The sequence below is a fragment of the Aythya ferina genome (genome assembly GCF_964211825.1).
Source record: "Aythya ferina genome assembly, chromosome: 9".
NCBI classification, from domain to species: domain Eukaryota; kingdom Metazoa; phylum Chordata; class Aves; order Anseriformes; family Anatidae; genus Aythya; species Aythya ferina.
This window is the reverse complement of record NC_140305.1, coordinates 25,391,815-25,612,781: the sequence shown is the minus strand read 5'-3', so window position 1 is coordinate 25,612,781 and position 220,967 is coordinate 25,391,815. Positions and strand designations below refer to the sequence as shown.

Sequence of the window (220,967 nt, the reverse complement as noted above, 5' to 3'; positions counted from 1 at the left end):
GTTGATGTGTTTGCTGGTCTGGTTTCTTTATATAAATGACTTATTTATGTATGTGTGTATGTATGCAAATCCTTGACATTTAAATACCCTGTAAGCAATGTAATTTAGAGTAAATAATAGAAGCCCTATAGCTACCAAAGAAACTTACTCTGTGGAAACTGATATTTTTATTACAGAAGGCTCATGGTTTAGGGATTGTTTTAAATGTTTTCATCTTTTTATATTAAAAGTTAAATAAAATAAATGCGTGCTAATTTAAATAGATTTGCCAAACAAAATGGTTTCCAAAACATTGCAAACATTTTGCCACAAAACTCACCATTCTTGCAGAAAACAAGCTTTACTTCAGTATAATGGCAACAGCAAACTTTCTGTAATTAATGAATATATATATATTTATATATTTTTGTAATGGTTATCAACTATTTATATCTTACTAAAACAGTCAGAAGAATCAAAAAAACAAATAGCAGAAATATCTTCAAAATCATCCAGTGAGTAAAATGAACCCTTGAGTAGAGCTGCCATCAGTCTAATGCTGTCTCAGGCCTAATTTACAGACTTAAGTGCCTTAAGCTGTGCATAGATCTTGTGCTGGCTCCTTTCACTGGCCTGAACCTCTGCTAATGAGAAGTACAAGGTGTTTAGGCACCAGATCAAGAAAATATTCAGTCATGCACATAAGTCCTGGAAATGTCCACACTGAAATTTATATGGGCTAAAATATATCTTCGTGAAACAGGATTTTTTTCCTGCATTTTTGAAAGTATTCTTCTTCTTTTTATTTATTTATTTATTATTTCCTCATAGCCCAAGCAATGTTAAAACCAGAGGTGAAAATCTTGTCTGAGGGAATTCAAAGCTTCATGACCTTTGCCCAAGTTAAAGTAGTGATGAACTCAATGATTTAATCACCAAATTATGAAAATGAAGCGATCGTATATAATTATTATCTTACGGCAGGCAATAACATAAAACTGCCATGTTCTTCTGCACTTTAAATGTATTCTTCTATGGGACATACATAATATTCAGTGTTTATGTTGGACAGATTTATCTTCTGTTAGTCATCAGATACTTTTTCTAAATGATGCTGATATGGAAATGGTATATTATGAAGAATTAATATTATTTGATTTTATTTTCATCCTTGACAGGAGAAGTGGTTTGCTACGTAATAGGGCAGTTTCTGGTTTAGAGTAAACAGCTCAGAAGACATTTCTAAAGACATTTCTAGCTATTCCGGTGCTAGTAACCTGAAACTGTCTAGAACCTGGAAATCCTACTCACACAGAGACATAAAAACTGTAACAAATAGTGTGCTTTTTTTTTTTTTTTTTTTTTTTTTTTTGTACTCATTTATAATAATAATAATAGTAATAGAAATAAAAGTACTTGCTGAATGTTTCTGGATAGATATTTGTCATTTGTGTCAGTATAAAAAATGGTATATTCTTTTTTTTCCCCCAAAGTCTTGTGAACAGCTTTCTGAGCTGTCTAAAATAAAGTTCCATCAGAGATGACATTTAAAAGATACTACCCAATAAATAAGATTATTGTGCCTGTTTTCAAAGCAGACTAAGCTTATTCTTAGAAACAACAGGCCAATAATTGTGGCTGCTCTTGACATTAATTAAGCAATGCTATATGAAGCTTTGATTTTTGTAATCTTTTATGCATATGAATAGTCCGAAGTTCAATGCAATCTAATGATTAGGACCCACTTGAAGCGTTTGATTTTGCAAGATGCTGTTTTGCGCTACAGCTTTCAGCTCCCTTTGACTCACAAGTGGCTGGAACGTTACAAATTGCAAGTACGAGTACAGCTAAAAATGGATAGAGAAGTAAATAGATAAAAACACACAGGAGTATTTGGACACTCCTGCTATCACAACTCTGTGCACACAATAGCAACACTTCACTTTAAGTACTAGAGGGAAAACCATAGGGGTTTCCAAGGAACTAGTGCTTTTTTAAAAAATTTGCAGATTTGTAGGATACAAGGGCAGACCTGCTGACATGCTCAGTGCTCAGGACTTGTGGGTATTTGGCCCTAGCACCTGCTTCCACAGATGTCCCCAGTTCTGTACTTTGTTCCAGTATGGTGTGGCTCAGCCATGCAGGGCAAAGGGCTGTGAAACACCCTGAAGAGTACTGGGACACGCACAGGTACTAACTGAGTGCTGGTAGAAAAAAAAAGAAAAAAAAAAAAAAGGAAAAAAAAAGGAAAAAAAAAAAAAAGAAAGAGAAAGGAAAGTATGCTACTGATCAATTCTTCATATCACTGTATCTTTTTTTTTTTTTTTTTTTTTTTTTTTTTTTTTTTTTGTCTTGGTCTAGACAAGGAAGTTTGGAAGTGTGGTTTAATGGAAGTCTGCAGCACAAGCTTATCCTATGAACGTATTTTTAATAAGGGCATGCTACAGTAAGCTGAATCAAATGAAAGCAACATTTTTTTTTGGTCTCATACGCTTCAAGAGAAAAGGCAGATTTCTCCTCAACACTAATGAATGAATCTTTTCCAGCCTCTCTGTATTTTCAAACAGCCTACTGCAAGACAAATAAAAAAGCATTGCCACTAGATATGTCTTTTAAGAAATACTGCAAGAATTTTCTGGTCTGTACAAATTTGCAAGAGCAAGACAGAGACAAAGCTTCTCTCGGGGCTGTGGGGACACCAAGTTAGGAGTCGCAGGTCATCTGAATGGTCTCAGTTCTCAGTTAGGTTTGTTTATTAGTTTTTTAAGTTTAATTAAAAACAATGTTTAGACATCCCATTATGATTGGAATAAATCCATTATTTCCAAATTGATCTCCTTCCCAACTAAGTTTTCCCAAAAATAATACTGAATTGTCCCTTTTCATCTTGATTTTGAAATGAAAATAAATACTAAAATTCTGGAATTGTCCCACAGGATCGAAAATCTATTTTTGAACCAGCTTTGTACACAACATCTGCAAAATAAGAGAGAGCACTGTTGAGATTTCCTTCACTACCTGGAGGATAAAGCCCAGCTGCTATTCCATGGTTCAGAGACATGAAGAATATCAAAATTAAAAGACACTGACAGAGGCATCTCAGGTGGCATAATAAACTTACTTGTAAGTTACCTCTATATTTAACAAATAGATTTCTATTAAAAGAATGGTGAAATTTTATGATAATATAGGCAGCTCTAGAAGGAATTATGTCCTATTTGCTGCACAAATTCTCCCCTTTTGGCTTTGTTATCATTTGCAGATGTGCAAACCAAGTATAAAATGCAGCTATTTCATCTCTGTAGCATTTTATGTCTAGTTTGAACAGTTGTAAAAGACTGACACAACACAGCCAAGAACTGGACCTTTTCCATCTTCTCCTGTCTGTTCCACGATGCTTGTTTTTATGAGGTATTTTTTTTACACAGAAACAAAGTCACAGAGTAGGCTAAAAAGTAAAATAAAAACCTGACATGATCTACTAAACCTTATTCCCCAAATCAGAAAAATTTTCATATCTTAAAAAGTTTATCCATTGGGTCCCTGTAGGAGGAAAAGGTTGGATTTGTAGAGATTTATTTTCACTAAATTCCTGAATTTCAATCAAATTTGATCTAATAACTGTCGTCTGACCTGATTAAAGCGTACCTCACTTCTAGTTGGTTTAAATCAACTTGGCTGCTACACAGGAGGCTGAAATACATGCTATTTTAGACAGCCATCTGGTACCCTAAATTCACTTATTGCAGAGAACTTTGCTTTAATTCACTTACCAGGACCGTATAAAGAACAGCTGGGGAGGGTACTGTGTTTTACAAACATGCTTTGTAAGAACTGAAATAAATAACTGCCTTTATTGTGGTTTGGGAGCTGGGAGTTTGGTTTTTCAAGTTCTGTTTTTGAGGGAGAGAGAGGTGTTTGGAGTGGAGTAGATGCTGAACAATCATTTTAGACTTAAAGGAACACGTTCACATATGAATTATTTAAAATGAGAAAATAAACCCTCTGGCATGGTACTGATTTAGCAAGTTGTCCCATTGTCTTCATCTTCATGAGCAATCGGTTTTAACTGTCCTTATCACAGCCCCTGAGTTCTTGCACTTTTACCCTGATTCTCTCCCCAGTCCTACCTGTGGAGAGTGAGGGAGTGGCTGGGTGGTGCTGAGCTGCCTGTCTGAGCTCAGCCACCACAGGAATGCCAGCAGTAGGCACTGCTCTGCCTCCTCCTTCCGATAAGCATTATGGATACAGAAAGTGACAAAGCCCAAAACAGACAGAAGAGAAAGAGGATGGATACTCCATGGGATAATTCAACCTTTAGTCATGCACACAAAATTAAAAGGCATGAGATTAAGCCTTGGCAGTACATTCTTCTGGAAATGAACATTTTCAGAAACCAGAAATTTCTGAAAATGTGAAGCCGCTTCACAGCCTTGAAAATGATACGTTAACAAATCAATTTTGAATAGGAATTAAAAAGAAAAAATCATTTTCCTTTCCCCCCTCCACCCTATTTCTCATGGGAGATAGAACTTCATAAAAATGAAGGAGAGTAAAAATGAAAAATACTAATTAAATGATTTATATTATAAGCATTTTTTTTTTTTTTTTTTCTTTTTCATATTCCAACTCCTGTTGCAAATACGTGAGTCTCTTTCTACAGAAGCTGTACTGGATCACATAGCTACCTGGTCTCAGGTAGCTTGTTCTCTACCATCACCTCTTCTTTGCACCACCATGCCTCTGTCACACAAACCAGCTCTCAAACTGGCATTTGTAGACCACCCATTTGATTGAATAAGTGAACAAGAGTGAGAAGCTTGTTATTCCATATGGTCATGCTACAAAAACAGAACACTTGTCACATTGCTCAATGCAGGAACCAATGCAAATTGCATTGTCTTCAAGATTTTGTGCAGCTGTAACTCTTGAAACACAGCTTATTTTGCAGTTAAAAAAATATTTATTTATTTATTTATTTATTTATTTATTTATTTATTTATTTATTTTCACTGGTGATAGTACTTATATGACACAATCTTTCCAGTTCATTAAATGCATTAACCAACATCTTCCAGAGCCAGAAAGCAATGCCATCCTGTGTGGGCTAGTGACCTGGTGCTTCAAAATTAGAAATGACAATGGGTTCTGCACCATGCCTCCAAAATGTAATTTTACTTCCCAGTTAAGCCTTCAGAAGAAGCAGGAGATGAATTTGTGCCACGCAGGACATAATTAGTAATTCATACTGACACCTGAGTTGCCAAATTGGGCCTCTGTAACATCCTGTGCCCATACTGAGAGATGAAGATATGGCAGAGACCATATTGCCACAGCTCCAGCACAAAGCACTTGCCTGTCCCGCAGGTGTAGGAGACAAGTCTGTATTTCAGGTTCTTATGTGGGAGGTTGTGTAGGCAACTGAGCAATAATTTGAATAATATAAAGAGAGTAAGAAAGGCTTCCCCTGAAAGCTTTAATTGCAGTTTTAAAGAAGCAAACTTAAACAGGCTTTAGAATAAGAAACATTTTAAAGAAATGTATTGTGACCTTTCAAATTACTGCGTTCTGCACAATGCAAAGTCACGATAGAAATGATATAAATACTATAACTCGCTTAACATTTCAAGTATCTGACTCAAAAATTATCATGAGAATGGTGCATATTTTAGGATCGAATGAGGTTGTTACCCGTTGCTTGGCTTAAGTTCATAGATCAGCCAGAGAGAATCAAAGACAGCTCAGGTCTGGCTTTTGTGTGCTGCTGGGAGCACTTGCCACATGTCAGCTGTTGGGCAGGGCTAGGCTCAAAAGATGTGCTGCCATGGGGCTTTGCCCAATGTTCAGGTTAAGAAAAGGAAGTAGTACTAAAAAATGATTCAAAGTCATCTTTTTTTTTTTTTAATTTATTATTATTTTTTTTTTTCAAAATGTGTCAAATGAAAACTTTATCTTTATTAGTTTGAAACAAGTTTTTTTGTCATGTAATTTAATTATTGTGTACTAATTTAGATGAAAACCATAAAGGTCAACATTGAATCAGAGTATCTGGAAGACACTGGAAGAAAATATTTTAGCAGGCTCAGTACTAAACTGTTTATTCATTATCATTTCTCAAGAAATTACTCAATTTTTATTTTTAATACTAATTTGGGAAAAAAACATTTAGGACAATAGATATCAGCAGGAGAAATCTATTTCCTGCCCAGCTTTACTGAAACTGCAGATTTATTTCTCTATAAGTAGGTTACCTTCTACTGAAAGGTCAAAACAGAAATGGTCTTTTATTACTGGATTGATATTCTTTTTAAAATTCTGGTTGTTTTATTTCTATAGGAGAGCAGAAACAAGGGGACAGGGCATCTCCATCAGCTTCGCCACCACTGAAGCACATCCCATCTGTGTCCACCCTTTGTGTTGCAATTCCACAGTGACCACCTTGGTCACCTGAGTTTCTGGCAATAAACTGAACATGGTTCTTACTTGCCTTTCCTTTATAAAGTGATTGTTTTATTTTTTTACAGTGCACTTGTTATTCTGGACTTTCAGATTTAATCTCTGCTGGTGTGTCACAGCACCGTACCACAAGGCCAAGTCAGCATCCCTGCCACCAACATGACCCTGGGAGTCACCGTAGAGCACCCAGCTCCAAAAAAAACAGTAGAAAAGGGTAATTGCTGCCACCACAGTAAACATTGGCAGCCACGTGACAGCATGTACTGTCCCACCGGGATATATTGTGGTTTTAAAAACTTAGTTTTGTTAAGGTGATACAATCAAGGTTAAAGTAATAGTGATACTTATTTAAGACTCTATGATCAGAATTAATGGTTTTCATCTCTTAAAATGATTAGATAGCTAATCAGAACATATGTAGTTAAATAAATGTGGTTGAAAAATATTAATGGTATTACGAAAATAGAAAAGAGGAAGAAGAGAAAAAAAGAATGGATATTTGTGTGGTTTTCCATTTTTGCTACCCCTTAAGGATAAATAAATTAATAAGAATATATGACTTCCATACAGGCAGAGTAGGATTCAGTCCAACTGGTCTCATATTTCTGATCAACTACTTCATATTTGGATAAACAGAGGTTGCCAAATGCACTCATTTTTTCTTCCTTTATTTAGATTTACTCAAGTTTTAAGTAGATTTATATTGGCTGAAGTTTCCTCCCTTTTTTTTTTTGTGCTTTTTTCCTTCCTACATTTGTGTTCAGGTGAAGTTGATGGGACTGTTGGCAGGAAGAAAATGTAGAAGATGTAGAAATATGAAAAAGTATTAATTTTATGTTTTACCCCACAAAATAAATAAATAAAGACAAATCCTGAACCCCTAAAGCATTCGGACAACCTCACACTTTATAAATACCTTCAATCTATTTAATTTAAAAGTATCTTTTATCTCTTGTGAACCTATGCGTGCTAAAAAAGGTTTTTTAAAAAAATTAGGAGGTGGTAAATAGTATCTTCATTTTAAACTAGACTAGATGGTCTAGTTTGAAGGTCTGTTTGAGGATAACTGTAGGTGTCAGTGCATGGACCGGAGTGGATAAAATTTTCATTCCTCCAATTAGCTATCAACCTACAGTGTCTTTAAACATGACTTTGGCCAGTCCATCACTATTCTGTAGATTAACAGAGCTCACCTTACATCTGGGACAAAGACTGTTCATTGGTCATTTAAGCAAATTATATTAAAAGGGAAATTTTCTAAAGGCTAAAAGCAATTTTGCCATTGCAAAATATTCACAAGCTTTCATTAAATATTTTATCTTTTTAATTGCAAATGTTGATTTGGAATGGCTGTGTTTTTAGTGCAGTTAGTAGCATATTAGTTTTTTCCCTTCAGGGAAAGAAATGAATTTTTCCCCTCCACTCAAATGCAATATAGACTATTTAAATAATTTCTTTAGCAAACATATTTTCTGTCTTGACTATGAATGAAAAAATAGATTTATTCTTTCTGCTTGATTTGTATTTTTTTTTCCCTTCCATAACTGTGAGCTTATATTTTTAAAATATAAATGAAATGAACTGGTTTCTCAAAGCAATTTTTAAATTCCAGTTTCCAGAACAGCTTTCTTACTAATCTGTGCATTTTTCTGGAAGGGGGGAATATAGAACTGATGGAGGACGTTAGCAGTGATATATATTCAACTTATTTCTGACTGATTGATATAATTGTAGCTCTCCAAGTCCTATTATGATTGCAGGATTAGATATATACTTTTATTTCAGTTTAGTATTTTGGAGCAATGCCTTCTGACAAAGAAAGAAACTAATAATTTCTTGTCACTAGCAAGCTGTAATTATATGTATTTATATTTAACCTTTCCAGCTACTATTCATTAACATTTACTTGGCACAAGCACAGTTTACATTTTGATATACTGCTTTTGTGTAAAGGTTGTAATGACTATGGTAATCTTTGACTTGCCACTGTTCCTTCTCCTGAAAGTGCTGGGGCTATGTCAAAACATAAACCAGGGATAACAAGGGTTGGAATGGGTTGGAATACAGATTTCATTTTCTTCTGCTAAACAATCCGATCCAGTCATAATAATGAAGTAAATAAATAAATAAAATAACACACAATAGAAACAATAAAAACAATAAAAAAAAACAGCACACTGGTCTTAATGACATGGCATTGTGAACTATTCATAGCGTCATAGAATAACTTGAGTTGGAAGGAACCTCTGGAGCACATCTAGGCAAACCTTATGCTAAAGCCAGGGCTGCCTTAAAAATTGGACCAAGTTGCTCAGGGCTTTGGTCAATTAAATTTTGAGTATCTTCCAAGTAAAACCCAACAACACCCATCAAGAGACATGAGAAGATATCACTGAACCATTTTTGTTTTTCATCATGTACTCTGAAGGGACATTGCTTTTCTTCTTTTCTCTTCCCAAGCAATTTACAGGAAGGCATAACCAGGAACTCTGCCACCCATTTCCTACACTGAATTCTCTAGTTTTCAGATCTTTCCCAGGGGCATTCACAGAAAATGAAAATGCCATGCATAATTTTAGGTAGCAATAAAAATAAATCTACTGTCATGACAATGACTGTTCTAATTATGGTCTAATTAGAATAAAAACATAGGGGATATCTTGAAAGACACAGTTTTTTAGAAGTGAGAAATTATACTTGCCTGGTTTTTTTTTTCTTCTTCCCCAGCTCCTCTGTTGTCTGGAGAAAAGAAAAAACAGCTTAGGAAATGAGAAAGAAAAGTGACTAAAGTGCATATTGGTGTTTATTCCTGACTTCTGTAAAGCTATTTTAATCTTATCAAGGTGGAATTTTTCAATGAGATTAGTTAGTGGAATGGTGTATAATTAATGGTTCACCACATATCATACATTTGGAACATTAAGCGTAAATTAACAATATGCTCTTTTCCAAGGCATTCTTGTACAGGTTTCTTTCTTTCTTTACTTTCCTTTATTTATTTATTTTTAAATTTCTTTGAGAAGGAAGCTACTGATTTTAAAAACACTTGATACATTTTCCATTTATAGATTTCAGCTTTGCAGACTGAGCTTTTCTTCTACCAAAGAGGAGATTTATTTATTTATTTATTTATTAATCATTATTATTATTATTTTTTTCCCCTCTATTAATGCTCCTGGTAGATTCACCCAAAGACAAAGTGCTTTTGGGATCACCTGGTATATTGGTAGCTAACACAGTATCTTGAATTTGACTTTCTCCTTTGCAGTGCACAAAATATGTACTGGATATGTTTCACTAGGTTGTCAAATAAAGACCATTATAGAACTAAATAAGGAAAAGTGATGTTGCTCAAAATAATATTGAAATCTTCTTGGGAGATACTTTTCAAAAATGACTTTAATTCTGTCCAGAGAACAGCTACATGATCGTATGCTAATCTTTCACAATTTGCTTAAAAACTTATAAACTTGGAGAAAACTAAGTAAAACTTCTGATACGAAAAAGATAAAAAATATTGCAGTAAAAAAAAAATCTTTTTGTAAAATATTGAAAGCATATAGAAATTATGGAACAATAGAACCTTTTGTTAACTGCTTTGTGCACTGTTATGCATTGAGGCTTAGCCCTTTTAAGAACCAGGATGGCTTATATGAGCAGGGGTGCCCGTGACACCCTGCACTGTGCCTTCTCCTCTGCACACCTTTCTTAAATCAGCCTCTGTGCACACCAGGCAGCCCTGAGTGATGCCAAGAGACCCCAAATACTTAGCCTGGAAATGAAACATTACAGAATATACCTAACGAGTCGTTCTTTTGAGAGTTATTGAAATATCTACAATAAAATCTAACATTACATTTATATTAAAAATGACAGATACTCATGATCCTACCTGATCGTGCCATGGGGAAACATAACCTTTTATGTTTTAAATAATTGTGCCTAAAGAAAAATGGAGCCTAAAGAAAACTGGAGACAAGCTTCAAAGCATTAATCCATCTGTCAATATCCCCATATCTGCTACCTTCCAACTCTGGCTGGAGTTTGGGCTGGACACTGGGTTGAAAAGGTTTGTTTTTTTTTGAGCAAAAATATCAAGTAATAGAAACCAGGACAGCTCCAGCCACATCTTATAAATTCTGTAGGGTTCATGTTTAAAGAAATCCTTTGCAGTTAGCAAACAAATACCAAAATAATTGTTCTCTAGGGGCTGAAAACCACCAGTCAAGATGCAGACACACTTACAATTCCTCATCTTTTAGAACATACTAACAGTTTGGTACACTGGGGATTGGAAAATTGACCAGGGGATCTGTAGGTAGTACAACAAATGTTTGCCCGTTTCTGTGCTTATACTATTTGAAACAAAGTTTTTAGGTGTTTATCATTCAATGTTTGAAAGCGTTATGAGTTACGACCATTTTATAACTTAATTTTATGCAAAAAGATTATAATGGAGAAATACTACAAGCCTTTGCAAGATTTCGAAACTCAGCCAAGTGCAGGTAATCCCGCAAGGGCCTGTGATGTCCACAACTGGGGACATGCTGAAGGTTTCATTTTGAAAGCTTCTTGTAGATCTTACTGGGTAGTGCTGGGCAGAACTGCCACTCTTGGCCAGTTCATGGAGGACACCTGACAAAATATCTTTGAGTTGCCACGAACACTACAAAAATATGTATATGAGGTATCATCATAATTGTTTGATTCTGAAATTTACACAGCAAAATCCTGGAGAAATGATGAAGAATATTTCACTAAATTCATTCCTGCTGGAATTTTCTTTATCTGGTCTCCTAATCAGAACAGCTAAACAAATGCCACCTGAAACCATAAATGACTTTTTATCATTCTTAGGAATAAATTCAGTGTTAACACAGGTATTATCACACAGCATCATCTGGCATACACAAATGTGTTCTACTTAAAACCCCAAGGGAAATTAGTTTGGGCTTCATGTAAATTAGGAGTTACCATCTTGAAATCATGTTTATCTTGAGGACTACAATACTTCAGCTAGTTCATCATCAGGAGGATGTTTTGTGCAAACCAGCTTGTACAGAAAAAATATATTCTATTTCATGTAAGACTAAACCTATAGCATGAGATGAGCTTATGAGTTGGTTTGGTCAACACACAGCTCTGGAAGTTCTGGCAAGAGATGCTTGATGCAAGATTTGGCAGAAAAAGATGTGGGAGGAGGTATCCTTCATTTCACTTAACCCATAATTTTAGAAACCTAATGGATCTACCTGAGAACTGCTGAAAGAGCAACATTTACAGGGCAGTGGTCTTTTCTTTTGCCGAGGCATTATTGGTCAAGTCTATATCCAGAGTAAATAATCAGGAGTTTCTGTCCCTGAGGCCTGGAAACCTGAGTCACTGACCTTGTTCTGTTTGGCTTTGAAATTGCTTTGCAAAGAGATGTTTTAGTGGTTATTGTAATGCTGATATTTGCACAGTTATCTCCCTTCAGCTGTTCTCCACCAAAAAGCTGAGAGATTATTTTGGTGAAGTCCCAATGGGAGTGACACACTTGTTTATCTTCTGAAATGCTGTCTATCACCACCATGGCTTCAGTGCCATATCTGCCTTTCCTCCACTGCCACTTTTCAACTCTGACCTAAAGCTGCTTAGGTCTTTGATGTAGCATGGGAGTAGCTCTGCCCACCACTGCGTCACCCTATGTGCCTTCCAAAGGCAGTCTGTATGTCAGAGTGGGAGAAATCAGGGGTCCCAGTACAGGAGAATCATCACATGAAGAGTTACTGTGCAAAAACAAGTTGCATCAACCCTGCAGCCACACAACAAGGTGCTGTCACCATCCCTTGCTTCTGCAGCCTGCCTGTGCTGCGGTCATGCCATAGGCTGTTCCAGAGGGCTTTGGTGCATAATAACTTGATGCTGGAGAGTTTTCAAAAAATATAGGAAGGAATTACAGCAGTGGGAAAGAAAAAAAAATAACAAAAAAAGAGAGAGAGAGAGATGAAATACATCTGGGAAGTGATGGGCTAAACCAGTCTTGGTATGGCATTAAGGGTCAGATGGATTTCATCAGTCATTGGGATCAGCTGTAGGAATGAGTTTAAATTTAGGTTCAGGGGGGAAAGTTGAGTTTTGCTTTGGCAGAAGGCAATAGAGAAGCTGTGCCTGGCTAGAGCATTCATGCTGATTAAGGTAACACCTTTTATAATGTTATTTTTTAAAATCTTATTTGTATTATTAAGTGTTTGTACTATCTCCTGATACTAAGACCCTGAAAAAAGCTTAGATGTTCTTTAAGGTGTTAAAAATAAGCAGATTTCATATGTTCAAAATCATTTTGGCACAAGTGTCTTCAGATAATGAAGAGCTGTATGCTAGGTACTCTGGTTAATGAAGTGTCCTTTAACAATTAATTTGTCAGATTCAATATATTTTTTCATACTAAAAAGAAAAAATAATAATGTTGAAAGCCTGGCTTAAATGCAGAAGCGCAAGGAGGATTCAGACAAAGCTATTAAGATAGCAAAAATTAGTTCCTGTGCCTTGGCTTTAGGGGTTCAGGCTGAACCTCCTGGGATCAAAGAGTGGTTAGCTGCTGCATTCAGTAGGGCAAGAGGAGATGGGTGCTGTGTTGTAATCATTTGCGTAATGAGTCTGAGTACCATCTCTCTTCTTGCAAGCTTGCTTTGGGGGTAATTCCACTCCAGGTTTTGGCTTCCTTTGGATTCCTACGTGGCCTCACTAATCAGCTGGCTTTTCTTCTATAGAGCAGAGAAGGTGTTTTCATTCCTTAGTCTCTGGTATCTCAGAAAACCAGATGCTTGGCAGGGTAAAAGTCAGAGACGGGATGGGTTGCAGTCACATTACTTAAAGGTGGCCCAGGTTCAGAGAAGAGCAATTTTCTGAAAGAAAATACAAGGAAATTCTGGCTATTATATATAACACGAAGGAATTTTCAACCATATGAAAATACATGTGTGTGTATTTCTGCCTAATTTTCATGTCCTCTAGGAGTTTTGTTTTCCTACTTCACCTTCCAATGCTGTTCAAGATTGCTGTCGCCACCAATGTTGTGCTGACTGTCATACTGCGTGCAAAGTGTGCAACCTGAGGGTGGCCTCCAGTGCCTTCTTATATTTTATCATTAACATTCATCAGGTCGATATGCAGGAAAATAATTGTCATGAGTTTCTTTTTTTCTCTTGTTTTTAAATCTTTGACATCTATTTTTAATAAGCTATGGACTTTGATGCCTGGAAGAGATGCTGCCTGTCCTTGCTGTGCTGTTTTTATTTATGGGGTCAATATCCGAGAAGGCAACTAAATATTTTCTTGGACCCCTGCGTGTTTCCTTTAGAATATTTGTGAAGAGGAAAGCTAAAATAAGTCTGGAAACACTTCAGACGTGAGGCTGTGCTCTCGCTTTCCCATCGCTAGATGGCAGACGGTGTGTACGAATGTACTCCTGCCTTGGCTGGAGCTCAGAGCATCCGCCCGGAGACACCGAGCAGTGCCAAGCCATGAGTTAATTTGTGGAGACGAAGTAACTGAGCAATGACAGGCAGTTCACTTCGAGAAAACCTGGGTGAAAGGGACAAAAACTGAGCAGACAATTAACTCCGAGGAAATGTCTGTGGCACATGCTGAATGGGCAGGCAGTAGGGAACGGGTGCAGATGACAGGTGTCAGGCTGACAGCTTTCCTTTGGGTATGCGACAGAGGCACTGGGGGATGTTTGCTCTTAAAATATGGGAGTGCTGTGTTCTTATTTTTTTTAATGTAGACGGTAAAGGTACATAATAACTATCAAGCAACAGCAAAATTCAGTTTTGGCTCAATATCCCATATGGTTGTTATCAAATTCAATCCCCCTAACTGTAGCAAAGAGGCACTGGTGGCAGTTTATGTACATATTTAGAGTTAAACTTATAAGCAAAAACAGTGCTTGGAGAGTTGCCACTAACAGCAGCTATGATTCCTCTCTCTGTCCTCAATGGAAAATGCAGACCTGCTCTGCCTTATTGGAAGGGGGAGTTGCTGCTTGCTTGACATTATTTGGAGGGGAAAAAATAAACATGCCGCTGATCTGAGCCTTTAAAATCAAGCAGATGCTCTTGCTGTCTCTTTTGGGAGTGCTGCTAACTGATCCCTGTTCCTTTGCATACCTGGACTTTGCTGCTGTGCATGGGAGTGGCGCTAGCAACGTCTCCCATGGGGGGGTCCTGCAGCCACTGCCTCCGCTGGAGACAGTGTTAACTTGTCCTTAATGCTTTGCATCAAGTAGCGTTTTCCTTTATTTCTTCCCAATGTCAGAAAACGAAGGGAAGAAAAAAGAAAACAAAGAACAAACACAACCACAAATGCGGCTGAGTCACCATCCCTGGAGGTCTTTAAAAGATGTTTAGATGTAGAGCTTAGTGATATGGTTTAGTGGAGGACTTGTTAGCATTAGGTCAGAGGTTGGACTAGGTGATCTTGAAGGTCTCTTCCAACCTAGATGATTCTGTGATTCTGTGATTATCACAGGAAGTGCAATGTCTTGCTTAATCTCCTTACTACTAAACAAGTGGTAAGGTAACTGCCATAAGGTGTTCTGCTGGGACCCACTGATGCAATGAGAGAAATGGGAACTTCAACAAGCTAGTCTTTATTTATCAGACTTAAATAACAAGGTCCTATAAAAGAATAATCTCCAGCTGCTTTAGTGTTATTCATAATAATCTTGTATTTGGTTAAATATTGCACTCTCATTGATACTGCTCCTTTGCTTTTGGATTCAAACCCCTCCAAGAGCAAGGACTGTGAAACTTTTGAGACAATGGCACTTGTCATCCTCTAATTGGGATGCTGTGGTAGGGCGTTGTCGTGGTTTAACCCGACCGGCAGCTAAACACCACGCAGCCGTTCGCTCACCCTCCCCCCTCCCTCTCTGGGACGGGGGAGAGAAATGGAAAGTGAAGCCTGTGAGTTGAGATAAAGACAGTTTAATAAGACAGGAAAAAAAAAATAACAAAATAATAATAACAATAATAATAATGATGATACAATGGTGATAATACGAAAGTAATAATAGTATGTACAAACAAGTGATGCACAATGCAATTGCTCACCACCCGCTGACCGATGCCCAGCCTAACCCCGAGCAGTCCGGCCCCCTCCCCCCGGCTAGCCACCCCTATATATTGTTTAGCATGACGTCAGATGCTATGGAATACCCCTTTGGCTAGTTTGGGTCACCTGTCCTGGGTCTGTCCCCTCCCAGCTCTTACTGCACCCCCCAGCCTGCCCGTTGGCAGGACAGAGCAAAGGCTGAGATGTCCTTGGCTTAGTATAAGCACTGCTCTGCAACAATTAAAGCATCGGGGTGTTATCAGCACTCTTCTCATTCTAAGCCAAAACACAGCATTCCACCAGCTACTAGGAAGAAAATTAATTCTGTGCTAACTGAAACCAGGACAGGCGTGTGTAGATTTCTTGACTAATAGCATTCAAGGCTAGTGGGGTAATGAAAGGAGTATTGATCTGTATACTAGTTAACACTGCTCCTTTAAGCTGAGGAGATTGATGATATTTGAGGCTCTTCAGTTTAAAGACAATAAAGGATTTGGTGTGTTATTCCATGGAACATGACAAATCCTAGTTTCATCAAATGTCTGCCCCTTCTCTAATGTAATTCAAAGGCAAACATAAATCTTTGATTCAGGCCTTATTTCATGGATATTTTATTATCTTTACTCTACTGGATACATTTTTTGGCAATTTAATAGACAATTCTAAGCTTAAATATTATGGGAAAAGCAACTGACTACAGAAGACTTCTGGATTTTGACTGCTACTGTGCATACTCTCTATGTAAACAGCATGATATACTCAGTTTCAGATGCAATTAGGAGCTCTGAAAAGGCATTGCATATTGTCTCCATTGTAGGCAGCTGTATCAACAAAATCTTTGAAAACTATTGCTGCAGTATCAGTGGGACTTCTAGCAGGCTTCGATAGTTTTATCGCCCTTTGAAGAAAACTCTAGCTCTATTTAATAAAGAAACAAACAAAGCCTCAAATTAACTGAAATGCAACAAAATCTGGCTTCCTATTTAAAGAACTAAAATCAAACCTATTTGTATAAATCTGATGCTTCTCTGAAGCATGACTTCTTTTAAGATAGCTAGTTAATCAAAGCTCCCTAGAAAATAGGGAAATGCATCTTTCATAGAAGTGTAAAGTGACAAAAAAAAAAAAGCAATCCCTTGAGTGCTGAATAAATAGTTTCAAATTGTAATACTCTTGAAGAGGAACGAACTACTCCTGCAGGAAGAATGTGAGACCTAACTCTTCCTTTTACTCCAGCAGTTGGGATTCTATTAATGTTATTCTAATTGTGGGAGTTTTAAAAGAAAAAAAAAATGTATATAAGCTGTGAGTCTTCCATGTGTTCAAACATGTTAACTATGAGTTTGACACAGCTTTTTTAATAGCATAACACCAGACAAGATACCAAACTTTTCCATTTCATGCACGTGAACTGTCCAGCTGAGGTCTATTTATCAAAAAAAAAAAAAAAAAGGAAATATGTCCTTAGACCACTAAGAAAATATTACATTTCTAATTAAATATTTACAGCTCCTCGTCCCTTTTGTTGCTGCTCCTGTACCACGGCTGCTGACCTGCTGCACCCAATAGGGTATTCCCTAAATGAAAGGAGAGACTTTGTTTTATTCCTGGCAACATGAAATGCCTGCTTAACTGGGTGTACTGGAAATTTTCAGCTGCAATCAGTTACTTTTTTTTAATCTTATGCAGTTAGTTTTTAAATGTTAACATTAATAAGGTTATCAAGCTATTTCTCTGTATGGTTATGAAACCTCTTGAGTGAGGGCAGGCATTTGTTTAATCACGGGTTTTATAACTGGCCAGTGATGTGGTGGTGGTGAGTCCGGCTGCTGTGCTAACCAGTTACTTATGTTTGGCATTCAGCTTGTAGCACACCATAAAGTCAGTGTTTTGCTTTCAGACCTATAATCCTGGGCAGGGGGGAAGAGAGGAAGGAAATAATGAAAAAGGATATTAATTAAAAATTTAATTTGTTCAGCAGAGCTTTGGGGAAATGCAAACTTTCACTCCCAATACATTCAGCAGAAGCTGTGCATGTCTATATAAATATGGCTGCAGCAGTGCATGCTGTTATTAGGCAGTCATTACACATAAAAACTAGGATAAAAACAGTTTAATTAAATGACTTTCCCATTCCATGCCTTTCTCCATAAGATGCTTATTCCAACAGGAAAGGAAGCTTTGTGTACATCCATCACCACACACAGGATACATGTATATCTTTAGCTTTCTAAGAGCAAGGTTTCTGGAAAATAAGACCTTTTTATACATCTCTTCCATGCTTCAGTGAAATGTGAGAAAAATCCTGGACATTGCTTTCAGCAAGTCTTAGAAAATTTATTCTGACCATAAGAGTATAACTTATTTAATGTATATCGCTATATGTATCTGCATAACTGTACAACAATCCTGCAGTTTTAGTGGTAGTAGATCTTGCACAGAGCATAAGCGGAAGTAATATTCCAGGAGATATTCATTTTCAGGTACTAAACTCTTTCAGAAGGATGCACGTTACGAGGTCAGGAGGCTCATCCCTTAAGCAGTTGTCATAGCGCATTCTTAAAGCCTGAGCAGTCATCTCCATAAAGTGGGATCGCTGCAACTGTGAAATATTTCACTAGACCACATTTTAGTACAAATAAATAAGTCTAAATGGATGTAAGGTGGTAGATATGGCAAGGTGGGTTTTTAGGTCTGTAATATAGACAGGAATATTTTTCATGGATATGAGGCATATTTTTTAAAGTGAAGAGTAAAAGGGGAAAAAAGGTTATTTTAGCTTAGACTAATGTGGTGGGGGAAAATTCAGTACAAAAATCTGATGTGTTTAAAACACAGAAATTAACAGTGCAATCATACTCTCTGGGATATTTGAAATGTGAAGCTAAACTGGATAGATGGTGATGGCCCTGATATTTACAGTCCTTCTGTCTCTACAAGAAATAAGTGTTAAAACCGTGCATTGCTTCTGAATTTACAGCCTAAGAACAGATGTTCATACAACAGTTGAAGTAAACAGCATGGGGTGGGAGGTGGGTAGGGAAAGACGTGAGGTATGCTTTGCTTGAACGATCAGTCAGTCAGGTCTAGAGCTGAAAAAACAGGTGAGAACTCACTCAAATGCATCTTACCTGCTTTGAATCTCCATCTGCTTTGAGTCAAGTCGCGTGAAAGATGAACGCTGATAGAATGAGGCTAAGAAAGCCCTGCTAAAAGAGAAATTCCCTGTAATGTTACCAAAACCAGCTGGTACATATACCATGCAAAATTTAATTCTAGCATCTGCTGCTTCACAGCTTTTCTAATACGTGAAGTAAGTTCTTCCAGTAATCTTATACTGGGTGTGTGTGAGATGTAGAGCAGTATATTTATACTAAGGTAGTTTACTGTGAAGTTAATTTATTTGACTGAATATGCTGTAGATTGCAATTAATGACTTCTCAATAGCAAAAACCTATACTGTTGTTTTACTCTAAAGTTAAATGTTCCCAAAAGAATCAAATGAAGTAATGAAACATAATTTATGCCCTTGTTTGAAGCTGTATCATCTAGTATATAATTCCTATCAGAAGCTCTTTTATTGAGAAGTATTGCTGCTATCAATGCCACTTTTATATTAGTTTTTTTAATACAAGCATACATTTTTCTTTCCAGCTTTGTATTTTATTATTTCTTTCAGTCACTCATCCCTGCAAACCCCAAAGACAAACAGCTGAGATTGCTGGGGGTGAGGCAGAAGCATTTATCACTCCAAATTCTGGTGCACAAAACCCAGGAGATCAGAGTGATTTCTGAATGCTGAACGACACCTGACACACTTGAGGAAAAAGGAGGGGGTGGGAGGAATTTACTTGTAAGCTTTCACAGTGGAAACACAGGATAAAAAACATCATGTTACAGAAATAGAAAAGAGGAGATTTATCTGGAATTACTACTTTTAAATTCCTAGGTGAACTGAAATCTTCCTTAAGAAATGGGTTAGGCCTGGTTACGTTTTATTTAATAACTCTCACTGTAATACCTAGCTCTGATACAGCAGTTCGTATATAGGGTCCTCAAGGCACTGCTTCTTTAACCCGTGCTTTATAGATAAGAGAACTAAGATACAGGAAGGTGAAGAAAGGTGACGGCAAGTGTCAGATGCCTGAGCCCTGTGGGTTTTTGGCTGTAGGTTTGAATTTCAGTTCCCTGATCATATGTCATTAGAAGAGGCTACTGCATTTTGTAACTAATAATTTAGTTCATTCTACTTGGAAAACAGTCATTCTAGAAATGCAGTGTGGTGGATGCTGTTCACTTGCCCAGGTGCCTTCCTCTTACTCTGTGCATACTGGCTGGCAGAGTGAAGAGCTGGGTGGCACTGGGGCAGGTGGGCCCTCAGCATCTCCAGCTGATGCCTAGGGTCATCCAGTGGGTCTGTGACCCTTATCACAGTGAGCAGAGCTGCTGAAACAAATGTTGATGGGAGCTGTACAAGAAATACTCACGGGATGTTCAAGACAGTTTCAGTAGACTCGTGCCCACTGTCTATCAAAATCTTTACATTTTTAACTGGAAGAATTACAGCTTGATGGGGTGTCACTGGATGCTTATTGTCCCTACAATTCCCATTCAGTCTAGACGCATCTTAAACTCTATCTTGGGGCATAGTACGCTCCATTTCTGGCTTTAACTGGAGAAGGACAAAGGGAGCCACACAATGTGCATTTGTCTGCTAGAACTGCAACATAATTTTTTCATACCTAACATCTTAAAAGCTTTTTCAGTTTTCAATGGCATTTTGAGTATTATACCTTGTCAGTCCATTTTCTTTTTGAAAGATTTTATATGTGAACTCTGGGTACCGAGGCAAGACTGCACTCCCCAAAGCAGATGCTACACTGATCAGCATCATGTCTGTACCTGGCAATTCCTTAATCCAATGCCAATATTGATTAAAGCAAAGTATGCTGGTTTCATGGTCCATTAGGGGGTCTATGCTAAACCTTGTTAGCAGTGACCTGGAATGCACATGCTGCTTACAGACAGCAACAAGGCATTTGTCTCTCTAGCACTGCCTGCTGTTGGTGTGTTTCTTTATAACCATCTCAGACAATGTGTTTGCTCATGCACTTATTTCATCTGGATGTCTAAATTCTCTGGGACTTTAAATGAATTGTTGCATATGTTTTTCTAGAGCTAACAAAATGACAAAAGCCTGCAGTGCTGCATGTCATTTAAGCCACCCCCAGCCCATGTTAGCCTGCAGCAGGAGCACTTGAGATTCTAAATTACTTCAATAAAATACTGCCCTGTGCATGGCTCAGAGTAACACTAAAAAAGCGCGTGTGCAACAGATAGGTAGGGTACCATGTTTGTGTTGGGCAGGAGCTAAAGCTTGCTACTGCCATGCTGGAGGGACAAATGGCCTGGTTATGGGATGATTCATGGCTGGAAGATCAGGTATAACCATTGTGGTTGAGAACAGTTTCTCAGTTTGAGGATAACTGCGACATTTATACAGTGGGGGACAATATACACTTCAACTGTGAAACAATCAGAAAATGTCTGTTTTAGCACAAATTTAACTTTTTTTAACAGCCACAAAAATATGAGAATTCACATGTCCTCATTGAAAGGAGTGGCAAACCATGAAGTGACATTTCACAGAATAACTCAAGTCCTCCCAGTTATCATAATTCAAGTGAGACTATGGATGGCATTTTATTACAAGGAAACTTGACTAGTCACATTTCTTGGCATACTTGATCACCTTAGGGAATTTAAATATTTAATTCCAATTCATCTTTGAAAGATGCATGTAATTCTCCAGGAAAGTGAAAGCAAATAGATTCTTGTTAGATGGGTTTGGATCAGACTTTTCTTACATAGTTTCCATTCCTATGCTGACATTCTCCTAACTGCTTTTGAACTCCCTGCCAACCTGAGTCCTCCCCTCCCACAGTGCATTTGCCCAGCTGTGGAGCCACCAGATTTTCAGAACTAAATTGCATTGACCCAAATTTCAGCATTGAGATCATCTCATGTTGTTCTCCTCTTTGGGTTACTCCCATGATCTCATAGCTGATCCTTTATTTTTACAGCTCTTCTTTTTCATTTCTCTCAGATGTGGTGTTTTACTTGGGGAGTGTTTTTAGATACTGCTTTTGTTTCATAATGCAAGTTGTGAATTATTAAGTCCTTTGGCCTTCATGTGCCAGTGGACCTTTCTTTGATATGGTTAAACACCTGAGAGGTGAGCCTCGGGGCTTTCCTCACTGTGGGGTATAAAATATGGATTATTTCTTACTGTAAAAAAAAAATCCCCACCTTTGAAATGTGTTCAGTGAGAAAAGTGTGCAAGGTTACTGCAGCCCTAGGGCAACAGTAATGTATGCTCCACAAGCTACACAAGTTTGACATTGTTTTTCTTTTTTAAATAAAAATCTGCCACAAACAGAGCACCGTACAGTACTTATCAATGGGTGACTCTTACCAAGATCTGAAATGCCATGAACTTCATGATTTAATGTATCAAAACTAATATACCTCTGAGGAACTTGAAGTGTTGTAGTCATTAAATAGAGAAGAGCTTTTCTTTTATCAGAAAAGGGGTTGGGAGAACCCTTCTAGGTGGTGGGGATTGTCCCTGCTGCTCACATTCGATGCAGGGACTCTGAAGGTTGTGTTTGCATTTGGTGGGGTCCAGCAGAGCTACCCCGTTCAGCTCTCTGATCTCGTTTGCTTTTCTGCATGGGCCAAATGTAATGTCAAACAATTAAAAAGCAATGCTGCATTTTTTCATTATTTGTGTTATTGATAAAAAGGCAGGATCTGTTTTACTAATGCCAGTCAATTGAGTATGAAATCCTCAACTTGCTGTACTGAAAAATACTAAACATCCTAAAAAATGAATCATATTATATTTGTTGCCATGCTGATCTATCATAGGAGACTGAGGACAAGGTATAGGACAGGTATACCAGGTATACAAGGTATTGTCCTGGTATACCAGGACAAGGTATATCTATTTAATGCAACCTGCAGGCAAATAGAACTGTGCAACTCTGCTTTATTAACAATTTTAGACAAATCCACTGACGATAGAGGCTGTTGGGGTTTCTTGTTCTCCTCCCTTTCCCTTTGGTGTGCAGCACAGAAAGGCTGTCCCAGGGGGCAGGGGTGTTTTACTGTATTTCTAAAAGGCAAATAAAACCAATTCTTACACAATCTCCAATGCAATTTAAATCTATACTGTTTGTTGCTGGATGAGGCCCTGCTCCTGTGAGGAACATTGGTTATGTGGGGTGGGAAACTGCTCCTCTTTAGGAGGTCATCTGTAAGTTATATGGTAGGTACCTTGTCAGAAGAAAGTGATCCAAGTAAATTTGGTTCTTTATTCTGGAAGCTCCTTCTAGTCTCAAATTAGTGGAAACAATAAAAGATTGTCTGAAAATCTGTCCTTTTATGGATTAGACAGATTTTGTCTAATGTACTTCATCTGCCTACTTGGATGTGCTGAACAGATCTCTAGGGGAATGGTTCAATACTTCTTTCTATTATTGTTATTTTAAAGCAAAGAATAAAGGTTAAAGTGCTTCTTCTCTTTTGCTTCCCTTATTCTCTTTAATCTTGTGGTTTTTCTGTCTTGCCAGATTTCTCCAGCTCAGTGCAGATAGGTACAAGGTAGTGTGAGAAGAACATGTCACTGTGATCATCAATACAGAGTCATTTTCAGTGTCACTTTCTGCCATAATCAATACAATTGTGCAGTCCTTGAAAGAGTAACTTTTTACATCTTTGGAGATATCTGGATTTCATGTGCTGAACATGGCTTTTTTTTGGGGGGGGGACACGGGACTACAGACTAGTAAAAAAGCAACCTCCGCTGAACTCTTTAGTTTCCATTGACTCAGTGTTAATTTTCTGACTTTCACTGCATATGTAATAAACTGAAATATTAATATATGGGGAAACTCTCTGCATTTCTTTTTTGTTTTATTCTTAAGTTTTCAAACTCATTGTAGCCTCTGCATGTCCCAGAGCTGTAAGATATATGTGACTCTCTCAAGAGTGACTCTTAGGCAGGTAGATAATGAGCTTTATTGACTGGAAAAAAGATGTTATTGGCTTGAGTTTAAGTGATGCCTGTGGCCTCTACATATCCCAGGCCAATACCCAAAGTATATTATAGGATGCCTGTCCCTCCTGCTTTCCTGCCCTTGCTTCCCAATATGTTTAGTGTGTTGAACCTATAGCTGATGTGGTCTTGACCCAAAATCCATTCCCTGAGCTCTCTGGACAATTGCTACCTTGCAAAGAAAGACTGTTTCTATAAGTTACATAATAGTATGTATACTCATGTCCCCCAGACTGGTCAGGATCACAAGAAAGTCTTTGGAGAACAAGCCTGTCTCTGTAGGCAGTTATGGAATTGGTCACTGTTGATAAATGAAGTGCCAGACTTTTAAATGTAATTTTTAATCACATGTCCGGCTTAAGTTTAATTACCTGTAAATGCTGGAAGCAGACTTGAAATAATATATGCTTTCAGGAAGACACTTCAATATGCCTCAGGAATATTCAGAAATATTCTGTATACCTGGGGTTATCTGCCTAATTGAATGGAGAGTCTCTTTGGAGAACTAGAAATATTAGGAAGAAGAAATTCTTTTCCTAGTCCAGTCATAGATGGACTGAATAGAAGTTGCAAGTTTCCCTGTTCCCTGGAAACCGAGGACAGGACATGCAAGAACAGGGCAAAGCTGTGCCAGGGGATGTTCAGACTGGACATTAAGAAAAATCTCTTTACTGAGAGAAGGGTCAAATGCTGGAACAGGTTTCCTACAGAGGGAGTTGATTTTGCAGACCTGTCAGTGTTCAGGAGGCATTTGGACATTGCCCTCAATAACATGCTTTATCTTCAGTTTAGCCCTGAAGTCATCAGGCAGTTGGACTTGATCTTTGTAGGTCCCTTTCAAATGAAAATTTGAACTGAAGAGTTCAACTGAGCTATTCTATGTTTTTTGTGTGTGAATAAATGGTGTTTTGTTTGGAACAAACAGATTTTAAGTCATTTTAACCAGTCTACTATCAATCCCTGGAGCACTTATCTAACAGCCAATCCTAAATGGAAACTGCACCCTGACTGTTTGACTTAAAACCTCTGATGCTGAGTGATTCCCACCAGGGTCACCTGAAAAACAAACACGTAAAACCCCACCCTAGATGGATGGAGGAAAGGTTGAAGTACAGATCCCCTAACTGGAGGAAAAACAAACAAACAAACAAACTTCAATTCTCTTCTCTGTATTGTGTTGAAAAATTAAGTGTATTTAGGTCTATTTTAAATGGTGTATCTTACAGTTGGAAAAACAAGTGTATTTAGTTCTGATTTCTTAAATTGTGATCCTAGAAGTATGAAATTTTGTGATTGTTGCATGCAGTTCTAGACCTGTTTGTTCCTAGAGCAGTGTACACAGTATTGAGATTCCATCCCAAGAGGTCTTTCATACAATTAGTAGCATAATTTAACAAAGATGAAATGTGAGGATTTAGGTATGTTCATAGCTCTGCTAGAGACACTTGATGTTTGGATTTCATAACTTTTCTATATATTTCTACATTTCATTTTCCTGTTACCTTTGTGGAAAAATCCTGAAGGAATTTATTAAACTGAGTGAGGAGAATGTCATTTCTTGCAGAATGTGTTTTGCCATATTGTCAGAAAACAGGGTTATTCTGACAGTGGAAAAATGGAGATAGCTATGATTTAAAGAATGGAAAGAATTCATGACAGGAGTGGAGATCTGTCCTTGCTGGGAACCTGCATGATGTACTTGATCATGGGTATTGATTCAGCCCATCAAAATGTATTGTAGTAAATGTAATTTATGCTTTGACCTTCAGCTAGCTCTCAGCTGAAATGGAAAAACACGGTACAGATACTTACCGATGGGTCTACTTATCACTTTCTCTAAGGAAATACAAGATGGATGTATGAATTCAAGCAACTGTGCAATCAGGAGAGTGAGGTAGAGGCAGGAAGGACTTTCCAGTGGAAAAAAAAAAACAGATGGAAATCTCTTCTACAGACATTTCTGTGGATAACATTCAGCTATACTACTTCAGATAAAATTATAAGCCCCAGAGAACAAATGTGCCCACTTCCTGTTCAATTCCATTGTTTTTTCATTAATAAGTACTAATTTCTTAGGACAATTCATCAATCCTGGAACTTGAGTAGCCACTTGCAGGTATTCAAGCTACACAGAAACACTGAATCAGAGTGGTAGTTTCTATTGGCAGCAAAGGTTAAGGATGCCCCTAAAGGATAAGAACAATGAAGGTATGATTAAGAGGGGAATAAGCATCACTGTAGAGGCAAAGAAAGTACCAGGTTGGGATAAAGGACTCTTAGTATTAGTTACAGAAAAGCAACCTGTTACCTAACCTTTAGCAGGATGATCTAACAGACAAAAATATTTTTAAGTCTGCAAAGAATCCTCACCTTTAATTCATTTAGTTTTAATATGAAAATGTTATAAGCAGGTTAACTAGAAGTTACTGTGCATAAGGGCAAACATAGCCTGTGTGAATGCTGACAAGATTGACAGTACATAACTTTGTATAATAACATTTTATACAGGTATCTGTAAATCCATGTGAAGTGTTAATTTATCAGTTGATTGTGATCCCCTGGTATATTTTAGCTGGAGTGAACTTAGGATGGCTCTTTGTGTTTGAGGTTTGTGAGACTGGAAATGACTTACTGTATAAAAGCCCTCTTATTCTCTGCTGGCATGCTGAATGTGAACAGTTATTCATAGTTCATTCATATTCATATCATATGAACTATTTCAAAGGAGGTTGTAGAATCATGTTTTTTATCAGAACTGTTTTTCTACCTTGAAGCCAGGCTCTCCATATCATTAAATCAGCTGCAGACTGATGGCACTGTCTTGTTAGCATGGCATGAAAACAATGCAGTGGTAAGAAATGCCTGCATGTCCCTGTGGCAGTACAGTGTGTGTGTTATACGATGCTTGTCTTTCATGTCATGATGCAAGAAGCTGGTGTATGAAACCTTGTGTTTTGTGGGGTGAAAGACATTTATCAGAATGAGTTTTTGACTGAAATAGCTGGGAGGTTCGATGCGTTAAACATGCAGTACCCTTGGGACATGAATCTATATACACATGGATCTTTAAGTGGTATAAGGGGCACACAAAGTGCTGATCAATGGATTGCCTCTGCATAAATGTGAGCATTTTTGAGGGATTGGTTTGAGAAGTATGTGTGTAGCAAGAGCTGCAAGTCTTGAAGGCACACCATAGTAATCCTTCTTGTTCTTTGGCAGGAAAGAGCATGGAATACTGTAAAAATGGGGAGGGTGTGAATTTGGAGAGAATGATACAGTACTACAGTCTGAAAATCCTGTGTTTTTGTGGCAGAATTATTTAAGGACACACACACAAAGAAAGATCACACAAACAAAACTTTTTTTTTTTTTTTCAGAGGTAAAAATGCCAAAATGCTACTCCATTCTCATGGCAAGAACAGAAAATGGCATACCAATTATTTGTCCTGACAAACTAACAAGAATAGGGAAAGGTACAATCTCATTACCAACTTAATCTTCTGGCAATTCTTGGATGCAGTACAAGTGATTCTATCAATCTAGAAACAAAAGGATTATTTTTGGGCCAATTACTCAAGCTCAAATACTCTCAATATATGTAGTAGGTTGATCTAAAAACCCACAGCACTGAAGACTTCTAAGATGGATGGTATTCTGTTGGCAATGCATAATTTGCTTCTTTAATGAGATTATTTGTCATGCAAGTATGCATAGCCTTCTCCCAGATGTGTATGCCTTTGCTGTTACTGTACAGTGTTTTTATTGTCTCTGTTGACTTCTCTGGTATAGCAACCAGCTGTACTTCAGATGACATTCTTGTAAGTCTACTTTCATAATTAGGCTCATGTTTCTCGGTTTTATCCAGTCCCACCCAACCCCACCCGTTTATGTTTTTTTGTTCCCTGAGTTTGTCTTAATAGTCAGAATGGATTCTGTGTGATTTGGGGAGGTGGCTGTTTCATAGAAATATGCATTCAAGTGAGGGGTAGCTGGTGTTGGGCATTATCCTCCACTTTCACCCTGGAGTTCAGTGCGATGCTGTAGAGGTGAGGGTACAGTGGATGCCTGTGTGTCCCAGCTGCTGCACAGATGTAATTCCCTGCCTGTCTTGATAAATGCTGCCTGGAGCTAATTCCCTGCGTTTCCCCTGCTTGGACTGGAAGTCCTGATGCAAAGTAATTACCATTGATTAGCAGAGGCAGCAGGCACTTAAAGAAGTGATGTTGCTTCTTTGTGCAGAAACCCTAAGTGGCTTCAGATTGTGGTGTGCTTTTGTTTTTAAACAGGGAAGCCTGTAAATAAGTATAGTCTCACTTTACCTGGTGATGGTGTGATGTAAACTGTGGTGAATATGTGAGGAAATCTGTGATATTGTCTTTTTTTCTTTTCCTCTTTTCTTTTTTTTTCCTTTTCAGCTAACAAGAGCTGTGTTCTTGAGCTCATCTCAGCTTCTGAGCAGTATGGCCTGAGAGCAGCTCAAAAGCAATTTGGTTTAGTCTTTCTTGGTACTGGGCAAGGAGAGGAAAGTGAGCAAGGCTTTGCAGACAGCTTGACTACTGTGGGTCCAGACAGACACAGTAATGGGCAGCTTAGGTGGCAGGGCTTCTCCAGTCCCCATCCCTTGCACCTTATATCACCTCCCTGGTGGGACAGTGCCTCCTGGTTTGTCCAAATATTGTTGAAAACATTACAAAAGCAGAGTGGAGCAGTGAGGAGCACTGAGCTATGTTGTGCAGATTGTAGTAGACTACCTGCCTGGGTTGTCTTTGTGTGTGAGAGACAGCGTGTTCTACCACAAAGAAATTATTTCGCTCTTTTTCTCAACCCAACATCAAGAATATAGCAGTGTTTTAATATTTGATTTTTTACATGGATTGTTTAAACTGCTTTCAGACTAATTGGGTTGGGTGCAAATTAACATCTGGCTAAGACACAGGCCTGAGGCTGACTGTTTTTTTATTTTATTTTTTTTACTGGCAAAGCAAATTTCACAGAAAAACATCAATTTTCTATTTGAAAAGCTTTGTCCTACAGGATTAGTAGGTTTAAGTCCTCAGTCAGTCACTTCAGTGGTATCAGCATATTAATCACAGCACATGCGGACAGTTAAATATCACTGAAGATGAAATCCAATACAACTGCAGAAATCTGATCAATTTGCAGCACAGATAGTACAGAGATTCTGTCCTCACTGCTGAACCAAGCACTGCTATGTCCCTGTCAGAATGGAGCTGTGCTCAACAGCACACGAATTCAAGCAAACAGCAGAAATCAAATTACTGGGATTGTTTGTTGAGATGGGAGCAGAAGCCCTTGTCCATAGTGAAGCATCAAACTGTGCTATTATGGATGCACGAGTGTTTGCCTGAATACTATCACCAGGCAAATACTATTTGATGTCATAGCAGTAGCATAAGCTGCTACTCAAGTTTTAGCTGATCAGGTCTTAGCCTTGCCCTCTGTAATGCTTTTGGTTTTCCATCCTCAACATCACAACTGAGGCAGATTTGCAAAGCTACTATGAGCAGGAAGACAGCTAACATTTACTGATGGTGTTTGCTCTAGGACTGTTTATAGTATCTGTTCTTAAAATCCTGAGCCAAGTTAAGATCCTTGAATAGCTTGTTAAAACTTCAGTTCTCAGGCTTTATATGCAGTTGAGAATAACAGTCCCTTTGCTTGAACAGTCAATAACTAGCATGGCTCAGATTCACCTAGCAGGAGATGTGCAGCAGCCTAAAATATTTTGCTGCTGTCTGTGGTAGCATAACCCTGTCCCACTGACTCTCCATGACTCTTGAAGCAGCCAAATGTGAGAAATGATCATTTTTCTTTACCTGGCATGTGTTGTGATGTGCCTGTAAAACGGTCTGATTTTAGTCCCCTTCCATTGAAGACAGTGGAAAAACTAGGGAAGGGCCAGTGGAGAGTCACCAAGGTGATTTGAGAGGTTGGGAACTTGGCAAAGTTTAAAGAATTGGGAATTTTTTGGTTTAGAGAAGTGAAGGCTTGGGTGATCTAGTCTTCCAGTACCTAAAATGTAATTGTAGGGAGATGGAGCATCTCTCTCTGTAAGTATGTACAATGGCAGGATCAGAGTCAACAGGCACAAGTTATTTCAGAGAAAAGTAAGGCAGTGCTTCTAGCAGCAGACTGGACAAGGTGATCTCCAGAGTTCATCAGTTCTTCAGTTTATTTTTTTCTGCATTCCTGCAGTTCTTTACTCTCTGGGGTCACACAGAGGAATGTTGTACAGCACAGGAGATTTCTCTCTCCTTTTACTCCTCTTCACAGTAAAAAGGTTCTTATAAGCCTCAGGTTAAAGGCAGTACAGTGTGGTAGCCTGTTGGTTGGGAGGTGGCTTTCTGTGCATTACAATATTTTTAAAATTTAAAATACAGTGCACAGTTTTCCAAACACGGATCCCCTTAGGCTTCTGCTTGAGGAGTTTGATACAAGAATCCTATTTCAAAGTGGCTTCAGCTACATTATGGATTTTCATCAGAAAATGATTCTGCCAACATATCGCTGGTTGCCTGCGGTGAATGACAGCCACATGGGCCTGAACAGTTGTGAGCCTCCTAGCCTTTGTGTCTGTTATTTGGAACAGGCGCATTTAAAATCAAGCAGAGTAATTTTTTTTTATGTATGAGAGTGCAATGTCTGGAAACCCAAGAGTCTTTATTAATTGAGATATATTTCTTCCTTTGCTTTCGGTAGGAATATAGATGTTGTTTTCAGTTGTGCTGGTTTTGAAATCTCCTCATTTTTTCATAAATGGCATGGGTAATCAGTCCTGTGCATTTGAATTACACTGGAATTAAGTTTCAAGTGGAACAGCACGGTAGCTATTTCATTATCTCTGAATTTATTCCAGAATTATGAAACAACATTTTCAAATTTCATTTTCTTATGTAGCTTCTTGAGATAGCACTTGTATGTGACAGGCAGAGTTGCAATATGAACTCTTTTAATATATTAATTTGAGGAAGCTGTCATTGAAAGGTTTTGAGCTTGGTCATGAATACATATATATTTGCATACCTTAACTAAAATGAAAGGATGCAGGTGCTTAGTCTTGGATTTTCAAAGGAGTTCAGGAAGTTACATTTCTCTCTGAGCATCTTAAACTTAAGATGAAATACCATTTTTTTTGCCATGACTTTACAGTCTAATAACACTAAGAAATATTGATTATGTAGTAACTGTACTTTGGTGACTAAATGTCCTTTTAAGCCCATCTCCTTGTAGTTATCTTCAAGACTTTGTTCTCCACTATTGTGTCCTTAGCTTGTCAATTCTTATGTAATATTTCTGAAATTCTCTCTAAACAAATGGTCAAAATCTTATCGCTATCTTTAATGTTGTGACTTCATCCAGTTTCTCATCCTTTATCTCCCTGACTTCCTTCTAGTCCTCTTTGAAGCTGCGAAGGTCATTGCCATTGTCTCTGGCACTGACAGCCTCATCAATTTTCTATCCTTTCACTGGTCCACTTTCTTCCTACTGCATCAAGATAAAGCTTTATTTATTTTTATTTCTGTAGACTTTATCTTTGTTTTCTGTCTGGTGTCAGCTCTTACTGCATTGTCCTCTGTGTCAGCTCCAAGTGCTTTAGCACTTTGTTTCCTGGAGGGTTCCAGGTCTCTAGTGCTGGCTCCTGTGCCCGTTGCACCCTCATGGGTAGTCCCTTATTTTTTGCACTGCAGAAAGCTTGATGAGGAGGCCAATATATTCAGTCAGTCTGTATTACATGAGGTTGATCTTCCTACTACTGAATTTTCACAGTTTTTCTTGAGGTACTGGTGTGCAGCAGCCTGACTCCTTTATTCCTGATGAATTTGTTGTGACTGCATGCCCATTAAGGTTTTTTTTTTCAGCTTCTCATCTCACTTATTCCAATAAAGCCGTTAGTTTAATTTCTGCTGCTTGAGAACGATCCTGGCCCTTGTGAGCAATGCAGAGCATGAAGACTTAAGCCCTACAAAACGTTGAACTTCTTCAGAGGTGAATGCTGCCTTTGTGACTCACTCCCTCTAGGCATAACATAAAGCCTCTCCATGTGAAAGAATCCACCTCTGTTATTTTTACTGCTAACACCAAAGGCACCTATTGCTCTCTCCAGCACAACATACAGTCTTCCCAACAGCCTGAGGGACATGTTTAGTCAACATGTGCTTGCTTTGAACAAAAAGTCCCAATTTCTTTAAATGTTTTCAAAGACAAACAGCTGCTTTCAATATCTGAATAATGCCCCCAAGAACTGAGCAAACTGGTTTGTCCAAATAACCATGGTATAGAAAGAACTTAAAGCTACATGGCATAAAATATAGTCATTGCAAGATGATAATAAACATCACTTGAACACTATAATGTGCAGAGGTGCATTTGATGCCATTCCTATAAAGACCAGATTATATTATGATAATCAGTCTTCTGAGATGCATTGTTATGAAAAAATCTTTTGAGTTCAGCACAGAAGTAATTCAATTCCTTTGATCAGAAGTGTCAATTGCATCTCAAAGTTGAGCTCTGAGATCACATAAACAAGTCTAATTACTTTTGCATTAACAATTCAGTATTGAAAGGACTAAAGTACTTCAATAGTACTTATAAAGCATATGTAGAGAATGCTAACAAAGTACCATATGGTACCCAGCTTCTGATTATTTTATAGGTTAATAAGATTTTATATCAGCGTGATAGTATACATACTTGGAAGACTTTCCTCCCAAGTAACATCAGATAACCCTCCTTTTCCACCTTGTCTCTGCGTTTTGAGAAGGGACAAAGGTATCTCTGGAATTCAAGTACTATTAAACCTACTGAACCAGATGGCTAGGAAGCTTAGGACAGCTCCATGTGAAAGTATCTCCTGTGATCTGTCTTTCTTGAAAAAGGAGACGAGGGGAAAAGGTTTCACTGGACTCTGTAAACTTGTATGCAAAATAGAAAACATCTGTCATATGTTATATCACAGCTTCTAAAGTAAGAGCCTAGCAGGAGAATATAGTGATGTTCTCAGCCTGTGCCCAAAATATGGGATGCTTAATAGTGTTTTTGGGAAACTGAGGTACACTGGTTTCTAAATTTTTTTTACCAGCTACTAATAAATAGACTAAGCTGGTGTACTAATTTAGGGTAAATGGACTGTACCCATCCAGACTGCTATGAAATGGGCTATCAATTCTTTTGATCCTAATGAAAGGATGAAAAGCTTTTACAGCATCTCATTAAGCCTATGGTGATGTTCAACTGTAGTGTAAGAACTAATGGTACTGTATGTGAAGAAGACCAGCGTAATTAGGAAAGACAGAGGACCTGCTCACTGATATATTCCTCAGTCCTACCACAAGAGAATGCATGCAGGAAAGAGGGCCTTAGATTTTTCTTGTTTGTGATCTTGGTGAGGAAAGCTCCCCAGCTCCATTCACTAAATGTTGATGTAGCAGTGAAAGTTGTCAAAATGGGCATCTCATCTGAAGAAACTAATGCAGAAACAAGAGGGCAGGAAATTACACTGCAATTGATAAGTAGCAAACATGCCTGAGTTAGCCTGTAATGTAGTAACTTCACTGTGATAATTACTAAGAAAAGTACTTCCTAAAAAGAAGTAATTTAAATGTTAGCGGTTAACAGTATTTAGGACAGGTCTGTAGTTCAGAAGATGTGCGTAGACCAACTAAAGCTCTGTCCCTGACCAAAGCTAAGAATCAAGGAAAAAAAGAAATAGTCTTCTCCCCTCCAAACCACTAGATGAGTGGGTTCACTGCCAGTGGTGCCCTTCATTAAACAATTTTTCATTTAAGAAATTAAGGGAATATTTTTAGGGAATTAGGGAAAGTTTTCAATGATTAATATGCAAATATGTGCCCAGAATGGCTATCTGGGCTCCTGGTGCCACCAATCCTGTTGGTGCCACATAGGAGAAAGGAAGACTCAGTTCTTTGTCTTTAGTTCTTCATATTTTTGGAGCTATGAATAATAGAATAATTTAGATTGAAAAAAACCTCTAAGATAATCTGGTCCAGCCTTTTACATAGCACTGCCAAGTCCGTCATTAAACCATGTCACCAAGCTCTATATCTACACATTTTTTGAAGACCTCCAGGGATGGTGACTCAACTACTTCCCTGGGCAGCCTGTCTGAATATTTCACAGCCCTCTCAGTGAAGAATTTTTTCCTAATGTCTGACCTAAACCTCTCCTGGCACAACTTAAGGCCTTTTCCTCATCCCTTGGTTCTTGGGAGGAGAGACTGATTCCCCACCTTGCTATAGCCCTTTGGAAGTAAGTGGAGCGTACTATAAGGTCTCACAACCTTATGTGAAAATGCGAAAATCAGCCTTGACCTATGCCTTCTTAGACCAGCCTGCGGGGCTGTAACCATGTCCTTGTAACCCCTAGTGCTGTGTAACACAGGGCTTGCATACACTGCATCTATCTCAGCAAGTGCACAAATTTTGGCCAGTTTCTCCTGGTCTGCTTCAACAGCCATACTTAGAGAATAATAAACAAGTCTTTTGTATGTGTGGCTGCAGCCACATACTTGTTGAAGGTAACTGCCGCATTTCTTTCCAAAGTCCTGCCAACTTTAATTAACTACAGTTTATTCTGAAATGCAGCAAGATTAGAAACTTGTTTGCAATCTGTTTGAATTGTAATATACAAATCAGAACATAGTCCTTCTTGTATCTTTCGGACAGCAAAACCTGTCATCTGGCTTTCCACAAGTGAATTTGAACTCTGGCCATATTCTCTGCTCCATTTAGCTTCTGCTTTTTTATCGTAGGTTTGGGGACACTTGCAATTTTTGAACAGTTGGGGGACAATGATTGCTTGACAGGCTGCATGCAGTTATCAGAGCTAAAAGCATTTTTCTTGATATTTCTTTTCAGATATGCTTGTGTCATTTTAGTTTTTCCATGTTAGCTTCTCTTTGTGCCTTCTGCTTGTGAACCCTTGGTATCTCTGATTCAGGAGTAAGGCTTCAATCTCTTTGTGGCAAAAGCTGCCTCTTACTGTCACTGTATAGTGCTTTGGAGAAGGGGGGATCACTCCTGGGGTGCATGTGTGTGCACATGGGGTGTGTGGGCACTGGTGCAAGTACCCAAGAGCTGTACAAACAGACACTTACCTTTCCGTGGCAGACCTTCCATGAAGCTCACGTTGTTACAGGTTTTTCATTATTAATCATTTTATTTGCAGACCTGACCTGTGCCAGGATGGTAAGCAAGGTGTAGGAAAAGTCTACTGCGCGTATGCCATTTCAAATCCTACATTTAAAGTTTAAACAGAGTGCTGAGAGCAAAGGTTTGGGTTAACAGAACAGAGCAAAGCATGCTGGTACCAGCAATGTAACTGGCCAAAATAATAGTTCCTATTCTGGTTGTGACAGAGATTGATGCTTTTGTGCAGTAGTGGAAAAAAAACTATTGTAGTTCTAGGGAACAAAGGGAAAACATGCTGATAATGGAAATTAAGGGTAAACAAGTACTGTTATTGAGTTCATTAGATGTTTTTGTAGAACGGTTTTGGATTTGGACATGGTTTGTTTGTTTCTCAGGGTAAGGGAGAAACGAAGTTCTTCATCTAACAGCCACAAAATCGAAATGCCTTGTGTAAACTTTTGTTGTAATATTTTGGTTAAATTTTGACGTTTTAACTCATCACTTCACAGCTATGCATATTCAAGTGAAAACACCAATTATCTCTCTGAAAATGTTTTCATAACAGGTCAGTCTCAAAAACTAGAAAAAAAATCACATGCTGTCACAACCCCTCCATTGAATGCTGTGCTTATTTGCTCTGAGTTCACATCATTGAAAAAAAGGGAATTTTACCTTGTGCCGCTTTATTAAAGTCTTCATACCCTGCTGACCCCTCTGCTCAGCGCTGTCCTCCTCCCACCCCTGGGAGGAGCAGGGCCACCCCATGCAACCCATGGTGTGCCGTGAGGAGACGAGTCATCGCTGAAGGAGTGCTCATAAGGCAGCCTTTGGCCTGGGTTTAGACCAGAGCTCGTTCATATCCTCCTTTGCTGCAAGTGGTCCAGGGTCAAGTGAAGCACTTAACCAGCAGAGAGGCTCCCTGGCTGCGAGCATGCTGGGGAACTTGGTCCTGCCGCAGTGATAAAATCTCCTAGAGAGCACGGCAAGGGCTCGTGGCTCTGCAGAGGTGGGAATGGGGATCTTGATTTAAAAACAATCATTTCTTGCCTGGGATGGCAAGAGATAGATGATCAGCAAAGCGGCCGCCTGCACTTGTGCTTCTTTGAAACAGAATGTAGGTGAGTTACTGCCAGGTATCAAATGCTAATATTATTTCAGTTAATGGGGCCCTTTATGCTTCTCTGAAGGGCCAGCAGAGCTATAATCATTGCCTGAAGGGTTTTAAAATTTCAAGTATTTTTGCTTGATCGTTCTGTGAGGTTTGTCTGTGAAAGAAGTCCTGCCACAGGGGAGTCTGCTCTCCTCTCGATAAGCGGGCGTACAGTAACTTCGTCTGACACTAATGGGAGCTGTGCCTGTGTGAGGGCCCAGTAATAGATTCCCTATAAGAAAGCTCAGCCTCAAGAATATGAAATGTAATGGGGAAAAGATAGAATTGTAAAAAGCCTGATTCTGCTCTTACCCAACATCAATTGTAAAGTGAAGGGAAGTCATAGTTTCCCATATCCATACCTGTGAGTGAGCCTTGAATTAAAAGCTGATTTTTCTTAGATTTCTTTCTTTCCTGCAGTCTTCCTCTCTCTGCGCTTGAAGGCTGTACAAGTCCTTCTGGGGTTCATTAACCAAACATGAGTTGAGGGCAGGCTGCCATCACCTCTGCAGCTTCTCTGTCCACATCTGCTGGGGCACCATCCATCAAGCACGCAGGTTGGAGAAAAGCAGGGTAGCTGTCTGAGCTGCCAACCTGAAATAAATCATACTGCCGAATGAGACTGTCTTCTCGCTCCCATTTCTTTCTGCCTCATTACTAGGTCAAAGCCTGCAGTCTATTTGCATAGCACTGGAAGACGTGGGCTTTAGTGCCACATCTTCCCAAGCTGAAAAAGCTGGAAGTAGGGAGATCTGGGCCTTTTCAGGCCTTAGTGGAAAATGCCTCATGCACATCAGTCATCCCTGTGCTAGCTGGTCTGAGGGGGGGAGGGATCAGAAATTCAGTGTCATCATCCACAGACATCTGGAAAAAACAGGCTGTTCTGACTTTAACTACTAGGATGGCCTCTACTTCACTGTGTGTGATCCCCATCCGGAGAAATATGTGAATGCTGTCATTTTTTTCCTGAATAAGGGCTACTAATACTGCTGTGCTGCAGTTGTGTCACTCAGGAGGGTTTGATCTTGGATAAAATTTAGAGGTCCTACTCTGTACTTTGTCTATGACTGGGACATGTACTCTAGGGAAAGCTGAGTGATGAATTGGAAAGCTGAAAGGTAGAAACATGAAAGAGGAGCCAATTTTATTGCTAGCTCTGTTGCAGCTGTTAGATGCCAGAAAGTCAGTGCTTCAAGAACTACTGAAACTAAGGATGTAAGGGGAATCCTTTCCTTGCCACCCACCACAAAGGAAAAGGAAAGTAACGGTAAGGAGTCTGCTATTCCTTGAGTTTTGAAAATATGCTGTATGTGATGAAGCATGACAGATCTATCATGAATGATGTTAAGTAAAGGTGCTAGTGCATTCAGAGTTTAATTTATCTAGCTTGAAAAGTGTGTGGACCTTTCTCAAAACTGTTCTGCTTCAAGAAACGGTGATTCTGGGCAAGATGGAATGAGATGATGAATAGTTCTGTAAACGTGCCTGATCACACTGCACAAACAAGCAAACACTTGTGGGGTTGCCTTGATAGAGGTTAAGCACAAACTCAGAACTGTGGCTGAAGAAACAGTGCAGATTGCATGCCATTGGGAGCAATACTTGTCTTAAAAAAAAATAAATATATATAGTTACTTACTGGTATGTGTAAAAAATAAAATAAAAAAAACACTTCTAAAACATTTCTAATCTTGATTTCTAGATACCTGACTTCTTTTGCCTTCTGATAGCACACCTTGGGACACTTCTTTGCTAAAAACCTTTATTTTAGACATGTTTTGAGAGCCGCCTTTATTTTATTCAAGCAGTTGTGGCCAAATAAAGAAAAATGGAAATTGTGATTTGTCCTTAATGGGTCTATTTCCTGTGGAGGTCGTTGGAGATAAAGATGTTAGACTTCCCTTCCCAGTTTCCAAAGCCTGACTTCCATTTTGTCACGATTACACATGATATATTAGAGGATTTAATGCATTTCTGCTCTTAAGATATGAAGTCAGAAGAATGTAGGTATTTGGTGTAATATGCCACGCTCCATGTGCTCTAATAGAGGTCGTTATAATGCATGTTTTGGAAGTAGTGTTATTGATGAGCAGCTGCTCTGCAGAACCCAGATTGCCTTTCCAGTGTGCTTTCTGCTCATAAGTTGTTTTCTCTGTGGGAAATAAATTGTTTTCACTGTGGGAAATGTTAGTTGTTTACTAATAAGTTGTTTTCTCTGTGGGAATAGATTCTGAATGCTAAGACAGAAGATAGTACTTTTCTTTGTGTCATTGAGGGAAGTGCAATATGCCTTAAGTTCTTGAGCTATTGGGACTTTTTAAATGGAAGATTTATATTTGCTTGTGTCAGTCTTGCACTGAGTATGCTTCTTAGAAGACATGTGGAGTTGGATCTTGAAGCTGTTTAGAACTGGGGGCTTATGCTGTACAGGCATTGCTCTCAAGTCCGAGCAGTGCAGGCTGCCTGAATGAAGTCTGCTACTGATGGTAGGTGAGGGTGACTTTTACTCGAATTTGTACTTGTCTATCTTTGAGAATACGTAGCCTATGATTGCATTTATAGTGGATATATAGTCCTGACATAACCTGGCACTGCAGCTAAATACTGTGTGTTTACTTCCTTCAGTACAAGCCCATATGGATTCATTAAAGAAGTAAATACCCTTTGTGCAGTAGTGTGAGCAATGGATAGCCACTTCTGGTATTGTTTGGCACGAATCTTCAGAACAAACTGGTTGAAATACTTTCACTGGAACTTACTTCCCTTTTAGAGAAAGATAATTGAAAGGAAAATATTCATAAACTTACAACATTTTACTTCAAACTTTATTTTAACATGGTCAAAGTAATTTTTTGATGGTACTTTATGTAAGACAACACAAAATCACCTGGAGTTCCTCTGCCTTTAAAGAAAACATTTCAGAGAAGGTGTTCAGAATGTTATGGAAAGAGCTGCCAGGGCTTGTTTCTCTCCTGCTACTGCTGGAAAGTGTGCAGCTCGCTTCCTCAGAAAAACTTGGTGGTAATGGACCTGGGGCAGGTCTACCTGCTCAAGGTAAGGTGAGTATTCTCATTGGAATATGAAGTACAAGGTCAGCTCTTCTCTGAAGACCACCATTATGCCAAGCATGCGATCTGGACGTGCGTGTAGTTTGGAACAGTATAGCAGGGGTAAGAGAAGCTTTGTTCCCATCCTGTACAGCTTGCTATGGTAAATACAGATTAAAAGGAGAGTTACTGGCGTCAGTGAAGCCAAGCCTACTGACTGCACATACTGGTGAAAGAGGAGTGGAGACAATGAGAGACTTCACTCAAGAAAATTAGCCCAGGCTGACGTATGTGGTGAGTGAGCTGAATAAAACTGATTTAATTGAGACAAAAAATATGTTCCTCTTCATTGTATGTAAGGAACAGATAGCATAAGAATGATGAGGTAGATTTAAAAACAAAACAAAACAAACAAAAAAAAAAAAAACAGGGGAGATGAAATTGCATGAATGACCTCACTAAGGTTCATATAAAAGAGAGATGGGGTGGTAAAGTCAGTGGAGAGTTAGCAAGAAAAGGTCCACAAATAGAAAAATTGGGTCATCAACAACTTAATTAGCACAAAATGGATGTTGTGATTAAAAAAAAAAAAAAAGTGTTATAGTAGTGAAGTCCCAAACTGTAGTAGTAGCAGTTCTGAAACTTTCCTTTCTTCCATTGTGGAATAAGGCAGACTTGAAGGAATAAATACACAGACCAAGCAGCAAAATGGTATAGGAAATAACTCACTGCTCTACAGGGTGTCATTGAAAACAGTGGTGTTAATAGCCACAGGTTCAGTGAATGTTGCATACATCAAAACCTCAGACAATATCTGCAGGCACAGGAGCATGGGACCTAATAGCAGAAATGCCATGCAGGTCAGGCCGGTGCTCACTAGTTTGGCTGGGGCTATAAATCATGGCTTCAGTAGAAAGGTGACAAACAGTGAATGAAATTTTGCTGTAGCAGCTGTGTAAGTGAAAGGTTTTAACTGAAATAAAGGAATCATCTCTTATAAAAACATAGAATGCTATAGTTATGGTGTAAAACCATATTTTGAATGGTTTCTGAATCATTATATTGGTCTCAAGGGAAATCATGAACTAACAATCAGTGCTGTGGAATGGCTGCAAAGGAACAGTAAAGGGGAATTGCTGTGGTTGGGGACAGCCTGGCTGTTTGGTTCTGTGTGTTCTCTGAAGCTGTAGCTATCAGAAGGATCATGTTTCAGTTTTGATTATATTTGGGGAGACATTTCTTTTATGAAGACTGTTACGCTAACTTAATTTTCATAGCTGAGCATCCGTGACTGAACACCTCTATGGATGGAGGTTTTGCCTAATAGCATTTATATCAAAACCTCTTAAAATCATTCCCTTTAACACAGAAGAAATGGTAGTTACAGAAGAAATAGGAATCTAGTTATAAAAGGTATGTTATATCAATGTTCCACATGGAAACTCCAGACACAACTCTGCCTTGTGGTTTTATGCAGAACAAACCAGGTTCATGATAAACATCTTGATTCCTTGTCCTCCACAGGGACAGCCTCTACTCCATGCCTCCTGGCCAAGGGAAATGGTCTTCCTCTAACCTTTGTAGGGGGGTGTCTGAGGAAAGAGTAAATATCTTGGTCTCTTAAACTGCTATTCCAGTAAGGAGAACAAATTCAATGTGTGAATACACTACATATTTAGAGATCAGTGACACAAAGATATTGCCCTTATGGATAGGGAGAGGATGCCAAGTGATTTGGGGTAAGGGGAGCTGTATGACTGAACAGTGTACACCCTGAACAACAAACAAGGTATGTGGTGCCTCTCCTAGGTTGTGTGCTGGAGCACTCCCAAGAAGCCCCAAAATCTCAAGTCCCTTAGAGAAACTGCATATAGTAACTTTGCAATTTTAACTTTGTTTTCCAAGCAGACTACAGCCTTCTCTCAACAGTAACATACAAAGGACATGTTTTAGGTAATCTGCAATCTCTTCCTTCTATTTTGGCAAGCACTGAGAAAAATGTAATAATGTAGAAAATGGTCCTCAGTGTTGTAGACTGGTCATGTGCAATATAAATATCTATGCAGAGAATACTTTTCTATAATATAAGTATGATTTATTGCTAGTCAGTAACTCAGTTAAAAGGAAATTTCATTTTCTTTTCCTTTTAAAAATGCAGCCGATGGGAAAACTTACTGGGACCTGGAATAAGCTTCTGAGCTTCCTATGTAGTGTCCCAATTCCTCTGGATGTTGCTGTCTTTAACAGAAACATTAGAAAAATCTCAGTTACCTTGAGATAAATTGGTTGCAGCATATATTGAAGTAAAAAGCATAAAATGATATCTAAGAACAGGTAGAAACTATGTTTGCTGACTTTCCAGATTACTTCCTGGGGCTTGGTGTGTTTCTCCTAAGGTTCTGTGAAATGTATTTCTTTTTTTAGGTCATTTTTTCTGTAGTATAGTTCAAAAAAATATTCTTGATCCAATTTTCAGGTTAGCTGGAAATACATTATGTATGAAAAAGACAAACCAGCAAGGGGTGCTTCAGAAGCAGCACAGCTGCTCTTTTGTAGGAGGGAGCTGAGCCCACAGGTGCCTTGCAGGAGTGCATGTTAGCATGTCCACCTCAGCAGGCTGAGCAAGGGCGCTCAGCAAGTAGCCAGGGACTGTAATTCAGGTGTGTGCACTCAGGAATGCTGTATTTCTACCCTTATTAAAAAAAAAAAAAAAAAAAATTCGGCTTTATTTTGCATGTATCTTTGTTCTTTCCAGCTTTTCTGAGCTGGTCTTGCAGGCTCAGCTGGCTGCTCTCAGTTCTGTGCTCATTTTGGTTTGTGAGTTGCCTGAAAGGGTGGCCAGCAGTTGCTCTCCCATAGCTAAGGAATAAAATATGACAGGCTGAAGTGTGGCCAGCATGAGCAGGGCCGGAATAGGATGCTGTGGGGGAGCAGGGAGCTCTGGAGTGCTTCCCCCAGAAAAACACCAGAGAACAGTGTTTACAGCAGGCTGTACACTAATGTAGTTTACATTAAGCCATTTTGTATTAAAACATGAGCATCTTACAGCAGTGAGAAGTTGGGAAAAACTTACAGGGTTACAGGAAAGTATGAAGCCACTTTCCAAGGGCTGCCTCCACACCCTGGCTTTCACCTAGAGTGGAGCTTTGCATAAGCCCAGCTGTGGTTTTCAAAGCACAGGGTGCCCTAAACAGAGTGGGATATTCTGCCAAAACGTGTGTATTCTCATCTCTATAGATGAATGGTTTGTGTCCCTTATATGTAAAGTGGGGCTTAATACAGGAAATGTGCTTATCAGATCCCGAAGTCTGGCAGCTGCTCCAGGTCCCTGTGCTGCACAGACCAGAGCTCTGAATGGAGCCAGACAGAGTTCTGCTCCCTGCTGAAACCTTCAGAACTGAAACAGGAATTCAAATCTGACAATGTTTACTATATCAGTAAGTGGGAATTGTATAGTTAAAATTATGATTAAGTCTTGTTCAAAATGCTGGCTGCCATAATGACTTGAAGAGTTACAGGCTTATATACAAAATTGGTACTTATTTAAAAGAAACCCTTTGCCACTTTGACAACTTGTGACTTTCTCTAAAGCTTGGGACCTATTTCTGCTTAAAACTTTTTTCCAAGTATGGTTATTGTTCCTTATTATGACTTTCTTCTGAAAGTAATACGGAGATTGGGGTTTGGGAGTGAGGGACAGAAGTGCCTGAACAGGGAGTTATGGATGCTTGATATATGTTCAAGGAAGGAAACCTTGTAGGGTCATTGTAGAGTTCAGCAAAAGAAAAATGGGTGGGCACATACCTTATTCCTTAGTCCTCATACCAGTCTCTCTATGAGCTGCTGCATATTGATTTGAGGGCTATGGTGCAACCCTCAGATGGGTCAGGGAAAAAGCTACTGTCAGCACATTCTTCAGGGTGGCATAGCTTCACCCAGCCTGGTGGGCATCAGGGAGTTACAAGGTCATTGCAGACAGTCCAAAGCATCAGGGAGTTACAAGGTCATTGCAGACAGTCCAAAATACTCTCTCTCTCTCTCTAACAGCTTTTTCTTAAAGCACTAATTATCTTGATTTAACAAAGTGCATAAATCAAATGCTGCAACATGAGGTCATTTGGGACTGGGCAAAAGAAGCAGGTGAATTGTATGAAAGAATCCTCAAATAGAAACTCTGCATTTGGATTTCTCTGCTTCAGCCTGCCTCAGCAATAACAAATAGAAACCATAAAATTATGCAGTTTTGATTCTAAATTCAATAAAATACTTTACAGGCAGGGTATCTGCAGCTTCCTAATTGCTTCAGTTAAGCATTAAGATCACTGCTGCTGACAAAGGAAGGGAGAAGGATCAGCTCTGAATATTCCCAACCCTCAGAATACTTTCAAATGACAGAGGGAAATAAGTAGAGTTTCTAGTTGCATTTTATTTTAATAAGACCTGGGGAAAAAAAAGGTAAATCAAATCTATTTCCCAATCCTTTTTCAACACTGAGTTGGTAATAGCCTTTTGAAATTGTTGCATTTGATTGCTTCCAATAAGTTAGTGGTAAGTCAGGAAGCAAATTACTTGTGTACACCCAACCTGACAGCGAGACTTCTTGCAATAGGTTTTCCATAGGTAACTTTTTTACTTTAATTAAATTAGGGAACAACTTTCAATTATCTATCTAGCATCAGACTTCAAGGTTGATGTTGTTTGCTGTCCAGGTAAAGTGAATCTTGGTTTCTGAGACTACTAATCAAGTGTCCAAAACCAATGGCAAAGTTCAAGGCCTGTGTATAGAAAACAGCTTTCCTTAAAAACAAAAAATCAAAACCCACAAGAAACAGATACAAAACTTACAACAATAAAAATGACTTGCTAAGACTAAAAATGTCTGTTGGTGTGTTCAAGCAGGAGTGCTAACAAACCCATTAATTAACCCTGCAGGTTTTTCTGGAAACCCATTTTCAGCAGCTTACATGTTTCCAAAGCATTCACCTCTTGGCCTGAGATTTTCACTGCTTGATCTGTAATCCAGAGTGAAGGTATTTGGAGAAAAGAGTTCCTTATCAGCAGCTGAGGAACAAATAGAAAAAACTTTTTACATTTAAAAAAAAAGTCTTAGATATTTAATGTCTGTCCCTGGCTACTCTAATTGGGAAAGGCAAAAGGTGGTGTATTTATGCACATGTTCTTCTAGTGATGAACTGCACTAGTTTTTATTTTATTTTTTTTAAAAGGTGGAGGTGGCTTGGGGGGAAAGGAAAAAACGGTTTCAGCCTGTTGCAATGCAGTAAATATTACAGATATATTCCACAAGGAAAACAGTCTTTTTGCCCAAGCCTTGAAGTTTGATATGACTGGATAGGATCTTACCAGCCCACACAGCTTTTTTTGAAATCCTTTTACTTTGTAGCAATTGGATAGTTTGTTCATGCAGGAAAAATTATAATGTGGGACTTGCAAAATGAATTGCTGCTCCAGGGTCTTGTAGCCATGCATGATAATATAATTTAACATGCAGAAGTGGTCTCAGGTAGGCACTGGGTGCTCTGGCAATGTGTTTAGTGGTGGAATCTCCCCTGGGATCCTCCAGGGATGTGTCTGAGAAACACACAGGAGGGGTGCATGGGATATGGGCTGCCAGCAGTCCAACCAAATAATTCACATGCCTGCTCCACTGAGGTGTCAGTATTGCAACACGATTCTCTTAGGGAATATTCCTTGGATGCTCAGTATGAGTTTACCTGTGGTGACAAAGCTAAGGATGAACAAGAATAGTTTATAGGAAAATTGTGTTGGAAATTAAGTTTTTGGAGAACTCACAAAGTTGTGCTCTTAACACTTGTGTTGACATGTTTTTCCTCCAGGTGTCAAAAAGAAAGCCCCACAATTCTTGCTTAGTAGATCCTATGAATGATAAGTGGCTCTGTCTTTGTGCTGACCTGTACAATATCTGTAATTTGATTAGGTGTCATTCCACATATGAAAGATTAAAACAAACAAAAAAAAAAAACACACTTCAGTAACCCAGTATTTTACCAATTCAAATAACTTACGTATTTTCCCTATGCTGAAGCACTTCTATACTTGGATTAAATGTTTGCTTGCCCAAAGAACTGTTTGGCTGGCTGAATTTTCTTGGATCGAAAGTGTATTCAAGAAGCCCATGGCAATAAAAGTCACTGTTTAAGCAATGATCATCTACCTGACAGAAGCAGTGCTCCTAGCCCTGCTGTGAAGCAGGTACCAGCTGCCTGCCATCAGCAGTGAGTGAGCTGTAGGAGAGCACAGATGCACTGGTCCAGCAAGTCCATCCAACATCCAGGTTGTGAGAGACCCGTGGATTTTCCATGTTGTAATTTGGACAGTTACAGCCAAGCCTGAGTGAACAGCGTTCAGTCATCTGCAAAAGGGGCTTGGAAGGAGGGAGGAGACAGATCTTGCTTGGTAGGCTGCAGACCACAAGCAGAAGGACAAGAGTAGTTGCCCATCTGCCTCCAAAATGTCACATTATTTCTCAACCTCTGAAAAGATTTTTTTTTTTACTTAGACAAATCAATTTCAATTGGGTTTCAGTTTTATTTATTACATGATAGTTTTACATCCTCTACATCAGATGACGCTTTTGGTCAGATGTGTTAGAAGCCAAGGACTGAAGCATGAAGTTGACTTGTCTGAAAGTTCTGTTTCCTTTAACCCAATTAACCCAAGTATCTCCTTCCTAGGAGTCCAATGCCTGGCATCTCCTGAAGGCAGGAAGGCGAGTATGTCCACATATAAATGTCCAGTGCTCTGGCACAGGCACAGAAGGTGACCCTGTCTAGTGCTTGTCTGCTACAAACTTCCTGCTGATAATGCTGTTCATGGCTTGGGAGCATGAGTGTTTTGTGTCCTAGAAAATTGGGACCTGAAGGGACTTTGAGATTAGGTAACCCCTTCTTCCCCCAAGGCATCAGTCTTGGAAAGTGTCTCTCTTGCCTATAGAAATTGTTTTTAGTGGTAATTCTGGTATCCTTCTTTAAGAAAATCTGTTCCAATGTTAATATTTTTATTTTTTAAATATCTTTAAATGTCCACTGGTGAATTGGGGAAAAATACGTTCTACTGCATGGAGAGCAGTTCACTGCAGTTCACTTTTTTTTTTTTTTTTTTGGAAATAGTTGTCTCTGTTCATTCTCTCCTCTCAGGATTTGAGAGCTGCAGTTTGTGCTATCTACATATACAGGCTGTGTTTCCCAGCCCCTTCTGGTAGCCTCTCTCATGGCTTTCTCCACCCACTCCATATCTTCAACAAATTGCAGTGCCCAAAATGAAGTATGGTGCTCCAAACATTGCCTTCTCAATAAGTAGATAGGAAAAAAACGTTGCACTTGTTCCGCAGTTCTCCTTTGTTTTGCCTTCAGTTCACATTTTTGTAATGGAAACCTGTAACAATTTAAAGTTACTGAACCGGGGCTGAGGGGAGGAGTTCATGTTTTCGTTTGGCTGCTGGTAAATAATTAGAAAGGCAAAAGGCTAAAAATGGGAGTTTTGCAGTGTCTGTGTATGACAGTCTGCATGGAGGAGCAGATGGATGGCTGCTATGGTTTCAATTAGGTCGAGTTCAAGGGAAACATAATTAACAGGCAATTACAGCAGTTGAGACTGGTAGTAATGCTGTTTGAACAGAAATGAATAAAAAAAAAAGTTATTATCTGTTACCATCCTCCAGTAGAGGAGACACAGGAATTGGTGGAGGACATTTGATATATTTTGCAATGAAATTCATGTTGTTAAATATAATTATAATGCGTGCATGTTATCGGTGATGATGAAACTGAGGGATCTGAAGGAGATTGATATGCTGCTCTGGATTTCATGAGCACTTTTGCTTCTGTGGACATTAACACTGCAGAAGCAATGCCCTAATTCCCATTTAGTGGTCTTCCAAAGGATTTGTCAGGTTTTCTTAAATTGGTGGCTTATTTTGTGAACACAACTGGGAAAAATAATCCAAGTTAGTATTTAAAATGGGTTATTTTAAATGCATTTTAAATTGCAGACAACCAGATGTTAGAACTCAAGTGGCCTTAAGTCGGCCTTAGAAATGAAGCTGAAGTGAGAAACTACATTAATTCTGAATGTCTGAAAAGGCTCATAGATGTTAATGAAGTTTTAGCTAATTCCCTCCAACTTCATATTTTTTGTTTCAGTTTCCCTGTGTTTCCTGAGATAAAAACGCATTAAAACTATCTTCTCAGTAGAGCTAATATTGTGTGTTTCACTTTAACATTGAGGATTTTGTCTTGCTAAAATCTGGCTTCTTCCCTCTTGCTAGGATTGTGACAAGACAAATATTTGTTTTTTGGATCTTCACTATTCCTGTAATTGTTTACAAAGTCTTTCTAATGAATGAATTTTAGGGTGGGAGAGGCTGCTGATCTATTCCACTGAAGCTTTATTTTCTTTGGAATAAGCCTTACTACTTACAATCTAGGTTCAAAACAACTATACCTTCTTATTGGGGCATCAATCATTGATTAATTTACAAATACCTCATCTATGTTCAGCTGTGGCATTGTGAACTGATTTAAAATGGGGTAAATGGGTGATTAAAAGGGGGAGATGGTAATTGTTTATATCAATTTGTGCTCAAGGTTGAGGTTCCTTGTGTGGATGGAAAAGCAAAGCATGATCAGAAATGCTTTGGAGCCAATAATAATATAACTGAATTTTGAACCAGTATCCGTCAGCCTTTAGAGAACTATGGACTCTCTTCCAGTAAAACAGTACTGCTGCTATTGCCCATGATGACTGTATGAGACACAAATAAGTAAATATTTGGGTAGTAATGAATACCTGGCATCATTTCTGAACCACTGTGGCTGAAATGCATTGCTACACAATTCCATTTTATACAAATTAATAGATAGCTAAATTTTCCTTTTTTATTTTTTTCAGAAATAGATCTACAAATTCTGCTGCTAGGGTTGTGATTTTTTTTGTCACATTCCAGCTTGGTGCAACTCTTTACAGCTTAGTTACTATATAAATTGCTGAAAATAGGAACTTAATTGAGATGCAGATACTCTTAATTGAAGGAGCACTTATAGGTAATATTTTATCTCTTCAGAGTTTTTTTCATTTTTACAGAGCTCAACTAATTGCCATTTATGCTCTCCTTGTATGGCAACAATTTGCAAGTGGCTTTCTTAGAGCTTACATGTCAAGTCTGTATACAATTACTGTCATTTTAAGGACATAAATGGGGCTGCAGTTGTTCAGACAGCAGTTAAATAGCTATTTAGTTTTTTGAAATAAACTTACTTTTTTTTTTGCATAATTTCACTTAGCAATACATAAAATTATAACCATAGGACTCCCGTCCATTATTCTTTATAAAAATGCACTAACGTAGCCCTGGTGCAATTCACTCCCTCCTGTCATCCCCCACTCTGTGCATCCATTTTCCCATTTAAGCATCTACAGACAATGCTCTCCCAGCCTTTTCTGGTGCCTGGTGGGAAGCCACAACTCCAGCATTTGTCCCTAGAAAGTCTAGAGATCTCAAAACTTGTATTTTCACTGATTATGTTGAAAGAAGTCTTGCATGGTGAGTGTGCCACAGGAAAGCAACTACTTCTGCATGCAACTGCATCACTGACAAAGCAAGGAAGTAGGGTAACCTGGCATCTCTAACTGGATTTTCTTTGCTAGACAAACAAAACTGGTAATAGTAAAGGAATAGAAACCACCTGCTTTATTAAAGTTAAACATATTTCTTCACAGAATAATAGATTGCAAACAAAATTTAAGGGTGTTCCTTGTTTAGATATTAATGAAGTCATAGGTGGTTTACAATATCTGACTAGAAATTATCTTTATTGTTGTCCATACAAATGAGCTATTAAATGACCATTCTGGAAAAGCCTTCATTTTATGCAACTCTAAATAAATAAATATTTAAATGTATGCGCAACACCTGGTTAAAAGAAGCCTGTTATACTCCACTTCCTTATCATCCCTTTCAGTGCATTTTGTTGTATTCTGTGTTTATATGTATTTCTTAATCCCATTCTCTCTAGTAAGAGCAGTTCATGTCTTGTACAAAGCTTCATAAATAACATACATTAAGAAACAGTTACTATGCAAACACTTTATTCAACTACAGTAATCAGTTTATATACAGTAATTTGGAGTTAAGTGTGAAAAATAGGCATTACAGAAGACTGATGTGAAAATAGAGAGGTGGGTTGGATTTGTGCCAAACCACTCCTTTTCTCTGAATACACTGGTGGCTTCAAGGGCATCATCACCACCAGGAAGAGCAGAAGTGGCTGGAATCCACTCTAGTTTACCTATTTGAAAGATGAAAGTTTATAATATTTCAGCAAAAATTCAGAAGAAATTACAGAGATGTATTGCTATCTATTCAAACTACTAATTAGGACAAACTCCAAAGTAAGGAAGTGGCCCCCCCAAAGCAAACAGACCAACTGACTTACAGGCCCAAGAAAAATAGATGATCGAGAAAATGTAATTTGGCACAGGTTCCCATGGCACAAACTTCCTGGAGGTCAAATAATTTGCCCAACACAAAATTCTTAGGGGAGGGGGGAAGATTAAGAACAAAGAAAACATGCATTTCTGTTACAAGGGAAGATACTAAATCTGTGCAGTTTTTCTGTGGGTTACTGGGGTCAAGCATGCATCAGGTAGAGTGGTGTGGCAGGAAGTCATAAAGCTGGAGAAAAGGTGTGTATGTATTAATGTGCAGGGTTTGGGATGCTTGTGCTGGTTCTGTGCTTGTTTAGAAGCATGGTGATAGCATCCCAAATGTCATTTAAATAGGTTTTGTCATTGTTTTGACATTGCTGTCAAAATTGTTTATTTATCAAATATGCTTAAGGCAGAGGAGCTCTTTGGGAGCTAGGAAATCTTGATGTACAAAGGTCTCCCAGGAACAGATTTCGAGTGAGGTAGGTACTTTGCGCTTGCTGGGCTCTGTGACAAAATATGATCTATAGGTATTATCTTAGCCATTCATATTTCAGTAGCTATGGTCAAGGTGATGGAATTAGCTCAGAAATATCTGTAACAGCTCATCGGGGATCTAAGGACCTTTGAGTTTAAAGATTTTTCAGTTCATTAAGAAATCTAAGTAAAAGGTAACTACTAAATAATCACTGAATTCTGAACACAATTTGCTGTCAAATTAAGCCTACTATTCAGAAGGAAGGACACTTAAACCTGAACTCATATCAAGTCCCATTTGAGACTTTTTTGCATCCCACAGCAAACAGCACATGTTCAGTTTTATCTGTGTGATGTTCCCTTCTCGTGGTATCAGCCTGATGTCCAAGATAATCTTGTAATGTAGACAAAATTGGATAGTGCTGTATGTATTCAGGTAACTATTTTGCAGATCTGAAGCCACTTTTTCCCCCAGTACCTGGCATCAAGCATACTGAATTTGAGTGAAACCCCCTGTCCCCTTTTTTGGCAACTTTCCTAAATTTCTTAGAGGCTAACAGAGATGACTTAAGGTAAATTCCCCTTCTTAGGTATTTACAGTTGCAAATATTTGAGTTACTGAGCTGCTACTGCCTGAACAGAATTAAATGCCAGATAAAACAAGTGCCAGCATTTAATGGCATGAAATAAACTTAACTATGGCTCAAGAGTTTTTGTTATTAATATTCTGGTTATAAGAGATTGAATTTAAATTCCCTTCTAAGTCTGATTCCTGCAATTACTTTAATTTTCCAAGATGTTTATTGGTTAGCAGCGAGGCATATTGAGTTGAAATAAATCAAGAAAAACATATATATTTATTGGATTTTAATGGTTTTTGTGCTCCTCAATTTCTGTCTGTTTCTCAAAGTTATTAAAGCAGTCAAATTATTCTACAATATGCACTATTGTGATAAGATTTGCAATGATCATTTTGAAATTGCTCATATATGTTCATTTCTTAATGTGTCTATTCCCAATTTCATAAAGCATTTGTATGTACATTTTTACTGTATTAGTCTTCATACCTGATGGTGCACATCAGCTCAGATGGACTATTAATATTGATTGTTAATAATGTTAACACTAAGCTCCCAGGAAAATAACTCTGCTTCCTCGTGTTTATCACATACTTAAAGTGCTAATTCTTCCAAGGGATTGTGATGTTTTGTTTATGTATCAGAGGTGTACCAAAATATTTTTAAATAAGAGATAATTATAAAACAAGAAAACATGCAGTTTTCAGAATGATGGTGGCTTTAAAGAAAGCTTTCTGCTAGCATATTTGACCAAATACCACATTAAAGATAGCGATTATCTGTGGGCTCAATCAGTTGGTGAATCTATTAAAACCAAACTTCAAAGTCTTAAATCTGTGAATTTGTGTAGGCAAGGGTGAGAGGCAGGTAGGCTCCGCATGACTTCATAGCCCAGATCCTGGAGATGAGCTTTTGGTCAAGGTGTGGTCAAGGGGTTGGCTGCACTCCTGTTACTGCCATTGTGCACCCTGGCTATCCATGCACTTCCTCTTCTCCCATCGCACTGTTAGCTGAAACACCTCTGCTTAAACCTGAGAAAATGCCTGTGTCAAGTCTTTGTTCGGGCAGGAGTCCCACCGATGTCAGTGACACATGGCCTTGGTGGTGCGGTCGCTGGCATGTTTGCAGAGGCCAGAGCCACAATGCGAGTCCATCTGCAGTGCTTCCCGATGAAATGTGTAAAGGCACCAAGTTTCAGAAATACAGTTATTTTAAAGGAAATAGGTTGAGGTGTCTGTTATTCAGAATCCTGAGGGGAAAGGGGAAGAAGAATATCCGGCTCTTTCAGAGCATTTCTATTGGTATACATACTCGGAATCAGCAAATAATTTAATTAAATAATTTGAGATATACAATGTCAATGTTTTTCAAACTTATAGAAATACAAATATTTTTTTTTTCCTCAGACTTTATTTCTGACAAATCAGACTTCCTGCAGTTATTGGTGAACGCCATAGGACCATGCTGTCTCTGTCACTTGATTTTGCTCAGAGAGCACTTTATGGATGGGACTCTGGCTGGTGGCCTTCATGGAGGAGTAACTGCTTTTTTCTCTGGAGCATCTCTGGGACAAGACAAAAAAAAATTGTGGAATAATTTTGTATTGACACTTACATCACCTCTTTGTTTCCCCGAGATAAGTAACTTATGTCTCTTTCCACATTGAATTTAAACCAAGAAACAGCCATGTGGGAATGGCTGTGTTGGTCCATGTGCCTGCTGCTGTGTCTCTGGAGGTTGCTCTCTCCCCGCAGTGCTTATTCCTAGGATGAGCTCTCAGGTATGGCAGGGTTATGTTCTTCATGCCGTTACCTAAGCTCAAAGTCTTGCACTTCATATAGATATAGAGCACACAGTTGTAATCTGAGCATAATCTGTGAAGATTCAGTGTGTTAGGAAGATGGTGGTGATATGTCTAGTGAATTTTCTTTATCTGACAAAATTTAAAGCTTAAAAAATAGACATTTCCCCCTGTCTGGAGACCTGGCACACATGTGTAACAGATAAGCAGCCACACCAGTCCTTTCCCACGGCCATGGACTATCTTTGTATGCCTCTTCGCATAGAGCAGTGTGGCTCTGTGCAGGTGTATTTTTTTCTGGCAAACCTATCACTTACTGTGTGTTTGAAACACTTTGTAGATATGCTGCAGCTGAACAGGAGTCCCTGCTGTGCTGTGTGATGTCGGGTTGAGCCCATGTTATGCTCGCTTTGAGCAGCGCTGCTCCCATCTGCCCAGGAGTGTGTATTCCAGATAGCCTCTGTTTCATCTCCTTTATCTGTCTGTCACCACGGAAAGGTATATACTTATTTGGGGATAATCCCTGTGTTTGCTTAAGAAAAATGCCTTGCGGTGTATCAGAGCATTTCAAGAGCAGCTTGACAACGTGTCTCCATTTAACCCTGGGACCCAACTGTTTTTAGCTGTGGATATTCCTGTGGTTGCCTCTGTTCCATGTCATGTTTCTCTGAAACTACAAAATCCTGTACAGGTACCTCAGATTGAAATTCTCCAATTTTTAAAGTATCCCTATATATACACAGTGAGGCCTGCAAATACTCCTGTCTTCGGGTTTTTATCTCTGGATTATTCCACATGGATGCTCTGTACTTTCCATGCATGCTGGAACTCAGAAGCTTTGATATTGAAAACCAGTGCTGTCTCATGTCAGCAACTGTTTGAGGAGCTGGATACTTGTTACTGGTGTGCCTTGAAGTTACTGCTGGATTAGCTTTAATGTTGAAGGTTTTTGCCTCATCGGCACACACCCTTTTTCCTGCCTTAAGAACCCAAACCTGTAAATTAATAGTTATTTCGAACCCGGGACTATAGCTACAAATAAAACTAAGTAAAGATAAGACTTATGATAAATCAGCACTTATTTCATAGATTTACTCCAATTATTTATTGGACAAAATTAGAGATTCATTTTTTTCTTGGCACCAGTTTCTGTGCCTGCAGCTCCTTGTAGCTACAGAACAGGCTCGTTTTATCTGAACTTAGTCCTTACCTTCCAAACCTTTACATACTGAGTGCTGTGTGCACCATATCTCATTTGACATGTTAGGTTGTCTTAATTATTAAATGTTTTGGGGTGGGAATAGGGTAGCCACAAGGATTTAGTTATTACTCCCTTCCTTTAGTTTTAACCACTCTTCTCAACCCTACTATCCTTTTACTTTAATACTAGATATTTTGTTCACGTAATGAGCTTCCCTAGTGGGTGGGATTTAGCCTGAGTTTTATGTAGCTTACTTTATATTTCTCATTATCTGCAATCTAAAACTGAAGTGCATCAACCAACACCTTATGAATATACAGGAATGTTCTTATTTACAGACTTTTAAACTGTTGATTAAATGCTTTTTATTTTTATTTATTTATTTTTTGAATTGAGGAAATATTTCGGAAGAGATCATTTACAGTGAGTTCCGATTGAGTTATGTGCTGGATCTGTGGTGTTTTGTTTGTTTTCTCTCCAAGGGAAATCATAAAAAAGATGAGGCTGAAAATAGACATCCCGTCTGGAGGTTATAGATGTGTTACTATAAATAGTAGGACTTCTGGGGGCTTTTTGGATGTTACAATGAAATCTATCTTGTGATGATTATTCTACTTCAAGGAAGCTGGAACATCAACTCTAAGTTTTTTTTTTTTTTGATATAATGAGTAACCTTACTGCTTGCACAATAATTAGAGATTATGAAAACTGCTCAGCACCTTTCATGAATGTATACATACTCATATGTACAACAATGTTAAGCTTAACTTTGAATTGTTCCCATCACCACTGCAACTTTTCCCAAGGTCTGGGATTCCTTACTATTGGGAATGTGGAGAAGTGCAGTTCTTCATCATACTGCAGGGATAAAATATCCTCCCTGGCATACCTGTGAGTGACGTTCTGGTTTGCTTTAGGGTAGAAGTGGAGGGAGAGAATTTTCTACATACTTGACCCCATTTTTAGCAATATAGTTGCATCTTAAAGTGCTCAGCTCTACTGTAAATATTGTCTTAGTAAATGACAACTTAATACAATTGTCACTAAGACAATATTTACAGTAGAGATCTATTTACCATAGTAAGTGCAGCTTATTTTTTTTTTAAGTTTTAGGAAGGTGTTCTGTTCACCTGTTTTGAATTTTTTGTGTATTTGTGGTTTTATACTAAAATAATAAAAGTATGAAGATATTTTTTTTTGGAAAACAAAATAACTTTAAACCACATCTTGATTGATGCGACTTTCAGTGAAGAGGAAAGCTAGAATCCAAATCTTATAAAAAAAAAAAAAAATCTTATATAAAATCTTAAGTACAAATAATTTTATTTTTAATATTTTATCTAGTTCAGTTATAATTAATATAAGAAACTTCAAACACATTTTAAAAGAAACCTGAAAAACAGAATATCAATGCCACTAACTTTAAATTGTTTTTAACTTCCTCTCATTGTCTGGAGTATTCTCTTCACTTTTAATCATGTCACCTTGAGGAAAAACATAAGAATAAGGCTAAGGGTTTTTTAGGATTTGGAAGGGCCTTGTGTATTATGCACTTTAATACCAAACTTTCATAGCCTTTAAGTGAAAATAGAGTACTCCATTTCTCAAGTTCCTCCACTAATAATATGGGAAGAATTTTCTTTCTGAACATTGCTTTTGAGTGTGGTAAGAATGTTTAATAGAAATCACAAGCAAGAAGAGATATATTGCTACTGTTGTATTAGTGCTGCTATGAGAGTCTTGATGGCATTCAGTGTTCAGGGCAGTAGTACAGGCAAATAGTAAGCTGGGTAAGGTACTGGATTGAATAGAAACAAAATAATTGTCTAGATGCTTTTCAACACTTGTTTTGGATTCTGGAGTTCCCTACTTGGATGAGTTGGCATATGCCACTTAAATATTTGTGTATCTAATAGCATCAATAAGTACTGATCTTATGCTGGAGAAACTTAATCCATTTACATGCTTTCTGTGCATATAGATTCAAGCACTATGAAGACTTCAGTATAAAGCTTAAAAATGACTTCTCTAAAACCTTCATGGTAAGGTTGGTATTAAAATTACAGCCTTTGAGTCTAGCTCTATAGACAAGGTGTGAAAAGATTCCAGAGAAAATAATTTGTCAGTAGCAATTATTAAAAACAGTTACTATTAAATCCAAACTGTGGCCTTCTTTTAAAAGCAGAGAGGAATGAATTATTATTTTGGGTTCCATCTGGGTCATTTTCAAACATGAATAAAACATTTGTTGTGCGAGTCATTCATCTCTATGAAACCTTATTGAAGGGTTGCTGAAATGACCAGCAAAGGTGAAGATGTTCATGCAGATCTCTTGGTGATGGAAAGCTTTTTTAGAAACAAGGGTTGAAAGCAAAATGTGAGGAGAAATACAACTACAGTGTAACAAAATGGAGTGCTTCGCTCAAATGGCAACCTGACCAAATTAGTCAGGCTCTGAAGGCTTACTTTCAGTAAAATATGTTCACTTGGATATTAAGAGCCTCCTCACGAAGAACTCCTGCTGTGTATGACATCAGTCACAGACCAATCCAGTTGTTATACTTAAATTGCTCTCTGAAAAGGTGATTTAAAAGCTATGGTGATCGTTACTGTATTATACGTAAGGGCATACTGAAATGAGTAAACCTCTATTGTCTAGACACCATGCTTCAAAATTCCCAGTACCTTAAATCATACCACTCAGTAATAAATCAGAGACATGTAGCAAAGATGCACAGTCTCCTATCGCTGTTCTGTTTGCTGTGTTTATTGTACCTGTTTACAATTAGTGCTGCTTAAAAGTCAGCTTTGGCCATGTGGAAAGAAAATGACAAACATCAATAATTGAAGTAGATTACATGAGCAATATCCTGGGATATCTGTACAGGTATTTACAGGTGGGCACTGAGTCAGCATAGATCTTAGAGGAATAACTTGTAATTAGAAAACTTCACAGCAAAGCTTGTCTCTGGACACACATTGTTTGCTCTGCTGTGCATTTTTTAATTGCAAATCAGTTAACTTTGCAACATGAATTTAAAAACCCCTCCTTGTATTTCACCAAACAATAGTAAAGTTGTTAATGGTGTTTCCTGTTGGCTCAAGTAAAATTAGTGAGTATACATTTAAGTCACCTGATTTTTCAAGTCCTGAAGAGGAAGAGATCTATATTAAATAACAGAACAAATGCTTATGGAAAACAGGCATGAAAAGAAATCACTTTGAATTCACAGTAATCAGTATGACCTTTTAGTTATCTTAATAATATAAAAACATCTCAAAATACTTTAACATCCCTTAAGGTCCCAACCTTAACCTTGGGAGAAATATTGTAAATGATAAAACTGCTAGGTTTCCTTTGGTTTCTGATACCATATATATTGCCACTCATTAAAATGAAAATGGATTAGGTGACACTTAGTATGAACCTGTATGGTTCTTTATGTTCTTAGCCAAAAAGAAGAGGAAAACTTTTGTATTTTAATTTCCTGAAATATGATTAAAATTAATGAGGCCCTGACATAATTCTTCAAACATACTTTCATCAACATCTTGATCTCAGTAGGGAGTAGAAGTTTTCATTAGGAAGTGTTACACATAAGAATGGGGGGGGGGGAGGGGGGGGGTACACCTTACTGTACAAATAATTCATAAAGTCCAAAAATAAGATTGAAAAGGCATCCCTCTATTAGTTTAAGTAGAATGATATTATGTCTTTCTGTGTTATTTCATTTGGGTTTAAGAGAGATTAATTTACTGTATGTTTTATCAAGAAGACAAATGCTGATTGTAAAGAAATTACTTTTAAGTGAATCCAAGAAATAGAATTTTAGAATTAAGCTCCCTCTGCCACTTTTTTTTTTATTTCTGTGGATGGTTTCCCTGCTCTGTAGAACACTTTCTGTCTTTATAAATATTTTCAAGTCATACTTGATCTCTGTAGTTTCAGAAATACATGGTCCAGCTTGATCCATTTGGTTTTACACATCTGGCTACTACATGGTCTTGCAATTGATATCTAAATATCTGTTAAATAGAGGTATAGGGCTGGGAAGAACTTTTTTTTTTCCTTTTTTTTTGGAGTGGAGGCAAATCTCAGGGGTTTCTGGCACACAAAATGTAATCTAGTGATGCTTAAGTTTTCAATGGCAAAACTTCTTGATCTGTAGAAGTTACTAGCAAAAGCAGGCAAGCTGAAGGTGAGCCCTGCACAGCAGTCCATGCTGACTTGGTGTATGTTGCTGGATGGAGCAGCAAATGCCCCTCCACAACAGAGGTGGAGCAAACTCCATGGAAGACCCTCATAGGCAATAAACTTTGTGATTTGCTAGCTGCAGGTCCTGAAACTTCAGCTGAAACAATGTGTTAGCTGTCCCTCTTCAACAGAGGAATTTGTGTTCATGAGTTTTCATTAAAAAAAAAAAAAGTGTCAGTTGACGGATATGGAATATTCTGTGATGTGTAACAAAACAGCAAAAAGTTTAGCATTAGCATGACTCAGCTGGCAAAGTCAAATTGGTGTTACAGCTGTAGTCTGAGATCTTAATTTCAGCCCCTCATCCAAAAAATCTTAGTTGTGACATTTCCATTATTTCTTATGTCACCTAGTACATTTTGCTTAATTGCTGTGTATATTGATGTGTAAAACCTGCAAAACCGTGGTCCACAGCAGCCCATTAACACTACTTAGCAGCTGTTAAAAAGGATAATTGCCAAATGTTAGCATCACCTAACGTTATTTTTAGTGCTAATTATGCCCATTCACTCTCCTTAAATTCTCCCATCTCCCGGTATGTTTCCATACCAGGGATTTATTACAAATATTTACGTTCATGTCAGCTATGGTCTGTGTTGATGTAGTTTGAGGATTTTCTGACTGGACTGGTAAATCAGAGCTGAATGTGCCTTGCTGAAGCATCGTCTCAGAAGTTCACGAGACAGTTGCTTTATGAATGTACATGCAGTGTTGCATGCTACCCATTCCCTGTGGATTTTCACATAGGATTTAAATGTGAGAAGAAACCAACGCGTAAAAACTTCCATGTGGGTCAGCATATATAAATCTTTTGTTAAGCTGTTTTCCAGAAAACTGTTGTAATGGAGTACCATCTTACCTTTTTATAAACTTTAACCTGAAAGCCCCTAGTTTGCTTGCTCATTCAAACTTTCTTGTCTTTGAGTTCATGATGCGCATAGCTTGTGGGGTTTTCTTCTTCCTTTTTTTTTTTTTATACTTATGTAAATCCAAGCTCTTGAAGACTTCTGAGTTCCAGAAGTATATTTTTTTAAGAAATATTTTTAGTTGCATTTGCTTTGTAACTACTTATTAACAGCAGTATAAACTTTCTGAATTTATATAAATGGCTTCCTTGTTCAGTTCTGTGCAGGCTTATATACTGAATACAGCAGCATAAATTACCAGTTTAGAAAAGGTCTACTGAATGTTAATGTTTAACATGCAGTATCAAATTGAAATAATTGCCTTAAAGGCAAATGGCTAAAACAAATGATGGTTATTGAACATAGAAATCATAGCTTCAAATAAAAATAGACAGTCCTCCCAAAACTGTGGTAAATGAAAGGCTGATAAATGTTTGGTTTATCTGGCAAGTAGGAATTTATTAGCTTGTGTGGATTCTGATGAAAGATATCTGAGAAAATAATTGGTCTCATTTTGTGGAAATAAAGGAAACCATTAAAACTGCTGCACATAGTGATCAAAGAAATGCCATTTTCTCTCAATGTTCCACGGTTTTTAGCCCTTTAGATACCAAAACCAGCCTGAATTTCAGCCAAAAGAGAATAATTCAGAACATCATACTACTTTATTTCCTTATGTATGTATTGAAGGACAGATACTTTTGCATGTGTATGTACACAGAACAGTGCTCTTTATGAGATGTGACCTTTCCAGGCACATGGAATTGTTTGCAATTGCAGTGTTGGTCATCTGCTCTGAAGCCATGAGTGACATTCAGGTATCCTAGATGTGGACTTCAACTCTTTATCAGGTTCATACAAAATGTTTTTAAAACTATAGTGCCTTTTTCTATCTGGAAGTATATTTTTTAATGATTTTAGAAGGAACTTGGAAAGGCTGGAGAGGACTGTATCTCATCCTTCAGGAATAATAATATAGAATAGCTCCATCAATAACGCAGTCTGGAAAGGAGTCAAAGGTTGGCATCACCTCTTCAGGACTGTTGATTAACAGGTTTTACTCTTAAACATTCACACCAACAAGGCCTCTCTTTGTGTGTAGTCAGACTGCTGCCTTACCCCTGCAGGCTGGGAGAGCATTAGCCCCAGTGTGCCAGCAGCCTTGAACCTCTGGTAGCCCCTTGTGAGGCTATAAGTGCAGGTGTGAGTTTTTAGAGATCTCTAGTTGGTGTTGAGTATTTACAACTGATTTCAGTGCTGAAATTGCATTGATGAAAAGGAAGGTTGCCTTTCAAAGCTATGCCTCACAGATAACACAGCCTTTGAACAGCTATGTGTAAGAGAGCTGAAAGAATCCCATTTTCTTTGAGACAGTAAAGCAGTGCTAGTATCGCTAGTTAGGGCACATGGAAATAAAATGTATTGCCATTTGCCTTTATAGATGCAGAAATAATTCAGAGCAAGATGTGAAGAATGTTTTTCACTTTTCAGCATAGAAATAGGCAAAACTGAGGACTGCTAACTAATGTGGAGAATATAAGATGGAGTGGAAATGCTATTGTCTGTAGTTTTGATAGAGACAGAAAAATATGTTTTATTTTTCCAAACATACTACTGCATACTTAGATTGATCATCCAAGTGTACAATCAACCAAAACCTTGAGAGATTAATAGAATATAATTATTTAATTTCATTATTAAGCTAGTGCTCCGGTGGAACATTTCATTAAAAGAGTCTTTCATTTCTAAATTGTAACTTTGCAACTGCTTTCAAAATGAGAATTGATCTGCGATGCGGATGCACTTCTGAAAATGCTGCTGTGTGCTAACAATATGAACATCAAAACTTTCATATGTTGTATCTCCTACATGAATAAGACCCTATAAACCTGATATTACAAAAGAATGCGCATGGGGAAAGTATAAGTGAGGAAAAAATAAGTTCAAAATATACATATTCATGTTTTGAATTTAATAAAATTATCTTGTATTAGACTGTCTTCCCTTTCCTAGCCAGGTCAGGATATTTCATAAACTTTTTTTTACAGTTATGCATGTATCAGATTCTCAAAAGGTGAGATTTCTTTAAATATGGAAAAATTAACACTTGGGTTTTCAAAGAGCTCGGTGCTTTTGGTATCAAACTACTTTGACAGTCAGTGAGCATGTAAATGCAGAACTGCTGACCTCCTTAATTTTTAAGGATCTTATAAGTCTTTGTAGTCTTTCCAGCCCTGATTTTACAGGGTGACAGGACAACGCTCAAAGGTCATGTCCAACTTGAAGCATTACACAATTCAATGAAAGACTGCAAGGAGACATTGTGCAGGTCAACATTGAATTTTCTGGGAAAACTACAGTGACTGTGGCAAAGAGTCAGCTTTTGACTCCAAATTGTATCTCTTTTCAGGTATCTGAAAAGAAAAATACCTCCTTGTTTTCTAGGATAGTATTTGTGGTGGTTGTATAACACTTGTAGAAATTATGTTTGTGAAAATTAGTTAAACGGAAGCTTTGGAGGTAATGAGACTTGCTACAAAAATGAAAAGATCCTTTAAGAACAAAATACAGCTATTCTGCTTGTGCCAATACCTGTTTTTTCCTGTTTAATTAAAGGGTGATGTCTGGTGGAAAACTTGAGTCTATTACATAGGAAGAAAAACTCACTTATTGAATTTAGTGTGGCGTCCAAAAGTACAGTTGCTTGAAAGGTCCTACTCTGCTCTGAAGACTGCAGATCCTGCTTGCTTTCCAAAATGCCTGTAGCAACTCAATTTGTCACTGAAGCAAGTGGGCAGAAGGCTGAATTCATTGACAAGTGCACAAGAAAGAACCAAGGTGATAGATGGTGGATGTCCCTTGCCTGAAAGAGTAACCTCCTGTGAGTGGGGCCAGGTCCTGGAAGCTGCTCAGGAGTTTAGCTTTCAATTGCTTCAGCATGTGCTGGAGGTGATACATGTGTAGTCCTAATCCCTGACAGTGTAACCATGGAGGAAGGTCATAGGGCAGGATTCGGGGCAATTGATCAGTCACTCACACTCAAACATGTGATATAAGCAAATATATTATCCTAAAGTCACTTAAGGTATGTAACTAAGATATTTTTTTTCCCCAACAAAGCTTTTCTAAAGCTTCACTTACTACTACTGAGATGCATGCTTCTGTGTAGATGGAGGGGTGGGAAATAAAATTGTTTTTCTCCAGCTGAGAGTCCACTGTAGTAGCACATGGTCAAATGGGCAGTGTAGGTGGCATAAGGCCAGCAGCAGTGCAGAGGGACACCTTGCCTCCAAAGCAGTGCCTGCCCACGAGCCCTGCTCTGCTTCACTCCAGGCCAGAGCAAACTGAGTCTAAACTGATTGCACGTGTTACTACTGGGTATGAGGTAACAGTAAGCAGCAGCAGTGACATCGTGTGATGCAACAGACCAGAACAGCGAGCTCACCAGTTTCTGGCCTGTAACAGACTGCAGAAAGACATAAAGACTGCCTGGTACAGAGCTGACATGTGATGCTGCTGCATGCTGTTGAGGTGAGTTGCAAGTAAATCATTGTTTCTCCAGCCTTGAAATTCCAAAGAATGAACAGTAAAATTCTGTTCAGTGCTACGAAACCCAGAGGTGAAGCTGCATCATCATCTGGCTACTATTAGTTTGCTGGAAATGCTTAAAATGGGGGAACAAGAGAATTCTTTCAGAACCTGGGTATATGGTAAAATCCATAGCTTTGATTCATTGCAAAATAGTAACAAAGTCTGTTATTGGTAAAAACACAAGATGCTGTAGATATTTTAGTTATGGCCTCATCTGTATACCAATGTATCAAACAAATTAATTCCCTTTCAGTGGAAATTTTCTAATAAGTGGGAGAAAACCCTAAGAAGCTGTGCCTGGCATGTTCTTCATCAACTGCTACGTTTCTGAAAATGCAAGAATATGAATATTGAGCATAGTCTATACTCTGCCCTTTGCCTGGACAGATGTCTTGTCTGGGATTAAATTAATTACTAAATGTCTTCTCTGTCCGACAGCTGGGAATTTTAGGCCTCAGAGGTAAATAGGTTTTGAAGCAATCCAGTAATAGGCTTATAAGGCTGAGAGGCAACAGAGCTGAAAAGTGAAAAATCAAGAGGTTGGACCACTAATACATTCTTGAAAATTTAATTCATGACAACAGTGTGGAATCTAAATAGTAGGGAGGTTTATGTAGGATTGAAATTTAGCTCTGTAAATTCCGATATGCAGTATTCATAGTTCTGTTATATATTTCTGGTTCTATAACTTGATAATAGACACAATGCAATCTTAGCAGACTTTCTGCAATTATCTAAAGAGAAAAGATATGTCTTCAAAGAGCTCCACCAATGTAGGCTATCACTACCTTTCAAAATTCATGTATGCCCTGAATTTATGGGGTCTGTCCTGTGTTCTGATTCAGTGCTGAGTTGACCAAGGCATGGAGTCACTGACTTCAAATACCCAAGTGGGGATAACCCTAAAGGACTATTGAGAAGGCAGAGGTTTGTTCTTCTGAGCCTTGTCAAGGAAGATGTCAGTGTTGGTGACAGTAATGACAAGAGGAAAAAACAGAATATGAGAGGGTCTCTGGTGGTTTTGGAGTCCAGGCAAGAGGCAGTAGGAGGTCAGATGGTATCTGGCCAGAGGCATGTGGTTGCGTCAGAAAAAGGAAGATATCTGTAGGGCTAAAAGATTAATGATGAATGGAAAAAGAAAGACTTGGAGATGAGAAAAGCATGTGATGATGTTATTAACCAAAAGAAAAAGTGAGGAGAGGATAAAAGTAACAGCTGAGAGTCTCCAAAGCATTTTATAGAAACTGGTGAAGTACTAGTACTAGAAAAGACCTGCTGGTAATGGTTACATTTTCTGTGTTTTCCTGGTTTCCTTACTACAAAACTGTTCTGCAGCTCAGATCTTCATTTTCATGGATTTTGCATCATTGCATCTTGTTGGGTTATGAGTACATACTGCTTATTAGAACTCTTAAGCTTTACATGCTGAACAAGGAAAGAAACCTGCAAAGATGCTTCTTTTGCATTAAGCTGAGATACAAATTTGTTGCACTCTGCAGCCTGTTGTATTATACTTGCTAGAAACTTTGAAATAATAGTGGTGACTCTAGTTATTTTCTGTTTTCCACAATATCCTATAAAGTTTTCATATGACAGCTCCATTTTTATTTGAATGTTTTCCTAGGCAAATTTCTAATCTTTTGTCATGTATATGGAAATTATGAGTGATAATTCTAGAAAACAGCCCGGAAAATGAGAGAGGAAGTCTTAGAATATTAATTGATTCATAATTGAGTAAGCGTGGACCAGGAGCTATTCCCATAACCATTTGTCTGTTTTTAAATATCTCACTTTTCCTTTTTCTATTTAAAAAATCTTTTATGAATGTTTGAATCCTGTTGTATTTCCTATGTTAATATTGCTCAGTGATGTATATTTGCTTGGCCCTTTCCTAAGAATGGTATTAGCAATGTGAGAAAAATGAACTATAGACAATAAAACCAGAGGAATTATCAGTTCAAATGTTATGAATTTGAATTTCTGGAATGTTCTGAAGAACTGGCCTCGCACTTTCGAATAATATTGAATACACAGCTCTGTTCATCAGGAAGGTAACGTGTGCTATTTGATTCCAAAGGCATCTACCTCAGCCTACACCTATTCAGGCAGGTGGTTGGTGACCTTCAGCTCCCTGTTTTCTGTGGAGCAGATCAGCACCTCAGATCTGTGATGATATAGGGGTCGTGGCTGGTGTTGATCAAAGTGTTCCACCCCTGTTAGTTGAGTTAAGTAGGTTGTGTTGGACAAATACAATGTATTGTCAGTAGAAGGTGATAAGATAGCACTTCTGCAGTCCACACATAGCTCATGGGTTTTCAAACTGGAAATAATACCAAGGAACTTCTTGGTTTGGCAGCAACATAAGCTATACATGAGTGTATATGTGTAGGTGAAGCATGAGGAACTACCTTGTGAGATTTCTCCATATGGATCTTCACCCTCTTACCTCAGTTGTGGCTGTCTTTGTCTGACACCGTATGGCTTTTCTAAGCTGTAGCTTATGTATCTGAAAGTTCTGCTACCCCAAGCAAAGTTACGCTGATGCCAGCATCTTATTACTTCAAGAAATCTTGTGTTTCACAGGAAACTTTCGACATGCATTTATCAAGATAAGGGGTAATTTCTCTTGCTTTCAAATGAGTACCAACAATTTTTGTAAGCCTACAGGATCTACATCTCTGCTCTACATCCCACTTCCACTGATTTTCCACGTGACTCTATATCTGTGAAACAATTGCTGTAGAGGTCATATGTAAAATAGTGCACTGGAGTGCTTCATAACCTTTGGGTGAATAGATCATTCTTTCCTCTGCTTCTTTCAGTCAACTATTCAAAAGACAGTCAGGAATTACAAATGTACTGTTAGGAGTTTAACAAGAACTTCTGATACAGGAAGTTCAGCTTGAATTTAATTCTTTATTCTGGACTTTAAGCATACAACAAGCCTGCAACTGCTGCTTACAGTAGTGGGAAAAGTGATTGGGCTGAAACATGCTTACCACACGGGGTGTCACCTCTGAGGGGTGGTTCAAGCTGCCTTTTGGTCATCCTGCACTGAGCTTGTAACGTGACTTCTCAGGTTTCTCTAATCCAGTTTTTCACCAACATGATTGATTTGCTTAAACAAGTTGCTAAAGTCTTAGCTGTCCTGATAACTTTTATTGAAGACAACTGATATTCAAAGGTTAGTCTGAGGTTTCTTTCTTCTCCTTTCTTTGTCTCCTGTGTGGTCTGCCCTGACCTTGGGTGAAGTTTGGCATGTCCACATATAGTTGCACATACTCCTTGATTTCTTACCCAAGATATTGTTAACCTCTTCCACTGTCGTCTCTGCATAAAATGCTTCTTCATCATGGGGATGGCGTAAACTGTTTGTCAGGTGGGTGCGTTACAGAGACAGAAATGAATAATTGGGACTGAGCTGCTGCCACAGAGGCAGGAAAAAAATATGATTTCCTTATAGCAGAAGAGCCCAAGGATGGCCTGTGTAAAGCTGTTTTTTTTTTTTGTCTGAGATAGCCATAATGAGAGCAGAAGGTGGAGCCTCACTAAATTGTAACACTTTCTTGGTTTTGCCTTCCTTCACAAGGCTCATTTCTACACATATAGGTTTTGATACAACTAATACCAATTTACTGAAATAAAAAAAAAAAAAAATCCTTTCTAAAACAGGAGATGCAATTCATTCTCTCATGTTTTCTGTTTAGTTATCCCCTACGCAGCATATGCCTATTAAGGACCCTCGTTATAGGGTGTGAAACATCCCGTTTTTTCCTCCTCTAGTCCAGGAAAACTAAGCACAACTTAAAGCCATGAATTTCATTCTGGAGCAGAATGCGTCCACAAACAGATGTCAATTTAAAATACTGTTCTGCCAAAATCCTGTTGTGGAATTTGGTCTAAAAGCATTTCTGATCATCAGGTGACCCTAGGGTTCTTTCTTCATGCTGTTTGGGGATTGAGGAGTATATTGATGTATTTGAGTAAGAGTTTCTTCTGTTGATTGGAATATCTTGTGAACTGCAGGCCATGATGACAGAGGCTTTGTTTCTGGCTGAACAAGCACCTCCAATAGCCCAAAAGCTGAGTGCCTTTCACAGCACCCTGGGTTCTCTGCCTATAGCTTCCAGCCTGCCTTGCTTAGCCTTGTGCACAATGTGATCACAACAGTTACACAGATGGATTGTGTGTCCTTCTGTGTACCAAGAGTTTTCATCCAGAGTATGCAGCCCACGCGAGCAGGGATGCCTTTTAATTTCCTAGAATAAAACAGATTTTCACTTCTGTCTCATGCTTTCCTCCTAGGTTTCTGCTAGTTGGTCCACTAGCTCAGTGAAAGGCAGCATATGCTTCCTGGCTGGCCAGCCTGGAGCTTGGTGTCCAGCTGGGTAGCAGGTACATGCATTCACACTGGCCAGCTGGGAGGGATATTCAATTTTGGCCATCTGGCTGCTTTCTCTTAAGAGAAAGAAATAAGTCAAAGACCTGCGTGTTGGCAGCTGGAGGGTCTAGCAAGTGGATGCGAGACTGTTTGTGGAAAATGGACTCTTCAGATCTGCTTGGCACATTTCTGAGAACCTAACCAGAAGATTTTTTTCAGTTGAAAGATTTTGTTTTGAATTTTTCATGCACTGATATGGAATGTATTTTCACACTATTTTGACATTTTAACTGAAAGAAGAATTCTTTTCCTTTTGTTGATATATGACAGGATTACACATTCTATGCTCTTTTTTTAAAAAAAAAAAAAAGAAAATACCACTGTACTGATTGAAATACCATTGTTCTTTTGTGTATGAGAACATCTCTGTTGCAATATAATACCTCAACACTGTGATCGTACTTTTCGCTTCACCAGATGCTCTCTTCTTCAGCTATATCAGATTTGAATGCTCAAGCTGTGTGTTTGTGGAGGTGGGTTTACCCAGAAGGCAGAATATATGAAGCATATATGCTGAGTTGTTTTATTTTGCTCTAAAGGTTGTTTCCATGTACAGTTAAATAGAGACCAGTGTACTAAAATGACTACCACATAGTTGAGATTATTTTTAAAGTGTACTTCTTCCAGAGCCTTTATTTTCTGTCTATCATATTTTCAGTTTTGCCTTTAGTTCATACTGCCTAGAACTCTGGACATTTTGTTGGGTTAGGCAATGACTGTTAATTTAACACCATGCAAAGCCAAGGATACTGAAAACCTAGTAGGTTGTTTCTCTATGCAAATACAGTTGGCTTTTACCTCTTTTATCTGTGAGACTACAAAAATTAGAAGAATCAGTGTGCTTGTTCCTAACTCAGAGGAACTATTTCAGTTACAGATACTGAAAGCAGTTAGTGCCTATATGCATCCAGGTTACTGTTCAAGTTACCTGAAATGTCCATGCTGGGCTGGCATATACTGTAGCCTTAACAAAACTGTGCTGCCTTCTGGGGTGGAGCCTGGTACCCAGGCCAAGTTAGCATGGCACTAAGTATGTGTATAGGCAATGGAACAAACCCCTTTCTGTATCTCATTTCTAGCTGTGGTACTCCCTGGGAACAAACCCTGCTTTTAAGGGTATTTTGTCATTATCTCCCACTGCTTGTAATCTCCTTTAGATGATCAATACAGCTTTTTGATAATGTAAGCAGATTTAGAGAAACAGATCTATTAATTTAATGACATTGCTGTGTGGTAGCACAGGCTGTGTGTGCTGATACTGTTGAATTCAGACCTGAAAAATATGGTCAGGACTCTTGTCACTGACTTCAGGAGAAATGTATGTATAGCTACTGTACAACAGATCAACCTCTCCCCTCACAAAATGAAACAACTAAACAAACAAAAAAAAAAAGAAACCCAAGCTTTGGCATGCGAATTTTTGCAGTTTCTTCCATAATAATTTTCTGTGAAGATGCAGACAATATCAGACCCCAAACAGGAAGGTACTTGTGCAGATGGCATATTGAGTATGCTTCTTAGACATAGTCTAAGAGCTAAGTATTTTCAGATTGGAAAGAGCAAAAATAAGAGAACTGAGCAATATACTTTAAAGATAAAGTAGGTGGAACATGGACCAGACAGACACATCGCACTGGTAAATCAGGCAGATAAATGAACACTTCCCTGTCCATAAACTAGTGAGTGGTATTTTCTGTCAATTTAAAGTTTTGATTGGATAGCTAAGACTATAAACTAGCTTTAATTTATAACCATTTTCAATTATTATATTAGAACTTTATCTTCACAGATCAGTAGAAATGTATCATCCACTTAATTGCATAAAAAAGTTATCTTCAGTCTTGCATTAACCTTTGAAGCAGATTCTTCCTTTTGATCCTAACAATATAAGTTGCAGTGGGGAATTTCCACCATCTTCCCCTTGAAAGATGGACCATACCTAATGACTCACTTGCCTTTAATGAACACTGCATGAACAAAAGAGAATAAGTCAGAGGACAATGCAAGGATGATTCACAATTCAAATCCAAAACTGCCAAGTCATTTAATTGTATCAAACTGAAACACATTCATATTTTTTAGCTTAAAACACTTTTATTGTGAATAATTACATTCTTGCAGCTCTGCATTTGTTGTACTATGCAAGCATCAGGGCAGATGTCCCTTGAGGAAAAGTTGCTGTGTAGCTCTGTGCTCGGGCGTTTTTTTAATTTAAGGTTTCTAAACGCTTGTAGGAAAGTTCACAAGCAAGAGGCAAAAAAACAAAGGCTTTTTGGGTGAAGAACAGGGATGCGATCCTTCAGAGAAATGGAGCCACATAGGTAGGGGTACCAGAACAGAGGCTAGTTTAAGGTTATTTCTGGAAGCTGAGGGATTGTTTAAGTGTATAGACTTAGACATTTGTAGTCTTGGTATGTGTTCAACTATCTGGCTGCCCCCCAAGTAAGGGGGCCAAATGAGCCCTGGGGGCACTTGGGTGCAAACCACAGCTGTGCTGCAGGAGCCACATCCTTCCTCCCAGCCTCTTCAAACATGTTTAGTGCAAGCACTTGGTCATCAACATTAATTGTTTCTACTCATCTAAATTTACTGTATCTTGCAATTTGATGAAGAAATGATACTGATAAGTTAATGGAAACATACCTAAAAATCTCCCCCTCCCGCCCTCCCCAGAATCCTTCTCAAATGCTTCTGCTGGCATTCTTGTGTTGTGACTTGTCCCTGCCACAGGGTATGGACAAGCTCTGAGTGTATCTTCTCTCCTTAGATAATATTTAGATGCCTGAATTCTGGTAGCAATTTCTGTGTAAGACAAAAAGCCAATTTTCTAAGGTGGAAATTGCCCCCAACAGCTATGTGTGTGGAAGCACTGGTGCAACTGCTGCAAGAGTTTTCTCATTTAGCAAAAGCTGGAACTGGAAAGGATGGCCATGTGCCAGCTCGTAAACACGGCGATATCAAACAAATAAAAACTGGCCCTGGAGCAGCTGAAGATGTGTAAGCACAGCAGCAGGCAGGCTGAGGGGGAAAGCCAGGTGGCCTGGGGAGGCAGGGGAAGATGAACAATAGTGGAATGAACCTGTTCCCATTAGGGCCATCTCTTAAAACTGAAGACAGGAAATGACTCCCTGTGGAATGGGAAGGAGATGATGATGTGAAGTGTGCTACTGTGAACAAATTTTAAAGTCAGTCCAGTGTAATGCTAACCTGCTAGCATATCCTAATTCTACAGCTTATTTTTACAGGAAAGACGAATGAGGGAAATGAAATACTTGAGTCTTCTACCTGGCTCTAACATCTTTAGCTGTAAATTGATTCAGTACAGACAGATAGTGATGGCTTGCTTCTGCCTCCAGGTGCTCATACCCATCCTTCAATTTACATGATCACAACAAGGACCTGATTCACTCAGTTGATTAGTATGAAAAGATGTCTGTGGTTAAGGACCTCTGGACTGAGACCACAGACTTTTTGCCTCTACACAACTCATTTAAAGTTCTGTTCAAAGTGAACATTTTCTTTAGAAAGAGACATTGAATACCTTTGTTCAATAACTATGGAAGGTATGCATATGTCTAATGGAATATGAAAGGTCCTATATCTTATTCATGAACGCTGAAAGTTGCTCAGCAGCAGTCTTCAAATACACCTCTGCAAGTACCTAACTCTACAATTTATGTGACAAGTAATGACATGCTAACATCTTTGAAAGTTAAGTATTTGTGTTAATTTTTAAAGAGAGACATTTCAAGTGACAGACTGAATGAATATTCTCTGGAAAGCCACCTATCTTCTGTTGACAAAACGAAGAGAAGTATGGAAGCTCTGAAATATTTAACCATGTAACTTATAATTTAGTTCCTATGCATTACCTCTTTAAATGTATTGGACTCTGATGTCTGATGAAAGCAGATGTCATTCTTTAAACAGAATTTGTGGCATGTTGCAGAAGAGACTGTGCTAGCAGCCTGTGCTGTCTGTAGAGACTTTAGTCTTGTTTGTTTTCTTTTCCTAATGTTTTCCTATTGTTGAAAGAAAGGGATGCAGCCTGGAAGGAACTGATTATTTCTTTTCCAGGTTATGTTCAAAATCACAAAATTACTGATAATTTGAAAATCAGACTAAAGAGGTGCCATTGCCATTTGTGGGTAGAAAATTCTTTTTTTTTTTTTTTATGAAAAAAGGTAAATTGGAAAAAATAGAGGAAATTCATAAATATGGGTGCTCAAATCCATTCAAGCACTGTGGTTCACTGTATGATGTTTTTCATCTCTTTTTGGGCTGCAAAGAAAAGTTACAAATCCCAGTCATCTTTAAATCATCTTTGAAGGGTCATTGGGCTCCTGACTGCTCAAAATACTGTGTTTTCCGGAAAGACTGCACTTTCTTCATGATACTTTGGAGAACACGTGCATGATGGGGGTTATGTTATAATTATATGTGGGGGAAAAAAAAATAAAAAAAATAAGTCTTTATAGATGCTCCCATGTATGTATTTTGAGTTTCCTTTCATTTTGAGAGAAGTTGCCTGATTCTCATCTGTCAGAGCTTTTCTCATCCATTGCTTTGAGCTGACCGAATTCATCAGCACTCATCACTATTGCATGTAAAGGCTGAACCCTCTGTGAATACAGGCTCCTTGAGGCTGGATGATCTACGCATGTGGCATCGACTTGTACTGCATTTACTTGATGTAGTTGTTGAATTATGCTGGTAACAAATCTATTTTTCACAGCTACTGGTTAAACACAGGTCTTGATTTATATTTTACTACTACCATTATTGTTGGTCTTTCTAGCATGGTGGGGTTTTGTGTGGTACCTAACAAGGTGGGATATAAATATTCATGGGATTTCTGCTTGTTTCAGTCTCTCTGCTGGTATGTAATGCAACGTGCTCTCTGCAGTGGGAATCCTGGAAAAAACAGAATTGATGTCTTCAGGATTCTTCTTTTCAAATTTTAATCAATTTGTGTAACTATAAAGCAAGAATATTTTTCTTTCAAAGATCTTAGCTACTTTTAAAATTCTTTAGAAATAATTGTATTCACTACTATACTGTTAGTGTCATACTTTTTATATACCAGCAGGCTTATTCATGCTGCAACACTTTGGAGGCAGTCACATATCAGTTATATACCTCACATAATGGAGGTGACTGCATTTGTATAGCAATACTCCATAAAGTCATCCTGAGAAGTTCACTCACTACAAAGTTTGGGATCTTTAGCATTTATTGTTAATATGCTTTTTTTTTTTTTTTTTTTTGGTTAAAGGGTCATTAAAAATAATAAGATGGTTTCTTGGAGGTATTCAGGATTCATCTAACTTGATACTTCAGCAAAATACACTGTTTTTCCATTGCTTTTCCTTATAATAAACTGATATTTTTCTCCCATGTAACTAAAATCTTACAACTAATATCAATCTCTCTACTTATTGAGTTATTGAAATCCAAATAAAATATCTTTCTTTACTTACAGGAGAGCTATTCTATAGCTTTGTTTTACATTGTAAATAAGCTATTCAGCTCTGGGTTGGTTTTCAATAAAGAATGAAGCCACAATTGTCTGTGAGTAGCTGATATATCAATTTAAATATATTTGGCCATTAATTAAGTCTCCCTCTTTTTGCATGCAAATAGATTTCTCTCCAGGGAATTAATTACAGAACAAATTTCAAGCTAATCTATCTTTGCAGTCCAATGTAATATTAAGCTATAAAACTCACTTTCAAAATGAAGCTGTTCACCATTTAATGAATTGGTACTGAATTATTTTTTTGAAACAATTTTGCATTGTATGTTCAAAACAAACAAAGACTAGAATAGGCTACAACTTATCCTCAAATATACCAATGCAATGCAGGGGCACTAGTTGATAGTCTGGCATCAGATTTGAGAAAACTGTTGATGGATTCAAAGATGATTGCATGTTTTTAAGTGCTGTACTGAAATTTGGATTTGATTTGGATTTTTTTTGAGTGTAACAGTAAGTCTTCAATAGAAACAGCTTGTCATATGCTCTTAAATAAATTTGGAAATATATCCAGAATACTAGCAAATGCATTAAAAAAGGATCCCAATGATTGTTCTATTTATTGTATTTATTTCCTTCAAGACTTGAACATACTTTCTATTGGCAATACCTTATCTGGAGTGAAGACTAATATGTTCTGCAACTTAATCCTGCGAACACTTATTTGTGCACTTATGTTTAATAATGTCAGTAACAAGTAGTCCTGTTGAGATTCAGAAAAGATAACTAAAGTTAGATAACTCATCCTAGTGAAGTTAACAGGTGCAGAATTGTTTGGATGTCCTAGACAAAACTCCTTGGCCTTGAAAACATGCTTGTGTATTTTCTGAAACAAATGTTCAATTAAGGGTAGTGTGTATTTGTTATTTGTTTTGATATGCCTTTAAATCTGAGTCTAAAAGCAGTGATACTGTCTAATGGTGATTAAAACTATGCAGCTGGAGATGACACAACTGCCTTCTTCAGAACACATTGGAGGTGCTCACTGCTGCGAATTTTCCTGAGCCAAAGCCCAGGAACTCCCAGACACCAGCAGCTACATGTATTCCTGTATTCCCCACAGCACAACTCCAGACAACGTGGATACTGTCAAAGAACAGCTTTGGTTAGAAGCTCTGGTTAGAAGAGAAAACAAAACAGTGTAGCTGTAGTCTTTTGGCATGTTTTGGATGTCATGGATCCTGAATGGAAAACCTTCTTTTTCACTTTTACTTTTCCCTGTAAGCTTTGACCTTTAGGCAACTTTAAGTGATTCCACTTTTAATCTGATCCTGATTTTCAATAGCTTTTTTTTTTTTTTTTTTTTTTTAAACCTATGTTTTCCTGCCCAGGAGAGGTTAAGCAGAGGTGACCTTAATCATATTTTCCTTATTCCCTACTTCACTACATTCTGGCATATTTTTCTGAGTTACTGCTTGAGCTGGTATTTCCTCTGAAGGAGAATTTGTCATTGCTGTTCTCATTTAGTCTGTATAGCAATACAAAATCTGCTTTTACGTTTACATCTGAATAACTTTCCAAACTTCAGTAAGCCCATGTCCTGGGCCACTGTCATAATCATTGCTAGGACAATGAGTAATGAGAAGATTTGTAGGCTTTGCTAAAAAAGAACTGCAGTACAGTTCAGGGCATACAGGGTTTTATGACAAGCTTCTTCTATGTGGTGGTTGGAGTAGTGGAGTTTGTTTTTCACTATTGGTGCTATTTATTAATGCAAATGAGTAAATAATAGATGCATATCAATGCTCAGTTTACTTTAGCTTTGGCAGTCACTAAATTGGAAATTTTCATGGTTGGGGAGCATATAAAGGTATTATTTCAGCAGTTAAGAAGTTTGGGATTTCTTTCTTCTTCCTTTAGGGTAGTCTTCTCACTCATCTGGTCAAAAGTAAAAGCAGAGTAAAGAACCTGCACTTATTTATACTGGGGGGGCAAAGCTACTTCAAGTCTCGTTCATAGTAAAACTGAAAGGGCCGGTATTTGCTCTCCATTTACCTCAAGACAATATATTTTGAGCATCTCAAGGTAAAAGTGAGAGCAGACAACAAAAATAAAAATCTACACTTATTTTATATTTTAGCCTTGGAGACAGGTACATAGACCATCAGGAATCTGAGAGCTTGTAATAAAACTACCTTTTATTAGTTATCAAGAGAAGTAAAAAGGATGAGGACAGAGCAGGAGACAATGCCCTGGTGGCAGAAAAAACAGCTTTTCTTTGGGCCATTTCTGCTGTGTTGTAGTCCCAGGGAAACGTACAGGAGCTTCCAAAATGTGGCTTAATGTTATTTCTGATATGAAATAGAACTTAATACCATCACAAGTATGGATGCATCTGATTAAATATATATATATTTGCCTGTAGGGAATATAAATGTAGATCACTGCTTGGCTGCTGGTCACCAAGTGTAAAGCAGAAGGAAAGCTGCGTTCTGGCCTTGGCAGACACAGGAGGCACAAGCAACCGCAATACAGCATTGAAGGAAATACCTGCCAGCTTTCCAAAATCTCTTGATCAGCTCGTGTTTATGACTACTGAAACAGCTTGAAAAATGTCTGCCCATAGCCTCTGAAACCTGTATGAAAATGTCTTTTTGCAAACAGAGTGAAATGTTAAAGTGGTGATTGAAGAGGGTGAGAAACTTGCCTGTTAGACACATTTCTGTCTCATGGCTCTCATACACATGTTGTTCTTCAGCAGTTTGAAAAATGTAGTTTCTTTTCTCTTTTCATGTAAATGTTAGACCACTTTTGTCTGGGCTGCAGGAGGAATGAAGCAGTTTCTTGCTGGCAAACAGCTGGAACGCTGTTAAAGAGAGAAGCCCAGCGGAGAGGAGAGGGAGGTACTGGCGTTCATAGAGTAGCTAATCAGAGCTCTGAGCTGGTACTGGGGCATCCTGTATTTAAAAACTACACCGATTAGATTAGTTTAAGGAAATATTATTAAAATAAAGAAATGATTAAATAAATAAATAAATAATGGACATTTCCAAACAAGAATATGAACTGCTGGTAGACATCAGCTACTGCAGGTACAGAGCAGACTCTCTGGGGAACTCCTGTCTCAGTAGGATTTGATATAAAGTTGTATTTTCCTTTTTTAGGTGGAATAATGAGCATGTACATTTCCAAAATCATGAAAATTGTCTCCTAGTGCATAGTTGAGTAGTAGGCTAATGATTTAATGGAAAGTGCAGTGTCTCTTTTATGTATTATAGCAAAATTTCTGACAGTATATATTATATATGAGTGTTGGCTGCTATTGTAACTCTTGAATGTATTTTTTGTTGTTGTTAGGGAACAGATTGTTTCTTCTTTAGGTGACAGCCTTCTAGGACAAATGAATTAGACCAGTGCAGAGCAATTGTTGCTTGTAATAGTGGTTTGCATTTATAATGCTTTAATTTACAAGTTTTGTATTAAACTATGAAATTTAGATGTCTTATCAACAAGATATACTACATGTCAAAAATGTTTTGATGTATCTTTTCATGTTATGTTTGTACTGTGACATAAAGGAAAAGCATTGGATTAATGTAATACTGCCTTTTCATACTTAATTGCTCTATATCTGTATTCAAATCACAGAAGTATTATTTGGCTTCTAAGGCCTATTTCTAATAAAGAAGACTGACAGAAAGGTTTCTGAGTATCCATATACCAAAATAGTTGGGAAATACGTGCATGTAGCCACCACTGGTGGCAACTTCTCCACATTTGTGAAGTTTGGATTATAATGGGTGCAGTTGAATCAGAATAGCCATATCTGAATTTGTACTTGATGTTCAAGAGCAATTTTGGCCAAAGGAGGAATTTTTGGTAGTCAATTATGAATAGAAAGAATAACGTGATCTTAATCTAATTGCTTTGAAAGTAGTGAAATAAAAATAACTTAACTTCCTTTTTCAGGAGCAGAGAGACACCCCTAAGTGTTTGCATCATAAAAAGCTCAGAATCATAGCACTAAAATAGCAAACATACTTAAACACTAGTTTTTCCCCTTGTGGTGCAGTTCTCTACATATCTGTATTTTATCTATTCAAAAGATCTCTATGATTTTCCAGTCTTTTTCATCAGAGGAACCAGAATTATTAATGATATATCAGAAGACGGCAAGATTTTCATACAGCTTTTAGACTTAGATGATAATGGATGTTTCATGAAACAATACCAAAAGCTACTGGAAAGAAAGAATTAAAAAACAAAAAAACAAACAAAAAAACCTCCCCAATGAATTTCTGTCCTTTTGATTTATCTGCAAGAAAAATAGAGTTTTTGTGACAGAAAAGAACCTTGAATGACTCCTGAGTTAACATCAGGATTTTATGAGTTTCCAGTGGCAATTATGAGATGAACTATAAGGACTTGTTGACTGTTCAAAATAATCTTGTCTTTTCTTTAGTTATTGTAGGTCTTTGCTGTATTTTCTCTTTGCAGTTTCATCAATACATGCAAGATTCAATTACTCCCTGGAAGAAATTATACTGTAATGGTTTGGGGCTTGGGTATCCTAAAGATATTTATACAATAAATGATTGAACAAGGCATTTGTAGGATTCACCAAAGCATCTGTGCAGACTATGTACATAACTGCTACATTTTAATGTCCTCGGAGCTACAGCTGATGAGTAATAACATTTCCTTCAGCCATCCCTAAGCACACATACAACTGAGAGGTTCCAAGCTATTTACTCCTGTAAGGAATTTCTTGCTTTGTAATTTTAAATTTGCTTCTTAGCCTCCTACATGATGAAACTCGGTAGTCTTGTTAACTCTGCATTAATTGGTGTTGGTTGGCTCATCTGGGGGGAAAGCCACACTACACGTATGATGTCTTTTTAGATACAAAGACCATTTCCAACCTCCCTCATTTACTTTTGGTGTTAGGAACTCAGGCTGCATATGGTTATCAGTGTGTGTGTGCTGAGAAGCCCCCTATGTTTCTGCCCCTTCTCAATACTTTTTAAAAAGAATGATTTCATTTTTAGTAAAGGGAATGGCATTTCCACCAGTATTTCTAAGGAGGTGCCCTGCAGGGAGTGTCAGGACATCTGATCTTGGGCTTGTCAGTTTGTGCTGTCTTTTGACTCTTCTTTGACTACTTGTACCTCATTTGGTTGGACTCCAGTAGTGTCTTAGACCAAATGAAGCTTATTTTGTGACAGCTGCTTTTCTGCTATCCTTCAGCTCTTTGTTCAAAGAGCTGACTACTTCCTCTTCAGTACAAGCCACGAATGAACTAATGCTCTTATATCATTTGTAATAGTATTGATTCTAATAATATATCATACTTTGATTAGCATGGTTTGATTTAGAAATCTCAAAGTATTTGGATATGCCATGGTTTGTATGTGAAAAGTGTCAGATCTGCAGCCCCCACCTGATTTCTGGCTTTTGGCAAATTAAACATGAGAACCCACTGAGGGAAAACTACTGATACTTTTAACTCTCTCTCCTCCATCACAACAGCTTTACCAAATATCTGAATTGCTAATCAGGGAAAAATATTTTATTTTATTGACTGAATATACACTACTGCCTCTCCGGTCCTTCCACGTAAAATTCATGTCTTGAGCTGATGCTTCTTGAGTACTGCATAAGGACTACAAAAGCCAGACTTTGTGCGATTTCAGTTTAATAGACCTTTGTATGTATAAATTGTCTTTAGTCTGCATATGGTGAAAACCCAGCGAGGATATTATTAGTGCTTGCTGAATATTGTCTTTATCTTGAAATACAGCTAGAATATTTCATGCTGATGCTATTGATTAAATTTGGAGAGACTGAAATTCCTTTGTACTACACCTAGAGTTTCCTTCAAAGTATCAGAGAACTAGTTTATTATTTTGTCTAACTTTGATTAATTGTTTGAAGTATTCTTCCCTTTCTCTATCCATGCTAGATGTTGTTTCCTTCCAATGATCCAGATTATTCAGGCATAAGAATTGAATGACATTATGGTTCAGCTACAAGAGTTCTACATTATCCAAAATATGAAAAACAGATTTACAGTAGTTTATATAAAGCCAGAGATTGTAAATTGTATTGACGTGTTGTGTTTAGGGAAATCTTTTTTTTTTACTACTGTCCATTTGTGCAATGTAAACTGATTCTTTTATTCACCTCTCAAGAGAGCATGTTCCATTCAGGGAAATACATTAAAGCTTAAATTATTCAGTGTACTTTGCTTTTAATGTTCTGAAATCAAATTCAAATATAGCAAATAAATCCCTTCTTATGTATTAAGAATGAAATAAATGCAAGTATTTGCCAACAGAAACTATTCAGTCTGGGTTTTTCTGTTTGGTTAGTTTTTACTTTTCAAAGTGTGATATTTAATGTATTTTTTTACTGCATCATATATTCTATTTTAAGTATTAGATTCAGCCTTAGTTTAGAAAGTTGTTTTTTTTTTTTTTTTTCTCCACTGGAAGAGCAGTATATTTTCCTTCCTACTATTCCTTTGCACTATGAATTGATAAAAAGGACTTATTGCTGATGAGAATGATATACGACCTTTATGGTATATTCTTTACTGTGGACTCAACAACACTGTTCAAAACAATAGAAAAAAAAATGAAGGAAGATACTTGGTTAAATACAGTTATCTTTTTCTTGTCTGAATAAGAAGCTCACTCTATGGAAAAGACTTCTGTGTTCTTTGCATAGAAACTCATTTCCAATTTGGACTGTGTCTGTAAATGCAGAGCTGACCTTTCTATGGTGATTAGCTGCATATGAATAATCAAGGCTCCCTTTTTGTGTTACCAGTTGGTGCCTGAGTTCACCACCAGTATTGTGTTATCGTAAATTGAAGACTATTTGTGAGAAAATGCATAAAAATAATTCCTGACTTCTAGGAAACTATCTTGAGTGAAAATTTATTGTTATTTGTTACTGCTAGTAGAGCTGGTGTAATACCTGGAGCTGTGTATAACAACCTGAGGTTCAGTCCTTCTAGATAGTACACAACATTTTGTCTGTTAATTTACCTCCTTTCACTGCAATGTACCATCAGCTTTTAAATCACAGCGTGATCAAAACTAAAAACCTTTCATAGGCTGAATCAAGTAGGAACGGCACCATGAACTAAAACTCTTCATAGCAAAAACTCTTAGTAATACCTCTGTGGTGGATTTTTAATAAAAAATTGACTGGTTTTACAGGAGAAGGTGCTAGTGAGCACCTCCTCTCACTGGATAAGAAGGATAGTGGTGCAAAGGCAGGGCAAAACAAATTTAAATGAATTAAGATGTAATCCCTATTTTTATTTCAGGTTTATGAGCAGGGAATATGTGAATCTGTTAGCCTCAACAGGGAGCCCCAGCATGGGAAGTGGGGGCTCTCTTGCTACTGCTTGTAATAAATCTTTCAAAGTGGATAATTTGGATGAAGAATTTGTGGAATTACCACTACAGATGTGATTATTTCACAAAGTACTGGACTTCCAGACGTGAGGGTGCTGGAGATGGAGGGTACTGCATATTGCAGTCATGTTGTGGGATTTGCTGTAACGGCTGCCCGCTTGCTTTTTGCCTAGTTTTTCCTCATTTCCCTGTTCTTTCATCTACATGAAGTTTGTTGCCTTTGACTTTCAAAAACTGGTATTTTCCTGTCTAGATTTAACTTGCTGTGCAGTGAAGAGGTGACACTGCTGACTCATGTGGAGCCTGTGCTAAATAGGTTTTTTGATGTATTTACCTTCATTTACTTGAACCTCTTACTGTCAGTTTTTTATCCTTCTCTGACCTTCTAAGAGTTTATGCATGGTTTCAAAGCTAATAATATCTGCTAAAACAGGCAGCTGCTAGAATTCATATGCTGTGCTACAAATCACTCTAGAACAGGTTTGAATTCAGCTGGAAAATTGAGGAAACACTCTTAACTTTACACCACCTATTAACTGTTTTCCTACACGAATAAGGAATATGTTGATTCTATAGGACTGGTTAATGATTACCTTGAAAAAGCAATGTAAGGACAGGAAGACACTTTAAATCCATAATAATAGTAACAGGGATCTATTTTTTTTTCTGAAAACTTACAGAAAGTATAACATCAAAACACTTGCATTAAGGCTTGTCAGGGAGAACCACCTACTGCAATTACATGGGGATTCTGGAAAAATGGACGTGCTGATTTTTAACAGATACAGAAGATTTTAAAGCTTTGCAGATCTAAGCTGCCTGGTGGCCTAGACTTTGTGCTTTTGCAATCTGGATTCATATTTACTTCAGTTTATCAAATGTAGAGCGACATCCTTTATCCTTATGAGGAAGAATGAAAGATGCGGATGCAAACTGTCTTTGTAATCAGGCCTTTACACTATATTTGGGTACAAGGTCTGAAGAGTGTCTTCTCTGACTTTCCTGTGAAGTTGGAGCAGTAAAAGAAATCTCTTGTAGGGACATCAGTTTGAAGATAGGGTAATTTTTATTTCATGGTGGATCTGTGCTTGGAGATATCTATATGGGTCTTTGAGATGAAGGTAGGGAGCCTTGTCTCTGCTTTGGAGTCAGTGCAGAGTGATGGAGGTTTTATTCTACTTTGCAGTTCACATAATTGTTGATAGTGTCTTCTGGTCTGTGATTTCTGTTGTAAGTGTTTATTAGTTTTATGAATATTTATGCAGTGTATAAGATCTCATAAGGAGATGCAAACTGTTTAAAAAAATAAAAATAAAAATAGTTCAAGATTGAGTATGTACAAGACAAGCAGATAGGCAATATTTTGCTTGATAAATTCATTTTGAATTTGCCATGGATCAGAAATTTACACTGTTATAGTGATTAGTGTGCTTCTGGTTCCTTGTTATTATAAAATCCATGAAAATAAATAAGTAAAGTGGTACTAGCAGATTAAAACAATAAGAGCTCTCATTGTGGTCTCTAAATCTTAAGCAGAAGGTCACCTGGAATGACAACCAGCTTTTTACAGCCTTCTTTTCTTTTCTCTTTTTTTTCATTTTCCATTTTTAATATAGTTTATTCATTTTTTTTTTCTTTAGTCCCTGGACTGCAGGTAATAAAACAGACAAATGATCATCTGTTTCCCATTGCTTTAACTTTGTTAAAAGATTATTTTAAGAAAACTGTTCCAGGATGTTTCGTGTCTCTCTTCCTGAGTCTGAGGTAAGAACTTGTTCTGCTTTGCAGCAGTATAAATCCAGGAAAAAAAAAAAAAAATCATGTGTTTTCATTTAGTTGCATTAGTGCTGTAGAAAAGTCTTTCTCTCAATTGCTGGTAGCATCGAAGAGTCATTAGAAGAAAAGTGGAAGGAAATCAAGTATAGGAATGGAGTGTTTGGGGTTAGAGTAACATGAGCCTGGGAAGTGCGTGATATAACAATAGTTACCTTCTGTCTGGAGTAACCAAGTAATTAAGATAAACAGGTTGGGTTTTGTTCTGTATGAGTGAATGTTTTGTGATATGATCTAAGAAGGTAATTCTTACAGGATTCATAGCTATACCTTGAAAGTGGTACACCTCAGCAAGGATGGGGAAAGCAACTCAAACTTCCTTCTTTCCCATGGGAAAAAAATGCATTTCTTATGGAAAACACTTTTCCCCCTTTACCGGAGGTGTTAAAATACACTGTATATTCAATATATGATTCTGCTTTTACTTTCTTTGTCATGCAAAGCCTACTTACAGTTATGCTTTTCTGGAGGAAAGGGAACTTTATCCAGTTACAATTTCTCTTCATATAGGCGTTCCTTTTTCTGGCTCTGGATTTAATGGTGTTTTTCTTTGTGTTTTATTTATGTGAAGCTCCCACCTTTTTTCTCAGTCATATAAGTTTCCAAATAAGATTTCACTGAGCTGGTATTTTTCTCTGTGTATTACTTACCTAATGATTTTTATTATTTTTTCCCTTTAAACCCAGGTTCAATAAATTTTCTATATCCTAGTGAATATAGAGAATTTTACTGATGTTTCATAGCCAGAGTAAGTTATTGCTTTAACTGTGATGCACCCAGACACTCCTGAATAATGCTCAAATGCTACTAGGGAAACGTCTAGTGGAAAAAAGCAAGAGTGCAAAGAATTTCTAGAAGTCCTGATGGGTGGAATAGGGTTAAGTAAAGATGTATTTATTTCACATTTCTTTTTAAGGTCAGTGTGTCAGGTTGCCTTTGTTTTTAACACACTATTGAGCATTCGGTTGCTTTTTATTTGCACAGATTGGTCCATGTCTGCTTAGAGCTTTAGACTCTAGCTCTGATTAAAACTTTGCTAACAGTTATTCTAAGACAAAGTGAAGTAAAGCCACCCATGGGCTTTCCCTAGAGCCCAAGGACTGAAGCTGCTGCAGCCCCTTGCAGCTCAGTAACACTGTGTGGGCAGACTGGCGTATTTTATTGGTCTTTCATCTGAGCTCCCCTTTTGCAAGAATTGTGGTTTCTAAAGACCTTTTATATTCTTAGTGGGAAGAACAAGGAGCTCTTCGTTTGGCAGAGGAAGAACCAGCACAACTTAGTTCTGAGAAGGTCAAATTGTAACCTGTGCCTGCAGCATGTTGTTTTCCTTCTGCTAAAAGATTGTGGTCTGTGGAAGGGTTGAGTCAGCTGCTTCCTCCCCACTTACAGCCTGTGCCATGTAGCCCAGGTGATCACGCTTGTGTTTTACAACAAAGCAGTGACCAGAGCAAAGTGTCACTAGCTCTGGCTTCTGAAAATCCTCTCAGGGTAGACATGTCTGTTGTCTGGCCTGAACAGCTTCAGATCTATGTAATATTTTATGTAGAAATTATAAATAAAAATGAGGGGAGAGAAGATTAGGTTCAGTGTTACTCTACCTTATCCTTCCATGAATAAGATAGGTTGACTCTAGTCTGCTTCAGAGAACCTATTGAAGAAAAACTTGTAATGTACCTCCTGTTTTTTTTTCCTGATTCATGTGAAACAGCACCAGGATTGGATTAGGGTTTTATTTTCTTTCTTTTGCATTAAGAAAGAATCTGAAGTGTAACATTTCCTAGAAAAAAAAAGAAAGAAAAAAAAAAAAAAGAAAAAAAGAAAAAAATGCACAGCACAGATTCCATCTGTTTTACCTGTTGTCAGAGGGAACACTCACATACACTTACTTACATATGTCAACACACATTAACTGCTATCAAGTAATTCCTTCTTTTAATTTGATATGTGAATGGATAAAATCACCTTGTGATTCACCATAGTCTTATTCATTTAAATACTGTATATAAAATGCAAGCAAGTATCTATATGCTACTGTATGTTTGCATACATATATACTACAGCATTACACACTGCTACTATAGCACTAAGCATGTATTTCAAAATACATTTTGTTTGTAAAAGTGTGGAATTCTTTACTGACTCCACATTTAAATAGCACTTATTTTATAAATTGGTATTAATCCCTGAAAGGTTTTGAAGTACACCCAGCTTTTAAAATATCTCTTCACGATTTGTCAAAAAAAAATATATTCTTTTATCTCCAAAGATGATTGGAGTAGCTAGTGTAATTTAATCACAAATGTTGCTGTTATATATCTTATAAAATAGGAGCAAAATTCCTGAAGTTGTATAAAGCTATTCAAGAAAATCTGCAGAATTACTATAATTTTCTATGGATTACACAGGAGTTTCTCTCAAGGGAAAGATGGATTTTTTTCTTTCTGATTGAATTCTGATGTGATTAGAAACTTTAAGGAGACATAACTGGGATTTGTTAGCTTGCCAGTCATTTACATAGGTGTCCTAATATTGTGTGTAATGTCCTTGGTGTGTCAAGTAGGAAAAAATAAAAGTGAAAACTGATTTAAATCAATATTATTTTGTAATGTGAAGGTATGTATTTCTCATCCTCTGGTCAGATAAAGGGCTGCAGGGAGAAGGGTAAGGTTTATCCTGCTTTCCCTTCTACATACATGTATCTCAAGCTTTATTCCCCTTCTAAGGATGTATTTAAAAAGGGGTGGGTTTCCTGGCTTGAACTGCCAGGTGCTGGGAATAAAGAGAATACAGTGGCAAAACTGGGGAAACATACTAGTAGTATAAGGGTAAATAACATCAAATCACAGGGCATTATTATGCCTGTGGATCTCTTTCAGCAAAATTATCATGTCCAGAACTGTGTTGCTGCAGCTGTGCTGCTTTCAGTGTTGAGCTCACTTGGGGAATTTGTGCAGAATTTGCCATTCTTTAGTGTAGGAATGACCAATTTTAGATCTGCATTTTTTAACATGTCAGAGGCTTGCAGGATGAAATTCTGTTTTATCTTATGCACTCAACTTCAGAATGTCCCAGGCAGGATATAATAGCTTCTTATCTCTACCACTTTCTTCAATGGGATTTTGATTTGAATGAAAACATGATGCCATTTTGGCTGAGGCAGCCACGGAATTAATAGGATTCACATGAATTTCCAGAGTCATTTCTGAAGTTGTACGCTGAGCTGTGAAGGAGGCACCCATCTGCTTGTGTTTGCTGCTCTCAGCTGAAAATAGGACGAGCACTCATAGCACTGGCAAGAAGCATGTGGCTGCAGCCTGTCCTGCTTGGGCTCTTCCAGATGATCCAGTCAATTTTGGGTAGTGGATTAGGGTGACGTGATCCTGCTCTTTTTCTTCTGATACAGATATTCTTATGAAGGACTTTTCAACACACGGTAGAACCAAGGCAACAGTAATTCCAGTCCATGGAAAACTTCAGTAATTTCAATATTTTGCCCCAGCTCAGAGCAAGACAATGAAAAAATAAATTTTAAAGACTGATTACATTCCAAGTTTATCAATTTCTAATGAAAAGTTTCATTGAAATAAAATGTTTTAACTGTCTTACAATAGGAATATTTACTTGTATTCAACTTACTCAAAATGCTTCATTGACTGTGAGCTTTTAGTAGACTTCAACAGGTTTGTGCCCCAAGTTCAGGGAGAAACATCAACCCACTCAAATCCTAGCAATTGCTTGGAGCACTGTTGGGTGTCTAAAAATACCTTTTTAGTACACAGGTGATATAATGTGCCTCATTCTTCCCTTTGTAATGGAAGAATTGTGAGATTCTGCCTTGGGAGAGGAAGTGGCCAGAAGGCTATGCAGTGCCAGAGTATTGCCAGGCAGCTAGAGAGGGGGGCAGAGGTACATTAATGCTGGGTTTAAAACAAAAAAGGCATTTTCTGTGAGAACTTTACTCTGATACTGACAGGTGTTGTTGTAGTTATAGAAAAAGTTTGTTTTACTGCAAAGGCTCTAGGAAGTGGTGGTTTCATTGCTGTTGTCTAACAGAAGCTGTCAGCTGCAGATGCTCTGAGACCCTTTGGTGTCCACCCATCACACAGATGCAGCATAGTGAAAGTTTGTTTTTTACTGCACATGCTTTGAGATATTGGCGCCTCTTCACTTGTGCCTAGCACTCTAGCTTTCAGTGGGAACCGGGTCAGAAAGATTATTGCTGTGATGTGTCTTAGAGCACTAATGATGCTTCCTCCTGAGTGCTCCTGTTAAAGGCAGCTCCGTTTCCTTTGTTTTAAGCTGATGGGCACTGACTTTGTCAGCTAATTGTATTTAGCACTGTTTCTCAGGGTACATTTGTACTTTTGTTTCCCTGTTCTTTTATTTTTTTCTGTGAGCCAACTGCTTGAGCAGCAAGTTTCTCTTGACAGGGAGGGAGGCAGGGAGCTGGGTGCTGACCATGTAAAAGCAGAGTCATTGCCAAAGGAGTGAAAAGGCTAGGGCGTTATCATTTACAGTCAGAGCAAAGCATTCCCCTGAGCATAGTGGGGATGAGGGAGAGTGCTGATGGGAAATAATGTGATAGTTTGTTTAATGAAATAACAGAAAATGAGAGATGAGGAGATACAGCTGGTAAATGGATCTAAATCATGAGGGATATTGATGCCAGCAGGTAGGACAGCCCATGACAGTAATTCATCAGTGGTTGCCACTAGTATGTGCCATGTATTTATATGGTCGCTGCGCTTGAGAGCTATTGTCCCCCAGTGCAGGAAAGCAGCAGCTCCACGGGTGTGAGAATTACTGCTTCCAGGAGAAGATGCTGCCATCCAAGAGTGTGAAAAATTACTCAATGGGATCTGCTTTTATTTGGCTTTAGTGTTATTGCTGAAGAGAGGTTTTTTTCTTCTTTTTGTTTAATTCTTTTTTTTTTTTTTTTCCAAGTTTGATTCAGCAGTGGGCTTTAGATGTATTCACTAAGGTGTTTTGTGATTGCATTTTGTTTTCATCTTGATTACTGTGTGCCCCTGGAGCCATTTTTGTATCTTGTTGCTTTCAGTCCTGCCTCCGTCATAGCTTGAAAACTTTCTTTTTATCTATCTCTTTAAATAAAGGAAGAGCAGTAATGCAGGAAAATGTTAATGATAAGAATTTGGTGTAGAGACAATGCTGCCTTACCATCCTGCTTTCCTGTTGTCTAGCACTGTTACCCTTTAAGGGAATGTATTCATTTATTTTGTGATGTTTTGTACAGGTAAGAAAACATAAGCCTAGTCTCAGATCCAGTTCCCTGTTTTCTCACAGATTTCCATTTGATTTTCAACTGAACATCTGGGCTAAGTCAATGAAAGTAAGACACAGACTCCTCTGGGAAGCATGGCCTTAGCATGACATTCCTCAGCTCTCTGTTCTTTAAAAAGAAACAACAATATTACGCAGTTTCAAAGCACTGTTGTAAGAATAGATGCATGGAGAGATTTGAGATGCTCAGATACTACATGAGCGTGAGCCATGCAGGAGAGCAGGATAGGCTTTTAGACATTTTGTCTCAGCTTGTGTCTTGTAACAGATTTCTGATAATTAGGTTTTCTGTTCTGCCACTTTTTGATAGGGTTATTACCTGTCTGTCATTCTTTTCTTTGTTAACAGACTTTTTTTGCCTTTTTCATGCCTTCTAATGTCTTTTCCAATTGTCCCTTACTAATTACCCATTTAGACTGTGTCTTGCTGAGCTGAAGTCTGCTGGGAAATTCTTTGGAGTTTTTCATATTTATTTACCTACCAGTAAATTGTTCTTCCTTTGCTGATTTGATTAAGGTTGATTCTTTGATCATTCAGCAGCTTATTACATTCAGGGGCACTTAGATTATATTTAGCAAAATCAGCATGTTAAGCTTCAGATTCCTAACAGGAGCTGGTTTTCTGATCCTGTCATTTCCTTGGATATTCTTTTGCTGGAATCTTTTACTATGGCAATAGCTTTTTATGTGTTTTTATTTATTTATTTTTTTCTCTTGTTTATTAAATGTCCTCTCCTTGAATAAAATACCTTCAGAAGGCTTTATTTATGCTAGGATTTTTCTCTGAGAGGTCCAACACAATGACACTATTTGCTCAGAGAAGAGGACACAGCTCCATCATTGTGGGGAGAAGACAAGAAAGCTCAAGCAAGCCTGCAGCTGAAGTTGTCTGCTCCATTTCAGTTTGAAAGATTTGAAGAGGAAGATGAAATGGGTGGGCTACAATACCAGAGTTACTCCTGAAGGCATAAGCTGAGTTCAGCAGATAGTTATGCTATTTAGAACTGCTCTTTTTTTTTATCCCTGGTGGTGTACACTTAGGAAAATTTAAACTGTTTGCAGTGTTTTGACATATCTTCAAAATCTCCAACAGGAGCTACATCTAACACTTGGTTATAATTATAACCCAATCTGATCTATCCATAGGATCTCTGTTCTTTGCCACCAATGGCAATAATTCTGTCTCCACCACCAGTTTAACATCATAAACTTCCAGCTCATCTTTTCCCTCTCAAAGTCTGTTACATTCATTTTCATGCGCATGAAAGCAGCAGGTTGCAGCTCCAAAGACCCTGTGACATTTCTTTCTGCCCTACTTCAGGAATTCAATAAATAAGGGAGACTCTTGAGTCCATCACAGTCTCACTCTTTTGGCAATTACTGTTTTTGAAACTGCAGATAACTTCAACAGTCACCAGTTTTTAATTCAAACCATTTTCTTTCATTACTTTTTTTTTTTTTTTTTTCTCTCCAGTTTTTGCTGCTCAAAACCATCTCTATCTTGCTATAAACACATTTTTAAAAATGCATCATGTTAGTTACTGTTGAGAAGGAAAAATTCTTAGGGTCGGTACCAAAACCTAATTTCTTCTCCATTGACTAAGCTTTATTTATTGCCAGCTTGAATTATCTGCAGGTGTTGGGAGGCAGCCAAATCTGCCCTGCCCAAAAATCTGCCTTGCCCCAGATCCTCAGCACCCCCTAAAAGTGCTGCTGCAGGAGAAAGGTCTCCTTCTAAAATCCAATGCGTGAATGGAGTGGTCTAAACTGTCTTTAAAGGTCTTGGGTGCTCAAGGAGCACAGCGGTGTGCAGTGATGGGCAAACCAGCAAACCTGTAAGTCTTTGTTGTCTGAGTGAATAATGTAACATCATTTTGTTTTCCTTCATATGCAGCAGAAATGCTTCCCTTGAACAACTGTAGGGGAAATTCATTAACAGTTACGTAGCCCTGAAAATGCAAAGAAATATTTACATATATTAGAAACATGTCTTATTGGTAGATGAATTTTTCTTTGTTCAGACATATGACAACCCTTTCCAAATATTGTTTTTAGGTTATGCCCCATTCCCAATTCAATATAACATGTCTGTGAATTGGACTTTATATTTCTTTCTGCTTCATTTGCTGCTGTGGGCAATGAGATTGGTGTGTTTTCTAAATTTTTTATATTAAGTCTGTAATAAGGTGGCCTTCTTCAGGTTCTTTTTCTGACAATGATATTTGTCCTTACATTTCCAGTGTCCCAAATTGCTCATAGAGCCATACTGATACCATTTTGCTTTCTATTCTGTTCTGTATTTATACGCTTCTTTAGGGCACTATTATTCATGCTCACAGGTTTTAGTGTTACATTTTTGCTGACAACTCCCAAATCTGTCTTTCAGTACCTACTGACCCAGTGCTGGCTCTCCCTTTGCTGTGTGATTGTCTTTATGGTATTATGGTTTGGACTAGATGTCATCAAATCTCGCACTGAATGTAGGCAGGAATGAATTGTAGTTCAAAGAGCTGTCTCAGTAGAACTCTGTATGTCTTATTTGTTGGTAACTTGCTTGCAAAGTTACCATACATGCTTGCAAAGATTTACTTTCTTTACTGTAAGATACATAACATGAATACATTATTATAATTATTAGTGTTTCATCATGGAGGTCTTAATAGCAATTATGTGTTATAGTAGATGGTGCATAATCATCCATAACAGGGCCTTACAACATAATTCTTAAATTAGTCATGTTAGGCAAGTGGAATAGATCCACTGGATAAGGACACTGATCAGGCAGGTATCCCAGTAATATTTGCATTTGTGTTCAAACAGGATGGACAGAATATTTCCTATCTTTAAATTTTGATAAAAGCTTCCTCTGCCTATTTAAGACAGTTGCACTGCTATTTAGTTGGTTTAAATCAAGACACCCTAATTACTTTCAGAAAAGCTCTGGAAGTTGACCTCTAGATTTCAGCATGCAAGGACATGGGATTTCAGGCTGTGACTCCAGCTCCAGTGTCTCATTTGTGAAGTGGAGAAAGGAACAGGGAACACCACCAGATCCCACACAGCTATTGTGGTCAGCAGACCCTGAAATGCCAGATGACTTGATAGCTTTGTATTGAAACTGGACTGAGTGCACAAAAGCTTAAAGGGAGATGTAAGTCATTAGTCACCCACTCACCAAATGAGGAAAAAAAAAGAAAAAAAAAAGAATAAGTCAAAGAAAAAAATAATAAGTCAAAGTTTTCATAACAAGGACTGCGGCATAATGTGTATGTAACAGACCAAATAGTGAGAAGACACAAGTCTGGCCTTTCCTTGCTTTGGCATGCTGGGTTTTAAAACCTTAATCTTTTAGTATGGAGTTTTGGATGTAGTATGTAAGAAGTTGTCTTTCGTGCTCAATGGAAGAGTAAGTTTAATCTGTTGAGGAGATCAGCTCAATATAAAACCTTAAGTAGGTTCTTTCAGGAAAATTTTCTGGGTTGAGCAGCTGAAGTTACATGCACCAAAGGAGAGGTGGCATCTGCAAAGTCTGGCAGAAATACAAGTAAAACCAGGAGCTCTGAGGGGAAACGTGACCTGAGATTAGAGAAAATTACAGACAGCTTAATGATATGAAAATAGATTTATATCATATGAAGCTCTGCCCAATATGCTTAAGATGCTTGACAATTAGTTGAAACTGTAAAGGGCCATGAAAGATTGCCTAGAGCACACAGGTCACTGGGATTTCATGTTTTATGTAGAGGCAAGGTGACTGGTTCTGTATGGCTGTGCACAGTCATTCAGAAAGCATGAGAGAAGTTTCATGAATGTCACTTTTCTTTTTTTTTTTTTTTTTTTTTCTTAAAAAAATCCACTCTTTTAGTTTGTAATGCTGAGGTGATTAAAACTAAGTTCTACTTTATGATTTCCTGTGTGGTTAAATCCTGAGTAGGTAATAGTTTTCTTTAAAATTTTAACTTTGTTTCAGTCTTTGCCCTTATATTCTCTTCTACTGATCTGCCTCCTGTATCTCTGAAGCCTGTATTGTTCATGGAGAAACGTAATTCCTTATCTCATCACACTTCTATTGAGAGATCTCTGCTGACTTCACTGAAAAGAAAGGATTGATTTAATGCTTATACCCTTTGCTTGCATAGTAATTTGCTCTGTCTGGGCGTTCTCTTTGGTTTCCTAAGTCTGGGTTTTACATCCTGCTCCTTTGAAAAACAGATGTTACATTCCTATGCTTCATTTGTCTGATCTTTTAGGCATGTACTTCTCCCGAGCATACAAGTTTTCAGGATTCATTCAAGCACTAAAATCTTTGAACAGAGTTTGCAGAGCAGCTTCAAATACATCCCCTGTCTGAACAGCAATGACATAGAGAAATATTTATTATCCAAATGCTTATTCTTAAAATTATGAGTATCTTTACTAGTAGTGATAACCTGATGGATAAAGGTACCTAAAGACTCAAAAGGTGAGAAGTTCAGGTGATTTTACATACTTATTCTGAGGAGGCCTTGAAGGGCAGATATTGGACTTTGCAAGAATCATAGAACGGCTTGGGTTAGAAGGGACCTTAAAGATCATCCAGTTCCAAGCCCCTGCCATGGGCAGGGATGCCACCCACTCAGGTTGCCTGGGGCCTTGTCCAACCTGGCCTTGGACACCTCCAGGGATGGGGCATCCACAGCTTCTCTGTGCCACATGTTCCAGTGCCTCACCACCCTCAGAGTGAAGAACTGTCCTTGCTATCCACATCAAAACCTGGAAGGGTTGATACGTGTAAGCAGATTGCAGGAAGGCAGGGGGAAGCCATTTAATAAAAAAAAAGCCTACAGAAGAGCCTTTATTTCACCTGTGACAGTGAATATCACTACCTGGAGGTGTCTCTGGGTGGACCAAGGGCCTCACTTCAAGGGGACCCGGATTATTGGGAGGTTCTCTTGCCTGTTTCTGCAATAAGGAAATGTTACTGAACGTTCAGCCTTGCTGATGACATTATAATCCTTCTCACGTTCTTTGATTTTATCTTTGGATATGTTTTCATTTACTTTTTGTCTTCTGGCATGTTTGTTTAGTTTTCAATTTTCACTCTGTATTCCCTAACTAGATTTTTTAGAGACTATCTGTGGCTGCACATTGTTTACAAGGAAGATGTTGTGCAAGACTTTTGCCATCTTAACCTTCAGTTCTCGAATGTTCACTTGTATTGTTTCAGAGTTAGTTGTTTAATGAGACATCTTCAACAACACAAGTTTAGCTTTCATCATTTAAGACTGAACATTGGCCTTCCCTGCAAAGCCACTGTAACTGAGCCAGTTCTGGTTGTTCTCAGTAGCTGGAGGAGCAGAAACCTCCCCAAATGGCAACAAAATGCACTGCTCTCTTCAACTTGGCCTAAATTAATTTACTGCTGTACTTAACACTTTACTTTCTCTGAAATAAGTTATAGCCCCCGGATCTTAACTCCTAATTAATTGATACTTTGCGATTACCAAAAACTGTAATAACACACTGAACATTTGGCTGCTGAGAATATTCTAAAACGAGTGCATGGTAATTGTTTGCAAGTCCATGGAATTTAATTAAACTGTGTTTAAAAGTCTTAGAAACTGATGACTGAGAATCAGCTAAATAAAATGTTTACAAATGGGCACATAAATATGCATATGAAGTTAGGAAGCAGGCTGTTTACAATGCTGGGCTCGTCTGTTTGCAAAGGCAACATCCAGTACAGCATGTCTCTGATAATTACATTTTGGCTTAATAAACACAAACGGGAAGGATGCTTATTTTTATTTTTAATTATGTTAATGCTTTCTTTTTTTTGATGCATCTCACTCTAATATGGTGCATGGAGAGTTGTTTAGCTTTTATATTTCGGGAGAAAATGTAGTTCCTTGATTTTCAGGGGAGTGTTAAGAGAGAATAAATTGTTGTCCTTTGTGTAAAATGTAGGACACATTTCAAACCTCCTCTAACCCCGTGAGATCTCTGAAAGGCACACCGAGTTGGTTGCTCATCAGACAGATGTTTTACATTTACACAGCAGTTTTCATTCCAGAATAGCCATATTTGTGTCTGAATGTACATGTATATATGTTGTTGTTATGGTCCACCAATGCATCTTTTCTCTGGTCGTGCTTATATACACTTGACAGTATTGTAGCAGCATATGTGGACATCTGAAGCTAGCGTTTGTGTGCCTTCCTGGCTGGCGTAGCTTCAGCACCAGTTCTCCAAGCCAGCCCTGGCCCCTGAGCACCTACGGGTGCTGACCTGACCTGAACTCTGTGCTGCCGCAGTTCACAGATACAAGCTGTTGGCTGTTTGTGTTTACTGCAGTCTGATGTGGTAACTCATGCAGATGCACCTTTTTGCCCAATTTAAGGATCTTCAGCTTAGTTATTATTTTGGTGCAGGTGAGGTAAGGGTCTGCATCAGGCCAAAGAAGGGTCTTTGTTTTTCATCTCCAATATTTCTTTTTGGCTACACATTTGAAAGAAATAGGGCTTTCCACATGCTTTTAGTAGTGTGTTTTTTTTTTTTTTTTTTTTGACATTTTTTAAAAGCTTTGCTAAAAGAAAATAATAAAATAAAAACAGGAGATTCATGGATTTATCCATGTACATTGGCTTTCTGGGTTCAAATTAACTTTTTCAGAAATGTCACAAAACAGTCACAAACTAAATGCAGCTCTATTCTGAGTAGACATCTTTTGTTGCTTGGTTATATTTCATGAAATAAAGACATTTTAAATCACTTATTTCAAGACAGATGTATTAAAAGAGAATTTTACAGTAAGAAAAATCAGTCTTCTGAAAAACTCATACCCTTCAGCATAAGGAAATAAAAGGGAGTATGAGCTTCTTCCTGAAGAGTTTGGTAGTGTCACAACTTATGTATTTGCTACGCATTATTAGGTAATAGGATATTGTATTGACCAGTTTAAGCTGAGTATGTGGAAGGCAAGCTAGAATCTCAAAAATGGCTCATTTTTATCCCCACCAAGTTTATTGGAAACATTTTTATCTGAAGAAGATTTTTGCTATTCTGCAAGAATAACCATTTGATTTTACTAATTTCAAGACACTCGAAAGCAAGTAGGTTGCTGGACAGTGAACACTAACAAAATGAGAAGGAGCAGTGTCTCCCCATGCAACAGCCAGATGCATGTATGTTATGGATAAGACACTTCTACTGTTGCTTTGCCATTAGCATGCAGCAGTCTGTCTGTCTTGGTTATTTCTCAAGCTGCCAAGAGCAACTGACCTACCTAAAGTTTAACAGTGTCTGTACATGTTTGTGTGCACACATAATGTGTACATATTTAGAGAGAAACTGCTGTTTTCCCTGCTTCTCGTTTTTGTCTGGGCTTCCTAAAATATTAAACCACTTCCATGTCTTCACACACTGATTCTATATTCTCTTGACTCATACCACTCCATCAAGAGCTGCACAAATAATGTATAATGTATCAATGTAGTAATCTGATTAATTTTTTTTTTTTTTTTTTTTTTACTTTCCAACACTCTCATGCAAAATGCATGAAGAATGAACAAATGATCACTCCAAAATGATGGGCAGTAAGGCCTGTTGCCATAAATTGCAAAGAAGGGCTGAAAACCTGTGTTAGGGAAGCTTCGGTATTTCTAGAGAGTCCCAGTGAGTTCTTTGCTCCTGTACTAGAAACTGCAGAACTAGGCTAGTTCAAAAACTGCCTAAAATGTTTTGGCAAATAAAATTGGGTACTGCTGTTTGCTATAGATCTATTAAATAATGTACAAATGTATTCACAGGAAAAAAAAACAAGTTGTGGTTAATAATAGTGCTATTTCCAATTTTTAATGAGGCTCCTCAGGGGCATAGCAATGCATAGTGGTATATCTCATTATCTCATTAGAAGACTTCGGCTTGCATCAGGAGCAATTTGGATTAAACCAACGTGTTCTCTGAATCAAAGGACCTGGCTTCAGCAAATGGAGGGAAAAAATTCCTTGACGCTTGTTATTTTTCATGGGTTGGGTAAAAATTAGTTTCAATTAAGAAATGAAACTCATGCAGAACTGGGGCTAAATGATACAGTTTTTCTGGCATATGCATGCAATTTTGGGCTACTTATACCTTTACACTAATTAAGAATTCAGATTTCTTTTTTTCTAGTATGCTGTTGACAAAGATGTGTGTTCACAATAAATAAATAAATAAAATGCATAGTGTTGCAGTCCTTGCAAAGCACCCACCGCAACATGAGCAGGATCCTGAACAACTTTCTAACTTATTTCTTGTGAGCCTAGCATGCTGCTTTCCTTTTTTTTTTTTCCTTTTTTTTTTCCTTTTTTTTTTTTTTTCCTTTGCCTTTTAATAAGGCTTAAAAATGGAGGCATAGGTGTCCTGGGTTCTTGTGGACAATTCCAGTTATCCAGTGGTAGATATCAGTAGGTCACTTTAAAAAAAAAAAAAAAAAAAAAAAAAAAAAAAGAGAGAGAGAGAGAAAACATAACCATTCATGCTATGTGAGTGGTTGCTTCAAAAAGTTTTTTCTCTTTGTTGGCCTCACAGATTATGAAGGGTCTAACCCTGGCATCTATTTTGAAACAGTGAAGGGTATCAGACCATTTTTTTTAATTTGCAGAGGGGTGGCACACCTGAAGCATCTTATTTATCTCATGTTTGAATTAATAAAAAACAAAAGACAAAACATTGCCTGCTGCTGTGCTTGTCACTCACCTGCCACATCCTTATCTTGTTCCCAGTGTTATGGGTACAGTGTGCAGTTAGTGCTCCTCTCCTCTCTGAATTGGTGGCCTCTGAAAAGTGGCCGTTGTAATTGCATGCTGTGGTGGGATGCAGAGGTTAAGTGTGAAGCCTTCGGGTGACTGACAAAAGCAGATTTCTTTGAGGCACCTCTTAAATGCAGCTTGGGGGGAAGGGGAACAGGGTTGCTCGTCTACTATGGCTGATGATGGGTACTGCTTAATATATCTGGTAGAATAGGTTTTTCCTTTACACAAGGGGAATTTTTATCTTTTTACAGCTGAGAGCACTGTGGCATAAATGTGTAGCAAACGGTGAGCTGCAGAGAACCCACTGTCCCTGTCTGCTGGCATTTCGGTCCTGAAAAAAGCCTCTCATATGTCAACAGCAAGAGTGAATACAAAGAAAAAATGTTTACCCTTTTAGTTTACTTTATCAGCTCTATTGATTTCTTGATGTAACGTCCCTAAGATCTCTCTTTTAGAGAGCTGCAGAGCCCCATGTGCTTCAGGAGGCTTTGGGCACGTGCCCTGCTGGAGCAGCTCTCTGTCCTGGAGCTCAGCGAGGAGCACTTTGTGCATACACTTGTTTATGGGGAAGATGCTTGGAAATGAACTGTACCTGTTTCCTCCAGGCTAATGCAAGCAGATGCATGTGTTAGATAGCATTTTGTTATGCACAAGAAATGTAGCCTGAGTATTGCTCCTACAGAGCCACAGCTGCCTGCTGTGGCTCCTGGTTTTCAGGGAAAAAGAAGGAAGGTTGCAGACACAGGGTAAAAGTTATTTTGTGCAAGTTTTTATTTATTTATCTATTTATTTTTAGCAGCATTATTGATTCCTGTTTCACTTCTCACTTGGCCTCAATGTGCACTTCTAGATCCAGGAGTGCTCGCTGCTGGCCTCGCTGCAGAAATGCACTTCTCCTTCCACCCCCCTTCTAGGAGCTTGTAGAAAGAGTTTTGCTCCTATTTGACCTCTTGAAAATGCATACTCTTGCTAGGAAAAACAAATAAAAAGAAAGGTGCATTCTTCCTATTCCATATGCATATTGTACTTTTATTACTGTTTCTATTAAAAATGGTGATCCTTATATTGTTTAAATACTTTAGCTATGGAAGAATGAAAGAAGATATTCCCCCCCAAAGAAGTTTCTGTAAATATCCAGTTAAAAGGTTGGTACAACTATGGATATTGTAAAAATATTTTCTATTTTAAATATTTTCCTTCCAAGAAACTCAGACTACACGTACACAGTTTGTCAGATGTTTCTTCTATGAAATCAAGGATACCAGAACTATTTTAAAAACTGCATGCATAATAAAATTGCAGCTCCCATCACCAGAATGCAGCTTTCTTGGAGGTAAAAAGATAACAGCTAGACAGACATCAGAGCATATCAGGGAAAATAAAACTTCAGCATTTTGCCTAATGACAGGAGATTCAAGGGAGCTCAGTTATGTTAATAAATATTTCTGAGTTCCTACTTCATGGAAGGGAAGCTGAGAGCTTTACTTGTGAGCCAAGGCCCATGTTTAACCCCTGTCTCTTCAAATATGCTCTTCTGATACCAATATCTACTCCTGACTGCTGTGAGCATACCAAAAAAGCTTAAAATTCACTGTCATTACTTTCCACAGCAAGTTTGGCTCTTTTTTCTTTGTCTTCAAGGATTAGCTGAACCAAGGTGTTGAGAGACAATTTCTGTAAACATTCGACAGAGTTTTGCCTTTATATTTGTCTTTTTCTTTTTTTTTTTTTTTTTTTTTTTTTTTTTTTTTTTTTTTCCCTTGTGTAAAGATCTCCTTAGGATTCTGCTTTGTGGTCCAATGAAGAAAAAATAAAACTGACAATCATGGGGAAAGTTGCTGAATTTCAGCATCTAGATCCAGGTGGCTTCCAGAGTTGTACTGCTGAATTTTTAGTGTGGCAACTCTCATGGCAATAGAAAAGTAGTTAATCATGAAAACGTTTAAAATTATTTTAAATCCAGAGATTTAGAGTCTCCTGAATTTACTTATTTAGCCGTTACCTTATGGGATTTTTTCAATAGCTGTTGGAAGCTCTCATTTGATAAGTAGTAGTCTATTATTTGCATTTTCTACTTTTTTTTTTTTTTTTAACTTCAGAGGCTCAGGATCAGGTTATAGAGATTGGAGATAGAAGCACTGTGATACTGTGTTATTTTTGTCAATAGCAATCATGGGTAATGAGATGTATCTCTAAGTTTCATTTGAATTTTAAAAGGCTTTTAAAGTTATTTTTAAAACTTCATCACAAGTGTCTGAAACCAAAGATAAGACAGTAAGAATATGACTTTATTGGAAACTATGATTTTGAGATAACTAGATAAAAGGTTTGATTGTAAGTGGAAGAGTGATGTCAGTGTCATGCTAGAAATCGAATTAGTGTATGTAAATATGCAGGTAATTAGACTTTTTGGTGCTATTAATTATTTCAGCATTTCTCGCTGCAATAATGGGAAAATATGTATTGCTTTCACACTCTATTTCAGTTCTGCCAAGTAATGGTTTCCCTTGCACAAAAAAAGGTGATAAGGAGATATTCATTGTTTGCTTTTCACTGAGGATAGGCACTTACTGTAATAGGTTTCTACTGGCATATTACTGGGCTTTGTGAAAAGACAAACAGTTTTTCCTCTAAATCGCCAGTGGAAAATACTTGTCAAGCACTTTCAATCGTGTATTTTTGCCAGTATTTTAATGATGACAGATATAATAGATATAATATTGCCATTACTGTGAAAACAATTTCTACCAGAGAGGGTTTTTTTTTCTTTTTTCTTTTTTTCTTTTTTTTTTTTTTTTTTTTTTCAAGAACGCTTAAATTCCTTCAAGAGAAAAAAGTTATTTGCTCTTCCTGAGCCTGGCTGAGCCCTCGGCCCTCGGTGGTCGCTGGCTGGAGGGACGAGCCTGGGGTAGCTGCATCAAGCATGGAGAAGGTGGGGAGGGAGCCTACGGGGTTTGCTGAGAGGAGCCTCTGGTGCTCTCTATACATTGCAGAGTGCATGGACAGATTTGTGTATATAAGTATATATGCATTGAAAGCCGTATATAACCCACTGTACCATGATGGAAACTCTGCTTCTGTATTTTACATACAGAATGACTGAATTAATTTATCTGTGTTTTGGAAATACTGAGCACTGACACAGCTTAAAGTACAAGACTAAAATAATTGTGTTACTACATCAATATTTCTGAGAAAAAGAAAAAAAGCAAACAAACCTGTGATGATAAACTGGAATATGTTGCTTGAACTAGCTGATGCAATGAGGGAATCCAGCTCATTAATAACCACAGCCCAATCAGAAGTGCACATGCAGTAATAAGCACACATTCTCTGGCAGACAGGCTTGCACACACAAATAAAATCTCCATATATTGAATATACACTTGAGAAACACTACATAGCAAATGCTCCAGTTGCAGTTATATGCTGCTGAGACTCTGTTGCAATTTAAGGCTCAATCATATGTTCTCCGAGGAAACCCACTGATACCTAATTACAGGAAGATTACAAACGATAATGACAACATAATGAATTACAGAACCTTTACGACTTACTAGCACAATCTCCTGCTGTGAATCAAGACATCTAGATGAAATGCGAGGATATCTTTCAGTGACATTTGCTCATCTTTTCCATGAGGAGTCAAAGGGGAATTATAAAATTGCATATTACTTGTTTTATGATAATGACACAAGTTCTTGTGCTTGGTAAGTTTTTATGAAGTTGGAGCCAAGAATATACTAATATTGTGACATTTCCTAGCACATACCATCTTTGTTGGCAGCATAATATCTTACACTTGAAGAGTTCTGCGTTTTAGATTTCTATACATTTGTGGCCTTATATTTTTACTTTGTCCTATTCATGGTCCTTTAATTTATCTATCTGGCTTTGCTGTCATACTCTACAGATTAAAAACATTAAAGTTGTGAAGGAAAGGGGTTATTGGAGCACTGTCTAAATGCTGAGCATTGGCAATGCCAGGATTATACTTCATATCGATCCTCTTCCTTCCAGTTACTATTCCTTGGGTTTCAGATGTGGTGCTACAGCCATATCTGTAACAATCATGGCTAGAAATCTTAGCTTTGCTGAGACTCTCATTTTAGTTACAAAAAGTATTGTTGATTTTAATGAAGTCATATTTAACCCCTGATATGTCCCCATGTGCCTTGGCTGTGACTCAGGCAGGAGTCGGCAATTTTATAATTGTGCTTTGTGTACAGTGCTGAATTCACTTCTGACTGAAACCTGGAAGGACTGATTTTCAGTCTGAGCAATTTAACCTGGATATCCTTAATTGTGTAAGGGTTTATTAGCCCCTCACCAACAGTTCAAAAATATCTGAGCAGAACTAGATGCTGTGGGTATCAAGGACAGAATTAGTTTCAACCAAATGAAGACACAAATCATCTCTGAAAGACAAAGTACAGGCTTCTCTGTGGAAGCAGCAAAACAGTTTCAGAGGAACTTGCAAGGAGTGTTTACTTAGTGTTAAAATGATGTGTCATCTAAACCAACAAGAAATGTCACAAAACCACAGTAAATTTAGAGAAATTTTATCTTTGTTTACCTCATTAAAAGTCAATATAAAACCAACGTGCCTTGCCAATACGAGAAGAAAGAAACTTCATGAAAAGAGTCTATTGAGCACAAGTATAATCCCAAATGTCCTCCCCATGTATGTGTGCTTAGAGTTGTAGCAAATGCTCTGGATTTTCCTCTCCATGGAAACTAATATCTTTTGATAAAAATTGAAGCCCTGAAGTCTGCTTTTCAGTGAAATGATATTATTTTCTTGTAGAAATCAGACCCTTTCCAAGAAAAAAATAGTCCTGTAAACCCCCCTTTTCCCCAAGACCTGTTGGAAAACAACATCAGTTGAAACTTTGCCCAACCCTACTATTATCAGGTTTAATTCTATCATTTGGTTAATTTATGCTTTCCTCTGTAATACCTGGTAGCTTTACTGGAGCGATTGTCCCTGTCTTTGTGCGTGCTGCTCAGTGCTGTTTCTGCCCAGTGACTCGCGCCTATTCTCATCGCTGGAAGCCAGCTGGGGGGGAGTAAAGCTGCACGCTGGCTCTTGTCAGGCATTGTATGGAAATTACGCAGCCCGACTTGAATTCTGCTGTGAACAAAGTGAGAACTGAGGAGCTGGTCTGCTATCTGGAGATAACCTATAGTGGAGCTGTAGTCTTGGCATCAAAGAGACTTTAGATTGATCTGATTTAGATAAACAGGTTGCCAAAGGCTCTTTCTGGATGCACTAAAAAATCCTCTGAAATCTGTTCCAGATCTAGATACTGGTAGATTGTAATTTTTTTTTTTTAAATCTCTGATTTTTTAAAATAATCTTGCTCAGTCAGTGCTGTTTCAAACTGCCTTTGTGGGGATTGTGGATGATACACTTTGGATAAAATTTAGTTTTGAATTTTGAGAGGAATTTAAGATCAGTATGTCATTTTAACATTGTTAAAGCAACGCTTCCAAGTTGCTGATTGCAAGTGTTATGTTGTGTGTATATAAAACTACGGATGAAGCTAAAGCAATTTCTTCATGGTCAATGAGCTAAACCATTTTGATCTGAACAATTTTTTTTTTTTTTTTGGCAGCAAAAACATTCAAACTGTAATTCTTAAGGCTTGGTCCTTCTGTTATACATCAGTTCTCATAGTCATATGGCCTTCTTCCTTTCTCTCCCATACAGTGAATAACAGAGTTGCTCTGACCTTGTTTCAAAGTATGTTTTCTGCACCATGAATCACCACTCTCTTCTGTCCTGAAATGAAATTTTCTTCAATATATGATGAAAACGTAAGGCCAGAAAGCTTGACTGTCTCTTCACTGTTGAGCGGTGTTTTGTCACTGTCCCTTCGTCAAGCCCAGTGACATCAAGGCAGCTTGTGCATTAAGCAAGCCCCAACAGCGCTCTCACAACAGTTAACTGAAATTGGATTATGAAGAAGGGTTAATTTATTTTTTGTAGGTCTTGAATGATCGTTGTCCAAATATTTGTTCTACACACTGGAATTCCTGATTATTATGTTGTCTTCACTTGCAACTGTTATAGCTGAAATAATATTTTCCCTTTCCTTTAATTGCTCTGGTGTTAGTCAGAGGGGAGAACAAGACAAGATTAAAAAAATAATCTTTACTAGTGTAAACTTTTTTATGTGTTATGTGACATCCAGTTTACTGCTCTTTACAAGAAGGCTGTAAATACTGCTGTTACTGTTAGAACAATTTGACAAAAATTGCAATCAAAATACACATATTATGACTGAAAAAATAATTTCCTCAAGACAAATTCATAATGAAGTCACTTGCAAAGAAATCAGATCATCCTCTAAAGGGAGTGAACATATCTAGTTAAAAAAAATAAAATCAAAGTAAAATAACTCACTGCTCACTAACCTAGCATGTTCCTGGGCTCAGTTTCTGTAATTTACATCACAGTGTGCTGCAACCATAGTCATTAAGCTGGCTGACATTATATGACTGTTTCTTTTCAGCAAGTGTAATGCTTTCCCCAGAAAGCAAATAATTACAACCAAGCATAGATTTTATTCACAGGCAGGGAAGCCTTTGGCCAGCAGCGAGGCCCATTGCCAATGACCGAAGATGACAGCAGCCTTCTGAGCTGCCTGCATCTGCAGCTGTAGAAGGTACTGTGGCCATCTAGCTGGAGGCAGAGAACAAGGAACAGAACTTGTAAGAGAGATGGATTAGAAGCGCTTTGGAAAGCCAGCAAGAAAATCAAATTGGAGTTTGAAAAAATATGCAGGCAGACAGGGGTCTTTGGGGTATTTGAAGTAACCAAAGAAGCCATGTAGATAGGAAGGGCTGGGCTCTCTTTTTTACGAGTTGGTCCACGAAAAATTTTTCTCTGCATTTTTTGAGTGTGAGAGACTTAAACGAATTGTACTCAAAGAGTACACAGAGTTGCAGTAGTTAATACACAATATTCTCAACAATTCTGAAACTGTATGCTTATGAATGTAAGGCAATAAGATTGTAGATTAATTAACTCATTTCTGACAACTTGTTTCTATCATTTTAACACTGATCCTCTTTATTTAATTATTATTATTATTCTCACTTTCCTTAAGCCTTTACCTATGCCTTTCAACATTTTTGTATATGGTACATGTTAAATTTTGTGGGGGAATCAATCTAATGACAGTGGGGAAAAGACAGGTTGTCTCTCTGTTCATCTTTTTTTTTTTTTGTTCTTCTTTTCTTCTTTTTGTGCTTGAGGCCTGGCCACCTTTGTCAATGTGATTGAATTCTCAAGGCAGCCAACCTGCATAACCATGTCAAAAAAGTCCTCTTATCTTTTCAGCTTTAGAGATGGTTCTCTTAAATTGTGAGACCTGGACCAGTTTCGGAGAAGTCATACTGAATTCATTAGAAAATTATTATTTTCCTTTGTTTTCTGGGAAATTCTGTAGAAGGCGGTGGTTTCTGTTTGATATAAATAGCTATAAAAACAAACAAACAAACAAACTGGAAGCTTAAAGGCCTCCCAAAATGTCAATTTTTTTGCCAAGCTGGAGTGTCACAAATTCACCCAGGTGTAATTTCTTTGATTTCTTCTATCATGTATATGACTTTTTTTTTTTTTTTTTTTTTTACTCTAAAAACAAACACAAAAAATAAAAAGGAAAGAAAAAAGAAAAACTATCTCAGCCTATTCTACTTGCTGGATTAGAAATTACAAATACACTGGCAGACTGTTCTGACATTTCAAGCAATATAAACCCAACAATCGAATGTAAGCCATTGATTTTACTTCCAGTAATTGTTCCAAAGAAAACTAGTTCATTCCTCAAAAGAGAAATAAATAAATGAATGTGTGCATGTCAGGCAAAATCTTCTTGAAATAGATGGTGTTTTCTGTCAATAAATAGATGGACAGAAAAAGTCTGGAAATTTGAAGCCACAGACAGCAGACAGTAATGTACTTATGAAATAATGATTAGATTTAGCCCAAGCTCATGCATGAAAGGATTTCAGTGGTGTGTAATAAGAAGTTCAATCTATAAGTTTGTTGTCTGGTAGTGCAGAATTATAGGGGTTGCTGAAATACATGCAGAATGTTGCTGCAGTCAGTAAAAGTAGAAAAACATCATCAGATATTTCTTCAGCATGTGTTTTTTGTTTTTGGTGTTTTATTTTTTTTATTTTATTTTTTTTATTTTTTTTTATTTTTGCATCTGTGCTTCTCAAACCTCTCAGGCTGTGCTTGTAGTTAAGGCAACAGTTGCAAATGGCTGTAGTACAAACATTATAACTGATTTTGAGCTGGAAAATTGAACCAGCATGTGATCACAGGTAGGCAACTGCTTTATGGTAAGAGCAAATGGTTGCATGATTACTGAAGTATAGCTGCTGCTGGAAACAAAAAGCTGTAAGAAACCGATCACAGGCTATAGCAACTCCAGGCTTGTAATACTTTTATATTAGACTGAAGTAATTTCTGTGGGCGTACTGTCAGATTTGCTGTGGATCAGTTTCCAGTTTTATTTAGCCTTTTCATTCATTCAGCGTGTTCTGTGAAAAAAAAAAAAATCTGTCACAAATTGAGTGGTTTCTCCTGCCTCTTCCCAGTGGTGCAGTTCTGTTTAGTTATCATTTTGTGAAACAGCCCAAACATATAAAGCCTGAAAGTAGATTTATTTTCTGAGTGTGCATTTAAGTGGAATCCTGTGGAAGTTAAGATGGTGTTTGAGAGCTCTTCTTAAATGTGGCTGTTTTCCTGTCAGAGCCACAGGTGGGAATGAAAATCAGTGCCATTCTGCAAATTTCCTGAATGGACATGTCCCACCCATTATTGGAGAAGAAAGAATTATCCAGCTTATGTTTACTAGAGGTGTTATATATATCCCCAAATCAATTTTAAGTGTATCCCTCAACACATTAAAGATTTAGAGAGGCTTAAAATGCATACCAGTGTTTTATTACTGCTTCAATTTGAAAAGTTAATTTGAAAAACAAGCCCTCATCCTAATAATTCATTTTTTTTTTTATAAATTATTTCTGAGAATTCTTCAATAACTGTTTATTAATCCAATTGCAAACAGATGGCAATGAATTTTCCTTTTTTTTTTTTTTTTTCCTCGGTGCTGTATTTCTCTCCCATCTGACCTCCTTCACTTTACATCAGAGATTTCCCAGTCTCAGCTGTGTGGTGTTAGCTGGATGCATAATATTCGGTTTAGCATTTGAAATTCAAGACAATTATTTGAAAAAAAAAGTAATATCACATATGAAGATAACATAAAACAATTGACTAATAACACCTGCACATTTCCTTGAACAGAATAGTTCACATCTGTAGAAAAAGCCTGGGGAAAGGTTTTGTCAATGTGAGATGAAAGCAAAATAAAGGTGTCCCAAAACAATTAATTTTCTTATTAACATTTTTCTCATATGTCATGTCATGTGACAGTAAGTCATGTCTGCTTCTCAGTGGACCTGGGTTAAAGTAAACTTGATTAAAATCCCAGTAAAGATGATGATTTTCCTTAGAAGCTGGTTTGAAAGAAGGGCTCTAAGCACCCACTACTGGCTGGCCACAGGCTGCTGTCTCACTGCCAGTCTGGGACTTGGGGCTGCACCTAAAACCTGCCCTGATCCCCACAAGGCTGGCTTGTCAAAGTGGAGGCTGTGAATCTGAAATTTCAATTAGAAACAACTATTGTACTTGCAGTATGTGCTTTCCCCTGAATGAATTCAATAGTGCCATAGAGAACCATCTTCCTCATCTCTTACATTTTGCTTCTTGAGCAAACTCTGATCTTAAAAAATTGAAAAATGTATGTTGCTTGAGCTGAAGCTACTCCTGTAGCAATTCTCTAATTTTACTTAATTTTACCTATGTACACCCAAGTGAAAAATTCAGAATTACTGAGAATTATTATTATTTTTTTTTTGTCAGTAATGCTGGGTGGAGAAAAAAGCCTTCTTTAACTTAGTCTGATAATATTTTACCCAGCAAAGAACACTCATGCTTCATTTATTTCTGCACTATTCCTCACACTTTAAATAGATTTGATTCCAAATTATCTAAAAACTAAGGTATTCCATCCCTGTTCTCTTCATAATGAGGCAGCCTAGGTGCTACAAGGTATGTGTAGTTGGGATACATATAAGTAGAAAGCTGACAAGTTATTCAGCTACAGTTGTTCACGGAAGAAACTGTATGATCAGATTTTATTAAAAATTTATTTAAGTCAAGCAATACCAGTTCTTGAATGGAGGAGAGCAGAGAACACCTAGATTGAGAATATACGTCTGGTTTGCCTCTTATATAATTATTGTCAATTTCTTTACCAAACAGCTTTTTTTTTCAAGGACACAGAGGTGAGAGACAAGGCTAGGGAAGGGTTGTTTTGATGCTGAAACCCATTCAGAGATGTCCTCTGCATACGTCACTCTGCAGGAAACAGCTTGTAGCTTTGGATTTAGTTTGACGTACTTTCCAGTTGGCTTAGAGTTACTGCTCTAAAATGCAGTAGTTTTGTTTGATTTTGCTGCCTTTTGAAATGTCGGAGTGACTGTGTGGTGTTTTTATCTTCCCATAAATTGAATTTATTGCTTTCACTGACTACATACAGTAGATTTCCAAGAAGAAAGCTCATGTGACCTTAGTCTGTTTGCATAGAGTATTTCACTAGCCATTATGTGTAGTTTATGATTTAATCCATTTTAAACTCTTCCTGTAAGTACTTATATTTTTCACTTAATTGTGTTCATTTGATCCTCAGCAGTCCTTCAGGAGACAAAGTTATTGGGCCATTATCTAGCCATGAAGCATTGATTTGTGCTATATAAAGAATGTATGGATCTTGCTCTTTTAAAGTGTGAAGACCTCTTTGTATTTGATCTCGTAAATGGGATAATACTTTTTGCTTTGTGAAATTCAGTCTGAAATTCGTTCAGATCACTACTGCATTTCTATTTAGTGATATGTTGGTTTAGCAATTGCATCAGTCTTACAGAAGGCATTTGTGTTTTTATTCATGACCTTTGGATTCTGATGTTTATAGTCTAATGAAGTGATGTGTCTAAAATAAGAACAAAAGGCCTACTTACAGGATAAATTTGGAATTTGTTCAGAAAATTGTTTTGTTAAAGTGGTGCTGCCAGATAATATGACCAAGGGAACCAGCACAACAGCCAATTGGGTCAGCATTTGTAAAGGTCAGTGACAGCAAACAGGGTCTCTTCAGCACCACCAGATTTAGCAGTGTGTACTACACACCCGGCTTGGTTGCAATAAAAATCTGGAAAGAGCACCAAGAATTATTACAGCCTCCTGGTTAAGTGATTCAGATCACAGCCTAGATAAATCTGCCGCTTGGGTGCACTCACTGCACACAACACATTTTTCAGGGGGCTTGACATGTTTGTTGCAGTAACAAGAATTAGAAGGTACTATTTGACCTTTTCTAGCACAAATGTAAAACAGATATGTATTGACTGGTGCCCAAACATTCAACTTGAGGATGAGCTTATGTGATGTGGCAGGTCTCATCCTTTAAACTTTAGTGACTGACTGTCCCCACATGTGTGGTCCACTCTTGATCAAATCATGGGAGAAATATACAGCGTGGGCACATCTCTGATGTTTTTATTATCAGGATTCTGTCATCCACTATAGTAACGTAATAGTAATTGTTGAAATCCAGTAAAATCTTACATGATGTTGATACATCTTAAGAGTTGGTGTTACAGTGCTGGAGGGTTTGAGGTTAACTGTTAGCCCTTTTCCCACAAGGTATGTGCTACCACAGTAAATATTTCAATGCAGGTCATAAGGAAAAATTGGAAACAAGGCTTTTTATTAATGGTCGCTGCAAGTCAGTGATCTGCACATTTTTTACTCCGTATCTATAGTTTCAACACTGATTTACTGGAGGAGTTTCATACATGGAGGTTAAAAATAAAAGTAGATCTGATACTCTGTGAATTCAATAAAATTAAGTGAAAAGTGCTTTGGAAGTCATTGCAGATCTTAATTCTGTTCAGATTAAAATGGAAACTGTACAACTGAGCATTGGAGCTGTTGAGAAACTACCTAATTGCTGAGCTGTCGATGATGTGCTATGGGACCAGGCTGCCTCAGGATATTAAAATTAAGGCCTTTGCTTTCCCCTTAACTCTGTGCGAGGTTACATGAAGGAAGGAGAATGGAGAGGAGAGAGGGGCAGTGTTCTGCCCCTGTTTGTGTAAGGACGTCTGCAATCTGTCATCTGGTTTACACTGAAAGCTTTTCAATCCTCCTTTGCAACAAGAAGGGTTTTCCTAAATGTTCTTAAGTGCAATGTGTGCTAGCATTAGGTGCAGAGCAGAGATTTGCTTTAATATTTTTGCTTTAAATAACTTACACCACTTTAAAAAAGTGTTTAAAAAGCTGTTTAAAGCTTTAACAAAATGTCTATGTCCTGAGACACTGCAAAGTGAGTTCCTGGTTTTGCAGCCTTACTGAATGCTTTATGCAGATATTCAGTATCTTTCATAGTTGTGGGGGTTTCCACCATGTCAACACCATTGGATTCCATGGGGTTTTGCCTGGGTTCCCTCTGATGTGGACCACCAATGGCCACCTACTCCTGCCTGATGGAGGTGGGCAGGGTTTGACTCACAGAAAGCTCTACCATTCTCCTTAGAGCTTTTCAAGGACTATCCTGTTTAATTTAGGGAACGTTCTTTTGGTCAGCTATATGTAAAGGGCACACTGGTTGGATGTATGAATGATTACTAAATTCCTGGTTGCATCTGGAAGCCGGAAGAGAAGTAGCTGAAAATCTCTGTACTGTATTAGCAACAATGACATCTGTTGAAGGTTTTTGTGTGCCTCAAAACAGATTCACTGGTCCCTAGTGATTCTTTATTTACTCTCTGTTAACATCCTTGTGTCAGAAAGCACAATTTGGTTGAAAAAGAGGGAGCAATGTGTTCAATGCTTTTGTGACCTTCCTGGTGGCTTGATTCGGGATAGGCTTTGTTGGAAATTGCACCTAGGGAAGTACCTGTGAGCTCTGCATGTGAACTATGGTAGGTAGTATGTGTGCCGTATACACAAAACCCCCAGTCAATTAGTAATAATTAGCAGGAAAAAAGGAATGTGAATGCAGGCTGCTGTTCCCAGAAGGGTATCACACATAGACACAAACACATGTATAGAGCAGGGAGGGAATTACTGAGCCACGGTTAGCACAAGCACAGAGGAAATTGCAGTTTCCTGGGAAGTGCATTTGCTCAATTATTATGCTATGTGCATAGTACTTAGTGTATGTGGTTAGATGCTGTGGCCAAATTTTGTTTATGCCAAACGTATTATGAGTTCATGCACACTAACTGGATATATTTTTATCCTTCTGTCTCATATCTTCAGCTTTGTGCCTCGATGTTTCTGCCTTTCTTCAGTACTGCTTGCAAAAGTTTGGTAACAACATAAATATAATATGGTTTTATGCGTGGTGCAACAGTCTATGGGGATCAAACCTCTTCCAGTCTCTCTGATACAATAGAAGTAATCCTCAGCTGAAAAATTACATTTACTGTAAATTTAATAATTTAAAGGGAAATGCAGGATGTTAGTCAACTAGAAAGGGGGAGATATAAGGTCTTTAGTAGGGGATTTCCCTATGGTTCAGATGAATATTTTGCAGGCAGAAGGCAAATGCAGCAGAAACAGATGGGTCTGTGATTGGCAAAGAGCTTGATGCAAAATCTGTGTTGACATTTTATTTGTCTCAAGAAATCACTGATGTGTCGTTATTGAGTAAGGAGGTGTCTGCTGCAAGGACTCATTCTGCTATGGTGAAATTTAAATAGATGCATATTATGTTTTAGGACTTGTTACAAGATCACTGATAATCTGGCCTCGGAAGAAAATTTGTTTGAGTTTTCCTGATATTTTATAGTTTTCCAGAGTAAAGTTTAAATTTAAAAAGAGCTTATTGAAAAGAATGGCATGAAAATGTTGTTTATAAGTCCAAAAGTTCAGTTAAATCAAGTGTACCCTACTGCAAATATCGTAAAATTTGTTGCTTTTTTTTTTTTTTTTTTTTTTTAAATGTTTGCCACATTTAAGTTTTTCCTTCAGCAAGCTCTAACAAGGAGATATTTGCTAAATAGCATCTTTCCAGTTATCTTGCATCAGATAAGGTACAGGCTCCCATCTGACCTGTTCCTGAGGTAGGAGAGCAGGAACAGCAGCTGAAGGGAAGGGCTCCCTAGGCCTCCTGAGAGTGATGGGGATACTCATCTGCAGCTCCTTACTAATCAGCACTTGCAACAAATCTTGTGATCATCTCTTGCAGGCTCTTGAGTGCTACAACCCTTTACATCCATTTGTTCCTCTACCTAGCATCTCTGTTAATATTCAGCAAATCCATTTGCTATTCTCTTGTGTGCCATGGGCAGAGCAATCGCTAAAGTTGGAGGTTTGTTTAAGCCATTATGAGCGATGCTACTATTAATATATCTTCTGCGGAGATGGCACCTGGAAGCCACAGTGCTGGGCTGAGATAATCCTCCCTGGAGTTAGGCACAGGCACTATTTCAAGCTAAAGCAGGCTGCAAGACTTGGTACGTTAATATGGTTCCCTGTTGGTCGTATGTACAACATTTATGGAGAGGGAAAGGGAATAGAAGGGGAGAGAGCGAGTACAATGAGAACAGCTGTTCAAAGATTATCACACGTGTCCTCTGGAGCATTAGCTGTGAGATGGGGCTTTTCCAGGCTATATCCAGGCTGCCTATGATCTCCTGCAGGACATGAGCTGGGGGGCAAGAGCACAGACTGTTGCTTGCTGAGGAAGGGGAAGCATCAAGCTGTTGAACGCCAGCGTATATGGGTATGGTGAATGACTCTGTTTACAATGCTGGTGGAGCTGGTTATATGCCAGCTGTGCACTCTCTTCTTCTCCTTCAGTTTGGTCTGTACCCATGTGCCCCCTGAGCCTGTTTTTTTACTGTGGGAGGGCTCTGTGTGTCCTGCTGTCTGCCAACCACTCTGCCCCATGCTGTCATTTCCAGAAGTAACCTCTGTTTGCTCCTACAGTCTGAGCTTTCTTTATGTATTTTTAGAAGAGGAAGGTGGGTTTGTGTGTACAGTGAATAATGTCTTTATCTGATCTGTTATGCTTAAAATGCATCACAGGAAAAATTTAAAATATTATGAATATTTCTAGGAACACACATTATTCCAATTAGAATCTGATAAATTATTCATATTTAATGTACTAATCGTTATCATATACAGAAATGTCAATAATGAGAGTAATCTTTAATTAGAAGAAATAGAACTTTATTTCCTTCCTACTTTACTCTTATCACAAGTTTTGAGCAGTGCTCATTGCACAGTTTAGATCAGATTGGAGCTTGTCTATGATCCGAGCCTTTGAATGGTTTTGTGCTAAACTCATTTGTTAAACTACAGGAAAGAGGTTTTTCTTGGTTTTGTTCTTGAGTAGAAAAGAGCTCATGATAAGAAATATGCTTGCTTATTTGTTACTACCGTTCTTGAAAATGGTAACATTTTAGGGCTAGAATCTCTCATTTTGATGCATGTGTGAGTAGTCCCTACCCTACGGTTCTGTACCATACACAATCTCATAAACACCTCTATCAGCTGCCGTACATATGCTTCTCTTCCAAGTTGCAGAGCAATATTCTTTGTGTGATAAATCATTTATACTTCTAAACTTGTAATGAATGTTGCTGCTGTTTTTCTTTGCTTTATTTTGTTTTGGTTTACATCTCTTTAGATGGCGTGCTTTCATTTAATGCACTTTGCAAATGTGTCTTCTAACTGTAGCTAAACTCTAGCTGACAGCATCTTATGGTAATGTGGCAAATAATAAGACCACTTTGTTATCAAAAAACAATTTAAAATATAAAAAGGAATTCATTATAATCCATAATAAAAGCAATAAGAATAAGAAGACAGCATTTCATAAGGCCATAAAACATGCCTCATGCAGTTAACCTTACAACACAATCTAACTATGAGTAAATGATGCCATAAAATAAGCCTTGGCATCCTTAATTGCTTAATTAACACTGTATTTTAAAACAGAATTTTAATACAAGGTGTTGCTAAGCGCCAGATATTTACCTGAGATAAAACTTAGGCTGGTAAAGTAATTTCTGATGTGTTTACAATAGACCCCATGTCAGCCTTTTCTGCACCTATTGTGAGGATCAGATTCAGCTCCAATGAGGTCTGCTTCTACAAGGTGTGGGGACACGGTGTTGCAGCACATGCAGAAATATATGTAGCGAGGCTGTGGGCACCAGGATGCCTCCATTGCCTTTAGCTGAGTCACTTTTCTGACATCCCAGGAGGTTTTGTGCCGTTTCATGTAATGTGCCCCAAGAAGTGGTCTGAGGTTGCCGGGTGGGCCTGAACAGGGTAGCGGTACTTTTCCTCCATGCCATGCTCCTTTGGAGGCACTGCTGGTTGTCCCGTCCTCTTCCCTGTGACTCACAGGAGCTGTAAGTCTGGTCATGAATTGAGGGCACTTTTAATTGCGGTCACAGGGTTGGGGTCAAGGGGGAACCCAAACAACTGCTACTGCTAAGACTTATAACAGTATGTCCTGAATTGTAACCTAAGCAGCAGAGCTGCTGCCCTCCCAGGTCATTTGTCTGGGAGAGCAATAGAGCCAGCGTGAAGCTGTGCACATCTTTTTTAGATGAATATTTATTTATTTATTCGCTGGACCACCTTGGGACAGTACCCACAGTGACCCAGCGACAGACCCATTAGTGCTGGAGCTGGGAGATGTGCACAGATAAATAGTGTTCAAGTCTGGAGTGGTGTGCTGCAAAGCTTAATTAATTAATGTTGGGAAGTGCTGTGGGACCTTTCCATGAAAGGAACTGTGTGGCTGTGGTTTTATTATTGTATTTATATAACCTGCAGTGATGCTAGTACTGAACTGGAACCTGTTCATGGAAGGGCTGCGTAATACAGGAAAGAAAGAAGTTATATATTTTTTTCTCTTTAATATGGGTATGATTCCTGTCACTCTAGGAAGTCCAAGATACAGCTTAGGTTTTTTCACTGACAGAGTTTGTGAAAAAACACATCTCTGTGTTAAACCGACTGCATTTTGTGATGTTCTTATTCACTAGGTACAGTTCTTAAGTGATGCAAAATCATACATCAACTTCATTAACTTCCATGGCAGATTAGTTATAATCTATGGATTTATAGGTGATGCTTTCACAGACAGTGACTCTGATGGAACATTCTTTTGACTGATGGTTTAATATTGCTTTGTTGTCTGAAATTAAGCAAATAAATTAGCTATAAATTTTATGTGAAAGTGAAATGAAGCTGTAATAGGAATAGGATACATACGTCAAACTATAGATGTATAGGCCATGCAAAAATAAATACAAAGTAACAAATTCACCAGTGCAGTTTAGGCTATTATTTTACTAATTATGCTCTCTTTTCTCTAGTTCTTCAATTCCTACTTGCTCAAGCCACTTCAGAAATAATGCCTCACTAGGGTTTAAGGGACTGTGGCAAATAACTGACTTTTTCCTGCCTTTTCTTCCTTTGGTTTCTTTTATCTCTTTTCTCTCCTCTTCTTTTTATTTACAATGGCAAAATCGTCATAGGCTTCTAGTAATAAAATGATAATATTTACTTTCCCTTGTTCTAGAAATTCCAGAAGATTTTTTTTGTTACCAATCCTATTCCATGCTTAAGCCCTGAAATAATTTTTAAGACTGGTCCTTCCTTCTATCCCAATTGCAAAATCTGCTCAGTGAACAGCTACGTCAGGAGCTTTCAGGGACAGTGGCTGTGCAAGGGCTCAGGCTCTCCCTGCATCTACCCAAAGACAGGCTATGGATGGGGTAAGTGGGTTACACAGCAAAATGCAAACCCAACTAAAATTTCTCTCTGCTGCTTTGGTGCAGGGACTGGAATGCAAGATTTTCAGATGTCACAGAGTTGTTGCCATCAAGTTGCAAAGTACTTGGATTTTTTTTTTTTTCTTTTACAACAGCAGTTCTGGTTACAAATAACGGACATATATAAAGTAAAACCATGTGGTTGGAAGTCTATTGTGAAGCGCAGGAGCCTGAGGTTCAAGTATTTCCTCTGAAACAGAGTGACAGTGTTTTGAACATGTTATCTTCCATGCCCTTTTTTATGGACTTTGTGTTGCGAGCCTTATTTTCAGGCTTTTGTCTGGCTGGCTCTGATGGTGTTGTGAGCCTTATTTCTGTTTTTTGGCTGTCTGTTGCTGATGCCTCCCCTCCCTCCCTGAAAAAAGAAGTCCCTTGGTGTGTTTGCTGTGCCCTACACTTGAGCAGAGCTGCATGGTGCAGGAGTGCCATATGCCGACCTCACCCCTTGCTGGTGGTTTCCATCACAGGCTGCAGTCTGAGGCTCTGCACCACCTCGTGTTTTAACCTGATAGTATATGGATTTTTGTGGGGCTCCGGATATAAAACAAGTTTTTCTGCACTCTGCATCAGTACAGAGGAACAGAAGTGCTAGTGGGGTGAAAGCCAGGTTTATCTTTTGCAATTTATTACATCAGGAAGCACAGTCTTGAAGAAAATTTTTCCCCCTTGATGGAAAAGAAGGGAACTAAATTTCAGTGGAGACCTAGAGCTGTGCATACCGAAGCACCTTATCTTTCCAAAGAAACAAATAGGTAATGAAGAGCAGACTGAACCTCAAAAATTTTCTCACAAACACAAGCAAAAAAATCAAAGCAAAACAACAAAATGAGGGCAGTAAGAGATCAATTTTTGCAATAAATAGCCTATATCTCTGAGTCACCTTATGTACATAGCTTGTACTAGTTATCTAAGCCCTTAGCTCTTTTATGTCTGGGGATTTTTAGGGCAGGGGCAGGTGTAGGCCCCTGGGGACCTGGTGGCAGTGGTCTTGGAGCACCTCTGGGAGCAGTGGCAAGGAAGGGCATTAAGGGAATCTGTGCTTTACAGGCACAGAGAGAAAGGGCAGCACTCAGGTATGCTCCACACAAGTCAGGCTACTGTTTGCAAACTGTGGATCTATGCTCCAACAGTAGTGAGGTTCCTGCAGGCTGCCTCTGTTGGAACTCCACAGGGCTCCCAGTGAGGTTTCCAGCAGTTTGCTACTATTTACAAATCCTCATGTTCTATGTTCCCTCCCCCCTTTTCACCACATTTAACACTTTTACTGTCAGGAGTTTCCTGCTCCTTGCCCTCCTTGCTAAGTCAATTATAAAAAGAATTCAGCATCTGACAGGTTTGCCTACTGAAACATGAGGTAGGGTTTTGGACTCACTGATCCTAACTCCTGATACCAGATAGGCTATAAAAAGTCATATAAAGACTTATAAAAGCTGTAAAATTCAGAAATTCAAGAGAGCATTGAGGTCTTCAGTTTCCATCATCTCAGGAAAAGTTTTCCCTAGAGAGCTATCTACCTCCCTAACCCATCAGCACTTCTGAATTGGCCACCAAAGAGCTTAATTCTGTGCGATGCTGGCTGACATTGTAGAGTCCGTGCAGTCTTGGGGCATGGAAGAGGTCCAAACATGTGTTTTTTAGCCAAGCAGGTCTGATGGCATAATGTTATTCGTTCTCTTCCTCTATTGGGTTTCATCTAAAGTTACTACCGTTGCTAAACATAACACACATTTTATTCACCTGTGTTGTCAGAAGTGTGGTGACACTGTTGGGAAGTGGCAATACATGAAATTATGAGCAAGTGGTCTAGTGTCAGTGGCTATGCAGTGCTTTTCCAGGAGTGGGAGCTTTATGGCACATCCATATGGTGTGTCTTCAGTATGGAGGAGGCTCAGCAAGCTTTAAAAACAGGCATGGCCTGTAGAGTGGACAGAGAACATTTCTGTGCTCCATCCCTGCACAGAAATATTTGCATTTTAGGTGCTAGGGAAAGCTCTCCTGAGAAAGTGAATCCTTGAAGTATAGGGAGGGTACAAATAGTCCCGTTTTTCTCTTCCACATCTGCGTGCAAAGCTGAGTGCATTGGAAATACTCTGAAAGACCAATGTAAACGTGAAGACTCCGCAAAGTAAGGAGACCATAAGCAGCATTTGTGTCTGTAACAAGGCCCCTAACTTGCTCTCTGTGTTTACCACAAAGGCACATGCTTGAGGCCAAAATAAAAGAGCACTAATAACTTCACATTTTTCTGCAACTGCTCGGTACTCCCCATAAAAAAATGAATAGGAAAAAAAAAGTATAAAATCTGACATTTTCTTTTGGCTTTATGAAATCTACAGAAATTGCAGCCTGATGTAAAAAATGATTTTTCTTACAGTTAAAATATATATATATATATTCTCCCATGTTGCTCTTGGAAAAACATTGAAGAGGAAAATGTTTGGATGGAAGATTTTACAAATAATTATTTGTTTTCCTGAAAGACAGACTATGCAATCTAAGCAAATAGAAATAGCAATCCTAAAATAGCAAGCATTGTTTCTATTTGTGCTGCTTCATCAGCTAAACCACTTTATGATACTGTTTCTTTATCAGAGACATTTAAATCAAGGAAATGATTTTTAATACTAGGGCAGAAATTAATTTCATGCATCTGCTAGCAAATGCCTACTATCAAGAACTGAGTAAACAAACATTTGCACATCTGCTCCTACTATATGAAAACAGAATATCAAATTATAAGGAAGTTAGGCTTTGCTTTTTAAATTTTTAATAATGTCTTGTACCATTTAAAATATTGCATAGCGCAGTGGAAGTATAGAACATATGTTTCTATCCAGGCTGAGGTAGAAAAATGTCCTTGGTGAGGAAGGCATGAACCTTCAGTAGGAGTTACTGCTTTTTAGGTTAGTATTTTAGCTTAGTATCTGAGCAAGTGAAGGTCCTGCACATACGGTTACTGGCAGAAGTGTCTCTAAGGATGCTCCCTACCTAGCACTCCCCAAACTCCTTTCCAGCAGTTGAGCAGTAAAAGCTGAAGCAGAAAGTCAGCGTTGGTCAGGCCGCTCTCATTATTTGAAATGTGTTGCTGTCCTTTCATAAAAGGTGCTACACTGTCTGCTGTTTGACTTTGACAAGCTGTAGCCATAAACTCAGCAAATTTCTGTGGCAGGAGCATGGAGGAGTTTTGCTGCTTGAAATGAGAGAAAGGCATAAGCAGCAGGTCTTGTGTTCTTCCACGTCTGAATGTTTAAGGGCTTTTCTTGGCTTTTCTGTGCCTATTGCAACCATTTTTTCGGTGGCATAAAGGGATCGTGTAAATAGGAACACATCTAAAAATATTATTGCAGGCTGATGCAAAGTTATGTGTAGCAGGTGTTTCATTGTTATTTTATACTTTTTCATAAAGTGCAGGATGTTGAAATTAAGCTTCAGTCCTCCCAAGGAATCATGTATTACTGATTAAGCGTAACACATGTTACAGGAGATGCAGGATATCATCACCAAACAATCTTGCTGGAAAATCTCTTCTACTGTTTTAGAGAGAAAATGATAATGCCAAGACTCTCCATAAGAAATCAAAACTTGAAAATGGATTGATTTATTAGTAACCAGAGAATGGGAAGGCCCATAACTGCGCTTAGTGGGACAGCCCCCCACAAGCGTTTCTCTGTGCCTGCCCTATTGCTGTAGCTCTTAATCCTACTGCCCACCTGAGCCAAGCAAACCACTGGCAAAGGTGGAATTCAGAAGCAAGAATCCATGCTGGGAAGGAAAAGGAAAAAAAATGCTGAAAGGACTTTTTGTATATATATGAAAAGCCTTTGTTAACAAAAAGTATTTGTTAAACGTGACCTAAAATGTCAGCGTTTGAAATCAGGATAGAAATTACCATTAGACTTAGTGTGTCAGCATGCCATCTGCACAGCATCTGAGCTACATGAGGATGTGAGCACAGAGCTGGAATGGCTCAGCAGATAAATATGCTTTTGCGCCAATTTGAAAGAAAGAAGATGGAAAATCAGATGGGCGAGATGGGTCAGTGTCAGGGCTCAGACCCTTAATTTTCTAAATATTAGTAATAATCTCATTAGACCAAACAAACTAAATACAGTAGGTCATCTCCTAAGAGAGAGCTGAGTGCTGTTGGCTAAAAGGACTCACATGTTGGGAAGTGTTGGCTTTAGCCTAACTGCCTGTGTTTGCTTTCTCAAGTGTTGGATAATACATCGTATGTTTTAGATTACGTGAAAGAGTGGGATATGTTCTCTGAAGAAGAAAGCTTTGCATATATACATGCGCACTGTGTATTGAATAGAAAATAAACATCCTTCAGCTGTATCTTTACTGAAACAGCATGTTTTGGATGGTGCTTATATTCCAACAATAGCTGTAGAGGCATGAGATGTGAATGCCTATATAGGAAGGCTTGATCTAGACATAAGATTACTTGCTATAAATAGAGATTGAAATATGTTTTAAGTAGTCTGTGCAAGGCGTCACTTAAATCAGTCATAGATACTCATGCACCATACTAGCATAAGAATATGTTTCATCTCTGACAGCAACTGGGAGTTAATTCACAAGTTGAAGTTGCCTAGATCTGGCTTCTTGCAATATGTCCCAAAAAATCCTATCAAAGAAAGAGCTCTGATCTTGTGTGAAGAATTAAGGTGAAGAGAAAATAAAGCCTATGTAGCAGTAGTTGTACATAATTAACTGTGATCTCCTGAGTACAGCCCACCATTTAATGGAATTGCTAAAATAAAAGAAAGAAAAAAAAATCTAAAATAACTTAAAATATTAAAGGTTATATATATATATATTTATATATCCTTAAAAATACAGAGGAGTTAGGGAATATGGTTAGTTATTTTAGAAATACAACTAATGCTTTTAAGTCATACTCAAATTCTCCTAGTTTTCTTGGTTTTCCATAGATCTGCATGCCTTGCTATAAAGCATCATATGAGGTAAGTAATAGAGCAGAGGTATCATTCAGACAAACTGCTCTTCAGTAAGCAGGAGACTAGAGCATTTTGCTTGCCAATTACCTGCAATGGGAAACATCCCATTTTCCTTGAAGCCAATGAGAGTGATAACATTATCCTTTAGTGGGGCCAAGATTTCACCCTGTAAATTGCTGAGGTAGAGTCTAACGCAGAGCCTATTGAAATGTTTTCCACTGATTTTAATGGATCTTGCCTCAGGCCCATAATGGACATGATGTTAATATTACATGCAGTGTTGACTCACAATGCTGAGCTCCCATCTTGTTATTTTTAAACTATAAAATAAATTTTATTAGCAACAAGAACTCTGATCCTTGCTTCGCTGTTGTGAATTTTCTGACTCTGCCTTCAGAGGAATCTGAGGGTACTATAGACATCGTTTTAAATTTAACCTTACTAAACGTATTAGTAGGAACCACTATGTCGAATAAACTTGCATTTCAACTGTCTGGATTTTGCAGAAGACAAACAGAAGATAGAGATTTTTTTTTTTAGTTTTATTTTTTTTTCCAAATTAGAGACACTAAATCTTAATAGGAAGAGAAAACATTGGGCACAAATCTCTTGAATTAAAATAACTGCCTCTTAGGATGGGCGAAACAGAGCATGGAGTAAATCTCCTCAAATAAAATACCAGCACTCTGGAGGATTAGTTGCATGCTCTATTTCCTTCTTACAAATGTGCCATGGAGTGATGGGCAATCACCCTTGTTCCTCCTTAGTGAAGGTGTGCTATCTCTGTGATGCAGATACAACCAGTCATCGTAAACTTGTTGAACTAGGTGCTTTTAAATTGTAGTTGCTTATTAAAAATTACAAAGTGATCAGTGGGTGGAAATTAATTTTGTTTTTCATTGTACCAAATGCAACCATCCATTGGACTAAAATTTGATGTATTAATTAATTTAGAACAACTCCTTCTAAACCAGCTACACAGTGTACAGCTAAAATTTTTGCATCTTTTTTTATTTACTGATTGGGGATCAGTCTGCTTTGAGAACAGGTTGTCATAACAGCTTCCAGGAAAGGAGCTTTATTGACCCTGCAGGAACGTGTAGGTTATTTCTCTCTGCTCTGATGTATAGCAGTAAAAGCATGTGCCTGATTTACTTCCTTCCTCTCCTTCCCATTCCACCTTTTTTTACCCACCATACAATGTCTTTCCATCTGCACCCAAGAAAATGATTAGTGTTTCAGCAGCTCTCTTTCTTACATTGCCACCTGCAATGCAGATAAGAGTATAGTATATTATTTTAGACTGAATAATATGCATGCCCTGTGTGTTGCTTTTGATGAATTATTTGCTGTAAAGTTGGCTCATAGAGATTGTTGTATCAGACAGAAATATGGAAAGGCAAAGGTAAGGAACCTTTCTTCAAAAGGAGGTTTGGTTTATAGCCACAAAAAGGTCTTGAGTTTCTTTGTGCCAGGGCTCTTGCCAAAAGTGAAGTGAGCAAAAGATACTGGGTGCCTGCTTGGCAGAGGGCTTCAGGAGGCTAGGAGGGAGGCACGAGCAAGCCAGGAGTAACGGTTCCTGAGACACAAAGAAATGCCAACTGTTGCATGTCTGCTTTGAGGCCAAAAGAGAAGATCAGCTTGTATGTAGGATTCTTGGTTATTTTAAGGCTGTCTGAGTCAAATAAACCTTGGAAAAATTGTAATTCCAGTGTTTTATAGAATGCGCTCTGCCACAGTTTAAACCTCTGTGAGGGTCCCTTGAAGAAAACCTGCAGTGGATGCCAAAAGACTTTCTGGCCTGCTGGGGAATAGTGGCTTTAGCTCAGGTACTCGGGTACTGGGCAGTCATCAGAAAAAGTTACGCAAAACACTTAGGGAACAAGATAGGGGAGTGTGTGGTTCCTTAACTCCCCTGGACATTATCTCTGTAGCCTGAATATTTGCACCTAACACCCTTAATATTTACCCCAAACCACAGAGGGCATCAGCAAGGAACAAAAGTGAAGCCCTACTCAGTAGCTTGAGAGTTAAAAAAAAAAAATAAATCTATGGCAAAATCTCATAAACATCTTGCAACCAGCTATTATAAGCTAGGAATTCAGGATAGTATTTGTATTTAAACTTATTCCAAATGTTATTTCATCAAGAATTGAAATTTCAGGTAAGACGTGGGTGAATTGTTGGCCTGAACATGCATTCAGAACATGCATTGCTGCACTTTGCTGGCTGCACAATTATGACATTCAATTAATTGTTTACAATTGAGAATTGATATTAAAAATAGTTTTTCTTTCTTTCCCACTATGGCAACAGAGTGAGGTTGTGAATCACTGCTGTCTTGTAGAAATACAAGCAGGATGGAAAGTGGAGAGAGGGGATATAATTAGATATTTTTATTTCTATATGTGCAATTCTACTTTAATTCTAATTAAATTCTAAAATACAAAAATTCCTAATATAGGAATATTTCTGGACAGCCATGTCAGTAAGAGGTACTCCCTAAGTATGGCTGGGCTTCTGTGCACCATTGTGCAACCTGGGCTGCTGGTCAGGGTGTGGGGGCTCTGTCCAGCATCAGGTGGAGGTGAACACTAGTTGCACACCAGCATCAGGTGGAGGTAGCCACCAGTTGCACACTTCCAGTCATTTCCTGGTATATGCAGTATATTCTCTTTTCTCCTCGCTAATGCTCTTGTACTAGAAGGTTATAACCAAGCAGCATGGCACTACTGCACTGTGTTTTCAGGCTAAATGGCACATAATTTTGTAGTATTTCTGTAGATTAGTTTTACAGGAGTGTAAGATTTGAACCTCTATAGAAAACATGAATCTGCTGAAAAATTCTGGTATGTTACATAAAACTTGACCTTTACTCAAAACTAAACCAGAAAAAGACAGTGAGAATAAGGCAGAGAATGTCGTTTGTCATGATGTAAAGCCCTTGCTGTGCCCACAGCTTGAGCAGTGCATGTAGTTCTGATACTTGCATCTCGGGAAGGACACGGTGAAGTTCAAGAACTTACCAAAGAAGGCAAATAAAATGACCAAGTTGTGAAGCAACCATAGGAAGGAAACTGGAAGAGCTGTGAGGCTTGGGTTTGGGGAGGAGAAGCCTGAGCAATGGGATTGAGGTTTACAAACCCATGAGGTGGTGGTGAAGTTTCCAGTGGATTGCACTCTTTTTTTTTTTTTTTTTTTTTTTTTGTCTCTTCTGCGAGTGTGTGGTTTAGAATATATAAACTTTCAGTATTTTCCTATTTTGCAGATTATATCTTTATAAATTGTAAGTACATATATATATATATTTTTTTTTTCTTAAGAGCAAGCCTGATTACATGGAGGCAGTCATTCTGAGCGGTTGAATTAAATGTTATTTTAGTGCTAATGTAAAGGCCTGTGAGCAATAACGCTTAAAGAAACTGTGAAGACATCAATACATTTTCTGTCTAAGATTTAACCTCACAGCAGGGCATTTAAGTCTGCCCAACAACTAAATGATTTTCCTCTGTAAATGTCTTTTGGAATAGATTTTATCTTTTTTTTTTTCCTTTTTTATTTTTTTAAATTTTTTTTAATTTTTTTTTTCCTTCCCTCAGGAACATATACAGAGTGAAGGAATTGATTTTCAGGAAGAAAATAAGCTCCATAGTGTAATTTATGCTAATTGCTGACTAAAATGTCAGTATTACAGGTATTTAAACAAGGTTAATGTGATGTTGTGTTGCTATGCTAAAATTCTTCTTGTAGCTGAATACATATCTGAAGAGTTTCTAGCAGCAGTTGTTTGTTTGTTTGTTTGTTTTCCAGAAAATGGTGTTGTACTTTAGGAGAAATGACTGCATGCAGAGTGCTAGGTTGGTTGGTTGACCCATTTAACCCAGCCAGTAATATTCTGGATATTCCCTTTTTGCCTGTAGGGAGCCCTCATCTTGCCTTCTCCCGCCAAAATGGACTCTTGGAGAACTTCCACGAGATGTTCACCTGGAATTAAAAGCAGGGTGAGGTTTCTCCTGGTCACCGCTGCTTTGTGGAAACACAAACTGGGAGAGAAGTTTGAAAACTAGGAGAAAATGGCAGAAAGGACAAAATAAAAAACACATCAAATCCATGAGTCTGATTTGCAAACAGAAATGTTGCCAAATAATTTAGTGCAAGTTGGATCAGCTTTTAGGGGATATAACTTGTGTAACTTAGATTTATGTAACTTGTAATTCAAGCTGACACTGACATTGCCAGCACCCCAAGGGTCATTTTGTGCTGTTCTTGAGCAGTCTCTGCAATGATGGAAGCATCACTCATGCTATAGATTTAGTATTTACAACTGACATAGTTTATTGAAACAACAGGTTTGGTTTGTGGGGGAGGTGTCATAGCAAAAAAATAATTCCTTGGTGGTAGCTGAAGTCTACTTAGTGTCTCTTGTTTATGAGGGTGGTGCCTGAGTTTCAGAAATTTGTTCCAAATTCATGTTTATGTTTTGGATCCACTTTGAGAAACTAGAGCCAAAAAAACAACTGCTAGTATTTAGTGCTGTCTTGCACCACTGATTTTTGTCATTTGAGGATTGAAAAGGATTTTCTTCTTTTTTGGCATCAGTACATGTGGCGCGCATTGCTTAAGTCAAGGGCTATGAGTGTATATAGCAAAATTAGCAGAACTGAGTCCAAGCTAAAATATGAGGGGGAAAAAAATCAAATATTGATGAAAGGAGCCCTTAATTTTCCCAGAAAGTTTATCTGGACCACTGCCATGCTCCCTTAATCCTCATGCCCAGAGTGTATGGAAAATAGCAGCTGGGTTGGAAACGGTTATTCATCCTGAGAGTGAGGATGGTGAGACCTCCCTTTGGGCTCCTCACTGTGCCCTAGCAGCAGTCCTGCAGCTCAGCTCTGCAGTTCATCGTGGCTGCTTACTGATGGGAGTTTTTGGGTTGGGTTTTCTTTTCTGATTGCTTATTCTTTTCTGGTTCAATTTTTTTTGTTGTTGTTTTGTTCTGTTTTTTGTTTTCTTAATATATATATATATATTAAATATATATATATATATTTTGTGTGTGTGTGAGGAATTTATGGACCAAACTTGCAATGAATTTCTATTTTTCATCATCTGAAGTCAGTGCCTCTTTCTGACACATCACTTCCTCTTGTTCATTTTTCTCACAAAGGCCATAACAGCCAGACTCACGGTATTTTCTGAGGTTGCAGTTCTTGCAGGATTTTTGCTTCAGGTTTTGGTAATATTTAAAAAGGAATGGAAAATGAAATTGCATTTTCTCTTTCATCTTCAAATTTGCATATCTTATATAAAGCTATATCCCATAAATTATGTTCTAGGAATTTGTGCTTAACTTCGCGTGTAGAAGGGTGCACAAAAGGTGCCCTGCCTGTAGGATTTCAATGCAGATCCATACTAAATGGTGTGGAAAGAGCTCAAAAGTATTTTCAGAGACAGAACTTTCTTGGAGCTCAGTGCAGTGGGATTTTTCAGAAATTGGGATTACATCAAGAACAAAACTGCCCCAGGAGCTATTCTGTATTCTTTGTCACCCAGGACTGCTTCTGAACTCAGCCTTTCCGGTAGAAGTCAAATAAGTCACATTTATTTTTGAAGTCTAGTGCTGACACTTCTGCATGCATTTTGTGAGCTCTACTGCTCCATTTTACAGCGTCTGCAGAAGCATCCAACTGATTTCTGGGCAGCCTGAGATGTATGTATTTGGTAGCTGGATTAGCATTTGATGTGTATTGAGAGGGTAGCATGGGTAATGGGTTTCAGGAAATTTGGAAGAGCAGTTTACTGTAAGTATTTGGAAATACAGTATTTATTGAAAGAACCAAGACTAGTCTGATGTTCTTGACTGTAAGCAATCAAAATATAGATTTATAAAATTATTATATTTATATAATAATGGAATTAATAATGGGGTTTATTAGAGTGATATAATCAAAATAAAATACCTGTAAAAAGTACATAGAAAAAGCAGTAAGATAAGAATGATAGGTATATATTGACTTGTTTGAGAAATATAGATGGAAAATAGATATTCAGATGGTTTTATGTAAACTAAGGAAAAAAAATGTTTATTAAGAGCTTCTGAGAAAGATGACTTTTCAAAAAGAACCTCAGAATGAAGACGTCAGTCTGCTTACAGAAAGTATCAGTGGTGAGGTGTAACTGAAGTTATTTTGCACCGTTGCTCTGAGCTCCCAGCTCCAAACCATGCTGCACTTTGTAAATCCCATCTTTCATATTCATGATGAAGTAGCAACATCAGCAGCATTTAAACCATAAAGCCATTGATTTAATTTTATGTAACACATAAGTAGGTATGTAATTGCAGAAAATGGAAATGAGTATTTGGCAACTTAAAATAGGAATGGAGTTCTGCAAAGAATGCTAATTAATTATTTGCATGGAATTTACTTATTATATTAATAATTTTTAAGTGGTCAGTGTGCCCCTAAAGTATCTTCCTTGCAGCTAGAATAAGAAGGCTGTACTGTTAGGAAATAGTCTTTAGTCATATTACTGTCAGTGCATCAACATGATCAAGGTGAAAGGATGCTGCCCAGGTGGCATTAATCACTGGGTTAGTGGGAACGTTCCCCAGGAGAGATGAGAAAGGTGGGCTAGAGAGCTGCCGAGGTGAGGCTGTGCCAGCACCCCAGTCAACTAAAGCAGCTTTAGTTTAACGCTCTTTTAGATTAGCTGGAATAAGCCTTAATTTATGATAATGGAAAGATTGTATTAATAATGATTAATAGTAAATCCCCACTTTCTTTTCTGTTGAAGACTGGTGTATGATAGCTTCATAGGGGTTTATTCTTACTTTAAAAGCATGGGGAATACAGTGTTGATTGAGGGAGAATTAGGAAGTGAACTGACTGAAGAGAATTAGGAAGATTGGGAGCATTATGAAAAAACTGTTGCTGTGATAGAGGTCCCACATATAGAAGTATGTTTGGCAGGCTAAGAAGAATACCTGCACTTGTGCCTAGAAAAAGAGAAAAGCACTTCCTAGGAAAAGGATTCCCTAATAGGAAAAGAAAGGCATCAGCTGTCTTCTTTCTATGGAGGTTTTGCTTTTATTGTTTCTGTTTGTGATTTGTTTGTTTTTAATGGTACCACTGTTTCTGGCATTAAGGTTTTGATTTCTTACTATTATACACTGCTGATTAGTGGACCTAGAAAAATCCTGAATGCATAAAAAAAAATGAGCTTTCTATAACTTATTTCACCTCTGAAAATCAAGAATTTCTCTTTCTCCCAAAGCCTAGCTGTACATCAGATCTTGGTTGTCTTGCGAATACAGAAACTTTGATCTATGTGTTTGTCATCCCCAGAACAGCGACTGCATCTTACTTGTTCAGACTGAGAATGAAGGAAATAGAGAAACTACAGTTTTGTCAGGAAGTAGTAGTCTTGTACAGTAAGCTAAATTAAAATAAAATACATTCACATTATTCTTTACTGTTTCTGCAATTAATAGGTGCAGGGCAGAAAGAGAGGAAAAGCTGCTACATTTTTTTTTATTGTGCCTTTATGATTTTGTACACTGGTTTGGAAATGTACATTGCTACAGAAATCCAAACACTTACATGTTATACTGTTGTCTAAAGAATTTATCAACACTGACTATTTTCTTGACTACTTAGATCAGTCCCCAACTACATGTCTTTATCTTTTGTAGATTGCTTGGTAATCGATTTGAGAGCTTGGTTAAAGTCAATGCAAAGTTTGTTATCTGGCAAAACCCCAGACTGCATGTTTAAGTCTAGCTTTGGTGGGACAAAACCATCCATCCTTCCATTCATCAAGCAATCTCAGAACAAAGCATCTTAGTATTTTTCATATCCAGACAGAAACAGAAAAATAGTGTGAAGCTCAGTAGTGGTGGCAGGGTTCTTGTCTTTATTTTTTAGCTATTTAGGGAAAGTAAGATTGCTGAATGGCAAAGATTTGGGTCTGGGATAGACTTACTAGTCAGTAAAATCCACTTAGGAGGAATGGGAAACAGGCCAAAAACAGTAAACCCAAAGGGGTCTAATGTTCTTTTAAAATCTGTCATCCCAATGACTCCTCCTACTCCCCTTTTCACTTCAGCCCCCATGGTGATGGCTTCTCTCTGTGCCTGTCTGGGTCATTTTTCTCCTTAGTCCTTCTGATCTTGCTCTGCCCCAGAGGTAATCCTCTGTTCTCTTCTTCCTTTCCAGGACCCATAGTTTAAACGTGAGTTTAAACCCTGGGAGCTGTGTTCCTATTGCTGCCCTGTGGATATTTTGGACTGATTACTGTTTCTCCTACAGCTACTGCTGCCACCAGCCCCAGTTCTCTACCATGTTTCACCTCAGGGTAGCCACAGACTAATAGAGATGTATTTCTGACACACACAGACTTCTTCAGAAAGTAGCAGCTCTAAATATTGATTCTGAAATATAAACAGTAACTTCCAAATCAGTAAACAGAAGTGAAGGCCTGTGTAAATGTAGATGTTGGCAGAGAGGATTGATTTGAGCATTCATCCATCCAGTGTTTCATTTCAGACTGTGTCCCAAGTGACATTAGGAAAGCAAGTAAATCCCTTTCAAGCGAGTTCAAGTGCTCAGCAAGATGAAATAACTTTCAAGAAAATATCTGATCCTTACTGGTTAGAAATTAGTTAATTCCAACACCTAAATTCCTTTTTCTAAATTAGTACTGTAACTTTGGCTGCCATCATTATCAGGAGAAAACAAAATACAGTTCTTTTCAGCATCTGACTACATTATAGGCCTCAGATATAGGCCTCAGTGATGTCCCTGTGGTGATGACTTCGCCTGCATTGTTACATATTCTACTGGAAGAGCTATTTTTCCCAGTTAGTAATCTCTCAATCTCACACCGCCATCAAATTCTCACAATACAAGACTTAGATAACAGGATTCCACCAGCCCTCTGCCATTAGTAAGTCTGTGTATTTTAATTATGTCTCCTAGCATTTGCCTCTACTCTAAGGTAAACAAACTCAATCTTTTCAATTTTACTTCACTAGAAAAGTTTTCCATGTCCCCAATCATTCTTATTGCCTCTTTTCAAAAGCCATTTAATTCAGTAGGATGCTTTCTGAGATGATGATAGGCACTGAGTACAGTGTTTCAGATGGGAGAGTAAATCAGTGATTTCTGTAATGATGTTATCATCTTTTCTATACTGTTCTTCATCCCGCTTATGCATCCTAATGTTCTGTTTGCTGTCAGCCAACGCTATGTTGAACAGAGGTCTGCTCTTAACTGTTGAAAATGGTGCCCATTGTTCTCCTGAGTTGCTAGAATTAATTTTGAAACCCAGAAGGGAGCTGGGTAGTTCAGACTTTCCTCTCCTGTATGCATTACTTTGTATTTCTTACCATTTGGATTCTTTTGCTGTTTCACTGCATATTAATTTCAGCTGGATCTTCATGGGGAAGCTCAGGAATACAAAGCTGACAGCATTTGCATTTTGGTAATAGTATTTCATTTCCATGCTGGATATGGTTTGCTCTTAGTATTTTCATTTGTCTATCATACAACTTACCTCAAATGTTCATTTTAAGTAATTTTAACTGGCTAGTAGGATATTTTAAATTAATTTTTAAGTGCTACTGCTGGCATAACATAATTTGTATGAGGGAGACAATTTTCTAAATCAAAGTGGAATTTTTGTGCAGGTGCATATTATATTTCCCGTAATACCCAGAGAGTGCATGAAGTTATATCTTATTACAGTTGAGTACCAAAGGAAAATGTAATACTTTGAAACACATATAAATAGGGTATATCTTATTCCATACTGCATGAAATACGATTTTAAGGTTTTATTTTTATTATTATTAAAAAACTTCAAATTTTATATATTTTTCAGCTGATACTCATTTACATTTCTAAAAATTACATTTCCAAGCACTGTTTATACCTATAAATGTAGAGACCAAGCATATTGAGTTTGTTATTTAGTTTAGCAGCCTCTGGGATGAGGAGGATTGGCAACCTGTAAGATTCCCAAAATTCAGTAGGGTAATTAATAGATTCCTATATATCTAACTGTTGTCCCACATGCAATTTCTCAGAGTTCATCATCATCAAAAAGGAGTAATTCTCTGTTGTCCTTTTAGGCTTGATTGATCTGTGTAATTGATGTTCCCTTTGTTATTCTGGGGGATTTTGCTAATTTTCTGCTGTGCCAAGTGAAGAGAAGTGTATCACAGAAAAGATTGATGTTATGGCTGTGGTGTGCCATGCCAAAGGCAAGCGCATTTGAAAGATAAAGGACATATTGCAATGGTTCATAAACAAGCTGGAATGGAGGGTCTTACACCAAGCTACACAATAATAATAATAATAAAAATAATAATAATAAAAATGGTACAGGGAGACAAATGTTACACCCTGGCCTGTGCTCAGTGAGGTGTCACCACTGGAGCCAGTCCCACCAGCTTGGTGGCATCCAGGATCACCTCCTCCAGGCTCCAGGGATGGACCTGTGCAGACCTAGCACAGATTTTATTTGGTGTTATGTTGCAGTTGCAGCAGCTTCAGCTGTATGCAATGAGCAGTTTAAAACTGCTTCCTGAGTTCCTGAGAAAGGTGCAGATTTGTATTACAACATTATCTCAAATATTTTCAAGAGATAATGTAAAGATTTTGAGGGAGTGACTTTATGTGCATAAGAAACAAAGGAGAGGGCTATGTTTCTGTGGTATTAAAGCAAAACAGACAATTCCAGAACTCAAATTCAGTACCACAGGAAGCAAGAAATACTAAAGATCAGCTCCACTACACTGCTAGTATTATAGTTTCCAGCTCTCTGTACCCATGAATTCTTTGTGCCTCCTGCAAGGTTTCAAAATGTTTCAGTAAGAAACTTTCCCAAAGTGTTTTATTAAAATCATGCTCACTTGCTGACACATTGATGAAGTTCTTCTCTCTAGTTGAAGCTCCAATGATTTTAATTTTATCAGGAAAATACATAAAAATCAAGCAAAAGAAAAACCATCAAACTCTAATAAATCTTTTAAAACAAATTAAAGTGATGACTGAGCTGACATATTCAATTTTCAATAAAAAGGATTTTCAGCAAGCTACGGGCATTACTCAAAGATTTAAATCTGCAAAAACACAATTCTGATTGTTTGTATGCACTTCAGTGCATTAAATAAGCTCGGTGGCTGGCGTGTACAACACGGCACCACAGCACGGGGCAGGGCAGCTCAGTGGTGCAGGACACTGGAAGTTTCTTACCAGTAACAGGTATGTTCTCAGTGAGGATTAAAAACAAACAAACAACAACAACAACAAAATACTTTTCAGAGAAATTCCTGAACAAACAAACAAACAAACAAAAAAGTGCAGTTTCATGGTTTCATGTTTGGCTGATCTCCAATTTAGATAGTTAACAATATCATGCAATTTTTGTGTATCATAAAGATGTATATGCTGTTCATACATAATTCTCTATTGAATAGTGCTGGATGTGTCCTAAGAGACCTCTGTTTGTTGCTTGCTTGTTTGCATATATAAGTAATGCTGATAAAACAAGCCAATCCCAGCTGTAAATTTTCCATACTTCTAGTTTCCTATTTAAGGAGGACATGGGATAAAACATTAAAGAAATAATATTAACAGTGCAAACTATTAAATTAAAAAGTAGAGTCCAAATATTTCCTGATTAAAGCAGAGCCATACTGTGCAAACCAGCTCCTTATTTGGTCCCCTCTGAACCCAAACAGATATGTGTGTATGAAAAGTAGGATTTGGGACCAGTATTCTTAATTCACACTTTCTTCATACTTTAGCCTTTGAGCCTCCGCAGGTCATTTCTGTCCTCTCTAATTCCTTGCCTAAGGCTCATTCCAATTTCAATTAAGAGTTAAAAACCATATCCATCACATCTCTGCATTGTGTTCTCATCATTTCCTTCTTTGACATGGAGTCACAGAATCACACAATGGTTAGGGTTGGAAGGGACCTTGAAGCTCCTCCAGTTCCAACCACCTGCCACGGGCAGGGACGCTTCCCACTAAATCAGGTTGCTCAAAACCTCATCCAGCCTGGCCTTGATCCTATGTAGTCATTCATGTTGTGAACAAAGGGGTGTAACTTTGACTGGCTACTTAATGCCTGAATAATCTCTGAAAAATAATACACATTTCCTAATATTAGCACCAATGGCTCTCTCTGACTTTACTAGAGCTCTTAGCTTGATATGCTTCTGATTAATGAGGCAGTATTTTTCAATCATGAAGCACTTTAAAAATACTTTTTAAGACCTAACAAGTGAAATACATTGGATACCACAATTCTTATAATTTAATTTAGTCAGCTTATGATGATTTTTGGATTCTCCTCCACATTCTACCTTTGAATCTAAATCTTGTTGCCTTCAAAGCTTGTGTTGATGTTTTTGTACTAAAAAAAAATAATATCAATAAATAAACACAAGGCATGAAAAAAGTGGGTTTAAATGAATTAAAATGAATGCTAATGCAAAATAATTTTATTTTATTTTTTAATTATTCAACCATACTATACTTTTGATGAGCACTTTGTGTGGAGCAATAACAGAAGGTGGGATGTTATTGAGCTGTACACTTTGGGGCAGGTATACCTTTTACAGGTAAACTTTATGCAGTTTCTTGTACATAGAACATAAATCTTGATTGGAGGTGGTGTCTGTAACAGCATTGTAAAAATGACAGTTGAATATTCCTGATAATTTGTGGTGTGCTATGAAGGTCGGCCATTAGCTGTTGGAGAGGTCGAGCAGTACAAGGTGTGGGTACCAATTTATTTTGGGATTTCTACCTGGTTAAATGGCCGTCAAGCATGACAGCCGCATTTATACCAAGAGTTAACATGCGAGGACTTGCCAGGACTCTGACTCTCCTGACCTAATCTTCAATATAGTCACACAGTTTCATTTTCAGCAGGCACCAGACTAATGTGTCACACAGACGGATTGCTTCTCGTTTTTCATATTAATGGCCCTGTTCCCACTCGATGCTGGTTTTGTTGGTATCAATGCACTTTGGGTCCATCCTATTAACTGGATAGTCCTGGAATGAAGGCATTAGTTTAAAGTTTGTCAAGTATTACTGTGGAGTTACAAGGATTAGGCAAATGTTTAATCATTGCATTTCCAGAGTCCAAGTTATAATTAAGAGGAAGAAAATGTACATCCAATTAATATCGGTTCAACCAAAGAGACTTTACTAAGACTTTATTTTAGCATACAGCACTTTTGCTCTGTAATTTGTTGACATTTAAAGTTATCTTAAAAGTATACAAGTCTCTTCTTTATGAATATGCTGATTGTCTATTATAAATCTGTCTTGTTCCAGGTCAAATTAAGACAATTTGTTATGTATCAGAAATTCTGTATAGATTCTCATTTATTGTGGGTATACTTTTTTCCCTCTTTAGAAGGGCATGCACTTTGTCAGCAAGGAAATACTTTCTGGAGATAATTTAATTTGGAGAAAAAAATGCTCTTTCTTCTCTTTTTTTTTTTTTTTTTTTTTTTTTTTTTACTCCAACAAATAGAGTGCCAGTGATTTTTCTTTGTGAAGCATGGCACAATGTTATGCACTCAGCTGTGGACTCAATTTCATTTTATCCCATCTACAAAGCTACTGCTGCTTTGGAGTTACTTCTCAGAGCCCTCTGCCCCATACATCCACTCATTATTTTGTTGTTGGTGTTAAATTTGAGTTTGGTGGTTCGGAGTTTCAAAATCAGAAGCAAACTATGAGCAGAAAGAACCTGCCTCTCCAAAGAAGGCTCCTTCTTGAGCATGAAAATTCTGAAATTCAGATTGCCTCTTATTACTGTGAATTATCTGAATTATTGCTGAATATATAACTCACACATCAGCTGTTGTGTCTGCTGATGGGTAGCTCCCAGTGTTTTGTATTTACTGTATTTGAGTAGCTGCAGGTGAGGTAGGAAAAAAACACAAACCTAACCATTAAGTAATTACTTAAAATATGTTGAATGCTTGCTATATTACTGTATTACTGTGTTCATATCCCAGTGCTAAATATATGCTTTAGCTAATGTCACAGAAATTGTAGGTGGTGAGCCATCCCTGTGTCTGTGCCAGGGTAACTAGGGCTGATCTTACCTCTGTCCTCCTCTTCTCAGTGAGATCCCATCTACCTGGAAGGTAGAGAGTTAAAAGAGAGGCAAGGGGAAAAATATAAGATATCCTTACTTCATAACACTAGAGAAGCAACATAGGTAAAAATCGTTAGGGAAAAAAAAAATCACTTTCTGCTGTAATAAAGCAAATATGCATGAGCATGCTGTCCTTTACAGCAAAAGAAATGACAAAAAGAATTAACTTCCTTGAACTATATGCAACTGCTTTTCATTCTGTGTTCTTTGTCGCTTGAAATTTCCATGCTTTCCTTAGATTTTAAATACACTGTTTAATCTTGCATCTGTTTCTCAGTGTTTAATTAGTGAAAGTCGCATGGTTCTCCTGTAATAATTCACCACAGAATTAACATTAGCATTGTTGTTTAATTAGAACTTAATATCTAATTATACAACAACAAATGAAATCTGAATAGCCTAAGATTTTCTAAGGTTCCTGAGCCTTATCTGAAAACAAATATTATTGTTCATAAAGAATAACCTAGGAGAACCCCATTTGTATACATTATTGAGAATGATTAAATACCACAAGTAACTCTACTATATCTTAATGTAGAGCAGACATATATCTATATTTATGACCTAAAACATTTTAAAGGTCCATACTTGTAAATCTATCCTCTAGATTTTAAGAGCCACAACAAAGATCTTGATAGAATAATTTTTTGCATTGTCAGTGTCAATTAGCCAATACATATCAAATTCAGATAAATTGCTAATAAACTTTTTAGTGCCTATCACATTCCTAGAAGAAGTAGAGAATTAAAATTTACTCAGAATAGAAAAAAAATAATTAAGGCAAACTGCAACTAGAAAAGAAAATTATTTAAAGGATATCTAGTGGATTAGGGTGAAAAGTGATCCTTTTCTGTATTTTTTCCTTTCACAGCTTAGTGATGGTCACCCCCAGAGTTGAGGCACCCTGGTTTATGGCATGTGTGTGCCCCTGGTACAGCCTCTGCCTGTGCCAGGGCGGGAAGCTGTTGGTTCAGGCTTCTTTTACAGCATCTAAAGTGCCTGCAAGTTGCAGGTTTTCTGCTATGACAGTGAGAAAAGGCTTTGGGGATTTTGAGTCCTGAAACATTAGTAGCTCAGCACTTTGAGCCCACATCCAGAAAGATATTATTTATCTGCAAGTTATTCTTAGTTGTTTCACCCTATTATTATTATATTAAGCCCATTCATTATTGTGAGTTATCACAGGCTATAGTTTCACCCCATGTTTAGAGTTTTTTTTCATTTGTGTTTGCTAAAATATAGTGCTTTAAGGCTATATAACACATACTTGGAAACATGTCATTTACTGTGCTGATCAATATGGCATTTGAAAGAAAATATCAGCCTTGATTACAAAATTGTCTCTGTTCAAGCTTATACATATTGTGAAGAATTGAGGCACAGAAAGAAGTGGCTTATCAGTTTTTGTGGTTTTAGATCTAACCGTATTTTTAGACATGGCATTAAACTTTGAAGTTTGGATATATCACAAGCCACAGCCCATTCAATTTGCAATAATAATCCTCCTTGATTAAGACTTATACTTAGATTATACCAGAGATCAGAAATCTTGTCTCAGTGGAGTGACATTTATAGCATTTTCTTTAAACAAGTAGGAATTATCCCCATTCAAATGAAAATGAACCTGATGTATGCATCCTACTATTTCTTTAAATACTTATACCTTATCTGTAGTCTTGTCTGTATGAAATAATATTTTAGGCCTTTGTTTCAAATTATAGGATGCGAAGGAACATTATAATTTGATCTACCAAATGTGAGGCTGCTGCTTTCTTCATAATGTCAAACTGCTATTGTATGTTTGCTAATTATAGTTGGTAAAGCCTTTTTCTTTTTTTTTCCAATTTCTGAAGATTAAGATTACAAATATTTCTATAATAGGAATGCACCTAAAAGAAAAACTTTTTTTTTTTTTTTTTGCTTATTAGCATAAAAGCTTACAAGAGATGTGGACTTTTCATAGTAGGAAAATGGAAGAGTCATTCTAATTGTTGTTTAAGACTTTTTAAAACTTCCTTTGAAATATATATATTTTTTCTTTTCTGGCTCTAAAGGGACTTTGGTAAGAACCTGGAGGAAAAAAAATAATATATAATATATACATATATATTTATAATATATATATAATGAGAAATATAAATAATAAATATATATATACGAGAAATAAAGTTAAGTAGATTTAATAACATTCACTCGGATGGATTTCTTTATTTTATAGAAGAAATCCAGAGGAATAAAAGCGAGGACAGTCAGGAGTATCCAGGACAGAGGAAGTTCCTGGCTGCTTCTTCAGGCATTTTGAGAAATAGGTCCTATTTTTTCTCACCACTTCTGTACTACTGAACAATGGAAAAAAATCAAAGCAAAAGGCTGCTGGATCACTGCTAGCTAAGTTGTTAGCTTGAATGGTTGGTGGAAAAGTTACACTGATGTATTTTTATTTTGTGAGCTTTTGGCTGTGATTGTAGCAAACAATACGAAGCAAAGGGGTAAATATCCGGAGCACCAAAGTATTTACATCTGCCAGCAACATAATCACATTGAATCTAATAAACTGATGTGTTGCTGCCTGGGAAAACAGTCAGAAGCTGGATGCCAGGGAAAGTGCCATGAAGTAGGGCTGCTTGGAATCAAACCAAGTGTCATTTCCTTTCCCTTCACCATGACTCTGCCCTAGTGAGAGGAAGGTAAAGTTATGAGGGAAAGGGAGAGAACTAGTCTTTGTGAAAAGAAAAAATAACCTGAAACAGAGCAGCGTGCCTTACCTTGGTTATCAGATTTTCTTTGCATTAAAATATAGTTTCAGCAGGCAGAATTGGTGTGTTTCAATTGTTCTGATTCTTCTGGAGTCATTATTTAATAGCATTTCAACCTCTCATTGCAGCACACCAATAAAGCTTGCACGGGATGGGGACGTTTCTGGTAGTGCCACTGTCAAAAGGTAGCTCTGTGAAAATATATCTGCTAGCAGATGTGGATATAGTATTTTATTTGAAGATAATGTCAGTAAAACAAACATGGGTCAAAAATAAATCAGCCAGGCAATTCCAAACAGGCACACATACTGAAAAGCCAAACACTGATTATTTAATATAAATCTCTTCTCAAATAGGAAGTTATTCGTTTTCTAAATCCTTATTGTTCTGATCTAAAATTCATTTATCAACATTCACAAGACATTGAATGCGTTCCTAAGAGTTCTCAACCTGACTAAACTTACACATTAGCATTTAAAATCTTCTTTAAATGAGAAAGTATTACATATTTTAAAATTTTGTATTTGTAGTAAAGCACCATAAAATCTATAAAGTTCTTAGAACGTTTAAAATGTACAGAAAAGTTAGGGCAAGTCATTAGTTTGTGTCAAATGCAGGTATGTTTTCATACGAAGAGTAGAAGACATTCCAGGTATATATTCTTAGTCTTAATGATCTTTCTTCATATATGTAATTGGTCACTTAATAATTTTACATTTATTCAATAGTAGTAGGCAGTATTCTGACTTGAGAAGCATTGTTTTTTTTCTTCTCTCACATACTCCAGTGTGACACTAAATAATAATAATGTCAAACCATTGCTTTTCTAAACAGTCATTATCTGTTTCTAATTGTCTGATGAGAGAAATATATTCATCTCCCACAACTCACACTCTTTTTCTGTTAAATAGATCTTTTGTGTGGTAGCAATCTTACATTGACCTATAACAAAAGTTTAAAGCTCTTGATATATACAAAGTTGTTCAAACACCTTATTTTCCAAGTTACATGTTTTATTGAGCGGCAGAAACTTCAGGATTCAAATAATTACATTTCTTTATGTGTATTTAAGCTTAAGTCCACCCACATAAAAAAAAATAAAAAAAATTAAGCATTTATTTTTCATGCTATATTATTCAACATTTATGCATCTGTCTGTGCAGCATTAGCAGAAGACTACGGCAGCTTTCCAGCAAGCAGTAGTTTTATACCTTCAAATAGGCTATGGCAGAAGGTTAGGGGCAGATTCTGAAGGGTCAAGCTTCTCTTTTAGTACAAGCCCCCTCACCACGAGGCTGTACTGAGCAATGTTAGACCCTGCAGCACTGTATTGTCCATACACTGTGTTTCTCAATGCTTGCGTTTGAAAACGAGCCAATACTACAAAAATTAAATGGCTAGTAGGATACATCCCTGGTATTTATCTTCATAGACTTTTTTATATACGGTTGTCCAGGTATTAATAATGCTTAGTGAGCCTAATAACAAACAGGATGCAAATGGTAATTTCAATTAATTGTTCTCTAGTAAAAACCCACAAACACATTGCTCCCATCAAAGTTATAACCTAATTAAAAATAGGATAAAACTCATCCCTTTGTCTTAATAGGCATGCTAAATTAGCTATTTCCTCCAAAGAAAACAACATGTTTAGAAACAAACCCCACAATGTTTAGGAATAGGAAAAGAGTTATTTCTTGTCCCCTGCTATTTGCAATCTGTGATTAAGCGGTGTGAAATGGGGCTAAGCTGTCCTGTTGGTGCCTTAGAGCACTTCTGCCTCCCCTGTGTGCTCCAAATACATCTGGAACAAAGCAGGGCATGGCATTGCAAATCTTCATTTTCATTAGAAAATCTCTTATAGCAATGGAAACTGTAAATAATGCCTGTCATTTTTGTAATTTGTGTAAAAATACAAAGCTGTAACTCTTGTGGTCATGGATGAAAGAAAAAAACCTTTAATTATACGTATTGCTCACATTCTACAGAAAAAATAATCGGAAGATCCCCACACAAAAAGGTAATTTCTTGTTGTTTTGCTTGTTTGGCTGGCTGATTTTGTTTATTTATTTTTTATTATTTTCCTGTGGGTGCATTTGTCTGGATGAACTTTCAAAATTTGAAATCCTGGTGGTTACAGGTTGGACTGAAAAAAATAGAATGGGCGTCATTTCCATGGTTTGAAAAAATTTAATCCACTAGATGGTCCAGTGTGTAATCCTAGAATTAATATAATGGAATTCGTTATGGTATAGCACTGAAATACTGGAGCATTGTCTTACCATTTTCATTTACAAAAGACATAAATGTTCTAACAAAAAATGAAAATCTTATATGAGTAGCAGCAACATGTCCATGTAGAAAAACATATTTCAATTAATAACTTCTTATATAAAATATTTGTTTTACTATTAATAATTATTATTATTTCCCCATCTGTTCAGCTACTCTTTTCCAGTATGTGGAGATGATGATGCAGGTCACATAAGTTTATACCTTTTGTTTACCTGAACCAGTTTTCTAAGTCACTGATCTTTTTCAATGATTTATATGCAGAATACTTTAATCACTCGTACCTCTACACCCATGTCACATATTATAGCTTATTTTTATTTTTTCAGTGGAATACAAACATTTTAAATTTAAAATTATTGTTATGACTAGGTGTAGGTAAATTCAGTAATTATTAGTGTTTCTGTAAATAATTTGGCTCTGTGATTCCTCAACATATAGCAGATGTACACAATAATTAGACTTGTGCTATCGCAGGTACAATCTAATAATAGGAAAGTACTTGCTTTCTATTAGGCAACTGTACCATTAATTAAACTCCATTTAATCGTGAAGTATTCTATTCAGATCTTGTTGCAGAATCTCTTCCTTAATGTATACATGACTTGAATTACTCACCCAAACAACTACTTATTGTTTATTAATAATTTACAGACAACATGTTCCTGTAATTTTCCCAACAGCACTCTTAGCTGGTAGGCTCTACTGATTTCATGGTATTTTCTTCTCAAAGAGGCTGCCGCTCCACTAGTGTAATTGGCAGAGCCCCATTGACTTCAATGGAGCCTCAGCAATTCTCACCAGCACTTATTTGCATCATTAAAGGCATTTAAAAATCTGGTCTTGTATAGAACAGATGATGTGATATTAAGAAAAAGCCAAGCTCACTGTTACATGAAAAAGTCGCCAGTGAAAGGAAAACTCCACTTTTCCTGGCTTTTCCCTCTTTTCTGCCATGTGAGGGGCTGGAGGCTTGTAGGAAAGAACTAAAAGCATCCACATGCCATTAGTATCTGTTGGGAATGTCCTGTCCTCCTGATGGCTTCCTTGACTCCTGCCACCAAAGGTGGCTGAGAGCTGGGAGGACTCTGTTTGCCCAGCAGAAAGCTTGCTCCAAACAGTACGTGAGTTCATTATTGCACTATCAACATGCTATAATCTGAAATACTGATTTATCTATTTTTTTGCCATTATTAAGAACAAGTTTGTTCACTAAACTGGGAAAGTGACAAACAAAACAGTTTTCCTAAAAGTTGTTTCTTTTTTTTTTTTTCTTTCAAAGCTTCACTAATAAGGCTTGAAGATCACTGAGTTTTTGAATGTAGTTATCTTATTTAAAGAGACATAGCAAGTGACTAATTTAAGCTGTAGAGGATTGAATAGTAGCATTTTATCTTTAATTATTTTGTAATGTGCTAAAAAGTCATCCACAGAATAATGCCAAGTAGAGCATAAAGTTTTTGTGAGTGCTTAATCATGCACGGGGAGAAAAAAACTTTTTCCTAAAGCTAAGCACTTACACACTGTTATGTTCAGTTATTTTACTAATCACCATAGTTCTCAAACAAATTGACCATTAAGTTTTCCCATTGAAAACATATTGATATAAGTAACTAACTTATATGCAATACGTTCACCAATCTAAGGTCATTCTTTATCTCTGAGCTACATGTGAATTTACATGAAATGGGCAAGTTCATGGTGACATAGCTGTAAAAGAAGAATGGTGGTTGCTAATAAAATGAGAGAACCCAAAATCCATATATTTTGGCACAAAGATGTTTTCAGTAGCAGAATTCATTTGCAGAGCAAGTTACTGCAGGAATCATAGTTCATTATCGTGATGTAGTAATGAGACAGCATGCCACAAAGATGGAAATACTGTGAATAAATATCAAAAATGCTATGAAGGTGTGACAGCAGGTACGATCAGACACATAATGTTGAGATTCAGAAGTACTCCCCAAAGAGCAAAAGATTTTGATTCCTTAAGAAGACATGTAGTAGGTAAATTGTCTTGCATGGGCACCATGCTTGTCAGATTTATATGCTGTTCAGCTCACTGTCCAAAAGGCTAGCATAATTTTTTACCCATGTAATTCACACAGAGTGCGGGAAGCTATAAGAGATAAAAATCTTGAAGAGAAGTTAACACTGTTTTATTTCAGAATTGACGCACAGGTCTGCCAAACAGTACAGACGTTTAATACACTCAATTTGTGAAGGAGATTTCAATCTTCACAAGTGCACATCTTTTCACATTCCATCACTGGTTCTGCTGTGTGTGGAAGAGAAACATTCAGCAAGGCTGATCAGAGGGGTTTGCTTAGTGTCCATCTCCAGTCCCTGAGGTGGGCACGAATGGATATTGAAGTTCAATTATGAAAGTACCTGGTATTCAAGTGTAGAACTTGCTTGTTTAGTTCAATAAATCACCCTTGGTTGTAAGGCAAATAGCTTGACAAGACAGCAAAATGCCATGAGAAACTTAGTGGTTCTGGATGGTCAGGTCAGATGTACAACTTCTCAAAAGTGTCTCATGGGTGGGGAAACGGGAGTGGAAAGGAAAAGAACATTTTCCTCCTGACATCAGCCTCTTTTGGTATTCATCTCTCTGTACATAAATATGCACAAGGTCATCCATGTTAAAATGTCTCATATGCCAGTTACCTGTTTCCATTTCATGTTATAATTTCTTTATATTAACAGACGCTGTTTTACAGGAACAGGGTAAATACCTAATGACACCACAAAGGAAGGGAAAAGAGGAGGAAGCAGGAAAAATAAGGGAAGCACATTCCTTAAATTCTGGGTTGGGATGTCAGTGACGGTTGGTCTGTTGGTTGGTTTATTTGTTGGCTTAAATATTGGTGAATTCTGCTATAAAGAATTGGGGTTTTTATTGGCATCTGGTTTATTTACAAAAATATTTTTTTGGGGGGATATTGCTAAAATAACTCTAGTGGGGTCTGTTCTGCAGCATCATTCCACTTGCATTCCATAATGGCCACTTTCCTGTCTTCTGACATTGAGGTTTCTCTATTTGTGGGTTATCTCATAACATTTCATACACTTCCCAACTTTAGCATTTGGTTCATAGTTATAAGTCAGAATGTGAATTCTGCATAATGAAGCTGGCTAGTGGGAAGTGTGGCCTTTGCAAACCTAAGAAAGGCCTCTGGCAAGGAATCTCTAATAAAAAGTATCTCCAAGTTCTTTGGAGATACTTTTTTGGGATGAGCCCAAGGCGAGAGTGAGGACCATTAAATTATTGAACGGTAATGAACAGAATATAAGCATGTGGCAACACTGTGTGGGGATTGAAATGTAGCTTAAAAAAAAAAAAAAAAAAAAGCTGTTAAATTGATTTTACTTGTGAGGTTTATTGTATGAATATTGCATTGCTAAAAGACAGCCTCAACTGAGTAGCTCTTTCCTGATCATTTTATTAATTTTCTTCCTCTCTGAAGTTTTCTGCTAGCACTCTTGGAAGTGATTAAAGCACTGGGTTGTAATCATGAGGTTGTAATATATATATATATTTTTTTTTTAAACAAACAAACAAACAAAACCTCCTGGGCAAAGGGAGTAAAACTTCAGTGAGACTTTGCCAGTGAAAGCTTTGCGGCAGCTGTCACCTGGGGGTGGGGTCAATGGACAGGTTGTCTGTGGCTTCAGTAGGATTTAGATAAGCCCATGGTGATTTTATTACAGGTAAAATGGCTAAAAAAATGAATGGATCCCCAGAATATTCCCTCCTCCTCCCAAGCTAAATAATGCCATGTGTATGGCTGTATATCATCACATTAGTGATGAAAGCATTGCTCAGACTACATTTGATTTAATGAAAGTGATTCTGTGATTCTGTGAAAGTCATGTAATTGAAACTTAACACCCTTCTAAGATAGCATTGCAAGTAATGCACAAAACTCCTAGAAATTCTGGTGGTAGGTGTTTATCCCATTATAATGGACAAGCTTCTGTAAAATCTGTGTGTTAGGAGCCAGAGCTCTCCTGATTATCATTTCTTGACTGAAAATCGGTTGATTTTTGGTCTGGAAATAGCTGCAGCATTAAAAACTATGTTGGAGTGCTTGCTAAACCAGGATACCCGTGCATAATACAATTGAATAGAGAAGTAGCTGCCATTAGGGTGTTTCATATATTGTGTAAGCTCTAGGGATAAAGTCCATTTAAATATCCACAGGTTATGCAGTGCTTCACATTCTTGTTTCCTGGTGCATGACCGGGGATCTTGCCTTCTACCCAAGTGCAAATAAATATAATCATCATTGCTATCATCACGGATTTTGTGCTTAGGTTACCTCAGTGCTGAAATACACTTTGACTTAAGTAGCTCAGGTAAAAAAAAAAAAAACGAAAAGTGGCTCCTAGCAGGGCTGCAGATGCAATTCATTTGTAATATTGCTACTTAAGTTGCTCTGCTTGTGCCGCATCGCACCGTTCCTTTGAAGGAACAAGTTGTTATGACTGGTGCTACATGCATTACTCCAAAAAGCTTTTGGAAATAATACAGATAGGCTAACACTCATCATACAGAAATCCAGTGTTTATAATAGCAGAAGAGCATTCATATTTATATTTCACATTTTCGTTATACACAGCGGATAGAATTGATTTCATACAGGACTCGGTGCTTTAGCTGCACTATCTTCCCTCTTGCAGGGAGAAAGCATTTTAATGGAAGTAGATACTCTTGTTCTCTCACAGGGGATTTTTTTATATCAGTGACACTTTATTTATTTATTTTTTTTTTTAAGCAAATGAAATGGAAAGCTCAGTAGTGGGATAAGAAACTTCTTTGTCTTTGTATTTTAGGCAAAATCACTGCGAGCAATAATTGCATAGGGGTGGCTCATGGGCTCTGAGCTGCAGCTCTGCACCTGGGGAGAGCAGGGCCAGGGCACAGACCATCCTCTTCACGTGATGGCCACTGCCAGCCTGGTTAGTGGTTGGCAGTGACCTTCGTGCCTTGGAAGCATCTGAGAGGTGATCGAACCCTACTCAGAGGCATCTGGAAAACTGGCAGAGAAGGGGATAAGCAACACTCTTAATAAGTATGCTCACTCTGGATGGTAAGAGTGCCCCAAGCTTAATTACTTAAATACAAGCAAACCTGTAGCCAGATGAAGTCCTTCATATCTAATGTCATTGGTAATAATAAAAACGTGAACATGTATTTGAGTTGTGAAATGTACATCATGTCCCGGAGATGATTAAAAATACATAATAAATACTTACCTGGAGGGGCGTGTAAGTGGAGGCTCTAGCACGAGTGCATCAGAGGTCTTTATGCAAAATGATTTTGTAATGGCTGAGGAAGAAATTATTTATTAATTCATCAGACATAAAGGAATAGTTAATGATAGCATTCATTACAAACTTTATTGTGGCACATAATTAGCAATCTGCTTCTATTTGAACACAGTAGCAAGGCATAACTGGTAGAATAACAAATAAATATGATTTATAATAATATAAAAAGTATATTTTCCTATCAGAATTAATGAATCCTACTAGAGACAAACAGCAAATGCATTTAGCTTAGATTTCAGAATTCAGTCCCCAAATACAAAATTCTTCCCTGTGGTGTGCTGCTGGTCTCAGAGAGGCTCGTGCTGTTAGCCCTGGGTTGGGCGATGGCTGCATGAGCATCGCACCAGGGCAGGGGGAGCAAGGCAGAAGCCGGCTCCTCCTCAGCCCTTGCTGAGAGGGGCTGCTTGGGAACAGGTGCTGCGAATCCACTGAAAACAGTCTCATGAAAGTCACATTTATAGCAGTAATCATCATTTTGGAGAATTTGGATTACTTGTAACATATAACGCATTTCTGTTCAACTTCCCTATCAAGCAGGTAGCACTTTTAGTCCATCCTTTCTTTCTTTCTTTCTTTCTTTCTTTCTTTCTTTCTTTCTTTCTTTCTTTCTTTCTTTCTTTCTTTCTTTCTTTCTTTCTTTCTTTCTTTCTTTCTTTCTTTCTTTCTTTCTTTCTTTCTTTCTTTCTTTCTTTCTTTCTTTCTTTCTTTCTTTCTTTCTTTCTTTCTTTCTTTCTTTCTTTCTTTCTTTCTTTCTTTCTTTCTTTCTTTCTTTCTTTCTTTCTTTCTTTCTTTCTTTCTTTCTTTCTTTCTTTCTTTCTTTCTTTCTTTCTTTCTTTCTTTCTTTCTTTCTTTCTTTCTTTCTTTCTTTCTTTCTTTCTTTCTTTCTTTCTTTCTTTCTTTCTTTCTTTCTTTCTTTCTTTCTTTCTTTCTTTCTTTCTTTCTTTCTTTCTTTCTTTCTTTCTTTCTTTCTTTCTTTCTTTCTTTCTTTCTTTCTTCCTTTCTTCCTTCCTTCCTTCCTTCCTTCCTTCCTTCCTTCCTTCCTTCCTTCCTTCCTTCCTTCCTTCCTTCCTTCCTTCCTTCCTTCCTTCCTTCCTTCCTTCCTTCCTTCCTTCCTTCCTTCCTTCCTTCCTTCCTTCCTTCCTTCCTTCCTTCCTTCCTTCCTTCCTTCCTTCCTTCCTTCCTTCCTTCCTTCCTTCCTTCCTTCCTTCCTTCCTTCCTTCCTTCCTTCCTTCCTTCCTTCCTTCCTTCCTTCCTTCCTTCCTTCCTTCCTTCCTTCCTTCCTTCCTTCCTTCCTTCCTTCCTTCCTTCCTTCCTTCCTTCCTTCCTTCCTTCCTTCCTTCCTTCCTTCCTTCCTTCCTTCCTTCCTTCCTTCCTTCCTTCCTTCCTTCCTTCCTTCCTTCCTTCCTTCCTTCCTTCCTTCCTTCCTTCCTTCCTTCCTTCCTTCCTTCCTTCCTTCCTTCCTTCCTTCCTTCCTTCCTTCCTTCCTTCCTTCCTTCCTTCCTTCCTTCCTTCCTTCCTTCCTTCCTTCCTTCCTTCCTTCCTTCCTTCCTTCCTTCCTTCCTTCCTTCCTTCCTTCCTTCCTTTCTTTCTTTCTTTGTGAGGAGGACAGGGAAAATACAGATTTCATGAGAGATAGGTGTTCCAGTGCCAAAGGTCTGGGCCTTACAAAGAAGCATCTGGTTCAGGAAGTTGAACCTGACCCTTGGATGTGGGCTTGCATTATCCTCTCAAAATGTAGCATTTCTGGTGTCACCCACTAAATATTTTGAAGTCGTCATCTTAACTGTAATGTTAATTTAAGGAAGGCTGAGTCTAAGGCATTTCCATACTACTTTACTGCATGTTTAAATTCTGCCCTAGTTGCTATAGTTAGTTCTTTTCACAGAGATTAAAATAGATAATTCTGAATAGATGATACACATCTAGATTTTTAAAATTATTTTTTGTTGTCTTTTTAGATGAATTATAGTCACTTTTGAAAATGCAGCAAAAAAATACTAACACGCTTTCCTGATCTAGGGCTTATGTCAGATGATTAGACTTTGCAAATATTCTAAATATCTTGAAATGACTCAACACATTTAAGAGTATAAATATAGCATAAATAAATAATGCAGACTATTGGAAAGTGTGGCACGTCCTAATATACTTTTTATTCCCATGAGGGAAAATGGTACAAGATAATTAGAAATTCACAAAAAGTTTATATAATTAATGTTATCTGCTAACAAGTCATGAACGATTAGGTTTCAGATATGCTAATCCTCACAGTACTTATTAGTGCTTTCATTTTGTTCTGAAAGTAATAAATGAGATAAATATTTAAAAAAAATAAGTTGGGCAGTGTTCACCTACTGATTGAAAATATCAGATGTAATACTCAGCAATGCCTTATGACTGTTTTTAACGTAGATCAAAGTCTTTAGGAGCATTTGCTTCCAGTGTCTTCATCTGTTGGGTAGAGTTCATCTTTGATTCAGCATTTGCTCACACAAGGGTGTACTCCTGGTCCAGGTGTGGGGCCCTGTTAACCAAAGCCAACTCAGCTCATGGGGTATTGCCCCTTCCACCTGTGTTTTAAGGGAAACGTGTCATCATGAGATACAAAGAGGCAATAACATCTCTCCCTTCTCAAAAACCACCAGCAAAATGTTGTTTTGGATGCCTAGACATAGGCAAGAAACCCAAGTAAAAGGGCAGATCTCCTTTGTTTCCTCTTTAAATATTATTATTATTACTTTTTAATGAAATGGGATATATTCTCCAACAGCAGCAACACTACAAGTCTGCTTTTTGTTGGGTTAAAAAAGGTTAAAATTTATAGAGAAATTTTATGATTTTCCTCTTGTTCTGGGTGTTGGTTTTCTGTTCATGATACTTCGTGTTTTCTGCAAGAATGCAAATTAATTATTTTGCTGCATTTTAATCTTTTTTTTTTTTTTTTTTTTTTTTGACTGTGGATTAAGCTTAGAATTAGTGCTACAAGAAAAAAAAAATAGCAATGTAATTCATATCATTTACTGAGAGTGTAAATAAGTGGGGAACTCAAACTGAGGTATATTACATAAAGACTAACATACATTTGGAATATATTCTCAATACGTCCATATATATTTTTGGAATAAAGAGGCCTTAGGCCCAACCTGTACCCAGTGGAAAAACTCTCACTGATTTCAGAATCTTTGAAGGAGAACTTAAATGAATTTAGGAAGATATTAACTTTGTTTCAGAGATGGATGGGATTAAGAGGTCAAACTGGAAAGTAACAGAGCAGAATATAGCCTGAACCTGACAGACCAATCAGTTGTTTTCATAGATTTTTAAGCAAGAAAGTGCCATTATAAACATCTTTTCTGACCTCCTGTGTATTGCAAGCCAGGAAATTTAATCCATGATTTCTGCATTAGAGGAAACTGCTTTCCTCTATTTCATAAAATGGTTGTCTTGTTTGTTTTGCTGAGTGATATTTTATTTTCTCAGGGTGTAGAATATCAGCCATTAGATAGCAGATCTTGGCTTAGCTTTCTGTAGATTTGTTTTAAACATTTTGATGTATATTGTATAAATGAGGGTTTCATTAAACAAAACCTACTGAAAAGAGCATAGTCACTGCAAATGTTTTTCCATCACCATATTCATGGTATTTTATATTTTATTTTTATTTTTATTTTATATATATATATTTATGTGTTTATTTTTTTCCTATTAAGGTAACAGAAAGCTCTTTATTTTAGCTCAAGAGCCTGAGACGCCACTTAGACCTCTCCTATGTCTGGTTTTGCCATAAATCTGGAATGATTACCCCACTGTACTGACATGTTCACAAGAGGGTCATCAACATAATTTGTGAAGGAGTGACACAAAAATAAGGTGTGGAAATGCATGGAGCTGAAATCAGGTAAGGCTCACTTGGGAAAGAAGTGCATTTTTGGATAACCACTTCCAGTTCAGGAATCTAGAGCTTGGAGGTTGGAGTCCTGGCCAAAAGATGAGTCAGAGGGTAAAGTAGGCAGGAGAAATTTCTGAAAAAGGTTCTTTGTAGGAACATTCACTGTAAATACACAAGTGTGTCCCCATCATGCAGAAAATCTCTTGAGTTCTTCTTTATGTACTGACGCTCCTTCAGTGACTGTATTTGTATCTTCCCATTTGATTTCAGCAGGAGAGAAACAGAGAAGAATTTAGACAATTAAACTACTTTATTTAATCACCTGATGTATTTTAGAAGTCAAGAAATTTTATTTAGGTAAACAACTTGTAAAATTATGGTTAGAGAAATGGTCTATTGTATGTTGCCAACGACTTGAAAAACAAAAACATAAACAAAACTTCCCAAAACGAATGCCTCAGTTTCCTTCTTCAATTCCTAACTGCAATGCTGCAACAAAGTCACTTTTCTAGATGACAGATTTGCTCTGCCATTTTGCAGGTATAACACATTAGTCTTTAACATCCATTTCAGATGCTCAAGCTGCTTTAAAACTTTTGTGGTTTTGAAATAACATCACCTCTCGTGGCACTATCAACTAGGCTACTTAACTGCTGTGTTCAAACACTGTGTTTTATGTAATCTGATTTGTGCTGCCTGGATTCATGGAACCACTTTCTTCTGTGGCATTTCTGCAATCACTGCTTTATCTTAATTATAATAATAAGTAATTTGCAAAAGGTATTGAAGTGGAAAAATAAACAAAGTAAAAAGAAATCTCCCAGATAAATAATTTACCAGAAAGAATTACTATTGGTTTTATTATCAAACATTAACTATGCTGGATTTTTAAATAAGCATTTATATATATATATATATATATATATATATATATATATACATATATTTATATATAAGCATTTCAAAGCTTACCCAAAACAATATGTCTAACTCACTAAAAAATACATATCAAAACAAATAGACGATTACAATTCTGATCTAGTGAGAAAAGAATGAAAATGCTGGAAAACACACCAGAGCCCCGTGCAGAATGCTAGGTGCAGGTGATTCTCCACATCTTTCACAGCCAGGCATGTAACTACACATAACTACTCGATCTCCAGTTTGGGAATCTTTTTCACATATCTTTAACTAAATATACTCTTGAAATCCTTCGAGCTGATGAGGTGTTATTCTTTCAGTTGCTATAACAGCATTTAGATATCCAGTGGAGCTGGGGTTGCATATGCAGAGTAATTTCTTACAATGAGAGCGGATCCTTACAACTAATTTGGAAGTATGAAATAACCTTCTAATGCACCAAACATAAAATTCTTCTTTGGGAAAGATATTAAACAGTACGTTTAGGTTATATCTTGCTTTCTACTTCCTGTAAATATGGAAGTACTACTTATAAGCTACAGTACCTCACCTTTTGTGCATAACAGAATTAATTGGCTTGGGAATCCCCAGGCAGCTGTGTTTGCTTTACCACAGGCTGGTAATAGATGGTGTTAAATTGCACACAGAGGTCACTCAAACCATGGAGTTTTATAAAAAATCCAAAAACAGTTTACCATGACCACATGGGAAGATTGGCAGAGGAATCTCACTGTATTCTGTTTGAGTATCTACTAGCTTTCATGTTTGGTTTTCCAATTTTTAATACACTTTTGCTCTGGAAACAGCTTTTAAATTATGAAGCTGGTATATATCTGAAATGAAAGGCTGAGCTTTCAAAAGTATATTTTTAAGAGTTTTGATGGGGTTGAAAAATGCGAGCCTGAAATAAGAAGACTGACTTGACTCAGAGGAACAGAGGAACTCTGGTGTTGGCATCAGCAGGAGCAAACAGGCAGCAAGTACTGAGCCGCATGCCTCTGCTACTAATATTGCCAATTAAAACTAATGGTGTGGCAAAACCAAAAATGAAAGGGAAAAGGTTGGTCCAGCTTCCCAAATCTGAATGTATGAATTTAGTAGAACAGTTATGCTGAGTTCTCTGTTTGAGATACCTGAAAAAAAAAAACAAAAACTCACCTGAAGAAAGTCAAGACAAGTTCCCTTTTAGACAGAGGTTATAAGGTTATATTTCAGCATAAAATCCAGCAAGAGGGAGTAAAATTCATTACCTACAGTTTACCTAAGGACATTGGATGGCTCAGGAACCCAAATGCAGTCCATGTGCTAGTTTTCTACACTGTATTTTGGAATGCAAAACAGTGGAACACTGGATAACACACTGGAAATTCATATATTTAATATTTGAACATTTGTTCTTGAGTTTTTCTGTGGAGGAGCTAAACAAGAGATGCCCTAGGGATAAGGAGGATGGCAGCTCTTAGGCCCTGTAGAGGCAGACATCTGAGGTTTGTGAAGGTGGATGATAAACATCCAGGTGTCTTTCAGTGTATATATTTCTCAAAACATCAAGACATGTCTTCACATGTCTTCATCTGGGGAACCTTACCTGAAGAAAGCTGGGTAGGTCCCAGTGGACCAGGAAAGTTTAAGGCTGGCTGCCACAGTGAAATACTCAAGGAAGAATGAGCTCTGTGTGCTTTATTTCTGGCTTATGTTGCCAGGTGAGTTAATAAAAATTCATTTCAGTTAATCTACATCCACTGAGTATAGTCTGTGTCTCTGCAGCTGAATGATGCTTTGGTCACGTCTTGGCGATGCTAGCAGAGCTTAGAGCTTCTAATGTCCATGAATTAGAAGAATCGATCTCGTTGAACACACTTTAAATTGATCTTTGATTGGACCACATAGCTCTTGGAAAAGGTACCCTAGTATTAGTCAATTTGACTTGGAAAGATGATGATTCAAATTAAAATTTAAACATGACCTATATTGAGCAGCTGCAGTCTGCAGAGTGATTTTTTTTTTCTTGTCTTTTTCTTTTTCTTTTTTTTTTTTTCTTCTTTCTTTTATATTTTTAGTGTGCAGCTCTGTTTGTGATGTCCTTGCTTTGAATACTAATGTCTGTGCCTAGGGCTGTGTCCAGAATTGCTAACTCAGGCATTTGCATTAACGATTGGTGGCCTGTAATATCGCTTTAATCCTGGCTTTGAATTACTCAAATTCTGTAGCACAAAATGCTTCTATATCCTCTGCTTATAAGAACATCTGATGCAGTTACACAGAGCAGCCTGCTAGTTGGAGGGGACTGATTTTTTCTCCATCAGTTGCCTTATCTGTTTTAATAGCAGTTTGAAATCACCATGATGTTCTTGAAAAAGTACAAGTACAGTTAAGGCCCTGCCTTCCCAAGGGGAAAGGGCTGCATCCAGACACCCAGATAGTAAGGGTGGCTTCCTGTGTGCCCACAGGTGCCCAGCAGCCAGGAATACCACAGACAAGGTGGCAGAACAGCATATGTCTCTTAGTGATTTCCCAGGATGGGCCTGACCTTTGCACAACTGACCAGAGAGAGAAAAAAAAAAAAAAAAAAAAGGCAAAAAATACTTTGAACATAATTACTTACTTTGATTAACCATAAATCAAAATTCAGTAATTTATGGAGGTATGGAAGAGGTGAAACCTTGCTGATGTATCTCAGATGTTCTTTCTGTATTTCTTACTCTTATAGGAAAGGAGTGTTTAATCTTAGGTTCCAATAATTACCTGTTTTATTAACAAGTAAACTCAATGCATCTTAGATGTCAAGTATCTTCTGGTTTCAGTCTCTTTCACACGTGACGTTTTATGACCAAACCTCATTTCTAAATTCAGCAGATTTCAGCTGATAATTAAATTTTCATGGCTAAATTATAACTAGCTATTTCCCCTTATCCCCTTCCAAAGAAGATTTATAATAGGAAAACTGACAAGTCAGGACACTTATAAATTTATATCTGAAAGCTCCATTGTGTCAGCTTCTTCAGAGCAGTCTTAATGTGATTGTCTTGTCAGCTGCATCAATAATAGAGGGCGAAGATCAATCTGTAATGAAGGCAGATGAGATATTTTTTCTAAGCGTAGAACTGTGATTCTTCCCCAGTAACTGGAAGCTGCAAATACAGTGGTCGTGCTGGATATTGCTCTTCAAATGCCTTGTAGACCTGTAGTCTGGAATAGCCAATGACAAGTAAAATTCACCCACCATAGCAACACATTGCTTGTGAAGGTTTGCACAAAAGTAGGTCATATCATGGCGTTTTAGAATAAAATTTATATATCCAAAGTACAAAATGTACTGCATTTTGTCTTTGTTTCATTATTACTAAGCCTTCAGTTCTATTTTTCCACCTGCAAAATTAATTTCTCTGGAGATATTAATTTTTTCTGTAAGTGAAAAGAGGAGAAGCAGGAGCACTGCCAGCCTCACATGGCTGAGGAGAGAAGTGTTAACTCGGGGCACATGGGTCTCCACTGCTACAGTCACTTGGGTGCCTGCTTTGCTGAGATCTGCAGGTCATGGAGGAGATAGCCCAGCCTATCCCAAAGGAGTACTCTGCCTCCATAAACGGCACCTGAATCATCCCCTACCCCTCTCTGTTTAAGGAAATATGTTGAATTACTCCAGCAAATAATTCATTTGTAGACACCCAAAAGGTTGTTTGTTGGGTTTACTGGATGTCTACCACATCAGTACGTTCATTCTTCTCTTCCCTCTTCTCTGGTGTTGTTACTGAAGCTCTGATTGGGATTATCAGATTGTTTTCTGTAGCATGAAAACTGTGTTCACTCAAAATATAAACTCTTATAATCACAGGTTAGGAGAGCATTATTAAACACAAAACTCTGCCTTCAGCCCTCTGGGAGCTGGTGGAACTCATCCTCTAGAGAATTTTTTCCTGTAGAAAAGGTTTCATTAGTGACACCCTGGAATACTGTTTGGAAAGACAACAAGGTAATTCAGCTTTTCATTTCTGTTTGCTAAAATCCTGTTCAAGTTCTTGTTCCTTGACATATAAGCTTGTTTATGAGAACTAAAAGGTCTTGAAAAGAGTAATTAAGCACTTAAAAACGTGGTGTTATATTCTTCTTTAATTGACTAGGTATGCCTTTGGGTTTGGTTGTGTGGTTTAGTTTTTTTGTTTGTTTGTTTTGTTATTGTTGTTACTATTGTTGTTGGTAAAGCAGAGCATCTTTAACAATGAAGATGTCTTGTAGGTTTTTATTATACCCCATTTTATTCTGAGGAATCCCACAGTTTGGTAAGCTGTTGTTTGGAAGAAACACTTCAGTGCACCTGAAAGCTGAAGCACACAATTTTTCTTTGGAAGAGCAAACAAAGCAGAATGAGAAGTAAAGAAGCGCAGGGCAACTGCCTGCTTATCCCCATTCAATGAGTGACCATGTTAACAGGAAACAGTTTGTCAGGCTCCACTTGAAAGGCCACCAGTGCCATTTGCTTACATGGGGACCAGCCATTCCTCTAGGAAAGATGGCCAGCTGGCAGAGCATGGCATCAAAGCAAGGAGCTGACCCAATCTGAAACAGCTGAGAATTCACCCCTTATTTTCTGCAAATGTTAGAAGAACTTTTTCAGTTTCTCACAGTGGCTTAATAACAGATCCAGCTCTTTTTTTTTTTTTTTTTTTTTTTTTTCCCTAAATCTCCTAGAATATTTCCTTACGTATTTTCTGCATCAATTTTTGGTAGAGTCCTGGTACTCATGGCAGGTTATTTTGTCCTTGGCTCCCTCTTTTGAAATGCTCAGCTGTGCCGTGAGGGAGTAGGCAGACTACTCTGGGATTTCGATGAGCAGTCAAATGGTAACAACAGTGAACATTAAAAGCAAATTGCTGAGAGGCCGCGGGGCACAAGCTGGAGGTCCTCGCCATAAACAAGTTAGGAAATGTTTTCAAAACAATAATGCATTTGGTTAAGTGAGGCTCAGTTGATGGCTGTCTGTAAATGATTCTCAGAGAGAAGAAGCTGCATCCATCAAGTTGTTTTCACTGGATGATTTGGATTTGGAAGCAGAGCTGGCTTTGCATTTCTGTGTGAAGCAGAGCACCCACCTTGCTGTAGCGGTGCCCAGCGTGCTGCTCACTCACCTCCGCGCTGACTGCAGCACCTCTGCTCTTTCTGAGTGCCCTTTGCTTCTGAGCAGCTTTGTCCCATTCCCAGATACTACTTCCCTTACCAAGGAAAGTGAATTAAAAAGGTAAGAACTTTAAAAAACAAAACAAAACAACACATGGTATTAAAATGGTACAGACTCACTGCCTCCATCTCCAGTGAACTTTTAGCCCAGCGTGTCTGGTCAGTGCTTTTTCAACCCTTGTTCTGAGGTGCTGCTTTGAATTTTCCACTGCCCGTGTATGCAGCATCCAGGAGAACATCCTCTTGGTTCAGAAGTGAACCACAACCAAGTGTTGCTGGGTAAAAAGTTTCTAGATGAAATTAATTTCATGTTGAACATGGGGAATATTCAAAACTATTATCACTTAAACAGAATATTGCAGTCAGCCACAACTTCAGCAGTGTGAAAGGCAGTAATGAGAACAATCTTAGCTTTCTCCGTGCCTACCTTGGAGACTGAACAGCTAGCTAGGGCACCTTGGAAGGCAATAAAAGCAAATTAGTTGATGAAATTGTTCTCTATAGTGTGCAATACAATTTTTCCTTCCATAGTAAGTCTGTGTTAGGGAGGAAAGAATGTCTGAAAATAAAGTTAGTCCTCTGTTTTACCAGGCGGAGCGGGGGGGGGAAGAGGGGGGGGGCGATAAAAGATCCTGTTGTTCAGTGTGTATATGCAATGGAAAGCTGCTACCTCCCCTCCCCGTGTCTGCTGCTTTTCCCATCCGATGCATGACTTGTCTTTCTGATGCCTTTGAAGCGTCTAGCAGCCAGAGATTGCTTGTCTACACAGGATAGATGCTTGCAATACAATTATATTCTTGGTATTAAGAAGGTGAAAAGACTGACAAGGATCACTGTTACCCTTCAGGAGCTCTCACACCAGTACCTCACACAGGGTTTCGTGCACCATTCACCTTCTACACCTTAGCACAGCTTCAAAACTCACATCTCAGCCAGCTCGGTCCACCTTACAGAAGTACAGGAGAGATTTTTCCAGGTAATGTCTTTAAATTTGACTTTTGGGAGAGCTCCTCGTCTGGTGTGATGCAGCATACCAGTGAGGAATGCAATGGGGCTGTGTCTGTGCTACCTGAGGGCTGAACTTTCTACCAAAATTGTCAGGCTCTGGGGCTACAGCCTCTCCAACAGCAAAGATCAATTAAAGGCAATGATCTCTTCTAATCCTTCTCTAAAATTAGTAGTCTGGAGGTGGACAAGAGGTTAATTATTGTAAACTAGTAATAGCTCAGTGATAAATGGTGAAAGTGATCAAGTTTATATGTATACTCCCCCCACCCACATGTTTAGCTCTGCATAGTCCTGGAGGACAATATCACAGCAACCCATTATTGCTGATTGTGTGGCTTCAATCACAATTTGAAGGTGGGTGAGGACAGGATGACAGGCAGGAGACTGCAGGAGCTCTGGCTGCCACCAGTTGCAGTTCAGTTTCTGGCTGGAGGAAGGGTGGTAGCTTTGGGGTTGTGGACAGCCAACTTGAGTCCAGCTGGCAATAATTATTATTAAGTTGGCTGATCTCACCTTGGATCTAGAAGGCTCTCAGTGTCAAACATGGTGTGTATCATGGAGTGCCAAGTGGATTAGAGAGTAAGCCTCTTCAGCTGCACAAATTTCTTCCAGTGCATAAGAAATTGAAGTAAAATTGAGGGTTTTTTCTTATTATAATTCTGCAACATGTCTTTAACAAAATACTTCCATTACAAGCACATCTTTCTTTGGGGCTGGTAAGGGAAAAATGGGTAAGACTTGCAGAACCATTCAATTTTATTGAAGATATGTTGAAAATAGAGCAATGTTGAAATTGACATAGTGTTTTGGTTTCACATTTTTCATTGTGGTGAGCTGGAATAGTTTCATTAATCGTTATTTTCCTTCTAATTGCCAAACAAGGATTTGATGATTTATGTTGCCACATTCTTGCTAAGGATGTATCATTCCTACAATTTTGTCAGGAACTGTTGAGTTTCCTCAGAGAGTTCATCATAGCCTTTTCTTCTTTATTGGGCAACTCAAATTAGACTGACATTGGTTTTAAACAAAACTAATATTAATTTAATTGCTAGTTAGCACTGGTGAATGCAGAAGTGTCTGTTTCAACCCAGATGAATTTAAAATCAGAGAAGAAATGAGATTAGCAATATACTGACATTTTCAGACAAATGAACTTAGTAAAAAAAGACAGTTCCTTATTATATGTTTAGTGGTTAAATTTTTCCCACATTTGAAAGTCCCTAAAGCTTCTGGAGAAATATTAGAGTCAAAACTCTTGGTAACCAAATAACGTTCAATTCATTACTACACTGACTGGGTACTTGGCAGTGTACTGTCCCACCATTGTTTGGGTTTTAACCATAAGATGATAATTGCTGATAAAATATCTTAGAGAACTGGAGGGGGTAATGAGAAGTCAATTTTACCCAGAATTCAACTTTCTCCAGACTTATTGTATATACTTCCGAGGTTTGCTTATCCATCCAGTGGCTTCATTTTATTTGTTCTTTGTTAAAATACATAGTCTAAGTGGAAGGATATGGTACAGGTGCAAATCATCAATCAACTTTCATTGAAATATGATTTTCAAAAGTTTTCCTACAGAAAAACTATATTTTTTCTTGAAAATATGGGATTTTCTCAGGAAAAAAAAAAAAAAAAAAAGAGTATCAGTAACTTTCAATGATACATCTCAAATATTTTTTCTTCTGAGAAGATAATGTCTCTTCTAGAAGACTTTGGTAGAATTTCAAGTATGAAGAAATAAAAAAACCACAACAAAACATTTCAAAACATTTCTTTTTGACCATGTACCAGAAATTAAATCCTTGGAAGTTTCACAGCAAGGTTCTCTCACTTGAGAAATTTTCAATTTGAGAATCAGCTTAGAAATGTAAGGTGAAACCTTTTCATTTTTTTCATTTCAAAATGTCAGTGGGTTGAGACCAAAATGTTTATATGAGGGTCTCCTATGAGGCAAAGCAAGTCAATACAAAGACAACCTACTCTTCAATGTGTTGAAAGAGCTGAAGAGACAGCATACAAAATTGTTTTTTAAAAGTTTTCTTGCAGGCACGTCTGGCAGGAATAGCTGTGCAATATTTAACAGTCTGATTGTGCTTCTGACATTAACCCAATTTTTTAGGTGTTTTCTGTAGTGAATGGAAATGTTTCTGGGAGTTCTGACATCTCAGCTATTTCTTCTGTGCATCTTTTCCATAAAATGCTTGCCCATTGTTGTCTATATCCAGACACTTCATTATTTTCATGTTTCATGCTCCAAACACAACAGCAAAATATGTCTATTAATTTCATTTTATTTATTCTGTGCCTTGGTTGAAAACGTTCACGATGAAATGAAGTTTGCTGCAAGCTAGCATTAGAAAAGAAAAAATGGGATTTTAACATGGAAATACAGGGATTTTTAGACATGTTTGTCATGTGGAAGACAGCTTTTTCAGAAACAATTCTTATTTAGATTTGCATATATGAACAATAATTCTGAGTTTCTAGTCAGCAAGGTTCTTAAAACCCAGGACTAGAGATAGGCATGTTTGTAGTAAGAAGTCCCCGAGAGCCTTCTTCAGTTTATCCATGGATAAACTGTCCCTCTTAGAATGAGGCTGACGCAGCCCCAGGTCCACACCCGTTTCTGTTTTGGATGTATTTCCCAGGAAATGGCACTCATGGATATGCATCTGAACAGATTTTGAGCTGATACTGAAATTAGACCTCTCACTTGTTACAGTCAAAAGATTATATATATAAATAAATAAATAAATAAATATATATATATATATATAAAATTCAGCTTTGTTGAGGAAGAGAAAACATGTTATATCCACGGCTCAAAGGGAGAATAAGTGAATGATGGAGAGCCATGGCCTGATGAGCTTAACTTCTCCAGATGACTGAACACAGAATGAAGAAACGTATTCACTGAAGAGTAGCGAGAGTCTTGATTTTCTCGTCCCTCTGTGGAATTTTTGGATGAATACAACTCTGTTGTCCTCACTGAAATAGCATTTTACATATAAAGGTACTTCTGGAAGACTTTTGTGCTGAGCATTTTCTGATAAAACATTCACAAAATAGCCACTTCCCTTTTTATCAATAAAAGCTATAATCATGCAATTTTTTAATGTCTTCAAATGAATCTGCAATTTGGTTTTCTTTAGCAAATAAAATCTGTGATTTCACAAAAATCATTTAAAAGGTAAGGAAACAAAACGAACAAACAAAAAAAACCCCCACAACTTAGAGCTTAATAAGTAAAAGTGTTCTCTCTTTTAAGAGAGCACTTAAATATTTACCATAAATGAAGAAGAGGCCTTCATAGTCTAAATGAGAAATAATGTCCCTGCCATTGCAATTGTGTAAGAAATTATCTTCTGGTAAATTAGAAAAACCTTTCTATTTTGGTTCATGTAATAAGTATGAATAGTTTTCTTCTGTCATAAGTGATTTGCTTGTCAGCATGTCCATCACAATAGCATGGCTAAAATCACACCTGCCCTGAAAGAGTATATGTGATAGTAACTATATTCAGTGCAATTCAGTGATATTACATTGGAATTATTACCATCAGGATTTTTTTCATGGTAACAATTTAGGCTAGTGTTTAGCACAGAAGGTTATATAAAATGTTATGCAATAATTATGAAATATTTTTTATCCTAAGAAATAGAACTGGTCAGAGCGTATGTGTCAGCATTTTTATCTGAAGATTTATTTTTAATTAATTTTCACTAGATAAGATGGTTATTACCTTTTCTTTTGTGTATCAAATTTCTTATATTTCCTTAAAATGCTATTGCATCCAATAATGTCTTTAATCAAAGCTGGTTTTAGTTTTTAATACATTACAAAAAATTAAAGGAGAATAAGTTAGACTTGTATTTGATAATACCAAACAAATTTTATTGCTTTTATAATTTTAATATTTTTAATGATTGAAAAACCTGTTCTACATTATTCTGGGAGAGGACAGATGGCTAGCTAATGTGTAACATGTAAATAAAGTCAGTATTCTCATCTACATACTTACAGAAAACAAATACAGTCTCTGATCATAATTCTGCAAACCTTTTCAAAACCCAGGAAAAAGAGCCATGTTCCTCAAAATGTGTTTTGTACATTACTTCTAAGTGCATTAGTGGTTTGGAACAGAAGGAACATAGAAAGTGAAGTGCTATATGATAAAGTGAAATTGTTATGGATTTGATTGAAAAAAAACCTGCCGGCTATTATGGGCCATTTCTGTGGATCCCTCAGAAGTGCCACAGCAGGACATGTGGGCTGCACTCTCTGGCAAAGACCTTGCTGAGTTCTGTGTGTGTCTTGGTGTTACCCGTTTCTCTTGTGTGGAAGTCAAAATATGGAAATGGTAAGTGGAAAAACAAAAGGATAGCCAGTATCATTTAATTTTCCGTTCTAATGGGCCAGTGGCTCTTGCTTCCCAGCAGCTGCAGAGCATGGCACATCAGTTTGTGCATCATCCTGAACCATGCCTGAAGCTTTGTTTACTATCAGCAGGAAAGGAAAAAGGAAAAAAAAAATGTGCTATGTGTATCTACATAGAATATATAAAATATAAATGTCATCGGCTATTCCTTTAATATACTTCAATAAGTATTTTAGCATCAGCTTTGTATGTTGGTGCAAAGGAGGATCTAGGTCTGTGCTTGAGAGGTCTGTCCTGTGTCAAAACTGAAGGAAAAGCCCAGTTGACATGTGGGTTTTCAGCCTTTCCACCACAGGATATGTTTACAAATGCTACCATCAGGAATGCAGCTCCAGCTTCAGCTTAACCAATTAGGCCAGTAAAGCAGGCCAGTTTGCAACTGTTCAGGCAGTCCCCAAATTAAACTGGAACTGGAATTAGGATTAAAAGAGGATATCCCAAAGAGGATTAGATCTAAGTGAATGTGGCTTTCACGTTCTTAGGATGGCTTAGGGTGTCACAGTGTACTGTCATTTAAGTCCAAATTGCCAGCTTTCATTTTGTGGAACAAAGTAATGTCCCAAGGAGAAGACTGGGTAAAAAGAGGTTCCTTTGGAGCAGGAGGGCTTATCTCACCTTATACCTCATTCCATTCTAGCCAGCAGAATACAGGAGTTTTTTTTCTTGATATGCTATTGCCCTGGAGTTTCCCTCTTTATTAATCCACAGGTATAATTAAACCATATGATTTATTCTGTTTTCTGTAATGTCAGCAGAAAAAGGTAGGAGTGGAACGGATCATAAAATGTCTGCTTGAGGGGTCACTTTCTCAGCTCTGTTCCTCAGGGTGTGGAGCAAGGTTACAGAAAAATGACAGCTGAGGAGAGGGCAGGGGGAGAGGAAATATATGTGTGATTGTCATTGGCTTAGATCTGCTCCTGTTTAAATTAAAGGTAGTTTTAACTTAGTGAAACCAATTCTGGTCTCTTTTGCAAACACTCTGTAGAGTGTCAGACTCTTAATAATGTGGATATATGTCTAAAGGATGGACCTTAAGTGGCAGTAGAGCTTGATGGCAATGTCACAGTAATACCTTGTAAAGTTTTTTACCTCTAGGTCACCAATCCAAATCCAGTCTAGGTCATTACTGGCTCAAAGTCATTACCAGTTCGTGAATGTCATCAAATGACACTCAAAATGTTAAGTATCCTGTTCTACAATCAGTACATGAAAAATCTTTGCATCAACTTTCTGTGTGATCAGGGAATAGCTCATTGTATCACTCTTCACCCATAACCTCCAATTTTATCACATCTTATAAAAGGCATTACCTGTCACGGATCCATCAATATATATAATGGCTAACCAGTCTTCATCAAGTGAAAGCTCATAGTCTGTAGGACGGACCAAATAATTTATTTGTGTCTAATATATATATATATGCATATATATATATATTACTTATTTTCATTGCTTTCTGTTAACAGAAAATACATTTTCCTTTCCTTATTCAAATATGAAGTTTTCAACACAGCAGATATTTGCTGCCAGGAGGTAAGTAACTAAAGTCAAACAATACTTTTCATCTCTGTATCTTCTGTCCTAGTTTGCTGAGATGGCTGGAGGGAGCCGTTGTTGACATTAGCAATGTATTTTGTCCATCCTGCATTTGAAGATACAAAAGATAGTGACTAGCAGTCCAGTTACAATAATGCTAACACTTTTAATCTAAGTTAATACAGGAAAGTCTCGTTAACAATACTCTGGAGTTTTTATATAGGAAAACTTTATTTTCACTGGTATCATACACTACTACCATCCCTTTGGGTCTAAATGCCAACAACTTCGTTCCAGAGGACAGACGGAAGTTTTTCAGTGACGTTGGTGGTGGAAATTCCTTCCTTCCCTGTCTCGGGCAGGCCAATTTTCTTACAAATTAAATTGGTCCCAGCTGCAGTTTGAAAGCTTCTCCAGCCTTGTGGGATGTGAATGGTGATGGTTACCTCTGTTTGTCAGACCTGGACCACAGAGCGAGGCCAGGCAAGGTGTATTTACTGACTGGTGTTGGATTTAAATAACACCATTGTAGTCCTGTTGGAAAAGGCTCTGCTGAAGCTCAGTCCTTTTGTAAAGGTGAGGCACCTTTGGGCCCTGTGGTCACTCTCCTTTGCCTGAGAAGAAATAGAGGAGACATAGCTGGAAATAACCATAAGAAAGGAATCAAGGAACTTTTAGCATATTAACAAATAATTATATTTTTAAAGCAGAAGTTCTTAAAAGACACCAGCAAAACCCAGATGAAAACTAATGAGATTTTTTCACATAAAATAGAAATAGCCCATGGAGAAGAAGCTTTTTCTTTCTCTCTCTCTCTCTCTCTCTCTCTCTCGCATGTGTGTATGACCCATAGTGATTCTAAAGTCATTTTTAATAGGATTATGCTCTCAAGCCTTACTTTTCCAATTTCCTTCCCTCTTAGCACCATTTCTGCAAAGACTTGTGCCGGTATGGTTAGAGCGATCGCTTTTACAGACATCAAGCCTTTCCCCATCCCGAGTGCAAGCAAGGCTGAAAATGGAGAGCTATTAAAAGCCTTGTTCCAAATTCAGGTGGTGAATTGGATGCCGGCAGAAGGAAAGGAAGGGTGTTTAAGGTAAGTGGGTACTTCCACTGTCATATAAAACAAAGCAGTTTTTAAAGTAGAGGGCAAGATCTCTGCACAAAATGATCCTTACAAAAATCGCTTAGGAGTTCAGTTGTGCATGCAAAGTAAGGTTAATACCTGTGCACTTTGATAACAATTCCCATGCACGTGTAATGTACAATTTCTATAGGACCTGTGCTTATATAAAATAATGAGAGCTCAAATGTCCTTTGCATGCGCGTGTGCTGCAAGCAGAAAGGAGAAGGGTAGATGGGCTCAGACAGCTTCTCTTGTTCAGAAAACTACACAGTAAGGAGAGAAGCAAATCTGGCCCCAAGCTACTGCAATAAGTTCCCAGCCTGAAAGCTGAGGGTTGTATGCCTTTAGGTACTGAAAATCAGTAAAACCAGGAAGTTACAGACTTTCTGTCTGTCAGTGACAAGGAGTACAGGAGGAGGGAGCCCATCAGAGGCGTGATCCTTGCCTGAATACATTTCCATTGAAGTTTCCCGTTCGTAAAAGGGAACTAAAAGCAGCTGATGTGATCTACTGATATTTTGATTTTGCTGATTGTCTCAGCTTCTGCTTCGAGGTTGTCCAGAAGTGTTAAAAATCTGCCTGATAAGGTGTTCTGCAGAGCAAGTGGCTTTCTTTATGTTCCCTGTAATAACAGACCAGCATTGCTGACCCAGGCAGGAGCCGTGCACTGGCCCCATGCTCTTACCCCAGGTTCCCTCTCACCAGATTACCTCTGATGGTGGGAGTAGTGAAAAGATGTGCTAGGTCAGAGTGGTCATCCTTTCCGCAATGTGAAACTATCCGTTATTTAACAGCCTATTACTGCCACCAGCCTATCCAGCCAACTTTGCAGCTTCCTTAAGAGAAATAAATAAAAGCAGGTTGAGACTACTTTAGAAAATCTTAGAGTGGGGTGTGGGTCCATGTCCTCTTGCCCACAAACTCTAGAGGCTCTTGCAAAACTCTTCTATTATTTATTTGGAAATGCATAGTTCATTTTATTTTGTTTTGTTTCAACTTGCACAGTATCTGCTGAGAGTTGTTTTTTTTTTTTTTTTTATATATATATGTTAGATATATAAAAGAATGGAAGTAAAGGCAGGAGCTGAAGCAATTTCCAAGAAAAGGCAAGAGGAGGATGATTTACTGTGAGCTGTAATGAGAGATAGACTCCTGGACTCATAAATTCAGGGTAAGCACCAGTGTATCTACCTCAATCGATGTCCGCTGCTGATGCGCCGCCAGGCTGGGAGCCCGTCCCGCTGGGCAGCCTGCACTGATTGCGCTGGGGCTGCTCTGTAGCCATGGGCAGGGGGGCAGCCAGGAGGAACAAATCCCTGCAGCTTGGCAAGCTGCTGGCACAGAAATCACTTATGGTTCAGACCCGAGGTCCTCAGTACAAATGGCAAAAGTCTTTGCCATCTATATGGTCAAATCGGGAAGGTAATCAGTTGCACATGGTGCTTCTCGTTAGATCCCAGGCAGTTCGTGTACGGTGCTCTGGAAGATATTGATTGAGAGATATGAGCGCTGGATTGCAGGATGAGAGCAGAGAGAGCGAAGCATTAAGGCAGGGCTATGAGAAAGTCCTTTTAACCCAGAAATTGCCATTGTCAGTTGGGGCAGCCAGAAAAATGAAGTGTCTTAGAAGCATCAAAGTAAAGATTGCTGAAGATGTTTTATTCTGTACTGCAGATCAGAGGAAATGTGACAGTTTGTCTTGGTAATGCTCACCAGGATGTTTTTCATGATATTGAGAATTATTTTGCCCGAAGGCATGAATTTCAAATGAGTTGTATTCTAATAATATTGAGATGTGGGTTTGAATCTCAGGAAAAAAAGGGAATAAGAGGCAGAGAAATTTGGTAATGTAGATAAATAGAACAAAATGAGATCTACATGAGAAATTTTATTAAATTTGGAATTGGCTGCTGGACCAGAAAGATAGAGCTAAGTAAAAGCATGAAGTTAACTAAGGGAAAAATGAGCTTGAAGCTGAACAGAACTCAAATTCATCTTTGCCGGAAAGGCAGGATCTTTGCTGTGACCTTGAGAGCTGCTGGATGTGCCATTCACACGCATGCCCTGGGGTCGTGCAAGAGAAATTTTTGCTATTGTTTTTATGTCAGAGCTGTCATGCACCATGTGCTGCCATTCATGTTGTGTTATCCAGTCTGCTGAGAAACTGGGTAAGCAAGGTGAGATGGGAACCCAGGCTGCTGAAGTATCTCTGGTCTTTTCTTGGTCAGTAGCAGAGGGCAGTTGGATTCATCATATGGACATCACCACATTTAGGCTAACTCAGAGAGGGTCTCTCTCAGCTCAGACAAATCAACCATAGATGGTGGTGCTGCTGCTATGTGCAGATTCATGAAGTAATTGGGGTTGGAAGGTACTCAGGAGGTCATTCAGCACAGCCTCCTGTTAAGTGCTTTGTGTTCTTTGTTGTTAATGGTTGGGCTGTTATCCCTCACTGGTATGTGCTAAGGCAGATAAATAACACACTAAATGTATGTGGAATAATCTAGTGACACTTTAAGAAAAAAAAAATATATAAAAGAATACAGATATGTAACCCTCTTGTTCAGGCACACTTCCCACTAACGAGATATTCAGAAGCACTTTCTTGCTGATATACTTCATCATGCTGATCTGCTATGGGCTCATTTTTCTGCTCCCATGACCCATTTTTTCCTTTCTGTCCAATCATAGGCAGCGTATCTCTTATCTCTTTTTTTGTTAACATCCTGTTCTTTATGTCCAGACTTTTTTTTTTTTTCCCCTGCTAGTTAACTGTAATTATACACCTTTTTAATGAGTTTTAATTCATTTTAGCATGTTTTTATGTGACTAACTGCAATCCCCCTGCTGGTCTAATTTCATCTAGTATATTTAATTGAGTCCCCTTCTGGAAGTACACAGTTTGCAAAAACGTGTGTGGCAAACCCAGTCCCAAGCATAAATTGTGCTTTATTCCCTGTCTTCTGATTAGATTCTTGGTTGCATTACATTATTTTTTTTCCCACTAAAACCTCGTCACGTACAGTTTAACCACTCCAGCAAATTAATTTATGCTATATTTAATGCCACATACAGAAACGCCTTTATGGATCTCCAAATTGTTCATTTCAACCATTCTAAAATTAGTTCCTTTTTATTAATTCGAGAGTCATTGCATTCTTGAGAAGACAGAAAGCTCTCCTGCAAACCACATTAACTGGACAGATGTTCTGAAATAGGTTAAATATTACCCAGTAAGTGCTGATACAGCTCATCAGTCACGTCACTGCAACAATCACTCCTTCCATAATCTAATACAGGCTAAACAGTACTATGAGAAAGGCAGTCTCAGAAGTGATGAACTGACATTATAGACAATAGTTTTCCATTTACAGTAGATTCATGACTTAAAATATGTGGAACAATTTCATCATACAGGATTAGAGGATGAAACCCCCCTTCCTTGTAACTATCGATGTTGCTTTCCAAACGGAGGTATTCGGCATGTATTTTATTGTTGTTTTGCCCTAGAGCTCAAATACTCTTTGAAGAAAGTCATCATCAGTTTACAGGTGAATACAGGAAAGATGAAGCAAAGGAAGCCACTGTCTAGGCAAAATCATCCTGTAGGCACTGAGTACGTGGGCAGAAGGGTAGGTTAAAGTCTTCTTTCAGGAGTTTGGGTCTTCCCAACCGAACTACATCCTGGAAACAGTCAGCTCAATAACTGGACCACCTCTATCCCTCTCGTCAAATGTTTCTTGTCTGCTACCCCTCTAATGGCATAAGAGGGTCTCAGGATATATTTGCATATATTCAGATAAAGAGACTCATATAAGCCTAGGAGCAGACAAGATGTATCTCACAGGCAATTGTTAGTGTTTCCTTGTTAAATTCTTCATGATATTTTATGCCATGTCAGCAGCTACATGACGATAAAGCAAATGACACAGGTATCCTGACAGCCAATTTCAATGACTGGAAGGCAAAAAATGCCAAGTTTTCTTATTTTAACAGCTAGATGAATGATGTTTGATCAAAGAACAGAATCTAAGCATCATGGTTCTTAACTAGCCTATCAAAAATAGCCTCAGGAAATTTCTGGAGCTCTCAGTTTTATAGCGGGATGTTCAAGACCATTTAATCTTTTTCATTCCACTTGAATTCTTAAGCCTTCCAGGACCAATCACAGCATGTGCAGGCAAAATCCCAAGTATTTAAAATCACGTACACAAAAATAGGACTTGAGCAATGCATTTTTATTCTTTAGTTGTTGGTTGGCTTTGACAAACACTCTTGCTGAGTCAGCACTTGTATTCACTTATACACTGTGACTGAGGCTGCTGGAGAGCATTTGCATAAGCCTGTACACCTGATGGTACACAGTCTAAATTAGCTCTGACAGCAGGCTGAAAGAAGAAGCACTGAAGTTTAGGACAGCCATTGACATCTCAATAAATGTTCATGTTTATTTCCATAAGTACTTGATCCCAGTTCATGAACTACTCTGCTCCCTGAGGGACACGTTGGATTTGGGGATGGAATGGTATCGTCTTGGAAAATTAGCCTCTGGATCATTACTTGTGCTTGTAATGAACAGTGACACTTTCTGAAGGATCATCCTACCTTCATCCCCCAGAATCATTTTCTTGTCTTTGGTAGTACTCTGGAATTCTTTTATTAAATATGGAAGAAATATCTGATCAGTGTAAGGTGACTTATAAGACCTTACAGTGTGATGGGGATAATGGAGGTAACATTATGAGTTTCCAGATGAAGAGTGACACACGAGAACTCTGATGAGCCCAAGTAGCTCAAAGAAACATCTACAATTTCAAAGTAGTAGCTGTGTGAAAATCCACTGATTATGGCCACTTTAAAACAACAACAACAAAAATGCTTGAAAGGTAAATATTGTAAAAATAATGGCTTTGTTTTTATTGACATAGTCCCTTGTGTACTTTACAACTACAGTTAAGAATTCAGACTTATCACTGAAACCAGTGAGATCAAGAGGGCCAGTGTGGTGGCCCTCTCCAATTTGCTTCAGGCTGCTGAGACTTCTAGCAAAAATAGAAAAAAAAATTACCTCTGGTAGCAGCACAGGCTTTAAGAAAAGTTGCATTATGCTATCCAAATAGAGCACTCTGGTGCTGTATTTGATGCTATAGTGGACAATGATGGCGTAGTTACAGACATTGCCTCCCTTTATCAACTACAACACTAAGATTATTATTATGCTTATCTTCTGAAACCTAAACACTCATTCATGAAATAGCTGTAAAGAGAAGTTCAAAAATCATTTAAGCAATTTTTACAGCTCAGAGTTTCTGTAATCAGATGAATTTTACCAACAATGAGTGGTTTTAGAAGTTTCCTATACTGTGAAAAAAGTATACAGAAATAATAAAAAAATATACAGAAATACAAAAGTATACAGAAATAAAGCTGCTGAAATTGGTCAGGCTGAACTTCCCTGCAACTGAGTGCAACACCATTAACATTAGTGAGATCTCTTTCTCCTATTTCTTCTTATTACTTCTCTCTTAGTCACAAACTCTCTAGCCACTCAAGTCAAACTCACTTAATATGGAAAAATCTTTGTGTTTTGTTTACAGCAAAGCTTAGTAAGTTGCAATAAATTAATTAAATCACAGTGTGGAAAATAAGATGCTTGTGCTAGTATCAGAACCTTTTGATTATCTGTACAATCAGTAAACACAAAAATAAAAGAATAGTCACAGAATCTGTTGAGATTTATTTTTTCTATGAATACTTCAATTTCCATGAAAGTCACAAGCAAACGAGACATTTAAACCACTTCAATCTACTCTAAATCAGAAACTACAGTCTCTGCTGGGATCTCTGTATTTTATTATTGTGTCAAAAATTAGGTGAGGAGAATTGGAATAGAATGAGAGACCTGAATTAACAAAAACCTGTGTGTCTTACTTGTTACAGAAATAAATTTTCCCTGGTTCTAAACAGGCAGTTCAGAACCCCCAGCAGGATTTCAATGTTAGCTCATGGAAGAGTAAATGTTTGCTCAGCTCTATCTTCAAACACTTGCAGCATTTTGACCACTGTGAGTAGCACTCATCTGAAATCTTCCAGTGTTACTTTTTTTTTTTTTTTTTTTTTTTTTTTTTTTTTTTTTAAACTATTTTGCTGTCACGGTGTATTGCAATAAATGATGGATGTATTTGTGATTCTCCTTGGCTGGTTATTCTGCTGCCCCATCTCAACTCTGTGGGATTCTTAAAAGGTGAAACAGGATTTGGGACCAGAAGAGAGGAACTCGCATATACAAGTTATGGCATGCTCTGTAGTTGCAGCAGGTGTGTAATATATGCTTAGTCTGTGAAAGGTCCACAGCATATCCACTATTTACGGTTAAAGATCACACAGGTCAGGAAACATTCTCAAAAGATCTGCTGCAACTGCGGTACAAAAGGCCAAAAACTACAGGAGCAGATCAGGGGAGATGAAGGGCCTCATCGTTGTACTCTGCCACTGTAACGGCAGGGAATTTTCAGGTGTCCAGATGATCTGAGAAAGGTCACAGAGGCCAGAGAAACACTTGTACAGTATTTTCATTCTGCACTTTACAACAGGATTTAAGATGTCACATTTTAGAGGAAAGCGCATTAGGGTGTAGAGTCCTTTATCAAAAATCAGAACATTTGGATCATATGTATAGCTAATTGAACTGATGTGACCAGATTTTTTTTCCATTACTACTGGCAGAAGTGTTTTGCTTGACTGCACTTAAACCAATTTTATGTGCCTATAACACCACTGTCTTCAAATGTGTAGCAAGAATTTTAATCCAATAGAACAAAATTGATAACTTCTATAATGACAAAATTATTAGTGCAAGTATTAAAGAAGTGAATATAATTACTGTATTTCTTTGAACCAACATTATTTTAGCCTTAACCCTGTGATGGTCAGGCACATTGGATCACAGTGTCTTTGGCATTGTTTAAAAATTCAATTTGAAATCTAATTCATTATAGGCGAACTACCATTCTTGAAGGGTTAGCTGCAATATTTTACTTATTCAAATCACACTGCACCTTCCAGATTAGTTGCTTGACCTTCTTTATACTTTCAATTGAAATCAAAATCTAAACTTCAGAAAAAGCTTTCTATAATTCATTTGGAAATGTATGGCCTCTTAGGTTTGCCTATTACACAGTTTACTATGCATGCTCCACTGACATTAGATATGGCCTTGGGAAGGATGAGAAGTTCTGTGCACCCACCAGGAGATGTGTTCTCCAAAACTGCCCAGTTATCATGCAGGGGAGTGGGGTTACTCGTGGTATAAATCGCTGCTTGGTGTGAGTAAAACCTGGCCCTCAGCTTTGCACTAATCTGCAGCCAATCTGCAAGTCAATCCCTGCTGAACATCTTCACCTGAGAAAGGGGTTGAGCATCACCAAAAGCTAAAGAGAAAGCAAGACAGAAAGGCATATAAGAAGTTTCCATAGAGCCTGTAGTTTATTTTATTTTTATTGTAAATAGATAACTGTGTCTTAGACTCCCCCTATGCCAGGGAAATGTGTATTTGATGACTCCTTTTTTGGGTCACAGCCTTCTTACATATAGCAAGAAGAATATGGCTACAGCAGAAATAAATCAAACAAGCAACATACAGGCAAGATATCTTGTACAGATATTCTTCACTCAAAACCCTAAATTAGGTAAGGTTATTTGTTTATTAATCAACTCCTAAAACATGCTTGCAAGCTTTTATTTTTAATTGAATTCATTATTATATTGCAAGGTAGCCAGTTTTAAAATAAGGTGCTTATTAAATCTGGTAAGCATTGCATTGTTGAGAGAAATGGTCGTGTAAGCAAGATGCGTTTAGCAAGGCTTTTAGGGAGTACAAATGGGAACCTCTTAGAGGCTTGGTGTGATTTATACATGGAGTAGTAGATGCAGAGAAAACTGCCACCAACAGCCTTTCCACTGCATCTTTCTTTCTTGATTCTTCTTGACACAAGACAGGAAACTTTCAACTGGAATTTCCATGTCTGGGTGTCTAAATCTGGATGCTTGAATAGCCTGATGTCTCAGAGGAGAGCACAATTGTGCAGGGTTGCCTTTGTCTTCATTAGATTGGGTCAGGAAGATATTTTCAGGTAACAAAACACAGCACAACGGTATTTGAGAAGGGGCCATGTTTCACAAGCTTGGGAGAAAATCAGCTGAATTCTAAACTGGAAAATTACTATCCATATTTTATTAGCTGAAGTAATGAAGGAGAAGAGAGATTTAGATAGTACTGTCTAAATCCCAAGGTAATTTATCCACTGGTTAACAATGTTCAGTAGAAGAGACTTCTAGTAAGAATGTAAATCAGAGGAGAGCTAAGAGAGAAAAGCTGCAAATCTTATATAATAAGATTGCTGAATAAGAGTTACAAATGTTTTAGCATAAGTATAAAATTATTGGAATAAGTGAGACGTGAGAAAAGTGATTGGGGATTTAAAACATCAAGAGTTTACTGAAAGGACGTACAAAATGAATGAAGAGACATGGGAGTACTATTGGTAAGGGATTATGGAGGCTTGCAGAGAGATGATGTATGTATTTAGATGATATGGCAGAGACTTTGTGCTGAGGTTAAGAGCACTAAAAGTAGACAGATGGTTTTAGTGTTTTTCACACTAGTCTCCAGTGAGTAAAAGTCAGGAAATGGTTTTATAAATACGATTAAAAGGTGAATGCATTAACTACTGATCAATACCATGCATGCTTATAAAGGACTAAATTCTAGCATGGTTATGCCCCTGGTATTGTCTGTTCAGTGGGAAAAGCTTCAGAGTCAAATGCCACATAGGAATTGAAATGGATAAAACATAACACAAATTTTCAGATGTATATTGAATATCATCTTTATCTGCTTGCTTACGAAAACATCAATACACAATATTAAAGCACTTAGTTCCAAACCTGTAGCAAGCCATAAAATGGTAGTAAATGACAGACTTGGATTAGGGAAGAGACAGACAAATCATGAATGTTTCTAAGTTTTCAAGCCATTCCTGCTAATATTCATGAACTTATTTGTCCTGGCAAGTAGTTTGTCAAGAGTTCTTGTAACATCTCTTAGTTTTTGAGTCTGGCAGACACTTAAGATAATGTTAATGTCAAGGATAGTAGCTTGCCTTCATGTTACTTAGTCTATCACTTGCTGGAGAAGTCATCTCTTTAAGCCATCTCAGTAAGAAATTTAATTAGCTTCTGTCTTGTAGTTCATTTGCTTGATTTTATTAGGGTTCTTTTTCATTGAGTTCAGCTGTTAAAAACAGTATTATAATGTATGTGTATAAACATAATACACAAATTAATTTTAATGTATTAAAAATAGGCTGTATATTATACATGTATATATAAGTACGTATCATAAACTCTGTTTTTGGAAATGATAATTTAAGCCATGAGAAGGCCTGGCCCAGTTGTAGCTGTTCTAAAGAATTCACAGGCTCAGTTCATTTTTCCAATGTAAGGTGGGTCTTTTACCCAACATAGTCTGGGTAACAGCTAGTGATGCTCACATCCCAGTCCATGAAATCCTAAGGAAATTCCTATGGTTCTTCCAGATTATCTCTCTAATAAAAACTGGGGAAAAAGAACTATTTCAGCAATGGACCAATGGTTTAAGATAAACATACTCCCTTCTGAGAAGTAGTCAGTGGAAGAAATTAAGGTTACTAAGTTACAGGGAGATTTTGATAAAACCTTATTACTGTCTCAGCTCTATATCTATTTCAGAGACACTAATGGCCCATCTGGATCACAGCTTCATAAACAAGCTTCCTAACAATTAAATACTGCAACCTCAGAGAGTGAAGTTACAGCGCACATGTTTTTATTTATTTAAGTACCAGGCAAGAAGCTTGCTAATATAGAGAGAAATTAACATAGGTATGTATGTATAGATGTTTGTATATTGAACCACTAAGTAACTGCTAGCAAAGTATTTCCCTAAATAACTATATTTTTTCATACATGAAGTCTAAGAGACAAGTTTTAAAGTCAGACAACCACCTTGGCATTTGTGTAAGAATTATGATGAAGCTGATTGCAGTAATAAAGGAAGCATTTAAACTGTTTGTGCTCAGAGCATACAGAACCAATTTGGTGCAAAATACAAATTATGCTGCTTAATAGGGCTTACTGGGCTTGGAGACCCAGCTGTGTGCCCAGCCGTCCTGTATCCCATTGCAATGGGATGATTACGATACAGAACTTTTCACCATGTGCTGCTTATATTTTCCTGATTCAGGTTGGTTTTCTAAAGATGTAATTGTACTGTCACTCACAAAACAAATGGTTTCATTGGCATGGTGATGGCAACGCTAAACTTCTTTGAGTGCTTGAATTATCCAACATTAATGTATTTTCATGTGACTAACATCCTCATTTTTGCTTCCAAATCTTATTAAATAAGAGACAATGAAAACTCCAGCAGGTTTGTTGAATTGATTTGGTTCCCATATGCAAGAAAAAGCTATTAAATACAGCCATGGTCAGTTAGCTGGTATAAAACTATGGTATTTAGTTCAATCCAATAATATTACAAATATTTGGACACACTCTGTGGGTATTACAAAACTACAATTGGAAGCATGCAGACCAGGTTATAGAATGTTCCAAAGGATTTGGGGGATTGTAGTGTTTTATTTGTAAAAGACACTTCACAGTCCTGCATTCCCAGCTGATACAAAGCAGTGTAAAATGACTGATTTGAGTGAACTGCAGCTGCACCCCTAATTCTCTTACACAACATATGGCAAATCTGTAGTATGTCCTGGCTGCTATTAATTTCAGGGAAGCTCTATCAGTTTTGTTTGTCTCAGAATAAGGCCTATCACTTCTTTATTTCTCATTTTTGTTTTTCATTCCCGTTTAATTTCTGTCATTTGTCCTGCCAGTTCAGCCATGGAACTCTTATATTAATTCAATAGCAGTTGGTTTAGAGAAGTTGGAAACTCCCTGTTCCTGAACCTTTTTTTTTTTTTTTTTTTTTTTCCCAGACATGAAACATCTCTTTCCTTTTCTCCTTTTCTATTTTATCTTTGTTATAAACTGATTCATATCAAATGATTGCCCAATCCATCTGTCCACTGGACTCTTTTATAATCTCAGAGAGATTTGCCACCAGGTTAGCTCCATGTTCCAGATACTTCATTGTCTGGCTTTGGCAATTAATCTCTCTAAGCACTAAGTTTTTTATTGCTTTTCTCTATGGCTCATTTTCTCTAACATGCATCAAATTGTTGCATTTTTCCATGTTTAAAGAAATAAAAACCTGACAGTGGCCTTTTAAGAACTATAAATATTGATGTTCTCTTGTTTCTTTCCCGTAGACATTGACTTATGTGATAACTCATACCAAAAGTTTGTGCAAATACCCATTCTGTCATCCAAAGAATTTTTAAAGGTGGTGACAAAGGAACTTTTTAAATGGAGATGGCAAGCCTAAGAAAGTCAAAAACCTTAGAATCTTAGAATGTTTTTTTTACAGGATCCCATCATTTAAACAAAAACCTTAAAGTAAGTTTTCTGTAGCTATGATAAGTGCATTGTGATTTCTTTTTCTGTATTTTCATAGATGAAAATGTTATGTAAAACAGGCAATTAACCCTTTCCAGTTTAATCAGTATGTGTGATTGATCACTAACATCCAACCATCATTTTCAGGCTTTACCAGGTGTTGCTGTAGCTTGCTTCAGTTTACCTACCACATAATTTTATTATTAAAAAAAAAAAAAAAGTTAGGAAATGTTTTATATATTTCCACCTCAGGTTTGTATTTCTACTGTGACATATAGCCTGGTATCTTTCTAAGTTGAGAAAACTGGTGTTATTGCTTGGGACTCATGTAGCTTTCTATTGCCTCAAAAGAAAAGCAGCATGTAACTCCTATTTAAAGATGATACTTGTATTTCTGTGTGAACTCTAAAACCAGCATTTCAGGCTTATACCTCTGCCTAGATTATTTTATCTTTGTATTCATAAAAGTAAAATGGGCTGAAGTGTTACCATGGTAAAAGAGGAATGAAACAAAATGGATCAACATGGTGGATGCAATCTTGTTTCATTCTTTATTATATGAACTGAAATCTTCTTAGGTACTCAGGGTAAATGAATGTGAGATTAAAGTCAGTGATTAGAAACAGTTTGAGGTAGGATTAGTATTCTAGTTTTATATCTTTTTCCTTAGTCTAAATAATAGACCAACATAGCACAGTTTAATCACTGTGCTTAGATGGAGTTTTCTTATTCTGTATGTTTCTTTATTCTCTGTTGCTGAATGACAGAAAATCCGACACTCTCATCGTTTGGAATTGCCTGAAGGAGCATGGTTGTTGCATATGTGTGTTATGAGGCTGTGGGGAGCTCCCAGTGTGTGGCTGTAGTTGGCCTGTCCTGGCTGCCACAGGGGAAATCTCCCTATTGGCCAGCCCATTGCTTGCTGAGCACCAAAATGTCTGTGGGACCTTCTGAAGGAAGGTTATTCATGTTTCCATGAATAATGGAGATTTGTCATTTGTTACTTTTTTTTTTTTTTTTTTTTTTTTTTTTTTTAATCACTTGTCTGTATGTCTCCTTGGAGATGCTCTGAGCATCTTCTTGGCAGGATCAGGTTCCAGTGTTCACCAAAGGGGGGAAACAAGAAAACTCATGCTCCATTTAAATCCTGCTTATTTCAGCAAACAAGGTTTGAGTAGGATTTAAGTGGTGTGTTGGCCTTCTACATGGAAATGATTTGTACCCAGAGGACCAATTAGCAGTGTTTCTGGGGGACCAGTCTCATATTTCTGAAAGTCTCTGCTGTTTTCAATGCTCCTTGTCAGCCAAAGTTCATAATGTTCAGGGCTTGTAGTAAAATAAGAAGTTAGAATACAAACCTGGAGTAAATACACCCTGAGGTTAACTTTACATTTCTGATTTAGTTTTAGTGCATAACATAAGAATTTTGGAAGTTTAGAACAACATTAAAATAAGGAGTTTTCTATTACATATTTGTATATGTGGAGATTTAGAGGATAGTGGATGAATTGGTATGGTAACTTTTGCTGGTAGTTGATGCATTCATATTTAAAGCAATGACACATTTTTCAGTCTGCTGTTACGTTTAAATACGAAAAAAGCTCTGTGGATATTTAATTATACAATACTGAACATCTCAAGTAGAAATACCAAGGTATTTGAAACTGGAGAGGACAGTTCAGTTTATCACCTTGTGAGTACTGCAAGCTGTTATTTTGCAGTCTGGTGGTTTTTTTTTTTTTTTTTTTTTTTTTTTTTTTTTTTTTTCCACAATTTTTGAGGAAATAGTTAAGGTTTTACTTTTGCTAAAATGAACAAATTTGGAAAACATATTTTCATATCTTCATGAAAGTGAACTTGTCCTGTACCAGAAACCAGGATTTACTATAGCCTTGTCCAAGCCAGATGCTGGTGTTATCTCATTGCTTGTTAGGAGTGCATGAGTGGGATTGTGAGAATCCCACATGTAATTATTTGATGACAGTTTGAGGTTAGAGTTTTTTAAAGTCAAAGCTGAAATGAGCAAAATTCTGAGTTTAGTGCCCAAATTCCTTATTGCTTGATACTTTTTAATATAGGCTTTTGTCTCAGACCAAGGAAACAATATCATTAACCAAGTTAATAGCTTCTACCAACTGCAAAAAATGTGTTATGCAGTGGTAAACAACCTATTGTTTACTATGTGTGTTTGCCTCTTGGTTATACTTTTTATTTATCAGTGAGAGGCTGGTGGCTTTAATAAACTAATAATCTTAAAATGAATGCATCTTTAATTCTATATATGGTGAGGCTATGTTATTGTTATTTAAAGCACAGAATTTCTGAAGTTGGAAAGCCAGAGACAAAACAGGGCAAACATATTTCAGCTGTCTTCTGAAACGGAGCTTTCTGACACCATGTCTTTATGTAGCATATTAAACTTCAGTTCAGTGAACCATGGGTCAAACACATGCAGTAAAGAACAGTTTTTATGGCCTCTTTGGCTTTTGAAATGCTTCTTTCTTTCTTTTTTTTTTTTTTTTTCTTCTTGTACTGTATATATGAAAGTCGCTTGATTTACAATACAATATTTGGATTAGAAACAATATTCCTGGTAGCTTTTCTCTTTTATAATGCTGAAACTGGAAAGTAATATTCATAGACATTTAAAAGCCAGAAAGTAAGAGCAGATTCACCTTCCGCTCTCCTTTGGAACTGTAACTCCCCACATGTTTTAGGTAGATCATTTTCGGTTTTGGTGAAATGTTTTTGGTGAGTTTGCATTCATATGTTTCGATTGCCTTACCAAGTGCTAAAATTCCTTTTCAATACAGATGCTTTTCATATGCACTAAATTTAATTATTGGCTTAAAAATATTTCCTTTCAGAATTTTCCCATTTGAATTGGTTTATATCATTTGGAAGGAAGGCCTGGGGAATCTCTCCTATGAAAACAGGCAGAGAGAGCTGGGGGTGTTCGACTCTGGGTGGACCTCACAGTGGCCTGCCAGTGCCTGAAGAGGCCTGCAGGAAAGCCTGGGAGGGCCTCTTTGTAGGTTTTGTAGGTTGGATGTAGGTTTAGATCAGACATTAGGTAGAAATTCTTCACTATGAAGGAGTGAGGCCCTGGCCCAGGCTGCCCCATCCCTGGCAGTGCCCAAGGCCCAGATGGGTGGGATTTGGGCAGCCTGGGCTGGGGGCGGGGGGGCTGGAGGAGTTTTGAGGTCCCTTCTGACCCAAATCAGTCTGTGAGGTCAATCTGTGTCTATAGAGTGGGCCTCATATACAACCTGAAATGTACTTCTTCAGGGCACTTCTGTAAAGATAATTATGCTGTGCAACTTTAATTTCATTGCTTCAATATCTCTAAAATCTGCCCCTTTAAACACTTTCATTGGCACATCTGAAAGAAAGTTTTTAAAATTGCGCATGGATCTTTATATGAAAAGCAATCAATCATATTAAAAAAAAAGCATATCAAGTATAAAATCCTTGAAAACTAATTAGAGAAGCATAACACTTGAGATGGGGGGAATGTTGGGGCACAAAGATGTTTCAGCACTTTAGCTATGAGAATGGCCCCATATAGTTTCTTGGTTTCTTTGTACCCCAAACATTCTTCCAATTCTCCCTTCCCATTTAATACTGGCACTTATTCTTAGCAGTGTATATATATATATTTATTTATTTTTTTTTCCCATTAAAACATCCAGACTTAAAAATAAAAATATGAAAAGCATGGAGTGAGTAGGTGGAAATCCTTTGTTGCTGAGCCAAATTGAAAGATGGACATTCTGTAATTTTCTGACACAGTGGGAGCTCTGCACAGGGGGAAAAAATAGCTCTTGAAGCTACATTTCCCTTTATCAGCTTGTGTGCTGTGAGTGTGCTTTCTAGTTAAAACTTTTAAGTGACTTTAATTATGGAAACTAAGAAGGACTGCTGCAGAAATTATTCCCACGCAAGGTAAAAGGTCATTAAAAGTTTGGACTATCAAGCTAATTTGTGAACAATACTGTGCATGAAGTGTTCTAACAGCGGTAATTACATTGCAAGATCTCCTTGTTGCTGCAGCGTTTTCCTACCCCTTTGTCCAGCTACTGGCAGAGTGTACTGTTCAAACTTTTGCAAAATAAATAACAAGTGGTCATTATCACAGTTCAGTAATTGCATGGCTGCTATATAAAACACGGATGTGTGGTGTAGTAAAACCAGGAATAGGTATGACTGGTCAGAATTCCATTAGATTTGCCTTAAATCTTGAGTTGAGATCTGTGGTAGAGAAACGTCACAAGGAGAGGTTTGCTATCTTTGCTGCGTGCGTGCATTAGGAAATGCTGACGTGCCTGCAAGTCTCAGCTTTGACCAAGCTTTAACTTTAGTTAAGACTTGGTAAATAACGTACATCTTGCTCACTTTCTGTCACCACAAATCTAAAATTAAACCAATTGATGAAACTTAAATAGAAATTCCTGGCCTGTAGAAGAGCATTAGTTGACTTTATAATCATTGCAGATGCCTCACGTTACATTCAGCATCAGAAGGCAGGCACTTACACAAGTGTAGCTTCCACGGTCTGGTGGCAAAAGTTATGGACAGGTAAGAACCGCAGTGGCACCTGTGATGCCTTTGAGCAAAGTAGTTTGTTGTACCTGAGCTTTGCTTGTACAACCCTGTTATGACTTGTTCAAGCAACCGGCAAGGCTGTGAGCTGGCATTGAGATATAAGAAGAAGCCTTTATTTAAAACCACTGCTGAGCATGTAGGTGTTGACTGGATTTTTGTGCATCATCTTTAGCATCTGTTTCCAGAGACAAAACCCACCTCCCCCACTGGGTGCAGCACTGAGAACAGTGGTTCAGCTGAAACAATAATAGCATCAATTAGTCATATACTAAAAATAAATTCAGCGTGACCTTATTCAGCTTATCTTGGTGATTTGAAGATGCATCTTTCAGGCAGAGGGGGAAAAATACAGAAAATAAGATTTACTGTTACTTTCCAAATTCAACATGTTGTTTGGGCTGTGGTTGCAGATCTGTCACAATGTTGGTATTGCAGCCCTACATTAATTGCATTCACTAACTTTTCTAACCAATTTATTTTAATCACAATTAAGTGAAGTCTAATATATGCTTCTGATATATTCAGAAGTTTAGCAGAGGAAAAGAAGAAATTGAGACTTGAATGAGGATGACAGTTTTATGTCAAAATTCTGATATAAAGAGATGAAGTCCCTTCTCAATATATTATATATGCCCAAGCCATCAGGACGGAATTGAGATACAGCTGCACTGGTCTGATGCCTGGAGCTAGCTGGAAGGCCATTCCCAGAATGTGCTGTCTAATGGCAGACCAAAATCTGTGTCTTAAACTACTATTGTATGTGGAAGAATTATTTTTATTTATTTATATTTTTGGAGGGTGGTGGTGAGAACACGTATTCTGTCAGCAAGAGCATGTTTTTAATACTTTTTTTCTTGGTGTGTGTAGACAATAAAGACATTTTTGATAGGAAAACACAAAACACCTCACCCTATAAATTTTCAGATTGTTGTTACAACCTATTCTTCTTCAACATGAATACAGAAAACCCTTTAGATATCTGACACTACAATTTAGATATCTGATTCAATATCTGACTCTGTTGACATGCTTCCATTACAAATGTCACCTATGTCACCAAAACCTAGACAGATTTTTCATCTTTGTCACCAAAATTCTTTCCTTTTAGGCTCTCATTTCCTTAGGCTCTCATTAGTAAATCATCAGGGGCCAGGAAAAGATGAAATGCATGACAAGGGCTCCAAATTAACTTTGATTTGTTTCTGGGTAGAAAGTTGTGAACAAAACTTTATGAATATATTGTTTTCTAAACAGGACTCGATTCAATATAACAAAACAAAATCTTTACTGTGTGTGTGGATCTATACTGGAATGTGAAAATAGATCATGCATACATTGCTGTGAGTAAATGTATTTTAAGATTAGGACACCTAATATAGTCAGAAGGCTGCAAGTTGAACTTTCACTGGATAAAACAGATTTTTGTTCTAAAATATCTCTTTGTGGAACACACATGATGCTATGAGATTTTGGTCATTCAGAAACCTGGCCTTAGTTAAGTTGACAAACATCTTACTGAGCAACTGCAAGGTTGAAGAGGATAATTTCGTATCAGAAATGTGCACTAGTGTTTCTGGGATTCCCTTTTTCTATGTTATAGAATGGAATTGTACAGAGAGCTGATATTGTGTGTTCTGTTTTTATGGGATGTGGAAAACTTTGCTTTCAAAACTTAGTCATATGAAATATTCCCCTTTCAAGACAATAAGATATTGTTATGAAGAAACTTTTGTGGAATAATATTCCAAGCAACTAAAGCAATGCACATTCTTACTTTAAAATAAATAAATAGAAATCCAGCTTCTCTGATGTCCGTGAAAAATAATGGAAGCCTCTTTTGTTAATTTAGAAATAATATTCTAGATATCGTAAAACTTGTTTATTTTAAAATTCTAATGACATATAATTGATCTGCTGTAAGTCCAGATGAATAGGACACACATTGTGTTTTCCAGCTACAGGAACTGGACTTCATTGTTTTTCAAACAGCTTCCTTTAGTCTGGAGCAAGGAGGAGAAATAAGGGAGCTCTTCGTGTTCCTTCATGTTGCTGCTTGAAATTCAGGTTGGTTTGTAGACAGGTTATTTCATCTTTCTTTCAACCTGTGCAGGTTTGTAACTTTATCTCACTTCATGCAGAGGTAAATGTTATCGCTCGTACAGCGCCTTGTAAACTAAGTGTGCAGGCTGATAACACATTGTGCCTCACTGCAGCCTCTGCACGTCTATAAGGACTAGCAGCATCTCCGTGCCTGTGTGAGTAGCACCTCTTCAAACCAGGGATGGATTTTGAAGATGTGACATATTTTGGCATGAAAGGAACAAAATGCAGTGAAAGTCTTGCTAATGTAAGACAGTAAAATAAACTGAAGTCACTAAAGTACAAAATCACATTGGAGAGCCTCATTTCATTCCACGAAAGAGTGTGTCTAAGCGTTGGTACTAGTCAGCCTAGCTAAAATGCCTGTTGTTGGTGGTGGTTTTTTGATTTTTTGTTTTTCTCCCCTTTATTTCTAAACCTATGTATAACCCTCATATATCTCCATGTGAGGAGATGGTGGGCCACATTGCTTCCCACCTCGCTATAAGCACATTTTTTCAGCCTTTTTAGTGGCAAAATAACAAAATTCAGTTTTCAGTAGAGAGCTGTTGACTTACCTCATTGGATTTTTTTTTAATTAGCAAAAGTTATTATGTAGATGAATAGCTGGGTCATAGAACCCTCATAGATGTACATATTTTCTTCTCAAAGGTTTTAGGCCTGTGTATGTTTTGTTGTGCTATGGCATAAAATGCTTCTACTAAATATTTGGAGCCCATTTTACCAAATTATTTTATATGTATGTATATTAAAGTAGTCTAGTAAATTCCAGCTTTGAGCACCAATGTGATGTTGGAAGCAAGATTTTTTTTAATGTAATTGTGACAGTTTGGAGTTGACACCAGCAAAGACCTTACAAGTGACTGAAGGAAACCTGGTTCAAAAGCTTGTTTTTCCATCATGTAGGTAAACACTTAATCCTTTGAATTTAAGATTTCATGGCATGTTTTAAAGGTATAAACTCATGAGGCTTATTTCAAACCATGCTGTTCTTAGCAATGCCTTCAGTATTGAGAAGGAAGCCAGCGGTGGCTGTGCAAGGTGCTAGGCAGCAGACTGACAGGAGGAATGGCAGCAGATAGGCTGGGTGCGATGGGGCTGCCTCGTCATTTTACAAGGAACCTCATTTGACATTGATAGGACTATGGAAAAATAAAAATAAAAATCAAGAGTGTGTAACTTAAAGCTTAAATTGAGATCACTTTCCAGAAAACTGAAGGAAATTTTTCCTCAACAAAAAAATATTGTTTATGAAGATATTCTTGCCGAAGATAGGAAGGGGAACAAATTTGCATTTAGATTGAGATATGCTGAGGAAGAAAACAGAGCAAACCTGCAAGCCTGCCTTTCCTGTGTGAAGAGCTCTGCAATAGAGAAGTAGTGGCTGTGTTTGACGAGCTGCGGTCTGCTCTTTGCTCATGCTATGGTGGAGAGCGAGGCAGCTGAGGGAGGTATCATTTTTAAGCACATTAGCTTGGCTACCTGCAAATCAGAATCCTGTGAGAGAGCTGATAGTACCTCCTATGAGGCTGGCCTCATCCCTGTTTCATGTCCACAGGCACTGTGTGCAGGCATCAGAGAGCTGCCAGCACAGCCACCTGACCCGAAGGCAGGGGAGGGTGTCTGCTGGCAAGGCGAAGGGGCTGGGTGGTGAGGGTGAGGAGGGCAGTTAGGAACAGTTCCTGGCTATACGCTTAAGGAACATTCAGAGAACTCGTGAGCTTTTCTCATGTCCTCTCCACCAGCTCCAGAGTGGGTTGCAGCCTGTATACAGGTTTGGCATTGTACCCTGTATGGAGGGGGCTGTACCGCCTCTACCCTGTAATGAGGGAGCTGGGGTTGTCACTAAAATCCTTGTCAGAAAGGGGAAAACAAAGCAGAGTCACAAATCACTTAATTTGACTTTTTTTTTTTTTTTTTTTTTTTTTTTTTTTTTGTATCATGGCAGGATTTAAAGATCTTGGTCTCAGTTGCTTCATTAAGGAAAGCGGCTGTATACGTGATTCCCTTATGAATGCTGTCATACCAAAACTGTGCCCTGACCAGGGGAAGGCTGTCTGCTGGCAGCTGATGGCTCAGCACCACTTCCCATGGGCCCCCTCCTGTATGGGACCTCAGTCCTGCTCGCGGTACAGCCCAGACCCCAGTGTCACATGCGGACAGTGGTGTCACACTGTCACATCTCTGCCAGCAAAGCAGTGGCCATCCCCAGGGGACCAGGAGAATGCATTTGTTTGTGATGAAAAACATGTTTTTTCCCTGCTCTGTTTGAATTCAGTTTTGTTTTCCTGAGATCCTGAACTGTACAAATATTCAGAGATGCAGCAAAGCTTTCAGAGATTGTTTTCAGTTTTAAAATTTTATTTATTTCCTCAGATCTCTATTTATTTCTCTCAGATCTCAGAGCAAACCAACAGTGTTGTCAGAGTCTGCATCTTTCTCTTCATTTTTTAAATATAGAGTAGACTCCATATTTTATTATTTCTCTATTTAGAGTAATAAAACACAGCCTTTTGGAATAATTGAGGATGAATACAAAAACAATTGCAAAAAAAAAACAACAAAACACAACAATATAAATGTAAATCAGGCACATTTTTATTTTTCAGAGCTGTGTTAGGCCTCCATTAGCTGGTCCATTGTGGTAATCCTTCTCAAATTGTTTAATTTTCTTTTCTAAATCCATGGTTTCATTGATCTGCATCTTTATCCTCCACAAAGTTTCTTTAGTGATGATCCCATGAATAAAAGCTAATATCCCAGAGATTTCTCTCTCTAGTGGAGTAAACATCTAAGCTGTGTGGGGGGGAGAAGCTGGTTTTCAGTTCTTTTCTTGAGCTTCTTACATTTAAGCTGATTCTTATAAATATATATTTACAGTTTCTCTATATGCATGTTTCTGAAATATGCAATGGGAAAGTTAACTGTCAGTCCTTCTTCACTGAATGATACTGATGATATACAGTCACTGCAAAATAAATTAAATTTGCTAGCCAAACTTCATGCTGATAAACTTCTTATCAGTTATGTCAAGGTGTTAGGTGTTACTAGGTCACAATTCCTAAAAGTCAAGAAAGGAAAAACAGGAGATAATTTACTTTTGTTTTGTTTTGTTTTGTTCTGTTTTTTTGTGTGTGTGTGTATGTATTGGTGTTATTCTTTCATCACATTGCGTGGTATTGCAGTCACAGAGTCACTGAGTGATTCAGGCAGTGTTGGTCAGAAGGGAGCTGGTATAATGTCCAAAAATCACTCCAAAGAGCTCCAAATATGTAATATACATCTAGATAACTTGCTCATTATTTGTTTTGAACAGATCCAGTAAAAACACCTGTCTCTGTGGCGCAATCGGTTAGCGCGTTCGGCTGTTAACCGAAAGGCTGGTGGTTCGAGCCCACCCAGGGACGGGGAATATCAAATCTCTTCATGTTTTGAGAGAGACATGGATGTACTGGAGCAAGCCCAGCACAGGGCTATCAAACAGGGCCTGCAGCCTTCAGCTGCAGAGAGAGGCTGCTGGAGCCAGGGCTGCTGGGCCTGGAGAGGAGGTGCCTCAGACCTGGGGGACCTCCCACAAGGACAGGGCCAAGCTCAAGAAAGCCTAGCACCAGGAGCAGGGCACTGGGAACAAACTGGAGCCCGAGAGGCTCCCTCTGGCCCCCGGGAAACACTTCTGTGCTGTGTGAGTGCCGGAGCCTGGCCTGGGTACCACAGGGTGCTGGGGTCTCCTTGGGGACTTCCAGGAAGCTGTTGGGACATGAGGCAGGGCTAGGGCGACTTCCAGAGATCCCTTCCAACCTATACGATGCTGTGATACAGCGATTACTGAAAACTTAATTATTTTGATTTTTTTTTTTTTTTTTTTATTTCTCCCTAAAGTATTACTTAAAAACAAACAAAAAAAAAAAGCTTTAGAATTCAGTAAAAATGAAAATAATTTGGTTTTATATTAGAGAAGTCTGGCAGGTCAGACATCAGTGAAATAATCTTTTAAAGAAATTTATGAAAAATGCTCTGGACAATACTTCTACAGTACACTTTAAGGAGAATGAGGGACAATGAAAAGAGTGAAGAAATCTATTTCATGTTCTGTGTCAAACTTTTTAATACATTTTTCGTTCTCCAGTCCCTTTCAGATGAATGTTTTTGCTTTCTTAAGTAAATCCTGACCCCTCTTTTATGCCTGAAGAAGGTTTTAATTAAAGCTGACCAGGGAAAGGACCATTATTCCAGGTTGAAGCAGTCAGTGAGGGTTTCCTGGAAGCAAAACTCCTTTGTTCGCAAAGCTCTGTTCTATAGCTGCTTTTTGAACATGACTGAAGAAAATTGGAAGGGCAATATCAGTACATCTCTGTGGATCAACCCATGAGTCTTCTTGTAAAGAAGTTAATATAACAGTACAGATGTTAAAATATGGCACGTGGTTGGCAAGATTTCTCTTTCCTGGTGTATCTCATCATTCACTGCGCTTCTTAAACTTCCACCATTATTACTGCTAGAGCAGCAAATCCATCATTAAAAAGATGTGTGCACTTAAATATATTCTTTTCTTCTGTGTAACACGTGTTTCACGCCTTCAGCTGCAGACAGGGTAATTTGTTCCCCCCCAATTCTGTTTCCTCACACAATTATATAAATCCCTCTAAGTAAGGGGGGAGCAGGAGCAAAAAAAAAAAAAAAAAAAAAAAGTAAAAGTGACAGGAGCAGCAAGCAATACATTTTGGCTGAAGTTTGGCATCATTTCAAAGACAGAATTGTGAGCTACAAATGCCACAAAGATTGAGTTGAAATTTCAAGCAGTTGCAGAGATGCTGGCATTTTGGAAGGCATCAGCAATTTTTGAAGAAAGGGAAATTGAGTTACAGGTGGCATGTATTGAAATATAATAAGCAAGGAGAGAGCGAGATTACTGAGGAGTTATGCAGGAAAATTGAAAACTATGAAATCTATAGAAAATCTAACATTGCATTCACTGTGGAGAGAATGTTTCAGGTTAGAGTGAATGGGATGGAATTGTATGTAAGACAACGTGCGTGGCTGTCAACAGGGAAGAAGGATTTGTTGAGCACCTGTGGGAAACGAATTGCAGTGATCTGGTTGAAAGAGGCTGAAATCATTTTTTTTGCAGGTGCTCACATCTTAAGTTTGCTTCCTTTAATTTTAGATATTTCTTAATTTAGCTGGCTCATGTTTTCGATCAGTTTTTGATGCAAATATTGGATCATACATAAGGCATGCTTTCAGGCATTAAACTATACCAGCTTGAATGCTTTGTGAGGAGTTAAGAGTCACTTTATCCTTTGATCCATGCTCACAGGGCAGGATCCCGCAGCTGACTGCAAGCAATGCTATAAGTAGGTAATAGCAGTCAAAAAAATGCACGCATGCACACACAGTCAGTCTCCTAGGTAGGAAGACTCCAGGTTCTGCCAGGATGTACTTCCCCTTCCATTTTTATTTTTTGTTAATAGTAATACTTAAATCTCTGGACAGCTTACAAAGGAGTTGAGACATAATTATTCTCTTTTTACGCTCCCTAAGAACATGCTTTAGAAGAAAGCATTTTCCTCTGCAGTGAGTCATGTGAGAAGCTGGACAAAAGAGTCAGCCTTTTTAAATCCAAGTATTGCACAGCTGTGGAATTATTTTTAATCTTAAAATTGTTTTATATTTGAAAAAAAATGCCTATTTATACGCACACATATGTCTATGTGTATGTATGTATATATGTAACAAAATTAAAATGCTGATGCTAGACAAACTATTTCTGGAACCTATTGCTGAGGACAACTTTCATATCTCCCAAGTTTAAGAAGAAAAATATTTGAGCACCTTTTAGACTTTCCTGATTATTGTAAATTTGTTTCCTCACCCCATTATTGATTTTTTTTATTATTACTATTTTCTGACATTCTTGCAAGAAATTTAAGATCAGCAGTATTTTAGGTACCGGTTCTTCTATATGTAGTATGAATAATGGACCAAGTGAGATATGCCTACTCTTGTTGCTTTTATTGTTTTGTGTCTTGTAAGAAATCAAATATTTCTGGGGCTCAGCCAAAGCAGATGCAGGTAGAGGTGATGAGATGGATCGATTGAATACATCTCTAATAGTAACTGCAGATTTCCAAAACCATTGCATTTGTCTGAATGTAGCTAGCTACCAGTCTAGAAACAGCTGAATGTACTCCTGCAGTCCTTCCCAAGCAATTGGCCCATACTGTCCCTTCAAAACATCTTGGATCTGTGGTTTGTTTGTTTGTTTATTTTTTCTAAATTTGCCTTCAGGCTACTAGGACTTGCTCTGTATTTTAAGTCATAGCACTCCTTGTAGTGCCTGCACAATATCTATTGTGTAGTGAATTTAGGGGCTTGGTCTATCCTCCTGACCTGACACTCTGCACAGAGCGCGGCTCTGGCTGTGGTCAGACTTCCTTGGGGATGCCCTCAAATGCCACACATGGTGCCTGAGTGCTTTACCAGCTAAAGGAGAAGTGAGAACACAAAACTAATGAAAATACCCTGGATGCACCCTGCAGGGCCTGGAGACAAGCCACACATGTTTTGGTCTCTCCCAGTGTGCTTGCAGCAGCGCATCTGTATATCTAAGCAGAGGACAAAGTGTTGGAGATGTAGCTCAGCTCTAATTGCATATTGCTGCTGGTAAATTCTGTACAGTTTAATGCAAAATTGAATGTACTTTGGGCCCTGCTGGGTGAGTTAAGCAGATGTTTATCGTGTTGCTTTAACAAGCAGGTTAATATTTCTTGTCAATACGTAATCATTCCTATGCATCAAAGAGTATTTCAACAAGTTTGTGTATAAATCAAGACTCTTCCAAATCTTGAATCTTCAGGGGGTGTTTTAGTTATCATTAAATTATTTCTTACAAGGGAAACATCTTGAGGATACTGTCAACATTTACAGTTATCTTTTGCTGCCTCATTGCTTTTTTCATTTTGAATAATGATAATTTCTGCTATAACTTAAAGTTGACACTCCATTTTCATAATATTTCATTGGGTATTTTAGACAGCTTTATTGCAGTTATTTTTGCTTCTGTCCTGAGAGAATTAATTCAATCTATTGTCACACACCAGTTCCACACCATTAGTAAACTCTTCATCAGGTTTGTAATCCAACATGCTTCTTCTCCATTTATCACTTGTCTCTTTCCACTGGGCAACAAAAAGGAACATCTGGCTGATACGTCCTATCTATACTACGTGAGTTACTGCTCTGTTGCTCAGAGCAAGTGGTCACTTCTTGCTGTCCTGATGCCCTTCAACTAAATTGAGGTGCAGAAGGCACTGGCAGAGCTGAACTTGAATGCAAGGCTGAGGAATTTATGGTGGATGTGCCTAATTATAGGAAACAGTGGAAGAATTTGAAGAAGACAGTGGTGTATCAGATTGATGGGCAGGGGAGGTCATTTTAATAGCTGCATTTTGGGTAGACTAGAGATCAGTAGTATTTTAGAGCAAGCGAGGACCCAGAGGAAGAAACTGTGTTGATGTATCTAGAAATGTATTGGGGTGACAAATGCTTTCTACTACAGTATTCTCTATAAGATGGTATCCTGCTTTAAATCACATGGCAAGATTGCCAAAATATAAGATTTCCAATTTAAGAGAAACTTTTATTTCACTCAAGCTCAGCAGAGGTCCATTTAGAAGATCCTTATAAAATGGATTTTTTTTTTTTTTTTTTTTTAGGACTGCTGCTTCATGGTGTGTTCGAGAAGGATGGAACTTAGCAGCTTAGGGGGGAGTTTGACTTCTTGTCTTATTGAGAAGGACATTTGATGCTGATGGCTGCATTTGGCTTTGTCATGTACCTGGTTTTGAGTGATGCCCTCCACAGCTTATGAACTCCTTTTTCCATACCTATTTTCCTATTTCTGAGTGAAATGCCTCAAGCCAGTGAAGCTTGGAGCTGATTCCAGAATTTACCACCTCTGAAATCTGTCTCCAAGGCTCTGAAAGCCTTAGTCAAAGCCAGGGCCTTGGGACTTCTAGGAACCCAGCTTCAAAACAAGATGGCTGCAATTCCAGGTTTAGTGAATTGCAAGTTTTGAGTTATTTGCTGAGATATGTCCGGGCAGTCATAGTCTTGACATTGCTGCTTTGTACTACACTTTACTGCTGTAATTTGCTTTGAGATGTACATGCTTTTCTAGAACCATATTAGATACCAACAGTCTGCCTTTGTCAGTCATCTGCGTATAAGTACTACAATACAAAGTAAATTAATCAGAGTTGTCCATAGTAAGCAAACAGATTCCTATATACTTATACACAAATAGTTTGATACCTCCATCTGGGAATATCTTCAGACTTTAAAATTCTTTTTCCATGCTGCATGCTAAATTGCAAATCAAAGGCACTGCCCCATTGTCATATTTAAAGAGATCTCCCCCTTTCTAGTGCCTTGAACCAAGTAGTGCACACGGACTAAAACTTGGTTTAATCGACCAGGCATAAAACTGAAAATAATTTTTAACCAAATGCAGTCAAGGGTGAAGTTTGTCAGATGTAACACTTCTGAGTCCAAACTTTTCTCCGTAATGTTCCACTCCTGAGTGCAATCTGCAGTAAAATATAATGAGGTGTCAGTTTTACCCACTCCATGCAAACTAATGAAAGATATTAAAGATGTAGCTTGGTTAATACAATGGTTTCAGTTTTACATTTCCCTAAACCCTTGTCCATCTTGCTTATTTGCTTTCCAGCTAAATACTGTAAATGAAAGCAATAATGACTGATGAGAGTAAACACACTTTGCAATATGTAAAACAAACACTGACAAATTGGAGCAGTATAGCAGCAATAAAGGTCATTTGTTCTCTAGAGATCGTAAAAAAGAAAGTTACCTTTAGTGAACCCAAAAGTGACTTATTTTGATTACTGTTAACAAGTGAAACAAAATTCTTCCTGTTTCAAGTTCATGGTGCAGGATGATGCTGAAATATAACCGAGGAAAACAAAGTCAGAGACAGGTCCTGAACCATCAGTGACAAATAAAATGAGTAAATTACTGTTAGGACTGGCATGGAAAATATCATCTATTTCCCTTTTATATACCAGAAATAAGTTTGTGTTTGAATATTTCCTCTGTCTTCTAAATACTTTTCTTGGGCACATAGGTGGGGATATTCAGAAATGGTTTTGGAGAATTCCATGTTTGTTTTTTTTTTTTTTTTTGGGGGGGGGAGGGGGGTGTGGAGGGGGGGAGAATGGGTGAATTCCCATTTGAGCTGACCTCCTGGGAGATCATTAGATAATTGCCAAGTTGAGAGCTAAAATTGGAGGAATAAATTGGTTCCTTCAGGTTCATCTAGATTTGTTTAATAGGTTCAGGATCTATTTGCCTACTTGTTATTAATTCTTGAAGGTGCAGATAGTTTTGCAAATATTGAATTATATATGATACAGAAGCATCCTAACTTTGAAATGTCCGAGACCTAATCTGGATATGTGTAAAGCAACTTGTTCTAGAAAACACTTTTTTCATATGGCTTTTGGCAAGCACCTGGACAATCAAAAATGGCTGAAAGAAATATGTTGCAGGATTGGTGCTTTTTGTTGCAGTGTGCCATTTTTTCTATACCTTCACACCATGATAAAATATTATTTTCATATCCTCTATATATGCTAAATTAATAACTCATCTAGATTTTAAGTGGATTTTTTCAAAAAATTTTTTTGGACTGAAATAAATATGTTTACTTGTAGAAATATTAAAATAAGGAAAATATTCTCATTTAATTTTAGCCATGTTGATATTAAAGGCAAATGTGTTGGCATAGATCTAAGGAAGGACTTACAGGAAGAAATAATTGCAGTTCTGTATCATTACTCTTGACTGTATCAGGGAAAATTAAACTATTTTAACAGGAATTCTGTAATGAAACTAAAAAGAGAATTCTTGGGAAATTTTTCCTAGAAAAATGTATACCTGCCTACTCTTAAATTGCTGTTTGTTTGTTTGTTTGTTTGTTTTGTTGTTGAAACAATATTTAAGAGTTTAATACACAAATACATAAATAGAGCTATGTAATTTAATCATTTTTAGGAAAATATCTTGAAAGAGTTTTGTCTGAATTCAATATTCACAGCTCCAAGAGGGGCAAACACAATTTCTTAGGACAGTGTCACTGCTATAGTTAAGGAACAAATGCAGGCAGATAACAGGCAGCATTATCTGGAAGGTTAGGAACAAATTAAATAAAAGATTGGAGCTGTCACTGTTGCATGTTGTTATGTGGAAGAGATAGGAGTGTATAAAAATATTGCATTGATATAAGGACATTATTGCCACTGGTTGTAGCTGTGATTTACATGCTGATGGTGATATCTTTGGTTCTTGTAGTATGTAAATGATTTTCATAACAAATCTGCTTAGCAAGGTAAAAGCATTTCTTAAATGTCTTTTAGCATACATGACCTCCCCAATTGCACTGGCATTGTATTGGTATCATGCACTGCAGATACTCCTCAAAGCGGTTTGTTTTACCACTGTGGCCAAGAAGAGCATGTTGTGAGGAAGCCAAGTAAGCAGCAGGAGCCATGGCAATTCAGTGAAACAATTCTATTTCTTATTGTTTTGATACTGCTTTACGTGTAAAACCATAACGCATGCTCTGCCCAAATCTGGAGTTGATTGCTCTGAAGTTTACTACAGTTTTCAATATTCATTCTTAAAGGGTTTGCTATTCAAATGCAGAATATCAGAAAATACTCTGTCCTGTGAGGGGGAAAAAGAAGTCACTATAGTGTTCTAAATACAATGAAACATTTTACAAAATAAAAATGAGGAATGGATTAAAACCCGTGTTTAAATATGAATTGTGTAATATTTGGTAGAAGTGTTCTTTAATTTCACTTATAAAAAAATAAACCACTTGTTTTCTGATTCCTTTTTTATTTTATTTTATTTTATTTTATTTTATTTTACAAAAAAGAAAAAAAAAGCAATTGGAGGGAAGCTACCATTTTGCACCAAATGTTTTCAGACAAAACCAGAGTAATTTCAAACACATCCGAGGCTTTCTAGGAAGACACTGTTCTTTAAACTAGATCACTCTTCCATTTAAGGAGAAAAGTGGATTAGTCCCTAGGGCAGTAAAAAATAGAGGCTTGAAACAAATCTGATATTAGAGTGAGACTTTTCACTATGCAATTTTTTTTTTTTTAGAACTTAATGTACAGTTTTCTCTGGTAGTGGGATGCCTTGACTAGAGCAGTCTTTTGACTGCATTAGTGAATTACTTCTTAAGGTGCTTGGAGCTTAGCTACTTGGAAACTGCTGGTCAAAATTCTTTAATGTACATATACTTATATATTGTTATATTACTCCCAATTTGGTGATTTAATATAAAATTTAATTTCATTATCCTATTTTCAGTATATACTTTTGTATTCCATTTGTTTTCCTCACTCATTATTTTTTAAACTTTATACTTATTTCTTTTTAGTAAACTGAAAACTAAAACAAAACCAGATACTAATTTGCTGCTTTTAAGCAGACATCCAATTAAGAGTCCGTGCTTTCTAATGGTCAATAACCATAAGACAAAAATCATAGGTAATTAACCAAAACTTAATTATTCCTAATAACTGGTATTTGGTTTTGTTGTTTCATTATTTGAAATACAAGTTAAAGTATATAATCTCAAAAATGAATGACATTTCAGAGTGTCTCCACTGTCTCTGGAGAAGATGGACGTAGGCTGGCTGAGGTTAGAGCTACTTGGTGCTCATAGAGGGAAAAGGGGGTGGTTTGTGAGCATGTGCTAGTCAGGCTGGTATGTCCTTATGGTAACAATAACAGCATGGAGGCACCTCTGCTGTCCCAGTGTCAATAAAATAAGACTATCCTGCCTTATGGCAAAAGATCTAAGTCTTGTATGGTGTCATTAGTTCAAGGGTATCCATGTGCTCTTAGATGTGAATGTGAATGTGATGGAGATAAGGAGTTAGGGAATCACATATGTTAGATGGTGAAACCAGTAACTCTGCCTTTGAGGGGATTAATGAGATTTGCTCTGTGAAAGAACTTTCTATATTGTCATCTGAACTGTGGAAATCTGGATATTTTCTTTGTTTCAAATCAGTGATGTTTTATGGAAGAAATATGTCTGAATATGTGTGTATATATATGCATGATTATGCAAAGGAAAACTAAATTACAGCTTACAGCTGCACAAACTGCTACAATGGAAGGATCAAAAAGCGGTGGTATGGTTTCAGAAAGAACTTGCTATAATAAAATATGAATAGAAAAATCAATATGCAATATGCAGGTTTTATGGGAATTGGTTTTACAATGGGTTTAGAGAGATTAGTGCAATCTGGACAGTGTTGACTGTAGTGTCTGTTTTGTGAGATGAGCAAAGGCATTTACTAAATTTACTACAGACAAAGATTTTGTAACAGTTACAACACTAAAACTGAACCACTTGCGATGCCTGTGGGTATGTGCCGTGCACATCCCATATGAAGGAACATGATGGACATCCTGTGGCTGGTGCTGCTTCCAGTCCTCCCATGCAGGCTTTCCAGCTTGTGTCCTTTAGCAGAAAGCTCTGCAAGGTGAATTTCATTTCTCTGCATTGCCAAAGAACTCAGTTTGTCCAATTTTTCTACTATTTCTTCCAGATATCCCCTGTAGCCATATCAGTTTGGGTTTCTTAGTGGGAGCACTCTTGCATCTCTGGCTGCATTTGCGCTCTTGAAGGTTGTTGAAGAGGTAGTGAGAGGGACAGCATGTGAAGGATTTATATAAAAGAGCATTGACACCCTTTAATTTATTACAACAAGCAGCTTTAATAACGGTGTAGGTATCAGAAGCTGAACTGAAGCCTTCATAAGAAGTACAGAGATGAAATGTAATAGGCTGTATACATGGTTGAAATATCATTGCTACTTAAAGTACAGCACTTACCCTCAGAGTGCTCTCTAATCCATTTTAAATTGAATATGAATAGTTCAGTGATAATGCCTTTTTTTTTTTTTTTTCATCAGTGTGTTGTTTTTCTAAAACAATCATGGATCTTAAAAGCTCCACGTTTCTGCCTCAGCCTGTTGCAACATGGTTTTGTATTTGCTGTGCATATCTATTTGCTAGCAACATATTTTAGACTTTGTAACAGCACAGGGGTTGATATATTGAATAAACATTTCAGGAGATATAGAAAGGGCTTCAGCCTTGCCATTCGCTCCCATTTTCATCTACCTGCTGCAAGCAGGTGCGAAGGGGGATGCATCCCAGGGGACAGGCTCTAGCTGGACCCACCTGAGTGCTGGGGCTAGGTCCAGCGAGTGATGCATCCACTCCTAACACAACCCGTTGGGTTCATTGGATTAAGTCTGCCCCAGAAATTTCAAAACAAGACGTTAAAATGCCACAGCAGGGAGAAAGGAAAAGACCAGGGCAAAGCTGACACTGCAAGCCTTGCAATGCAACAGTTGATGCCCCTTGAAAAGGCTTGCCTGTTATTAATTTATGCTTGAATGTTACTGGTTGCACCAAGAGAAGTAAACCTTTGGCCCCTGTTGGTGGCCCAAGTGTGCATGCGCACACAAAAAAGTGAGTGGCAGACTGCCATTTTACTACCATTAAAAAGAATCTCAGTATTTTCTCACACCAAGGTAAGCACGGTATTATTTTTTAAAGGGTTCTCAAAGTCAGAAGGAGTTTACGGAAGGAAAAGGGGAATAAAAGTTATTTACTCCAAAATCTACTTATGCAAAAAGAGACATTATTTTTCATGCCATTGTATTTTTAATAATTATTAGAGAGGTTGGTTTTCATTTTGTCAACAGAGGCAAAAAAAAAAAAAAAAAAAAAAGTGGTTGTAAAACTCTTACATCAGTGATGCCTTTGATGGAAACAAGCTAGTAAATGAAACAGAAATTCTGCTTCTGGGAATGCTCTTGTGCAAGCAGTGCCGCATCCTTTTCATTTTTTGGAAGTGTGTCTTTATCCATCCCTGTGAAATGCCCAGGGTTGCTGAGATTTATTAGCAAGGTGAGCTGGCTCCTGTCATGTGAAATGTTATTAATGGCTTTGTGACAATTCACATAAATTGCATCATGTGAACTTCCATTATCATGCTTATCTGTAACCTCCTAAAAATGTCAAGGTTGTTAGTTATTTATATTCTTCCTCTTATTTCAGTGACCTCAAATTATATCATTGCTTTTCATTTCACAACTGTTTTTGCCCTTCACCATAGTTTCTATTATTTTATTTGTCATGGAAGTCAAGCAGATTAGTAAAGCAATATTCTCAGCCAGCCTTAAAGCCTGGTCAGGTTTCAACTGCTTGTCTCTCTGTAAACCAGCTGTACATTTAAAACAGCTCCTGTAAAGCAGCTTACATACCTGTGTTTACAGCTTTTGGACAGCTTAGCCCAGCAGAATTCATTTCATACTGTTGACATTGAACAGGCAGAGCAAGAGCCAGAATAGAATGGGATCTAAAAATAAGGCTCTGGCGAGGTACCTGTCCACAGAAGGTGCTCAGTGGCTTTCACTGAACTGGTTTCAGAGCATCTGAACAATTGCTGTAAACACAATGCAGTGAGGACAAAATGAGGATGCAGATCTTCATTTATTAAGGTCTTGAGTGAGCAGTACTGAAAGTAAATGTGAGCCGGATTCCTTTTGCATGAGAAGGAAACGTGCCCTCAGGGACAGCGAGAATGGCAACCTGGACAGTGGCTTGATGGGTATGAACGATTTGAGTCATCGTGCTTGTGGTAGCAGCTATCACACAGTCATCATTCAGGATGCCAAAGGAATGGCCTTGTTTAACAACTTTGCCTTGAATCGTATTTAATCAATTCCGGTCTTTTCCCATGCATAATTTATATGGCAAATAATTTTTGCATGGCTAACAACTAAATGGTGCTATGGATCAAATAAAGTATTAAAGATGAATACTAATCAAATAGTGAACACTGCAACAAGTTTTTATCAGTGCTGGAGGAGTGATGGTGGATACTGGAGTAGATTTATGGTTGCTTGATGTCCTGACAGCAGGACAAACAAAGTGCATACGTGACCTGAGGAAACTGTAATAATGCCTAAATATTTGTAGTCCTTGACTGTGTATACTTTGGTAATAATTTTATGTGAGTCACCTGCAAGTGTAATGTGACATACATAAACGTTCACGGTATTGGGACATTGTTCTTAATGTTTTCCAAATAAATGCTGGAAGGTATAAAATTCACTCCATCCTTAGACAGCATTCCTTTAAAGAAAATTTTGAAAGAAAAATGAAGTAGACAAGTTTCTCAAAGTCATTCCCCAGGAAAACGCTCAGGAGCGTTAAGCTGTGCAAAGCAAGCCCAGCTAGAGTGGTTCCTTACACCTGTTTCTGAAAGTATTTCTGCTGTAACACTTCTCAGCAGCAGAGGTACTGCTAACAGCACATTTAAATTCAGTACTGTAAGATTGGCTGCATTTGGTTGGGATATTGATTCTGGTACCCCAAGGGCTTTGAGGAGCAAAATATTTCGAAATGAGGGAAAGCTGGAATGGTGACAAGTGCTTCTTTCCAAAGGAAAGTAAGCCCAGTCCTGGCTGAATCTTGGCTGAATCTTGTGCTTGCACTTCAGGCTTTTGTGACGTGAATATCCAAGGTAAGCCGAAATTAGATGGGAATGAAGTTTCAGACATAACATTCTTGACTATCTCTTCTGAGAGCTTTGGCAGGAGCAGCGCCCTTCTTTTCCTCCTCCATGCCTCATTTTGGGGTGGGGGATCACCAGTCCCCTCCCCACCTGCTCACTTCCCCTGGCACCTGGCTATCTCATGCCTCTTGTGCCATTGTGGGACATGCAATGTGGGCTTCCCTTCCTTCTCCTCATACATTTCTGATTTCTTTGAGAACCAAACCACAGTTAAGTGCAGGCAGTGGCCAAAGTGTGCCAAAACTTTACAGATCTTGCCCTGCTCCTGCCCCCCCGGGCTGCCGAGAAGTAGCGTGGCCAACACACGAGTGAGCCAGCAGGCACAGCACCTGGCGCACCCCAGGCTGTCAGGGGGACAAAAGGATCTTCCCCAGCATCCCCAAAAGCTGACCAGCAAGGTGGCCGCAGCAGGGCCCCAAGCAGCACCATGCTCCTGTTGTGGCTGGCACCATACAAACACAAAAAGAGAAAACAGCTCCTGCTCTGCAGAGGCGGTAGCCAAAATAAAGCAGATAAGAAACAAGAATGAGAAAAGAGAGAGGTGAAATGTTTTGACCAACTCAAAACAGGTGCTTGGCAAAGCAAAATACAGAACTCAAGGTTTCAAGCTGTGTCATATAGACCATGTTATTTTTCTTATTTTTCCTGTTGATAACACTAACAAATACTTAGGAAAACAAGTTATATTATTTAAAATTTAAAAAAAAAAAAAAAAGGCAGAGAATAAAAAAAACTTTATTTGGTCTTGCTTCCAAGATATAAAATTGAGGAATTGCTCTAATCTTATTAAAAATGTTTGGACTTTTAATAAGAACTTTTTTTTTTTTTTTTTTTTTTTCCTAAGAGAATGTGACAGTGCGTCCCAAGAAGTTGGTGAAATAAGTAGCCAATCTCCAGGAAAGACACAACTCTCAATGGACTTGTACTGCCTAACTAGATGAATGCTTCTGCTGGTTGCAGAGTTTCCCAGACTTGAGTTGATGACTTTTTTTCTACAGCTTTGTACAAGTAATCTTTAAGAATCTAAGGCTAAGATTGGGATGTATTTAATAATATCATGAATGATAATATGTAATGTCTCTATTAAATTCAAATAATTTAGTACAATTTAAGTAAAAATAGAATTAATTCTGAGATAATATTGTCTACATTTCAAAAATAGAAGTAATAATTTTTAGTGTGGACTTGCTAAGGCATGGAGAATTCATTTTTTTGACATCTGGCATCTCAAAATATTCAGCTGAATAGTTAAACCAAACACACTGGCAAAGTTACAGAGTTCAGCTTTGGGCCCCTTGCAGCAGTGACAGGCTTTTCAGCTGTTCTAAGAGAAGGCTGATGCTTGTGCTTCTTATCCAAGGTTAACTCCTGTCCCCTCCTTGGAGAGGCCACAGAATGATAAAGGGAAAAGAACAAGAGAAAATAATTCTGGTCATAAGCAGGTGAACATGAATTTGAATTTACAGGACAAGTACATGGGAAAGCAAACAAAGGTGTAAAAAAATAAAAAATCCTGATGTAGAGGTAAGAGCATTTCCTGTGGAACAAGTACTTGTTCTTTTTATTAGATTATAAATCAATGTTGAATGAGTTGTCACTCTTTCAAACCTGGTTCTTCTATTTATTCCTTCCCTATATTGAGCGTTTTTGCACAGAACACCTTTCTATAAGCTTTGTCAAAATGAGAATGCCTGGAATGGTTTGAAGTACACCAACAGCCTCATACTGAATTTATTTTCATTAGAAAGACATTTCAATCTGCAGACAATAAGCTGTAAGGTTTGTGGTGGGTGCAGTATGCTCCGAAATCCAACTGACTGGTTTTATTAGGGTACTATAATTGTCAGAATGGCCTGGACTGCTTTTGTCTTCCTTTATGGAAGCTGGTATATAGGAAACCAGAAAGTGGCCATCACATTGTCTGTGCTCAACTTGCAGTTCTCACATCTGAATTTCAGTACTGTCTTATACCACTATTTCTTGTCTTCTCACTAAGCTTTAAAATTTAAAAATAATTTAAAAAATAAATTAAAAAAGATTTTGAGGGAGACTTTTATGAATGTATGATGCTACCTCCAATATATAAACTGAGTCTGCTGGAGTGAAATTACTAGCAGAAATGTAAATTAATTCTGTCGAAGTTGGAAATGTAACATGTTTGCATTATGCTATCTTTTTGTAATTGCCAGATTACACAGCACTTCTACAAAGTTATTAGTTATTCCAGAGTGTCAACCTGCCAAAACAGGAGTCAAAAGGGGCTATTGCAGAGAGTTTGTTGAATCCTGCATGTGCCCCCAGCACTTTTTTCTAGATCTCCCCACAGAAGGGAGCTTGCCCCTCCTAGACATACTGCTGACCCTTCCCTGAAGACCAGCAGTTTGCAGGCAGTGGTCCCCAGCAGCAGGTCTGTTTCTAGTTCTTATTCCAAAATATGTTTTCTCAGGTATCTGCATTCCTTTGGAAGGTATATATTCTTTTATTAAAATGAATGTCTTGGCTCTGTACTTGGTTATTCCTTAAGCATGTGAAGGATGGGAGGCTGGAATGATTAATTAATAAGGGTTTTCAAGAGCCTATTGCCCTATGCCAAGTTTTCCTAAAAAAAAAAATTCAATATAATTTTTTTTAAAGAGGCTTTGGAAGGCAATTAATTTTTTATCTATTTATTATTGTTTCACCTTGAGATGGGAACAGCAAGTACTTTGATAAATGGGATCAAAAGTTTGTCTACCTTCAAAACTACTTTTGCAAGTCTCTGCACTCTTTGATGTTAGTTTAGGATTTCCTTACAACCTGTGCTTCTCCGAGTCTGACCATACCTCATTGCTGCTCACGTGAACAGTAGATGAAAGGGGACTGTTTCTCTCCTGTCAATTTAGGAACAAAGCCACTTTATTAACACTGTGGTAGGTCAGGTCCCAACTCTCTTGCCAGTGGTGTCATGTGCCCTGTACTCTTAGCACAGGTTTGTCGTCACCATTTTGGTTTGGGGGGACTATTTCTATTCCTAAAGAGACTTCACAGTATATATATATTTTTTTCTTTCCAAAAGTTAATAGATGCCATTGTCTGGACTGGAATGCAAGCATCCATAAAAATAATGCCAGGGAGATATTTTTTAACACTTCTGGCTTTCAACAGCTCTGAAACTTGTTCCTTTCTTTGTTTTCATCTTTTCTGTTTTGTATTGGATTTGCACTTTGTGTTCAAGATGGTGGGTTTGCTTTTGCCATAGAAGCAGATACTTCTCCTTGACATGAGGTGGTACTTATCTTCTGTAGCTATTCATCAAATAACTTTTTTGAAACAATGCTAAACTAGTCTTAATCAGCACAGGTTTCATGGAATTAGAGGAACAAGGTCGCATGGACACAAAGGAGAAAGTCCCCATCTTTTAATTGCAGCCTGGCGGAGGCAATAAACTTGTTTGTCTTTTATTTGTGCACAATGGAAGGAGCATTGTAAAGGTAATCTGAGGCTGTGATGTGACTTTTCCCTAGCCCCTAGTTGCAACAGGATTCTAATAAACTACATGCAGAGAGCAATTTTTCATTTTGAGCTAAAAAATAAAATGACATCTCAACAGCAGCATCAGCACCAGTGACCTCAAGATTGCCCGTCACAGGCCATCAGTCCCTGAGCACCTGTCACATTTGGGGATTTCGTTAAAAAAAATGTCAGGGTGTCAACACATTTACCATATAAAACTTTTCTGTTAGTGTCTTCTCTTGTTTTATATCCCTATCATTCAAGCCTAAAGCGTTAAAAATCCTGCAAATGCTTTGGAAGTAGAGCAGCGATGTTTGGTAACAGAATGCTCATTTCCTTTAAGTACTTCCATCCAGCCCTGAAGAAGTAATCACTTTACAGAAGCTAATAAAGAATGGATTAAGCTACAGCTTTGAAGAACTCATCTCAAAAGGACCCTGAAACCACTGTCTAAAAGCAATATTATCAGTATTAGAAGCTGAAAAATTACACCAAAAGATCTAGGTCAGTGCATTATAAGGAGAAACAATAGAACTGATGTCAGAAATATTACCAAAAGTCTGCCTCTAGTAGTCTGGGGGGGGATTTAAGTCATCAACTTTGTTTTTATTTGAAGGGTTTGTGGCATGAGTATGTAAATCTGTATCCCCATGTTTGAGATTTGGCTCCCAAAGCTCTGCTTTGGTGTCTTGTTTTAAAGGCCAACCACCACAGAGATCTTCACAAATGTACATCAGTGTATGTAGACTACTGAAAATATGTATACATATAAGCATATGTGTATAAATAGATATTCTAATTTCCCTTTAGAATGTTTTTTTGGTTGTTTGTTTTTTGGTGGTGGTGTGTGTTGCATATGAAAACATAGCAATATATTGTGGCACCAGTGACATGCTTGGATGCCATGCTACATAGCTTCATTAGCAGTCTGATCCAGTGTGCTTCCCAAAGTTGCTTTCCTGCTTGCTGATGCCCCAGTGGATCAATCAAAGCAGTGGCAGCTCAGGGAGTCAGGGCCTATAAATGTGATCCTTGCTTAGAAAAAGCTTTCATTGACCTTAATAAAATAACTGAAGCATCAATATTATTAATTAATATTTAGACTGTAAGACTTGACACTCTGCAAAGGCAAGGATTTGATTTTTTTTTTTTTTTTTGTGGTGGTTGTTTTTTTCAGGGTTAGTCTTCTTTTCCCACAACTCAGAACTAGTAACTAAACCACAATTATTTACCCGATGCTATTGTTCAGGTGTTATGTCTGTGAGCTGTACTTAGTTTTCAAACTAAACTTGCCTCCTCCGTTCTCATTGCCCAAAACCTCTCTTGGCAGAGAGCACCACAGACAGGGTACTGCTTTGACCTGTCTCAAAGGTTCTCTGAACCTTAATTCCCCTTGTCTGGAAGCTATGAGGCCCCACAAACTAAAACAGAGGGCAATCGGGCAGCAGCCAGGTGTATCCACTTACAGGCCACAGCTGCTTGCTTCTGCCAAAAGTAAGTGGCAAGTTTCCAGCAGGAGATATTGGTAAAAACTCTCTATGAAGGGCATGCTGTAGAGAGAGGAATATTAACAGGGATGAGGTAGATGTGCACAGTTTTGTGTAAGTATCCTTCTCAAAGTACCTGAAAAATGTAGATTGTATTTTTTTTGAGTTATGAACATTTTGTTCCTTTTGCATCTACTTGCCTAAAGGGAAGAAGTCAAGGAGAAACCGTATGCTGTGAACGCATTGTTTGTAATGAAACCCATGGAAGACGTGTGTGTATGCATATGTGTATGCACGTATATATACGCATATGAGATTTGAAGTCTTGAAGACATATTTATGAAGAATATTATGTGTTATACCAGTGAGTCATGTGAAGCGTGTAATCACAACAGGATGTTAATGCAGACATTTTTTGTTGTTGTGAGCAATAAAAAGATTTCACATTGTTTTATCACTTCTGTTGAAAGCACAATTTTAATAATATGATAATGGAGGTGGGGGAAGATAACTGGAGTGTCTGTGACAAAATTATAAAACTTTTTTTTCTCTGTGAATGCTTGTGGATACTGGGAAACTACCTATCTTCTGGCTGTTTGATTTGATTGTGTATATTACTGCAAAAGGTAATTAAGCTTCAGGAGGGGGAGGGGGAAAGCAGAAATAAAAAGTGTCAGAATAAAATGAGTTGTATAGCTACAGGAAAGCTATTTTAAAAAATCAATTATTCTCTGAAACATGAGAAGCTCCATTTCAGAAATTACAACAAAAGGAACTGCTGGTAACCACCCCACTATATATCCATTTCTCAAAATAGTACAAACACTTCCAGAGAGAAAGCCAAGTCATTCATTATAGAATGCCCCCAGGACATATATTTTTTCCAAGTGAACTTCACATTCCTCTTTTGCAGAGGAAAGCAAATCTAAAATAAAGAGAAATGCTTAGCAAGGAAACTACAGTGGCCTTAAAAGTTTATCTGGAGCAAAATATGTATGGAAAGTGCAGTGATTACTGTGTGTCAGTTCAGATTATTCATATTATTTAAATATTTAGAATTTTTAAAATCCATTTTTATTAAAAAAATATTTAAAAAGTAATGACAACAACTTTGTCTACAGGAATAACTGTTTATTGTGATGCTTCCTTTCTTTTAAGTAATTAACCTTTAGTTAAGGTTTAACCTGTAGTTAAGCAGCATCTCCAAAGGATTGGAGAGGAAGAAGCTACTTTGTACATCTCATCTACCACTAAAGATTGTTACTTGTGTGAAATGACAGTATGTTATACAAAAGTCTGGATATAAATCATGGAAAAGCAGCCAATATGTACAGTAGTGTACTTGCAATATAATGGCTTTCCCTCAAGGGAAATTACAGTTTTGCAAAATTGACAAGTTAGACACAGAAAAGAGCCCTTTCAAAATTGATTTTTTTCTGCTATTACTTTTTGATAATAAGACAATAAATTACTGTGTTATACTAATTTATAATTTGGCTTCTAAATATTTAACTTTAGTAAGGGATTAACAAAGCTGATGTGTAGCACTCAGCAAGGTAAAGAGACTTTGCTTTTAACTGTTTTCTGAGGGATTTGATGTCTGACGTCTCTGTAGAGCTTTACCCTGTAATGGTTGTCTTAGTGCGTTACAAATCTGGCCCTTTGCAAGATGGATTAACTCTGGACCTTTGCTTGACAGATTAGTTCAACATACAAGAGAACTTTGATCATTTATGTACAATGCAGTGGCCTCTAATGAGTTCATTTTTAAGTACTTCTTCAGTATGAGCAAGAAAATAATCTCAGTTTCTGCAGCATTCTTCCTTCCTTTTTCCTAATATAAAATGTTACCCCTCACTGAGATATATTTTCTTCCAGAAGATCAGTTAATTGGGATCTAAGCCAACAACTCTTCTAGCTCATTGCCCTCCCTCCAAGCTTCTTCCTCTTTGAGACCTCGCAACACAGTTGGACAACATTCTCTGATAACATGAGGAAGCAAAGCATTTGTAGTTATAATACTGAGTACGCAGGATGAGCAACACACCAAAACCATATCTTTTTGCTGCTGTAATTTTATGTAAAGTAATTAATATTGTAAAAATACATTATTATGCTTTTGATCAAGTCGGGGTTGTTCAGCAACTTCAGTCAGGCTCCCAAAAGAGTTTTTGACCAAAACAAAAATAATCAGCTATTCATATTTTTGTCTCTTGCAAAACTGTAACCATTAATGTAGTATAAATCCCCAATGTGGATAAGGAAGGACTGATGAACCTAAATCAACCTACTGCCCTTGTAGGACAAAATGACAAACTATTCATTGAGTTAAAACAGGGCTGCCACTTTTAGGAGTGCAAGCTACAGCAATTTACTTGCACCACAGATCAAGATTTCATTATTAATAATGATGACCATTTTAGGGAGTTCCTGGAGACTCATCAGAAATAAGTTTACCTCTGAAAAGACAAGAGATGTTGCTTTTGCTGAATCAGAGGCAGATGGAAACTGGGGGAGAGGATGTCACAGTGAACTATTCAGCTTGGCAAACTGGGTGGTTCCCTGGTGGGTTTTGGTTTGGTGTGATTTATGTTTTGTTTTTTTTTTTTTTTTTTTTTTTTTGTTTGTTTGTTTTGGTGGTAGGTTTTTTTTTTTTTTTTCGTTTTTTTTTTTTTTTTTTTTTTTTCCTCCTGTCCTTTGCTGGTTTGCCAAAGAGAGAATGCTGGATGAAGAAAAGAAAGAACAAGAGAAGAAGGTTGGAGCAATAACTGTAATGAAAGACGTTTTCTTCCTCTGAAACACAGTTCAATGCTCATGAGCTGGAGAAATGAGACTGTGGTCTTGCAAAAACCCAGGTCTCCTCCAATTTCTCTGACTTGGGACCCATAAGTTTCACAGTAGTGAGCCTACAACTGCCCAGAGCTGGCTTCTGACATTAGATGGAGTCTGAAGCAGTATGGAATAAATGCATCTCTTTCTAGGGCAAAAGTAAGGGAGTATGCTATGAAATTAAAGCCCCATGATTACATTTTATTTTTTTCTTGGTGTAAGGATGTCAACTCTCATGAGCCACTTAGATTCATTTCAAGGCTGTTGCAAATCTGTAGGAGTGAATGTATGTTGCTGAGTAAGTTGAGAGATTTTTTTAAGAAAGGGCATAGTCCTATACCAAATGTTGCTCATGAAGGTGGCCCCAGAGCTGTTACCCCAGATTGAAGGCTGGTAGCAGCTCCTTCACAGTGAGCCCACACAAATCCTATTTTTGTGTCTATTAGAGAACAGATGTCATGTGTATGCATCAGCAGATTTATCCAGACGCCCGTCACTCCAAGCAGGAGGACTGGTGACCTGAGGCCTGACATCTGCCTGCTGCAGCAGAATTGAAAGACACCAACTGACTTTCAGGATGTGGAAACCACCTAAGCAGACTTGAAATTATGAAGACAGGTGTCTGACCTGAACAGGTGAAAATCACTTGCTAAAAATAGAGGTTAGTTCAGGGTAGAAGAGACATGACCTCTTTCACACCTTGGTTCACCAACAATATCTACGGAAAACACCTGTGACAGATCCCTTCAGCAAAATATCCACAGGAACAAGGTGGTAAAATTGTAGTTATGCTGCTTTTCTACTGCTGTCTGTGATACTCATCATAGAAGGAAATACTGTGCCTGAGAGACTGAGCCACACAATTGCAGTAACTTGGGACAAACAAGGCAAAACTCAAAAGCAGGTATGTGAGAAATTTTCAGTTTTCTTCCTGTCTTTCATTGACGTCAAGCTGGATAAAATTGTGCATTTTTGTTCTTTTGGGAGAAAAGTGTCACTAATGATTTTTTTATACTGAAGATTAAATCTTCATTAAATTGAATCTTAGTTGTAATTAAGACTCCTACTGTGGGCTTTAAGCATTGTTCAGCAATCACCTTTCATTTAAATAAATTGAAAAGATCACATGATTCATTTGTGTGGAGGAATTAAGAGTGATGTTAATTATTAAGTTATTGTGGTTATGGGAATCAAGTTAGTCTCTGTTATCCTAAAACAAGTCTTTTTCATTCTAGCCAAACAGCAAGATATTTTAATTGTCAAATCAAAACTCACTCTTGTGAATGGAGATCTTATCTGGTATGCTTCAGATTAAAACAGCACAGTGCCTTTCTCCAATTGATTTATCAAGGATTATTCACAGCCAATTTTTGATCAACTTCATGAGTTGGTTCTTTGCTCTATGTACATAATGGTAAGATATATGGATGATGTCCACACAATCACAGTTGCTTTTTATCAGTTTGATTGAGTTTCAGTTATGATTTGCATGCAGGTTAGTTTGTCTCCTCTGTGGTCATTTGCACTTCATCTGGTTAGTAACAGTAGTAGTGAAATTTGCTTTCCTTTTCCTAGTTTGAAATCATGATAAATATGGGAACAAGCCATATTACTTGAAAGATGCTTGAGCCCTTAAATAAAGCTTACTTTCTAAAGTAAAGCTTACTATCTGGCCCTTATGATCTGCCTTATTTTTGTTTCTTTGCTATAGAAACAAGTCAAAGGGGGAAAGCTGAATAAATATGAGGTTCCCTTTTTCCATTAATATCCAGGAGGACTTAAATGTTTTAACTGCTCTTTGTGGCTTTGAAGGTAACACCCAAAGAGCTTCTTAATTCAAATAGAAAATTGGGTAATGAAACATTATAATCAGTGCCTTTCTTGTTGCATCAGAGATTATATGTTTTGTGTTCATAGAAGAACTTTCAAAAACAAGGAAAAAAAATGTTACTTATTTTTCTGTCCTGCTTGGTGGCCTTTGCTATCGATGAAACCTCTGAAGTAGGGCAGAGAAAATGAAATCCAGGCCTAGTGTGGCTAATATTCAAAACAGTAGTAAAATATAATTTTTTCTTTCTTCTTTATGCTAAGGCTGTTTTTTGAGTTAACATTGTGAAATCAGTCTGGCTAGCTGTGAATGATGTATGAAAGAGAAAAATCCCTGCCCAGAGCCCAGATAAACAGATACTTTGATAAGACCAATGTCGTTGTGCTATGCTATGCTATTTGCTATGTCCTTTGTACACAGGCATGCTACTAAGCTTCAAGCTAGAAAAAAAGACCTGTCATGAGTGGCTATATTAAAAAAGAAAAAGAGAAAAAGAAAAACAAGTTTTAAAAATATTTTAAGTAATTTTCTTTTAGTCATGTCTCTGAAGAATATTTTTCTTTTTTTTTTTTAAGGAAAAGGTCTGAAAGTTTGATATTTTCTTCTGTTTGAATTACACAGGCACACAAGTAAATAATCACATCATCAAAAGTAACTATTACTAAAGTTTGAGGAATTTCCTCTATTTACTATCAAGAAGATTTTCTTTCTTTTTTACTCCTTTTTATCATGTGTTTTAAAGAGATTCAACAGTCACACACACAAAATGCAACTTTTTCTTTGGAAAATCATATCTCTAACTCAAGTGCGTTTTTAAGATCAGAATTAAGTTTTCTCATTAAAAAAAAAAAAACAGAAATGTTGAGAACTGAAGAAATTGTAATGCTCTGCTGCCATATATTAATATTTTTCTTTAGAATTTCTATAAGTTACCATGTGTCTGTTGTGCCCCAAAAAATAGGAAGGAATGTAGTGATGTCTTGACAAGTGCAAAATAAAAAGATGCTGTGGGATGAGGAAAAAAAAAAGTAGGCATACTGCTCTTTTCTGGGATACCGCAGACATGAAATGCTTAGTCTGATGTGTTTGTTTGTGCTGTAATACTGCCTGGAAACCTTAATCATGGATGTGGATCCTGCTGGGCAGTGTTCTCCAAACAGTGAAAGATGACGATCTTTCTCAACAAGCAAGTAGGAAGTGAGTAATGTAGATATAACTGAAATTCAAAATCTCAACAGAGTTTATTCCTTCTCCCTTAGTACTTCTCTCTAAAAACAGAAATATTTGAAGAGTCACTCACACTAGTTGATTTATTTTAGCTATGATTCTGTTTAGGACCCTAATCTTCTGAAGGGGAAATAACTAGGAAAATAGATCAAAATATTATCCAGAATTGAACATTGATAAAAAAAAAAAATGTAGTCAAAGTAGAGTTTTCCTCTTTTCAGGCATCAATTTGACTTGCAATCACTTCATATTAACCTAGTCAATACTGGTTTTTTATATATTGTTATATAAAGTAGTATTTCAACTTATAAATTATTTATTTATTTATTTTTTAAAGGAATCAAAGCTTACTGAAACTCACATATACCCATGATCCATAATGAAGGTCAAATGAAATGACCTTCAGCAGGTCAGCTGCAAAGAAATCAAGACAAGTGCAAGACATTTCCTATAGGAGTATAAGTAGTGACATTTCAAATTATGCTCCATCATTTTTGATGAAATAAAATGAAGTTAAGCAATGAATCACTTTATGACCAGTGTAAGCCAATCACAGCTTTGGATTTTGCAGCTATGAACAACCTAATATAAAAGTTATTCGTTGGTCATAGTAAATATAAATGTATACATCAGCAAAATTTGTGGATTGCTACATATTACAAGCATTGAAATGTCTATTTTGAAATTCTTTGCATAGATGTATACTGGCCTTTTGTAGATGTTAGTTATTCACACCTTCTGTCAATGTAATTGTGCCTTAATTTTTTTTACTGCATTCTTATCCAGTTCAGTAGATCATGAAGGTTAAAGCAACCTTAAGCTACATCTTAGAATTCTTTCTAGTACACAACTGAACATTAATAAAATAAAATCATCATTTTAAAAAGTAGAAACATTCATGTTACTGGTAAAACAGATGCAACATGAATTTATTTAGTTATCAAGATAGAGAAGTGTGCTTTTCTCAAGGTTACAACTACTCTAATTCATTCCAAGTTTCTGAATTGAAACAAGCTACACTTGCACATTCAGTGATTGATCACAGATTTGTTAGACCAAGATATAATTCCTCATCCATTCTTTGATTCTGATTTATAAATGGGTCACATAGTATCATCTGATACGTACATACTGTTCTGATATTTCAAAAGAATTTAATATGTATACTTTAAAGGTGACTTGTTTTCTTAACCATGCCTGAGTCTTACACGCTGGCTTGTATAAATGATTTCTTCAGATATCATGTTGCTCACACATTAAAAGTAATTTTTACAGCAAACATTTAGGAAAGAAAATTACTTATCATAATGACAGGGAGCACAGCTATGAAAAACTGAATGAAATTAGGAAATAAAAATGGTGCTTAGGTTGTGTATCAGATAAACCTTCTTCAGGATGAGAGAAAGTGGAAGAGGACACATTACTTGATGTATTGGAAAGTAGACTGTTTCCTAAGGGAAGCTTAGTACAACCATTCTTACTGTAGCTAAGGATGCTTCATTTTTCATATTATCAGTCAGGAACAGTCTCTCCACGTTGATTATGATTGTATAATTATTTTATTGTTTAATAGCTTTGTATTTATTGCATCATCTCCGTCAAAGAACACACACAAAATATCATAATAGGACTCTTTACAGTGCCCTGGATTAAGATTGTATTTACAGGATGGGAATATGAAGCTGTCATCTCACATTCCTTCTTTGAATGGAGCAGTACTGCCTAAGCACTGAATAAGCAGGGCTGATGGAGTTCACATTTATAGACCTTCCTTTTAGACTAAGTGGTTGTGTGTATTTGTGATAAACAATTAAAGAAGCTTTGCTCCGAGTGTTTCAATGTGCAATAATAGGTGGTGAAGGTGGAGGGATTGGAAAATGACAATGCGTTTATCATGTAATGAGAAAGCCTGTGTGGTTCAAGAGGAGGAGATAATTGTTCCTTTTCTTTCAGCTATTATTCAAGTCAAATGCAGCAGTGGATGTTGGTTAAAGAAAAACTGCCTCCTTTTCTTTAGGTAGAACAGAGAAATTAAACAGAAGTAGAGAACAAAGCTAGAAATACTAAATATGAATACACTAATGAGCACTAGCTTATGGAATTATATGTAGAGTATTTACTCTCCACAAGTTTCGGGATTTTTATTAACTATTTCGAGAGCTTAACGTAAAGTTAATATTTGTAATGTATAACCTAAAATATAGTTTTTGTTGTTGTTCTTGTTGTTTTAATTATTATTCCTGACACAACATTTTGACTTGATATGGAAAGACAAACCTATGGCATTTCACATTTTAGGCATGTTTTGAATAAAGGTTTTAGAAGATTCTCTCATAATGCAGTTCTGATTTTAAGTACAATCAGTTTGGATCTATTAATTCCAGTACTTAATTGTGTAATAGTTATATAATCCAAGTATAATTCATGTATAGAATTCCTTTGTGTGTTTCTACTGTGTCCTTCTGAAGTGATGGGGGTAGGTTTACCCTGCCAGCTCTGACTGCATCTGTATAGAAGAAACTAGTGGGAGTGACTTCTTATCAATATGATGAACCACCGTGTAATTGCTGACAAGCAAGTGAGAGATTTGCTCCTCACCTGCAGTGGAGGTTCTGAGTCAGAATCAGCTCTGGAAGAGGGAGGAAAACCACTGCAGCTAATGCAATTACCTTTTCTTATGGCAAACTCTTTAATCATTTATTTATTTATTTATTTATTTTTAATTTCTGTATAAAAATACATTGGAAATAAAGACAGGAAAGTGCTTTGAAAGCATTGCTAGTTTCCACTTAGCAACTTTTGAACTGGTTTAACAAAGAAAGACTGGTTTGTTGGGGTTTGTGTGAAGTGATAAAGGCTGCTCAACAATGAGTGACAGCAGTGCAAATACCTCAACTGCCAACATTCAAAGGTGTGAAAACAAGCAATTTTTGTCTTCCCAAGTACTGTCACCAAACAATATACATTTGCAAAAACGCTAATACTTGAATGTGTTACATGGATGAAATATATATATATATGTATATATATATATTTAGGAAGTGTATGATACTTTTTGATATGAAAATGTTAGTTCTCAGAGTTGCAAGTATTTTCCAATATTGAGGCAGCTTCCTTTGCTGCCTGAAACTGGGTAATTCATTTCTGCAGCGACATGAAGACCCAGAGTTTGCCATGACCTTCTCTTGTTCTGTCTTGATGTAACAGTATGTTTCATCTCTTGTTCTTGGCTGTCTCTCAGAGAAGCTGAAGAGGCGTTACTTTGCTTACATGTGCACGATGATGTTCTCCAAGTTGAAGGTATGGGTAGGTCAGCTCTACTGACTCGATCTTGAAGAAATTCTGTGATTCTGTGTGAATTGCTGTTCCTATTGTTCCAAGGCCCTTCACGGTTTTTGAGAAGCTAGAAGATGTTTGCAGCTATTATACTCAGTACATGCTTCCTGGCTTTTCCTCATCATCATGTAAAGGGAGTTTTCTTGTTTTGTGCAAAGATTTTGATAAACTCCTGCAACTCCAGGAAACAAGAGAGGACACGTGTATTTGAAATCTTTATGTTTTATTTCTTTATTGGTGAAGCTGATGTACTGATGTATTTCCAGGATTGCTTGTTGCCCATACTCCCTCAGATGGAAAAAAAAAAAAAAAAAAAAAAAAAAAAAAAAAAAAAAAGCCTATCTCCTATAAAACACATGAGCTTTTCTCAAATAGTTTTGTGCAATGCAATTTCTATGGCATATGCATAGGAAGTCAGGGTTACACATTGATTCACTTCTGAGCCATACAGACATTAAAACTTAGTGGATTTAGCCCAAACACAGGAACAAGTACACATAGCACACTTTTATATTTGCATGTGAGATCTCTGAAATATTTCAGTTGGAACCAATGACTCCATGCACAAAGGCAGCAGAAGGATATTTCTTCATTCAGGGAATTCAGCAGTGGAAAAAAAGCAAAGTGCAGAGGTGGAACAAGAAAAAAAAAGTGCAAGCAAGTCTAATGATGTGCTAGCACAGCTTTATTATTTACAGGGTTTGTTATTAATGGCTTGGGGAGAATATTTATTAAATTAAAATATTTTAGAGTTTATATTATTATGTTTCCTTTGAATGTGTTTTCTAAATAAACACACATAAAAATGAAAACTCCAGTATGACAACTATATAAGAAAGACCTTTTCTGTCCCCAAATACCCTTTAATTTGATAACAGTAAAATAATAATAATAAATCTCTCTTACTACCACCAGTCACACTTAAATCACTGGGAGCACTTTATTAAAAGGAAAGACTACAACAAAGTAAATTCAAGGCAGCAGAATTTAAGTCAGTTCTTGTGGGAATGGACTACTGTTCTTTCCTTCAGTCTGTGATTAATTTTTAAATAAATGAAACTACACAGGCATGAGACCTTGGAGGCTTCTGATTTTATAGTTTCTGAAATGATCAGATTAAGTACTAAGACAGAAGGTTTCCCAAGATCCACTTTTGAAAACTATTGTAAATATTGCAGTTTGTTTGCCACTAGAAACTTCTGATACCATGGACAAATGCTGTGATGTATATTTTATTCCAGGCTATTATTGGGGCTGATGTGATGCAAGTAATCTGAACCAGGAAGCATCTTTTTAAGTGTGCACTGTGGAGTGAATTCAGGGTGCAGTAATGGTGTTGGCAGCTATATGCAGGGACTATATAGCCTGTTTACTACATACCCACATCTCTGCTTCTTTGCTCGCATAAGAGGACAGCTAATCAACAGATTCAACTTGAATTCAGAATAACCTTTGTTTTTTTCCTGTTTTATGGCATATGACAGACAAAAGAAAACTTGAAACTGGCTAATACTGCCTTACTGTTCAACATCTAGCTGTTGTGCAGTTTAGTAGGAGGTATTTGTCATGATCTGACAGACAATAATACTGGTAGCACTCATTAGGATGGTTTTATGTGTTCAGTTTTGGGGGGCAGCTGAAGCTTTGATTTAAACTCAAAGTCAGGTCTTTGAAATTGCTATCCAAGCACTATAAATTTAGAAAATATAATCTATAATCCTCAAACCAGCAGATGTTTACTGTATCTGATGACAGTCTATGGTGCAAAGGCTGGAACAGAATATATAATATACCTTAAGTGGCTTAGGTAATTGTGCCAAATCTCATTTGATTAATATAGTTCATCTCACCATTACTTGGCTTACAATTTTGGCCTTTTCTCAACAAACAAAAGTCTCAATAGCAACTAATTTTAGTATATATGGAACATCTCCTGACAGTAAGTTCATAACAACCTATTGAAGCTTAATTTACATTCATGTTTTAAAATGCTTATGAAATCTGAAGACCTGAAGTTATCATAGTACACTCTTCCCAGAAAACAATTATTGTACATCACTAAGTCAATCACATTTTTTAAAATTCTGATACAAATATGTTAAGTAAAATTGAGCAAAGCTTTTTGATTTATTGCAGTTGCCAACTGTCTGTGGTATTTTTCATCCTTAATCATCACTGCATGAAATCAGGAATAGCATGTAACTGATCTGCTAAATGAGTCAAAGTGGTACTGTGCTCCTGGACACTAGATGAAAGCAGTGTTATGTGACAGAGCTGATCTATTTTAGCAGATTTTCTGTGTGGATTAAGACTATAAATCTGTTATATGGTATGTTTTGTTCTGTTCAATATGCTTTGCATCTAGACTGTATTATTCAGCAGGCTTTCTATCACAGATGGTATCTGATTCATTCAGTGTAATGTGGTTTGTAGCCATTTGGCTATCTACTAAGTATAGATTTTTAAAAAATATTATAATTTGTCATTTTATGGGATTAATTAGATTCAGATAATTTTTCTATTGAATTATGTAGTGGCTTTGTGTAACTGTGATAAGAACTGAGTTGGCTCAATATTAAGAAAATTTAAATATCTACCCCTTAGGCGGTAGAAACAATACAAACTTCTAAGGGCTCCCTACATGGATTTTGTGCTTTAGACATCTGCTCTGATAGCAGCAAAGCCTGGATAACTGATTAATACTGTATCAAGGCTTTGGAAAGTTTTTGCTTAGAGTAGAGTACTTCTGACAATGAACCTACTAATCTGTTTGCTGTGTTGGAGATAGCAGAACAATCTGGAAAAAGGAGCATTCTCATACCCCAACCCCCCAAAAAAACAAGTTGGTGCTACTTGAGAAGCTCCTTACAAAATCTTTTTTTTTTTTTTTTTTTTTTTTTTTTTTTTTTAATGTCCTAGGATGCTTTGAATGACACAAAATATGTAACGCTGACAGAAAATAGTTCCACCTTGTGCAGGCTGTGAGTTAGCGTTTCTGGTGTCTTCAGCAGGAATAATGGCTTCTAAATTTCTCATCTTACAATATACTAAGTATTTTAGATAAATCTCCCTGTGCATTAGTTATTTTACAAACAGATCATTTAAGCTGTTGATAGATGGGCAGCTGTGTATTGAAAATGGGAGGCATTGACCCATATATCACATGGAATCACTGTAACATCGCTGGTAGTTACTTGCATAACTCAGGAAAATGGGATTGTCAAACTGCAGTCTGTTGATAAGGTTGCAACAGGTTGTGCATAAAAGCTTAATAAAATGAAAAGTTGAATTAAAAAAAAAAGAAAAGTGTATCCTGAAGTAGTGTTTGAAATAAGAAATAGTGCTATCAAACTGGATATATTTCTATTGATCTTCTAGGTAGCACCTGAGAACTTATGCAATGAAGGCACCATGTCTCAGAGCATCATCTCTGTTTGCAGGTTGTAGATTTGTCTCCAAACCACCGTGATGATGTCCACTTTGTGTCCTGCATGAACGCTGTGAGTACAACACCTACCTCAGCTGCCATGGCAATAGCATAGGTGCTGAGCCAAACTTTACTAAATATTGAAGGAATTGAGAAAACTTGTGTTGGTTAATAGGCATGTTTAGTTGTGTTTGAGGTGCATGCTAATATAAAGCCAACCCTCTTGTGTATGCTTATCGAGATTAATACTGGGGTGACCAATCAAATGTACCCTGAACTCTGACATACATTCTGGTCAGGCGGACATGGCCTGGTGTCCAGCTGCCTCTTGGTAAATAAATCCACTAAATACAAATGGTGAACTGCATATTTTCTGGATGTACTCATTCTGCTGGATAGTCTTAGTCTGGAAAGGGTGTCTTAGGGGGTGGGCTGTGTGAGCGGGGGCACCCAGTAGAGGGAGATGCTTGGATGTGGCTAACAGTGATATTGCAAACAGACATGGAGCAATGCACCAAAACGCAGCTCAGAGGCAGCAAAATCAAAGCAGTGAAGTTATCTCTGAGTGCAATGCTTATAATTGCAAAAAAAAAAAAAAAAAAAAAAAAAGGGGGGGGGGTGCAGAGGGGGAGAGAAAAAAAGTATAAAAAATATGATCTATGTGATATAAGCCCTTATTATGTTTACCCACAGCTTTTAAATACTATCAGAGAATAAACAAACTATGCAAACTATTCACTGGGGCACAAAATTTATTTTCTGCCAGCATTCTATGAGTGACAAATCAAATCCAAGGATCTCCAGTTGAGAAAATGATATGCCATCTGCTTGCTGTTCATTTGTGAAGCGTTTTCATACTGAGAATGGGAGAGATGAGAATCAAATGATTATGATGCCATGGACAGAGAAATACTCGTGTGTATTCTTATCCTTTTAGGAAATCACAAGGAAAGCATCATACTTTGAATTTCTTGTAAACGTATAGATTTCAGATTCTGAAATAAAGTATTTCCATTAAAGGTGATGAAACCTAAAAGGAAAAAAGTGCTATTTTTCTTCCTTGCAAAGCCTCACAAGTTAATCAGCTAGATCCTTCTAATGAATCTTGAAGTATTTGCCATTGACCAGCAGCATGCTGGCATTGACAGCAAAGGACTGATTGCCTAAAAGAGAAGCAAATAGATGAGTCAAGGGAATTAGCTTAAATGTAGACTGGTAATGAAAGGGACAATCTTTTCCCTCCTCCCCATGGCTCTTCCTTGAAGCATCTCTGGAGACAACTTCTGGAGCAGCAAAAATTGAGCCAGTATAATGAAGAAAAGTGATTTTGTAGAAATCATTAATATGCAGTAGGAAAAACTACAAAATCCTTACTGTAAAGCTGTTGATTCTAGTGCCGTAAATTACAGTTGTGGAAACTAATGCATTTGCCTTTGTTCAGGCTTGGTAAGTACCGTGAAGCATTAGCAATAATTCCATGGTGGTTACATTTGAAATTGTATTATAGTTGTGATTTTCTTCCTTTCTATAACATATCCAAAACCATAACAGACACCAGCTTTTGGCATTAGTTTTGAAGGATTAAGTCTTATTCCTATTGGATTTGAAATAAATTAGGTAAAGTATTTCTGAACTCCTGGTAAATCCCAGCGTAATTTATTTATACATATATATACACACACACACACATGTATAAATTTATGCATAGTGTGAAGGATTTATTTAGGATAATATTGCTGTAGTTTACCATCCCCTATAATTGCAATTAATAATGTAACTACAATTAAAATGAATCTGAAGTAGGAATATTGTCAAGAAACAATGACTGTGAAGAACACTGTACATTGTGGAAGATCATGTTGGCATAAGATTGTGTTGAGTGTTTTTTCTGTCTCACTTTTAACATTTGGTTTGGCTAGAACTAGAAGATACAAGACAGGTTAAAATAATGCTCTTCTTTTTCAGAAAGTAAAGTAACCAAGAGACTTGGCAGCCCACGTCAGGGCTGCCAGCTCCAGCAATGAACCAAATTTAGAAGCTGTTATGTGAAGAATCTACAGGACATTAAATTTAAATGGTTTCCCTGCATAAATACCTCCTAAACTAGGTATGTGTATAGTTTGCTGAATAGTTTTTATGATACATCTGCTGTGACTTTCTTGTGTTCTACAGAAATAACCTTTTTTTCTTTGTCTTTTTTTTTTCTTTTTTTTTTTTTTTTAAGGAAGGTTTTTGTTCAGTGATTACTACAGCCCTTGACTCCAAAGAGCACAAATTGCTAAGTCCAAGTGTGTCTGTGGAAATCATGATTGATAGACAAGGGAATAAACTTGAGCCTCCACCCTCAGTATAGGGATAACAGGTAGTTGTGAGAAGTGAATTGTTTGGTTTAGGAGACAGAAAGGGTACGGTATGTCAAGAGGAACAGCTAGCTTGCTTTTCCTAGTTTTTATGAATGTTTTCCATGCCTATATGTTTGAATATAGCAGTTGGATTTTGGTGAATTATTGAAGTCTTAAATACTGAATTCAAGAGAGAAGATAACTTGTGTTAGTAAGGAATTACAAAATAAAAAATGTGTCCATGAAAAAGTCAACAGTGATGGAAAGCTGCTCCACCTTTAGATAACAGACTTGGCCAGGTGATGGAGAACTAGAGAAAACACAGTCTTGATCAAAACAGCACCTCTCTTAGTAGAATAATAACCAAAATTTGTGTAGGCTGTCAGAAGAGAAAGAGAACATGACACATCCTTTTCTTGTTCCCCTTAGTGTCATGGTTCAACTGTGTATCTTTCCAAACTTCTATTGCCATTATCTTGGGACTCTTATGAGTTACCATAAGTTAGAGGAGATATTTAATTATTGTCAATTTGCTACAAAATATGACATGAAAGCTAATTCTCAAGCTCTCTTTGTAACCTGCATTTTATTTTATTTTTCTTCTAAACAAGCAAATAATTTGTTCTACATAGATTTATGAATTGATTACAGCTAGTAAACGTTTCACTGGATAAATTCTTTAGCAAATAGGTTTTTGGCAGTATTTGACCTGCTGTCCAGCTAGTTCAATAATACATAAGAGTAAAATCATTCTTACTATTAATCCCATACTATAGCATCTCATTTGCTTGTTGTAACTGCCCTATGCATAAAATATTTGAAGTAGGTAAGTAGGTGTTACATAGGAAAGCAAATGTGAATACAGATTTGTTACCTATATCTTTCTATGCATTGCTTCTAGGGTAGTTGCTCTATTTGTCAGACACAAGATCTGTCTTGCAAGACTCAGTAAGAAAAATATCAGCTACACAGTTGTCCTTAAAACAACTTCAGACAGGAGCTGTTGTGGAGGATATTGCATTGTGAGGGGAAAATCACTGTGGACAGATGCAGTGAATTAAAACCCCTAGAAATCCCTAAAAAGCCATTTAACTACATCAAAATATTCAGTCAGTACACACTGTAAAAACCTCAAAGGGAATTAGGTGTCATGTAGTATTTTGTGCTTCTGAGTAAGGCAAGAATCTACCAAAATATTATTTTCACCTTCCTGATGGCACAGAAAGCTCCACACTCAGAGCAATGTGCAAAATCTGATTTAGATACAATACTCGATACTTGATATTTCAGTTCTGACTCTCTTCCAATAAGCTTCTGTCTATACTACAGTTCTGTCGTCCTGCTGTATGTGTCTACGTATGTGCACATACATCACCTGTTCTACCTGTAATGTATGCAACTCAAGTCTAAACTAAAAAGCATAAGGTAGACAAATCTGCCTTTGGCTAATGACTGGTAATTATTTTAAACTTGTTGTATGAATTGCAGAGTTGTGTTACACATCATTTCAAAAGTCATGCTTTCAAATAGTATTAAATTCATAACAAAATTATTTTGTGTTAAAGTGGCCATGTAGTGCATATACAGAATAATCAAGGTTTTGCAAAGTGCTGATTGGCAAATTAGGAATAATGTGAAGAACGTCCTCAGTTTCACAGATTCTTTTGGCTTTATTGCTAGAAATCTGATGCTGGCAGTGTGGCAACACCTGAAAAAAATAAGTTCTTGCAAGACAAATGCTGATAAATTCTCTTTGACAGTGCAATATGAGATAGGGAAGGGAACAGTCTCACTTCCTCTGGCAACAATAACCAAGCATGGCACCTGCCAGAGAATCGTGGCACTTGTTTAAAAAAAAAAAAAAAAAAAAAAAAAGCTAGAGTTCAAGATGACAAGATGAAATAGGTTCTCTGAGTAAAGGGCTATATTCGAGTTCTTCAGTAGAGGGCTGTATCAGGAACAGTCTCATTCCAGATTTCCATTACAGCTTAATTTACATAGCTGGGTGTGAGAATTCAAAATAAACCAGAGCTTGCAGGTCACAGGCTTCAGTCCCTTAAGAGGACTAGGGTACTGTCAGTGCTGCAGGGAAGGAAGGGGGAGAGTGACTATGTCTGGGCATTGGATAACGGGAGATGAGACAAAAAAAAGACAAAGTGTGATACTCTACAATCACCAGCTCTGTCCCTAGCCATCCCTGTCATTTCAGTGGCAATGATAAATACAGTGCCTGAGGAGGAAGATCCCAGGGTTGAGCCTTCTCCCAAGAGGAAGGAGCTAGTGGGTTGAACAAGGACATTAAAAAAGTAAGTTGGACCTGGCTATTATCAGCAAAAGAGGATCAAAACAAGACCTGAGCTCCTTCCAAGTGTGTATTTCTGATGGGAAGGGAAGGATGGGAGAGGAAGAGGGGTGCAAGGGCTGTCAATGCGGGGCCATTTGAGAGAGGGAATTAGCAGAAAGTACTGGAAACAAATTCTTGGAGGAGGAAAAAAAGAATGTAAGAATGTGAGAATGTGACAGCCTTAAAGAGCAATTTCAGCAGGAAAATGCAGCCAGCTGAGAGGGCTGGACAGGCACCTGTGCAGGACAACGCCAGTGGATGGACAGAACTGGCCAGCAGATTCACTCTTGTGCATACAACACCCACACAAAATGTCTGAAGGAACAAAAGAAGGGTTGCTGTAAGCAGTATTAATATTTTAATTGATCTGAAACATTTTTACATTTTTAAATGCATGCATCAATAAGTCTAAGAATATTATTATCATAAGGAAAGCTTATTTTCTGCTACTATAAAATTAGGGCTGCGATCTAACTTTCATCTCCAGATGTTACATGTTTCTTCTGTGTCACTATAACACCAATCAGAATGTCAAGGGAATTTTTATAGGATTTATTAAAATGTCATGTTCCACCACAGATCAGGCCCTTGGCATTTGGGGAGGATGTCATGTGGAAATCTCTCTCTGTAAGCCTCCTGTACTACTCTCCCACCCTTAAATGAATATCTCATAGACAGAGGAGATGCTGCTGTCCAAAATATTTAGCAGTAAGGAGAATTTCCGAGCTGTGCAAAGAGAAGAAAGCAGAGAGATGGACCGTGGAGTTCAAACCGTGATTATAGAGCCCTAGCAGGCATAAACAGTGGGATGGGAATATGCTGACAACCTTGAAAGAAAAGACTTTTCTTTTATGAGGTCAGATGAAGCCATGCTGCTCTTTATGGGTTTGAACGATCTAAGGGAGGTTTTTGGAAGAGCAAAGATTGCCTTGTGGTGTTCATTATCCCTTGATCTGCACAAAATGTTCCTGTTTGTATCAGGGACAATTTCCTTGGCAGGTTCCTCACCTGTGCTATTTGTTGGGTGCCCTAAGGGGGCTCTTGGGTGGCTGAGCCCCTTGGCTGGCTGCTTTAACTTCTGCGACCTGGGAGCTGCCGAGGGTGCAAGAACCTCATTTGTTACTAATACTGCTGTTTGTACTGTTGTTTGAGACCTGGGAGGTCCTTGCAAGTCTCTTGATTTGATTTTTATGGCAATCTTTTCTAAATGATAATTTATGTGAGATGTTCTTTATCCGTGCCAGTAACAAAGCGTTGGCACTACACACTCCTCTACTAAACTTGCCCAGAGAGATCAGACTCAGAGTGGCTTCCTGGGGAAACCATGGAGACAATTTATAGTTTCCAAATTTGTGTGAGAAGTGTTTTGCCCTCAAGTGCAATGCATTCATTATTAAAAATGAACTGCGAAGGTTCTGCTTACGTGGAAACATTCGTTTTTGTGTCACAAATAAAATGTAATTCCCAGGCTTATTTTTGTACTTTAGAATAATCTGGGAGACAAATTGGTGTCCTATATAGTCCAAACTACAAACTTGCTGTCTTTTCTGTCAGAGGAAATATCATCATGGCTTTTTAAAAGTCAGCAGAAGTTCTGATGTTCTATATCTCCTTCTGTACTTCCAGGTAACTTTAAAAATGATCCTTGTATTATGTAGCATCTCATTCTGTAGTTCATAAATGAACTTTTGGGAAAGGTCTACAAATTTGGTTCAGCTGGCTTCTTACTATCTTCAGAATATGGAAAATACATTCTATTTTATATTTGAAAGAGGTTATTTTAGGGACTCAAATAACTCAAAAATGGGCAGTTTTTAAACTATCTAGGTTGTACTATGTTTAGACCATTTTCTTCTTGCAGGTGAATGACTGTGACAGGTTTGAAACTAAAAATAGTTGCACAACAACTATCATAATACAGAAATTATAACAGGACCCTGACACAGATCTTTCTGGCCACTGATAGTGCCTTATGTCTGTAAATGCAGAGGGAGAAATTTCAAAGAAATAATGCCAACTCCCACTGGGTTTAAGCTCCTTGGGCAAAGAAAGTGCTCACAGCAGTAAAAGGGCAGTAAATTCTGTGGAAGGGAACCCTGCTGTTATGTGTGCCTTGATGACCCTACCCAACAGCAGCTTTTATGCAGAATCAGGGAGGTTGTAGTTGCCTTCGAATATCTCAGGTTGTTTCAGTCTGCCCAGGTGAAAACTTTTCTGCTTCACCTGAGCTATTGCTTCATACTTTGAGATGGCATTTAGCCTAAATTCTACCCTGATATTTATTTCTGTGCACATTTCTTTAAAATAAATAAATAAATTGTATATAGGTAAATTACCCATACAAACTAAAAGTCTCATCAACAAAAATCATTTTTTTTTTTGCACTTGTAATCAGTGACACCTGCCTGTTGCTATTAGATTTAGCTTTTTCAGGGAGTCTGACCCACAAGCTGCCAGAGGCTGGAAGACTATTGTATGAAAGCTTCATGATAAGGTTATTTTCCATTTTTTCATTGATATCTATCAGCCACTTGGCTAGATAGGCTATTCCATCTGAGACATTACCACCTTTGGTTTGTAATAAGATCCCTTTTTATGATATATATATATATATATTTTAATGAGCAGCCATTAAATTTGTTTCTGTATAATTTTAGCACATTTATATGTATGCAAATATATACTTGTATATGAAATTTTTCTATAAGAAATGAAATGTGAAATTGCACTGTACAGACAAACATGGCCCATTTTTGTAAGGAAAGAATTGCTTTACACAATGAAGAGCATTTATTTGTCAAAATGTAGCAAATTCTCCTCTCATTTCCAAGAGAGGAATAAGGTAAGTGGGCAAAATATGATGGGACCTTCCAGTAATAAGATTGTTTTCCTCTTCCACTCAGGCCTATTAGCTTTAAACCCTACAGTGCACCTCTCCAATTGCCAGTTTGATTGAATAATGCAAAATTTGATACAAGCACTCTACATTGCTTAATGTCCTTCTTTCATTTCTAATTCCTGAAGATGAGAGGTGCCGTGTTTATCACCAAGTTTATTGCTGATTTAACCCTGTAAGGAACAACTGGATGAAATATCTGCAGCGGGTGCACACAGGAAAAAAAAAAAATCCTCCATATGCTAGGCTTTCTATAAAAACTACTGGCATACCTTGCAATATATCTCCTGCACCCAGATGGCAGTAACATGCTCTTTATAACTGAGGACAGTACTTTGGCTCAAACAATTCTACATATATTTATTATGATTATGCAAATTACTGGGGGGAAAAAAAAAAGCATGCAACCAAAGCAACATCCACAAACTGATAATTGTAAGACAGTTTAATGACCTTGTAAAGGCTCAATTAAATACATTTGTATATTCCACTACTTCAAGAAGTCTGTACAGAAGTAGAATACTTCTGAGTATCTGAATATCATTTGTGTAAGCAATACTGGCATACGGGAGGTGTTTAAATAGTTTCCAACGGAAATCTGAAGTTCTGTATTAACTATGTTATTTAATATCTAGAAGAAAAAAACTTGCAAGCATAAGAAA

General features: G+C 37.6%; 3 long non-coding RNA genes across 7 annotated transcripts in view; all 3 read left to right on the top strand.

Annotated features, from left to right (window-relative positions):
- Nucleotides 1-12,549: 12,549 nt before the first annotated feature.
- Nucleotides 12,550-188,064, top strand: LOC311441509. 4 transcript variants are annotated; one of them, XR_014696002.1, is made up of 6 exons: nucleotides 12,562-12,612; nucleotides 137,394-137,425; nucleotides 146,769-146,932; nucleotides 160,933-161,106; nucleotides 162,190-162,307; nucleotides 187,110-188,064. It is a non-coding gene; the product is annotated as an uncharacterized lncRNA (long non-coding RNA). The 4 variants fall into 4 exon arrangements; XR_014696003.1 differs by having other exon boundaries at nucleotides 12,568-12,612; nucleotides 146,745-146,932; XR_014696001.1 differs by lacking the exon at nucleotides 137,394-137,425.
- Nucleotides 188,065-200,111: 12,047 nt separating this feature from the next.
- LOC311441753 lies at nucleotides 200,112-200,533 on the top strand. Its single transcript, XR_014696196.1, has 2 exons — nucleotides 200,112-200,190; nucleotides 200,283-200,533. It is a non-coding gene; the product is annotated as an uncharacterized lncRNA (long non-coding RNA).
- A 12,171-nt stretch (nucleotides 200,534-212,704) lies between these two features.
- Nucleotides 212,705-220,967, top strand: part of LOC311441510 — a 10,542-nt gene continuing 2,279 nt past the window's right edge. For both annotated transcript variants that reach the window (XR_014696004.1, XR_014696005.1), the window contains exons 1-4: nucleotides 212,705-212,796; nucleotides 214,689-214,830; nucleotides 214,948-215,085; nucleotides 217,275-217,371. This is a non-coding gene — a long non-coding RNA (uncharacterized lncRNA). The remainder of the gene's footprint in view (nucleotides 212,797-214,688; nucleotides 214,831-214,947; nucleotides 215,086-217,274; nucleotides 217,372-220,967) is intronic.